Source organism: Microtus pennsylvanicus, chromosome 5, assembly GCF_037038515.1.
Source record: "Microtus pennsylvanicus isolate mMicPen1 chromosome 5, mMicPen1.hap1, whole genome shotgun sequence".
NCBI classification, from domain to species: Eukaryota; Metazoa; Chordata; class Mammalia; order Rodentia; family Cricetidae; genus Microtus; species Microtus pennsylvanicus.
This window is the reverse complement of record NC_134583.1, coordinates 116,041,541-116,305,104: the sequence shown is the minus strand read 5'-3', so window position 1 is coordinate 116,305,104 and position 263,564 is coordinate 116,041,541. Positions and strand designations below refer to the sequence as shown.

Genomic DNA, 263,564 nt, shown 5'->3' with positions numbered 1-263,564 from the left:
CGACCTCACAGCAAAACCCTGTCTCGGAAATAAAAAGGGCAAATGGAGTTGCTGTGGTGGCTTATGCCCAACAGGTAGAGGCAGGCAGATCTCTTGAGTTTGAGGCCAGCCTTGTCTATGAAGTGAATTCCAAACTAGCTGGGCTATACATACATTGAGATCCTGTTTCTAAGAGGGTGGAAGTGTGAACAAAAAGATCCTTTTCCACTAGGGTTGCCCTAGAACTGAGGCTGGTCGGTCTCCATCCTTGACCCTCCTCCCACCAGCTCCCTCGTGCTCAGATTGCAGGCCATGTGGCTAAGAAGTATGTTTTAAAAGGGGGGATTTAGAGTTCATTTATTTAGGATCCTTAATGGTTGGCACACACAAAGATGGGCGTAAACAGTTTCTCTAAAGTTCACATGGATGTGTCTTGAGATACTGGTACACACTTGAGGTGAGAAACACAAATCCCAGGCTTTGTCCCCAGCTGGGTCTGGCTCTGCATGCCTGTAATCCCAGCCACTGGGAAATCAGAGAGATATGAGAGCCAAGGATAACCGGGGCCACATAGAAAGAATCTGTCTTTAAGAAAACAAACAAAAAGACAAGGAATCTGCTCTGAACTCTTGTGGCACAGCTAAGTGAATATGGATATGTAAGAGGCCACCGCTGGAGGCTGGAGTTAGGCTTTGGCGTCTTTCCCAACAGTTCATCTCCTGGGACACTGCAATCAACTATGAAATGTTAATTATTTTTAATTTATTTTAAAGTAACAGTGTGTGTTTCTGTAAGTGCATGTGTGTCTGTCTGCTGGTGTCGTTCCTCAGGTCTTTCCCACCTTTTTTTTTTTTTCGAGACAGGGTTTCTCTGTAGTTTTGGGGGCCTGTCCTGGAACTTGGAACTACCTCTGTAGACAGAGATCTGTCTGCCTACTTCTACCTCCTGAGTGCTGGGATTAAAGGTGAGAGTCACCACTGCCTGGCTTTAAAAACATCTTTTATGGTCCTGGGGTTTCCAGATTAGGTCATGCCGTCGGCCAGCGAGCCCCATCACACCTTTTAAAAACACAGCTTTTTTTTTTAATCTATTTTGTTTTTTAATTGTGTGTGTGAGGGGCTACAGCACCAATGTGGAGGTCAGGATAACCCAGGATTGGTCCTCTTTCCACCATGTGGGTCTCAGCAGGTCCTTCTTGCCAGCCACTTTTTCTTTCTTTCTTTTTTTCACTTTTTTTTTCTTTTAGAGACAAGATCTCACTGTTTATAATAGGCTGGCCTCAAACTCACGGAGATTTGCCTGTCTCTGCCTCCCATGTGCTGGAATTAAAGGCGCCTGCCACCCTGCATGCCTTTTTTTGTAGTTGTTTAGATGTTGGTCTTGGATCCTGTTGTGGTCCTTGTTGAACTGGTCTGGGGAAGGGCGCCATTGATGGTGCAACGCCAGCACTGTCCGCCAGAGGGAGAAAGAACACTTCTCAGTGAAAAGTGCTCTACACAAAACCTGGTTTCAGTGCCAACTCCAGTTTATGTAATAAACCAGTCGGGGCAAAAATGTAGCAAGACCCAGAGGTTGAGGCAGGAAGATTGTAAGTTTTAGTGTAGTTATGACTACACAGCAAGACATCCGAAAAAAAAAAAGTAGGTGCAATGATTCTTGGTCCTGTTGTTTGCCCTCCATGAAAATTGCCATTGAAAAAAATGCTAGGAACTGGCTTAAAAATAGCTTGTGGCTACAAATGATCTTAATTCATCTAATTACGCAAAATTTTATCTACAGGAATTTTCCATGTTAGGCTGTCAAAAAACAGACCAGAAAATCTCCCTTAAAAATTGGGACCCTGTCTGGGTGGTGGCCATGCACACCTTTAATCCCAGCACTCAGGAGGCAGAGGCAGGCGGATCTCTGTGAGTTCGAGGCCAGCCTGGTCTACGGAGTGAGTTCCAGGACAGCTAACCGCTAACCTGTCTCGAAGGTAAGTGGAGATGGTCAAAGAGATGTAGTTGAAAGTCTGCTCAAGAACGTTTGCTCCGTCCTGTCCTCTGCCCCATCTTCCCAAGGTGCAGCAGCCGCGGCTGTCGGACAAAGGCTGCAGCTAACGATGGCAGAGAGGCTCAGGGGTCCCTTCTTGGTGACCACTCTGAGCAGTGACTATGGCAGTGGGGATTACGGAGCTATGAACTTAGTTTTGAGGTTTGAGAGCCACTGTTGGACAGGCTTCCCTTTGCAGAAAAAATTATTCCTACACAGTGCATCACTGATATTCACATGTTGGGTTGGGCTTCTGTGTAGGGCGTGTGTACAGGGGTGTGTGTGTGTTGTGGAGTGCCTGTCCAGGACCAGGGGAAGCAAGAGACCGAGCCTTCGAGGGTCCGATTGCCCATGCCTCGTAGCACAGAGAGGGGTGTGCCTTCCAGAAGCAGTCAGGCCTGCGTGGTACAACTCCACCAGCACCATCCTTCCCCTCCCCCACTGCCCCCCATCCCCCGCAAGCTAACAGATGGGAAGAAACTGAATGTTTCAACCCCCCCCTCCCTCCGATAGAAACCAGACCTTTATGGTAGGCCATCAGGACTGCGGAGGATTGGCCCAAAAGTGGGACAGTCACACATAAATATACACGCGCGCACGCGCACAGCCTCCCAGTATCACTCAACCATGAACCACAGGGAACTTCTAAACCTGGAATACAGGTGGCCTTCTCACCTGGCTCTCTGCTCCTAGGTCTGTCCCCAAGGACACACGCGCAGATTTTCCTGATGCCCTCACGCAGCGCAGAGGTGTCTGGCAGCTGCCTCCCTCCTGACAGCTCCAGTCATCTCCCTCTTTCTCCTGGATGTTTGCTTCAACTCTTGCTGCCCACTTCAGGTGGCTCCTTTTATTCCGCTTCCTTTCCTTTGGGAGTGAAAGCTGAGTTTCTGACCTTTGGAACTTGATTTCCAATTCAGTGCTTTATCAAATATTAACAAATATTAATGCCACAACGGGTGTGTTAGCTTTAGGATAGAAATTTGTGTTGGGGGAGTGCGAGAATATCTGTTTATTTTGAGATAGGGTCTCATTGTGTAGCCCTGGCTTTTTATAGACCGGGCTGGCCTTGAACGCACAGAAATCCATCTGCCTTTGCCTCCCAGGTCCTGGGATTAAAGGCATGCACCTCCACATGTGGCCATTTATTTTTTTAAACTTTATTTGTTCATGTTGTAAAGGACAACTTGTGGGAATTGGTTCTCCTCCCAGCAAGTGGGTCCCAGGGACAGAAATGCAGGTTGATGGATCCCCTTGATTGTAGGGTGAATATCTCATTTAGCAGAATCGTTCAGAGCAAATAAACAAAAACCCCTAGGCTGCTCCCTTATTCTACACTATCCCCACCTGTGATTTCTTCAGGGTAGGAACCAGGTCAAGTCTCACAGACCATTGCCGTGACCAAATGCCAGCAGGACAGCAACAAGCCAGACAGCCGAGGACAGTGAGACATTACACCAAGACCAGCCCCTTCTGGGCTTAGTGAGTGCATGATGTCATCCCAGCATGCAGATCTTCCCAGATGCTAACCTGAAAACCAAGTGTCATCGGGTTGTGGTTTCCAATCCCTTTCACGTCTCACCCACTCCGTATCCTTCACTCCTCCCTCCTGGCTGTCAGCCTCTTCCGCTTGGGCTCTGTATTACTGCCAGGCTTCGTACACTTCCTGATTCTGCCCCCTCCATGCTGCCACCAGACAACTCTCTAAAATCTCTGCCTTCTCCCCACCCCGTGGTCTCATGTAACTGAAGCCTACCTGGACTCCACCACATGGCCTCCAACTATTGATCTCCCTGCATTTGCCTCTCATATGCTGTGACGCCATGACCGACTCACCATGTGGCTTTTTTTTGTCTGGAGATTTTCAAGGGGTTTCTTACTTTTTATTAATGAGTTAACCCTAATTAAAATTTTCTAAAGATTTATTGTATGTGTTGTAGCCTTTGCCTGCGTGTATGCGTGTGCACCACATGCATGTAGCGGTGGCAGATCCCTGGAACTGGAATTAGAGTTGGGAGACACTATGTAGATGCTGGAAAACACACCCAGGGCCTCTGAAAGAGCAATAAGTGCTCCTAACAGTCCTAATGGTTGAGCCATCTCTTCAGTTCTGACCCTATTTTTTTTAAAAACTAACAAATCACATAGAGAGAGAACAGGTTTTTTTGTTTGTTTCTTTTTTTAGGTTTAAAGCAAAACTGAATGGAAACAAAAACCTCAGATTCCTCGGTTCCCCTCTATTGGAGAGGAGAGCTCAAAGTTCTCCCCTCCCCTGCAGTGTATCAGCGTGCTCTCTCTGTTTCCATCTGGTGCTTGGCACCGAACACAAGAACTCACACAGTAGGCACATCTTCTTCCACTGAGTACAGTAACCCAGCCTGGCTCCGTGGGGGCCCATAGAAGTGGGTCCGCTCCACCTTGACTGGAGGTCAGAGAGCTTAAGCCTGCACTTGCTCTTTCAAAGTTATTGACAAGAAGTTGGACTTAAAAAGTGGCTACAAAAAAGATATCCTGACCTAGGGTGTTTACTTGGGTTCCTTGGTGTTTTGGATATTAAAATGGTCCTTAGGGGTGGATCTACTCCACCTCGACCCAAGGTCAGAGAATTCAAGCCTATTCCTGCTCCTTCAAGGATGTGACAGGAGGCTTGACCCAGGGAGTGGCTGCCTACAGAATGCTTGATTTAAGGTGTGGTTGTTACGTGTCCTGTCTGAACATGAATACTTAACTAAAGGCTATAGTTGCTTGATATTTCAAATATTGAAGCAAGAAATTGTTCTGTTTGTCCTTTGTTATGTCGATGCAGTCTTTTGCCTTCTTCCCCCCTTTTTGGATTGGGGCGTATAAGCATATGGAAAATAAATGTGATGTATTCAGTATTCACTGCATAGCCCTCCTGGTTCTATCCTATGTCTCTGTATTTCTTTAGTATCTCTGGGCCTCCTACCTAATCCACACGCCCCTACCCAGAAATGTGTGAACCCTGTTGAGGCTGGACCCCGAAAGATGTTGCCCCAACATGTGGCTACGACACACCTCTAGTACCGGCATCTTCCTCCTTCCATCCTTCTGTCCCAGGTCTTCCAGCTTTTACTTTCCTATAGCATGTATTCTATTACACTTCCCACTCCCTCCTTTTAAGCCTTTTCCTTCTCTCTTGGGCCCCTTTCTAGTCTCTACTCACGCTCACTGCCTCAAAATACACACACACAGAGAAGTCAGGATACATGTATGGGCCAGGTGGTATTAGCGCACACTTTTAATCCCAGCCCTCGGGAGACAGAGACAAGTGGATCTCTGAGTTTGAGGCCAGCCTGGTCTACAGAGTTAGTTCTGGAACAGTCAGGGCCACATAAAAGCCCTGTCTCTAGGGGCTGGAAAAATGGCTCAGAGATTAAGCGAACTGGCTGTTCTTCCAGAGGACTCAGGCTCAACTCCCAGCACCCACATGACAGCTCACAACTGTCTGTAACTCCAGTTCCAGCTGATCTGATGCCTTCACACCAATGCACATATAATAAAGTTAAATTTAAAAATGCTTTCTAGAATTCCAGGACAGACTCCAAAACCACAGAGAAACCCTGTCTCGAAAAACCAAAAAAAAAAAAAAATGCTTTCTAGAAAAAAATCTGTCTCTAAAAACAGCAAAAAAAAAAAAAAGATACACATGTGAAAGAGACATGGAGTGTTTCTGTCTGCACCTGGGTTACCCCCTTAGTATATTTTCAGGGTTTGCTGTCAAGCCTGACAAGTTTGATCCCCATGAGTTTGATGTCCAAGACTCACATGGTGGAAGGAGAGAACTTACTCTCAAAAGTTGCCCACTTACCTGCACACCTGCTCTTCCCAAGACGAGTAAATAAATATAATAAAAATATTTTCCAATTCCATCCATTTGCCTACAAATTTTATGGCTTCACTTTTCTTTATAGTTGAATAAAATCCCCTTGTGTATACCGGCCAGATTTTCGTTATCCTCTACTCTGGCTGGACATCTAGACTGGTTCCATTTACTTGCTTTGTGAGTAGAGCAGCAGTGACCGTGAGTGTCCAAGTGTCTCTGTGGTAGAATATAGGCTCCTTTGGCTATATGCCCAGAAATAATATATATATAGCTGGGTCATATGCTAGTTCTAATTTTAGTTTTTTTTGAAAAACCTCCATGTTGATTTCCATAGCGCTGTGAAATCCCTTTTTGAGGTAGGGTTTCAGGCAGAGTAGCTGACCTAGAACTCACTTTGTAGCCAAGGATGACCTTGAACTTCTGACCTTCCTGGTGGAGACAGGTGCTATCCTGTCCTGTTTCCGTAGTGCTGGGGGATTGAACCCACGGCTTCACGCCTGCTAGGCAAGCACTCTACCAACACGGCCACATTCCCAGCCCATTTTTATAGGTCTAATTCCAGCAAAAAAGGAGAATCAACTCTGCAATAGCGTTAAGATTGGGGATTAACACAAACACCCCAAAGTTAGATTTCACTAACGGTGCCAGCACACAGATGAAGTATGTTCCTCCAGCTTCTAAGAAGAGAAGTGAAGTGAGACTATTTCTTCCATACTCGTTAAGACTTTCCCCCGAAAACAACTTGGGCTCGATGCCTTCTTTTTTGGAAGGCTATTGGTTGTGCAAGTTCCAAAATAGTCATGTGATTACCTGTAGTGCACCACGCCCGTCTGCGCTCTATGTGCTACCATACAGTTTGTGAACTGGGCAAGGGGCTGGAGATTGAAACACACAAAGACTCACAGAGACACGGGCCATCCTTGAAACAGAAATGCCCTCTTTATTGTGTCCAGGGGCAGCTTATACAGAGATCCTTAGCTGATAGCCACGCCCCAGCCAAACCCACCAGAAACCACTCTCTTGCCATCAGGAGTCCTGAGGGTCTCGTGCTCAGAGCAGCTGCAGGCTGTCTCAGAGCAGAGGAAAACAAGTTGTTTACAAGAAATTCAGGATCTGGGGGTTCACAGCTCCCAACAACTACCCACCAATTTGTCTTTCAGTGGGGTTTGGGAGATGGTATCCTTCAAGGAACTGCTTGCTCCCTTCCTTCCTTCCTTTTGTTCTTTGTCTATGATAGTGCCCTACTCCATAGCCTAGGCTGACCTGGAACTCATTATAATCCTTCCTCACCCTCTAGAGTGCTGGGGTGACTAAGTGAAAACCACTCCTGGCCAAGGCCCATTCCTTCTATGCTGAGGTGGAAAGTTTGGACTGTTCGTGATATTCCCCTATCTCCATATCCATCTAAGCTATATAGATGTCTCAGGGCCTTGGTGAGCTGAGTTTGATTCCCAGAACCCACATGGTAGAAGGAAAGAATCGATTCCAACATGTTGCCCTCTGACCTGTATGTGCAGACCATGGTGTGTGCATGTGTGTGCGCGCACACACCCACCACACTAAGGAAAACATCCTGGATCATTCCTAGATGCTGTGGTCAGGACTGATGAAATCTCTTCCATTTCTAATATTAACAGCATTTTTTTCTTGTGTTCTTGGTTAACCAGGAGAGAGAGAGAGAGAGAGAGAGAGAGAGAGAGAGAGAGAGAGAGAGAGAGACAGAGACAGAGAGAGAGACAGAGAGAGAGACAGAGAGAGACAGAGAGAGAGACAGAGAGACAGAGAGAGACAGAGAGAGAGACAGAGAGAGAGACAGAGAGAGAGACAGAGAGAGACAGAGAGAGATGACCAGCCTGTGCCACCATGTTCAGTTTGTGGCACAGTGGCGATCAGAGCCCTATTGACTCTGCAAGGATTGCATCCACAGCCCTCTCCCTATATTCCCCCTTTCCTCACCCTCCTCTCCCTTTACTCCCCCTTTCCTCACCCTCCTCTCCCTCCTCTCTCTCCCCCTTCCCCCTGCAGGCCCTGGCTGGCCAGACCTCTGTGTTCTCCCAATGCTGTTCAGTGTTGCAGATCCCCCACCTGTTTTTGTCGTCCCACACAAATCTCAACAAACCTCATCTTTGCTCAGTTTAAAATATTCGAGTTTCTTTTGAGATTTCTTTGACCCATGAGCTATGGAGAAATATATTGGGGTTTTCATTGTTGTTTCTTTGGCTTTTGCGTTTTTGAGATGGTGAGCCAAAGATGATCTTGAACTTTGTGGACTCAAACAAATCTTCCTGCCTCTGCTTGCAACTAGCTGGGTCTAAAGGCAAGTACCACCAGTTTAGAAGTATAGGGTCAAATACTTGGAGGCTTCCTGGCTGTGTTTCCATCATGCATGGTTTAATTTCACTGTAGTCTGAGCTTACCTCTGTTTGCTTTCAGACAGGGTTTTGCTAATAGCCCAAGCTGACTTCCTGCTCCCCATCCTGGTGGCTCTGCCTCCTGACTGCTCCCATGAGAGGCATATCCCCCTGCCAGGTGCTGAGGCCTATTTTGTAGGATTTTGTTTTAAAACTTGTTAAAGGGTGTTTTTCTGTCTTTAACGTGACTTCAGTGAAGGTGTTATCTGAGTTTGCGAATACCGTGCGCCCGCACTTGTCAGATGGCTACCTGACAAATGCCAACAGATTGGGATTAATGATGCTGACTGGTTTGCGCTTGGCCTTGTCCATTTGCTATTGGATCGGTTAGTCACTGTTAGGCGGGTGCTAGAATACCCAGCTCCAATGGACTCGTCCTTTTTGTGTTTTTGTCAAATGGATTTCTGCTCTCGCAGATATTCGGACTCCCTGCTGTTCAGCTTGATCGTCTTAATGACTGCTACATCTTTGTGGATAATAGACTACAAATGTTCTGTGTCCTGCTCCTCTTTGCCCCTGATCATTTTCCTTGCGCCAGCGGGCTCTGCGCCTGGAAGCTGGGATCTTGCTCCCTTCAAGCCCTATCCTGGAAGCAAGCGTCCTCTGAGAGGCAGATGGATATCTTCGGCCTCTGAGGCTGGTTAACAAGAGGTCCTGGATCCACAGAACAGCAGACGGGAACGGGCAACGAAGGGTCACGTGTCCAGGGAGACCCAAAACCCTCCATCACTTTTGCTCTTCTTCACAGTTTAGTCACGAACCTCGCAAAACTATTGTTTGCTGTTCCGCTAAACTCCTCATACTCGGCAACAGCGCTTGCGCTTTGACCATGGCGTTTACTATCGTTTTTCTATTTTCAGTAGACTTTTTGTTTGTACAAACATTTTCTATGGTCCACCACCTGCTGCAGGTCCGGCAAACTCTTGGTTGACCCAGACTCCCCCGGAGTTGGAGTTGAGGTCAGAGAAGCTCGGGACAACCACGAAGCCGGGGTCCCTCGCGCCCCAACCACCACGGTTAAGGATTCTGATACGTTAATAAACCGCCACCCAGAAAGGAATTGCGATTTGAACTTCTACCAGAAATCAGAAAAAGGTAAAGGTAAATTACCTGCTACCATCCAGTATGCCAAGCCTACAAAGGTCCGGGGGCCTGGCTCCTCCCACCTCGACACTTAACTATTCCTTTACTTTCAGGACAGCCTTGCTGCCTGCAGGGGTGACGGAGACCCTGAAGTCCAGAGCTTTGCGGAGTCGTCACTCCGGAGAGTACACCTCCAGAATCTTCAGTGCAGTTTAAATCACACTTGTGAGTCCTTGTTCTTCCCCTGACCTGTTCATGCCTCTGCCTCTCCAGCACTGGTGTTACAAGTGTGTGCTACCAGGCCTGACTTTATGTGCATAGGGGTTGGGGGTGGGGTCAAACGAGTCCTCAATTTGCTGACTGAACTCTCTTCTCCATCCTGCTGTTCAGAGATATTTTTGTTTTATTTCGTTTTTTGTTCTTTGGCTTTTTTTTTTTTCGAAGACAAGGTTTATCTGTGCAACAGCCCTAGCTGTTCTGGAATTAGCTCTTGTAGACCAGGTTGGCCTTAAAGTCACAGAGATCCACCTGCATCTGCCTCCCGAGTGCTGGGATTAAAGGCATGTGCCACCACTGCCCAGATGCTTTTTTTTATAACCTGTATTTTATGTGCATTGGTGTGAGGGTGTGGAGTTAGAGACAGTTGTGAGGTGCCATGTGGGTGCCGGGAATTGAACCCAAGTCTTTTGGAAGAGCAGCCAGTGCTCTTAACCATTGAACAATCTCTCCATCCCTAGAGCTTTTAAGAACTTAGCCTAGGAACAAGATGCCCTTGTGTCTTGCTCACTTAGTCGTTCTCTCTCTCTCTCTCGTTTATAAATAATTGTGTGTGTTTGAGTAAGTATGTATTGTTAGTTGTTTTATTCTTTCAGATTTTGGACTCTTGGGGGTTCCCCATCCGCTCCCAAATAAATCACCCACGGAGAGACCTATTATTACTTATAAACACCCGGCCTTAGCTTGACTTATTTCTACCCAGCTTTTCTTAAATCATCCCATCTAGCTTTGGCCTGTGGGCTTTTACCTCTCTCTTACTTCTGTATGTCTTATTTTCCCTCTTACTCGGTGGCTGGGTGGCTGGCCCCTGATTTCTTCTTCCAGATTTCTCCTTCTCTTTATTCTCTCTGCCTATCCTTTCTCCTGCCTTGCTATTGGCCGTTCAGCTCTTTATTAGAGACCTTCAGGTGTTTTAGACAAGCGTCTGCCTCAAAAAGGAGAATCATGGCAACTGCCTGACTCGGCTTCTTTCTCCCAGCATTCTGTTCTGTTTACTCTGCCTACCTAATTTTCTGTCCTATCAAAGGGCCAAGGCAGTCTCTTTATTTTTTTTAAGATTTATTTATTTATTTATTATGTATACAATATTCTTTCTGCATGTATGCCTGAAGGCCAGAAGAGGGCACCAGACCTCATTACAGATGGTTGTGAGCCACCGTGTGGTTACTGGGAATTGAACTCAGGACCTCTGGAAAAGCTCCTAACCTCTGAGCCATCTCTCCAGCCCCCGGCAGTCTCTTTATTTAACCAATGAAATTAACACAAAACAGAAGACTCTCCCCATCAAGGGAAAACCAAACCTAAAAGCTAAGATGAAATCATGAAAAACGTATAACTTACAGGAGCCCTCACAAAGGAAGGCTTATGAAGATAAATCTACCTATGGCATTTTCTACTCTTGCCCCAAACAACATTCTCTTTATTGTTTATTTCTAGCCCAAACAAGTACAGTCAACAAAAGTGAAGGCCGGCATCCCACCCCGACATCCTGTTGTATGTGTTCTATGTGGGCATGCACATATACGTGAAGCTCAGAGGCCCACATACGGTATCTTCTGTAACTGCTTTCCACCTTAACTTTGAAGATTGGGCCATCTTACGGGAGCTAGCAATCTGACGAGGCTGGGATCCTCCTGCCTCAGCGTCCCCAGTGTTGGCATCACAGACACACCTGGCTTTCTTCATGGGTGTCAGGGTTCCAGACTTGGGTCCTCATGCTACTGAAACAACACTTTACTGACTGAACCATCTCCAGCTCTCCTCATACCCAACCTTTGGTTTTGTTTGTTTCTGAGACAAGGTCTTGCTATGTAGCTCAGGCTGACCTCAGTACGTAGCCTAAATGATTCTCTTGCTTTTTTTAAGTATTAGCTTTAGTCTCCCTTTTTTTTAATTAAAAATTTTCCAATTTAATTTTTTGTTTTGTTTTTCAAGACAGTTTCTCTGGGCCGGGCGATGGTGGCGCACGCCTTTAATCCCAGCACTTGGGAGGCAGAGGCAGGCGGATCTGCGTGAGTTCGAGACCAGCCTGGCCTACAGAGCTAGTTCCAGGACAGGCTCCAAAGCCACAGAGAAACCCTGTCTTGAAAAACCAAAAAAAAAAAAAAAAGACAGTTTCTCTGTGTAGCCCTGGCTGTTCTGAAACTCACTAAGTAGACCTTGAACTCAGAGATCTACCTACCTCTGCCTCCAGAATGCTAGGATCAAAGGTGTGGGCTACCATGCCTGGCTCTTAAATTTATGTTTAAGGTGTTTTGAGGTGCTATGTTCAGGCAGGCCTTGGACTACTAGGCTCAATTGATCATCTGAAGTAGCTGGGACTAGAAGTGTGTACCACAGTGTCCTGCTAGGTTTGATTTTATTCAAATATTGGTTTGCTTCTCAGCTGTTGACAGGTTTCTGTCCCACCCGGTCTGGGAGCCGTTCAGAGCCAAAGAAACACACAGAGGTCTACATTAATTATAACCTGGTTGGCCTATTAGCTCAGGCTTCTTACTAACTCTTTTTTATTTATTATTTATTTTTTAATTTTTTATTAACTCTTATAACTTACATTAACCCATAATTCTCGAGTGCTGGGATTAAAGATGTGTACCACCATACTAAACTTCTCTCTCTCTCTCTCTCTCTCTCTCTCTCTCTCTCTCTCTCTCTCTCTCTCTCTCTCTTTTTAAGGTCTTTGCCCCAGCCCACGGGTAAGTCAACAGTCAACCAGGGAGACCCAGGAAGGGGCAGTGAGAATGGGATGGGACAAGAGATACAGCAGATGGAGACAAGACAGGGTTCTGATCAAGTCTCGTTTATTCAAGGAAATAATTCAGGTAAATATAGGGTAAGGGAAAGGAGGAAATTCTCCTTGTGTATATGGGTAACTAGGCAACTTACTAGGTAACCTAACCATGGTCTAATGGTCAGGCGGAAAGTCCCTAAGAGCAACATGTGGAAAAGTCAGGATGTTCAGAACACAGAAACAATGGAACAATAACTCCTTGCAGAGTTAGTATTTGACAGATCAGAAGAGGAGGAGAAGCCAAGTGCAACAGAGTGGGCAAAACTGATCCAGGGAGCAGTGAGTCTCCCACAGGAACTGATCCAGGGAGCAGTAAGTCTCCCACAGGAACTGATCCAGGGAGACTAAGTCGTCTTCCACAGGACTTTATTCTTTTTCTTTTCTCTCCCAAGCCTACATATATTTGTAAACACACTGTAAACCATTTAGAGGTTTTCTTTGCCTGAATCGATCTTCACTGTTTATCTCTCTTTTTCTGACCACATGAGTCTTTAATTTGTAAAGTGATATGGCTAGGATTAAAGTGTGGTTGGGTGGAGAAGACATTCTGTGGGCTTGCTGGTGCCAGTCTAATGCTAACCAGCATGGAAAAGTAGCAGGTAGTCAATGCTTCAGATGCTGGCTCTTCTCAAATGCAGAAAGCTGAGCAGCTCTGGTCCAAGAGAGACACATGCTGTCTCTACTCCCAAAAGAGTACATGGGAAGCAAGAGGCCTTGGCTTCCCCTGCTCAGAGCATCCAGAGGGCCCTTCAGCAGGTCTTCCTGTTCCCAGCCCACCTCAGTCCCTGTCAGGCAAGTGCTGCTGGGGCTCCTGGCAAGACCCACATCTTGCTTGTGCCTCTCTTGCTGTCTCCTGCTGGGGTCTTATTTTACAGTATCTCCTCTCTTTCCCACAGAGGCCGATCGAAAACTGAGCCCAGCAGGTGAGGGAAGGCTCCAGTGTGGCTGTGTTTGACCAGGAGATGTTCACACCTCCAGGCCATGGAGATTCAAACAGAAAGATTCCAGAGACCCCATAGGTTAGGCAGCTTGGAGCTTGTCATGCAGGGTGCTCTTAGCACCAGCCAACTGCAGGGGCCAAGAAAGAGCCCATCTGGACTCTGGAGCTCTGTGTCCTCTCTGTCCAAAATCCCGTGAGCACCTGATTTCTCCGTCCCGTGAGCACCTGATTTCTCTGGGTGTGTGAATTTTCACTTCGCGTTTGTCTTCAGATTTCTCGTGGAAACCTTGAAACCGTGATTTCTTCCTGTGCAGTTGAAGCTGAACTCCTAAAGAAGCTAAGATTGGGCCCCTGGTGGTCTTGGCCAGTTCTTAAAGGATAAGGCTGTAGCCAGGTCCTTGGGTAGAATCACTAGCCAGCACAGGTCTGTGCTGCCCCATTGCAGATGGGTTTCCTTTTGGACATACCTCTTGGAAGCTGGTTTGTCTGGAACTCTGATATATATGCTTCTGTTTGGGTGGAGGGGGAGACCACCAGGAAGGGCTGTCGCTGTGCCGGGCAGGAAGACCTCACAGCTATGCTAATCTGAACAAATACTTTGTAGGGGCTGACTGTCCCATAAGTGGGGGTTTCTGTTGTAATGTGTGTGGTAGAAGAGCCGACTGCGGTTTGTAGAGGATGGTGGGAGATAATGGGAGGGAAGGGTGGCTTGTTTCTGTCGGGCTGGCTTGCAGCTGGTGGGAAGAGGCATAAGGCTGCCCTCCACACCATTCCTTCGTCCTCAGGATCTGTGCTGTCCCTCTGAGATTCTAAGAGGAACAATGGAAGCCGGAAGGCAGGCTGCTGAAACCATACCACTTGAGGTTAGCAGTCGAAGTTGTACCCAATGGGCTGGCGGAGGTGTGCTGTTGGTCAGTTCACCTGAGGGCTGCATCTTCAAGTGCCAGGGTAGCTGTTAAAAAGAGCTCAGAAGAAGGCAGGAGGCCATTGTCTTATTGAATTTCCAGTCCATTAAGAAGTCCTGTCTGTAACTTTAAAGACAGGATGTGACCCTACAAACTGCTTACGTTCCTCACCTTGGTGACCCCCATTTGTCAATGGGTCCCTCACAGTGTTCCCCAAACTAGGACTGAGAATGAATGAGTTTATCTTTGAATATGTTCTTTTCACCATAGCCACCTAGGACGAATGTTGTGTCGTTGCTCAGTTCCTCTCTGGCTGTCCTCTGAACCTCCGTAGGTCCAAAGGCAGGAGCCCACTTACCAGTGCATGGAAGTCCCAGGCGCTGGACAGCTACCTTAGGGAAATGCAAGGCTGTCGCAGAAAGTATCCCGTTTGTTGTAAAGGACAGATTTGCTGCTGAAGCCACAGTTTGCAATCTTGATGTTTGTGCCAGCATCAGAGGGTTTGTGTGCCTCTTATATGTAAGGACAATGCTCTCCTGGTGGGAGCCTGCATGTCTGAAGTACTGGAATTTGCTGCAGACCTCTGTTTTCTCTTTACTGCCATGAGGCACTTCATATCCCAATAGATGTCCAGTCCTAAGGTTCAAGCAGAACAAGACTGTTTTTCCACTGTCTATCACTTTAGACATTTCACTCTGTTGGAATTACCAGAGTCTTCATGCATCTTTACTCCTGGGGGCGTTCTCTGAACGGTGGAGGCATTCCTGGCTGTGAGGATATATGTGCTTTTTGGACTTTACCTCAACCAGGTTATCTTTAGCTGCCCATGTGGGTCTCTCTTCAGCAGATAGGACTGAGGGGCCCTGCAGCTTGTCGCATTTCCTGCTGGCACTCAGAGTCAAGGCTCCCCAGAGTCAGCTTAAAGCTGAGAAGTATGCCCTTGTTTCAAGTCACCTCAGGAGGTGAACCCAAAGTTCACCCGATGAATTTATCTTTACAGTGGAAATAAAATACAATGCTGGATGAAAAGTAAATTAAAAAAAATAGCTTTCAGAGAAAAAAATTGATTAAAAGAAAAATTTAAAAGACTAAAACTGGGGAGAGCTAAGAGGACCAATAAACTAGTCCCAGTCAGACACAGGTGCTGGAGACTGTAACATAGTGGCTTCATCCACGGTCATAGGAAAAGTGACCCTAATCAATAGCAGAGTTCTCAAATAACCCCTTTAAAAAATTATTCATTCAGGGTCCCAAGGAGCTTTGGTTTTTATGTGGGTTCTGATTACCAATGTTGCTGACCAGCGGGCTTCAGAAGCCGGGGTCAGGGAGCATAGACATTCCTCGACCCCCTAATCTTTCTGGTCATTCTGCAGGGGCTTCTCCCAGAAGCTACTGCCCTTCTCCTCCTATCCCATCCTAGCTTCCCTAAGGCACCCCTCCCCTCCAGGGCCACAAGACCCCCCCATCTCAGCCCGTATTGGGGCTGCGACCAGGTGGTGAGCGGCAGGAGTTCCTTTGTTTCACTCAGCTTGCCAGTGGCAAGCTAGGCCTTTTGTCTGCAAGGTACCTGTTCAGCAAGGAGCCTTGATTACCAATGTTTATCTTATTAAAAGTGACAGCCTTTAGGACTTCTCAATGTCTTCCTCATTCCAAGCTAGCACCAATATCACAAAGTTTCACATTTACAGAGCGTCAGAGAAGCTGTGCTTAATTTGATGGAATTCAAAGTGCATCTAGCGTCGTGAGAGTGTGACACAGTAAGTTACTTTGGTATCAGTGTAAGCACAGAGGGGATGGTCGTAATTGCCCAATTTTTTTCTTGGAGTAGATTCTTTCTTCCCAAGAGCTTTAGAACCTCTTGGATCAATCTCAGCATCTTGAGATGGAGCTGAGCACAAAGGAGAAGGCCTGTTGCCCCAGCTACTCAGAGACTGAAGCGGGGGGGGGGGGGGGGTGTCTCTTAAGTGCTGGAGCTCATGGCTAGACAGGGCAACATGGTGTGACCCTGTGTCTAAGAAACCAGTCAAGTAGAAATGGCATCTGTGAATTGAGCAAATACATTGCCTTTTCATTTTTTTGGCTCAACAATGTGTTTTGTTCCAAGTGTCTCACACTCAGCTCAGTGTGGGAGAGTGCTTCCAAGCACTGGACCCATCACCAGGGTGCCTCTTGGTTACTTTCACAAGCATCTGTCTGATATGGAGACAGATAAATGCCAACTGTCGGTACATAGTTTTGTGGCTATTCCTAAATTGGACTCACCTATTTAACTAGCGTCTGGGTCAAATGTGGCACTACGATATGGTGTCCCAAGATGTCCTCTTGCAGCCACTCTTTCTGCAGTGGGCTTTCTTTTCTCACAGAATTGGTTAGTTTAGTTTGTTTTCGCCAGTAGGCATGCAGAATCACAAACTGAATCTTGTGTCTTTCATTTGTTCAATATTTTGTGAAGTCTATATAGTTTATTATTCTAAAGACCAATTGTGTGACCATAAGCCTGTCTATTGGCCACTTGGGTCAGTCTCAGTTTGTGAACGTTAAACACAGCTCTAAACATTCCTACACAGATTGGGGGGGGCAAACATATAAATGCATCCTGCTGAGTTTGTAAATTTAGAGAGACAGGGCTGGCATGTAACATATGAATACTTTAGTTTCCATACAAATGGAAGTGGTTTCCGCTGATTGCCACAGCCATATGCATCCTGGGTCCGCTCTGGGGGTTGGTGTCGCCTGTGTTTGAAGCCTTCACCCCTCTGCAGTGCCACAGTGGTGCTAGCCTGGTGGCCTGCCTTTCTCTGCTGCCCCGTGATCATGAAGAACAGCTTCTCAGGGCTCTATTGGCCGCTCCCTCTTTTGAGAAGCACCAGTGCCTATGTGATGCTCATTTCTCAGTTCAATGGCTTTCGTTTTTCATGTTGATTTCTACTACATCCTTTCTTCATGCTGTATCATGAGCAGGAAACACAAGGTTACCTGCAAAGCTGAGGCCTTCTCTTTAGAGGAGCCAAGGAGTGGTTAGTATGGGTTAGCCATCCACTGCACAGGTGAGTTCTTTATAGCCCAGGCAGGCTTTGAGTTTACACGTCCCCTATCTCAACCTCTCCCAAGCAGTTGAGGTCACCAATCCTGGTGAAGCCAGGTTGTTGACTTATGCCCTAGAAAAGGACATCAGGAGACGTTAATATGAATCCAAGCTGAAGTTTATTAAGAAAAGGGTTTTAATAGAGATGTCAGTACAGACATTAAGAGAGAGGGAAAGAAACAGAAGACATGGACAGAAGCACATGCCTTGGAGTGGATGCAGATTTCTAAAGAGAGTCACATATAACTCTGTGTGTGAGACAGAGATGGTGCAGATTTCTAAAGAGAGCCTTCTAAAGAGAGTCACATATAACTCTGTGTGTGAGACAGAGATAGAGATTGGGGGGGGGGGGCTTGGTGACCTCCAAAGTTACATTGTTCAAAGAATTTCAAAGATTAAGTGGGAACGTTTTAGTATACTTATTCTCTAAGCCAGTGGTTCTCCACATGTGCATCTCAATTCCTCTGGCAAACCTCTAGCTCCAAAACATGTTTACATTACAAATCCTAACAGTAGCAACATTACAGTTATAAAGTAGCAACAAGAATCATTTTGTGGCTGGGGGTCACTACAACATGAGAAACTATCTTAAAGAATCTTAGCATTAGGAAAGCTGAAAACTATTGAAAAGGAGTTTCCTTTTAGAAATTAGGTTTATAATGGGCTTTTTTTTTCTTTCTGGGAACATTACTTCACAGTGTGTACAGGTTGATAAACCACAGGTCAAGTTGGGCGTGGCAGCGTGCAGGCCTGTAATCTCTGTCTCCGCAGTTCAAGGTCTTCCTGAGGGGCAACTACCAAGTTAGAACTACCCTGGTCTGCGTGAAGCCTTGTGTCAACAAACAACAAAAGCCTCAATGGAATCCTTACTATATATAGTATACACAGGTGACAAGGAAGTCAGGGTGGTGTTTGGCTGGAAATCTGGTTCCTCATCTTGTTTGTGCAATTCTCAGCCTATGGAGGTGAGGGACTCTGTTTCCTCCCAGTGACCTCCATTTCCCCCTTGTTTTTTTAGCCTGACTCTGTTAGCTATTAATTCTTTGTTGGCTATGGCCCTACATGCATTTCCTCTTTCCTCTGAATTCTGCTGTTAATCTCCTGCTCTCTGTTAGTTCACCCCAAATTGTCCCTTTCTCATAGTGGACTTCTTGTCACTTAAAGATGATGGGCACCTTCCCATCTTGGGACAGTCCTTCTCAGGCATCCACATGACTCTTACAAGCCTTGGCTCCAAGATCGACTTGTATGTCATCACAGAACTCCTGGCATATCTACATATTATCCTTTACCTTTTAGAGACAGGATCTTACTATGTGGGGTGTTCTTTTGTATATGTGTTGCTTTTATTGGTTGATGAATAAAGCTGTTTTTTGGTCAGTGGCTTAGCAGAGTAAAGCCAAGTGGGAAATCTGAAGAGAGATAGAGAGAGTAGGCAGAGTTGAGGAGACACCATATTGCTGCCAAAGGAGACAGATGCCAACACCTTGCCCAATAAGCCACAATCTCATGGTGATACAAAGATTAATAGAAATGGGTTAATTTAAGATATAAGACCTAGCTAAAAATACACCTAAGCCATTGGCCAAACAGTGTTGTAATTAATATAGTTTCTGTGTGATTATTCATGTCTGGGCAGTTGGGAACTGAAGGAACAGTCTCTGTTTACAAAATGGCACCCCATGTGGAGCAACTACATCCACATAAAATCTGAGTTTGGGAAGGAATTCTAGACACAAAAGAACAGAGATGACGCCTTTTAAAAGAAGGCTTCCTGACTCAGCATTAGCAGCAAAAACTGCATGACTTCTTTAAGAGATGACTTGCTGGTGCTAGCAGCACAAAGGCTTGTGGCTCTTTCGGAAAGTCCTGCACTTAAATGGGATTTGTGAGCAGCATGCTACTAGTTGCTTACTGGTGACATAGACCCGGGGCATCCCTGGAGCTGGGGTGGTGAGCATGGCTCGCAGAACTGGCGGTGAACATACCTCTGCCATGTTGGACTGGACAGGGCCAAAAGACAAAGCAGCCTTAGTCCAAGCCAGCTTAGCATTTTAAGAAGCATTCCTGGTCAGAAAAGGATTTCAGATAGACAATGGGACAGATTCAGACATAAAAGACCTCTACATGAGACACAGTGTGTTTAAAATATGCACATAGGCTCAACAGAGTGTGTGTGGGGGGGGGAGAGTACAGACAGCTATAGAACAGTAAAAGTAATATAAAAGAGTACCGACAGTCATAGATTAAAGGAGTAAAGAAAAAGAAGCCATGTAAATATGGAATGTACACAGAAAGTCTGGATTATGTATATTATTGCATTTTCTTTTAATTTTTTGACTGCTGAGAGACATTCGACTCTGGGGGCTGCTAAGCTAAACCAACATAAAATTATCTTGACTTCAAAATTTGAATCTAAGGATATGTTACTTTGGAAAAAAGGTTCTGCTTTTGTTTCCACAGGAAATGAGCATCTGTGGATTCCTTCTAGACTAATGTGGTTTGATGGAACGAGATTCCCCTGAAAGGTCTCTGTGAATCCTAAGAATACTTTGCCCAACAATTAGCAGGAAGTAGTCTAGAGAACTACACCCAAATTCCCAAAATGATTGTTTATAAATGTTTGTTTTTATTTAAAGGAGGTTGATTATAAATTGTCAATGGTCACAATCAAGGTCTTAAGAAAAAGGGGGATATGATATTGAAATGAATACTCTACGTTGGTATGGACGTTGGTCTATTGATACAAATTTAAGGTTGACATTTAACACTATATGTATTTCTCCTCTTGTTTAAGGTATTGTGTTTGTGCAGCTCATTTAAAATGTAATGTATAATTAAAATTACAGATTGTCATTTATAGTAGTCAAACTTGTAGTCATGTTAGGTTTTCTAGATGTACAGAGATATATTTCAGATAAATAGGTATTCTTCAAACCTTTCAAAGACTTGTAGAATATTGCATTTAAAATGGTTTAAGAACTTAGCTTTTCTTGACAGTGAGACATGTCTACTTGTGGCAGCATTAATTACTTAAGAGAGGTTGATAGGTATTGGAGAAACTTTTATGGAATTTGCCTTCAATGTGATAAGACTAGCCATTTGGGCAAGAAACTGCTCTTGCCTGGACTGCTTTATAGTATGCTGTATGAACTGGACATGCAGGACCCCCAGAAAAGTGATTGCTGACCTTTCCAAAAGATGAGACAGCCTTTCAGAGTTCCTGCTTCACAGAAGAAACTGCCAGACATTCTGCAGGACACAGAAAAACATAACTGATGAACTTTGCCAGCACAAGGCAGAACAGTTCTTCAAATTTCCTGCTTCATGGAAAAGTCTGCTGGATATTATGGGCCTGTAGGCTAAAGATGTATACCCCAACATTAGAGAAGAACTTTGGGTGACTGTCCAGGCAGTGAGATGTCTCTGTCAATTCTAGAGTTTTGGAAGCTGCTTTCAATGCAGTTCCTGTTTACTTAGGTAATATTTTATCCTTCTGGGGTCTTTGATGGAGTTGAAGATATTTACAGTTTTCCTTAGTTATAATAAAATATAAATTAGATATAAAACTTTATAGACTCACAAAGAAATATTGTAACTGTAATTCTTGTTTGATACCTGCTTTGTTATATGTAATTTTACTATGCTAAAGTTAAAATCTTCCTTTTTAATTAGACAGAAAGGGGGGATGATGTGGGATGTCCTTTTGTATATGTATTGCTTTCTTTGGTTGATATTAAGCTGTTCAGCCAATGGTTTAGCAGAGTAAAGCTAGACGGGAAATCCGAACAGAGATATATATAGAGAGAGTAGGTGGAATCAAGGAGATGCCATGTAGCTGCCAAAGAAGACAGTACTTTGCTTGGTAATCCACAGCCTCATTGTGATACTGGAAATGGGTTAATTTAAGATGTAAGAGCTAGCTAGAAATATGCCCAAGCTATTGATCAAACAGTGTTGTAATTGATATAGTTTCTGTGCAATTATTTGGATCTGTGTGGCCGGGAAATAAAACGAAGGCTGTTCTCAGACTTGCAAAACCCTCCTACAGCTTTCTGAGTGCTAGGAATACAGGTGTGAGTCGCCATGCCCAGCGCTATCACTTTATTTGCAGACAGGGTTTTATTTAGCACAGGCTGGCCCTGAAGCTCTAATTGTAGGTGTTTGTGTCACCACGCCTCACTCCATCATTCTCTAAGAAACCTGTCATGATTGTTGTAAGAATTACAGACCATGTATGTTTTATGTTTTACTCTCTCCCTGTGCTCTCAGTATAGCCACTATTTTCATTTAACTGTCTTTGTAAGGCATAAGCAGATAAAATGTACGTAGTCACGCATGTGGGTCATAGACTTTCTTTTCTTTTTTGATAGTCTGGGTCTTCTGCTTTTGCTTCTCCTCTTCCTCCTGCTTCTCCTTCTGTCACGTAGCAAAGGTCAGCTTTTAAAAACTCACTATAAAACCCAAACTGTTTTTTTTTTTTTTAAATCAATTCGAGACAGGGTTTCTCTGTGTAACAGCCCTGGCTGTTCTGGAACTAACTCTTATAGGGCAGGCTGGCCTCAAACTCACAGGCATCCACCTGCCTCTCCCTCCTGAGCACTGGGATTAATGGCATGCACCACCTCTGCCCGGCCCAAACTGTTCTTAAATCCTCATTCTTCCTGCCTCCAACTTTCTCAAATGCTGGGATGATGGTCATGTCCTGTCTTCACCCATCCTTCGCGGTCTTATTCTTTATTCCCTGATGGTGACTCCTGGCAGGCTCCTCAGCCAGGTGGCATGAACCAGCTTTCTTGAGGTGGGATTGAGGCTGAAGAATGACATGGACTCCATCTATCACTAAGTCTTGAAACCCCAACAAGAAACTCTGAAGGCCGCTGCTCATGTAACATTCTCTGGTTGGCAATACCCCATACCATGGCTGTCATCTGTATCGGGCAGTCATGCTGTCCTGAGGACAGCAAAACCTGGACCCTTGCAGAGTCTCATTCTTCTTGAGCTGGCCAATTTTGATTTGTATACTTGCCCTGAAATGAAACCTTTCTGCACACCAGAGCTTTCAAAGAGATCTGCATTTACTTTCAGGGAGTTGCAGAGCCCTAAGGTGCTTTCAGAAATCCCTTTATGTTTGCAATTTGGTCAGAAGTGAGGCAGTCCAGAACTGGAGATGTAGCTCAGGAGTAGAGTGTTTAGCATCCTCGAGGCCCTGAGTTCAATCCTCGGCACTGGTTTTTAGGCAGTGAGAGCCATGGTGTGGCTATCCTCCTGCACCTTATATAATTATAATCATTTCCCCCTAACCTCCTTGTTAGGTTAGATGATGGGCTGACTCCTACACTCTAAACCTGGCTATCTCTGGGTCGTATACAGGCAAGATTCACAAAATGCCTCTCACACTGGGGATGTGACACAGCACTTGCCCAGCAAATACAAGGCCCAAGTTCAGTTCCCTGATCCAGAAAAAAGCAAAGCCCCGACTCTCCAGACCTCTGCCTTCCACAGTGCGCCTTAGAAAAGAAAGGATCCAAGGGGAAGATGAACAAATCTTTGATTCCTGAACAGCCGAGATCTAGAGCTTTTAATAGAGCTAAAGGCTCTCAGCAGAATTTAGACAGTGAACCCAATGCCTGAAGGCCCCCATTCAATCCATAAACATAAAACAGCAAAGCAAACTCCCATCCCTTTTTCCTTGTACCAACAGACTGATCAGAAGGGAACAGGAAGACACTTGGGAGTAGTTTGAGCATAGAACTCAAAGCCCACCCCCACAGTGACATGCTTCAACAAGTCCACACCTCCTAATAGTACCACTCCCTTCAGGCCCGTTTTCTTTCAAACCACCACCTTTCCCAAGCACAAAATTAACAGTTGCTTTGTCTTGTGTCCTTTGACACAGAGTCTCATGATGTAGACCAGGCTGGCATCAGACTCACAGAGATCAACCTGCCTCGGCCTTCCAGGTGCTAGGGTTAAGGTGTGTGCCACCACATCTGGCTGTCACTGCATCTTTACCTCCTGATGCCTCCAGCTCAACATCTGGAAATCAAGGCATTGGGAGGAAAGATATCTCTGTTCCAACCCTGTAACTGTGCCTGGGGTAGGTAGGCCTGGGATTCTCTCGTGACTAGGAACACTTGGTGCTAACTCTTAGAACACTGGCTGTGAGAGCTACGGGAAAAAGCCAGACCAAGAAATACCGTGGCGAGCCACATTCTCGTTCTCTGAATATTGTAATTCATTATGAATGAGTCCTGAAGTACAGCTGGAGCACTGAGTTCAACAATAATTCACTCTTAGGCTGCAGACACTTTGAATGATGACCTCTGGTGGAATAATATTATGAATTGCAAATTGGAACATGAAATTAAAAATGAGTTTCATTTTTTTCCATCATATTTAGCATCTTTGGGAAAAAATAAATGAATTTCTGTAGTATGAAGAGTTCCTGAACCCCTCACATTTTTCTCTCTCTCTGCCTATGTATGCATGTGTGATTAATAAGTCAAATATTTTTAGAGAGTAGAATGAAAAAAAGAATTATGTTGTGGGATTTTTCTCACATACTCAGACCTGATCATCTGTAGATATTGAGTTTGTGGTAACAAAACTATCACAGACTTTGTGGATTAACTGACAAATAATTATTTTTCAGTTCTGAAAGTGAAGAGGTTAAGAGATGCAGAGGTCCACTATTTGATGAGGACCCACTTCCTCTTTGCAGCGGGCCTCTGTTCCCACGTCCTTGTCAGAGAGCACAGCCACACAGCCAGCTCAATCAGTGCCCCCATCCTGCACACCCATCACAGTGACAGCTAGGGTTTCTACTTAAGAATTTGGGGAGGCCAGGCGTGGTGACATACACTTTTGATCCCGGCACTCAGGAGACAAAGGCAGGCAGATCTCTGGGAGATCAAGGCTATCTTGGTCTCCCCAGTGAGTTCTAGTATAGTATAGTCAGGGCTGTGTAGGAAGACCCTATCTTAACAACAACAGGAATCGGGGAGATGTGGAGGACCGTGGTGACTCAGCGCTGGTTCCTGAAGCTCAATTACTTTCCAAAATTGTGCTCCTATCTGCCAGTCTCTCCAATTCTGGGAACAGTGGTTCACACAATGGCCTCATTTCTCTGCCCAGATCTGGGATGAGTTGTCAATTTTTCTTTTTCTTTCTTTCCTTCTTTTTTTGTTTCTTCCTTTTTTTGGTTTTTCAAGACAGGGTTTCTCTGTAGCTTTGGAGCCTGTTCTGTAATCCTTTCTTTCTTTATTTTTTTTAACAGGAAGGGTCTCATGTAACCTAGGTTGGTCTCAGATTTGCTATGTAGCCAAGGATGACCTTGAACTCCTGATCTTTCAGTCACCACTTCACAAGCCTTGGTATTCTTGTTTGCTCAGATTTTAAAAGTGGTCAGGATGATTTCCAAACTAATTATATGTAAGACTGTTGACAGAGGTTCCTATCCTGCCCGGTCTGCAGCCATTCAGTTCCAAAGAAACACATAGAGGCCTACATTAATTATAAACTGGCTGGCCTATTAGCTCAGGCTTTCTTATTAACTAACCCATGACTCTTGTCTGTGTTAGTCACGTGACTTGGTACCTTTTTCAGTGAGGCATTCTCATCTTGCTTCCTCTGTGTCTGGGTGATGACCGTACACTGAGCTTTTCCTCTTCCCAGAATTCTCCTAGTTGCCCCGCCTATACTTCCTGCCTGGCTACTGGCCAATCAGTCTTCTATTAAACCAATACAAGTGACAAATCTTTACAGCATACAAGACCATTGTCTCACAACATGAGATCAGAATTCTTTGCTTAGTTTTAGTCAGTTTTATTGTGTGTGTGTGTGTGTGTGCACATTTGTCTCTATGAGCATATGCACACATGAAATCACAGATGCTTTTGTAGGTCAGAAGGAGGAAATGGATTCCTTGGAGCTGAAGCTCCGTGTGTGTGTGTGTGTGTGTGTGTGTGTGTGTGTGTGTGAGAGAGAGAGAGAGAGAGAGAGAGAGAGAGAGAGAGAGAGAGAGAGAGAGAGCTGTCTACCTTGGGTGCTGAAATTCCATCTCTGGGCCTCATGAGTGAGCAGCATCTCTCCAGCCTCCCCCATCAGTGCCTAAGCTCTGATTTATTTAGAGCATCAGAACCAACCAATTCAGGGCTCTGAAGAGGAAACAAAGATAAACCACCAAGAAAGTGGTATAAACCCAGGGAGGAGCTGCCAGTTTGGGCGAGAATCTGCAGACGACTGTCCTAGTTGATTCAGCTGGACAGTGCTTATCCTTCCATTGGGACAAGATGCGACAGCCCGCTTGGTGATTTGGAATGGGGAGTGGGAAGTCTGGGCTTGTTATCAGACTGTGAAAGCAGCAAACTAAGTAGGAAATAAAGGCAGAACCCCACAGCTGTGCTGGCAGCCCCAGGCTGTGATTCCAGCAAGACTACTCAGCTAGAAACTAAAAAGGAAAATAGCAGCGATATTAGAACAAGGCGTCTAGATAATCTTTGCATGTGTTTCTGACTGAATAGGAAATGAAATGCTTGTGGGGAGGCCTGGGGCTGGCTCAGGAGAATGTCAAAGCCAAGGCTGACTCAACAGCTCCCTGAACTGTAAGTGAGAACTGTGTCCACCCTATCCAGGCAGCAGTGGGTGAAAGTCATGTTTGAACACAAGCCTTGCCCAAATCAATGGCAAAACACTAAGCTAAGAAGACACTATTGTGCTCCTTAGGAAGTCAGGCTAAACATTAAAATAACCCAGACATGGTACTGCAGCTGTTTTTCAGTTACTTGTGTTCTATAAGTAACCCCAGGACCCTTAGAGGAAGATGGCAGACAGTGACAGAAGCTTTGGGGTTAGCTAGCCTGGTGTATGCAGCAGCAGCAGGTCTGAATCTGCTGATGAAATCATGTGCCTAGGTTCCTCCTACCAATTTCTTTCCCTCTGCCTGGAAGTCCCGCCTATTCTCTCCTGCCTAGCTATTGGACATTTAGCCCTTTATTAAACCAACCAGAAGACACCTTAGGCAGAGAAACAGCTTTACAGTGTAAAGAAATATTCTGGAACAGTTCATGTATCCCCACCTCTGGGCAGGATGTCGCTTTAGTTTTAATACATTTTATTTTATTTTTAAGTGAGGGAAGTTTGAATTTTGAAATAGTGTCAGGCTTAAAAATAACTCTACACAAATAGCCCTTTCCATAGCTTCCCCACATTAACATGACAGAGCCACAGAATACTCCAGACAGGAAGTTAATGCTGACACGATGCTATTAAGCAATCTATTGATCTTGTTTAAATGCTTCCAATTATGGCACTAATGCTGTTCTTTTGGCTCAAGATCAAATCCAACATCATACACGGCATTTAGTTTTTATGTCCCCTTAATGTTCTATGGTCTAGGAGAGCACTTTGATTTTTTTTCCCCCTCCTTGGTCTTTATGACCTTGACACTTCTAATGAGCACCATCCTGTCATTTACAGAGCGTCTCACAGTTTGGTTTCCTTCAATTCAGGTTGGACATTTACAAAAAAAGCCACAGGAGGCAGGAGAGGTGGTTTGGTGACTGAAAGCAGCAGCTGCTCTTTCAGAGGAACAGAATTTGGTTCCCAGCACATCTAACAGCTCACAGCTGCCTGTAACTCCTGTTCCAGGGACCCTACGCCCATTCTGGCTTCCGTGGACACACACAGAACATACACAGACATACATATACACATAAACAAATCTTTTTAAAAATGTCACGGGCATGATGCTTGTGCCTGCCTCACTGTGTCATCTCAGGAGGTAAATGACACGGACGCCACATGACTGACGCTGTTAACTTTGCTTAGTTGTTTATGGTGGCATTTGGCAGATTTTCCCCTGTAAAGATGCTGTATTCCTCTTGGCAGTTTTCGTTTTGCTTGTTTTTGAAACAGAGTTTCACTGTATCTCAGGCTTGTGCCTTGGAGACTCACCTGATAGCCCAGGGCAGCCTGTAACTCGAGATTCCCCTACCTTAAACCTTTCAGGTGAGATTTCATGCTGTAGCTAGGCACCTCGTCTTGACCCAGTGTTACTGGCAGTCAGAGTCTGGGTCAGGTGTTTTCAGAATCTTGGCCTCTTATCCAAGTAATTAAAAGAAAGGCTTGCTCTGGCTTGAAAAAGTATTGAGGAAACTTTATTCACAAGTGAAATCATAGTTCAGATCAGCAAGAAATGCCCCACATAACAAGAAATACACAGTGAGAAAATGCTCAGGTGTAGTGGAACAGAATCTTAGTTTAACTATGTAAAGATGTGTTGCATTTGTTTCGCCTTGCCTGCCTAAGGCACCTGATTGGTCTAATAAAAAGCCAAACAGCCAATAGCTAGGCAATAGAGGAATTGGAGGGACTGGTGAGCAGAAAGAATAAGGAGGAGGAGGAACCTAGGCTTGAGAGAGAATGAGGGAGAAAGAGAGGGAGTCACCAGGGGTCAGTCACCCAGGCAGCTGCCAGCCAGTCAGACACATAGGAGGAGGAATGTAGGACATACAGAATAAAAGAAAGGTAAAAAGCACCAAGGCAAAATGTGGATGAAGAGCAACCAGTTAAATTATCAGGGCTGGGCGGTAGTGGTGGACGCTTTTAATTCCTGCACTTGGGAGACAGAGGCAAGTGAACATTAGTGAGTTCAATAATAACCTGATCTACAAACTGAGTTCTAGTACAGCCAGGGCAGTTATATAGAGAAACCCTGTCTCAAAAACAAACAAACAAAAAGTTATAAGTACTTAGTTTACAAGCCTAAATTAAGGCTGAGCATTCATCATTAATAATACATCTCTGTGTCATGATCTGGGGTCTGGCGGTCCAAGAAAGCCTGCTAACTTAAGAGTCCCAATTACTGTTTGAAGCTTCTTTTCATGTGGTTGACATGAAGGAGCCTGGTTTGTAAGTGTCATGGTGCAGGTAGTCATTTTTCCTCATTGTACATGCATATAAAGCTAGTCTAGGCTGGATTAGGCCCATAGTTCCCCAGTGTGTTTTAGGATGTGTTTGAGTAGAAATACGCCATTACTGGGGGATAGTTCAGGGAACATCCCATTTCCACTGCTTAAAGCAATGTAGGTGGAGCCTGATGCAAGGGGGGGGGGGGCTCAAACTGCAAACAGGTTGCCAGAGGCACTGTTCTAAGAATGTGCCAGGTACATGTGGTGAGAATCTCAGGCTGCCAAATGCATTATGGGACAGGTGTGTGCATGTCCTAAACCACATTGATAAGCCCCCCTCCCTTGCTCGTCCTGCTGACCAGAGCATGTCATAAGCACCAAGTTATCCATCCCAACTTCCTCATTGGATTAAGCAGCAACACTCAAAGGCATAACTATTGTACACACCACACCACACACAGACACGCAGAACACACCAAAGCAAATCCCCAAACAAACTACAGCAACAATCCAGCAGGAAGCCAGGAACCCCAGGATCCCCAACCATCTCCCACCTTACATACCAAGGGAAAAGGTTCAGACTGTGAATATCTCCCACGTCTTGGGTTGAGGTTGGCTAATAAATCATCCATCCCAGAAAGGTTATGAATGGATTGTCTGTGACATTCTCCCACAGCGTTATTGACACCCATTTCATTGATGATAACAGCTGAGGTGAGAGAGGGAAGGAGTTTCTCTAGGAGACAAATTAGTAAATTGGAGATAACAGACTGGACCTCCAAAGCCTCCCAATTTTATACCAGATTGTCAGGGGCCAGCCTCGACAAGATTACCTTTCTTCCAGAGTGGAGGCGTGGGAATCTAGAAATATAGGAAGGAATACGAAGACGTGAACAAAAATAATAAAATGCAGAAACACATAGGATAGTATTGGGAAGGAATTTCAGTGAGTACTGGAAATTCGTTCCTGTTTAAATTCTAACAGCTGAATACACCCCTGATTTCAAAAGGTAGGAGTAGAACAGAAGGACTTCATTAACATAGAAATTGAAAGTCGTGGGGTACACTCACTGCTCCTGCCCTAGACTCTTGCCCTAGACCAAAAGCTTTGTCTGCAAATCACTCCCTGGGTGGAATCCCTAGTTATTTCCAGAAAGGGAACAAGAACCTTGTTGGTTCCTTAGACTTTTGTTTTAGGTAGGAACCAACTACTTCCCCATTTCAGGAGTGTGGTTTCTGGCAACTAGCCACACTTATTTACAGTAGCCTTAAGAGAGCAGAACTCTGATTTACAACTAGGTGGGATCTTTGCTTGAGTTAGAAGCATAATAATCTTGAACTAAAAACAAGTCCCCAGCTGGGCGGTGGTGGCGCATGCCTTTAATCCCAGCACTTGGGAGGCAGAGGCAGGCGGATCTCTGTGAGTTCGAGACCAGCCTGGTCTACAAGAGCTAGTTCCAGGACAGGCTCCAAAACCACTGAGAAACCCTGTCTCGAAAAAGCAAAAATAAATAAATAAATAAATAAATATATAAAAATAAAAAATAAAAACAAGTCCCCAAACTCTCTGACCTTTGGCTTCTTTGGGCCTCCACACAGATTTACAGTATCAAATGAGCTAATCCCTCCCAAGCCATCTCTGGTCACTCTGGGAAGACAAAGCGTACCTTATGCTGTCATTTGACTGATTTTTGTTTGTTTAGGCTCTTTTCCGCCCCAGAGACAAGGTTTTTCTGTGTAGCTCTGGCTGTCCGGGAACTCTGTAGACCAGGCTGGCCTTGAAATCATAGAGATGCCTGTCCTGCACCTCTTACCCAGTTTGTTTAGTTTTCTTCTTAAACACTAATTTACTGTGAATTATTGTGAACATATTGAAGATTCCAAATGATATCCATGTGCAGTTTAGCAAATGGCTCAAGGTAAGGTCTCTTCTAGTCACTTCTCAGGCTAAGCATCGAACCACAGCCGGGTGGTGGTGGCACACACCTTTAATCCCAGCACACAGAAGGCAGAGGCAGGCGAATTTCTGAGTTGGAGGCTAGCCTGGTCTACAGCGTGAGTTCCAGGACAGTCAGGGTACACACAGACACAGAAACCCTGTCTTCCAACCAACCAACCAACCAACCAACCAACCAACCAACCAACCAACCAACCAAAGAAAGAAACAAACAAAAGAATCAACTCATAAATATGGAGATCACCATGTGCTTCCCCCCCCCCCAACACCTCCCACCCCCTACTCTCAGCTAGGACATTTTAGGATGTCAATACAATGGGATGTTTGTGGACCACATTTGAAGGTGATCTTAGTCTAATAAGATGCAGCTCTGCCACCTGCGATTCCAATATTCGGGAGGTAGAGAGAAACGTCATTATTTGGACAGTCTGGGTGAGTTAAGGAGACCCTGCCTTGGGGAAGATGTGGGTGCTAGATCCCTTCCGAGGGCTTGCATGTGGGACTCCTCTACCTCCGGAGTACTGAGATTACAGGTGCATGCCACCACATATGGCAAACTGCACATCTCTTTATAGCCATTTAAATATTATAATTTTGCCTAACATACTTTCTCTTTCAAGACTATTCTTTATCTTTCCTTCTTTGTTTCATGGGTGGTTTTGTTTGTTTGTTTGTTTGTTTGTTTGGCAGTGTCTTGCCAGCTCTGGCAGGTCTGGAACTTTCTATGTAGTCCAGGCAGGCCTTGAATGAACAACTGTCTTCCTGTCTCAGGGGAGCTGGGATTACACCTGTACACTTTACACCACCAGTGACCGTTTTCAGATACCTAGCTCTTGCTCTGCAATTCCATCTTTCATCTTTAAAAATAACTTCCGCCGGGCGGTGGTGGCGCATGCCTTTAATCCCAGCACTCGGGAGGCAAAGGCAGGCCAATCTCTGTGAGTTCGAGACCAGCCTGGTCTACAAGAGCTAGTTCCAGGACAGGCTCCAAAACCCTGTCTCAAAAAACCAAAAAATAAAATAAAATAAAAATAATAAAAATAACTTCCTCTCGTGTTTTGTTTTGCTTTCCCTGGCTTTTCAGGGATCTCCCAGTGGTCTCTCACTAGGGCCCCAGCTTTCTATCTAATCGATTCTGTTTTGAAACCTCTGCCATATACTTCTCCTCTTAATGCCACCATTGACCCAATTCAAAGCCCGCTAATAACTTTTCCCCTACCTCATTGAGATGGACAGAGCTACAGGCATTTCTTATGCTCCTCCACCCCCAGCTGTACCTCCTACTCAGAGACCGTCTGGAGTTACACTGCAGGAGCTATCCACTGATCCTTCACTGTTATTATGGCTCCAGTATTGTTTGGAACGTGGGTATTGCAGATGTAGGAACCCTGGCCACAGGAGAGAGCTGCCTTGAGCTCAGAATGCAGATGCCGGGGTGTCTGTCAGTACACCCACCCTCGGAGAGCCCAGACACTGTGATTCCCAAACACAGCTTCAGTAAGATTGACCACCTCACAGAAATTCAAGTGTTTGGGAGCAGAATGAAAGCAGCAACATTTTCATTGAGATGGAAAACAAAATGAGGGAAATCTGAGAACAGCTAAGTGACAACCTAGGGCACCTTTGTAGATGGGGTACTGCCCCTGGTCATGCTTGGCTTCCTAGGCACTTTCAAATTGCTACTTGCCTTCAGTGAAGAGGGTGTTAGGCCAAGGTTGGTTAAGTTTTATCCTTGGCAACAGATCTTTTGAAAATAACTCCCAAATTAGAATTACTTACATTGTTATTGCTTTGAGACAGGGCCTCACGATGTTGCCCAGGCTGATCTTGAACTTCAGATCCTCCTGCCTCACGTGCCCTACTGCTTGGATCATTGGTATATACCTCCCTAACCACCTAGAATATTTTTTCTTCCCTGCTTATCTCCTGCCTGAATCTGAGGGTGGAAAGGGGCAACTATCCTAGAACCATGGGGAGTTTCAGAAGGTCATGGAACGTGCCAGGCTTTTTCTCTTGGACCACCAACCAGCTCTCAAATCATGCCATGGAGACTTCTTATTAGTTATAAATGCTCAACCTAGTTTAGGCTCCTTTCTGGATAGCTCTTTTAACTTAAATTAACCAGTTACTCTTACTTACCTTTTGCCTATGGGCTTCTTACCTTTCTTTCTGTATGTCCTACTTTTCTGCTGTAGAAGGTGACTGCTCTTTTGTTTCCCAGCTGCCTAGACCTAAATAATCACACATAAACTACATTAATTACAACACTGTTTGACCTATTAGCTCAGGCTTCTTATTAACTAACTCTTACATCTTAAATTAACCCATTTCTATTAATGTGTGTATTGCCATGAGGCCGTGGCTTACTGGGTTCTGTTCTGGCATCTTCCTCCTTCAGAAGCTACATGGCGTCTCTCTAATTCTGTCTATTCTCTTTCTATATCTCTTCCAGCCTAGCTATATTCTGCCCTGCTATAGACCCAAGCAGCCTCTTTATTAATCAATGGTAATAAAACATATTCATAGCATACAGAGGGGAATCCCACATCATTCATCTTCCCCCAGGCAGACACATCACTCTCTTTCTCCCTCATTCTCCTCCTTTCTCTTCTCTGCCTAGATTTCTCCTCCTGTGTATTCTTTCTGCTCGCCAGCCCCACCTATCCCTCCCCTGCATAGCTGTTGGCCATTCAACTTTTTATTAGACCAATCAAGTGCCTTAGGCAGGCAAGGTGAAACAAATGCAACACATATGTACACAATTACACAAATGCAACACAATCAAATGTAATACATCTTTACATAGTTAAAGTAATATTCCACAGCAATAGAACGAATGCTAACAGGAGCAAAAAGCCAATCAATGAGATAAGAGCCACAGATGTCTCTGCACGGAGCTACATACAGAAAGCTTAGTATCGCTGGATGATTGCCAGGCTGAGTCATGGGCTGGTGGGCAAACACCTCTGGGCTCTTGCTTTTTGCATTTCAAATTAATTAATGAATTGTTTTTATTTATTTTTTTGAGACTAGATTTCTCTGTGCTGCCCTGGCTGTACTGGAACTTACTCTGTAGACCAGGCTGGCCTCAAACTCAGAGATCCACCTGCCTCTACCTCACTAGTGCTTGGATTAAAGGCGTGTGCTACTACCACCCAGCAAGCTTCTTCTGTTTCTTCTTCTTCTTTCCTCTTCTTGCTCCTTTTTCTTCTGAGAATTCTTGTGTGTGTGTAGTGTATGTATGCACATGTGTTTGTGTGTGTGCACATGAACCAGGTGTATGTACCATATATCTAGAGGCCAGAGACTGATGTCAGTGTGGTCTGTTGCTCTCTACTTTATTTTTTTGAGACAGTGTCTCTTGATGGAACTGAAGCTCACAGATTCGGCTAGACTGTCTGACCATCGCTCTCTAGGGATTCTCTTGTCTCCATCTCCCCCGCACTGGGATTACAAGGTCAAACCATCACGCCTTGATTTCCGCATGGTTTCTGGGGATCCAAACTCAGGTACTTGTACATGCCCAGGAAGCCCTGTATCAATTGAGAAAACCCTTAGGCCTGGACTCTTGCATATTAAGAAATCCAGTGACTCACTAAGATAGACTATCTGGGGCCAGGCTTTGGGTGAGCACGTTTATCATGTCTCTGTTGCTTAGGATTTTCAGTGAGAAAGGGAACCGCAGCCCCAACTAATAGTGATGGTTCAGGACCAAGGATAGCGATCCACCAGCCCCACCGAGCATCTGCGCGTCTGCTAGCCTTAGTGGAGCTTCGTGACTTCCTGGAGGGGCAGGAATTTCCTCAAAAAAACCTTCCTGTGCAAGACCCTGGACAAAGCAAGGCCAGGTGACAAAGGAGCTGCCATTGTCGGCCACTCCTGGGTCTGGGTCGCCCCTTTCCATTTCAGAGCCATTAAACTGCCAAAGCCAGGTTCTTCCTTCGTCCCGGGCTCCTGGATTCGAGATACAAAACTTTCATCTTTATCACCCCCTTAATATAGCAAGAAATCTATAGCTCGTTCCTGTGAGAGAGGCACACTGAGAAAAAGGACAAAAAGCAGTTGCTGGTTTCAACATGCCACCATTGTCCAAAAAGTTACATAAGAGAGAAAGAAAAAAGGGGGTTCTAACCTTCAGCGGTTAAAAAGGATCAAGGGTTTTACAGCAAAGCTTCTCCCAGGGCTTCCAGATGTCAGCAGCCCCTGGAAAAAAAATCTAACAGACTGGGGATGGGGGTGGGGCTGTTCCAGTGCCTGCAGGAATTATCTGTCCACGGAATAAGAGTGAATATGGAAGGAAGGCTGGCAAAGTCTGGCCTGTGCCAGTCAGCACTCAGGGGTTGCTGTTTTTAACTCTGAGAGTCTAATCTCTTCCTCTGAGAGTACCACGTGTTGAGAATCATCAGCTCCTCCCCATGGGGAAGATGGCCAGGGGTGTGGTGCCCATGTGTGGCTCATCAGCTCCTCCCATGGGGAAGATGACCGGGGTGTGGTGCCCATGTGTGGAGCATCAGCTCCTCCCATGGTAAAGATGACCGGGGTGTGGTGCCCCTGTGTTTTGAAATGATAACATGCACTGTTCTCAACTCAGTAAGTCCAGGGTGGGGCCCAAGGTTCAGCAACTCTCACACGCCCAGGACTGCCAGGCTGTTTCTCTGTTTCTTTTCTCAGGCACCTACCTGGCTACTACATTTTCCTCTTATACGTAGAATCTGTGGGGAGAATTGAAAACTCTGGCAGGACTGAGGCTGGCTAGACCTGTCTGCTGTTAGGTTTCTTGTTTCCACTCTCTGGTCCAGACTGTTGAGCCAGCTCAGGAGGCTGCCATCCCAGCTCTCAGCCATCCCTGCCCTAATATTTCCTCCATTTCAGTCAGCCTTTCTTGCTTCTGATGATACAAGCCAGAAAGTCTAAATGACGTGGTCTCTGTGCCTCAGTTTCCCAAATGTCCTAGGGTTTCTACTGCTGTGATAAAACATCACACACACACACACAAACACACAAAAGTTGTGGGGGAAGAGTTTACTCATATTATAGCTTGCAATCCTTCATCCAGGAAAGTTGGAACAGGGACATCAGCCATCAGTTAAGGAAACATCCCATTGTTAAGTTGAGACCGGACACCCATAGACTTGTCCACAGGCCAATCTGGTGGGACATTGTCGTAGTTGAAGTTCCCCCTCCCCATATAGCTCTAGCTTGTGTTAAGCTGACATGAAACTGGCCAGCACACCAAGCTGTGCAAGAAAGTCCTCTTTGGACCAGGACCATGGAGAAACAAAACCTTTCCACTAAGAGACTAATTTTAAAACCTTTTCATTCTTTGATAATTTCATATATATATGCAATTTTTTTTATCATATCCACTCCCGTTTCTCCCAACACATCCCAGACCCTCCAACACACCCCTTCCTAACTTCAGCTCCTCCTCTCAGTACTCCTTTCTTTGTCTTTTATGATTCAGTGAGCCAGATTAGTGTTGCCAGAGTGCACGCGGGAGGAGGCCATCCCCAGGAGCACGGGCAACCTACCAGTCATCAGATCACAAAGACAAAACAACTCTACCTCAGCAGCCTTTAACTGCCACTGTTTCCTCAGCTATGGGTGTGGCCTCACCAGTCACCCAGCCCTGCTGGAAACTGACTGAGCTGCTTTGAGCTAACAAATGCCATGATTGAAAGATTTAAAACCCCGAGTGTTAACACCGCCGCCACTGAGGTAATAAGTCAGATCAGGCCGTGTTGGTAAGTCCAGGCTTAACCTGAGCAGAGCAAAGCAACTCCTGAGTGACCCTTGGGAAGGCAGGGGAGGAATCACCTGACAAAGAGGGCTACCAGTCTTATAAAGCCTGTAGGCGAAGTCTTGAGCAGCTCCAGGGAGGGGCTGGCTGACGAAGGGTGGGCTTTCTCAGGGGCGGGGTTTGGATTGAGAGGGGAGGGGCGGGAGCGGAGCGTGGAATGGGGCCCCTAGCTGCAATGATCTCGTTAACAGACAGTATTTCACAGCACTCTTCCCCATCCTCTGGCTCTTTTATCCCTACTTTCCCTCTTCCACGAAGTTCCCTGAGCCCCGAGGGGAGGTTGAACATAGATGGCCTACTCAGGAGTGAGCTCGCGAGCTCTTGTTCACAGCATGTTGACCATGAGTCCGCACTGCTACTCGGGGCAAGATGAAGTCTTTCTTCTGGTCAAGGCTGAGAGCAACACTAATCTGTGGGTATAAATAGAAATATTTAGAAGGCAGTCTCATAACACGACTATTTAGCAAAACAACAGTAGTAGATTACTGCCAGGGCCTTTGACCTCCCCGGACTGGGTTTTGACCAGGTTTACAGTACCACGCATGCTTTCCTTCCGGTGCAGCAGGCCTCAAAGCTAGTCAAAGTTGCTATGATAAAAGTCAGTACCGTGGCGTGCAGGGTCCAGCACAGAGCAAGACCTTTGATGTCCTGACACACCAGAGGCTTGCGCAGCGCCTTCCAGCATCGTGAAAGCTATCCAGCGCGGAGGGAGTTTCTCAGTCAGTTCCCAGCTGATTTCTCCATGTCTCCTAGCCGACATATGCGGTGTCTTCAACAGTAGGGTCCTAACATACGGTTATGGTGGGCAACCAAGAGACATGGCAGTAGCCTGTGTTATTTGAAGACCCTTGGGGCATCCCTAACTCCTAGGGAGATATTCCACGTATGGAATGGAGAATTTCGTTGCATAGCCCAAGAAAAGGAAATGACATTTTCCATCTGAGTCCATTCAAACTACTTTTTTTAAAAAAAAATGTATTTTTAAATTAGCTGACAAAGTAGTAGGTTTGTCTATACTGTGCCAGCATTAACAGCGACTTTATATCTAGTAGTGCTTGCTTTGTGAAGTGGCGTGCACCTGTGTTTGGAGTGATCCGTCTAGAATTGTAAAGTCCTCTTGATGGACTGAGTCTCTTACTGGTTATGGATTGAAGTCGATTTTGGTAGCTATCAAAACAGCAGAACCTGCTTGTTTTCTAGGTCCATTTGCTTCAAATACATTTTCCCAGTCTTTGACCACACAAAGGTGCCTGTCTTTTGTGGAAGGTGCATTGCTTGGAGGCAACAAACAGATAGTGTCTGCTTTTCCCCTTAAATCTAACCTATTCCTATGCATCTTTCTTTTCTTCCTTTCGTTCTTTCTTTGCTGTTTTTTGGGTTGTTGTTGTTGTTGTTTTTTGTAAGACAGGGTTTTCCTGTGTAGCTTTGGCTGTCCTGGAACTCGCTCTGTAGACCAGGCTGGCCTTGAACTCACAGAGTGAAGAGTGAGCGCTGGGATGAAAGGCATGCACCACCACTACCTGTCCTATTCGTCTTTCCCCTAGGGGAATTATCACTAATCACTAATGAATTGATACCATTAATATCTAGAGTTGCTACTGAAAGGTATTGATTCCAGATAGTGTGACAATTGTTATTTTGCAAGCATTTGTTTTTCCTGTCTCTCTCTTGCTTAGCTATTATCCTAGTACATTTATTCTTTCCCACGGCCTCATCGATGAATTTGTTTTTCCCTTCAGCCTGAAGGATTCCTCCACAGCTCTTCTCTAGGCAATCCTCTAACCAATTTTCAGGATGGAAACTTTTCACCTTTGCTTCAGCTGTGACAGAGCTCTGCTGGGACAGGGGTCCAGGGCAACAGTTGTCACCTCTCAGAATTTGAAATCCACCATTCCAAGCCGTCCTGGCTTTTCAAGCTTCGTTTGACAAATCTGTTTCTCTGGTGGCCTGCCTTTCATGCAACTCAGTGTTTCTGTCTTAACTCCGTCAGCACGCTATCGTATTCTGTTTATTTAGGGTTTTCATTTAATTTAGGGTTTTAATATGAGGAGAGGCAAAACTTAATTGGTTCCATGAGAAAATTTTGCTTTTGTCTTTTGGAGACGGACTCCCACAACGTAGGCTAGGCTTGTCTAAAAGTCACTGTGTGAAACCAGGCTGGCAATCCTCAGAGTGCTGAGATCATCAGCATGAGCCACTGTAACTCCTAGAAATGACTTTTGGGAGTGCATTTTTGTGTATGTGCATATGTATATAGGGTGCATGATCATGTGGGAGCATGTTTATGTGTGTGTGTGTGAGAGAGAGAGAGATGTGTATAGAGGTATATATGTATGTGTTTATAATGGGTACATGGTGGTGTGGGTGTATGTTTGTGTGTGTATGTGTCTGTGTGCATGTGTATAGAGGTATAAGTGTGTGTGTTTATGTATGGGTACATGATTGTGTGGGTGTATGTTTGTGTGTATGTGTTGGAAACATGTAGGCCAGGGACCCACTTCAGGTTTCATTCTTCAGGTGCTGGCTACCTGGTGTTTTGCAGGACAGGGTATCTCCCTAGTCTGAAGCTTGCCAATCAGCCTAGACTGACTGGCTAGAGGGCCCAGGATAGCCTCCCCATCGCTAGCATTACAGAATGGATATGTGTGTGTGCACCTACATGCATGTGGTTATTGTGGAGGCCAGAACATAGCACTGAGTCCCCTGAAGCTGGGCTTACACTCAGTGTGTGTGCTGAGAACCACAGTGCTCTTAACCGCTGGGCCATCTCTCCAGCCCCGGGCCTGGCTCATTTTATGTGGGTTCTCCGGAATAAACTCGGGTCCTCCTCCAGCCTCAGCACACATTGGGGCTTGTGCGCCAGGCACTCTTCCAAAGGAGCATCTCTCAAGTATTTAACAACAACAAAAATTCCTTTAAACTGAACGTTTTAAAATCAAGTGTGAGAGCAGAATAAAGGCATTTGAGAGCATATGGACTTAACTGTTTCCCCCACACCAGGGTATATATAACCCACGAAAAAGGAGAACCCAAAAGCAAGAGATCGTCAAGGCGGTGATGGCACACCCCTTTAATCCCAGTTCTTGGGAGGCAGGTGAATATCTGTGAGTTCTGAGCTGGTCTACAGAGTGAGTTCCAGGGCAGCTAAGGAAACAAACAAACATACAAAAAGCAAGCCATCAAATCAAGGAAGGTGTTGTGTGTCAGGGTGCTAGGGGGACTGAGTGTGGGGATGCTGGCGTGGGGCTGTGGGGGTGGGAAGGTGGGGGGAGTGGCTGTGGCCGGGGACGGTTGCCCTGAAGGGCACAGCCTGGAACTCCTTTCTTCTGAACCAGTGGGAGGAAAAGCAGGGGCTGTGTGACTGTGAGGGCCACCGGCTCGTTAGCAGTGCACACGAGACAGGGTAATCATTTTAAAGGCAGCAGGCTCTGCCACGCAGAGAGGAGCAGCCGGCCCCTATCCCCGCCTGCCGGGTGTTTCAGGTGCTCACAAGCAGCTGTGGATTTTGTTGATTCACTGTTAGGGCTCAAATCTGAAATACCCTCCTCCCAGAGGAGGCCAGTGTATTCAAATTCACATCTTTTCTCTGATTAGGAGACAACAGACATCAGAATGTCAGGTGATATCTTTTTAGAGGAAGACAGCAGGAGATGCCCAGAGTCAAAGTCATGTGTCATTCAAGTGCTGGGCTGGAGAAGGGACCCTCTTTCCCTGTCACTCATGACTTGGCAGAGTGGATGTGACTGTAAAATCACACGAGGGGGTTCGGTGAGAACTCCCTGGCCCTTTACATACTCTGCCTCTGCATTTTGGGGGTCTTTTTCCCTATGAATGCCTTTTTATATTAGTTTAAATGTATGCATTAAAGGTAAGGGTTGGGGGAGAGCTGGTGAGATGATTCAGGGGCTACGAGTTCTTGTTTCTCAAGCAGAAAGGCCTAAATTAAAATCTACAGAAACACACAGAAAAAGTGGGGCATGTGTTTCTATGTCGTGCCAGTCAGCTCCCAAATCACGACACAGAGACTTAGTATTAATTATGAAAGCTTGGCCAATAGCTTAGGCTTATTTCTAACTAGCTCTCATAACTCGAATTAACCAATTTCTATTCATGTCTATGCTGCCTGGGTGGCGCGTGGCTGTTACCTCTCCTGCACATCTTGCTTGTTCACTGTCTCTCTGTGTCTCCCCCCTCTTCTTCTCAGTGTCCTCTGTGCCTGGAAATCCTGCCTAGCTATTGGCCATTCAGCTTTTTATTAAACCAATCAGAGTAACACTTCTCCACAGTGTACAAAAATATTATTCCACAATAGGCATGCTCAACCCAGGTAAGAAGGCAGATGGCCGGGTAGTGGTGGTGCGCACCTATAATCTTAGCGCTTGGGAGGCAAAGGCAGGCAGATACTGGAGTTCAAGGCGAGCCTGGTCGGTCTATAGAGCTAGTTCCAGGACAGCCATAGCTACACAGAGAAACTTTGTTTTGAAAAACCAAACCAAACCAAAAATCAAAACAAAACAAAAACCCCAAACCCTTCTTCCTTGTTCCAAGGCACCCATCTCCTGTCTCTCTAGCATGGAAATTATGTGCAGCGACTTCTGAGTCTATATTACTGCCAGCCTCCCCTAAGCCTCAGAAAGTGATGGTAGCTTGCACCCAGCTTATTCCCACCTAGTTTATTTCCACATAGGTGACCTTATTCTGACTACAGGATGTTATGAAGGTATGCATGTGCCTATGTGCTAGAACAAAATGACTAAAACTTTTGCTTACTTAGGTGAGCTGCTGTGTACTGTATTTTTCAATACATTATATTTGACCATTATAAAAAAAAAAAACAGAAGGGGCTGAGTGATAGCTCAATGGTTAAGGATTTGTGCTGCTTTTGAAGAGGATCCAAGTTCAGTTCCCAACACCTACACTGGACAACTCACAACCTGTTGTGAAATATTTAAAGATGTAAAGATGCTGTAGAATAACCCTCTGTTCACTGTGTGAATATATGTCACTATGACTGCTTTAGTAAACAAGTTGACTGGCCAGTAGCTGAAAAGGATAAAGTTAGGAGGGAAGCCAAACAGAATGATGTGATGAGGAACGGTGGAGTCAGAGGAGTCACCAGGCAGATGGAGAACGAGTCGGACATGCAAAATGGGACAGGGGTAAAAGCCAGCACACAGATTAATAGTTAAGTTTTGAAAGCTACTTAGTAACAAACCTGAGCTATTGGCCAAGCATTATTTTTTTTAAATATTTTTATGGTTTATTTAACTTTATTTTATGTGCATTGGTGTGAAGGTGTCAGATCCCCTGGAACTGATCTTCAGACAGCTGTGAGCTGCCATGTGGGTGCTGGGAATTGAACCCGGGTCCTCTGGAAGAGCAGTCAGTGCTCTCAACCACTGAGCCATCTCTCCAGCCCCCTGGCCAAGCATTATTAATAATATAACCTCAGTGTGAGTTTTTTTTTATTTGGGAATGACTATGGGCCAGGAAAACTCCGCCTACATAAATATGTGTTACATTTGTTTATGCTGTGGAGTATTACTTTACCTATATAAAGATATGTTACATTTCTGCTACATTTGTTTAATGATGTAAGGATGTGTTAAATTTGTTTATGCTGCATTTGTTAAATTAGGAAAAGATGTGTTGCTGCCTCACTTTGCCCGCCTAAGGCACCTGATTGGTCTAATACAAAGCTGAACAGCCAATAGCTAGGCAGAAGAGGGATAGGCAGGACTGGTGGGCAGAGAGAATAAATAAGAGAAATCTAGGCTTGAAAAGAGTGAGAAAGAAGGAGGAGAAAACGAGGGAGAAAGAGAGGAACACGACCGGGGCCAGCTAAGCAGCAGCCAGCCAGCCAGCAAGCCAGCCACTGGAGGAAGCAGGAAGGTAAGACATACAGAAAGAAAGGTAAAAAGCCCCAAGGCAAAATGTAGATGAAGAGAAATAGGTTGATTTAAGTTAAAGAGAAAAAGCCTGAAACGAACATAAGCTGCGGCCGAGCATTCATAACCAATATTAAGTCTCCATATCATGATTTGGGAGCTTGTTGGTGGCATAAAAGAAAAAGGTTGGTACAACAACCTCCTGTAACTTGAGTTCCAGATGCCCTGATATGTTCTTCTAGACCATAGGCACCCGCATTAATATGCATGTGCCTTCTTCTCTCTCTCCTGCCCTCCCCCCCCTCACTCACACACACACACACACACACACACACACATACACACACACACACACACAATTTTAAAAATTAAAAAAAAAGATTTATGGGGGCTGGAGAGGTGGCTCAGGGGTTAAGAACACTGACTGCTCTTTCAGAGGACTGAGTTCAATTCCCAGCACCCACATGGCAGTTCACACCTGTCTGTAACTCCAGTTTCAGGGCACTCAACACCCATGGCACAAACATCAATGCACATAAAATAATATATAAAAAAGAGAATAAAGGTAAAACATTAAAAAAGATTTACATAACTATAAAGGGACACTATTATCACTAGAGTGGCTAAAATTTATAAGACTATAGATAGATGTGCTGGCTAGGGAGAAATGGGAGGGTGGGAGTAATCTTTATGGCTCTCAGGATTGAACTCAGGGCCTTTACAAATACTCTGCTACGTTCTACATTCCCAGCCCTTAGCTGGCCTTGAAATTGCTATATAGTTCTCTTTCCCTTTCCTCCTCCTCCTCCTCCTCCTCCTCCTCCTCCTCCTCCTCCTCCTCCTCCTCCTCCTCCTCCTCCTTCTTCTTTTTTAGTTTATTTTTCTGAGACAGGGTTTTTCTGTGTAGCTTTGGAGCTTATCTTGGAACTCTGTAGACCAGACTAGCCTCGATCTCAGAGAGATCTGCCTGCCTCTGCCTCCCAAGTGCTGGGATTCAAAGTGTGCACCACCATTGCCCAGCATGCTATGTAGTTCTTGAACTTGCTATGTAGCCCAGACTGGCTTTGAAATCACAAAAATCATTCTGCCTCAACTTCCCAAGTGTTGGGATTAATCTGATGCCATCTTGCTTAGTGAAACCTTTTAGGGAGATGTTTAATGCGGAATAACTGATTCCTACAGATTGTTGTCTGACTTCACATGCTCTCTCTCCCTCTCTCTCTCACATACACTCACACAATCATCCATCAATCAATAAATCAATGCAATTTAAAAAAGATCATCAGTGGGGGCTGGAGAGATGGCTCAGAGGTTAAGAGCACTGGCTGCTCTTCCAGAGGTCCTGAGTTCAATTCCCAGCAACCACATGGTGGTTCACAACCATCTGTAATGAGATCTGGTGCCCTCTTCTGGCGTGTGGGCATACATGGAGGAAGAACACTGTATACATAATAAATAAATATTTTTTTAAAAAAAGAACATCAGTGTAATGTAGTAAGACTTGTACTTTTGGAGGTAGAAGCAGGACAACCTTTGTTTACCCTTGTGCTTTTGTTCAAGGCCAGCTCTTGAGGTTCTGTCTCAGAAAAACAACAAAACCTCACATCAATTGAAAATCAGGGACATGGGCTGATGGGATGGGTCAATGGATAAGCACACTTTCCATACAAGTCAAATAAACATAGTTCAAACCTCAGGTCCTATTGTGGAAGGAGGACAGACCTTCTAGAGCTATGACACACAACATGTGCCATGCCATGACCATATACACACACACACCACCACCACCACCACCACCACCACCACCACCACCACCACCACCACCAAAACAGACTTAAAAAGCAATAAATCAGAGTATGTGGGAGATGCTAAGCCTTGAGAAATGAATGAAACACACAAAGAGAAATACAAGGCATTCAAGGCATTACTCTTCATGTCTTAAATCATCTACTAGGAGCTGAAGAGATGGCTCAGTGGTTAAGAGTGTCTATGGCTCTCGCAGAAGATCTGAGTTTGGTTCCCAGAATCCACTTCCGGTAGTGCTCAACTGTCTGTAACCTCAGCTCTAGGGGATCTGACACCTTTGGCCTTCATAGACACTCCCATGTCCGTACCCTACACATGGACAGACACAATCTAAAATGAAAACAAATGTTGGAACAGTGAAGGGTTTCCAGGGGACCCTGTGAACTGTTCTCTGGCAAAGAGCAGCTGGAACCGTCCCTCTTCTGTCCTGGAGACTCATGCACTCTTTGTCTTGAGGAACACTGTGCAGCAGAGCTTTGGCAAAGATGAATGCAGGCTTCAGAATATCCTTTTAGGTTGCAGCGGTAAGATAGCTCTCATCAGCACAGCGCAGGATGCTGGGAGTCGCAGAATGAGCTCACTCTTTCCTGAACTATCTCCCACAGGTTCATGTGTTTGAGCCCTTGACTCTCTGTTGGTGGCACTATTTTTGGAGGTTTGGGAACCTTTGAGACATGTAGCCTAGCTGGCAAATGTAGGTCACTGTGGGCCAGCCTTTGAGGACTTTATCAGGGCTTTCCTCTAGTCCTCTGTGCTTCCCGGACCCTGCTTCCAGTCTTCTGTGTCCCAGTTCAAATATGTGCGAAGCTGCTCCGTGCCCCCACCCTTGTCCAAGAACTGAGCTGTTCTGGATACCACGTGTTCTAGGCTGTGAAGGCCTGTATGCCTTCAGTGAACCAAAATAAAACTCTCCCATTGAATTGGTTTGGTGACGTATTTCTCTCATAGTTGAGTAAAAGCCGTCTCAAAATGTCAAAAACAAAACACCAATCAAAATAAACAAAAACCCCATAAAATCACCTCCCTCCACACACAAGAGCTTGGCAAGGTGGGGCATGGCTTTAATCCCAGCACTCAGGAAACAGAGGCAATGGGGTCTCTGTGAATTCCATACCAGGCAGAATTCATACCATACCAGTGAGACTCAGTCTTAAGAAAAATAAATAGAAAAATCTGGAGACTGGTGATGAGGGGAGACTGAGACCTGTGCTAGACCTGAGCAGGAAGGAGAGGAAGGCTCCTGCTCCCTGCATCCTAACCCTTTGGCTAGCCTTCACTTCTAAACAACCCAGGCTGTGAGTTTCTGGAGGTGCAAGAATTCCCAATTCCACTGGGCACACAGAAGGCTCTTCTCAATCAAGGGTTGTGTTTGGCATCCCAATAGGTTATAAAGTATATGTCAATGTAGCTTTAATTTGATACTTAATACTTTAACGGAGGCTGGAGAGATGGCCCAGTGGTTAAGAGGACCCACGTTTGATTCTCAGCACCCACATGGCAGATTACAACCATTTGTAACTACAGTTCTACAGATCCAGCAGCTTTTTCAGGACTCTAGGAGTCCTGCATGCATGTGGTGCACAGATATACAAGCAGGCAACACCCCCCCCCCGACAAAAATAATGCTAATAAAAACAATGCTTTATGTGGAAAGGTGTTTTGTCCGTGTTTGTCTTGTATCACGGTCAGTCCCAGGTGCCCACAAAGGTTAGACTAGGGCATCAGATCTCCTGGAACTGGAGGTATAGACAGTTATGAGGAAACTGTGTGGGTGCTGGGAATCAAACCTAGTCCTGTGGAAGAGAAGCAAACTGTGCTGAGTCATCTCTCCAGCCCTGGTTAGTTTTCATTATTTTTTGGTTCCAGGCAGCAAGACTGTCATTTCTAGAACTTTGGAAGTTGTTTACAATGCACTTCCTGTTTACTTAGGTAATATTATATCCTTTCTGGGTCTTTGATGGAGTTGAAGACTAGATAGTTATAGTTTTCCTTACTTATGATAAAAGATAAATTAGATATATAACTTTAGACTCACAAAGATAGGATGTTTTCCTTAATTTGCCAAATGTAAATGAATATTGCAACTATAATTCTTGCTTAATAACTGTGTAGTATATGTAATTTTACTATGTTAAAGTTAAAACCTTCCGTTTAGACAGAAAAGGGGACATGATATGGGATGTCCTTCTGTATATGTTGCTTTTATTGTTAATGAATAAAGCTACTTGGCCAATGACTTAGCAAAGTCAGGTAGGAAATCTGAGCAGATATATAGAGTAGGTGGAGTCAAGTAGATGCCAGCCAGCTGCCAAGGAAACAAGACATGTAGAAAATGAGATAATGCTATGGTCACATGGCAAAACATAGACTAATAGAGATGGAATAATTTAAGATTAAGAGCTAGCTAGGAATACACCTGAACCACAGGTGAAAGTGTTGTAATTAATATAGTTTCTGTGTGATTGTGTCTGGGTGGCCAGGAAACAAAAGCACACTCTCTATCTACATTTGTTTTTTTGAGACAAGGTTTCTCTGGGTAGCCCTGGCTGACCTTGAGCTCAGAGATCTGCCTAACTCTGTCTCCTGAGTGCTGGGATTAAAGTCATGCACCACCACTGTCTAGCTTTAATTATTCTTACTATGAAGTGAACATTTTTGTGTGCTTCAATACCAGTTTTTCTTCATAAATCAAGGATCCAATGAGCTTTTCTGGTTTCCACAGATACTTGCACTAACATGGTGGACATATAGAGAGCAGGCATACATACATAAAAATAATACCTAAAACACATAACAAAAATGTAGTATTTTTTGAAGTGCTTTATTTGCAGCATTTGGAAGAGGTCACCCTGAGGGTCCTAGTGTGGGCTTCTGGAAATCTGAAAGTATACACATTGGGTGTAAAGCCGTCAGCATTTTGCCACTGGTGGAGACAAATGAAATGCCCATGCAGTTTAGGCTTTTCCTGTGAATGTAACAGTACTTTTGAACTGGGTAGAGCTTTGTATTTGGCAAGGCGTATGACCCTGCTGAGGGGCAGGTATTGGTCTAGAGATTTTGAGGCAGTTTTCAGAGGGTGAAACAGGCCCTGACTGCTATGGTTCCTTCAATCCTGTTGTGGGTGTAAACAGCTTACTGAAATGAACGTGGCACAGCTGTGAGCCTTCTACCCATGTCCAAATCTCTCCAGGGCGACAGTGACTGGCTAAGCACTAAGCCTAATCACAACAGCATGTCCCAGATCCTGACGGTCTGTGAGCAGGGAGCAGATTCGGTTTATTTCTGAATGGCTGAACAAGAGCGGTAAGATGGCTGAGAGGGCTTCACCCAAAGGGTCCACGTGAGCTAGTGGACAGGCGGTTTGCTCTTCCTTATGCTTCCAGTGTTAAATATCAGCATTCTGAAGGGACCAGGGCAAAGCTCATTAATAGGTATGCTGATAAATGTTGTGTCTTTTACAACTATGAGATACAAAGTGGCTTTATATTATTAATAAACAAACAAAACTGCTGCAGGGTTAAGAGAACTCTTCCAGAGGACCTGAGTTCTACTCCCAGCACCCACATGGAGGCTCACAACTATTGGTATCTCCAGTTCCATGGTATCTGATGCCCTCTTCTGGACTTTGCAGGCACCAGGCAAGCATGGAGTATACACACACACACACAGGTAAAACATCCATATACATAAAATAATTAAAAAATTAGTGGGGCATGGCGGCCCACACCTTTAATCCCAGCACTGAGTTCCAGATAAGCCTGGTCTACATAGTGAGTTTTAGGTTAGTCAAGGCTACATAGCGAGACCTTGTCTCGAAAACACCCCCTCTCCAAAAAAAAAAAAAACCAGCCAAAAAGCTGAATAGAATAGTGGTCATACCCATCATAGCTGTACTTAGGAGGCTGAGGCAGGACTGAGAGCTGGAGGCCAGTGAAGGCTACAAAATGAGGCTTTCTCTAAGAAATAAACCCAAGCAGTTGTTTTTGGTCCCTAAAACCTACCCTCTCCACAAGAAAATGTAGCTAAAGGTTAATGGAAAGAAACCAGGTCACCAGAGGAAGCAAGGACACTGAGGAGGAAGTGCAGGGGGCAAAGTGCTTGCTGTGGAAGCATGAGTGAGCAGAGTTCACACTCCCTGCACCCATGCAAAGCCAGGTATGTGTGGTTGTAACCCAGTGGGACTAGGGCTTTCTGGCCAGTCCAGCCAACAAGATTGAGAGACCCTGTCTCAAAACAGTGAAGTGGAGAAGCAATTGAAGAAAACACATGTTGACTGCTGACTTCTCCACAACGACCTCTGGCCTCCACATAAAGTGACTCCCTTAGCACTAAGGGACACTTTCATAATAAAAACAATGCTTTTCCCAAGTTTCACACGATGTTTATGTACCCCTTTCAAGAAGTAGAAAATCTAGTGTCAGAATTAGGTAGTAAATAAAACAACAAAAAAAGCAAAAGCAAAAAGGATGCACTATACCTCTAACTCTCTCAAAGCAGGCTATCTACCATTTTACCCAAGCCAGTACCTGGGGCATGCAGGTGGTCAGCAAGTTTTGTGTGCCTTTGATAGTTATGCTTAAAAACTTCACGGGCTTGAACAGAATCATAGTCTAGCCGATTGCTGGTTTGTAAGGTTTCAGTATCAGATGTAAGCCCTCCCATCCTGTGTTCAGGAAGGCAGTCGTGCCCAAAGAGAGCTTATGGATAAATTTTCACTATGTCCCTATTTGTACTGATTTTCCTGTATACCAAACGTTTGTCATAGAAAGTCACGTCATTTAACCCAGGCGATAAACAGGCTCTACAGTTCTCATTTCATTTACAAAGAAACTGAGGGTCTAAGAAGGAACTTACCCCACATCTATCAGATAGAATATTCATCCAAAGCCACCCACGGCTTCTCCAACTAGTCTGTGTATCAGACATCAGACATGGGTAATAGTGACTTAAAACCAACATGATCAATTACTAAGATGCAAGTGCTTTTGGCTTATTCAATCTTTAACCTACGTTTCTAACCTACGTCAGAAATGTTTTAAAATTTTGTTTTTAAAACTTATTTTTATGTGTATGAGTGTTTTCTCTACATGTGTCACATGCATGCCTGGTACCTCCAGAGGCCCGAAAAGGGCATCAGATCCCCCACCCCCTCCCCAACCCATAACTGGAGTTACAGTGTGAACTACCAGGTGGGTGTTGGGAATGGAATTATGCCCTCTACAAGAACAAGTACTCTTAATCACAGAGCCTTCCTTCTAGCCCCTACGTCAGAAACACTTTGTCCTAGCATTTCAAACTGGCTTTGGTGGCACATTCCTATAATTTTAGTCTTTGGAAAATAGGGTTGGGCATCAAGACTCAAGGTCAGCCTCAGATACACAGCAAGTTTGGTGCCAGTCTGGGCTACGTGAAATTTTCAAAAATCCAAAACAAAAAACTTAAAAAGTTCCTATATTTCAGGGGAAGCAGTGCCATTTACTAAGTCCCAGGGAGCTCGAAGAGTGACAGGAAGGGATACATTATTAGAATATATTTTGAAATTAGGTAATCTTAATTATAAAATCATTTATTTTTTGTTAGGGTATTACATAGCCTAAATTGGCCACAAACTGTTTATGTAGCAGCCAAGGATAACCTTGAATTGACTTGTATCTGAATGTTGGGATTATAGGCATGTGTCACAACTGGTTTTGCAGAGCCAGGGTTGAACTACAACTTCCTGCACTGGGCAAACAAGCTAGTTTGACAGCTGGAGAGATGGCTTTCACTCATCTGATCCATTAAGATCAACCCCCCAGCCCCACAGGGTGGAAGGAACTGACTCACAAACCGTTCTCTCTAACCCCATAACACACACACACACACACACTGAATAAAAATATAAAACAAACTTAAATGGGGCTAGAGAGATGGTTCCAGGGCTTAGAAGTCTTGCAGAGGATCCAGGTTCAGTTCTCAGCACCCACACCTGGTGGTTTACATCTGTAACTTCAGCTTCACAGGGATCTGGTGCCCTTTCCTGGACTCTATGGACTTTGCACCCAATGTGTACATACCCACACATTCAGAGCTAGTTCCAGGACGGGCCCAAAGCTACAGAGAAACCCTGCCTCGAATAAAATAAATAAAATAAAACTTCTGGAAGTGGTGTTGGTGCAGGCCTTTATTCCTGGCACTTGGGGAGCAGAGGCAGACATAACTCAGTGAGCTTGAGGCCAGCCTGTTCTATAAATTGAATTCAGGACAGTCAGGACTGTTTCACAGAGAAACTCTGTATCCCACCCCCACTCCCCAAAATTTAATACTAAAAAAATAACAAAATTTAAGATTATTTAGATTACTTTTATAGTCTCACAAAGATTTTGGTAATTAACTCCAAAAAAACGTAGGTATGTTATGTAGGTACAGAACTAATTTTAGGGTTGGTTCAACAGACAAAGTACACCTAAAGAGCATAAAAATTCTTTATTCAACCTAATCCAGCCAGTATTGAGTTTTCTATATTAAAAACAAGATATTTTAAAAAATTACAGCAGAATTAGCAAGGCAGTGACTAATAAAGTCACTAAATTTGATTATATATTTTTCAATCATTTGGTAAGTACATAATTAACAATATTTTCAGCCATTTAGATGGAGTTAACTTCTACAATAGAATTTTACTAAACATTGAATTTTATAAAAAGAGGTTTAAAACATTGACATTTCTAGAAATAACAAAAACAATATGAAAATAAATTGGAGAACAGTATACTCACATATTCCCAAAGTCTCTATTGTCTCTCTTCTCTACTGTTCTGTTTATTACTGTCCTGTCCTAGAGAGCAGACCACCACTGTTTAGGAACTATTGAGGCCTAAAGAATCTCTGTCCTTTCTCAGCTAATCCTAGAAATTGTCTAAGTGTGATTTGCATTTTAGAGATGAAAATAACTGTGGCCAAGCAGCCATTTTGCCATGGTTATACACTACAGTTATTAAAACTTGAACTAGGCTCTTAAAGCTACCTACCCAGCTTTAATTCTGCCCATGTTTTTGCTTCATGGTTGGGTGGCCACCATCCGGGCAGGACTGGCATGGGTCATTTTCTTGGAATAAGGCTCTTAAGATTTGAAACTATTCAGTTGCAAGACTAGCATTCGCTCCTTTCTGCAGGCACTTGTGGTTCCTTCCCCATTACTCTACAAAGTTCTACTTCCTGCCCCCAAGGGATTAGAGCTGCTTCCTTGTCCTTCATGGACCTTGATGCCAATCAAACCCATCTTGGACATTAAAGTAATATGTAGGGAATTGAGTGCTTGCATAACTGTAAGTGCTGCTCAATTTAACAAAATTATCAAGGTCATTCTTTAGTATGTCTTTTCACAATGGGAATTATAAAAGTCAATATATTTCATAATTGCAGCTAAATATCTAAGTTATTTTTATTTATAATCAGAGTTCATATTTTCTCTTTAGAACAGCAGTGTTAGGTTAATTCAGTCAAATTGTCCCTTATACCCTAGATTATTACAACTCTGGATGTTCAATAGTCATTCACAGATACCATAAAACTCAAAACTGAGTTATTCAACCTTTAGAAAGATATCAGTCTTTACTAAAAGTATGTTTTATTTACAATCTAACCCAGCTCAATTTATATTTGTTACACTCCTAAAGTACCGATTTCTCAGTAGGGGACCATTTATTATCATGCACCACACACTGTGAACAGTGTTTTTTAAGCTTTAAAATTTTCATTTTAATCAATGAAAATAAGTAAAAGAACACTCAGATCGCTGAACAGTAGAATGGTCACTATTTAACATGACCCAAGTAACTGCTTTTGAACAATAAATACATAACTAGTTAAACAGACTATTTATTAAGGAGCTAGCCCCCTTAATATGACAATCAGGACCTAAAAGAGGGCTGGTGATGTAGCTCAATTGTAGTGTTTACCTAGCATGCAGAAGGCCCTGGGTTCAATCCTCAGCACTGCATAAAAAGCAGCCTATAATTGGGAGGAGCAGGAGTTCAAGGTCATCTTCAGATACCTAGGAAGCCTATGTGAGAGACCTTGACTCAAAAACAAAACACCCTAAACACATCAGTATTGGTTATCTTATAAATGGATATAGCCAAACCAACACCTGGATACTCATTAAAGACTTGCTCTCATAATTACCTCACTGACTGAGATTCACGAAACGCTCAAGACCACAGTTTGGGTTACTTACTGCTTGTTCTAACAAATTGCAAACTGTCAGAGCTGGGACCAAGTTTATCTTATTCACCACTGTATCCCACAGCACCCTGCAGTGGCTGAGTAAATGGGAGGCAATTAACAAATATCTAAATAACTGAATCGATGAAAAAACCCCAGCAATTTTATTATTTTTTTCCAAGTTAATCTCTGTTTAAATTACTAACTGGCAGCCCCAAGTCCTAGAAATACAGGATTTAAAAACACTGAGTGACACAGGCCTTCTACCTCATTTCTCCTGTCCCTCCCTTGCCGCCCTCCCTCCCACCTTTTCTGAACAACCCCTCAGATACACACACATACACACACACACACACACACACACACACACACACACACACACAACGATGAATACATGGGTCAAAATTACATTATGAACTATGATGTCAACATTGCATAAATAAACTTTAATAGTGAAAAAGTGATCTGGAAGCCCTGGAAACTGACCCTATATATCTGAGATGTCACATGGGTTAAGGAAAAGGCAACAGAATCTCTGTTGTTCGGATGATCATTTCAATGCTCACGTATATATTTTTTGGTTTGTTATTTATTCAGAACTAATTTACATTTCCTCATATTAGCACAGGCTCCTGTTTAGCATGTAATCAGATTATGCCAGTGAGGAAAGTCCTCACAGGACCTTCATTGAGTTGCTGTTTCTAAGAAAACACTGAACATGAGTATATACAAAAGAGGCATCAGAATAAAACAGCATGTCCATTTTTAATATTTATACAGTTTTATCTTTACATTTTTGTCTGGAAAAATATGAACAAACCCAGGTTTTCCATGCTAAAATAATGGTTTAGTCGACAGCCGTCAAAGCAGTACATATAAATAACCAAGTTGAATCGTATCCTTAGGTTCTGTGATTACTGAGAGGATCCCCTGCTTTGCGTGCTTTATTATATTTCTTAAAAATATAGGAGCAGTACTTATCACCAGTCTCCACTAGTACATTAATGATGGAATCAGAACAACACGTCAGGCTCGTCAGGATGAGAGGCCTCAGAACAACAGAAGTCAGTTTTATGCTTCTTCTTGCTCTGGATAATTTAAGATTTTGCGGTGTGCCTGACGTAAATATTGCTGCTGTTTGAAGTAAACCTTAAATGCTCCTTTTATGGCAACAAAAGCAATTCCACCCTAAAATAAAAAGGGAGATTAATTTTTTTGTAATGCAGGCTTAGAGAAACAAGAAAAAGAACTTTACAAAGATCACAAAAGACACAGGGTTTGGCACCAAATGAATCCTGATAACTGCAAGGAAAACACTCTTTTCCGTTAGGGCTGAAATTAGGCAAAAAGTAGACACTTCAAGCGGCGGAGGAAGAGCTTCCTCCACCCGCATCATTTGAGCTGCTTTCTTCCCATGGAGTTCTACATTCATTTGGTAGAAAGGAGATTGGCAGAGCGCCATGCGGACTATGACCAAGGAGGGCAAGTGGGGTGGCAGGAAACAACATGAGCCAGTTTCATATTGTGTTTATTTATGATGCTGGTATTGGGGATTGAGCCCAGAGCATATTCCAGAAAAGAAGGTACCTATAGAAAGGGTCCAAAGGCCAGATTGGCAGCAGCAAAACCCCCCTTTTTATTTCCTTCAAGCTAAGGTGACAGCGGGGTTAATGAAAAGACAAGGCAGGGGAACTACACAGAGCCCCTACAGAACTTCTCTCCCCCTTAAAAAACAAATACAGTTTCACTCTCTTCTGTATAGTGCTTGAGACAAGTAATATTAAATCCATCTTACCAAGATTGTCCTTTGTAAATTTGAGTTAACACTACTGAACATCAGTTTACCAACTATTGTCGCAATAGTAGGAAAGACAAGGGCTCCACACAAAATTCGGGTAGCAGAGACATGATCAGCTAAAGGATTAGCTTCAGCTGGAATTCGAGGAACAGGACAACCAATCCCTAGAAGAAGGGGGAAGCATCATGTTAGTACTAAACCTTAGGAATAGTTAAAAAAAATACTTTCGGCTTTAAACATTAACCCCCCCCCCCCCCGCCAAACAACAAAGCCATGTGATGGTTCTTCTAAAGATCAATTCAACAGTGCTTTATTTATACAGCACAATTCAGGACCTTACCTGGAAATATACTGTTCAGAATTTGTAGTTTATTTGAATATTTGCGCCATAGTCTAAGCACATAGTCCTCCCAGCGGATCATTTTGCCCAGTATCAGCATGACAGGAATAGTAGGAAGTCCAATCAAAAGGAATAAAGGGTCAGCTCGCTCCATGACATCTAGCCCTTCTTTATGGCCTACGACCTGAAAAGCAGACAGCATTTGCTACAGTTATTTTCTTATCTAAAGCAGCAGTATGCTTTTTTTTTTTTTTTTGAGACATGGTTTCTGTGTGTAGTCCTGACTGTCCTGGAACTCTTCTGTAGACCAGGCTGGTCTCTACCTCAGGGATCTGCCTGGTTCTGCTTCCCAAGTGCTGGGGTTAAAGGCAGGGCACAGTGGCACATACATATTTGTGTGGTAATATATTCAGTTCCTTTTGTAAGAAATACTTAATTTCAAAAAACAGAAAGTTAAAAAAAAAGTCTGAAAGCCTTTAGCCTTGATTTGTTTATAAGAAATAATACTGGGACTGGATGGCTCAGTGGTTAAGAACACTTGCTGCTCTTGCAGAGAACCCAGGTTTGATCCCCAACTCCCACAAAGCAGTTAACAACCACTCGTAACTCCAGTTCAAGAGATCTGACAAGCTGTTCTGGCCTCTGGGAACTACACCCAAGTGGTGTAGATGCACTCCAACAGGCTCACATATATAAGTATAAAAAATAAATCTCAAACATAAAAATTAAAAATAAAAATAAGCCGGGCAGTGGTGGCGCAAGCCTTTAATCCCAGCACTTGGTAGGCAGAGGCAGGCAGATCTGTGAGTTCGAGGCCAGCCTGGTCTACAAGAGCTAGTTCCAGAACAGGCTCCAAAGCTACAAAGAAACCCTGTCTCGAAAAACCACAATAAAACAAAATAAAATAAAAAAGAAAGATCACCCATAGCCGAGTGAGGTAATGTACACCTTTAATCCTAGTACTCAGAACACAGAGGAAAGGAGATTTCTGTGACTTTCAGACGGAAAGTAGGTGGGTTTACAAAGCTCTATGTTAGCCAGGGTTACACAGCGAAACCCTGTCTCAAAATAAAAATCATCATAATCTAGCCAAGAGTATACAGCCAAGTATAGCCAAGCTATTCCATTTTACATTGGAATAAAATAACTTTACAAAAATGGCTGATTGCATTAATTACATCTCAGCAGAGTTGTGAAGGTACATCCAAGATTTGCTGTTATTTAATTTTTTGAGACATAGTCTCACTGTGTAGCTTTGGCTGGCCTGGAACCCATTATGTAGACCAGGCTGGCCTCAAATTCAAAGAGATCCACTTGCTCCTGCCTCCAAAGTGCTGGGATTAAAAGCACACACAGCTTTTCAGTGCAGCAGCCATTTTTTCAGTAACTGGCCAAAATGACAAACACAGAGGGAAAGATGAAAGGCACCCGCTGTATGTTCTCTAGACTGTTTTTGGAAACATCAAAGTGTTCTTCTGGCCACGTAACATTCAAATCTACAGGAAGGGTGATATGGCAGACACTAAAGAGAAATGCCCCATTAAGTGTAACCATGGCAAAACTGGAAGTTTACAACATCAGTTAGCATGCCAAGGGCATCACTGTAAACAAGCAAGTTAAGAAAAAGATTCTTGCCAAGAGAATTGTGTGTATTGAGTAAATTAAGTACTCTAAGAGCTGAGACACCTTCCTAAAACAGGTGAAAGAAAACAATCAAAAAGAAAAAGGCACCTAGTTCAGCTCAACACCAACCTGCTCAACCCAGGAAAGCACACTTGGTGAGAACTAATGGAAAGGAGCCTGCGATGCTGGACTCCATTCTCTATGAATTCATGGCTTAGTAGACAAAATTCAAGAACCGAGAAACTCTATACCCAAAAAAAGAACCTAGACTGTAAAGTATCATTGTGTTTGTGGGGGGGGGGGTTGTGCACCAGAATGCAGGGTGGGTCTTCTATCATTTACTTTCATTTCTCTTTTTTTTTTTTTTTTTTTTTTGTTTTTTCGAGAAAGGGTTTCTCTGTGGTTTTGGAGCCTGTCCTGGAACTAGCTCTTGTAGACCAGGCTGGTCTCGAACTCACAGAGATCCGCCTGCCTCTGCCTCCCGAGTGCTGGGATTAAAGGCGTGCGCCACCACCGCCAGGCTACTTTCATTTCTCTTACTCAAATTTGTCAGTGGGCTCTGGGACTGGGATAATTTTAGATTGTATTTGTCATCTAGAAGATGTTTGTGTCCTGTGCTTCCTTTTAGGTAAGTACAGTCAAAGCAGAGTGGGACTAGCCTTCAAAAGACAGCCTAAACACACAGCTAGCAGCTGAGGCTGTAGTTCAGTGGCCACAGTGCTCTGCTTATGTAAGGCTTTAGTGCAATGCACATTGCCTATTAATTCCTAGCTACTAGGTACTTAGAAGTTCAAAAGATCTTGCCTTAAGTAAGAATAAAAGAAAAAAAAAAGAAAAACATTTCAATGTTTATGGAGGTTATTTTACACTAAAGGCAGGGCCTAATGTGCTTTTGCTATCTGAAATAGGACACATCAATCAGTACACTAGGAATAAGTTTATCTATGGCACAACATTGTTTTTAGGGTTTAAATCCATCAATGCTTAAAAGTCATTTATTGTAGTGCTGGGGAGGTTAATAACATGCTGTCTCTCTTTTTTTTTTAACATGCTGTCTTTTCAATAAAAATGCAAGTGGAGGATGGGGAGATGCTTAGTGGGTAGAAGTACTTGCACAGAGGCCTAAGTGACCTGAGCTTGATCACAGGATTCCACAAGGTAACAGAAGAACTGACTTCAAAGAGTTGTTCTCTGACCTCCACACTGAATTGGCCTATACAAAATGCATATGCAAATGAAATTTGATTTTTTTATAGTTCTTTATATATTCTGGATATGAGTATCCTGTCTAATGTACAGGTAGCAACTATTTTTTCTCATTCTGAGTATTATGGGATATCTGTACACTGTATGAAGATTTATTGTGATTGGTTTAATAAACAGCCAGTAGCTGGCAGGAGGTATAGGCAGCACTTCTGGGCAGAGAGAGGAAGTAGAAAGAGGGATCTAGGCATGCAGGAGAGATGCCAGGAGACGGAGAACAAGACAGATACGAAGGAGGAGAGGTAACAGCCACAAGCTACATGGCAGCATGTAGATGAATAGAAATGGGTTAATTTAAGTTATAAGAACTAGTTAGGAGCTGAGTAGTGGTGGCGCACGCCTTTAATCCCAGCACTCGGGAGGCAGAGGCAAGCAGATCTCTGTGAGTTTGAGGCCAGCTTAGTCTACAGAGAGTTCCAGGACAGGTTCCAAAGCTACAGAGAAACCCTGTCTCGAAAATCCAAAAAGAACTAGTTAGGATCTAGCCTGAGCTATAGGCAGAGCTTTCATATGAAATTTCCGTTACATTATTTGAAAGCTGGCTAGGAAGACAGAGAAAGACTCATAATACTGAAGGCTACCTTTACTGTGGTCATTGTTTCCTCTGCTGTCAGAAATGTTCTAATTTAATGTAATTCTGTTTGTCAATTCCTGCTGCTAGAGTCCTTCAGGAAAAATTCTTGTCTTTGCCTTTAAGAATTTTTTTTTAACCTATGTTTTTCTAAGATCTTTGATTCATTCTCCTTCAAGTGGATATCCTGTTTACATGGAGAACAAGACAGACACAAAGGAGGAGAGGTATTTACTGAAAAACTTGGTTTTTCTCCTCAATGTGTGTATTAAGACATGGTCTCACATATATCCCAGGATAGCTGTCTCAAACTCACTATGTAGCTGAGGCTGACCTTAAACTCTTGATCTTCCTGCCTCTACCTCTCAAACAGTTACAGACACTGGACATCACATCCAAACTAATGCATGTTTTTGACACTACTGCTGAAGATTAGGTGGCTATGGCTGTATTAACCATAGTCTATTCCATTGGTCTACATACCTGTTTTTGTGCCAGCATCATAGTACTGTTACTATGTTTCTGTAGTTAAATCTGAGATCAGTTTTTTTGTGTGTGTGTTTAAGATAGGTCTTATGTAACCCTTGCTGGCCTGGAACTCACAGAATGCTGGGAATAGAGGCATGGACCACCACATCTGGCTGAGATCAGATATAGTGATATATGCAGCATTGCTCTTTTTGCTTAGCATTGCTTTGGCTATTGAGGGTCTTTTAGTATTTATGAATTTTAGGATTGCCTTTTCTAGTTCTGTGATGCACTTTATGTTGAATATGGAGTTTGATTTTGACTTGTTTGTTTGCTTTTGTTTTTGGAGATGGGGTTTCTCTGTGGAGCCCTCATTGTTCTGGAACTTACTTTGGTAGACCAGGCTGACCTCGAACTCAGAGATCCACCTGACTCTGCTCCCCCAGTGCTGGAAATAAAGGTGTGTACCATCACTGCCCGGCAATAGACATTTATATAATATTAATCCTGCCAGTCCATGTATAAGGAAGGTCTTTCCATCATAATATACATATATATTTTTTAATTTTAGTGTATGGGTATTTGCCTGAACGTGTGTCTGTGCACTACATGTATGCCTGGTACCTGTAGAAGGGGGTTGGGCTTCCTAGAACTAGAGTTACAGACAGCTGTGAGGTCCCAAGTGGGTGCTGGGACTTTAACCCAGATCCTTTGAAAGAGTAGCATTATTAACCACTGAGCCATCTTGTAGACCTTAATGTCTTATTCAGGAACTTGAAGATGGTTTGTTTTTAAATATTTGGTTTTCTTTTTTTTTTTTCTCTCTCTCCGAGACAGGGTTTCTCTGTGGCTTTGGAGCCTGTCCTGGAACTAGCTCTGTAGACCAGGCTGGTCTCGAACTCACAGAGATCCACCTGCCTCTGCCTCCCGAGTGCTGGGCCTCCCGAGTGCTGGGATTAAAGGCCTGCGCCACCATTGCCCGGCTAATATTTGGTTTTTTTAAAGCTACTGTGAGTAGAATTTTTCTAATCCCAAAATGGGCTATTGAGCTGAATATACTTCTCAAGGAAGAAATACAAATGATTAATACATATTAATATTTAAAAAGGTGTTCAACATTATTAGACATCAAGGATACATATCAAAACTGCTCTGAGATTCCAATCCATCTCAGTCAAATGACTAATTTTGAGAAACAAAGGTTGGTCAGAAAGGATGTGGAAAAGAGGAATTCTTATATTTGACTAGTGAGAATATGTACTTGTGCAGCCACTAATGAAATTGGCACGGAAGTTAATCAAAAAACTACACTACTCTTGGTGATATACCCAAAGGACCCTTATGTCTACCAAAAGATAGATATATGGACAAAGAAAATGTTGTACACATGAACAATGGACAATGAAAATGGATAATATACAAGAAAATGGACAAACCTGGCAATCATTATATTAGGCAAAATAAACCAGACATGTAAGGAAAGACTGTGTCTTCTAGACTACACAGAATCTAGATTCAAATTTGTGTGTATATATTACATATGCTTTTGTTATAAAACTTAAAAGGGGACTGTGAGAAGGTAGGAGGTAAAAGAACATCCACATGACAGGAAATTAGGAGGCGCCTCCCTGGAGGGAAAAGATCCAGTAAGAAAGGCAAGAGGGTAGGGAAAAAGATAGTGGGGAACTGGGCTAAGAAAGAACAAAAATTATTACACATATGCATAATGCCATTAATAAACCCGTTATTTTGTATACTAATTTTTTTATTAGAGTTTTGTCAAGTGGTGCCATAAAGCTGTCACCCAGCACTTGGGAGACTAAGGTAGGAAGATCAGGAGTTCAAGTAAAAAGACCTTGTTTAAAAAAACATAAAAAAAAAGGCTGGACAGGTGTGGTGGCAGTCCTTTAACACTAGCTCTCCATCTGATTTGAAGGTTGTTGTGGAGTACTAGTTAAAGAAGTGTTACATTAGTTGATGCTGTGGAACATTTGTTTAATGATGAAAAGATGTGTTGCATTCTTTTATGTTGTATTTGTTTAATTAACTCTGTGAAGCTCTGTTTGTTACTTTGCCTGTCTAACACACCTGATTGGTAGGTCTAATAAAGAGTTGAATGGCCAATAGGTAGGCAGGAGAAAGGAAAAGCGGGACTGGCATGCAGAGAAAATAAATAGAAGGAGAAAAATCAGGGGTCAGCCATCTAGCTACACAGCAAGCCATGGAGTAAGAAGAAAGGCACATAGAAAGATAAAGTCCAGCCGGGCGGTGGTGGCGCACGCCTTTAATCCCAGCACTCCGGGAGGCAGAGGCAGGCGGATCTCTGTGAGTTCGAGACCAGCCTGGTCTACAAGAGCTAGTTCCAGGACAGGCTCCAAAACCACAGAGAAACCCTGTCTCGAAAAAAAAAAAAAGAAAGATAAAGTCCAAAGGCAAAAGAGAGATGGGATAATTTAAGAGAAGCTGGTTAGAAATAAGCAAGTCATTTATAAGAATAAGCCTCCATGTGACTCTTTGGGAACTGGGTGGTGGGCCCCTAAAAGAGTGAAGAGAAAAAGAAAAAAAAATCAAAAAGCAACAGATGGTGGCAAAGGCAGGTGAATCTCTAAGTTCAAGGCCAACCTGGTTTACAAACCAAGTTCTAGGGCAGCCAGGGCTACGTAAGACTACATAGACGCTGCTTCAAAACAGTAACCCCTCCCCCCCAACTTATCACTTGTGAGGCAGTAATATGTATATCTTCATGAGCTCAAGATCAGCCAGGACTACACAGCGAGACCCTGTCTCGAAACAAAAAAACCAAAAAACACAAAAAGCAAATGAAGAATCTCATTCAAATTCCATTAACTATAGACTGGAGACATGGAGAAGTAATGAGAATTAACTGGAAAGGAATAGTGATCTGGCTGGTGATTTATATATGAACTGCAGAGCTGATCACAGCAAACTAAAAAAAAAAATGTTAGGCCCTAGGGGATGGCAAATCTCAGGGCATGATATGCATGTAGCTCAGTTGATGCACCATATAAACTGGGCACAGTAGCTGTATCAGCTAGTTTTACTTGTGATTAAATACCCAACAGAAGGATTTAAGGGGTTCCCTAACTGACAGGCTGAGAACACAGGTCAGCATAGTGGGAAGTGCTGACAGGAGTCTGATGCAGCCGAGTACAAGGTAGCCCCAGTTCATTTTCTCTGCTCTACAAAATCCAGAGCCCCACCTCAATGAACCTAAAATAGATAATCCCTCATAGGAGTGCCCAGAGGTTTGTATTTTTAGTGCCTACTTCCTGTCAAATCAACATTAACCATTAGAGTAGCATAAGGCTATAATCCTACCCCTTGGCAGGGTGGAGACAGGAAGTTCAGAAATTCAAGGCCAACTTTAGGCTACAAATCAAACTGGAGGCAAGCTCCATATCCTGCCCATTCATGTTTTGCTAATGTTAACTCTGGGACTTGACATAAACTAGTCTGCCCCTCGCCCCTGTCAAAAAAAAAAAAAAACCCACATAAATACTGTTGGTTTAGACACTGCATAGAAATAAAAACAAGTAAATAGAAGTGTTGTATGGTGATTGGAATAGCCAAAACAATGTTAAGTAACAGCAGCAACATCTATTATCTTACTTTTTACTTTCAATGTAATCATTTATAGGATTTTTACCATGAGAGCTTTGCTTACATACTCATATATGCATGTTTAGGTAGGTAAAAGATGCTGTCCCAATACTCTTAAAATTACACAGTACGTATCTACCATCCCAGCTAATCACTCATTCTTGGAATAAATGTTTCAAGCAAGGGAGTAAATAAAAAGGTGATTTCTAAACAGTTAACCCACAATACATATTTGTAACTTTTGTTTCCTTGCTTATATTAATATTTCCAGTCTATAAATCCAAATTATTAAAATTTTCAAGCACCAGCTCAAGACTTTTCTTATAATAGCAATTGATCTTTCCCTTTTACTGAATTAAAAATGTTGATAGAGGTCTGTATTTGATTCATATTTACATACATAATTATATAACTGCTCTCTAGTATGTCATTATGTACACCTTACTTGAAGTCCCAACACTGAGTGAGACTTACCTAAAGGTAAAAACACAATGGTTAATAAACTGCTGTATTTTTATACACAGAACGCTAGACAGATCTCTACAGTTATATGAAAAGATCAAGAATCATTATGAAAAGAGACTGCAGCTATAATATGAAATTAGCCATAGTGGGTACCTAAGGAGGTGATGGGGATCTAGGCAAATGAAGGACAGGAGAACTCTCCCTAGACCACTCTGTACAGCACTTTACTGTGTGCATGGATGGGAGTGGGGCATGCTACAGCTCATGTGTAGAGGTCAAAAGACAATTTCTTTTGGGAATCCAGTTCTCTCCCTTTCTATCAATGTGAGGGCTGGGGAAATTGAAATTGGATCATTAATTTCATTAGGCTTTGTGGCAAGCATCTCTACCCACTAAGCCATCTTGCTGGTTCTAGTCTACTTTTTATATAACTTGTTATTCTTTAATCATGATAGTATCATTACTTATTTAAAACAATACATTTTAAAAACTCCTAGCAAATATTTAATAGACCTTCACATCAAAAGTAGTATCACTGAATAGAGTAGAATGGTGAACCTGCATCACTGTCACTGCTCCATAAGTCACAGCTGTCCAATAGATAGATCCAACCATTATTCCTGCTGCAGCAAAAGGGCAAGCTTTTGAGATCAGTCTATCTGCAAGATCCAAGACATAAACGACTGGACCTACAATATGAAGAGAGAAAAGTTTCAACACAAGGTGGGTTTTTAGGATGACTTCTTCAATATTTTCTATAGGTCTAAAACACTTGTATGAAGTTAGATGTTCTAAAAACAGTTGTTAAATAGATATTTTTAGATATGTTTTGTGTGTGTGTGCAAGTGTGTGTCACATGTCTGGATGCCTATGGAGGTCAGAGGCATGGGATCCCCTGAGCTGGAGTTACCATGTGACTGTGAGACATTTGGCATGGGTGCTGGGAACTGCACTTGGGTTCTCTAGAAGAGCAAGCTATAGCATACTCTTAGCTACTGAGTCATCTCTCCAATCTCTAGTTGTTATATGTCTAACAGAAATTCAGACTTGAGTAGTTTAGACTTTCTCGATAATTTGCATGAATGAATATCTAGGCTGTTCAAACTTTATTATTGATCCTGTAATTAGAGCAATAAATAAAGTTGCTTCATTAGCCAGTAAGGGCTAGAGCTAAAGGGCCAAGCAGTGATTAAATGAAAAAAAAAAAAAATAAAATAAAAAATAAAGTTGCTTCAGATGAGGGAAACCTCACTTCTACCTCAATCACACTGGCTACTGTAGAGTGAAAGGACTATTTGAGTTTGCTTGTTTTTTTTTCCAAATAGTTCCTAGGAACCATTAAGTCCTGTTTAAAAAAAAAAAAAATTGCATTTCTGACTTTAGTCATTGTGTCTTGATACAGTGTATAAAGGTAATGCTATTTTTAAAAAATATTAATATTTACTTATTTATTAATGTATATAAGGATTTTTTTCTGGCCTGCATGCATGTCTGTGTTGCACCTGTATTGCATATGGCTGTGAGCCTTGATGTAGGTGCTGGAACTGAATCCAGGTCCTCTGTAAGAACAGCAAGTGCTCCTATCCAATGAGCCATCTCTTAGCCCCATGGCTATTTTCTTATAGCCACACAAGTCAATTTATTTTACCTGATTTTACTGTATTTAGTTGAAAATTATTTTCTAGAAGAGTAATCAGCACTCCTACCCATGTACCCATCTCTCCAGTCCTGCGTTTAGGTTTCTTGACAGAGTCCAAAATCATTTTATTCCAAAAGGACAGACATCTCTGATACTAGGAGTTAAAAAAATCATCAATTCTTGTAGTGATTTCTCTGAATTTTAGGAAAGCACTTAAGCGTTTACTAGTTATGAAACATGGCCAGTTCAGGACCCTTGTTGTAACTTGCAGCCACCTACTTCTCCAGCCCTAGAGGATCTGACACCCCCACCCCCGTGTGTGAGCACTGCACATACACGGTGGACAGACATACAGGCAGGCAAAACATCCATACACATAAAAATAAATAAAATTAAAAAAGAGAAAATTATTTTCTAATAAGCTTTTTCTTTTTCTTGTTTTTTTTTTTTTTTTTGGTTTTTCGAGACAGGGTTTCTCTGTAGCTTTGGAGTCTGTCCTGGAGCTAGCTCTTGTAGACCAGGCTGGCATAGCTTTTTCTAAATGATTATGGAGTGAGTGTTTATGGTATTCTAATAGCACATGTGCCAATAATCACTTATAGTCTTACTATTTTGGAAGTATTTACTTGCCAGTAAGTCCAATTTAATTTACCTCTAGAATTTTGCAGAGAAATGGAAAGGCTGTAGACCTGTTCACCACAAAACCAAAGAACTGAACCTCTGCATTTAACCAAAGGTATAAGTAACTTGTTGGCTAAGTAATTTATTTGTCGAATATCTCTATATACAAACTGTTATTTTAGACATTTCTTAGAAATGTATAAGTTCTATCCCGTGCTTTCTTGGAGCCTACAATCTAAAGAATGTTAAACACAAAAGCAGTTACCATATTGTATAAAGAAATTAACATAGTAATTTCACAATAGAATAATTAAACAAACATAAAAGGAAAAAAAAATCTTATAAAGGCTCGATAAAAACTCCCCACTGACTTCTAGAGCCAGCCACTGTAAAGACAGAGGTGACGTTGTGAAGGAAAGATTCCTTAGAAGGTGGCACTGGAAGCCAGAAACCATGGGTACATAATAAAAGCTCAGCATTTGAATTTCTTAGGATTGCTAAATCTGTAATCAGAAAACTAAAGCCAGGAGATCCTCCGCGTTCCCATGGTCAATACTGGAGCCCTGGGAGCCAAGCTTCCACTTTAGACCAGGAGGTATCTCTTCATTCGCAAGGTCACAGCACCCGCCTTTCTCTTCTTGGCTCCTTCATCATTAACCCTACTTGTTTCTATCAGACAAACATTATTTCATTTATCTTAAAATAAACTTTTTTTTTTTTTACTATGTGTGGACATGTGGGATGTAGGTATGTGTTTTGAGGACGCCAGAGGACACCTTCAGGAAGTAGTTCTCTCCTTCAACCACCAAGGACCAGAACTCAGACTGGCAGGCAGTGTCCTTACCTGCTGAATCTTTTCACCAACCCCCTAAAATCTTTTTATTTATTTATTTATTTATTTATTTATTATTTTTGAGAGAGTGCCTCACTATCTAGCCTAGGCTGGTCTTGAACTCATAAAGATTCACCTGCCTCACCTTCCCAGTGTACCGGCCTTCTAAAATCTTCTGATCCTTCCTGTCCTACTACTCCATTTCCTTGCTTCCTCTGAATACTCAAAATAACTGTCCAATTTTCCTTTAGTTTTTCCCAAAAACCTATTCATGGGTATCACTAACAACCTCCACATATCTAAATTCAGTGGTTTAATCTCAGTACATTTACTTAGCCTATCAGCTAAACATGACATATTTTCTTTCCAACATATGGTTGGTTCTTTCCAGAACATCTTGTCACTCAATTTAAGTTTCCTTGCTGATTTCTTCTTTACTTTCATAAAGTTCCCTCTGCTAATCTATACCACACCATACTTACTTACACATCTCCTTTTCCTAAAGCATCTTCATCACATAACATACTTTTCTTATTAAATCTATTTCAATTTACTACAACAATGGTTGGAGAACCACAACCCCATAGCCAAATCTAACCAGCTGTCTACTTTTTAATTAAAGTTTTACTGGAAAATGGCCAGATGCAAAGTCTAAAACATATTTATTTATAGAGGTCTTTAGAGATCTACTTATTCCTGTATTGAAATACAGGCTCCAAAGGGGAAAAGTTCTGATTTTATTTATTGATGTACCCCAAATGCTCATGATTCTTAAGCAATTTGTGTAACTGAATTCTCTCCGAAGATACATATGGTAATTGAAACTAGTGAACGGGAGGGATATAACTCATATAAAAGACATGTGTACTTGGATGAAAATGTAATTCCTAAAAGGCAGCCCACAGTTATTTTATTTATTAGAGCCTGAATGACAACCTAGACGCCTGAGTCGTTTTTCCTAATAAACTGCAGAAAATCATACCAAAATAAGCTAAACTTTCTTGAGGAATTATACGGTTTTTTTTTTGTACAAAACCCCATAACCCTTATTTTAATTTTGAAAATTTTGTGTCTGTCCCTTGGGTTATTTATAGAATACTTGCCCAGTAAAATTAAGGAACGGGCTCAATTACTTATTCTAGACTTTTCAGATAAAACTCTTGTCTTGGCTTTTATCTTAATTTTACTTTGCCCAAATATTTCATTTCTTCCAGGCAGACTAATCCAAGACTAGTTTTAATATTTGGAAGGAAGAATATTTAGTATTAAACATATCATTATGATAAAAAGCCAGCCTGTGGAACTATTTCTTTGAGTTAAAGATTATCTAAGCAAGGGGCTGGAGAGATGGCTCAGAGGTTAAGAGACTGACTGTTCTTCCAAAGGACCCAGGTTCAATTCCCAGCACCCACATGCAGCTTACAACTGTCTGTAACTCCAGTTCCAGGGAATCTGACACCCTTACACAGACACACACGTAACAAAACACCAATGCACATATAGAAATCCTCTGGATGATAATCCCCAACTGAGTGTGCCAATCGCCTTTATGACACAGGACCATAATTTTAGGAATACAGTATCAGATTACAACACAAAGAGTTAAGGAGTATGGGAGGAGACAAAATCCTAGTCCTTGAAAACTCTAATTCTAACAGGAAAGAGAAAACATGAATAAATGCTCAACACAAATTAAGGGCATAAAAGTTTCAGTATTTTAGAAAGGCTTTATTAGCTTTCCAACACTGACTGGTGACTAGACCTAGAACTTCATGCATGCTAATAAGCGTTCTGCCACTAAGCTACACTCAGTCCACAGGACTGGATTTTCAATGGCTTGGTGGGTCTGACCACATACACTTTCAACAGTATTATATTTATATAATGGATGGCAACTGAAACTTTATAAACAACAACTTTTATAAATCTAATTCAAAAGGTATTAGAGAAGCCTGTAATTAAAAGTTTTATTGTGAATTCTTTCATATAATAAAGATTTTTATAAAGACAAACTTTCCTAATATTTTGGGTAAATTCAAGTTTTTGCATTTCAAAATTGAGTGACAAAAGTAAGCTGAAACTTTTGGGTAAACATATTAGGCTACTCCAAAAGAAGCAATCAGCTTTGTCTCAAGACACTGTAAACCCAACTTTGCTCTAGCTGTGATTCAGATTCAGGTAGAACTGGGTGAGGTGCTACACACCAGTAAATCTTGTACTTCCATCCTAAGGCTGAATGATTTTTTTTTTTTTTTTTTAATTTTCGAGACAGGGTTGCTCTGTAGCTTTTGGTCCTGTCCTGGAACTAGCTCTGGTAGACCAGGCTGGCCTCGAACTCACAGAACTAGCTCTGGTAGACCAGGCTGGCCTCGAACTCACAGAGATCCGCCTGCCTCTGCCTCCCGAGTGCTGGGATCAAAGGCGTGCGCCACCACCGCCCGGCAATCTCAGGAGTAATCCCCAGAAGCACCGTCCACCTCATTTGAGACAGGGTGTGGGACAACCCTGTTTCTGCTTCTCTAGCACAGGGCTCCATGTTCTGAAAACTGAACTTAGGTCCCATGTTTGCCAGGCAAACACTTTACTGACTAAGCTGTATCTCCAGCCCTGAGTCGGCTTTGTATTACAGCTCTCTTGTTCAGTTATATCCATAGTTAGGCATGAAAGTTTTTTCTTTTTTCCCACGGGGGGAGGAGAGGGAGTAGGGTAATGCTTCAAGACAGGGTTTCTCTATGTAACAGCCCTGCCTGCCCTGAACTTGCTTTGTAGACCAGCCTGGCCTTGAACTCACAGAGATTCACCTGTCTCTGTCTCCTGAGTGCTAGAAATCTTTTTCTTCTCAAACAAAAACACAAAGACAAATAGGCAAGTCTGAGGACTTGTTAAAGATATTGTAAACTCTTTGCAAAATAAATCTTTGACATTCAGAGAGGGAAAATATCAAAATTCACCCAAAAGCAAAGATATGAAATAATTTAAAAATAAATCTGAGGGGCGACATATTAAAAAGCATTGACAGTTCTTGCAGAAGTGCTGGAATCAGTTCCCAGAACTCACTTGGTGGTTTACAACTATCAAACTAAGCTTCAGGGGATCTAATGCCCTCTTGTAGCATCCCTGGGGACCAGGCATGCACATACATATACATACACTCAGGCAAAATACTCAAACATAAAAACCAACCAGCCAACCAGAGAGCTGGGTATTGGGGTTCATGGCTGGGGAACTATCATGAGTTCCAGGCCAGCCTGGGATAGAGTGAGATCTTGTCTCAAGTCCCCACCATTTCCTTTAAAAAAAAAAAAAAAAACTTGACATCATATATCTATATAATAACAACAGGAAACACATATGCTGTTCTTAATATAGTCAAACAGTCCTTACCCAACTTTGGAAAAACTATTAGGTATTCAGCATTGCACTGAGGACATGCCACTCTAGCTGTACTGTTTCCTCTTTGCTTTTCATCCACCCAGCGTTGCAGACAAGCCTGGTGAACCCACTTAGTAGATCCTCTGCATCTGCATGGTCTCACCCATTCAGCTGTTCTATCATCTTCATCGGTGGCAAAACACACCCAGCAACTTCTGAAAATTAAGAGAAAAATGTTTACCTCCAGGGGTGCACATGAAGCTTTTAGCTAATGGGATGGAATTATTATGTGGTTTTGTAGAACTTATATTAAAATACAGAGTCCAAACAATGAATTTATTCCAAGTAGAGCATTTCTTTTCTCTCCTTTTAATCTTCCACTACAGAATCTATCTTCTGAACTTTGTTATCCATTTTTTTTCTTATTCATCTTTCTAGTAATTCTGAGTAGTGAACCAGAGGATTCAAACAGTTTTAAGTATCTTTGGTTTTATAAGGGAGGGCCTTGGACCTTCCCCAAAGTAATGTGCCTCTGAGGACTGAATAATAATTCCATTGAGTAGCTAATTTAAACACATTTTTCTGATTGGACACAGTAACAAATGTGTGCAGTCCAGCAACTTGGGAAGTCAGACAAGCCCACGAAGTTGGAGGCTACCCTGAGCAGTATAGCAGGACCCAGTCTCTAAAACCACCTACCACCTCTAAACTAAAAACCTTTTTTAAAGATTTACTTATTTATTATGTATACAGTGTTCTGTCTGTATGTATGCTTGCTGATCAGAAGGGGCACCAGATTTCATTATAGATGGCTGTGAGCCACCATGTGGTTGCTGGGAATTGAACTCAGGACCTCTGAAAGAGCAGGCAGTGCTCTTAACCTCTGAGCCATCTCTCCAGCCCCAACTAAAAACCTTTTTGTGACAGAATCTTGTGTAGTCTAGGTAGCTTAAACAGTCTATGCAGTTGATGCCAGCTTTGAACTTTTGATCTGCCTGTCTCTACCACACTTAGGTTGGGGATGAATGCGGCGTTGTGCTTATCTGGGGAACCCTCTAATAACTGAGTTATATCCCCAGCTCTCTACAAATCTGATACTGATTTAACTCATAGAGAACCCCCCTTTCTTCCACCAAAGTTTGTGTAAGTGGTTAGGACAACTTCTAATTAAAGCTTGTTTCTTACTGTGCTTTCCACCTGGAAAACTGGCTGAATATGCAGGAGAGACAGGGTAGTCAGGTACTATAAACAGATGTGTTCCCAGCCTGGGCAGAACAATGTGGACTTCAATATGTACTTTGTGTAAAAACTTTCAGTTAAGATGGGAAAAAATTGGCAAGATGCTTCAGTGGGTGAGAGAACCTGCTGCAAAGTCTGACCACCTAACCTTGGTATCTGGGGTACATGTGGAAGTCTGACCACCTAACCTTGGTATCTGGGGTACATGTTATGGAAGAAGTCCTCTGACCTCCACATATGCATGCCAAGTAAATTTCTTTTTTTCCTTTTTTAAACTATGGGCATTTCTCCCTTGTAGTACCTCTTACCCATACTTAGATATGACTTAAGTCTCTTGGACTCTGAGAAACCCACATCATAGTCTCAAATATACTTTTCTTTCCTTGAACACCTCTTTACTTTTTTGTTTTGCTTTTTGAGATAGGGTTTCTCTGTGTAGCCCTGGATGTCTTGGAAATTGCTCTGTAGACCAGGCTGGCTTGCCTGCTTCTGCCTCCAGAGTGCTGGGGATTAAAGGCATGTGCCACCAACTGCCTGGCTCACTTCTTTGCTCTTAACCATCATGCTGAAGCCAATATTAAAATATCTTTAATAAAATCTTCAATCTTGCTTCATTAAATGGTAAAATATCCAGGTCATAAAACTCATCACTTTAACCATTTTACGGGTATAATTCAATTAAACTATACTCCCATTACTGTGGCTATTCACAGGATGACTAACATTTCTGCATAATACTACAATTGCTAAGTGTATGAGCAAATAGGGCAGCTGAGATGCTGTTAGTATAAATACATATTTAACACAACAGGTAATTTTCTAAGTATATTTGTCTCCTTTTGAACTGGATATATATTTTGGCAACAAAATGTGGGCATAGTATCTAGAACTTCCTACATTCTCTTAAGTTATTGAGGAGAGAACACATAAGTAGCTAGTATGGCTACATATATCAGAATAATGGTCAGTATTAAGTAAGGGATGGGCAGAGGCAGGCGGATCTCTGTGAGTTCGAGGCCAGCCTGGTCTACAAGAGCTAGTGCCAGGACAGGCTCCAAAGCCACAGAGAAACCCTGTCTCGAAAAACCAAAAAAAAAAAAAAGTAAGGGATGGGAATGTGGTTCAGTGTTACTGTGCTTATCTAGCATGAAGCCTTGGCTTCAATTCCCAGCACTGTATAAACACTGTATAAACGGTGGAGGCAGGAATAGCTGTATAGTCATCTCCCTTGTAAATTATATATAAGCATAGGTTTGTTTTCCCTAGTATTTTTACAATGAAAAATTTCAAGCTTTCTAAAAAAATATTCAGAAGTGGGCAGAAAGGACGTAAGAACTACTGTGAAATCTGGTCTTCTGGCTTTGTATCCACAAGCACAGGTAGCTGCAGATATATACAGTCCCTGCCAATGAAAAACTAAAGCCAACAATGGTGGGTGCGATGGTTATTGGCCTAAGATAGGGTCTCTCTCTCTCTCATACAGGTAGCTGTGCTTACCTATATAAGACCTGCAGAAGATGGGGCCTAGCAACACTGCATCACTGGAGGGAGGAGGGATTCATGAAGCCCCATGCCCTACCCAGGAACGGCTGCTGCAGGAAGAGGGAGTAAATTTTGTGGGGTAGCCACTGATAACTTGCCTACGCTCCTGTAAATAACCCAGATCCATGCTTATCCAATCAATCCTAATTGAATTCAGTGGAACACACAAAGACATGAAAACAGGAGGGAGGCTTGGCAGGAAAATATTCAGTAGTGGAGGGGGATGAGCTAGGGTAATGGAGTGGAAAATGAGCAAAATATGCTTTATGTTTACATTTCTGCAAAGGGCAGGCGGAATTCCCAAGTTTCTGTAAATTCTTCCCTGTGAATCTCCAAAGAATGTATGAAGAACCAGGACAACATCTAGCTGTAAAGATTTTTCTAAAGTCACGACATAAAAGTGAAAGTGGTATGTCATCAGAACAGACAGCTACGTAATACCTTCTGGAGGAACCGACTGGCACAGGCATTAATCTCTCTGGGCATATTTTAGCAAGCCACACCTGGTCAAGAATGATAAACTCTAAGGAAAGGAAAACCCGATAAGCAACCAGACTCCTAAACAACCGGAGAAACCAGCTAGGAGAGGTGGCACACGCCTTTAATCCTAGCACTTGGGAGGCAGAGACAGGAGCATCTCTTGGGGAATTTGAGGCCAACCTGGTCTGCAGAGCGAGTTCCAGGACAGGCTGCAAAGCTACAGAAACCAACAAAACAAAAAAACAACTGGAGAACCCAACAAGTCCATTAGTTCTAACAACAGAACACCTGCTAAGTATCAAGTCCTGTCCAAGGATTTAGGATAAAAAATGAGGAGTAACTTCTTGCCTTCTCTGGCGTGTGCCCCCACCCAAGCAGCCAATGGCTATAATCTCAATCAAGAGGCCCTTGACTCAAAGAGTACCACCTGCTGACCACGGTGGCCAGTTAGGCTATGCGGTGGCAAGCAACTACAAACATTAGGAAGAAGTTTGAACAGTTGGTCAGAACAGCAAGAAGCTGCCTAGGTGGGGAGCGTGGGTTTAATCACCAAAAACTCACTGGCTGGGATTTAAACAGCAGAGGGCGGTGCAGTCGAGATCTCAAAGAGTTGTACGGGCTGGAGACCCCCAGGAAGGGGCAACGGGTCCCAGTATGAGCCCACACGTTTCTGGGAAGTCAAACGTCAGGCGCGCTACGTGTTCAATGTTGCATGCATGTGGCTGTTTTCCATAACCTCTACTCCAGTGCGACCGTTAAGGCTCCCTTGTGGATATTCTGACCTTACGGCTTGGGGGTGGGGATGGGATGGGGGTTGGAAGGAGAAAAGAAACCCAGGCTTAAATAAAAAAGTGCCTATCCTTGCATTGTGAAGAGAGGCTTCAAAGTGCAGGGGATTATTCTCCAGGAAGATAATCTGGTTCTTCCCAGTGACATCGCTGCCAAACCCTTGACAACACAGTGGGGGGAGGAGGTGGAGAAAAGAAACTAATTCTACGGGTTAACAATAGCGTCCCTTCACCTCCAAAACAAGCTTTCGGTAGAAGCAGACCCCACTCCTTTAACTAAGTTTCTAAGTCTACGACCCAGGCCGCTCGCCCAATCTTCCCTTCACTGCCACCTCCAAACTCGGAGCCCTCTCCCAGCCCCAGGGCGGTGGAACTCTCGGCGGACGCCAGGACCCGCGCTCTCGGGGCCTCGAGGTCAGCATGGGCAGGCCCAGGACGGAGGCCGGCCGTTCCCGGCCCGCCGCTGCTCGTACCTGTCCAGCATCTGTTGAAGGGCTTGGTCCGGCATCTTCCGTGGAGCCGGCGAGTTCGGCCCTCGGCCGCAGCCCCGCTCAGGGCCAGGCCCGGGGACAATAGCACTGAGACGCGGCGGAGTAGGCCTCAGTCCCGCGGCGCCCGCGGCCCCGCCACACAGCCTCCCGGCGCGGCTCTGACAGGCCCGCGGCGGCGGTGCGCGGCCGGCGGGCGTCCGCAGAGGGCGGCGGGGAGCGAAGAGGAGGAGCCTGGGGCCGGGAGGCGGCGATCGCGGCCCGGGTTCCTGCCGGTCCGCCCGGGGTTCCGGTCCATGGACCGCCGGGGCACCGAGCTGCGGCCGGCGGGGGAGCTACCACTGTGAGGTAAGAGTCACCGCCTCCGTGCGCGCCGGGGTCACGACGCAGGGGCGGCTCGGAGCAGCCTGGGAGATGTAGTCCTAGGACCGTCCCCGCTAGAGGCTGCACAGCCCGCCGGGACCCCCGCCGCCGCGCCCGCCGCTGCCGGGCCGGCGCCCTCCCGTTTCCTTCCTCCAGGGGGAAAAAAATGTCCTTCGGGCCGCTGTCCGGGAAGCGGCAGCATGTGGCGCTCCGCTGTCAGTAGCAACAAGGTCAGCACCCCTTCTCCGCGTCTTGCCCCCTCAGCTCTCGCGCTCAGGTGGGACGGAGCCAGGTGAGGGGAGGTGGCTTGGAGGGCCAGTTTCTGGGCCGGGTCCTGCACGCCCGGCCGCGGCCGGAGGTCGGGCGCTCGGGTCAGCTTCGGCCGCGTCAGAGCCCATCTTCGGGGAGGGACCGGGTGACTTAGTGCGGGGCTGCTCCGGAGGGGCGGGTGGGTACCCCGACCGTTCTCACCGGTGCTTGCGTGTGTGTGTGTGTGTGTGTGTGTGTGTGTGTGTGTGTGTGTGTGTGTGTGTGTACACGTGGGGGTGGGACGAGAGGAACACGGTGCGTGCGCGTGTGTGTGTGTTCTCATCGGTGCCTCTGTGTGTGTGTGTGTGTGTATGTGTATATGTGTATATGTATGTATGTATGTGTGTGTGTGTCTGTGGACGCTGTCTGCCCGTCCAGGAGGAACCTTCTCTGAGGTGCTGTTTTCCAGGGCTTGTCCGGCAGCCCCCCAAAAGGAACGCGTTGGTGAATAAACAGCCCTTGCTTGCTCAGCTGCGGGTTGTCAAGGATGTTTGTTTCTTTCTGCAGCTGGTCACCGTTAACCATTTCTAGTCTCCTTGACACTTCTAAGCAGGTGGATCCGGGATGAGGGATCAGAAAGGGAGAAGTCACAAATCATTCCTCTGTCTTCTCTGACGCCGAAGGGATAGCTTTGAGGGAGGAAAGAGCTGTTGTTGACTTAAACAAATGCGTAGTTTGGACGACCTGTGGCGTTATTTTGTGCTGTGATTGGCGGCGGCACGGTTGGTAGTTTTCCATTGGTTATGCTTACATTTTGATACAAATTTTTGTTGTATCTTTAAGTGAATATGTGGAATTTTTGAACCTGGAATCAGGCCTGTAAATCCCAGACTTGGGAAACTGAGACAGAAGGATTACCTGGAGTTCTAAATTGCCTGGTCTGTATAGTGAATTCCAGAGAAGCCAGGATTGTTTTTAAAAAATAAGCAAGTTTCCAGCAATCCTATGATCCCAGCACTAGAGAAGTGGAGGCAGGAGGATCCGGAGTTTAATGATGCCCTCTATTACCTTTGAGTTCGTCTGTCTCAAAAGAACAAACAAAAAACTGTGTACGAATGCCTGGCAGGCAGATCTGAGAGGCTCTTCACAAGTTCAAAATCAGCCTGGATTACAGAGCAAGCGAGCGAGCGAGCGAGAGAGAGAGAGAGAGAGAGAGAGAGAGAGAAATAACCATCACACCCACCATTGTTGGCTTTAGTTTTTCATTGGCAGGGACTGTCTATATATCTGCAGCACAAGGATGACTCAACTTCCAGACTCTCCCGTCTAGGCCTCCCTAGTATTGGAATTACAATCTTGGCCCACCACACCCAAACCCAATGAGTTTTCAAAATTCTTGTTTAATGTAGAATTTTACAATCAGCTCTTATCTATTTAAATCTAGTTTTGCTCTCTAAATAGATTTGTACCACTGTTTACCTGGCTGGGATGGATAAATAAATAAATAAATAAATAAATAAATAAATAAATAAAACACAGAAATTTATTTGGCCTCCAATTTCCGAAATATGCATTTTTATTTTTATTTAGTTATTTTGGGACGCGGTCTCACCGCGCAGCCCTGCCTGCTAGCTTTGAATTCATCACGTAGACTAAACCAGCCTTGAACTCACAGAAATTGGCCTGCCTCTCTCTCCTGGGATTAAAGGCTGTACCAGCACACGAGGCTATTTTTATTAATTTTTTTGTGTAGGTACGTGTGTGTAGAGGACTGAGGTCGACTTTGGGTGGCTTCCTCTATTCTTCACCTTATTAGTTTTGAGACCAGTCTCTCGATGAACCCAGAGTTTGTTGGTGACCGAAACTAGCTGGCCAGTGAGCTCCAGGATCTACCTAACCTTGTGTGTCATTATGTTTGTATCCTGTCACATCCCCCCCCCCTTTCCTGTCAGGATTGCAGATTCCACAGGCACACCTGGCTTTTATGTGGGCAGCAGGGTCTAAACTCAGGCTTTTAGACATGGAAAATGAGTACTTTACATATAGAGCCCCTAGAAACATGGCTTTATGAAATATTTTAGGATATTATAATTAATATCCCTTCTCACAGAAAGAAAAATAGGCCTGCCCTTGAAAGGAAAATGAGTAGTTTAATCAGGGCATCTAATATTTAACGTTATTTCTTGCTTCATGTACTATACCAGCCTACCTCTATTGTGTGTTTCTCTTTTAAGCCACGTTGGATGTAGATTAAAACAAGCTGAGCGGTGGTGGCACACGCCTTTAATCCCAGCACGTGGGAGGCAGAGGCAGGAGGATCTCTCTGAGTTTGAGGCCATTTTGTCTCCAGGACAGCTAGGGTTGTTACAGAGGAACCCTGTCTCGAACCCCCCCCCCACGCCCAAATCATAGACTAACACAAAATTTATTTAGCTCTATGATTTATACTAAAGAGAATTCTCATTTCTTGTTAGGATTTGTTGTTGTTATTTTGTCTGTTTGATTGAGGGTCTTATAGACCAGAGTCTGGCCTTGAACATAAGCTAAGGGTAATATTGATCCTGATTTTCCCACATCTCCCAAAAGTTAGGTCACGAGCTACCATGACCAGTTTTTCTCTTGTTGGTTTGTTTCCTTCTTCTTTTTTAATTAAAAGAATTGATTTATTTTTCATGTGTGCGAGCATTTTGCCTACATGTATATTTGTACACTACATGCACACAGTACCCACAAAAGCCAGAAAAGGGCATCAAATCTCCTGTGCTGGGGTCACAGGTAGTTGTAAGCTACCATGTGTGTAGCACAAATTCTAATTGGTCTTAATAATAAAAACCTGGAGTCAGATATAAGGGTTAATGCTGAGAGCATGGGACTTTTAATCCCAGGGTCATGGGTTTAAACCCCACATTGAGCACCAGACGTAGCATAAATTCTAATTGGTCTTTATAATAAAAAACCCAGAGTCAGATATAAGGGTAAATGTTGAAAGATCAGAGAAGCAGAGCAGCCAGCCACTAGCTCTTACCACTACCTCAGCCTGAAAGGGCGATCCTGTCTCCAAGAATCCTCAGACTGAATGCTCTCTCTACCAGACCTCAGACTGCATCTGTCCGTACAAATCCCAGACTGCATGTGCTGAGCTCCTGTCTCCTGCTTTATAATCCTCTCTCTGCTCAGCCATATCCTTTCCGTCTCCATCTCCCTAGTGCTGGGATTAAAGATGTGTGCCGCCACTGCCTGGCCTCTATGGCTAACCAGTGGCTAGCTCCACACTTGGATCTTCAGGCAGGCTGTATTTGTTCAATCACAAACAAAATATCACCACACATGTGGGTGATGGGAATCAAGCCTGGGTCTTTTAGATGAGCAGCTAGCTGTCTAAACAGCTGAGCCATCTCTCCAGCTTCTGTTGGTTTGCCACCGCCCCCCTTTTAAGATAAGATCTTGCTGTATAGCCCTGGTTGGCATGTAACTCACTAGGTAGGACAGGTATGTTTCCATCTTGTTGAAACCCTCTTGCCTCCTTACTTACTATTGGGATTATAGGTGTGGTTTACCTTTCTTTCTTTCCTTCCTTCCTTCTTTCTTTCTTTCTTTTTTTTCGAGACAGGGTTTCTCTGTGGCTTTGGTTCCTGTCCTGGAACTAGCTCTGTAGACCAGGCTGGTCTCAAACTCACAGAGATCCGCCTGCCTCTGCCTCCCGAGTGCTGGGATTAATCTTTTCTTTTTTTTAAGATTGTCTTTTACCCTGTAATTTGGTCTGACTACGTAGCCCGCAATGCCCTTTGACTGGTGGCTATCTATCCTCTCGCCACAGACTTCCAAATACCAAGATCTTCAGGGGTGATCCATCTTATCCTACTTTAGAATTTGAATTTTACCCTAAACTGGAAATATGGTATAGTTATAGTGATAACAAGTCCCATTTACATTAGCCTTACTATTTCAAAACTGGATTTTATATTTATAAATATAGTTATTAATTAAATTTGTACATTTATTTTACATCCTGACCATAGTTTCCCCTCCCTCCTCCCCTCCCATCCCCTCCCCCCTTACATTTATATTTTTATGAAACGTCAATTTCCTGTATGTTTAAAAAACCCTTACTAGTAGAGGACAAATTCTGTTTTGGGGATTGTAGGTATACACCAATAATAAGGTATTTGTTTAACATGCCCAAGGCCCAGGAATTTGCTCCTTAGCAACATTAAGAGAAAGAGAAAAGAAATGATACCCACTGTGAGAGACAGGAGCTCAGTAGATAATAGGGCATGCACTAAGCTTGTTGAATCCTCTGAACCCGCACGGGAGAAGGAGAGAACCGATGTCTGCAGATTCTTCTCTGACTTCCACACTTGAGCTGTGGAAGACATGCAGCCCCTCTCTCCGATTAATAAATGTGTCTAGGTTCTCTACATACTGAATTTCAGTATTATCTGTCAACTTTGTTTTCTATGGCCCTCAGTTTTCTCAGTATAACTCAAGATATTTGGAACTACAATTTACTCTTTGATTTTGAAGGAAAAAGGTCGTATTTTGTTAGAAACTTGAGCTAGGCATAGTAGCACACTCCTGTAATCTTAGCACTAGGGATGCAGAAACAGGAGAATTATCATGAATTCAGCCGGGCAGTGGTGGCGCACGCCTTTAATCCCAGCACTCGGGAGGCAGAGGCAGGTGGATCTCTGTGAGTTCGAGGCCAGCCTGGTCTACAAGAGCTAGTGCCAGGACAGGCTCCAAAGCTGCAGAGAAACCCTGTCTCGAAAAACCAAAAAAAAAAAAAAAAAAAAGAATTATCATGAATTCAAAGTCGTCTTGGCTACATAATGAGAGCAAGAGTAGATCCATCAGGCCTGTACTGTAAGATACTGTCTCAGAAACCTACAGGGCGAAGCTGGTAGAATGCTCTCCTGGCACGAACTAAGCCATACGTTTGATCCTTAGCATCACTTAAAAACAGATGATGCATGCTTGTCTTCCCAGTGCTCCTCTCAGCAGATAGTCAGGAGGGTCAGAAATAAAGGGTCATCCTCAGTCACTTAGGGAAGTTCAAGGCCTTGGTGGTGTGAGAACCTGTCTCCAAAAAATAGTTAGAAACTTGTCTAAGCACACGTTGACCCTGACTACCTGTGTTGGATGCCTGGGACCAACATAGTGAACAGAAAGTTCTCTTTAACATTGTCCTCTGACCACCGCAAACACTGTCATATGTGTGCTGGCCTACCATCAGAAACAATGTACATGTATTTCATACATAGCTAAATTTGTGGTGGGTGGTTGTCAGTCAAAGGAGTAACTGAAATGACTGTAGACATTTTTTTGCCCTGTTGCTATAGTTTTATTAGAAATTAATTTACTAAAAATATAAAAAGATTTTCCCTGCCTTGGGATAAGAATAAGAATTGACTCTGGGAAGTGGTGGCGCACCCTTTTAATCCCAGCACCAGGGAAGCTGAGACAGATGTCTGTGAGTTCCAGGACAACCATGGATACACAGAGAAACCCTGTCTCAAAAAAAAAAAAAAAAAAACAAACTATGGGGCTGGAGAGATGGCTCAGAGGTTAAGAGCATTGCCTGCTCTTCCAAAGGTCCTGAGTTCAATTCCCAGCAACCACATGGTGGCTCACAACCATCTGTAATGGGGTCTGGTGCCCTCTTCTGGCCTGCAGACATACACACAGACAGAACATTGTATACATAATTAATAAATAAATATTTAAAAAAAAAACAAACTAAACAAACAAAAAACCAAAAAAAAAAAAGAAAGAAAGAAAAGAAAAGACAAGAAAAAGAAAGAAATACTTGGTTAGGAACTATTCTAAATATATCCAGGAATTTAAAATAATCTGATTTAATATTCTTCTATCACACTTGTTTTGAACTGTCTGCCAAAAGATGTTTTTCAGAGAAACAGTATAACATTTTAAAGTGCCCTCCAAAGAACTGTCAATTAATTGCCAAGTTTGGTGGTAAACTGTGGGTCAAACCCTTATTCCAGTCTATGGAAAGTTCTTTGTTAATTCCTTTAGCAGATGTGCCCAGAGAATTCATAATGTAAATGGGTACTATAATAGCAAATTAAACTGTAATTACCCTTTAGGAGGCCTGAAAATGTTTATGCTTAGCAAATGAAAAGGTACTCACACATGAAATGCCAGACAATGATAATGTGGTAGTGTATAGAAAAGTCACTTGAACAGCATAGAAATACGAAGGAACTCAAGTTTGTAGAAGACCCATGTGGGCTGCCGTAAATATCATGGAATGGGATATGGCTCTACCTTATGTAAACCAAGAGGCCGAGAAGATCTTGAGTCTGGATTTGGTCTCTGTTACATAACTGGGGAATATGTTTGTCTGATGATGTATGAAATAATGAAAAGGACTTGAATTAATTCAGCAGTGGGAATACACTGAGAAGCAAAGCCGAGTACAGTCTGCCTTTGTGAAGTTTACTGATTGGTGGGAGAATCACAATAAATGTTAACTTGGGATTGTGTCCTTACAAGGAATTATAATTAAGGGTTTGACAGGGAGGCCAGGGCAAGCTTTCCTGAGGAACTGCAGGAAAAGGCTTTGATAAATAAAAGACATTGAAACAAAGGGAGATATCAGAATGACTTTGATCCCAGTCTTCAAGTGACTGGTAATGAAGAGCTCCATAGGCCAGTGTTAGGTTGCCCTTAGGAGAGATGGACACCGGTGTGGGGTAGGATAGGTCTGATATGAGAAAGAGACTCATTGTGTAGGAAATGGGCTTAGCTTATAGTTCGGGGTTTGTCCTGGAAATTCTCATTAGTGTCCTAACTAGCTGTCCTGAACTGTCTCTCTTTTTATACAGGATCTCCTTATGTGGGATAATCTTGATCCTCTTGCTTCAGCCTCCCAACTACAAGCAAGTGCTACCTTGTCTGACTTGCTTCTCCTGAACTGTCTCACCCCTCCTTCCTTTCTTCCTTTCTCTTTCTTCCTTTCTCTTTCTTTCTTTCTTTCTTTCTTTCTTTCTTTCTTTGTTTTGTTTTGTTTTTGTTTTTTGAGACAGTTTTACTGTGTAGCTCTGGCTGTCCTGGAACTCATTTTGAGCCAGATGTGGTGGTGTATGCCTTCATATCAGCACCGAAGAAAGGAAGGGATGGAGGGAGGAAGGGAGGGAGGAAGGAAGGAAGAAAATGTCTTAGTTAGGGTTATTATTGCTGTGATAAAACACCATGACCAAAGCAACTTAGAGAAGAAAGGGTTTATTTTCTTCACAGTTCCATGTAACAGTTCATCATCAAAAGCAGTGAGGGCAGAAACTCACGCAGGGCAAGAACTGATAAAGAGGCCATGGAGGGTGCTGCTTACTGGGTTGCTCCTCATGGCTTGCTTAGCCTGCTTTCTTACAGACCCAGGACCATCAGCCCAGGGATGGCCCCACCCACCATGGGCTGGACTCCTCGTCATCAATCACTAGTTTAGAAAATGCCTTACAGCTGGATCTTATGGAGACATTTTCTTAGTTGAGACTCCCTCCTCTCTTATGACTCTGGCTTGTGTCAATTTGACATCAAACTAACCAGTACAGAAAGAAAAGAATTATAGGACAGAATATTATATTTTCCCTTTTGTAGCTTAACCCCAGAATGTTCATTTTATTTAACTATTATGATTATTTTAGACAGAATTTTATTTTGTAGTCGAGGCTGGCCTAAAACTCACTGTGTAGCCCAGACTGGCCTTGAACTCTCAGTGGTCGGTCCTCTTGCCTCAGCCTCCTTTGTATTTGGATTATAGGCTGGAGTGCCAGTTTTATGAAAAAATATATATGGAAAATAATTTTCCTTTTTAAATAGCCATGTGTTTCATAGAGCCACTGAAAATGTGGTCCCGTAGACCCTCGAGTTTTCCCAGGCCTTTTCCAGAAAATTTGTGAAGTCAAGGCTATTTTCATAATAGGAAAACATCATGTGCATTTTCCACTGCACTAACATTTACACCAATGGCATAAGCAACTGCAGATAAAAATTCCTTGTATATTAGCATTGTTCAAAGCATTGGACCTGCATATATAATGCTTATATATTTACCATAGTGTGCATGCTTTAAACATTAGAACCAGTTTCTTTTAGTCTCTGTATGATGAAATGGGTATGATGCCTTCTCTTGCACCAACAGCATGGTGCCAGGTGCAGTGGCATCCATGTAGTCCACCTTGACCCAGTGACAAGAGACTGAAGGCAACGGTTTGAGGCCAGCCAAAAGTGATGGGCCAGGCCTTGTAAGTCTAGCATTCCGGAGGCTGAAGTAGGGTGACTGCCAGTTCTAGGTCAGCCTGGGCTACATAGCAACACTCCCTTTTAAAAAATCAATAATAAACACAAATAGCCCAAATTGAAAATGGACAAAAGATGTGAACAGACATTTCTCTAATGCTAGTGAACAAATGAAAATATGTTTATTATTTTTAATTAGCTATTTACCACATGAATCAAAGTGGTTTTTGTTTGTTTTCTTTTGTCCGGAATCCTTAGAACCCTTAGGATGCAGGAGTCTTGTTTGTTGTTCCGAGTTTTGGTCCTGGGTATTGAGTCTAGCATTTGAGCCAGTGAGCTTTCTCCTCAGCACCGACGCTTCCTTTTACTCCTTCCTCCTGGGAAGTCTGAACTGACTAGTAGCTGTGGCGGCTCCTGGAGTTTACTTTTCAGGTTTGCTCTTTGCCCACGCTCTGTTAATCTTACATGTTCAACAGACATTCAGAGTGGCTCCATTCAGAGAGGCAGTAGATTCTCTGCTGGAAGGGTTAAAGATGCCAGTGAACCTGAGATAGGAGGTGCCACAGAAAAGTAAAAGTAGACTATTAAAGGGAGAAGATTGATTTAGAAGAACACAGACTGCAGCCTCATCTCTCCAGAATTCAAGCAACTTAGAGATAATTTGCTGAAAAATTAGAAAAACCAAGCAACATTTTGGAAATGTTTTAAAAGTAAGCTTTAAACATTACATGTGGGCTGGCAAAATGGCTCAGGGGGTGAAGGCACTTGCCACCAAGCCTGGCAACCTGAGTTCTATTCCCAGAACCTGCATTGTGGAAGGAGAGAAGTGAATCCTGCAAGTTGTCTTCTGACCTCCGCATGTGCACCTTGGGGCATACAAATTCATAAATAATTTTTAAAATGTGTGCTCTGGAAACAAAAGTCAGATTTACTAATTAGTTATTTTCAGTCCCAATTTGCTCCTTTCTAGAGTCTGTGTATGGGAGTATTGCCTGCATGTATGTCTGTGCATTGTGTATGTGTGGTGCCTTAAGAGGCCAGCAGAGGACATTGAATCCTGAAGTTACATGTGGTTGTTAGCCACCAAGTGGGTCCTGGGGACCCAACCTGGGTCTTCTGCAAGAGAGGTAAATGCTCCTAACTGCTGAGGCATCCCTCCAGCCCTGAAGGGTTCTTTAACCTTCCAGGTGTATCTACAGAAAAACAAAACACATAGCCAATCTCATGTCAAATGGTGAAAAATTGAATTTTTCCCACAGAGATAAAACAAGGACATGTGCCCTTGAAACTTTTAATCAACAGTGTGCTGGAGGCTCTAGACAGTAGATGGAAGTTTCTGTCCTGCCTGTTCCTGTAGCCATTCAGTCCCAAATAAACACACAGCGGCTTATTACTAACTAGCTCTTTCAATTTAAATTAACCCATAATTCTTATCTATGTTTAGCCACGTGGTTAGGTACCTTTTCTCAGTAAGGCATTATCATCTTGCTTCCTCTTTGTCTGGCTGGTGAGAGTGTCTCTGCCTTTCCTCTTCCTAGAATTTTCTTAGTCTGGTTGACCCACCTATACTTTCTGCCTGGCTAATGGCCGGCCAATCAGCCAATCAGCGTTTTATCAAACCAATGCGGTGACAAGTCTTTACAGTGTACAAGAGCATTTTCCCACAGCACTAGTCAAATCAAGTAAGAAAAGAAACAAAAGGCATCTGTGCTGCTTAGTTTGTGTCAACTTGACACAAAGTCACCTGGGAAGAGCCGAGAGAGAGGGAAAGGCCTGTCTGTGGGCATTTTCTCAATTGCTAATTGATGTGGGAGGGTCCACAGCCCACTGTGGGCAGTTCCCCCCCCCCAACAGGCAGACAGGGGTTGTATAAGAAATCAGCCTGAGCAAGCTATCTAGGGTAAGCCTGTACGCAGCATTCTTCCGTGGTCCTTGCTTCAGTTCCTGTCTCCAGGGATTTTATTTGAATCCATACCTTGACATCCTTGATGATGGATTATAACATGTAAGGTGAAATAATACTTTTCCTCCCCAAGTTGCTTTCGATCATGGTGTCTATCACAGTGACAGAGGCAAACTAGGGGAGAAGTTTGTCTAGAGTCAGCTGTTGCTGAGACAGACCTCACCATGTTGGTTTTTGGGGAGGATTGTGGAAGAATTTGAAGCTTTGGGCTAGAAGAGGCCATTGAATTCTTAGAACTTAATGAGCTGTTATGGGTGCTGGGAAGGTAAGAATGTTGAGACAGGTGCAGATGATAGGGGCCTGACTTGTGAGGTTTCAGAGCAAAGCAAGCCAGTGAGCAGCAGTCCTCCATAGTTCCTGCGTCTCCTCTTGTTTGAGTTCTTTTCCTGACTTCTTGTAATGAGGACTATGTTTGGGACATGTAAGTAAAACAGGCCCTTCTCTCCCCGAGTTGCCTTTGGTCAGTATTTTACCACAGCCACAATCAAGCAGACTAATAAAGCATCCGTTCTGGGAAGAAAGAAGGAAACCTGTTTTATTTTCTGATGAGATGATCTTATGCTTAGAGAATCCCAGGGAGGTGACTCTCTTTTGAGTAAGTCCCACTTTCCGCTGCTCTCTGTGAGGGGAAGCACATGCCGGTGATGTGGGGTGGGTCTTTCTTTCTGGGCACTTCTCTTTTAGCCTTTGTGTTTCAACTATGTATTAAGACATCTTTAGTAGATGGGCGGTGGTGGCGCACGCCTTTAATCCCAGCTCTCAGGAGGCAGAGGCAGGCGGATCTCTGTGAGTTTGAGGCCAGCCTGGTCTACAAGAACTAGTTCCAGAATAGGCTCCAAAGCTACAGAGAAACCTTGTCTCAGAAAAACAAACAAACAAACATCTTTAGTGAGGCCTGGAATGGTGACACTTAGGAAACAGGCAGGTAGATTTCTGTGAGTTCAAGGCTGGCCTGGTCTATATAGTAAGACCCTGTCTCAAAACAAAACACCATGAAGACTTTAATAAAATATGCAAGAAATCACACAAAGCAAATATTAGAACCAAAATGCAATTCAAACAGGGTTATAGGATACAAGATCAATATGGAAGATTTACTGTATTTTCGTACATTAGCAGTGACAAATCTAGGAATAAAAGCAAGGAAAAGTAATTTCATTTATTAAAAACATCAAAAGGATCAAAATAGGTCTGAGGATATAGCTCAGTTGGTAAAATGCTTGCCTAACATGTACAGTGCCCAAGGTTCATCCCTAGCACCACATGAACGAGCTCTGCGTGGTAGTGGATGCTGGTAATCCCAGCACTGGGGATTTGAGGCTAGAAGTTCAAAGTTAGCCTCAGCTACATAGTATGTTGAAGGTTAGTTTGGGCTATATGAGGTCCTTTCTCAGAAAAACAACATTGGACTGGCAAGATGGCTCGGTGGGTAGAAGCACTAGCTACACAGGCCTGTGAGTTTAATCCCTGGATCATATGGTGGAGAGAACCAATTCTTTAAAAGTTGCTCTCTGACATTCATATATGCACCTTGGATCCATACTCATACACTTACACACCAAATGTATATACAGTGAAGATGATAAAATAAAAAGAAAGCACAAAGGAGTCAATTTAACAAAAGAAGTAAATAACATCTGAAAACTAAGAAATTAAAGCTACAGTAATTTGAAAGAGTTCACCAGAAGACAGACTTACTGTCTGTCTGTCCGTCCATCTAGCCATCCATCCATCTCTACTTATATGTAGATATATTGATATCTGTACAATATTTTAAAGCTAGTAATACTTCCTAAACCGATCTATAATCCTGGGCAATTGCTGTCAAAATTTCATCATGTAGAAAGTGGCAAATTGATCTTAAAGGTCTCACAATTTTTGTTGATCGAAAAGAGCCAAAGGATTCCTGTAAAAGGAGAGCCAGGGCTGACAGAGGTCAAGGTGCTTGTTGTTAATCTGACTGTTTTACTTTGATCTTCAGTACCTACTTGGTGGCAGGAGAAATCCAGTTTCTCAGAGTTGTCCTCTGACGTCACACAGATCCTGGCACATGTGTGCCCCAGTTACAACAATGAACAAAGAAATGTAAAAAATAAATTAAAAAGGAAGACCCAGGTTAAAGAATTCACATCCTTGACTTAAAAATGCTTTTGTTTCTTTATCGTGGTGCCTGGGATCGAATCCAGGGTGGCATACATGTTAGACAACATCCTATTGCTGAGCTGCATCTCCAGCCTCACACTTAATGGTTTCATTTGTTTAAGACAGAGTTCTGTTGATCATGCTGGCCAGGAACTCTCCTCTCTTTGTTTATTTTCCTTTATCTTGCCTTCCAATTCTATGTAGCCAAGGATAATTTTAAAATTCTGATCTTCTTGCCTCCACCTTTAGTGCCGATACTATAGGCAGGTGCTACCACAGCCAGTTTATTTGGTTATAGGTATTGGAGCCATAGCTTTGTGCAGGCAATGCACTCTGTGAACTGAGCTACATCCCCAGTTCATATTTCCTATTTTATTTTATTTATTTAAAAAACTTACTATATCATATTTACTATGTGGGGGGCTAGGTGAGTGGGGTGCAAGTATCATGGCACCTGTATGAAGGTTAGAGGAAAGTTTTATTTTATTATTTTTATTGAGCTATACATTTTTCTCTGCTCTCCTTCCATCCTCCCCCTCCCCTTCTACTCTCTCCTGTGACCCCCACACTCCCAATTTACTCATGAGATCTTCTTTTTCTCCTTCCTATGTAAATCCATGTATGTCTCTCTTAGGGTCCTCTTCGTTGTCTAGGTTCTCTGGGGTTGTGGCCTATAGGCTGATTTTTGTTTGATTTGTGTCTAAAAGCCACTTATGAGTGAGTACATACTACATTTGTCAACCTGGGTCTGGGTCACCTCACTCAATATGTTTTCTAGATCCATCCATTTGCCTATAAATTTCAAGATTTTTTTTACTTCTGTGTAGTACTCCATTGTGTAAATGTAGCACATTTTCTTTACTCATTCTTTGGTTGAGGGGCATTTAGGTTGTTTCCAAATGGCTATTACAGATAATGCTGCTATGAACATAGTTGAGCACATGTCCTTGTGGTATGACTGAGCGTCCTTAGTGTATATACCCAAAAGTGGTATTGTTAGGTCTTGAGGTAGATTGTTTCCCAATTTTCTGATCAATTGCCATAATGATTTCCAAAGCAGCTGTACAAGTTTGCACTCCCACCAGCAGTGGAGGAGTGTTCCCTTATACCACATCCTCTCCAGCATAAGTTATCATCAGTGTTTTTGATCTTGATCATTCTGAAAGGTATAAGATGGAATCTCAGAGTTGTTTTGATTTTGCATTTTTCTGATGGCTAAAGATGTTGAGCAATTCTTTAGATGTTTTTCAGCCATTTGAGATTTGAGATAGATTGAGAGGTCTCTGCTTAGATCTATACCCCATTTTTTATTGGATTATTTGTTCTTTTGATGTCAAGTGTCTTGAGTTCTTTGTTTATTTTGGAGATCAGCAGAGGACAACTTTTTAAGAGTTGGTTCTCTCCTTTGGTGATGTGGGTCCTGGCGATTCTGAACTCAGGTTATCAAGCTTGACAGCCATTGCCTCTACCTGCCGAGCCATCTCATTGGTGTTCATTTCCTAATTTTAAAGCTCATTAAAACGCTACGTTAATCAAGATACTGTAGTAGCAGTATAAAGGTAGACATTTAGATTAATTTACTTCTAAATAGGCCAGTAAGTCTAAAATAAGTCCTGACTTTCATGATTGTCAGTTTATTTACAGCAAGGGCACCACTGTAATGTAATAGGGGAATGTATGTATTTCTATCACAGCTGGATAGCTGTATGCAAATCTCGCACACACCATGAGAGCAAACATTAACTAAAAATTGACCAAAAACCAAAATGTAAGAGCTGAAACTATATAATTCTTAGCAGAAAGCTCGCCCAGGAACTGGGACTAGACCATCTTCTTACTTTGACAGCAGCACCAGTGACGGAGGAAGAACACATGGGGACTTAATCAAAATTAACAGCTCTCATGCCAGAAAGGAGGTATTTCAGTCAGATATTCTTATGGCTATGAGGAATACCTGAGAAAGTCTAGATGTGTTGAACCATGGCTTTAATCCCAGCACTTGGGATGTAGAGGCAAGAGGATCAAGTATTCAGATATGGATCACCACATCTAGTCTTTGTGGTGTAGCACAATTAGTAAAAACCCAGAGAAAGAAATTGGGGTTCAACCTGAAGGTCAGGAAAACAAAACAGCCAGCTAATGGCTCTTATATCTACCTCAGTCCGAAATGGTGATCCTGCCTCCAGGAATCTCAGAATGAGACTGAGAGCTGTCTCCTTCCATTTTATAATCCTCTCCAGGGTTGGGATTAAAGGCGTGCACCACTACCACCTGGTTTCTACGGCAAACTAGCATGGCTACTGGGTTTAAAGGTCACCACAGCCTGGTGTGTAAGGCTGACCGGTGGGGCTGTTTCACTCTCTGAACTTCGGGCAAGCTTTATTTATTAAAATACAAATGAAATATCACTACATTGTGGTGCTTCATTTTTTAAAGATTCATTTTATTTTGTGTATATGCATGCCTTGCCTGTATGTAGGTATGTGTACCACATGTGTACTTAGTGCTCACAGAGGGCAGAAGAGCATTGGATCCCCTGGAACTGAAATTATAGATGGCCGTGAGCTCCCATGGGCATGATCATAGGTGCTAGGATCAATCCTTGGGTCCTCTGCAAGAGCAACCAGTGCTCTTCACTGCTGAGCCATCTCTGTAACTGCTTTTTTTTTTTTTTTTAAGAATGCTTTGTTAGTTGATACTTTATTGACTGAACATTTCCAATAGTGGTAATGATAACAATACCTTACATACATAGAATGTTTAAGAAACAATGTATATTCTCATAGTTTTATCCTTAGACTTGTAATTGAGGAGACCAGGCTTCTAAAACCCTGAATAGATTTTTAAGGTTAGACACCACAGTGTAATCTTATCATTCGATCTTCAGTGTGAATAGCTTTGAGAGTGAATAAGAGGGTCATTTAGTATGCCAGTTTAACAGCACAGATAAACTCTACTGGAAAAGTCAGAGTAGAGTTGCTCTGTCAGTAACTGACAAAGGGCATCTGTTTCTTTGGGCTCTGCTCCCTGTACCACAGTGCCACATGGAATATAATTTGTTTCTTCCCACTGTCAAAAATCCACTCGGAGCTTACAACTTTAAACATGTGCACATCAAAAAATTCCATAAAGCCGTATCACTAGGGGTTAGGTCACAGATTAACCCCAGTACAGTAATTGTAGGTGATTTTAATACTGTACTTTCCCCAATGGACACGTTTCCCAGACAAAACAAGCAAAACCCCTGAAACAAAACAAAAAACTGGAAATATCAAATGGCACCATTGACCTAAATACCCTAACAGATGTCTGCAGTATATTTCACTCCAGCATTACAGAATACACCTTTGCCTGGAGGTGGTAGCACACGCCTTTAATCCCAGCACTTAGGAGGCAGAGGCAGGTGAATCTCTGTGAGTTCAAGGCCAGCCTAGTCTACAGACTGAGTTCCAGGACAGGTTCCAAAGCTTACAAGAAACCCCGTCTTAAAAAGCCAAAACCAACCAACCAAACAAGCAAACTTCCCCAAAACTCCTTCTTCTCAGTCTTCTATATAGGTTTCTTTAAATGGATTTGTGGTGTTATTTTGAAGCTCTCAAGCTTTTAAGAGGTAGATCCTGCTTGGTGGAAGTAGTTCTCTGGGACAAATGGTCCAGTGAGGGTAATTCCTATTTCCAGCTGTGGTCTCTGCTTCCCGCCCACTACTACGCCAGGCACTTCTGCCACATGCGTGCTCTGAACTCTGCCGTGCCTTCCCTACCACGATTCACTAAAACTGATGGAAATATGAGCCAAATAAACCTTTCCTCCCTGAAGTGGTTTCTGTTAGGTTATTTTGGTCACAATGATGCAGAAGTAACTAACACAGAAAATTGGCCAGTCAGTAACTGTGACTAAACGTGACCACGTGGTTCCTAAGCCTTTGGGATTGTTTGTTTTTGAACAGTTTGGTGATTCAGGCTAGAGAAGCCCTGGAGTGATGTAAGAGCTTAATAGGCCCCTGGTTATTTTCTGTGTCTAAAGGCTGAGAGTGCTTTAGACAGTGGACCTCTGCACGGCAGAGATATGTCTGGTGCTGTTTCCAATAATGACAGCAAAGCCCTTTGGGAGAAATTGAGTCCTAACTGCAGCAGGAAAAGTACCTGAGCCTGGACTATCCAGTTCCCAAGAGAAGCTGGTCAGATTGGTAATCCCCAAATCTAGGAAGGATGACGCTGAGGACATCTTGAGCTATATAGTGAGTCTAAGACCACAGATTCACAGGAAAGAGAAGTGTTAAAAAATGATAGGGATAGGCTGGGAAGATGGGTCCGAGTTGCCAAGCCTGACAACTAAGTTCCATCCTCAGGAACCATGATGTGAAAGGCAAGAATCAAGTCATCTAAAGTTCTTTAACTTTAACGTGCATGCCCTGGCGTGTTAGTGCCCGTCTCTACTGCAAATGCTAAATAAATTTAATAAAATCTTTAAAACAGGTATGGTGGCACTTATCTATAATTTCAGTACTGGGATAGTAGAGGCAGGAGGATGAGGAATTCATGGCCTGTCCCAATTATATTGTGAGTTTGTGGCTAACCTAGGCTACCTGAGACCCCATATCAAAAACAAAAATGTCTTAATAAATATGCTAAGATATATATTTGGCTCTTGTATATGCTAGGAAAGTGCTGTACTACTAAACTATGTCCCCAGCCACTCTTGATTTTATTTAATAATTCATTTGTGTGTGTGTTGGGGGGGATGACATGTACATATTTGGGCAGGTGCCAGAGCAGGCCACAGGATCCTCTAGAGTTGGAGTTAAAGGAGGCTGTGAAACAGGTTCACTCATCACCAATTAGACTAGGCCAGCAAGCCCCAGGAAGCCTCCCATCTCTGTTACCGCAGCAGTGGGATTACAAGCGTGTCCCATCATGCCTAGTTTTTTATATGGGTACTTTGGTGTTTTTTTTTTTTTTTCAATTTTTTTTTCCTTTCAAAAATTTACACTTCCTCCCCTCCTCCCATTTCCCTCCTGCTCCCTTACTCCCTCTCCTCCCTCCTCCTCCCTCCTTAAGAGTGGGCAGGGAACTTCCCTGTGGGAAGTCCAAGGCCCTCCCCCTACATCCAGGCCTAGGAAGTTTTGCATCCAAATAGACTAGGATCCCAAAAAGCCTATACGTGCTGTAGAAACAAGTTATATGGGTACTTTGAACAGAGGAGCAAATGATCTTAACTGTTGAGCCATCTCTTCAACATCTATCATTCCTAAGCCTGAGTTTCCTTAAAACAAGACAAACAAACCAATGACTGGGAATGAGGAGATGCTTGGAAGGTAAAGGCAGTTGTGCTAAACCTGATGATCTGAGTTCAATCCCCAGGACTCAAGTGCTGGAGGGAGAGAACTAGTGCTCCTCCCCTCCACATACACACAATAGATAAATGTAAAAAAAGACGAGAAAAAAGAAAACACAAGCAAAAGAATGATAGTTTTTATTATTTAGGGCTATGTGACGATTAACTCCCTAAGTCAGTGGTTTCAACCTTCCTAATGCTGTGATCCTTTAATACAGTTCCTCATGTGGTGACCCCCAGCCATAAAATTATTCTAATTGCTATTTTATAACTTTTCTACTGTTATGAATCATAATGTAAATATTATTGGAGATAGAAGTTTGCCAAAGGGGTTGTAATCCACAAATTGAGAGCCACTGCCCTAAGGCATAAGAAATTCTTTTCTGGTTTTTTTTTTTTTTTTTTGAGATAGGATTTTTCTGCCTTGCTCTGGATGTCCTGGAACTCATTCTGTAGACCAGGCTGGCCTCAAACTCACAGATCTGCTTGCCTCTGCCTCCCAAGTACTGGGATTAAAGGTGTATGCAACCACCATCCAACAAGAAATTCTTACATAGTTCAGAATGTTAGCTAGTATAAACACCGCTATTCTCAATACACTTTTGTGTATTTAATAATACTTTTGTTAGTTTAAAACTAATAAAAAATAAAAAGAAACTATTAAAAATACCTGTATCCTTCCACCACCACCACCACAAAAAAGAAAAAAAGAAATCCTTATCCTGTGGTGGTAGAGGTCAGACCTCACTAAGCAGGAAATACAGGTCTGTAGGAAGAAGCGGGGTAAGAACTATGTGGTGGCGCACGTCTTTAATTCTGGAACTCCGGAGGCAGAGGCAAACGGATCTCTGTGAGTTTAAGGCCAGCCAGCACTATATCATAGGTCTCAAAAAATAAAAAGCAAGTCAGAAGTTCTGGCTGGTAAGAGCCTATTCCTCTGTTAGTCTGACCCATGTGCTCCTGGTACCAGTTGGTATTAAGTAGGAAGGAGACAGACTCTATTCTCAGTTTAGAATTTCTAGGTAGGAGAGGGGAACAGAGAAAAATGTAGAGCTCAATAAAAATCGATAAAATAAAAAAGTAAAAAAAAAAAAAAAGAATTTCTAGGTAGTTCAGCTCCCTCCCAGGATTAACTTTAGATCGCATACATTGACCTCTACTGCTGTAGTTTGTTAAAAATGCTTTCATACACACTAACAGAATTTTGGAGATTTAGATCCAGCAGTTTTTAAAATTGTCCCCATTTTATTCTAGAGGAAGCTAACTGAAACTAAGAACATAGGCTTTTACAGGCATATTGTTTACATATAAATTCTGGTTCCTTTGCTTCCCTAAATTATAATCTGTGGCTGGCCTGGTTGCATAGGCTAATCATCAAAGCCATTTGGGAAGCTGAAGCAAGAGGACCACAAGATCAAGGCCCACCCTGGTCTACAGAGTGAATTCACGGTCAACCTGAGCTAGCCTCAAATTCCTGGGCTAAAGTATTCTTCTTGTATCAGATCTTTAATACTTGGGAAGACAGGGTACACAACTGCTCCTAGATTTTTTTTTTGTCATTTTTAGGAAGACTAGGTTATTGAGTTCCCTGAGTAGAACTGGCAGTAGACTGGGCAGTAGCGGAGTGTTGCCTGTGGCCTGAATACTTGCTACTGTTATTACTGAGGACCAGAAAAGTGGTAGTGGGAATAACTGCTTAGACAATCAGATGTAGATACTCTTTATTCATTTATTTTTGAGACAGGGTCTCATTTAACTTAAACTTGTATTAAAGTCACTATGGGGCCCAGGCTGGCCTTGAATTCCTGATCCTTCTGTGCCAGTTTCCTGAGTGCTGGCATTCTAGGCATGTGCCACTATGCCTGGTGACAACTAAATTTCCACATGTCACCTCTTACACTATTAAGCCAATCCCCGACTACTGTGATGATGTCACTTCTGTTAGCATCTTGGCAGGTAGTCTAGTTTTTCCAAAAGTGGTAGCGTAGACAGTTGCTATACTTTTTTTGTTTCTCATTCCCCAAGAAAATATCAGTCAGTTAGGTATAGTGGCACATGCCTGTAATCCTAGCCTCAGGAGGCTGAGGCTGAGGCAGGAGGCTTGTGAATTTGAGATTAGTGTGGGTCCCATAGGGTAACTGTCTCAACAACACAGGGTAACTATCTCAAACAACAAAAAAAGTGAAAAACACCTCTGATTTGGGTTTATGGGGTGGATTTGGGTTTATGGGGTTAAAGCAAGGCCCCAAGGAAGGCAGTCTTCAATAGTAGAAGACAAAGACAGCCTACATTAAGTGAACTACTGAACAAGTTACAGTGTGAGTAACAGCACCAACAAAACAACCTGATAGGTAGGTGGTACACAACTTTAAGCCCAGCAATCAGGAGGCTGAGGTAGGTAGATCTCTGTGAGTTAGTTCAAGGATAGTCTGGTCTATATATTGAGACCCTATCTCAAAACAAATAAAACTCACAGGTGAGTTAAGAGAATTGAGTTATCATTCTTTGCTTGGATCTATCCCTTTCTCTAAGCTGGAGATCAAACCCAGGTCTCTCAGCACACTAGGAAAACACTGCTACTGAGCTATACCCCAGTCCCAGATGTACTGTGTAGGAACTGTGTTTTATAAACTTTCTGAGCTTAAACTTGACTTTCCCATGGTGGGGCTCATGTATTCATACATCCTGGTAGTGGATTGTCCCTTCAGGATGTAGCTCATGAGCAGTAAGATTCATGCCCTTGGCGAGAAGAGTATGGGCTGGATTTCAGTCTGTCTGGCTCACTCTCTGGTGCTGAGGGTGTATATACAACCTGTGAAATGGAGGGTGAGGGTGGGGCGCCATACTGTATTTACTGCCCTAGCTGTTAGCATCAAGTCAGGTAATAAAGGGAAGGGATTTGCTAAAGTCCAGTTCCCCGTGTAAGAAAGGCACTGATTCTGTAGATACTACCCAGCTTCAAATGAGATGATCCAGGGGTTACCTGACCAGACGCACCAACTTTGTCCTTGTTGTGACAATTTCTATGACTCATCAGATTGGATAGAACCTGATAATTACTGGCTGCTAATGCGGAGATTGTAGCATTACCTCGAGTCTGGCTGGCTTTTCTCTCAATCCGTTAAGACAAATCAGTTGTCTTTTTACTTTCAGACAGGTCTCATGTGGCCCAGTTTGGCCTGGGCTCACTAGAACTGATGACCTTGGACTCTGGGTCCTCCTGCCTCCACTCTAGTTCTGGAATTATCAGGATGTGCCACTGCACTGGGCTTTGATGAGTCATTTTCTGGAAGACAGTCGTGCTTATTTTGGGACACTCAGAGACTTGTCCATGGGTAGAATCTGGCTAAAGCTTCCCCTGGTTTTCAGGCAAAGGCCATCCATATAGGTTTGCTTCAGTTGTAGAAAGGGAAGTTTCTAAACAACCATTTGCCTTCTTTCCACACCTTTGAAGCTCAAACTGTTTCTGTGGCTGTGTGGATCGAGGAAAAAGGAACCTGTTTGTATGAGTCACTAAACAAAAGACAAGGCTGGTGTCAACCTGAAATGAGGTCCTTGTTCTGCAATAGTGTGTGAGTTTGAATAGGGAAATCACCTAAGTTGCCTCTTTTACTTCTGCTGTTAGAGATAGGAGCAGTATTTACCTCGAAGGTTTATTGCAGGGACCAAATGAAATGAATTCAAACAGATGCTGTTCTACACTCCTGGAGTCCCAGCATTCAGAAGGCTGAGGCAGGAGGATGAGGAGATGAAGTCTAGCTTGGGCTACACAGGAAATCCCAGGCCATCTGAACTCCATAGTGAAAGCTTGTCTCCAAAATGAAGTAGAAAACAAAAAAGAGGATTTTGTTTCTCCCAATCCTTCTGCCTCTGTTCCTGAATGTGGAGATTGCAGATTTGTGCCACTATGCCTAGATATGTTTGTCTGCCTTTATAATAAATTTAATGTGTATGTGAGTGTATGTCACAAATGTGTGCATGTGTGCCTGCAAAGGCCAGAAAAGAGTCACGTCCCCTGGAGTTGGTGTTTCAGGCAATTGTGAGCTCCCTGATATAAGCGTCGAGAATGTGAACTAGGGTCCTCTTGAAGAGCAGCATGCACTCTTAACCTCTGAGCCATTTTTCCAGCCCATTTGTCTGGTTTTGAGAAAGTGTCTCATTCTACAACAGGCTTAGAACTCATAGCAGTCCTCCTGCCTCAGCCTCTAAAGTGCTAAGATTACAAGCACATGCATCAGACTTGGCTTTATCTGTTTTATAAAATAATTCTTGTAGTTTTTTAAGTCTTCAGAAAGAGAGTTACTATGATGAGAATAAGACAGTGGAAAAACTGGGCTGTAGGGAGAGAGTTCAGGGCACTTGCTCTAGCTGGAGAGGACCAGGGTTCAGTTCCCAGCACCCTACCAGGCAGCCCACAGCCACCTGTAACTCCAGTCTGGGCAATCCATTGCCCTCTTCTGGCATCCTCAGGTACCAGACACTCAGGTAGTACACATGGATATGTGCGGGGAAGCACTCATACGTATACAATTAGACAAAACAGTTAAGTGTGGTGTGGTGCCCTTGTAACCCATGCACTTTAGAGATAGAGACAGGAAGGCTAGGAATGCAAAGGCAGTCTGGACTTGGGAGCTTGAGGACAGCCTGGGTTGTGTGAAACTCATCTCAAGTAAACAAAACAAATGAATAAAGAAAAAGAGAGAAAAAACAGAAAAAGAACATTATGAGAGGAACTCAATTTACATTGGGTCAAATCTAAAATAAAAGTAACAGTTTATTAAGAGAAAATTTAGGTGCTGATATAACTTCAGATTTTTATAGATTTTTTGCTTTTATGTGTGTGACTGTGAGTGAGTGTGTTTATGTCAGAGAACAATTTCTGGAAGTTGGTTTTCTCCTATCAAGTGAGTTTTAGGAATTGAATTTAGGTTTATCAAGCTAGGTAGCAAGTGACTTTTCCTGCTAAGTCATCTCTCTGACTCTACAATTTACAAAAATAAAGTAAATGGTGCTGGAAATCAAGCTCTGGGCTTGATCACACTAGGGGAGTTCTCTACCATTAAACTGTTCCCTTGGTCCTCATGAATTTTTAATGAATAAACAATATGTAAAAATATCTAATATGGGGCTGGAGAGATGGCTCAGAGGTTAAGAGCACTGGCTCCTGTTTCAGAGGATCTGGGTTCAATTCCCAGCACCCACATGGCAGCTCACAACTGTCTGTAACTCTAGTCCCAGGGAATCTGACACCTTCACACCAACGCACATGAAATAAAGTTAAATAATAATAAAAAAATCTAATGCCTTGAGCTTTTTTTTTTTTTGAGACTCAAAATGAATTCAAGGGGAATAACTTAGCAGTAGAACACTTACCTAGGATGTATAAGGCCCTTGACTCAAGGGCCAGTATGATACAAGACAACTATTTAAAAATAAAGATTCAAGGAAAGAATTGATTTGGAAAATCCTAGAAATAAGTATCCTACAACAAGAGAAAGGATAGATTAATTATATTAAACATTATATCATGCTTGTTAAACATAGTAGTTTTGAAATACCTGTAATGGTATGAGTTTTTCTTCATCTAATGTTAACTTAGAAAAAAATCTATTAGTCTTTATGTGGCAAAAACTATACCTTGTTTTTGATTGGTTAACAAACCTTGTCCAGCATCACCACAGAGCCTAGGTTACAGTAGCTAGTTTAGCAAGAACAGACAAGCAAGCAAAGCATGAGGAGTACTGTCCTCCAGTACACCTGTGCTCCAGGGAACTGGGCGATTCTGCCCACGTGGTCAGTGGGCACACCTCACAGAACAGAAGCTGGGAAGATTTATATGGAAGTCACATTTGGGAGGTTACTATATGAGAGACATATATATGATATTACTTTAGAGAGTTAAGAGACAGGATTATACTGGGTGAAAATGAAGAGGAAGGGATGCAAGCAGAAATTTAGGAGGCAGAACGAACAAGTTTTAGTGACCAGTTAGGCTCCCTCAGTGAGGGGGAAGAGGAAGAGCAGAATCCTGCCTAGATTCTTAACCTTTTTTTTTTTTTTTTTTGGTTTTTCGAGACAGGGTTTCTCTGTGGTTTTGGAGCCTGTCCTGGAACTAGCTCTTGTAGACCAGGCTGGTCTCGAACTCACAGAGATCCGCCTGCCTCTGCCTCCCAAGCACTGGGATTAAAGGCATGCTTTACCACCGCCCGGCTTTAGGTTCTTAACCTTGAGTGAGGAGACTTGGGGTGGTGCTTTTAAACAGGATAGGCCAAACAACTTGGTTACATAGCAGGTTACATAGGCTTTCCTCAAAGCAAATACACATAGCACACCTAACCCAAACAAAAATCTGTGTACTTTTTAGTATTGGATCAAAAACACACATAATGGAAGTATGTGTGTGTGTGTGTGTATATATATATATTAAAATACATATATAAACTAATCTATCTGTCTTATCTATCACTATATTCCAGTCAAAGGGTTATTATCAGAGCATATAAAAGTAGACACCTGGAAGAGAAAGGGATGAGAGACTCCAACAACAAAAGAATTAAATGGACAGACTGATAGGAGAAGAGAGGCAATAGAGAGATGTGTTTTTTTTTTGAAGAGTTAGAAAATTAGGTATTTTGCCACCTGCTTTGTACAGTATCCCAAAGTTTCCTTAACTCTCCACTCCTTTCCCAGGCAGTGTTATATCCACAGAGCTTACCATGGTCCTTTTCCTAATTCAAATGCTTTCGCTGAACTCTGGAACTCCTGTTTACCTAACAACCTCTCCGAGGGCCTTCTCTAGCCTCCCTCCTGCCTCAGCCTGGTGTTGTAAGCAAAGGTCAGAGGTCCAGTGGCAAACGTTTTCCCCACTCCCTTGCTAGACAAGTTTTCTCTGTGCAACAGCCCTGACTGCCCTGGAATTCCCTCTGTAGACCACGCTCCAATTTAGAGATCTGTCTCTGCCTTCTGAGTGCTGGGATTAAAGGCATGCACCACCACTGCCCAACTAAATATATTCATATTAGTCCAGTTTGTTATTTTCATTTATGGTTAGTGTTTTTGTGATTTGTTTTAAGGAATTGATGGGGCTGGAGGTGTAGTTCAGTGGTCAGAATATGTGCTTAATGTGTGTGGGCCACGGATTCAATCCTCAGTACCCAAACGAGTCAATTGTTCTTTACCTTAATATTGTGGAGATATTCCTCTAGATTTTTTTCCCTTTGGTATTGGGGATCCATTCCAGGACCTTGCACATGTGAGGCCAACACTGCACCACTGAAAAAACACTCCCAAAAAAACAAAAAGAAAGAAAGAAAAGAAAATTGAATAACCAAAACCCATGAGACCAATGTGAAAGGGACCACCCAGGAAAGAAAGTGGCCAAGAGGAGATGGAATAAAATAAGACAGGGTAATAAATAGGGGTGAAAATATAGTCAAAATGCATGATCTAAGTGGATTAAATTGGTACAATAAAGCCCATGTTTTATACAATGAATATATACTAATTTTTTAAGTATTAAAGTAGTTTAGAAACATATCCAGAATTGAGAGTGTTTTTTTCTTTCTTTTTGTCTCATGTGGTCCAAGCTGTCCAAGAACTTAATAATGTAGCTAAGCATGACCTTGAACATCTGATCTTCTTGCTTCCACCTCCTGGGTGTTGGGATTATAGGTTTGTGATTGTGGCCGACTTCCAGTGTAATTTTTCTTCTAAATAAAGTATAGAATCTTGGCTGCTTCAGATAATAAAAAGATATTATTTATTGGTAAATCCATTAATTCATTCATTTATGTGTTATATATTGAGCTAGGAAAGGTGGTATATACCTGTCTTTAATACTTGGAAGGCGGCTGTGTTCACTACTATACTGCCAGTGCTGTTGCTAGATACTTGAGAAGCTGAGGCAGGAGGATTACTTGAGCCTATAAATACGAGACTAACCTGAACAACATAGTGAGACATGTCAAAAGAAAGAAAGAAAAGGTGTATGCATGGAAAACCTACATGCTATCTGTTTATAAGCAGTATTATAGAGGTGCTAGTAATGAAAGGAGATTATCCCCAAAAGTAATACATGGGCTGAGTGTGGGGGCTCATGCCTGGGAGGCAGTGTCAGGTGGGTTTATGTTCAAGGCCAGACTGGGCTACAGAGTTCCTGTTTCAAAAAAATGTATTTGGCTATTTTGGTTAAACACAAAATGAGGTGCAGGAAGGTGGTGATTGTGCCTGTGTTCCTAGAGTTTAGGAGACAAAAGATGGGGTCTTAGATCAAGCATGCTAGTTAGACTAGTAGAATCAGCCATCTTAGGTTCAAGTATGAGGCTAGAGACTCTGCCTCAGTATAAAGTGGAGAGCAACAACAAAACGAAAAACAACTGGGCTGGAGAGACAGCGCAGTGGTTGAGAGCACTGACTGGTCAAGGCTGTGGTGGAGCACACCTTTAATCCCAGCACTGGGGGCAGAGGCAGGCGGATCTCTGAGTTCAAGGCCAACAGGCTCCAAAGCCACACACAGAAACCCCCGGTGGGGGGGGGGACAATGACACCGACCACTCTTCCAGAGAACCTGGGTTCAGTTCTCAGCACTCACATAGCAGCTAGCAATTGTCTGTAACTCTAAGATCTGACAGCCTCACATAGACATACAGGCAGGTAAAATACCAATGCACATAAAATAAAAATAAGTTAATTAAGAAACACAAACAAAAATGGTGTCACCCTCTGACTTTTTCATGTGTGCTCACACATGCAGACAGGAATACCACACATACACTACAAACCAATACAGAGAGCCTTTGTCGTTGTTGAGGGCCCTCCTGGGTTTGCCTGATATGTACTCTTGGTATTTTTGTTTGAACTATTTTCTTTTTAGGTCTAAAATCTCATTTTAGGAAAGTAGAGCAGATATTAGTGGCTCACTTCTAAGTACAATAAGTTTCCAGGAAGTATGGGTAGTGCTCATTATCACCCACCAAGGGTCAAGACCAAAGTTTATCTTTTTCTAGACTTTGAATTACCAGTAGACCTGTACTTAGGGTCAGTTGGATTAATAAATGTTCAAGTAAACCATTTCAAACATGCACATGAATAATAAACAAAACAAAATGTATAAAAATCCTTTTTGGGGGGTAGGTACTGGACTAGGCAGCAAAGTCTCCAAGATTGGAGCTAGTGTGAATCCTCCTGTCTCAGCCTCTAAAGTGTTGGGATTGCAGGCACATACCTCTCTATATAACTTCTACCTAAATTGTTAGCGTTCCCCCCCTTAGAAGTAACTGGACATAGAGCTTAAGGATGCAGTTTAGTTGAAACAGTGCCTTCATAAGCATGCATGAAGCTCTGAGTTCATCCCAGCACTGCATAAACTAGATGTGGTGGTACACCCCCATAACCTTATATAAACTAGATGTGGTGGTACACCCCGTAACCCCAGCACCATATAAACTAGATGTGGTGGTACACCCCAGTAACCCCGGCACTGTGAAAACTGGATGTGGTGGTACTCCCCTGTAATCTCAGCATGTGGGAGGGACAGGAAAAGAAAAGAAGACTAGAAGTTCAAAATCAGCTTTGGTTAAAAGGCAAGTTGCAGGCCTGTTCAGACCTTGTCTCAAAACCAAACCAAACTGGGCATGATGCCCATACTTTTGATCTTAGCACTTGAGAGCCAGAGGCAGGTGGATCTTTGTGAGTTTAAGGCCAGTCTGGTCATAGCAATTTCTAGGCCAGCCAGGGCAACATAGTTAGACCCTGTCTCAAACAAAACAAAACAAGAAATTCACCAAAACAACAAACAGAAAGACAAAAGGAAGGACAAAAGAAAAAAATAACTAGGAACAAAGACCACTAAAAGATGCAAATTGGTAATTTCTGATCAACTTTACTTCTGATTTGCAAGAAAGGGAAACAGAATTGAGAGTTGTAAATGCTGCTTAGCATTTTCAGATCTAAGTTCAATCAGCACAGTCATCAGCTGACATTTACTCTGAACCCCATGGGTGAATGGCATGGAACCAGATTCCACAAGAAATATTATCTTCTGCCTACGCAAGCAAACTTAGCTCTTGAGTTATTGCTTTCAGGAGCTATACATAATGACAGTTGATGTTAATAGGCTGTGAGATTCAGCCTGAAATCATTATGTTAAAATAGGGACAATCACATACCAAGTTTCTGTGGTAGCACCTGTAGTCCCACCACTTGGGAGGTAGAGACAGAAGTACCAGGAGTTCAGCTACATATCAAGTTCAAGGGTAGCCTGGGCTAAATTAAATGACCACCGGTTTTTTTTTTCCACTATGACCACCGGTTTGAAAAACAACCAAATATCTCCCTCTACAATTCCCCAAAGTAGAAACTGTATATATATATCTTGAACAAAGAAGTCATTGTTCAGTAGTTATACTCTTAAGGTTTTAAGTTATTTACCAATTAATATCTTATCAAATACTATTTTTCTTTTTTTTTTTTGTTTTTTTTCGAGACAGGGTTTCTCTGTGGTTTTGGAGCCTGTCCTGGAACTAGCTCTTGTAGACCAAGGCTGGTCTCGAACTCACAAAGATCCACCTGCCTCTGCCTCCCAAGTGCTGGGATTAAAGGTGTGCGCCACCACCGCCCAGCTCAAATACTAATTTTCATTGAGAGAGTTTAATTTTATTTGATCACTGTATCAATAATGCAAGGTAGACTTTCAGGTAAAAATAGGGCTAGTTGACTCAAAACATATGGGTAAAAATCTTTGCATGAGTATATATATTTATGTGTGTTTGTGTGTATGTGTGTGGGTGTGTGCATGTGTGACTAAGTGCAAATGGAAGCCAGAAGTCAAACTCAGGTGTCCTTCCTCAGCAATAGTTTGCTATTTTCTTTTTTTTTACTGGGGTGGAGATGGGTGGGGGCATGATGCAGTGGCCCTCTGTTGTGGTCAAAATGGAAAGATGGGGGAGGCCAAGAGCCTAAAGTATCTAGTTATCTCAGGCAGTCTCCCACCCATTCTGCTTAGATCAGAAGAGATATGTCAAGGTCATGGTGATATGGCCATAGACTTTTTAATCAACTCTTTATAGGTTTCAGGCATCCTGATTCCATCCATCTCCCAGTACCTTCATATCCATCCACACTTGCAACCTCCCTGCTTTTTTTTTTTTTAAGACTATCTCTGAACTTGGACTGGACTTGCCTATTAGGAACCTACCTGTTTCCCCCCACCCCCCAGCTTTGGGTTTATAAGGGTCCAATGCTGCTATGCCTAGGTTGTTTTCTTTTTTTTAATGGGTTCTGGGGATCTAACTCAGGTTCTTATACTCTATCAACTAAGCTATCTCTCCAGCCCATTTTTGGTTTGTGTACAGCCCAGGCTGTTTGGGAGCTCATGGCCATTCTGTTGCCTCAGCCTCTCTAGTGCTCAGGTTATGAGGTGGGCTTTTTCTCATCTAGTAAAAAGTCAAATACAAAGAAATCCTGAGTTGGGTGTGGTGGCACAAGCATCTAATTCCAGCACTGGAGAAGCAAAGACAAGAGGATTGGTGCAATTTTGAAGCCTGTTTGATCTACATAGCTAGTTCCAAGTTATCCTGTCTCAGGCAGTCAGTTTTGGTAGATAGATAAAATGTCAAACATTTTTGATTAAAACCTATTTTTACCTTCAAGGTCAGTAACACGTTTAGTATTAAGGGACTTTTAAAATTCTGTATTAAGAGGGTTTTTTTTCAGCAGGTGTGGTAGTACATATCTCTAACCCCAGCTCTTGGGGGAGGCCAGATGATCCAGGTTAGCCTGGGCTGTGTAGGGAAACCTTGTCTCTTGTGTCTCAAAACAGAACAAAGCAACTGGGGGTGGGGGCTTTAAGTGTTTATCATTCTCCTGTAGTTCTCCGCCCATTTTTTTTATTCCACACCCTAATCTCTTTCTTTCTAGTAGGATTCCTATTGCTGGCTATCCAGCCATTACCATCATAATTCCATTTAAGGTAGCTCGGCTGGATCTATTTATTCTGTCCTACAATCTACTTTCTCTTTTAGCCTTGCTTCCTAAATCAAGTTGACAACACAGTTTATTTTTCCTTCTTTTATTTCAACAACTCCTGGTCTAGATTGGTTAGGAGGCTATAATATAATCTGGGCACAACCTCTCCCCCTTGGAATCTGTATTTACGAGGTTTCCTCCTTTCTTGGCTGAACGTGCTGAAGCCCGGCAGAGTACCTTGTGAAGGACTTCAGCCCCCACAGTCCTCTGTGTGCGCATGCCCACTCTTCTTACAGTTGTCAAAGTGCTTTTCCAGAGCGGTCACATAATCAACCCGAAAGAAGAAATAAATACTGTTCATTTTTCAATTTTATCGCTCTTTTAAAAACTGGACATTTAAAGGTAACTGCTGCTATGAATTCATTACTTGAAATTGGGTTGTTGCATGTAAAAACCGATCTATTGTGTGTGGTGGGGGAGGGGAAACAGGCATCTATTTCTCAGACTTTGCTATATACAAGCAAAAAAAAACCTCCAAGTCAAAATATACAGGCAGTTATTTAAGGATACTTCATATTGACTTTGTAAGTTTTATCTTAATCACTTAGTTAGTTTTTTTAAAAAGATCTTATTTATTAAAAGGTGGGTCTTGACCTTGACAGTAAATTTATACAGAAAGCAAAATTTGTATTATTTTAAGAGTATTGAAAAGGGGGTGTTTTCTTATAACATTGAGAATTTAATGACGTAGTAGTACTATTAATTAAAGTCATCATAAAATATTCTGAGTCTAGGTTACTTTTTGGCTTGGGGGTGGGGGGGTAAAGTACAGCATTTTTCCCCATCAAGAGCATGCAGTTTAAGCTAAAGGCATTAACAAAAAGCATTGCATACAAACAGTAAGAAAAGCTATACTAAAGATAATCCAATACGTATTTCAGCCATGATGATATAGCCATTGTAAAGAAAATTCTCTCTCACCAAAGCACTCAAATTCCAGAAGTATAATGGTCTACTGCAGCACTGTAAGAAGGAAGTGTGAGCATCTGTGACCATCCTCTTTGGCAGTGATGGAACTTTGTGTTGTCTGAGTCCGAGGTTCACTGTTCTCTGTGCTCTATTTATAATACTAATCAAAGCCATTGTTTTACATAGAGGAAACTGAGGAACATAAAAGCAATCTAAAGCAAGCTTTATTGATAGTAGCAGGCAATCGGCAATCCCTGGTGCATGTTATATTATACTGGGCTGGGCTTTTTTTTTTCCCAGGGGAGGGGAATAAGAAGGCAAGTACGGTGATTGAGAAGTGAAATGTTTCCCTAAGTCTACTATATTCTTTGTACACGAAACTTTGAAATGAAAGATGCGATCTGTTAAGCATTTTAATGATAGTTTTAATAAAACAGAACAGTTAATCCGACTTGTCTGATATCCTTTGTGTAATAGTTGAGAGACGATACCTCCATTTTAAGAGTTGTTCAATAGTCCAAAGGCAGAGCTGTTGTGTGTATCTGAATGCCCTTTTACAAATGTCCCATGAAAGATGCTTCTCCAGTATATGATTTAATTAACTGTATTAAATATATTGATAACTTTGTTGCAACTGTATGGAGTCATCTAAAAATTATATGTTTGGTCATAGCGCCTTTAACATTTCAAAATATTTGTTTTCAAGGTCTCAGCCCTGTAATATTCAGATATTTAAAGCAATTAACATATTCTGAGACAAGCTAATTCAGTGATTACTACACACGTGAAAATCTTTTGGTTTTGAGTGATTACTGTTTTCATCCTTGAGTAAGAAAACAGGTTGTATGGCAGAGGTGAACATAGCTCTTCTATGTGAAGTGGAAAATACCATACACTCCTTATATGGCTAAATGAAGCAGTGAGGATAATGTACTATAATTACAATGTATGAGAATTTGGGACTTTGTACTCTCTATTTTTAACAGTTGCTAGCATATGGTAATTCGGGGTCCTCAAACCATAGTCTTTCACTGTTAATACTAGTGATAAAAGAATGGATTCTAAATTTGCCAGTCTTGTGACCGAGGCAGCAGCAGGAGGATTCAAAAATGAAAATCTGGCAACCCCAGAATTATCTTGACTGTCTACTTAAATCTCAGAAGCATTTTAAAGTCCCGCCCCCACTCCATCTCACAGACTCCCTCCCTCCTCCTCACTCCCCACCTCCCTCCCTCTGACCTCAAATCCAACCAGAAGCATTTCTCCACTCTGCAGAGAATTTCTCAGGCTCCCGTTGAGACCTGAAACGCCAAGAAGCCAGGAAATCTCTTGGGCGGCAGAATTGGAGAGGAGAAAATTGGAGAATAAGCAGAAAAAAACCACAATCCTTAGAGTAATAAGAAGCAAACACGTCTAAACGTTTCAGTAGGTTTTCTTTCTTTTCCTCTTTCTTCTTTCTTTTCTTCTCTCGTGGGTTTTTTTTTTTTTTTTTTTTTTTTTGAGTCAGGTTTCATTTATACTAGGCCGGACTCGAACTAAGTATTCAAGGCTGACCTTGAATGTTTGATCCTCCGGAGTACTGGGATTACAAGCCTGCGCCACCACGCCCGGCGATTTTCCTCTTTTTAAAAATTGGATTTTCTTTTATACTAAAACGTCTCCTAACAAAATGGAGTAGCTGCCGCTACTAAGAGACCAGAGAATGATTGTGCAGTTGAGTTCTTCCAACAAATGCCTAAGATTTCCTCTCTCGTGGTTCGCTGCAGCCAAGTAAAACAATTATCCGCGGCAAGAAGGCAGTTTGCTAATCAAGAGGGCTGTCTTTTTCTTGTTTCTTTTTCTTTCTTTTTTAAAGTGCTTCAGCTGGGGAAGGGGAAAGAGAGGGTCGGTACCACGTCTTTTTAACCTTGCTGAAGGACGCAGCACTATTTATTGACGTATGCAAATAACTGGGGGAGGGTGGTGCTTGGGAAAAAACAGGAACCAGAATCAGTTTCTCCTCGCAGGGTGTACGCTCTGAGTTCCGGTGAAGGGGAAAGAGACGTGGCGAAATTGCTGTCTTTCTGTCTTATAAGCACATCTCTCACTAATACAGAAAAGGGACCGAGACGTCAGAAAGGGTGAAGACGCTCTCAGTGTTTTTAAGAGACCTTGCTCGAGCCTTCCTACCCCCCTCCCCCAGCCCGACCTGCTCTTCTAAATGCGAGATTATGGATTTGCCTTGCAATTGGCTAGTGGCGGTGGCACTGGATTTTCGCAAGTAAAACACCCGCCCGCTTCAGTGAGGGCATTCATGATCACACTGACAATAACGCATCTCTCTTTCTTCCCGTTTCAGCTGCGCAAACCATGCAGGATGATTTACTGATGGACAAAAGCAAAACCCAGCCCCAGTCTCAGCAGCAGCAGCAGCAGCAGCAGCAGCGGCAACAGCAGCAGCAGCAACAGCTCCAGCCCGAGCCCGGCGCAGCCGAAGCCCCGTCCACGCCCCTCTCCTCAGAGACCCCCAAGCCCGAAGACAGTAGCGCAGTGCCGGCCCTCAGCCCAGCCTCGGCCCCGCCAGCCCCCAACGGCCCCGACAAAATGCAGATGGAGTCGCCGCTCCTGCCGGGCTTGAGTTTCCATCAGCCCCCTCAGCAGCCGCCGCCACCGCCGCAGGAGCCCGCGGCGCCCGGAGCGTCGCTGTCGCCGTCCTTTGGCAGCACCTGGTCCACGGGCACGACAAACGCGGTGGAGGACAGCTTCTTCCAGGGGATCACCCCGGTCAACGGGACCATGCTCTTCCAAAACTTCCCGCACCACGTCAACCCGGTCTTCGGAGGCACCTTCTCCCCACAGATCGGCCTGGCACAGACCCAGCACCACCAGCAGCCGCCGCCGCCCGCGCCGCAGCCGCCGCAGCCAGCGCAGCCCCCGCAGGCGCAGCCCTCGCAGCAACGCCGCTCGCCCGCCAGCCCCAGCCAGGCGCCCTATGCGCAGAGGAGCGCCGCCGCCTACGGCCACCAACCCATCATGACCAGCAAGCCGTCTTCATCCTCGGCTGCTGCGGCCGCTGCTGCCGCGGCCGCCGCCTCCTCGGCATCGTCCAGCTGGAACACGCACCAGAGCGTGAACGCCGCCTGGAGTGCCCCGTCCAACCCGTGGGGTGGCCTACAGGCCGGCCGGGACCCTCGCCGCGCTGTTGGCGTGGGCGTGGGCGTGGGTGTAGGGGTACCCTCCCCGCTTAACCCCATCTCGCCGCTCAAAAAGCCCTTCTCCAGCAATGTGATCGCGCCACCCAAGTTCCCTCGTGCGGCCCCGCTCACCTCCAAATCCTGGATGGAGGATAACGCTTTTCGAACCGATAATGGTAACAATCTGTTGCCTTTTCAGGTAATGCCATGTGCTCTTGCACACACCTTGCTCCCGCCCGTTTCTCCCCTCTTCCCGGGTTATCCACCCGCCGTTATTTAGGAGGGATGGTGAATTGCAGCTCCCCTGAAACCTTCTGGTTCACTGGGACTATTCCACTCACCCTGGGTGGGGGTGGGGTGTGAGGTTGGGGGAACATTGTGACTGCTTGCGGGTAGAAAAGGGCCTTTTTTCCTTTCCAGTTCATTTCCTCCTTCACTGTGCCTGTGTTTCTTATTTTGGCCCTCTTTGACAAATGAAGCCGCAAGTGTATATAGCCAGGTGCGGGAGTGGTCCCAGGAGGAGTAGGCTGAGATTCCTATCATTTTAAGTAGCTACACATTTTCACGTTATGCAATCCTAGGCTCAAGGTGCCGGAAAGCCATCCACGCCCAAACCACCCTGGCTTTATACTCTTAAAGCGGTTAACAGCCTTTGAGTGGTGCTATTTCAAATAGTTGCATATGCTCAACTAAGCTAATGCGAACACATGTGTTTATGTCTCACTAAGACGCTGGAATCACTAATAATCAGCACATTGCCCCTGCCAGGAAATTATGAGTGTGAGATTCCAATAAACACCCTATAAGGGACTGAAGCAGAAGAGTGGAAATTCTAGGGGAAATTATTCCCATGTTACTTAAAAGAAGGATTTAGGGTTTTTTTGTTTTTTTCCAGGAAAGACAATAGGACACGACCTTCAGAGCCATATTGCAATGGAGTCTATTTGCTAGCTAGCACTGAAATATTTAAAGCTGCAGTGTCCTTCACCAGTTGGGTTATTTAAGAAGACAGTGCAGATCAATTACACCATTTGAAACTGGGCAAAGTGAAAGTCTTGCAACTTTAATGAAAAATGAGTCTTGTGCCTTGGTATTAAATGCCAATGCAAAACCCAGGAAGTGCTCCCGACAGAAATATTGAATAGAGAAAGTGCCCTTGTGTCTGTTGCTTTCTCGCAAAAGTCTGCAGCCACAGCAGTAGGCAGGGTCCTGGGCAGCTTGGATCAGATAGGGTACTGAGAGTATGTGTTCATTGGGAGCCTTTGCCCTCTAGTAGGCACTTAGCAGGCACCTGGGAATTGGTTTGTCCACAAGCTTTTAGGCTCTGTTGTGAGAGGAAATCTGGGCGTGGTGGTGAAAGCTTGTAGTTCAGCACCAAGGCCTGGCTATTAAGAATTCAAGCTCAGCCTGGGTTACTTATATGATCTTGTCTCAAAAAAGAAAAGAGAAGGACTTCTTTGACCCCTGCTGACAGATGAGAGCCTGGCAGTTTGACCAAGGGAGAATCTGGTACAGCTGGAGCCTTCAGTTTGCTAGTCTTTACTTTTCAGGTGTTCGGGGTGGGTCCTAACATGTCGAAGGAAATGGGAGCATTGAAAGCATATCTGAAGGCTAGAGTGAGAATTTTGGTTCTCGACATTCAAGGAGGTCTGTGAAACCTTTAGGTTGTGTTTAGGAGTTTTGTTGTTTGAGTTTGGGGGCTTTCCCTGGGTGGAGCTCAGGCTGGTGCCCAGGTCTTGCTCATGTTGAGCACACTCCCTGTGGAGCTACACTCTTAGTCCTAAGGAGAGGCTTCCATGAGCCAGCTTCTCCCAGGATTTCAAAAGGATCTTGCAGGAATGATAGATTCCAATGTTAAGGTACAATTTTAGTTTTTCAACAGGCTCTACTGTAGCTTGTGCTCGCCTCAGAGCACGCAGTTTGCTGAGGACGACCTTGAAATCCCAATCCTCCTTCTTCCACCTTCCGGGTGCTAGCTTACAGACTTCTGTTACCACACTCCTAGTTTATTTCTTTGCATCCTAACGCATATTTTAATAAACAGAGATGCTTTGCAATGGCATTCGTTCTGCAGATTGAGAAAGGTGAGTCGGACAGGAAGGAGATGCTGTTGGCACTGGGAAGGAGAGCCATCTGTCTTGACAGCTCCTCATTTTATTCTGAGGCTTCCTATCCAAACCCACTCGAGAAGATAATATAGATTCCTATTGAGTGTGTGTGCGCGTGCGGAATGAGAGAGCAAGTGCACTTGAGCTTACACGCCTGGTATACGTGTGGAGGTCAGAGAATCTTTATGGGGATTCTGGGATTAAATCGATTGACAGGTTTTCAGTCTCCCTTAAATTCTTGTCTTGAATTCTCAGGAGTTTATTAAATCTAAATACAAACACTTTTTATTTTTCCTTATTTATTTTGAGACATGAGGCCTTTCTACATTGCCCAGAATGGTACTGAACTCCTGGCTCAAGTGGTCCTTTGACCTCTGCCTCCCAGGCACGTGAGATTACAGTTATGTGACATCATATCTGGCTATTGAATATGATCAGTCTTTACTAATTAGCACCTTAAAAGGGGATTGGGTCTTATGTTGGCAAATAACTTTGATCGTAGCACTCTGAAGATCTCTCAATTCCAGGCCAGCCTGTTTGAGTTCTAGGACAACCAAGGACTATTCTGGACAGTCCAAGTACAGATAAACCCTGTCTTGAAAAACAACAAAAGTGTTGGGTAGGGGGGTTGGAAAGAAATAATCCAAAATTTCACCAATTGTGGAGGGGCCAGAGATATGGCTCTGGTAAAGTGCTTGTCATGACAGCATATGGGGACTTGAATTTTGTTCTGAAGCATCTGCAAAAAACCTGGGTGTTGCCAGGTGGTGGCGGCTCACCCCTTTAATCACAGCACTCGGGAGGCAGAACTCTGTGAGTTCGAGGCCAGCTTGGTCTAAGAGTAAGTTCCAGAACAAGCTCCAAAGCTACAGGGAAACCCTATCTAGAAAAACCAAACAAACAACAAAAAAGCTGGGTGTTAGGACTAGAGAGATGGCTCAGCGGTTAAGAGCACTGACTGCTCTTTCAGAGGATCCAGGTTCATTTCCCAGTACCCACATGGCAGCTCACAGCTGTCTGTAACTCCAAGATCTGACATCCTTACACAGATATGCATGCAGGCAAAACACAAATGCTCATAAAATAAAAATAAACAAAAAACCTGGGTGTTCTGGCCCATGCCTGTAATCCCAGAGCTGGGTCTCCTAAGGCTTGCTGGTCAGTGAGCTGTAGGTTCAGTGAGAGGGCCTGTCTCAGACACTAGTGTGCTCAGTAGCCTGTGGTGAAATCTTGTTTGTATTCTAACAATGCTTGCTTGAAAGATCAGAGGGCAGAGCTAGTTACTAGTTAGCCGTAGAGATGCACCAGTAACCTTCAGGTGTGGGTGCTGGGAATTGAACCTGGGTCCTCAAAGAGTAGTAAGTGCTCTTACCTGCTGCCCTTCTCCAGCTGGACCTTTCGAGTTTTGATGTAACAATTGTCTTGAGAGTAGTTGGACTGAGTGGTGCACACCTGTATGCAGTCAAGAGGTTGAGGCAGGAAGATGCCTTGGCCAACATTGTGAAAAATCTGGTTTTGTTTTGGGACAGGGTCTCTCTACATTGATATTCCCGACTGTCCTGGAATTCACTATGTAGACTAGGCTGGTCTTGAACTCATAGAGGTCTGCCTGCGTCTGTCTCTTGTTGCCCAGTGCTGGGCTTAAAGGTCTGTACCACCATGCCTGGCAAAACACTTTCTTCTTCTTCTTCTTCTTCTTCTTCTTCTTCTTCTTCTTCTTCTTCTTCTTCTTCTTCTTCTTCTTCTTCTTCTTCTTCTTGTTATTATTATTATTATTATTATGGCTTTTCAAGAAAGGGTTTCTCCATGTAGCTCTGGCTGTTCTGGAATTTACTTTGTAGGCTGGTGTTGAACTCAGAAATCCGTCTGTGTCTCCCAAAGACTGGGGTTTAAAGGCATTCCCCACCCGCTGTCTGGCAAAATCCTGGAGTAACAGATGGTTGAGTCATCCTGTGGGTGCTGGAAATTGAACCCAAGTCTTTTGGAATAGCAACCAGTATTCTTAGCCACTGAGCCACTTCTCTAACCCCATGTCAAATATGTTTACAAATACAGGTATCTTGGTTCTTAATGAACAAAATTTTCATGTTTGTGCATTTATTTAAGTAATTTTTTTCCTAGGGGTACTTGATATATTTTGTTTCTTTAAATTGAGAAGGTTTTCTTTGTGTTTTGTTTCATGAGACAGGGTTTTACTATGTGGCCCTGGCTGGCCTGGAGCTCACAAAGGTCATCTGATCTCTTCCCCTTCCAAATGCAGAAGTTAAAGCAGGGCCTGGATAACAAAAATTTGTTGTTATTTGGAGATAGTCTCACCTGATTAACCAGGGTTGGCCTGGAACTTGCTATTTTCCTGCTTCATTCTCCTGAGGGCTTAGATTACAGGTATGCAGCGCCATACCTGGCCTAAACTGAGAAGTTTATTTCATGGAATACCTATTTTTTTTTAAGATTTTATTTTTAATTTTGTGTGTGTGTACATACATATACACGGACAGTACAGTTGGTGTCCACAGGGACCAGATGCTGCTGCTGGATCCGCTGGAATTGTAGTTGCAGGTATCTGTGAGCTGCCCCACTCCTAGTTGCTAGAAATAAAACTCAGGTCCTCTGCAAGAACAGTATGTGTTCTTAGCCCCTGACACTATTTTTCAGTTTTTTAATTATTATTATTATTATTATTTTTGAGATAGAGATGGATTCTGTAATCCAGGCTATCCTAAATCCTACTTTATAGCTCAGGTTGGCCTTAAATTCAGAGATTCTTTGCCTCAGCCTCTAGAGGTTTGGATTATAAAATGTAAACCACCAAGTGAGGCTCTTTAATTTTTGTTTTTTGTTTTTGGGTTTTTAGTTGTTGTTGTTGTTTTTGTTTTTTGAGACAGGGCTTCGATGTGGTTTTAGAGCCTGTCCTGGAACTAGCTCTTGTAGACCAGGCTGGCCTTGAACTCACAGATATCCACCTACCTCTGCCTCCTGAGTGCACAGTATCTTTTATAATGTGTCGTTTTTGTTTTTGTTGTTGTATATTTCTGAGATAGGGTCTCTCGTAGTTCAGGCTGGCCTCAAACTTGCTTTTATAGCCTGGGCTGCCTAGGACACTTCTGTCTCAGCCTCAGGCACTTCTGACAAGCAGGAAAAGTTCATTTTTGTTTGCAGTGCTACTTCACTTTCTTTGTCATTTCCACACTCACAATAACCTTATGTGGTTTATTTTGTAAAAGCAATCACTGCTTTCAGTATGGCTTTCTAAACCACACAGGCTTTCTTACTCCAATAAACTTGATTGGTTTTCCTGCCTTGAGGTGGCTACTTCTTTAGGGATTACTTGTATCTAAAAGCTGTTTCATTTCTGTAAATAAGCGAGGTCCTGAGAGGTGAGTGACATCACTGGGGTTGTAGAACTCTAGCCAGTTTTATTGCTACATTCTGTGGTTTCCTGTGGTGCTGGTGCTGTCAGAATTTGTTTAACTTCAGTTCTCTTTGGGCTCCAAAGGGATTTGGTGATAGAACTGTTTACTAAGGCTTCAATGTTATTCTGTGTGTATGTATGTGTATGACTGTACTTGTGTATCAGGTGTGTATGGATTTGGAGGCCGGAGGGCAGTTTCTGGTGTCATTGTTTGCTAGTCATTTTATTTTTTGAGACAAGGTCTTATTGAACATGACACTTACTGTTTCTGCTAGACTGGCCAGTGAGCACACAGGATATGCCTTTTCTGTCTCTCTCCATCTGCAGTGCTGGGATTACAGGCAGGGACTGCTACACCCAGTTTTTATGTTGAACTTCTAATTCTCCTCTCTCCATGCCCTGAGTTCTGGGGTTACAGGTGTGTACCACCACTCCCAGGTTTTTGGAGAAGTTGGAGATGAACTAGGTCTTGTCATCCAGTTCAGTCTAGTCTCCAATTTAAGACTCCCCTGCTTCAGCCTCGGTCATAGGCAGCCATAACCACTCATGGCTTTATTGACGTTCTCTATTAGGTTGGCGAATCTTCTCAGCAGGTCTCAAGAATAGTGGGACCTTCCAGGGAGGGAACTGCACAGGTGCCACTCTGCTGCATTATGAGACAGGAGGAGAGCCTGTGTACGTCAAAGGACTAGAAAAGAGGTTTTTCTGGCAGAGTGGTGGTGGCGCATGCCTTTAATCTCATCGCTTGGGAGGCAGAGGCAAGTGGATCTCTGTGAGTTTGAAGCCAAGCCTGGTCTACATAGCTAGTTCCAGGACAGCCTCCAAAGCTGCACAAAGAAACCCTGTCTCGATAAACCAAAAAAGGAAAAGAGGTATTCTGTCTGTTTGGTAAATTTAGGCTGAAGCAACATTGTTGTTCAAGAAAGTTTAGAAGGGACCTTTGGAGGCCACTCAATCTCTGATGCCTCCATAGGAAATCAGGTTTCTAGTATGTGACTTGCCCAAATTCAGGTGGGTAGTTTGTGTTAATGGTAGGGTTTGGACTCAACTCTGCTTCACAATTTGGGGGAAATGATGCGACTATTTCATTTATAAAGTGAAAATGATAATACTTTACTTTGAATTGGGCCACAGTAATTGTTATTGCAATGATGGCCAGAATCTCGAGAACACATCACAGTACAGTATGGCCACTGTTTTCATTCAGTGCCATCTATTGAATAGTCTAAAATATTGTGTAATGTTATTTATTTTTCTTTTCTGTTTGCTTAGGATTGTGTTTTCTTTTTTTTTAAATTTTTATTATTTGTTTTATGTGTATGAGTGTTTTGCCTGGATGTATATATGTGTATCATGTGTGTGAAATGTCAGAGGAGGCCAGAAAAGGGTCTCAGATCCTCTGGAATTGGAGTTACAGGTGGTTGTGAGTCACCATGTGCGTGCTGGGAATTGAACCTGGGTCCTCTGGAAGAGCAGCCAGTACTGAGGGTGTTTAAAACTTTATAGAAGTGGAAGAAGGAAATGGCAGTGGTGACACACACATGACCACTTAATCAATAGTCACCAGGCCTATCCCTATTGATTTATATAATTTTGGGGAAAAAAATCAATTTATTTCTTCTTGTCTCATTCCAATTTAGATATGATTATAGAAAATTGTGTCTTCTCTGGTTTGTGTCTGGTTAAATGTCAGTGTTACCAGGAAGAAATTCCTTACATACATTGTGGAAATAAAAGTACTAAAGGGCTGGGGATGTAACTGATGTATGCCCTGCATGCATGAGGCCTGGTTTTACCAGTGCCCTACCTACCCCATAAAAAGTTTAAAAATAAGCTGGGCATGGTAGCACATGCCTTTAGTCCCAGCACTTGGGAGGCAGAGGCAAGCAGATCTCTGCAAATTTGAGGCCAGTCTGGTCTACAAAGTGGGTTCCAGGACAACCAGGGTTATATAGAGAAGCCCTGTCTTAGAAAAAAACCAAACAAATTTAAAAATAAATATGTCAATTCAGAATTTTTTTTTTCAAGACAAGGTTTCTCTGTGGATTTGGAGTCCATCCTGGCACTCGCTCTGTAGTGAGTGCCTGCCTCTTCCTCCCAAGTGCTGAGATTAAAGGCGTGCACCACCACTGCCTGGGTTTCAACTCAGAATTTTTTATATAATGAACATTTGTGGTTTTATTTTCTTTTATCAACAACAATAAACCAAAAATCAAACAAATGGGGTTGAGAGCTGCCTTTGCTGAAGACCAGAGTTGGGTTACCAGCACCTGTGTCAGATGGCACCAAACCACCTATAGCTCCTGCTCCAGGGGATCTGACACCTTTGCCCTCTGTTGGCACCAGCAGTTATGTGCACAAACCTACCCACAGATACAAATGCATACACATAATTAAAGACCCTATCTCAAAAACTAAATCCAAACAAAAAGCTCCCAAATATCTATCCCTCAAATTAACCATCTTTTCAGGAAGCAATGTGAATTGTCTAGTTTATATTTGTCTTAAAATAAGGATAGAATGAAAAATACTTAAAAGTGAAGGTTCTCCTCTAGTTGATTTCTTTGTTTTGAGACAGGTTATACAGTCTCATGAAGCCCAAGGTGACCTGGAAATTCTCTTCCTCTTGCCTCCATCACCAAATGATAATATCGTAGGTGTGGTCCACTGCACCTGGTTTTCTACTAGGTGTTCTTAACTGCTGCTGTAATGCACTACTACAGACCTGACGGACCCCAGACTGCTTCAGAACCATTATTACATAGTTGACAGCAAAGGGGCTGGGAGATGACAAAGTCAGTACAGTGCTGACCACTCAAAAATGTGTACCCAAGTTCAGTGTCCAGCACTTGATGGAAAAGCCAGGTATGACTTTAACCTCCATATATATGCAGACTTACCCTCATACAGGAATACACACACACACACACACACACACACACACACACACACACACAATCAAACTCTTCATCATTATACAAAAAAGAAGGGTTGGACTAGGAAATACTAGACTTTCTATGCCACTGAAACATTCAGAATTTAAATTGTATACTCCATAATTGCATGTTGAAACTTTGTATAAACTCTACAACTTTGCAATGAGTTAGTGTAACAATGTGGTCTCTTAGACACAATGTTTAAAATGTCTGCCATTGATGCAGTGTTCTACTTTGTTATCCTTTCCTTTTGGCAGTTTGGAATGAGAAGACTCTGATTGAACCTTGACACACTCATTGTTGATCAGGGTCAAGTCACTCATCCAGTGACTCTTTTCCTGTATCTCTGTAAAAGTGGAGAGAGACTGTTGTCTGGTTTGCTTTATGAGAATATGACAGAGTTATAAAGATTAGATACTAGTAGCTATTGTAAGAGTACTCTTTCGCCTCTTGGATATATGCTTAACTACTGAAATTGTAGTCAGAATTCAAGCTTAGTAGGAGAAAGGTTATTGCTATTGCATAGTTTAGAGTAATACTTTGATACCAAGAAGTGGAGAATTAAAAATGAATCTAGCAGGTTCTTTGTATATTATGGTCACTGTTTTTTGTTTGTTTGTTTTTGTTTTGTTTTTTAGATTGGGCTGACCTGAATCTCACTATGTAGCCAAGCTTCTAGCAATCTCCCTTAGCTTCAGGCCTCACCTGCAATGTCTGTGTGTGTGTGTGTGTGTGTGTGTGCGCACGCTTGAACATAACATATATGCTACAGAAACCCTTTCCAACTGGGCTTAGTTACATCCCCAGTCCAGTGTCTGTGTATTAAAGAAATCTAGTCACGGTTCTGAAGGTTAGGGAGTATAGACTTAGTCACAAAAATAAGATGTGTGACAACTTGCCAATGGGTGTATAAGAGTTTTTCTTGCTCTGAACATTTTAATTGGCAATGAGGGAAATACACTCTCTAAGATGATTTTTCTGACTTGCCTGCCAGCTTCCATATAACTGCATGGAGACTTCTTATTAAGTATGAAAGTTCAGTGATAGCTTGGGCTTGTTATTAGCTAGTGCTTAAAACTTAACCTATTTCTATTCATCTACCTGTTGCCACATGACTTATGGGTTTTGCCTTTTTTCTTGCATGTCTGTTCCCTCTTGGCCACTGGTGACTTTATCTTCTTCCCAGCATCCTGTGTGCCTGAAAATCCTGCCTAACTATTGGCCATTCAGCTTTTTATTAACCCAATAAGAATGATACATCTTCACAGTATACTAAAAGATTATTTCACATTTTTCCCTTTTGTCTAAATAAAAAGGAAAGGATTTAACTCTAGCACAGTAAAGCTATATATAATAAGAACAATTATCAGGTAAGAATTACATTCACAATGTTTAGTTCATTTGTATTTGGCAATTTTGAAGAAAATATTTTTTACTATCTTGATGAGTTCAAATCTCTATACCTAATTTACCTTCTATCATAACTAAGGAAAACTGTAATTATGACTGTCTAGCTTCAACTCCATCAAAGACCCAAGGAGAATAAAATGGTACTTGAATAAGCAAGAAGTGTAGAGCAAGCAACTTCAAAACTAAAAGAAACCACAGAGACAGCTGGCCGCCTGGAAAGTCACCCAAGGATTCTCTGCAGTGTTGGGGCATCCATATTCAGCCTACAGGCCTAGAATATATGACTGGCTTTTCTGTGAAGCACGAATTTTTGGAGGATTGTCTTATGCTGTCTTGGCTAAGTTCAGTAGTCAACTTTTCTTTTGTCTTGCTGGTCCAGTTTGAACAGCAAACTATCAGCAGCAGTTGAGGCAAGGGCAGTGTCTTCCCCAAATGGCTAGCTTTTGCCTTTAAGAAAGCAAACTCTATATGGAGGTTCTTTAATGGCCATCATGCTATTTTGAGGTAAATTGGTGTTGCCAGGAACAGATGTGTTTCACTGACATGAAAAGCATTATATAATTAAAAATTTTTAAATGTCATGTTCTGTAGATCTTTGAAGTGTTTGAAAATCAGCTATCTAAATTACATCTCTGGATGACCTTGAAAACATACCTAACATGACTATAAGTTTGATAGTTATAGATGACTATTAATCTATATTTATTGGCAGGGTGGCTCACTCCTTTAAGCCCACCACTCAGGAAGCAGAAGCAGGTGGATCTCTGTGAGTTCAAGGCCAGCCTGGTCTAGAGAGAAACTTCTAGGACTAGCTTCATAGCAACTCAGAAATCCTGTCCTAACCCCCCCCCCCCAAAAAAAAAAGAAAAGAAAAAAGAAAGTAAGACATGCAAAAGGAAGAAGACCATAGCGTGGCAGTGAGGCAAAGCAAGAGGGAGAGAGAAGCTTCTTTCAGAGAAGCTCAAGGGAACCTAAATAAGAATAGAAACATATTCAGTATAAAAATAACCTTAATTTTATATCAATATATAAAAATCCATACCAATGTAAAGTATTTGAAACTAGTAGCTATTTGTTTTTTAGTTTGAAAGTAGATACAATAATCTACTCTTTCATCTTTTTTTTTCTACCCTTTCATCTTATCATTTTTATATCCCCCCTTTTCTTTTCAGAATGAGATCTCTGAATCTAATCTCCTTTGTTTAGCCTTTTTTTTTATCATTACCAACAACACCTTATAACCAACCCCCTTAAACATTGACAAATATCTATAAGCCACTGACTAGCCAAAAACCCATCCCATCTCTTGGGAATGTGGGTGTTGTGTACTCTAGACTGCTTTCTGTTGTCTGGGGGCACTAGTATATTTGGGGAAACCCTGAGAAAATTAACATAATAATTAAGTCCTAGTTAGAACAGTCTGTGAGGCTGGATCATCTCAGCCAGCAACCTTGAAGCTCTTTGGAAGCAAAACTCTGAGGAAACTGCAATAGAGGCATTCATAGTCGCTGGATCACCTGGACCATCTGTTTTCATTGGTGTCTGGTTCCCTTGCTCTGAAAACACATGAATTTTCAAAGGTAACATATCTATATTAACACAAGTATGGACTGGACTGTGAATTGTACACAAGCTAGCCAAAGATGATTTTTTGTTTTATATTTGAGCAGCTAAAATATGTGTCACCTTTCTTATAGTTATTTTAGGTTTATTTCTTTCTGTTTGTAGCCAGGATTTTCAGGGGAATCTTTCTAGGGGAAATCTCTATTAATCTGGAAGGAATCCATAACCTTTTGTTTCCTATAAAAAAAAAATAACCTCTCCCTCAACTCAACACATTGTTTGACTCCATTTTGAAGTTAAGATGCTGTAGGAAATCCTACAGCCTTTAAGTTACCCACCCACTTGGGCATGGCCTCTTATACTATAAATTCCAATGTAAAGTGCATGGTTGCTCTCTCTTCCAGCTGCTGGATTCGTTGTTGTTCTTTGTTTGAGCAGAGAACTGTGATCTGTGAGTCTACCCCTAAATAAATAACCCTTTATTATACTCAATTCTGAGTTAGTGTGGGATTTCTTTTTAGCCTCCGTCTTCATCTGGCACCCAACGTGGGTGACTAAATCCATGTAAAACCTGAAAAATCTTGGAAAGGAATTCAAGACACTAAAAAACAAAGTTTAGCCGCATTTTTTTTTTTTTAAAGATGGGCTCTGCTTGCTGGCGTCAGGCTGCAGCTTCTTTAAGATTCCTGATTCAGCGATAGCAAAAAAAAAAAAAAAAAAAAAAAAAAAGCTACTGCAGTGCAAACTCCAGCTCTGGAGCATTTGAATGGCATTTGTGGGCCTGGTCAGGAGGAAAGTAGCTGAGACCGTGCCCAGGGCTCAGCACTCCCTGCCTGGGCAGGCAGTGGAATCAGGTGTGCACAAGCAGGAGAACATGGCGGATTTCTGCTGCCATACACAGAGATATTTCCAGGCCACGCAGTGTGCTGCATGGCAGATTTAGCTCTTTCTTAGAAAAAAAAAAGGTTTATATGCTGCACGGTGCTACCCAGAGTTTATGTGGTGAGGATGGCTCCCACCCTGCAGTCCTATAGCCTGAGGTGAATTACCTCTACCATATTTAAAGGCTGAGAGAAGCTGTGGAGCCACCACCAGAGACAGACATGCCGTAACCTTGCCAGTCAGCCACAAGCCTCATGGTAAAATATCAAATAATGGAAATGGGTTAAATTGAGATGTAAAAGCTAGCCAATAAGAAGTTAGAGCTAATAGGCCAAGCAGTGATTTAATTACAGTTTCTGTGTGGTTATTTCGGGAGTCTGGATGGCTGGGAAATGAACAAGTGGCCTCCTACAACATTAAGACATTTTTTAAATACATAGGTTGATTTAATTTAGCAGTTCCATAATCTAATGTCTCTCAGTACCTGTTGGTTTTTGTACATTAGCATTTAAAAATGCAAAGTTCACAAGATACTTTGTAGGATCCAGACTCCTTGTATACTTTCCATCCTTATGTGTTTTTTACTATCTCTTTAAAGACTTGACTTGATTATTTTCAGACTATTTTTTTCTGTAACTGCCTATACCCATTTTTCTTAAAATGTTAATTTTAATTTTCTTATGCTAATTTTCTTAAAATGCACATTGTTAAAACCCATTTAGAAGTTTTTTCCATCTGAACCTGCTTTACTGTACATCTGTAACTTTTTCTATCTGCGTGAGCAAAACCTTCAACCTGCCACACGACTTAGCTCACGGTGCACTGGTGGCTCAAGCTCTCAGGCTTTATGTTTTCTTAGGTCTGATTTGCATATTCATGGCTTGTTTGAAAGCTTTCTTGGGTATTATGTGGATGTTGGGTGCCATTTGTAGTTGGACCATTGTAGGTAATGACACAGAGACTTCTTATTAATTCTGAAAGCTCAGTTGATAGTTTAGGCTTGTTATTAACTAGTACTTTTAACTTAGATTAACCTATTTCTGTTCGCCTACATGTTGCTACCTGACTCATGGCGTTTACTCTTCTTACATGTCTGTTCCCTCTTGTCTGTTGGTGACTCTGCTTTCTTTTTCCCTGTAAAAATCCTGCCTAGCTATTGACCATTCAGCTTTTTATTATGCCAATTAGAATGACACATCTTCACAGTGTACCAAAAGATTATTTCACAACAATACTCAATTTCCTGCCTGTTACAAGTGTTGATTTTCGTATTTTTTGGAGATACCAAATCTCCAAGAGGAATTTCTTATTAACACTTTCCAGGACGCTATGTCTGTCTTACTGATGGGGAGGGGCTGGTATGGTTGTAAAAGATAGAACCTGTGGTTTGACTCTTGACAAGTTAGACAGCTTGAGAATTTAGGTAATGTAGTCATAAATCAAGGAGACATCCTGGATAGGTTATTATTGAGCTTGCAATGGTAGGCAGACTCATAAACTTCCCACAAGTGGTGTTTATAGTCTTCTAGGTAGGATTCTCTGTGGGAGTCCAAATGACCTATTTTCACCTGTTAAGTGTGTGTGTGTGTTTGAGATGCACTGGGTAACCCTAGGTGGCTTGAAACTATGGCTCTCAGGTTGGCTTTGAACTTGTGGTATTCCTTCTGCTTGAGCTCCTTGAATACTGAGATTACAGGCATGTACTAGTACACTCAGCTCCTTCATACTCTATATGTGCTGGATAAACTTCCTTGTGTGAACTACTCTAATGTGGAAATAGTAAAGGACTCATGAACTAAATTACAACAACTCGGCACCTTGGAATAAAGCCTATTTTTCTTTCCCCAGAAGCATATTACATAATTCTTAGAAATAATGTGTATTATGACACAAATCTCTGTTGGCAAATCTCAGTAGAGAGAAACATAAATGGGCTTTTAATATCATTTGAGAGGATCATAGAATTAATATACACAAAGGAGAGGAAACATGGTGAGCTATGTATGCATAAAGCTATTTATTGTAAAGACAAATAGCTTCATTCTTTGAGCATTCAAACTCATTTAGAGGGCAAGATCAACAGGGCAAAGAAGCAAGTCCCCTTTCTTTAGCACTTAGTATGTAGTTAACTAAGTTAGTAGTGCCAAAATGTTAGGCAATGTTCCTAGACGTGCCTAGCAGTCCATCTTCACTATGTGGATGAAAATGTAAACCTAAGGTGATCAGTTTTATCTTTCTCATAATGTACATATTTAATACTCTTGAAGCATTTTCTGTTTTAGCATTTCTCTACCAGGCATTCATAGACTATGAAAATGTAGGTACATATGTATAGTATCATAAAGATACCTGTGGTTTGTAAAAATATACATTATTGTTTCTAGACTAAGAAGAAAACTTGATTTCTGGGCTGAGACTATGATTGTAAATTTGATGTGCTAAGAAGTAAGCTAGGGAGTTCTTTTTCCCTTCCGGGACTAAAGGTATGCATTACCTTGTCCAGTCCAATCACTTTATTCTTCTGGAGTTATATATTCTGTCAGGATGATCTGGTTTATTCTCGACTTCCCACGTCACATTATTAATAGTAGAACTGAGTAGAATTAGTGTCAGGATGACTCCCATAATAACACCGAGAAATATTTAGAGGGCTGGTAAGATGGCTAAGTGGTAAAAGAGCTTGCCATGGAAGCTTGATGACCCAAGTTCAATCCTCATGGCCCAGGAAGAGGTGGAAGGAGAGAGGCAAGTGCACACAGACACAATAGGAATTCATCAAATTGGAAAAAGGAGAAAACCACAGTTTAATAGTTCGAAAAAAAGCAGGGGATTGTAGGGCCACTCAACTAGATAGCTGTTCCAGCATGTGAGACTGGGAAACAAAGATTTTTGGTTATTTTTAAATTTGAAAACAAAAGAAATTTATCTTTCCTAGTTTAAGGGGTAGAAAGTTTGATTAAGACATCAGTAGGTTCCATATCTTTGTGAGGACATATCTCTGCTTCATTGGTGGTGGGTGCTTTCTGTGTTCTTGTGCGCTTCAGCTTTGAATCCTACAGATGTAGTAGGGCCTGAAGACTGACGAAGGAAAGGAGTATATTAAAAGAAATGGCTTAGTGACCTGGCAGTCTGAGCCCCTGCTCACACTCCAGGAGTCCCGAATCTTAGGTTTCAGATAGGCAGTTAAGAGACAAGAATTGTGCCTGGCGGTGGTGGCACACGCCTTTAATCCCAGCACCTGGGAGGTAGAGGCAGGTGGATCTCTGTGAGTTCTAAGCCAGCTTGGTCTATAAGAGCTAGTTCCAGGACCAAAAAAAAAAAAAAAAAAAAAAAAAGACAAGACATGTATGTGCCCTAAAATGCCTCTCTCATAATCTTTGGAAATGTTTTTTTTTCCCCCTTCTTTAGCAGAGAACCATAACCTAGATATGCAGAGGACTAAAGTGAGAAAGGCTCAGTAAGGTTTGAGATTTTGAGGGAAAGCCAAGGTAACTGTGTCATTTTGTTATAAATCTGCTTTTGTGTTTCCCTCGTGGACTCAGATAAATGGTTACAGAGGAGAGCTTTTGTGGCATTTTTGTTAACTGCAAAATTTATATCAACTTCCTTTTGGCATGTTTGCTCGAAGTCATCACCATGTGTTCTGTCTTTTGGGTATTGTATTACTGTGGTGTTCCTCTCCAGGCGGAGTTAGCTAAGACAGACTCATAGACTGGAAGGCCAAGCACCCATCTCTCTCTTCTCACTCACATTTATTCCTTACACTTTCTTGTGAATTAGGGGTTATGATCCGTGAGGCAGCAGCAGGAATGGAAACTCAGTTCTTGTGACTCTTGTTTCTTTTCTCCCTCAGCTGTTCTGCCCTGCTCTTGTCCCACGCTGCTCTAGACCTTCTCCAGTTCACCTCACTCCACATTGTCTAAAACACAACAGCTTTGTCTCACTTTAGTCTTTGTGGGCGCTCTCTGCCACCTTAGAATGTGGGGCGCCCAAGGGCGAGGACCTCTTTACTGCAGTGTCTCCATGGGCTATGGCAGGAACCTGGGGCACTTTGAATTTTCTTTTCTGCATGTGTTATTTTTCACATTTATAGACAATTGACATGTTTTTATTGGTGAGTTTACATATAGTTAGCAATGTAAGAATAACAACTTTTGTAAACATTTCCTAGCTTAGCAGGGCTTGGCTACTAGCAATGAAGTTGAACCATATTCTGGACTCATTCAGCTCCCAGACATGTATTAAAATAGAAAAGTATAAGGCTTAAAATAGAATATGATATGCCCACAAGGAGTATATACATGAATCAAAGGGAAAGAATGATTAAATCTGTGTGGGGGGCTGAAGACCTTTAGAAAGTCTTCATTGTTGAAAATATTTTCAATTTTTTAAAATGACTTTTGAAAGCAATTCATGTTTTCAGTTTTGAAACTTGAGGAGGAAAATCACTGCTCTTACTTCTATTTCCCAGGCAGAACCCAGTGTTTTGTGTTTCCCACCAGCTATCCATTTTAGTATTAGTTTAAAACTCGTATATTTTAGTCAAAGGCCAACTTTGTGGAGTAATCCGCCTTTTCTTCTCACCTTTATGTGAGGATCTAACTCATTGCTAGGATTGTACTTACCTTCACATGCTCAGCCATCTTTTTTTTTTTTAAATGTTTTTTTTTTTTTTGAGGCAGAGTTTCTCTGTGTAGTCCTGGCTGTCTTGGAACTCATTCTGTAGACCAGGCTGGCCTCTAACTCATAGAGATCTGCCTGCCTCTGCCTCACAATTAAAGGTGTTCACCACCACTGTCTGGCATGCTGAGCCATCTTGCTAGCCCAATTATGTATATATTCATCCATCCATCCATCCGTCCATCGATCATTCTTTCCATCTTTCCTTTTTTTGGAGACAGGGTCCTCACTATAGACCAGCCTGGCATTGAACTCATAGCCTGTCTCTGCTTTGTCCTGGACTAAAGACATATGTAACTATGCCTGGCTTCAATTATTTTTTATATATATATGTTCAATGTTTGACATAGTAGCAGTAATTTGTGTACTTCATTTTATCCCCCCCTTTTTTTTTAGCATTTTATATCATTAAATTTATAAAGATTTTGTTGACTGTATACTGTTTCATACAAAAATTAGTTCCAGGTACCCAAATGTGTCTCTATTCAGAGGATTTACATTATTTTCAAGTGCATTTTCATTTATTATTTTTTTTGGTAGTCTTGTTTTCCCCAAACTTTGATTTTTAACAACTAAACACCGTCACAAATGGCTTCAGCCATCTCAGTGCTTCCTTTTGAACTGAATGGGCAGGGTTCCATATGTAAACAAGAGAATGGGTAGGGGAATGCACCAGAGATTCTTTGTTAAGCAGCGGGAGGAGCAGGTGCATAAACAAGAAATAGCTTGGTGTGCTGAGTAGAGCGGAAGATTTGGGATAGAAGTGAGGAGATAAGAGAAACGGGGAGGGCCACTCACAAAGGGCATTCTAGCACCTAGGCCCTCAACATTTGGGTGCTGGGTTCAAGGCAGGGCCTTGCACCTGGGAAATATGTTCTCTACCAGTGAGCTGCACCACAGATTTACACTGAAGAAAGACTCTGTAGAAATTATTATTTACGTGTGTTCATGTGCATTATGGTACATGTGTAGAAGTCAGAAAAAACTTGTAGGATCAGTTCTCTCTTTGCACCTTGTGAGATTGAACTCAGGTCATCAGGCTTGCACTGTTAAGCCATCTCACCAGCCCACACGGAGGACGCTTTAGCCGGGAAGTATGGCCACTGTCGGGGTTTTGAGTTGATGACTGAAGCGATCGTTGTTATTTCAGAACGATTACTCAGGGATATAGGTTGTTAGGACCTAAACACAGTGAAAACCCAGTTAACTTGTAAGGACTTAAGTTGGTGGAAAGGAAGGAATGGACTCAAGAAATCACTAGGAGATCTCCTTAGACATAGGAATAAAAGGGGTGGGGGCACCTAAAATGGCTCCTGGATTTAAATAGTTGGAAAGATACCAGAGATGAAAGTGTTTAATAGTGGCAATTTGAATGGTAATGTCTTATAAACCAGTTAGATTCTAGAGTAGAGGAATTGAAGAAGGGAAGGCCATCATGTTTGGAATGTTTGAAAAGGTGATTTGACATCTAGCCTGCCCATGCTTTTGTATAGTTCCTAATACATTAGAAGGGAAACTTTCCTAGTACAGATCATGGGCTATGCCACTGAGTAAAACATCTAAGAGAAGAAATAACTAGCATTCTAAATCAGGAATTATATTTTTAGCCTCATTCATTCATTTGTTCATTCATTTTAAAATTTTCTTTTTGCTTTTTTTGAGACAAGGTTTCTCTGTGTAGCTTTGGAGCCTCTCCTGTAACTCAGTAGACCAGGCTGGCCTCTAACTCTGCCTGCCTCTGTCTCCTGAGTGCTGGGATTAAAGGCGTGCACCACCACCGCCTGGCTGTCTGATTCTTTTTTATATCCTGATAATTTAGAGATTGCTAGCTGATTAGTCATTGTGTTTGCAGATTATAGCTTGGCATTGCAAAGAACTGTAAGTAATTAATTACTCACCAATCAATCATAGGGGAAGATCATAGAGAATAAAAGAAATAAAGCCTGGCATACTAAAGTTGAATAAACCCCCTGTGAGGTCAGTATTATTGGCTAGTCTGAACATTATTAATAAAATCGTAACAAAATTGAAATTAGACCTTAGTCTGCTGCATTAATTTATGACCTAGTTTCCTTTCTATCTGTATTTATTTATGAATGACAGGGTCTCATGTAGTCCAGGCTGCTTCAAACTGACTGTGGAACTAAGTACAATTTTGAATTTCTGATCCTTCCACCTCTGGTTGCAGAGTTGTACTCCGGTGCCCAGCGTGTTGAATCTGATACAGCAGTCTAAGGTCATGCTTTGTCAGGTACCGCACTGCTCATTTGTGTGGGGGAACTTATCTAGAAATGAGAAGAAATACATCTATTTGTTCGTTCTTTTTATTCATAGACCCTATATAGCCAAGATTGACCTCAAACTCATTGTATCATAATGACTCCCAATCCTAGAATTAGGTGCTAGAATTAGGGATATGTGCCACCATACCTGATTTGGAAAGTATTTTTATTTAAATCTAGGTCATGACCTTATCAAAAATTGTTAATTCTAGTTTAAGTGGCTGGCTGTTAAGACTCCAAAACACAACTGGAATTCTGAACCATTCAGCAATGCTGATGAAAAATAGTATTTTGTTAAATTAAAATTTGCTTTGATTTTAGACAGAATAAAACAGATTTGCTACTACTTTAGATTACACAGTTAAACCTTCGATGAATTCTTAAGTTGTTAAACCTTTCAAAGGCATTTAGGTTTAGCATGGTAAAGGCTGGGACTTGATGTGGTGATTCATTTCAACGTATTTCACCTTCCCGTCTTCAGTGTTCCAGAGAGATGAGGTGACCGGCAGGTAGCAGGGTTACTGTTTTAGAGCTTGGGACTCCTCTCTGCCCATTGCCAGCATAGAGCATTCGTCTCCCCCAGCAGCTCTGGAGTGCTGCAGAGCATAACATGCTAGTTCAGCAGCTATTTTAAGACAGCTGAGTCATGCAGGTATAACACGAGGTTTTCTTTTTCAAAAATAATGAGGTATTTGATATTCTAATTTAGGCCAAGATTCTGTTAAATGTGAAACACAGAAAAAAGTTGAAGGCCTAGCATAAGGAGGAAAGATAGAAAAATCTCCTTATAGTGAAGACATTCCATCTCATTGTGGGGTGTCATGGGGATGAAGCATATAAGGGATTGCAGTGACACATTCTGTTACAGGGACATAAATAATAGAGAATGTATTGAATGCATAGAGGTCAAAGGACAGAGAAAGACAGTGAAGAAGATTCAGCCAGGATGACAAAGCTAAGTAAAAGGATGCTTCAGCTTTTGTTACAATAATTAAATATTTAAAAAGTCAGCCATTTTATACGGGCCAGGAAGCTAAGCAATTGCTCATTTTATATTCTTCTTCAAGCAAGCTATAGGCAAACAAGCTTACATCAAGCATTTATATTAAGAAATTTCTTTTACAGAGTGTCATAAGCAAGTTCAAAACCTAGTTTTTAATCTCCTGTGGTGTGATCATAATATTCATGATGCCCCTAAGACATTAGATATTTGTTCTAAACCATCAAAGGAAGAAATACAGTATGTTGAGCATAATTTGCCTTGTATATATTATCAATGGTCTAGTCTGATGACTTCTCACAGATTGAGTTTTGTAAAAGGGCTACCTGTGTGGAAATGAAATGCTTCCAGTAAGTGTTAGTCTGTCAGCTCGTTTGTGCTGCAGTAATAATGTACCATGGAGTGGTTATGTATAATCAACATACATTTATTTCATCACAGTTGATAAAGATGGTTAGTTTGGTGTCTGGTGAGGGCTGCTCCGTTTCTAAGTGGGTTTCTTGCTGATGTCCCAAAAGAGGGTGATGTTATGTCCTCATGGGAAAAGGGACAGAAGTCAAAAAAGTCCTAACCAGGTCCTTCTTGTTACTAGTCCACTGATCATTTCTGAGGTGGCTCCATCTCTTAATATTCCCACAGTGAGGACTCAGTTTCATTATGGGCATTTCGGGGTATATTCAGACCATAGCAGATGAGATGGATGACCACTTTTGGGGTAAGTGAAAATATTTGTGTTGCTTAAGAGTAATATGTATTCAGTAGTTGAAAACAAGTCATTGATAGAGTTGGTTTTGTGTGTGTTTGGTAAGTGTGTAAAAACAGTTTAGAGGAGGAAAGTATTTGGCTCATGGTTTCAGCCTCTGATTTGCTGCATTGCTGTGGGCCTGCAGGGAGGCAGAAATCCTGGTGGCAAGAGCGCCTGGTGACTAAAGTCACTCACCTTGTGATGAGGGAGCAGAAAGAGGAAGTTGGAAGGGGTCAGTGCAAGAAAAGGACCTGTTCCCAGGGTCTGAAGTTTCCTGAACCCCCAAAAGATCACAGTTTTACCACACGAGTCTGTAGAGAACATTTCACATTCAAACTAACAGCTTTTCATAAACATGGCCTTGATTTCTTTAATTCTGGATTTTATATGTGGCTGCTGGTTAGAGGCAAGTGGTAGCGGTGATTGTTTCTGCCCTGGGAGGCTGGGCTTTAGCTAACTTGTCGTACTATAACTGGCTGAGGCTGCAGGAAGGTGTAATGGAGACATCTGTGTTTGTTTAGTGTCTGATAGGAAAGCTGAGTCACCTCTGCTTTGAACTATTTATGTATCAGGTATCAAACCATAAAAATAATGATTTTTATAGAGTCTAAAACTGTGAACCATGTTAGCCTGCTCATGAGATTCAAGTTTCAGTGAAGCTGACTTTTTGTATCTCTCACTCTGACTCAGTCTTGTACTCTGTCGTACCAGGAGTCTTAGTAATGGGATTTACTCTTCTGAAATAAACTAGATTACTTTAAGTATGAATTTTTATTTAGATAATGTAAATTACAAGACAGAATAACTATGCATAAATTACATAGTTAACTGAATTTCATTGCTTCTGTTTATTAAACTTTTAATGCTTCTTAAATATAGCTTTAAAAAAGGGAAGCGTAATCCATTGACTAGTAAAAGCTTCGCATAAAGACTGCTTAGGGAAACCCATCAGTCATATAAAGTGAGTTTCCTAAGCTTGTGGAGTGAGCACCTTGGTTTGGGAGATGGGGAATGTTGGTATATTTAAGAAAGGTTTGGAGGAAAAGAATAGTTTTAGGAAAAGAATTATCAATAAGCAAAATTTGGGGCAAGGGTTGGTTAAGTTTGTAAATTGCTAGAATACTTAGTGGCCTTAATTTAGGAATACAGGCTTTCAAGCACAGACACTATTAAATGCATTTGTCTGAATTAACACAAATAAATAGATCATAGACCTTATAGACATTTTTAAAAATTCTAATAGGACATTGAAAATTCTAAGAGGTGGTACAGTGGGCATGCCTGTGGCCAAGGTTGCGAGAAGACAGAGGCAAGATGACTGGCTGAGCCCTGGAGCAGTCAGTTTTTGTTCTGGTAGGGTATTTCGCAGCAAGGTCATACATAGCCCAGGCTGTCCTCAAACTTTGTAGATAGTAAAGACATTGTTTATTTTTGAGACAAGAGCCTTACTGTGTAATATAATCACATCACTCTAGATGATCTGCCAGGCTCAACCTCCTGAGTGACTGCTGGGTTGGAGAACCTGAATAGCCCAGCCTGGGCAACAGTAAAAGGTAAAGAGAACTTGGGTATAGAAATACATGTCTGAGTCAGAAACAGAAGATTGCCACAAGTTCAAGGCCAGCTATGAGGCACATAGCAAGCTCTAGGTAGCCAGAGCTACAGGGTAAGACTTTGTATCAAAAAGTAGATAGAAAAGAAAAAGATGAAAGTAATTTTGAGGGAAAGTATTACTCTATAGGCCAGGTGTAGTTTTTAATAATATATTTTACTTAACTGTTATTAAAAGGATTTATTATGAACAACAAACTTAAAATAAACATGTGTTGACCATATAAGATAACTAGATTTGTTCTACGTATTTTAATACTAAGTCTTTGAAATCCAGTGTGCGTTTTTATACCTGTAACACACTTAAGTTTGCTTTATCAGCATTGCAAGTCCTCAGTGTCCACATTTGAATAATGACTGCTACACTGGCCAGGAAGAATGCATCCTATAAAGTCACTTACTTTTACGTTGGGTGTGGCAATCATTTATTTTTAGGCTACGCAGGGTGGCATATGTCTTTAATTCCAGCACTTTGGAAACAGAGGCAGGTAGACCTCTGTGACTTTGAAGTCAGTCTGGTTTACGTAGTGAGTTCCTTGAAAAAAATCCAAAAGAAAAAAACACAGCTCTTGCTCAGCTGACAGTATCATCCCCCCAAATCCAAAAATGGCTGAATTTATATACATTGTATTGCTGCTGGGTTTTTTGTTTGTTTTTGCTTTGGTTTTGTTTTGTTTTAAGACAGGCTTTCTCTGGTTTTAAATTCACTATTCTCTTAACTAAGTCTTTTAAATGCAAAGATTATAGGCTATACTGACAGACCTGTCTTTAGTTAGTCTTATCTGCTGGGTTCTTTTTTGTTTGTCTTGTTGTTTTTTAACTGAGACATTTTACATATTCTCATTTATTACAACTAAAGATAATCTAGGAATTTTAGATGATGATGATGATTTATTATTTTGAGACAGGGTTTGTCTGTTTAACAGTCCTCTCTGTTCTGGAACTTGCTTTGTACACCAGGCTGGCCTTGAACTCACTAAGATCCGCCTGCCTCTGCCTCCCAAGTTCTGCGCCACCACTGTGTGGGTGAATTTTGTATTCTTATTATTTAATAATAAGACTGCTTTTTAGACAATCTCATATAGTCTACAGTGGTGGCCTTGACTACTTGACCCTCTATGTTTCATTTTTTTTTGTTGTTGTTCTTTCTTTCTTTATTTATTTAAGATTTCTGCCTCCTCCCCGCCACCGCCTCCCATTTCCCTCCCCCTCCCCCGAACAAGTCCCCCTCCCTCGTCAGCCCAAAGAGCAATCAGGGTTCCCTGCCCTGTGGGAAGTCCAAGGACCACCCACCTCCATCCAGGTCTAGTAAGGTGAGCATCCAAACTGCCTAGGCTCCCACAAAGCCAGTACGTGCAGTAGGATCAAAAACCCATTGCCATTGATCTTGAGTTCTCAGTAGTCTTCATTGTCCGCTATGTTCAGCAAGTCCAGTTTTTCCCATGCTTTTTCAGACCCAGGCCAGCTGGCCTTGGTGAGTTCCCGATAGAACATCCCCATTTTCTCAGTGTGTGGGTGCACCCGTCTGGTGCTCCAATGTGGGTCCCTGTCTCCTTTCATCGCCTGATGAAGGTTAATAATCAGGAGGATGCCTATATGTTTTTCTTTGGGTTCACCTTCTTATTTAGCTTCTCTAGGATCATGAATTATAGGCTCAATGTCCTTTATGGCTAGAAACCAAATATGAGTGAGTACATCCCATGTTCCTCTTTTTGGGTCTGGCTTACCTCACTCAGGATAGTGTTTTCTATTTCCATCCATTTGTATGCAAAATTCAAGAATTTTGAAATTCACCATATATTTTCTTTCCACTTACATTGACTCCTTAAAATAAATTATAAGGCCCTTGGAGATGGGCCGATGTGGAGAGACCATATTTTCTGCTCATTCTCAGAGTCCATACTCAGTAAACATTGACTTGAGACACTGACATTAGCACACGGATTATTAGTTGTGTATTAGTACACAGTGTTATCCCTTTTCAGTCTGTGATTTAGTTGGTTTGTTTAGGGCAATAGTGTGACTAAGGAGAAGGCTACATTCTAAACCTGTTTTGCAGAAATGATTACGTGCGCTTCCCAGGTGCACTTTAAAGGTAGCGGCTGTGGTTGAAAGCCTCTTATTTTTCCTCTTTTTGCCTACTAAAAGTTTCTCTGATGATGACTGAGCAAGGTACTGATTTCTGGGCATAGGAGAAATTTTATTTTATTTTATTGCCAGGTTCCTCAGTAGAACAGTAGTGTTTGCTTTTGACCTAGGGCCCATGGTCTATCCAGTCTCAGATTCTCAGCCACCCCAGCAGTGTCAGGCATGAGTTCCATCTCATGGAGTGGGCCTTAAACCCAATCAAAGAGTGGTTGGTTTCTCCCACAATGTTTGTGCTACTATTGAACCAGCATATCTCCCAGACAAGTCACCACTGTAGGCCACAGGGTTTGTAGATGGGTTGGTGGTTACCTTTTTCCTCTGGTAGATGCAGAGTACCTTGCCAGTACCATGAATGCTAGTCATTAGGGTGGAACCTGTAGTAGGCACCAGCTTGACTTCTCCGTTTTTGATAAAATATTTAACTGTCGTCTTCAGCAATAGAGCCTTACCATAAGTTTGTAGAGAACAACTATTGAATAGCCCTGGCAACAGCTGATTCCATAGACCCCCTTTGGCCATCAGCTTAGCAAGATGTAACCCATTCCTGGCTCTGGAGGTCTCACTTGGTGCATAAGATCTCCAGTTAGTCTTGTCTCCCCTATTATTTTTATGAGCCCACTATACTTTGGGAAGCTTCCACAATAGCACGTCTCCATACAGCTCTATAAATGGCCCTTAGTGTTAGTGTCCCTCCCCATACTCCCTCCTTGTTCTTCTCTTCCATCCCTTTCTTCATTTTAATATCTCCATTCTGGTCTCCCCACTATCTTTCAATAACAATATATTCTAGTTTCTCTTTCCTCTCCCCTTCTCCCTTCCTAGGTACCCAACCTCTGTTGTTTTGCACACATATTGAAGGCTTAAAAGCTAACATCCACATAAGAGAAACCATAACTATTTGTCTCTATTTGTCTCTTTGGGTCTGGTTAACTCAGTCAGGATGATTTCCCCCTTAGTTCCACCCACTTACCTGCAAATTTTATTTTTCTTAACAGCTGAATAATATTTTGTTATGTAAATGTGTACTGCATTTTCATTATCCATCCATCAGCTGATGTGCAAAGTGCAACTAGTTCTGGGCACATGGTCAATATTGATCAGTTCTGCTAATATTTAATTCCAGTAGGCTTTTTGTTGTTTACCTGAGGTGAAAAAAATTTGAGTCTTTGGTCTCCTACAGCCCACACTGTTCTCAGATCCTCTAGGTCAACCTTCCTAATGCTGCAACCCTTTAATACAGTTCCTCATGTTGTGGTGATCTCCAACCATGAAATAATTTTCATTACTCCTTCATAACTGTAATTCTGCTGCTACTGTGAATCATAATGCAAATATCTAACATACAGGATATCTGATATGTGACCTCTATGAAAGGGTTGTTCAACCCACAGGTTGATAACAGCTGCTTTAGGTAGAGGAGGATGTCCTGAACTTCTGACCTCCTGCCTCCACCTCTAGAGTGCTAAGATTTTTGAAGACTGTGCCAACAAACCCAGGTTGTGGGACTGAACCAGGCGTTTTATGCACGTTCAGAAAGCACCGGGGCTACTGAGCTGCATTCCTAGCCCTGATTCCAAGGATTTTTGTTGCTTGTTGTTTTTTAGGTTTTATTATCTGTGTGTTTGATAGAAATGGTATGTGCGCCACAGCCCAAGTGGGGAAACAACTTTATAGTTGACCTATTTATTGATCCTCTCCTTCCACCCTGACATGGGCTTTGTGGATCGACCTCAGATTGTCAGGCCTGTCCCGTGCAAGCACTTCGCTGCCTGGACCATTGCAATGGCCCTCGAGAGTTTCTGGAAGCCCTGTTGCTGGTTTAATAACAGGAGAAAGGATCTGGGATACACTTAAGTGGAATAAACAATGACCAAAAAAATGCTGTATTAAAATTTAGGTTGTGTGTGAAAACGCCTCATGAGCTGTAATTTATAAATAAAAGGTAGTAAGAGGAAATTATATTATTTGTAGCCTGTTGTGCAGGAGATTGAGTACATAACTCAACAGATAATGGATATGTATTCCTTTCTGAATCCCCAAAGTGGGTGAAAAATTTAAGGCTGCACTAAAATTAAGCTATTTTCTATAGAATTATTCTGGAATTGTGCGTATTTATACCCAAAGTAACCCTTTGCTATCCTGGTGGAGTCACTAAACTACATCCTTAATGATACTCAAGGATTTGGAAAGTATGTATTTCACAGAAGTAAGAGTTGTTTTTTTTATAAACAAACCTTACCTATATTTTCAATTTTCAGCCTATATGTCCTGTAAAGAGTCTCTGTCCTTTTATTTCTCAAGGAAATCAAGCAACCTCTTTGCCTCAGGCCTCTTCTCCTGTGTTTGCTCCCGTGATTCCCAAGCACACAGCTGCCACTGCATTTATCTCATTAAATAATTGTGATCTGGTAACTGGGTGGATAGGGCTTTTTGTAGTTAGAGACTGGCCTCGCTTGTTTTCATCATTAATGCTTGGCTCATTAAGATTCCTAGTAAACACATGAAACAAATGAGGCACGTAGAGTCTTCAGAACCTTTGGCAAAATCTGTTAGTACTAACGTCCAAAAGTAATAGGAAATTTCTTCTTTTAGGATGTTTTGTAAACAGGGTGTGGTAACATGTGTTTGTGATCCTGCACTAGAGATAGAGATGGGGGGGGGGGGGTCAGAAGCTCAAGTTTGTTCTCCACTACAGTAAGTTAGAGGTCAGGAGGGCCTAGAAGAGACAGACTCCAATAATGAATAAATTCTGTAATGTGGACATTGCATTTTACTGTATGATCTTTACAGTACTTTACTGTTGTTAGAGTAATTACAACTTTATTTTTAAAGTAAGTTTTTTAATCTTCCAAAACCCAAATATTTTAATTAACATGGTTGCTTTATGTTTAGATACTTTAATATATCTCTTAAATATGGTAATGTAGCTGGAAATTTCTGTCCCAAGTGGTCCCACAGCTGTTCAGTCCCACACATAGATATATATTAATTATAAACTGTTTGGCCTCTTAGCTCAGGCTTCTTACTAACTAGCTCTTACAACTTAAATAAACTCATAATTCTTATCTATATTTAGCCATGTGGCTTGGTGCCTTTTCTCAGTAAGGCATTCTCATCTTGCTTCCTCTTATCTGGCTGATGACTGCATCTGTCTTTCCTCTTCCCAGAATTAGAGAATTGGTTTGGTCACCCCACCCATACTTCGTGCCTGACTACTGGCCAATCAGCATTTTTATCAAGCCAATATGAGTGGCCAATCATTACAGTGTACAAGAACATTATCCCACAGCACAGCATGTTAACTTTTTGTTTGTTTCATTTTTTGAGACGTCATTAATGCTTGGCTTATTGGTTTCTCCTGTACCTTTGGTTCCTGTCCTAGAACTAACTCTTGTAGACCAGGCTGGTCTCGAACTCACAGAGATCCTCCTGTCTCTGCCTCTCAAGTGCTGGGATTAAAGGCGTGCGCCACCACCGCCCGGCAGCATGGTAACTTTTAAATGGAATGGAATGTTGTAACTTTCTGAAATGTTTACACACAGTCTATGTGTAGTTAAACCATCTTCAAGAATGCCTGATTTTTTTTTTTTAAGGACTGATTTTTTTTTTGTTTTGTTTGTTTGTTTGAGACAGGATTTCCCTGTGTAGCTTTGGAGCCTGTCCTGAAATTTGCTCTGTAGACCATGCTGGCCTTAAACTCACAGAGAGATCTGCTTGCCTCTGCCTCACGAGTGCTGGGATTAAAGATGTGCACCACCATTGCCTGGCAAGGACTGAATTTAGTATCAACATCTTCATTAATACACAAAAGAGGAATTGTAGCATCAGCCTCATAGGATTGTTATTAAATATCGAGGTAATGCAATGATTTGAGCCATGCAGTACAGGGATGGCACTGTCCATACATGGCAGCTATGACTTAGTTCTACAAGCCTGTGTACCAGGCCCACCTGTGGAAGACAGAGAACTTTAAGGTGTCTATACTCAGGGAAGGAGCTCACGTGGTCAGGCTTTGGACCATATATCTCTATGAGGCATGTCTTTTTAGACTGAAAACAATCAGAAGCAGTAGGCAGCGCGAGAAGAGGCTCTACTCTTAGTGAGTCATCTCACTGGTCCTCATTTTATTTGTAATTAGAACTGTACGATAAACTTGAGATGTAAAATTTTTGTTGCTTACCTGTTTCGTTCATCTAGAAAAGCTGGCTTTGGAAATGGAGTAATAAGTAATGTTCTGTTGATTCCTTGGACACCATTTGTCAATGTGGAATGAGTTTATTTGGTAATTACCAGGTACTGTACATTAAATATACACTCATCAACATGGGTGACTTTTCCAGTGGTGGCCTAAAAGTTGACGGTATTTAGAGATGTCAGTGTGTACATTGGACAGACTACTGTTGCTCTCTGAACAAGAACCCTAGAAGACTGCCTGTTAAGTTGGCAGTTTTTGCTTTCTATCTTGATCCCGAATCCAAGATAAAGAGGATAACAGGGGGCCACAGCAGAAGCGTTCACGTCGCGGCCCCTGTCAGATTCCGGTGAATCTGCGAATTCTGCTGTACATTTCCTCACCTTGCCCCCAGGTCAGATAAGAACTGAAGTGAAAGGAGGGTGGTAGATTTAATTTATCGTTTACATTCCCATGATGCTTCAGGGAGATGGCAGAGCACAGCCAAACACTGCCTAGTCATACATAGGGTGTGTGGAGTCACGGATGGACACAGTACACCACTATGAGGCATGCCTTTTTAGACTGAAAACAATCAGAAGCAGTAGGCAGCGCGAGAAGAGGCTGCTTGTAGCGGGTGGCATGTATATAGGCTCCTGAAGGGGCACTAATGACTCCGTGCGTCTTAGAAATGCGGCACATATAAGGGGTTGGCAGTCCTTTATTTGGCAATGGGTGACTTTGGAATTCTACTTCTGTCTGTCTTAGGTTCTGTTCTTCATCTGCTGGTGGCTCTTGAATGGAACAACTAACCAAGGCTTTGTCTTCCAGTGTCATGGGTCAAAAAAGTCAGATCTGGTGCCCATCCTACTCTGGATGATTATAGGTAGTGCCTTGGTGTCTTAATTTCCCCAAAGCTTCAGGAAGTCTTAGGGCTGTTTGATTGTTGTTTGTTTTGGTTTTGGTGTGGAGGGGCAGGGTCTTATGTAGCCCAGGCTGGCCTCAGATGACTGTAATTAGGCTTACTTTTAATTTAGGCTCTACCTCCCAAGTAGGATTACAAGCAAGTGTCACCATTCTGTGTACTATTTTTTCCTCATTTTGTGATAAGATTTTACCATTAGCCTAGGCTGATCCCCCAACCCACAGTCTTTCTGCTTTAGCTTTGAGTACTAGGATCATAGGTGTGCATCATTAAACCTGACTGGCGTGTATGACTTTCCTTTCTGTAATTTTATCAAAGTATAATTCATATACCATGAAATAGAACTTTTTAAAGTATAGAAAACAGTAGGTTGTAGTATAATTATAAAAGTGTTCTAAAATATTTGATCATCTCCAGAAGCCGCCCCGTATCCATTGGTGTTAATTTGCATTTGTCCTGATTACCTCAGTTCTAGCCAGCAATCAACATTCTTTGTATCTTTTTGAGTAATTTCCTATTCTGATCATCTCACATAAATAAAATTGCGTGGCATGATTCTTTGAGATTGACTTCTTTTACCTATAGTGTTTTCAAGGGTCATCCTTATTAGGGCAAGGTATTAAGCCCTTCATTTGTTTTGATTGGCGAGTAATATGCGATTACAGGTGTACCTCAGTTCGTTCTCCAGCAGATAGACATTTAGGTAGTTTCTGTTTTTTAGAAAGCTTCATAAAGTTATTATAAGAATCCAGGTACAAACTTTTGTGTGGACTTGGGTTGTAATTTATCTCGGGTAGCTACGAGTAGACTGTGGGGTTGTGTTGCTGAGTGTGTATCTCTGGAGGAAGCGGCCAAAGCGCTGCCGCAGAGTGCCCGTGTCACTGTGCGTCCGCCTGCAGTTTATAATAAGGAGCCCGACTCTTCTGCACACCATCCGAAAACGTCAAGAGGTTTTCCCCTCCCTTTTAGCTAATAAGTATTCTTTGAGTGTATGTGTGTGTGCACGTATGTGTGTGATTCTTTTTTTAAGTGAAAACCTTGCAAAATAAAATCAGCAGTTAGAAATAGCAAGTAATTAATTACTAAATATTTAATATGCGCTATGCCTTGCTGAGTTTCAGAAAAGAAAGCACAGTATGTCTTCATGTCCATGAAACTTAAAGTTGATTGAAGATGGCATGTAAGGAAAGCAGAAGCTATGGCAGGTGCGGAGGTGAAGAAAGGTGGATCTCTCTGTGAGTTCTAGGACTGCCTAATCCAGACCAGCTGTGTTTGCATAGTGAGATCCTATCTAAAGAGATGGAGGGGTGGGGGAAGGAGGGAGAAGGACTGGGTGCAGCTGCTACTCCAGTCAAGATGGAAGAATTTGCTGGAGACTAGCAATGGGAGATGGCAGGGACAACCCAAGGAAACTGTGTAACCAAGTATCTGTGATGCTGCGTGTTAGTTCCCTATATTCAGAATATTGAGGTGAATTGGGGTCGGGAACAAATGTTTAGCTGTGCTGGGATTTGGTCCATGTTGTAGACAGTTTTACATAACTAGTAAAAATGAAGAATGTCGTCAGAATTTTCTTTGGGCTGCCAGCTCACAAATGATGACATGCAGACGTTATTATTTATGAAAGCTTGGCCTTAGCTTAGGCTTGTCCCGCTAGCTCTTATAACTTAAACTAACCCATATTTTTTATTAATCTATGTTCTGCCGTGTGTTCTACTTTCATCTCTCTTCCATTCCGTGTGTCCAGTTCACGCTGAGTCTTGATACCATCTCCTGTGCACCTGATTATCTCCTCTTCCTCTCTCTACCCGGAAGTCCCCAATCCCAGCAGTACATCTTCACGCGGTGCACAAATATCCCACAGCAGAAGACTATAAAGAGCTTCGTGTGCTTTTGCATATGTCCTAAGATAGGCCTTGATAGTCAGGACCAAGCTTCCCCTCTCATTATTAATGAGCTGTTTGGGATGATGGTCTGCTTGTCAACACAATGACTTGGAACATCATCAGCTAGTCACTTTCAAAAGTCAGTACGTACAATAAATCAGGACAAGGGACAGATTTAATGTTTGAAGTCCCTTCAAGCCTGTTTATATGGTAGTCCCCGATGGCCCTTTCTGTATCCTCCTTAGGTTTTATTTCTGCCTTTTACATTGCACGTTGCCAAATGTGATCTACTTCCCTTTTCCGGACTCCTTTCTACAGGTCTCCTGCTACAGCCTTAACTGGAACTCACTGGGTAGCCCAGGCTGACCTTGCCCTGACCTTGTGATGGCCCTCCCACCTCAGCCTCTCAAGTGCTTGCTTGCTTATGAGCTTGTGCCACCTGCCTGACTTTTTCCTCTTTCCCTTTCTTCTTCATTTGCTTCCTTTTCCCTCTGTTTTGTAGTGTAGAAATGGACCCAAGGGCCTCATACATGCAGACTACCTCGTGATCTTGTAGTCACTTGACACAAGCATGTATGTACTGCTTCAATATGAACTATTGAACACAGTCAGTAATAACAGTTGTTTGTACTGTTTTGTACATTTGACCCCCGTCCCCCAGATTTTCCCTGCAGAATCAGGCTTCTATATGTAGAGTCATTTCAGATGAGTAAGGGTTTGGAAGAACGGGCTTCCCTGCAGCTGATAAACAGAGCCTCTTTTCCTTCTTGTTTTGCCCAAGCCAATGATAAGAGCCTGTGAAGAGAATGTCAGAGGGCGGGAGCAGGAAGAGGGTAGGCAGAGCTGTGCCTGAGTTGAGTTGCTCAAACTGGGAGAGGCTGCTATCCTGTGTTTTGTTAAATTGTTTTTAAAACAACACCTGCTGGCCCTGAACTCCTTACAGAGCTTATAGCTAAGGGATACCTTGAATTCCTGGTTCTGCCTCTACTTCCCAAGTGCTGGGATTACGGGAAATTTGAACACTCCTATTTTTTGGGATCAAGCCTGGGGCTTTGTGCGTGACATTCAGGCACTCTAATCCCCAGCCTCCTTGATTTTTTAAAAACCTTTTCAAAACTTAGGTTATCTTGGTTTGCTATTAGCACATTAAAAAAAAAATTACAGTGTGATAAAAAAGGTTAAGGTAATTGGAATTAGTCATCTTCAAGAAGAAAAGATAGGAACTAGTTATTTCTGTTTAGCTTCTAATCTTATTCAAGGTTATATTTAGGACTGTTGTATTGAAGACCTTTTAAAAACAAACAAACAAACATATTTTAAAGGATATTCAAACTGGGTGTGGTGGCGAATGTTTTTGAGGCAGGAAATCTCGAGTTAGAGGCTAACCTGCCACCTGGTCCACAGAGAGAGTTCCAGCCAGGGCTACACAGAGTAACCCTGTTTTGAAAAACCAAAAGAAAAAAGTCAGTTTTCTAAGGATATTAGGTTGTATGGAAGGAACAATGCTTGCCTGTGGCTAGTTGTCTCCTTATCTAGCAACAGCTTTAACAGCCTCGAGGGACGTAAAATAAGGGGCTCCATACTTGAGAGAAAGGAAACTCTGTGGTAAAGCTTTTCTCCTCTTTCCTTGCAAGGACAGAGTTCCCTTTATTTAAAGAGGTTTTTACTTTTGGGTAATGTGTGCCAGATTGCTTGTCATTTCAGTAAACTGCAAATTAATAAAGAACCCCCTTTTCTGGTCGGGTTTTATAACAGCTAATAGTAGTAGTTGGTTTAGAGGCACAAAGTCCAACACTTCTATGCAATTCATGGAAAATTTTTACTATGTATGTAATTGTTTGCTGCTCCTATTTAGTAGTCAACACTAAGTGTTTGATCTGTTCCTTGTATTCTTAAGTGCATCTGTGCTTGAAGTCGCTCTATGCTGGGCTCTCATGTATTTATTACCTCTGATTTTTACTCAGGGCTAGGAAAGTCCGTAAATCTTTGTTTCAGTGTTAGTGATATTATTAATAGAAATCATGGGTTGAGGGACAGTTGTGCCCAAGTAGAGCAAGGATCGAAAAGATGAAGTTAAAGGACCAAATGGACAGGAGCTGGGTCAGTGGATAAGAGCACTGACTGCTCTTCAAGAGGACCTGGGTTCAATTCCCAGCACCCATGTGGCAGCTCACAACTGTAATTCCAGTTCCAGGGGATCTGACACCTTAATATAGATATACATGCAGGAAAAAACAGCAATGCACATGAAATAAAGAAATAATTTTTTTAAAAAGGACAAAAAAAAACCTAAAAAAAAAAAAACCCCAAAAATGACCAAATGGATATGCTTAGAAAATTAGGGACAATGAATGAAATCCCCAAGTCAGAAATGATTTCATAGATCTACATTGAAATGATGACATGATTACCTTGTAAGAAAGATGTATTTATGATTGGATGGAGGAGGGGAAAGGCGAAACAATAACCTACTAAAAGGGAGCTGTCCAGAAGCATAGTATTGGTCAAAGAAAGCAAACTACATGATATGCAAATTTTCGTGTTTAGAGAAAAGTAATATAGAAGGAGAGATAGAAATATAATTCTTAGTGTCTGTGGTGGGTTGGTCTCAGGGCTCCCTGTGCAGATAACCAAAATCTACATTCAAAAATGATGCATTGGTATACAACCTATACATATCCTACTGAAACTTAAATCTTAAAATATTTCTATTTCCTTTGTTGTTTGGGGTGTTGTTGGGGAGGTCAGAGAACAACTTGTGGGAGCTGGTTCTCCCGACTCCGTTGTCAGGTTTCCTGTGTCAAGGTCCTTTCCTGCTTAGTCATCCCAGCCCATGAAACTTGGGATCAATTCTGGGTTACTTACAATACCCGCTGTGTAAACGCTGTTACTGAGAAAATGGGGCAGTAAAAACTTTGCATGTGTACAGTACAGCTGTCCTTTGCTCAAGCATTTGTGCTCTGCTTCCCAGTCTGCAGACACCAAATCTGTGCTTGCCTGGAAGGGCCCAACTTTGTATTCTTATACATTCGTAAAACTACATGCCAAATATTTATAGTGATCAGAAAGAGAAGGTAGGACTGGAGACCTTGGTATTTTTTTGTTGTGGTGCTCTATGTGTATGCTTGAGAAGAATCAATTCATCAATTAAGCCATACAAAAAATATCCATTTTACAAAGATAGGTCAAGCCAATGCCGTGCAGCTGTGTCATCATAGTCCTGGAGAGACTAAGGGAAACCCAAGCGTGACGCCACTGGATCTTACCTGTCTCCAGGTCTTAAACAACAAGACTGAGAACTCCAGGCTGGAGTTTCAGAGCCAGATTCACTGCCTCACCCCACTTCCAGCCAGTCCACCAACCTCTGGGCCCTGCCTGGGACCACAGGGAGCTGGACCCCAATCCCTACTTCAAAGACCACCCCCACCAAGTCAGTCCCCTTTTCTGTTGGCTTGTTTGTCACCCACCTCTCCTACAGTGCCAATCTGGGACTGCTCAGAATTTCTGAAACCAGAGTTCCAATTGAGACTTTGCTACCCTACCTGCCATGTTGATCAGGGACCACTGTGAGTCTGAACTCTGAAACTCAGTGACCCTGACAGACTGGGGTAACAGCAAAGACCAAACAGAAGCCAAATGTCTTAACTTCAAGGCTACATAGTGAGGCCTCTGTCTCAAAATAAACAAACAAAAGTATGGTATTGGCATAAAAACAGACAACAATGATCAATGAAGTAGAATTAAAGACCCAGACATATATGAACACCTGATTTTGGATAAAGAAGCCCAAAATGCACACTGAAGAAAGCAGCATCTTCAACAATTGTTGCTGGTCAAACTGGATAGCTTCATATAGAAGAATGAAAATAGATTCATGTCTATCACCAGACAGAAAACACAGCTCCAAGTGGATTAAGGACCTCAACCTAAGACCAGATACCCTGAACCTGATAGAAGAGAAAGCAGGAAATATGCTTGCATTCACTGGCACAGAAAAGGGCTTTCTGCAAGGACCCCTGTTACATAGGCATTAAGATAAACAATAAATGGGACCTTGTGAAACTAAAAGGCAAAAGACATCATCATTCAAGCAAAGAGGCAGCCTACTAAATGGGGGAAAAAATCTTTGCCAATTATGCATCTATCTGGTAGGTTTGCAACGTGACTGAACAGTTGCATAAGCTCTGTCTATCCCGAGGGTGGCAGAGAATTGAAGACACTCGGTGCAGTGCTTAGCATATTACAAGGTACCATGGTTATTTTCCTATTTTATTTTTAGATGCTTTAGAAAGAGGGGGATCCAGCCTGTGGAGGTCAGAAAACTTGAAGGAGTTGTTTCTCTCCTTTAATTGTGTGTGTCCTGGGTATCAAACTCAGGTCATCAGGCTTAGCCCAAAGCTCCTTTATCCACTGAGCCATCTTGCTGACCTGCCATGGTTATTTTCATCATTTGGTTCCCAGATACTGTTGGCTCTTAAAAATCTACTTTGTGTTTCTGGGAAAGGAAACACCCGAGTATAAAAAAAGCCAGAAAAGCAGGGAGTAAATGACCTGGAACTGAGAGATGGGGCGGTGGATGAGCTGGAGAGTGATCAAGGTCACAGGAGCCAGGTGGCTTGTTTGGCAGAGGTGGAAGAAGCCTCTCTAGATTGTCTGGGTTAGGTAAAGAGGAGTTTTAAAGAGAGAGGCTAGGAGGTGGTAGGCACATGAATTTGATTGAATTTGGACCCTGGTGCTGCCACTGTAACCCTTCACTACCGACTCCATCTGCACAAGATGGGGACAAAAACCTATCTTCTTCCTAGAGACTTTGTCTCTTCAGGCAAGAGTCTCGTTGTGCAGCCCAGACTACCCGCACACCCTCCATCCTCCTGCCTCAGCCTCCCAAGAGTGCTACCATTATACATGCTCCTTACCTTTGCCTGCTTTCCTTGAGTAGTGAGACAATTTTAAATACTTGATAAATTTACTAATATTCAGGCAGGGGAAAGAGGTTGAGCCTCATGCATTGTGGACCTGAACCACTGTCGGATACGAACATCTGCTTATCTCTGGTCCTTATTAGGGAACTCCAGCAATGAGCTGTGTTGCTTACAGGTATTTTCATTCTTCTGGAGAGCTGCTTGTTGAAGGTGAACAGAACAGAAAACTTTTCCTTTTCTCCCCTGTGAGGAAATAAAACTTGGGAAAAGCTTCGAGAGTTGCTATTCTGGTTGCTTAGGTTGTTTATTAGTTTGTGTGTTGTTGAGCACGGGTGCCCACATTCCACAGTGCTCATATGGAGATCAAATGACAGTTTTTAAAAGTTGCTTCTCTCTAGGGGTCTCAGGATTGAATAAGAACTTGAGTGTTACCCAGCAGCCACTAATATCTGCTGAGCCATCTTGCTGTCTCGTTTTTTTAACAGGGTCTCACACTAATAGCTGAATCTGGCCTCCATTCCAGTCTATATTGCTATTTGTAACTTCTGTAATTCGTGAATTGTAGTTTTTTTTCCATTGAACATTATTGCAAAGTTTTCCGTTTTTTCTTTTCTGTTTTTTTTCCCCCTAGTTAATCAGTTATTCCAGCATTGTTTACTGCACGTAGGCAGAAGGGACTGACCAACAGGCCCCAAAGATAGGACATACAGAACGGTGGGTGGGGCAGCTCAAGGACCTGAAACAGAACGTGGTCAGCTCCAGATAGACTAAGCCCAGGCCCTAGAAACAGATGTGTAAGGACAGTAGGCGATAGTGATCTATGCCAGCTAGATCAGATCAAAGTGGCCTCCAGACTCCTGTCAGTGCAGCACACGTGGAGTGTGTTCCTTTCCCCTAGTCACCCATCCTCCCTCCCTCCCTCCCTCCTTCCCTCCCTCCCTCCCTCCCTTCTTCCCTCCCTCTTTTTTTTTTGTTTGTTTTATTTTCAGGATAGGATTTCTTTGTGTAACCCTGGCTGTCTTAGAACTCAATCTATAGACCAGGCTGGCCTCAAACTCAGAGATCAGCCTGCCTCTGCTTCCCGAGTGCTGGGCTTAAAGGTGTGTACCACCACCTCCTGGATCCTAGTAAACTTTTCAGTTTTAAGGGGTATGCATGCATCTATTTATATAACATTCTAGGTAAAATGGGCCTTGAAGAAAGCATGCCCCTTTCCTAGAAGGACTCCCCACTGAGGGAGGCACATGGGAAGAAACAAGAAGAAGAAGATATTAATTCCAGCCTGCAAGGATCAGCATGACTGCTTGCTTGGTCCACTCTGCCTCGAGTGGATCCTTGCTTCTTGCTGCTCTGGCTATAAACTCTCGCTGATTGTATGATCTGCTCCTGTGTCCTGACTCAATTCTTCTCCTGGAGAACATACCAATTGAGACTGCTTCCGGCTTGAGACCAGAGGAAGCCAGAGACCTCCCCACAACACAGCTGTATGGTGTTCATCAAAAAGATTAATGCTGTGCCACAGATATAAAGTGATGAGGCGCGAATAGAATTAATTTTAGGAGAAAATGTCTCTTAATGGATTGCAGTTTTGTTCAGTTAAAAAGCATGTGAAAATTCTGTTATGCCTTTCACATGTCACGTTTTCATCCGCTGAGCATTAATGAACCCTGTTCAGTTTGTACCCCTGAACTTCTGGATGTTTAAATCTATGTTGCAGTACTGGTATGTGTTCTTCCTACTGTTGTAGTAGACACTGTACAGGTAGTGGTGTGTGCTTACTTGTAGAGGCTAGAGTTGATGCTGGGATTCTTAGCCATCAGTCTCCACCATATTTTTGAGACAGATTCTCAGACTGAACCTGAAGTGGCAGACTTAGCTAGACTGAATGGCTAGAGAGTCCAGTCTGCCTGTGTTGGGTTTTCTAGATGAGTGATGGATCTGAACTAAAGTTCTCTAGCTTCTGGGACACATACTTGACCATCTCCACCATCTCCAAAGCACTGGGCTTGGCAGCAAGTCCCTTTCCCTACTGACCATCTTGCTGGCTTTTCTTATAAAATATTAAGTATGTTTGAACTGGAGTCCAGGAGAGAGGAAGCACACTAGGAGAATCTAGTTTAACTTTGGATATCGGTCCTCAGGGGCCATCCACTGTTCTTTAGAGATAGGGTTTCTCACTGACCTAGCAGTCTCTGAGCAGGACAGGCTGGCTTGTGGTGAGCCCCAGGGATCTTCCCGTCTCTGTCTCCCCAGCACATGCCACATAACCTGTGCTTTTATGTAGGTTTGGGAGAGCTCAAATCCTTGTGCCTGCAAGGCTAGCACTTTGCCAACTTCCCCAGCCCAGGAACTTGTATTTCAACCAGAATGACACGTGATTTGGACAGTTTGACTGATTTAAGGATCACTTCAATTTAGACAGATGAGACACCCTCCTAAATACGTTCTCTAATTTTCCTGATAGGTAGTCACCTAAACTTTTATAGCCTCCCCTGACTGGAACTCATTACCACCATGCCAGCAAGGTTATTTCATCAGTGATTACATGCAATATTATGTATGCTTCCATAGAAATCATTGTTTACTATCCTGTGTGGTTCGGGCCATCTTCTTTGGACAGAATTTCATACTCTTTAGGGTATTGGTTTTGAGTGTAGATCTGGGTTCTAATCCTTGCTAAACTCACTTTCCTTATATATACAATAGATGTGTTTTTACTTGCCTGGAAATATTGCACTAAAGATTAAATGGAAAAACAGTGACAACAAAATCAAAAACAACAGACTGCCTTGGCCAGAAAGATTCTTAAATGTCATCAGACAACCTTTTCTTTTAGGGGAAATGGAGGAGGGTCAGGGTCTTGCTGTGTAACTCAGGCTAGCCTTCTATGGCGACCTCCTAACTGCTGGAATAATAGGCAAGTCCCACCATACTCTGTCAAATATCTGTTTGATAGACTGTTCTTTATTGTTTAACCTCCTCTTCATGATGAATTTTTATTTCTTGCTTTAAAAAATTACCAGGTGATGGCCTTTAATCCCAGCACTTGGGAGGCAGAGGCAGGTAGATCTCAGTGAGTTCGAGGCCAGCCTGGTCTGCAGAGCGAATTCCAGGACAGCCAGGACTGTTACACAGAGAAACCCTGTTTTGAAAAATAAAATAAAACAAAAAATTATTTTGTTGCATTAACTTATTTATGGGTGTGCGTGTGCAAGTGCATGTCCCAGAATGCTTGTAGAGGTCAGAGGGAGGACAACACGTGGGCTGGGGGGCGTTAGTTCTCCACTTTCAGTTTTCTTGAGTTTATCTTTCTTTTTCCACATAAAAAAAACTTTCCATGTGTGAAATTTGATAGTCATAAATATTAAAGTGAGTTATTACAATTACTTTGAAATCATTGTCATGTTTTGCCTTTCATATTTTGAGGCAATGCCTATGTGTAGTTCAGACAGGCCTGCACAGGTGAAGCTGCTGTTCCTGTCACCTCAGGCCTCTTTATACAACAACCTCCGATCTTTTCAGAAAAGTGATGCTGATTTTACACTAAGTTCTCGGTTGTTCTCTAGGAATGTGGGTGCCTATATTATAGACGATCAGAAAAAGGATGTGCTTTGATAAGTATTGGTTCTGTCATTGTTCTTAATAAAGAGTGAATGTGGTTTTAGAATTGCCTGTAACTTCCATTCATGTTGCCAGTCTACATCAGGAAGGAGAACAAATGTTGATTTTATGAAGTAATTTTATATATTGTTTTGTTCTGTGCTTCTATTTTTAGGACCGGAGTAGGCCCTATGACACTTTTAACTTGCACTCCTTGGAGAACTCCTTAATGGATATGATAAGGACTGACCATGAGCCTCTGAAAGGTAAACACTACCCTCCCAGTGGCCCACCAATGAGTTTCGCTGATATAATGTGGAGGAATCATTTTGCAGGTTAGGAATATTCATATGTCCATTCTTGCTTGGTGTTTTAAGCAAAAATCAGCTTTTTAATAATTGTGATTTTTTGTTGTTTATTTGTTTTTTTGTTCGTTTGTTTGTTTTGCTTCTGTAAAGCATTGTGGAATGTTTTTGAAGTTTTCTTTTTTAACCTGGGTTCAGCTACCTACAATAATCATAGCTGGTAACCTTAATCTGTTTATCTGGAAGAAGTTCGTGTTGGGTAGCTGAGGTCATGGTTATAGCATGAAACCTGAAGCCACATTTTCTGGGCTTTGTACATTTGGAATCTTTAGCTGAATCTGCAGAATTCATTTAAGTCCAGGTATACCTCAAGAAAGTATGGCATTTAGTAAATCAGTCTCCAAAACCCCTAAAGGAGGCTTCACAGATATGGTTTCATTGTGTTAGATAGAGTCCAACCCTTTCCTAGCATGGGAGCATCAGAGCACAGCTTATGTGCAGCCAGTGGCCCTTTGCACAGTGCGGGCTAAAGCACAGGAAGATATCTGAAAGTTTATGCATGTTTTGAGTTCATTATGAGGTAAACTGTTGCATGATCAACAATAGTAGGACTTAGAGAGCCCGTGTAAACTCATAATTACAGGTGGTTTTTTTTTTATAGATTATTTGACATTTTAGAGACTCAACAGTATTTTAACACTGTGATGCAAGTTACTGGTATGGAAATACCCACTCCATTTTGAGTTAGACCTTTAATTAAAAACTGAACAGTTTGTCACAGGGATGACCATCTTGAATGAACTCTACGACTTCTGGAATTGTGAGGACTTGTTCCTCTCTGGCATTCACTAGGCCCTTATCTAGGATGTGACCAACTGAATACCAGACGTTTATCCCCTCCCCCCCAGAAATCCTTTTCACCATTTTCTTGTCATTCTCATCTTTTCCCAGCTGCTTTTCTTATTTTCCAGTGAAGTAGTAACAGTAGGCAATGGAGAAAATAAAGTCTCTGGGGAAAAGCTAGATTTTTAAGGCCTTCAGCAAAAGAAAAAAGCAAAGGAAAAAAAATGCTGTTATATTTAGTCACTTACCACATATTCTTCAGTTAAAGATTAGGTCCATGGTAATTTGAGGCCTGTTATACTTAGAGGTGAGAATGATGTAAAAAATGATACTCACAGATTGTTTTTAGACTCTTGAGGTTGCATTTATCGTTTTTCTCTGCCATGGATAGCCTCTCCTGATTACCCTGCCACTTAACTCCTCTTCTCTTTGTGTACCTCCTGTGTCTTGGGCTGTATTCTCTACCTGCCCCCCCTCCCATCTCTCCCTCTCCCTCTCTCTCTTTCTTCTTGTCTCTCTCTTCCTTCTTTCTTTTTTCTGTGACAGGGTCTTACTGTATAGTTCAGGCTGTCCTAGAACACATTCTATATCCCAGGCTGACCTTCGAACTCAAGGCAATTCTCTTGCCTCATTCTTGTGGCTGCTAGGATTATAGGGTTACACCTTTGTATTCTTCTTTCAGTAAGAAATTAGGACAGGATTTTAGATTATAGTCTCTACATTAATTTTTAAGTATTTTATGTATAGTGGTAAAGCAGAAACTATTTGAGCCTCATTAAGTATAGCACTGGCATAGTAAGAGGGTAACCTCATTATGATGTAAATACCTTTTCCATTTGTGGTGTTCTTTTAAAATTACAGGCCCCATTATCTCTGCAGACTTTTCTTCACTAAAAAATATGAGGTAAAAGCCTGCTTCATCATACATCCTAATGAGTTGGGAGACCTTTAGTGTATACTTTTTTATAATCTGAATATGGCTTCAACTTCCCAATTTGCCATATTATACTGCATGATTTCCTATACACAGACTACTTCCCTGAGGTCAGTGACATCACTATGTCCCTGTGGTCAATGACATCACTTGCACCGTTAAGAAAATATTTTGACACTGGGCATGGTGGTGCACATCACAGTCTAGCTCTTGGAAAGCAGAGGCAGGAGGATGATATAAGCTCAAGGCCAGCCTGAACTTATACATAACAAGTTCTTGGCCACACAGAGCTGTATAGTAAGACTTGTCTCAAAAAACCAAGAACAGGAACAAAGAAGGAAGCAGAGGAAAGAAGATATGTGAGGTGCTTTTCACTTTGAAAAAGTAAAGAAAATTGTCAGACTAAAGATTTGGCTATGAAGTTGAGCTGGATAGAAAGCTCAGCCTTCAGGCTGCAGAGATAGCTCAGTCTGAGTACTTGTCTTGCACCATTATGGCCTGAACTCTTTTATGCCTAAAGGAGTTGGGCATATTAGTGTGTGCTAATCCCAGTGCTGGGGAGAGACAGGCAGACAGACCCTTGGCACTCACTGGCCAGTGGGCCTAGTCAGCTTATTAGTTCCCACCTAAAAAGCAAACAAAAAGCTATAACCTCACCAAAAACGTGTGGACGGTACCCGAGGAATGATAGCAGAGGTTGTCCTCTGTTGGATCTCCACATGCACACATATGTATCTCTGCACACAAGAAATGCATATACATACAAGTAACTTAAAGCAAAGAAACATTATGATGGTTGTAGCCTTTAGTTTCTATTTTCTATAATAAATACCTATGTTTCTTTCCGATATTTATAATTTATTAATAGAACTTAAATTTAGACTCTAGTTTTCCTTTTTCCTAGGTGATGCTATTGTAAGTTTTTCTTCACATAGTTTTTGCTTAGGGCACATTCATATTGATGGCTTATGGTTCTAAAGATAGAAACATCAGGTGGGTTGAGGCATTAGGAGCTAGATGATACATTAGGGCATCTACTGTGTGCTGGGATGTGCTTTGCCCTGTTCCATCTTGTTTTCTTTCCTTCCAGAGTTTCCCTCTTCAATATGGAAACACTCTTTGTGAGGTGGCTGGGGTATGCATGTCTTGAGACTCGAATAGAATTGGATTTTGGGGTACTCATTTGAACTGGTGTTATTTTTCTTAGAAACTGGCTTTCTTGAGGAAAGATCCCATATTTTGCTTACTATACAAAAAAGTTCAAATAATACATAATGAGTCAAAAAAGAAAGTTAAAAAGCCTACAGTAGGCTCTATACATAGAAAAAGCATAGCTATTTAGCTGTCTTTATTAAGAACCTTCCAGACATTCTACACTTTCTATATAGGAGATGAAATTTCAAAATGCAGCCTTTCTAACTTTATAGTCAGCCCAAACTGGATTTTAGTTCTTCATCTGCCTCTAGTTGACTATTGAACTGGATCCATTGGCTTCTTTAAAAATAAAACATCTTATAAAACAGGCGGGAAGATGACATCCCTGGCGCAGGGAACTGAAGATACCACATGGGGTTTCCTAAGGAGGTGGATGTGGCTTATTTCTTGACTTCCGTAATAATTTTAGCCATATCAGTACAGATTTATTTCTTGCCCAATGTTGGCAGCAAATTGTCAGAGCTGTTTTTATTTCTCATAGATAAGTAGTGATTACTGAAGGAGAAACCATCACATGTGTAGGAGAAAGAAACTGTCCTAGGTTACTTGACTTTCTAACTGTTCTGTTGTTGTGAAGATACTCCATGAACAAGGCAACTTACAAAAAAAAGTATTTAACTAGGGACTTGCTTGCTGTTTCAGAGGGTGAGTCCATGACCACCATGACAGGCAAGCATGAAATAGGAGCAGTAGCCGAGCACTTGAATCTCAAGCTGGAGGTGGGGCTTGGGTAGAAGGGGAGGAGGGGAGAGAGAGGAGAGAGAAAAAGAGAGATCACAGAGAGACTGGGTCTGGTGTGGGTATTTGAAACCTCAGAGCACAGCCATAGTGACACACTTTTTCCAACAAGGCCACCTCCTAATCTTTTTCCAAAGTAGTTCCATCAACTAAGTACCAACCATTCAAATATGACACAAATTACTTCATGATATACTTAAAATGGACATTGTGTATATTCACAGTGGTAGTCATATAGAAGATATCAATATCTATTTAAGAAATATTTAGTGAAAAATCATTTTATCCAAGCATTCTTTTAACTCAAGAAAGAGAAAAGGCTAGAGTGAGAATATGAAGTTTAGGAAAAGACTTCCGATTCAGTAAATTAGACCTCACAGTTTTTTGTTGCGTTTGCGCTCATGCTGGGTCAGTCTAGTTGACGAATCACAGAGGAGTGGCTTGTGTGGAGTACACGTGTATGTAGCTCAGTGGTAGAGCACTGTGCGGAAGCCCTTGGTGGGAATCCCAGCACACGTAACCTGCAGGAAAAAGGAAAGGAAAAAAGTACCTTCTGGTGCAGTGACTGACTAACTCAGTTTGGCTGAAACAGTGACAGAATAAAGGTCTTTTTGCCTTCCATTTTGTATATATATTCTTACTTAAGAGATGCCTCATATTGATGAGACAGGAGGGTTTGAGACAAATATAAGATATAGAGTTGTGTGCCAGGCAGTGGTGGCATACTCCTTTAATCCCAGCACTTGAGAGGCAGAGGCAGGCGGATCTCTGTGAGTTCGAGGCCAGCCTGATCTACAAGAGCTAGTTCTAGGACAGGCTCCAAAGCTACAGAGAAATCCTGTTTCAAAAAACATAAAGAGTTATCACTCTGCTCTCTTTGTATGAGACTGACTCCTGACTTGGAAACCTGTGGTCATCAGGCTTGATTGGTCAGTCACCCTCCCTACTAGAATAAATAAGGAAATAGCAGCCATATGCTTTGGACAGAGTAGCTGATTGATGGAAAGCAAGATCCCATCCTCAGGCTGGGGAAGCACCATATAGCAGGCAGCTAGACAACAGCAGGAAGGGGAGGGCTTCCTCTATCCAGTGCATCCTCACTCTGACACCAGGGTCTGGCAGCCTGGGGATAATGTCTGATGAACTGTTTCTGTAGATTGAATTTTCTCTTCCTTTGTCATTCATGGGACTGAGATTTGAAATATGAAAAGAGCAGGTGTTGGTTGAGAAGGGCCTGCATTTCAAAGATATACTGAAAAAGTCAAGAAAAAAATAGCTCATTTTCTGGTAATAGTGCTTCAGCACATTTAAATTGACAGAAACTTGGAAGATATGAATACCACCCTTTGCTTTATAGAGACACTTTTTGTATTTAAATGTAATATGACAGAGACACAAAATTGGTTCCCTTTAGGGACTTGTTGGGTCCCTTGTTTTTTAAAAAGAAATGTATGTTCTTTACTCTTTTTTTTTACATGATCCCCCCAGAAGAAAATAGGCTGTTTATTTTGTAGCTTGAGTCATTGCTTAGTTTTATTTCAGTGTCAACTTCTTTCAACCTATGTCAGTTTGTCCTTTACAAAGTTAGTCAGTTCTTAGCTTCACTTGTAGATCAATTTGCCAAGTGTCTCAGTTTGGTTTCCAACTCCTAAAGTGAAGAAAGACAGAAAACCCTATAGACTGTTTGAGGCCGATTGAGTCACCAAGAAGTGATTGTTCTTATCCATATTATTTCCAACCTTTTCTTCTCCGTGAGGCTTCCTTGTCCCCTAGGCTAATCCTGAACCCCTGTACTTGAGATCCTCCTTGTCTCACCTTCCTCTGTCTGTTACTTGCCTGGTTTACCCTGATTTAAGATACGGCATTTTCATCATCTACTAGTTAGGAAAGAAGATTATACCTGGGTACTAACTTCTGAAATTCTAATTCAGTTAAGCTGCAACCTTACCCAAGGAAACAAGTGCAAAGGATTTAAGAATTTGTGGCGGTTGTGATGTGATGGCAAGTATGCCTGTGGCCCCCGTTGCTAAGAAGGGTTTGGCTGGAGACCACAGGACAGCCTGACCCTCCCAGGAGAAGAAAAAAAAATCTTGACCAAAATTGTCCATTGACTTCAGTGCTGAGCTCACAGTTTTTGCTTATTGGTTATTTGGATCAGATCTATAATACTATATTATAGTACCAGATTTTACCATTGCCTTAAAAGAAATTTGGGTTTTAAAAAATATTATTTATAAACCACAGAGAAACCCTGATATATTATTTATGTGCTTACGTAGAGTTCACAGCACAATTTGTAGGAGTCTGTTTTTCTTTTACTGCCATGTCTTAGGGACTGAATTCAGGTCGTTGGGCTTGATGGCAAATTTACTTTCTGAGCCATCTAAGAGCTTCGAGATCTGCTGCCCCCTCCACCCTCTCTGTTGTTTTGGGACAGGGTCTTGCTGTGGAGCCAAGCTGGTCTTAAACCCGAGATTCTTCTGCCTCAGCCTTGGTATTACATGTGTGTCCACCACACCTGACTTCACTCTTTCTCTAGGAGTGTATCTCTAACTTTTTAGAGAAAAATAGGTAACAGTTAAAAGGCTATTTTCTTGAACAAAGCACTAGCATTCTCTTTGAAGCTGCTTAAGTTCTTGACTTTTTTTTTTTAAGTGGGTGATTAGAAAAAGATATGTTATATGCTGAAGAACTGACTTTGGTACTAATTTTGAATTAATAAAAATCTAGTTTTTATTTTGTAAGGGTTCATTTGGGATCTGAGATTTAAATACCTATCAGGTAGATTTTTAAATATGAATAAATAGAGTTTATGAAGTGTGATCTTTTTCAGTTCTAAGTAAACAAACCTAACTCTATTCTCTACCCTCTGTCTCCATGCTGTCCTAACTCCTGTTATGTCCTGTGATGTTAGCAAAGTGGGGCAGTCTCAGCAAGACTAAGGATGCCTTCCAGCTTTTGAAACCTTATATTTTGCACTATACTCGAACGATAGCTAGCTGACAAGAACACTTTAAAAATAGCAGACTCACGGACAGGTGACAGGTGTCACCCTGGCAGCACCAGACTGCAGTAACAAAATCACCAGATGTCACACGCTTAGTCCTGTTTTCACAGCTGATTCAACAGCAGCATTTGTTGGACAAAAGGAAGCAAAAAGAAACGGCCTCCTGAATTTAGCATCAGGGTTTCTTCTGCTGCTACACACACTTTCTCTTTTCCCCAAATCCTGTAATAAGTATTAAAGTTTAGTGCACAATGCACTAAGAAAACATTTTAAAATGATCACAGTCTTAGGAAAGAAAGCTTCATGCATGCTGTCTTCAGTGATCTTATTTTTTCCACGTAGCTAATTTGTATTCAGTGAAAAAAATAGATTGCATTTATACTCTAAACACTACTTTTTCCAAGATATAAACTAAAAAGTCATATCTAACTTTACCAAAAACATTTATTTAATAGGAAACCTAGATTATATCCAGGTTATAGATTCTAGGGATCCAGTACTGACACAGAGCTCCTTATGAGACTTATGTTAATTTTTATCTAAAGACCCATTGGAAAAAAATTAGGGAGAAGACCAGGAAAGGTAAAAACTGCTGTGTTTTTTTCCCCCCAAGCAGCAGAGCCTTCTCCTGTAAGACCCTGTCCAAACTTCTTGCTCTGCTTCTTAAGGAAGACAGTTGCAAGTGGCCAATGAGGTGAGAGGACAATAACTAGGAAGCAGCCTGCTTCTTCTCAAGTTCATCTTGACAAGGTGGAATGTCCTAGCTCTTCAAGAAAAAAACTCACTCATGTCATGTAACTGTGCTTAAGTTCACAAACATAGAAACCTTATCTGATGCAATGTCAGTGAAATATGTAATTCTTTATTATAAAGTTAAATGAAGAGCAACTAAATGTGTGGTTGCTCTATGTCCTTGACAACCTTTCTTTATTGTAACAATATTAAGGACCATTGGTCCCTTTTAAGAACTCATACTGTCCTCTGAATATTCATTGGTTAAAGATTGAAGAGAATCTGCTTTTCATGTTTTGTTTAAACAGGATCTCACTATGTAGCGCTGACTGGTCTAGAATTCACAGAGATGGCCTGTACACCTATCTCTGACTTTTTCATGTTATTGCTTATTTTTTGAGATGGTTTCACTGTGCATCTCAGGCTGACCTTGATCTTGTGATTCATTTTCCTCTGCCTCCTGTGTGTGGGTTATAGATGTGTGCTACCATCTAACTAAAGAGATTCTGTTTTCCTTAAGTTCTAATGGAAAATGAGTTGAAAGTCTTGATGGGATTTCAGTGTAGTCTTTCCAGCAATTGGTGATTGTGGTTGATACCCTAGAATATGATGAAGCTAAATTAGAGGATATCACTTTTAGTCTTCGTGGATGTTAGTTTTAGATGTAAAGAACATTGATTTAATTAACTGTAACCATAATGTAATTCTCTTACTGAATCAAGTCTTGCTAGTAACAAACTTTTGTGAAGTAGTTTTCATTAAGATGTTGGTAGTAGGAGACAGCATCACATATGGTGTAGACTATAAGCTAGGAGACAGCATCACATATGGTGTAGACTATAAGCTAGGAGACAGCATCACATATGGTGTAGACTATAAGCTAGGAGACAGCACCATATATGCTGTCGACTATAACTCTCAGAGACTCTAAAGTGACCTAGGAAGTAGAAATACATACATAATAAGACATGTGGGACATGCCTACAAGTGTAGTTATGTTAAATATGTCTTCTAAACAAGGGGATACTTTTAAACTCCTAGTAATTAGCTTGTAGCTAATATGAACACAGTTTTTCTACAGAAATCATATATTCAAGAATGTTTTCTTTATTATTCTTTGACAGTTTCATTGATTTTTCCCCCTATTTACACACACACACACACACACACACACACACACACACACACACACACACAAAGTGGTAAAGTTGAGTGAGGACTTTGGTTTTATTCATTATGTTATCTAGGTTTTCCATGATCTTGAGCTTGGCAATGATGTTTGCCTTCAGTTCAGTTCCCAGTAACAGTTTAATACCAAATAAAAACTGGGTTCTTTTCAATTACATATAGAGCTGCATTTGTTGTAGGAAAAAAATCAGAAACCTTTATCTACAGTTTTCTCTGTACTATTCTCCCCCAAATACGATGACATTTATTTAAGCAGTGGCTGTAAAGTAAAATGAACATTTTTAGGGCTGTAGGGGTATCTCAGTGGCAAAACATTTGTCTTTTTTTTTTTTTTTTTGGTTTTTCGAGACAGGGTTTCTCTGTGGTTTTGGTGCCTGTCCTGGAACTAGCTCTTGTAGACCAGGCTGGTCTCGAACTCACAGAGATCCGCCTGCCTCTGCCTCCCGAGTGCTGGGATTAAAGGCGTGCGCCACCACCACCCGGCAAAACATTTGTCTTAAAATTGACATTTTACTGTGAATTTCATGATAACTCTTAAAGTAGCTATATATTAAAAGTTTATAGAGTCATACATAGATGGGTTTAATTTTAATTTTTTGATACATCTATCATCTTTGTCTCTAATGATGAAAAAAGCAGCAAATTATTGTATCTTTCATTCTATACCCCTGTGTCTTTCCTTCTGTACTTCTGAGTCTCGCTCTGTCTACCTCCCCAATGCCCCCCCCCCATGTATATATCTTTCAGTCTTTATTCCAAAGGGCCATTAGTTGAAACGTCTGATTCTATTTATTGTCTTATAGATCAAGGGTTCAAACTTTGCAAAGGACTATAAAATTTTAGGGTTTACAGGACACAGGCCTCTGTTGACTCTTTGCTTTTGTTCTGTTTTCCAGCCCATTAAAAATGTAAAAATGGTTTTTAACCTCAGAGGTATACAAAAATAGGAAGCCAACCAGTATGAGCAGAAATTTCAATTCCCGTATTATTCGTAGAGATGAACCTCTGGAAAGCCACATTTGTCACAAGGTCATACGAGTGTTAGCAGTGAAGCCAGACATGGTAGTGCGTGCTTCTAATGCCAGTTCTTGAGGGAGGCAAAGACAGGCAGGATCTCTGTGAGTTAGGAGCCAGCCTGGTCTACATGGTGAGCTATACATCGGCTAGGGCCACATAGTCATGAAAGAAAACAACATCCCATCCCACCATACAACCATACCGGTGAAAGAAAAGGAGTGGTAAGGCAACTTACAAACTCCTAAATTTTTAGATCAGTCTTTCCCTTACCATATTTGCATAAAATTTGCCATCTTTCTTCATTTTGCTACTCTGGTAATTATGTTGCATTTTTGAAACATTATGAAACTGTATCTTTTTATTCTCTCTAAACTTCATGTGATATACTTCTCTAAATTTCTTTTTTATGCCTTAATTTGAAGAGCATAAATAAATGATCATTTAAATAAAATGCTTATCCAGGAAATAGACTTATTTAAATTTTAATATGAGAGATGTACAAATTTCAGACTATAATGGAAGCTTCTTTTTGTTTGGTTGTATTTTGTGTTGAGATTTTGACTTTGTTTTAAGACTTTTCATGTCTGTGTTTTATGAATTGATTTTAAAGTTGTTGTAAATGCTTTGGCCTTGATAGCATTGCTATAGATTAATTTGTAGTATTTTGTAATGTGTATATTTTATAATGTATTTGAAATAATTATTGAACCATGTTTTTGTGTGTATGTGTGCTTAAGATAAAATTGCTTTATTTTTTAGGACGCATGGGAATAAATTTTCATCATCCAGGAACCGATAACATTATGGCACTTAACAGTAAGTCTTCCTATGAGATACTCTATAAAAAGTATGAGTTAGGTTTACAAGATACAGTTTTTGGTTAATTATATTTTCACTGTTTCAGAGTGAAATTAATATATTAGCAGCATCAGCATTACTTGGGTACTTACTAAAAACGAAAACAAAAAAAATCTCAGGGTCTCCTAAAGACCTACCTGTAGAGTGAGAAACTTTAAGGACGGGTTACAGAAATTTGCGTATTATCAGTCATCTAGGTGATTCAGAGTAAGCAAAAGCATGAAAACTCACCTCTCCAAACCCTCTTTGACAGAATGCAATCCTGTGACCTAAATCTGGCCACTGCCTTTGTTTGTAAACAGAGCTTTAAATTAGTAGCAGAAAATGTTTCCCAGCTCCCGTTCTGTACCACTAGGTGAAATAATGAAAGAAGGAGGCATAGGGCAAGAGAAAGAGTAGCGCAGAAAACGTGAGTGAATAACTTAACTAATTGTACATAACTCATAATTTTCCCATTATTGTAAGTAGTCCATAGATGTTTCAAGATGGATATTCAGGGCTTTTCCACTTACGAAATTTGTATACTATAGATGCTAGCAGCTTTGCTGATCAGAAGTGGTTTTGTCAGTATTATTATGGGGTTACATTCTAGAACCACAAAAAAAAATTATTAACCAGAATGTTGGTGATTTGCTTAATGCTTTGGAGAGTCAGGTGGTGACACGCACCCGTAAATCCCAGCACTTGGGAGATAAAGACAGAGCAGGATCAGGAGCTCAAGGTTACATCTCTATGTAGAGAATTTGAGGCAGCTTAGGCTATTTGAGCCTAAGCTATAAGAGCACTATGCCTGAACATTTCATATTACCCATTACACACAACATGGTAAATATTTATATAAACGTGTATATTTGTAGGTTAGAAAAAGGTTAAAGAGGCTACAGCAGAGTTCAGGAGTTACAGCAGTCCTTACTGGAGGCAGAAGCAGAGAGCAAAAGATAGAAGCAGTCCTTGCCATAGAGACAATAGAAAGGACCCAGTTGAACTGCTAGAGGCACACAGAGTCTCTAGGTTGAGCCAAGACTGCAGAGGTTAGGTGTGAGACTGTAAAGGCATAAGAAAGGAGCACTCGGGAGTCAGAGGCAGATGGATCTCTGTGAGTTCGAGACCAGTCTGGTCTACATAGTGAGTTCCAGGACAGTCAGGATTATACAGAGAAACGCTGACTCGAAAGGAGAGAGAGAGAGAGAGAGAGAGAGAGAGAGAGAGAGAGAGAGAGAGAGAGAGAGAGAAAGAAAGAGAGAGAGAGAAGATAGGAGCGATGGGATACAGTTATAGAATGGGGTTATAGCTGAAATGAAGCCCCAGGGACAGCCGAGAGTTCTCAGCCTGTGGGTCCCATAGTGCACAACTGGATGTTCAGATGACAGGTCTGTGTCTGTTGTTACCGCACTGTTAGGTGTCCTCCTCTTTATGGAATCTAGGTGGAGGAGTTTCACTCCTTGTTCTGGTATGTTCTATAAATTCTTGGGCCTGGTTTCTCTGATTCAGTTTTACTATGTCAGTATGCTCACACGTTCCCAAACTTCTTTATCATTTTTGCTTTGGGGAGAGTAAGTTGCTTGTCGATTCGTGTGCTGGGTGGTGTTGGACAGATGTGGTATCTATGTGTACAGAGAGGTGCAAAATCACCCTGCTTCATGTTAGCACTCAAAATGGATTCCAGTGCTGCTTGTAAAGTGAAAATCGTCCCCAGGCGAGGCACAACCTGAAAACTTGTGCAGAAAACAAAAGCCCTGAGCCATCTACCCAGGTTCTTGCCCCTCCAGCATGTATAGACCAGGGTCAGCTTGCCTTTCCAGCGTGTATAGACCAGGGTCAGCCTGCCTCTCCAGCGTGTATAGACCAGGGTCAGCTTGCTCCTCCAGCCTGTATAGACCAGGGTCAGCTTGCCCCTCCAGTGTGTATAGATCAAACAACTTCACAAGAGAACCTACACAGAAATCATCTCTTGTCAGGAGGCCTACACAAGCCGTTGACTCTCAGAATTTAGTTTTCTTCTCTGTCAAGCGAGTGATACCAATTTCTGACCTCTTACCCTTTCAGGGCTGCAGGCCAATCCTTGGTCCACATGGCCTGTGCGTGTTAATCCCCTTTCTTCTTGAGTAATGGTTTTGAAATACCACTAGACTTTCTAAAGGCAGACTTTAGATTCTCTAAAATAGACACTAAAATATTAATAATCTAAAATATTACATATTTCCTTGGATCTGGCACACAGCACTTACCCTAAGTACTGCTTGGTGACACAAGCCCTGAGCTGTTCTATGCATGTTTCCTGTTTGGAGGGCCTTGACAATACAAACTCCAAAGTATGCGCCTCTCATTTCCTATTTCAGAAAGTATATTGAGATTAGGCTGCGTGCGTGTTTGGGGGGGCAGGCAGGCGGGGAGGGGAGCTGACCACAGAAGAATAGTGTGAGAGCATTGTCTGCCTGAAGCAGTTGCTGTGTGTCTGGAAATGACCTAATTTGACATGATGTGCATTATCCTCTGCAAGAGGGAGAGGATGCAATTTGTTAATTTCTGTGTAGAAAATGAAAGTAAAAGACATCTTCTCTTCAAAAGGTTTTGATTATCTTTGGTTTATAAAATAAGAGCTCATTTATGAGATTTGCACTCTGTACATGTGGCCTAAATCCCCCTTTTAGCATTAATTGCATCTCTTAGAGAAAGGAAGCTGATTAGGTAATATTCAAAAAAGTTTTTTTTATTGTGTGTGAATAATGTGTGTGGAGGTGGGGAAGTGTATGCATGCCAGGGCATAGGCGTGGAGGTCAGAAGGCCATTTTCCCAGTATCTATGTCACACGTTGATGGGCTTTGTAGATAGTTGGGATTTGAAGGCAGACAAGAGCTTCAGTCTTCATGTGCTTCTCTGGGTGTTCCGGGGCTGACAAATCCAGTTGGCTCCTCAAAATAAACCATTCGAAACACGGCAACCAGAGTGTGGCATCTGCACTGCTTACAGTCAGTTCTCTTTCAGAGTCATCTTGACGTGGTCACAATCCACTGCTGTACTACCTGTGGTATGGCACACTGAGCCCATACCACCTAGTGACATGGATGTAACATGTGAAGGCATGTTTGTGTGTATAATATTTACGTAGGGACCAGGTTGGCTTAGAAGTTGAGATTCTCCCACCTCCACCTACCAAATGGTGGTATTTCACCCATGTGCCACCACCACACATAGCTCCATAATTTCTTCCCTTCGTATCCCACACATCAAATGAACCAGACTTGGTTTCTTTGGGACAGTCTGGCAAGCTCAGGCCAGCCTCAGACTCACTGGCCCCATTGGTAACACTCCCACCAGGGCTGGCATCGCAAACATGCACCCCATTCCCAACAGCACACAGGCACTTTTTGTCTCCTTCTGTTTTCCCTTATCATTTCTCAACCCAAAGTTGTCGTCCTAGGAAGGTCAATTCTTCCTCTCCCTCAGCTTTATATAGGAATGACTGGAATAAAATTAAAGATCACTAAAATTTATGGTGGTGCACACCTTTAACCCTAGCACTCAGGAGGCAGAGGCAAGCAAATCTCTGAGATGAATTCCAGGACAGCTAGAACTACATAGAAAGATCCTGTCTCCAGGGGGCTGGAGAGATGGCTCAGTGGTTAAGAACATTGCCTGCTCTTCCAAAGGTCCTGAGTTCAATTCCCGGCAACCACATGTTGGCTCACAACCATCTGTAATGAGGTCTGGTGCCCTCTTCTGGCCTGCAGACATACACACAGACAGAATATTGTATACATAATACATAAATAAATAAATATTAAAAAAAAGATCCTGTCTCCAAAGCAAAACAAAGCTCTCTCAATTTAATAATTCAAAATTTTTGGTCTTTGAAAGGAACAAAATACAAATTCAATTATATTTTTAAATAAGAAAGGGAGTGGCTAAGTAAACAAAGAAGTGATTTGGTGCTGGTGCACACCTGTAGTCCCAGCACTTGGGAGGCAGAGGCAGAAGGAAAGCAGGTTGAAGTTCAGCCTGGGCCCACAGTGACACTGTTGAAAAGTGGGGTGGAGGAACTGTGTGAACGGAGTTCCTCCTTTCTTGCTCTGAACAATCCGTGACTCAACTCTGCACAGAGCCACCATTCACAGTGTCCCTCTTTCATTCCTTGGTTCACCCAAGCCTGGCTTTCCTCTGGAGATATAACTATACGCTGTCAGCTCTCTTACCTGGATGGGAAGGAAGGTGCCAGAGTGAGCATCCGCCCCTGTCAGAGCATGTATGTGGACCAGTTTCCTGGGGTTTGCTGCCCGCCCGAGTGCATGTCTCCCAGTTTCTTTTTTGGGACAGGGTTTCTCTGTGTAGCCCTGACTGTCCCGGAATTCGCTTTGTTGACCAAGCTGGCCTCGAACACAGAGATAGACCTGCCTTTGCCTCCCAAGTGCTGGGATTAAAGGTGTGCACCACTATCTCCAGCTCCTAGTAACATTTAACCATGAGAATCACCACTGCTGGTGTCATTTAGAGACAGGAAATGAGCTCAGGAGAGAAGCAAAGGACAGCAGTTATGGAAATCAAGGAATTGGCAGTAAGTCTATAAGCACTTAGGGTATGGGGAGATTGGCAATATTTGTATAAATCCAGAATCAACGTGCGCGCGCGCGCGTGTGCGCATGTGCGTGCGTGCGTGTGTGCGAGCATGTGTATGTACGAACATGCATGTGGAGGCCAGAAACAACCTTTATATTATTCCTCAGGCACTGTCCACCATTTTTTTTTTAATTTAGAGATTTGTCTTGCTAGCTTGGAGCTTGCTGATAAAAGAGGCAGTTGCTGGGCCAGGAAGCCCCAGGAATCTGCATGTGTCTGCCTCCTGAGCGCTGGGATTCTAAGTGTGCCCCCATACTCAGCTCATCTTCTACCCCACAGTTGTTCTCATGCTTACAAGGTGGGCTCACCTTCCTAGCCCCTGACTTTTCCTCTTTAACACTGTAACTCTGGGGACTAGAGAGTGGCTCAACAGTTGGAAGAACTTCTCTCTTAGAAGACCCGGTTCATTTCCAGCACCCATATCGGTCAACTCATAGCTATTTGTAACTCTAGCTCCAGGGGGATCCAATGCTGTCTTCTGGCCTCTGAGGATACCTGGGCATGTGTGACATTCACTCACACAGACACAGATATAAAAAATAATGCAAAAAACCTTCAGGTGTGGGGGTTTGAAACAGGGCTTCTCTGTGTAGCCCTAGCCACCCTCGAACTTGCTGTGTAGACTAGGGTGGCCTTGAACTCAGAGATTCACCTGCCTCTTCCTCTTTAGTGCTGGGATTAAAGGTGTGTGCCACCACTGCTGGCTAAAATAAATAAGTATTTAAGACTATAACCCTAGTAAGAATTAGTAGGCCTATTATTTGGGCTGGATCCTGAGACACCGCTGAGAAAGAAATGAATTCCTTCAGTGTTGTAGAATATGAAAGGATGGATTGTAGAAGGAGCCCTCAATCATCAGCAAGACCCACGCCTTGTGGGTCTTTACAAAGTGGTTTGGAAACAGTGTGCTCTTTCCTCTAGGATGGGTAATATTTCCCGTTGTTGTAATAGTTGTCCACTGAGCCGCCGTCTTTATATTTACTCCAACAACACTGTAAGCTTGCATAATATGTCTTCCCCTGCCAGAGAAGGAGAGAGACCTCTGAGAGCGCTCTGGCTTCCTACATGGTAGGATTTGTTTCAGGCAGGGTATTTTTGGGTTTTTTTGATGCTCATAGTAGCTTGTGGTTTTGCTTTTGTACATTTGCTTTAGCAGTTGTGGTTTTTTGTAGGGTTGTTGTCTGACTTGGTGATCTTCCCATCACGCTGATTCTCAGAAAAGTGCCTCCATAACTGGTCCAAGTCAACCAAGTTAAGGTCAAATTCATGTTCGAAACCAGGATGCTCAGTGTCAGCTTAAGAAGCGCCGCTGCTGAGGGATGGCAGTTTCTGGGGTTCACTTCTTCCAAGCTTTATAACCTTAGGGCCTCAGTCTTGACTCCTGTTTGTCTCTGGTTTCTTCGGCTGTCAAGTGGAGATACTGATCATGACAATGGCTGTTACACAGCACAGTGACTGGCTTGTAGGTAAAGCGTATGTGAGCTGCCCCTGCCTCTGGTTCTTGCTTCAGTTTTATAGCTGCCTGTTAAAGGTCTCCCTTGATGTGCATGTTAGAGTTCCAAAATAGGAGCTTATATTATATTGATTACTTTTTGAGGCCTCTGTACTTAGGCTGGCCTTGAATTTGCCATGATCCTCCTGCTTCTGAGTCATTCTGCCTGGATTTTTGTTTTTTCTGTGTACGTTCTTTGAGGTACAGGATCTTATTACGTAACTCAGGCTGACCTTGAACTCCCAACGTTCAGTTTTGCTGCCTCAGCCTCTGGATAGATGTTCGTTTCTTATTTTTCTTTTTCTTTTTCCTTTTGGATTTTGGAAACAGGGTTTACCTGTGTACTTTTGGAGCCTGTCCTGGAACTCGCTTTGTAGAACAGGCTGGCCTTTAGAACTCACAAAGATCTGCCTGCCTCTACCTCCTAAGTGTTGGGATTAAACGCGTGCACCACTACTGCCTAACTTTTTGCTTGATGACTGGTATTATAGGCACGTGCCCGGCATTTAAGTTTTCACTGTCATTTTACTCTGGTATCTCCAAGTTGTGATTAGTGTTTGAAGTCAGAAGTAAGTGCCGACCCCGGCAGGAACGTGATTCTTTTTCCACACTCCTCATCACAATACCCAGGCAGCTAGAAACTGAAGAGTCCTAGAGGAAAACCTGGACACTTTGAAAACTTAAAAGTTAATGTCTTCAAAGGATTGGGGAGCTGGGGAAGAGTGATGCATAAGGAGCTTGAAACACTGGGTTTTTATCGCTCAGCACTTTAATAAAAGACAATACAACAATAACCAAAAAGACCTTGAGCTGTTTGAGAAGTTCCAGAGTCATTCATTGACCATTGAAAATCCTGCACATAGCCGTGCACTGGGCCACATGGAACCTTAGCGAAAGCTGTCCTCTATGTGTCTCCTCTTAGCGAATGTCTTGACATATTTCGAAATGCCTTCCTGTATTTGTGTTGGAACTGAGAGCTGACGGTGCATTTGCTGAATCAAAAGAGAAAACATGAACGATATTGGTGTGGCCGTTTGTGTTGGGCAGACTCCGGGGTGGCTGCTTTGGCTTCTCATCTCCTTCCTTGTCAGACTTTGCTGAGTATGAGCTCCTTGGGGAGGCTCAGCTGAGAGGAAGTGGCCAGAGGGAACTGAGCACATGATGCGTTTGTGCCAGAATAGAAAGAAAACCAGCTTTGCTAGAGTTCCTAATGGAATTTTTCAAAAATGGAAGAACACGTTGTTATTTTTTGCTTAATGTGAGTGATATAAGTAAAAAAAAATAGTTTTTGTTTTGTTGAGACAGGGTCTTGCTATATAATAGCTTTGGCCGGCTTGTAACTTATTGTATAGCCCAGGTTGGCCTCAAACTTGTGGTAGTTCCCCTGCCTCAGCCTCCCAAGTGATAGGATTACAGACTTGAGTGACCATACCTGAGTCTAAGAAAATACCTTTTGTGTTTGTGGGATTGTGTGTTTTTGCATAACATGGGTATCTTCACCAGTCTCCTCACAGTTTTTGAGGTAGGGTTTCTCACTGAACATGGAGCTCAACAATTCCTATAGACTGCCTGGACCAGTGAGCTTCAATGGTCCTCCTTCTCCTCCCTCTTCCTATCCCCCATGTTATGCAAAAACACACAATCCCATCTGGTTTCCTCTCTGTGTCTGGCTGGTGACTTGTCTGACTCCGCCCCTCTTCTCAGTGTCCTCAGTCTGGCTCTCCTATTTAGCTATAGGCCAGCATGCTTCTTTAGTAAACCAATCACAGAGACATATTCATCCAGTGTAAAGGACTATATTACACAGTTTCATATAGCCTAAGCTGGTCTTGAACTCGCTTTGTAGCTGAGGCTGGTCTTAAACTTGATAATTCTCCTGTCTCTACCTCCAGAGTGGTGGTTTTCTGGTCATGCAGCATCACACCCAGAAAAGAAAATAATTTCATTATATCTATTTGTTTGAGACAGGGTTTGCCTTGTAGCTCCACCTGTTTCTGCTTTCTGAGTATTAGGATTAAAGGCCTGAGTTACCACACCCAGCAGGAAATAATTTCAGAGGGAAATACCATGGTGAACCTTTCTGAAGTTCACAAACCAAAGTAATTCTGAGATTTTGAAAATTTTGTAAACAAAATCTCTATTGCTTTTCTTTCTAAATCTGAGCAGACTTAGGAATTAAAATACAGGTATGATGAATATATTAAAAACAACAAATAATTAAAAAGTGGTTAGAGAGATATATGATGTTTAACATACATTTGAAATAGGTTTGGGTAGATGCTGTAAAACAACATTGTAGGAGCCTGAGAGTTTCTTTTTTATGCTGCCAAGTTGGGGATCTAATAAAGGTATTTTAATATGGAAATCAGGCACAAGGGTGAAGAGGAGAGACTGGAAGCACGGCTATAGGCTTCTCTAAGGGTCTTTACAAACGGATCAACTAGCATTAAGAAGTTTTGTGGGCGAGCCTGGCAGTGGTGGCACACACCTTTAATCACAGCACTTGGAAGACAGAGGCAGGTGGATCTCTGTGAGTTGAAGTCAGCTTGGTCTACAGAGCGAGTTCTTAGACAGTCAGGGCTACACTGAAAAACCCTGTCTTGATAAAAAAACAAAACAAAACATGAAGCTGTGTGGGCCTTGACCAAGGTGACAAGGTGGAACCAGTAGCAGAGCTTCCTGCCTCCAGGTTTGAAGGTGCTTTGCTTTGAATACTTAGTTAAGAGTGACCCCCCCCCCTTAGTGTTTTAGGACAAGCATACACGGTCAGTACCTCTATTAAAGTGAGTTTTCTTTTATTACTGGATGACCCCTATCTATTTTTTTTTTCTGAAAGTTGTCTGGTCTACATAACTTGGTATTGAGCATTGTAAATAAGTTTGAAATTGTCTTGAGATTTTAATGGATTTTAGAAGAGACTCCTTGTGTGTATAAAATCCGTCAAGTAACAGGAGATGATTTTCTTCTGCATAGTAGACACAGGAACCAGCTAGTTTCTTATTGTTCTCTTTGGACTTCCTGTTTGCTTTCTCCCCTTATGTAAGCAGTATAGTCTAGACTTCCTGTTTGTAGCATTCACCACACGTGTAATTAACTTCAAACCTAAAAAATCTCAGAGTTTAATCTGTAAACATTTCAGATTTCAAAGAAGGCTCTCACGGTGCCAATTATAGCTCAGTGAAGAACAACAGAAAAGCATAGTGTAGCTGTAGTGGAGGCTCACTCAGCGGTGCAGCCGGAGCCCAGCAGGAGCCAACCTGGTCTGATTCCCGGGACCGCAAGAGAGAGTCTATTTGTGCCTCTGTGCGCATTACATAAAGAAATTCAACCCTGTTGCTTATATTGATGACTGAAAAGAAAATGCTTATTTTTGTCATAGATATAATGTTTATAGTAGACATTTGCAGACTAATATGTGATGCTTTGATACGTATATACATTGTGTGATAATTCAGAATAATTAGCATATTCATCACTTCACATGTTTATCATTCCTTTTTGATGAAAATCATAAAAATTCTGGCTATTCTGAGGGCTGATAGCAAAGACCTGTAATTCCAGACACTCAAGAGGCTGAGGAAGGAGGAAAGTTCAAGCCAACCTGGGCAACAGAGCAAGTTCAAGTCCATCCTGTATTGGTAGGAGGGGAAGAGAGTAAAACTCAGCCACATAGGCCTGAGTTTGATCTCTGCCAGCCACACAAAATGCCAGGTCCAGTAGTATGCACTTGTACTCCAGTGCCAGGGAAGTGGAGATAGTGGGATCCTTGTAGCTTACTGGGTAACCAGCCTCTTCTAATTGGTGAGCCCCAGACCAATGAGAGCCCTGTCTCAGGCAACAGTGGTGGATGATACTTGAATGGGACCATCTAAGGTGGTAGGTACTCTGTGCTCCAGATATATATGTACCCCCACACAAGTGTTAACCAAGTCAGTGGCTGGAGAGATGCCTCTGTTGGTAAAATGCTTCCATGCAAGCTTGAGAATCTGAGTTCAATACCCAAAACCCAGATAGGGTGGAAAACAACTGAGGAAGACACCTGAAGTCAACCTCTAGTTTCTACACATGTACACACACAACAACACTTGCAAGCACACATGAACACATGCACACATGTGCAAATTGACTAAGATGTATAAAAGTTCTTATTTAACTGTTCTGAAAAGAAGACATGCCTATAGAAATTAAAAACAGAACAAAACTCATTGTTTATCCCTCGGGAATTGCAAATCCAAACCACAAGGAGGTGGTACTTCATTTCTGTTGGAATGCCTTTCGCCAAAAAGATAGCACTGGGCAAGATGTGGAGAAAAGCACCCGTCCCCATCCTGCCAGAGCTCATCATTTCCTGTCAGTCATCAGTAGTACAACTCTAGTATGGGTGCTCGTCTTAAAAAATTAAAACCCAGCAGTCAAATTACACCTTCACGCCCATGCTCATTAAAGTACTGTTCACAGTAGCCAGATATCCATCAAAGGATGGGCGGTGTTTGTATGCATAGTAGAATGCTACTCAGCTAAAAGGTAATGAAATCCTGAGGCCAGTGAGCTGACTCAGCAAGTAAAGCCACTCATTGCCAAGTCTGGCAATCTGAGTTCAGTCCCTGGATCTGCATGGTGGAAGGGGAACCAATTCCCTCAAATTGCCATAGGGCATGTACGCACACATTCATACACATACAATGAATAATATAAATGAAATCTTGTCATTAACAGCACCATGGGTGAGCCAGAAAAACATGTTCAGGGAAATAAGTCACAGAAAAATGCTGCAAGAGCTTGCCATCTGCGGTGTAATTATAATATCGGCGTTTCTACTTTCGGTGTCTATCTCAGCAAAGAGGAGACTAGCTTTCATTCAGGATAGGAACCAGGCCAGGTATGGGGCAAAATGAGCAGCTTCTTGTGGCTGGAGCTGTTCCTAAACTCCCCCCAAAAAGTTATTTTTAGTAGTTTTTTTCTAAGAAGGAACCCTTGTTTCTATATGAGAGATGCCTCACTAGTAGGCGGGGCCTTGAGGACTGGCCAAACTGTGCGCTCCCAAACATATCAGTATCCTTGTGTTTGTCTACTCTTCTCTCTGTAATTCTCTACATTATTTTGGGGCTTGTTCATCAAAAATTGCAGATTTATCTAAAGTTTGAAGAGCTCTCATAAGGTTTCTTGGCATAGTGTCTGGAGAAGATGGTTTGCTAAAAACAGATGCTCTGGTTTTGGTTTTGGTTTGGTTTTGGTTTGTCTTTGAGACAGGGTTTAGCACCATAACCCAGCCTAATTTGGAACTCTTTTGATTCTCCTGCCTCAGCTTAGTGGTGGGACAAAAATATGTGCCACTACACTGGATCAAATGCTAGGTATTTTAATGCCTTTCTCTAAAATAAGCAAATTCTCAGGCCAATTGGGTGCTGAACCAATCAGATAAAGTTCAGTCCCTGGTCATGATAAGTCATCAGTAGACAATCCTGTTTTCATCAGCAGGTATTAAAGCATTCTGTCCTATAGAATTCTCCTCATAAGGCATCTCAGCAATGCTAGTACTGTTACTCATTATTGTTATTTTTGAGGTTTATAAAGAGATGAAAAGATCTTCCTGACAAAGATGGATTAGAATCAGAGAAATGGGAAAGGAGTTTAAAATACCCAGGTAATTTATAATAATGTGTGAATGTAACAGATAAAGCTGTGCTATTTCTGTCTGCTATATTCATGTTATTTACGGAGATACTTATCTTCTCTGTTATTTGCCTGGTTTGAGAATCATTGGATTGAAAGTATTTCAGCCACTATAACAACAAACAAATAAGAGGAACATTTGGGGACAAACCTCACCCTCTTGGTCTTTGCAAACTTACAATCTAATGAAGGGAATGGGAAGTTTTTGATCTTAAACTTAAGATCTTATGTAGAATTTTTCTATGACTCATTTCTGGTAGAAGCTAAAAGACAACATTACATGTTCGAGTGTGTGTGTGTGTGTGTGTGTGTGTGTGTGTGTTCATTCAAGTGAACAAGGCCTCATACATGCTAGAATAGGCATGGTCTACCACCAGCTATGTCTCCAGTCCATTGATTAGAATTTAATGCGTTGCCTATTCAAATGGTGATTTAAGCCAGCTGTGGTGGTACATATCTTTAATGCTAGCTCTCTGGAGGCAGAGGCAGGGTGATCTCTGAGTTTGAGACCAACCTGGTTTATGTATGGAGTTCTAGGAAAGCCAGGGCTACACAGTGAGACCTTGTCTTCAAAAATAGTTGGATGCTGGAGAGAGTGCACCAGTTACAAACACACATTGCTCTTGCTTATAGGGGCCCAAGTTCTAGTCCCAGCACCCACCACGTTAGGTGGTTCACAGCTGCCTAGCTCCAGGAGGACCTGAGCCTCTAGCATTTGAGAGCACCAAACACATTTACATACACACAGTTATCTTGCCAACTAAGGATACCACATTTGCTAATCTGAGGATGTAGATCAGTTGGTTCCCAGCATACTGATGCCCTGGGTGTGATTGCCTATAATCCTAGATTTCATGAAGGCAAAGCAGGAGGATCAGAAGTTCTAGGTTTCTCCACTACATGGGTTTGAGTCCAGCTACGGCTACATGAGGCTCTGTTTCAAAATTTAAAAATAAAAATTGTTTGCAAGTCTTGCTTTGGTCTTTGAGATACCGTAGACTGGTCCTGGAGATTGCTGAGTTCTTCATCTTCCTACCATCACCTTCCAGATGCTGGGATCACAGGCTTGTATGTATACCCAATACCTAGGAAGGTTTGCTTTTTGTATATTTGTTTGAGACAGGATTAGAAGGGAAGTAATCAAGTTACAGTCTGCCCTGTGGTGATTTTGGTGTGTATGTTAAACAGCTTCAAATAAAACATGAGAAATATATTTGTTTACTGGCTACAAAATTAATTCAAGAAATCCAAATGTTAATGTAGTGTACATACATTCATGCAAGCAAAACACTCATCATACACGTAAAATAATTTTTAAAAAGAATTGTGATAATTAAGAATTAAGTTCAGGAACCAGATATAGTGGAGAATGCTTTTAATCCCAGCACTCAGTAGGTGAAGGCAGGTGTCTCTTGTGAGTTCCAGGACAGCCCACACTACATAGAGAAACCCTATATCCAAAAACTAATATTGAAATAAAGTTCAATGATCCTAAAAAAACAAAAACAAAAAACCTCCCCAGTAAATCCAGAACTGATAAAAGTGGTGAGAGAAGTAGCTGGATAAAATCAACAAGCAGAGCATCAGGAAGCAGACGCAGGAGGACCTGAGTTCCAGGACAGTCTGGTCTGTATAGCAAGTTCCGAGTCTACATAGTGAGGCTGTCTAAAACACAAGACAAACCTCAAATACTAGAATAAACTTAACCAAGGAAATGAAAGACTTCATTAATAAAAACTTTAAAACACAGAAGCCCTCTCTGTAGGGAAAGGCTCTTGCTATGCACTAGTGACTTGAGTTGACTGTCTGGATACGTAGAAATGCATACAACTCCAGAGTTATCCTCTCACTTCTGCCTGTGCACTGTGGCACCCACTGCCACACAGTAATAATGTAGAAATCATAAAGGAAGTGGTTGACTATAGAAACTCATCTATTAAGTCTGTTCATGGACTGGCTGACTTAATATTGTGAAAATGACTGTATTACCAACATGATCTACAGACTCAATAAAGTCATCATAAGAATTCCAATGGCTTTTTCCCAGAACAAGAGAAAAATTATGAAATTCCCTGAGCACAAAAGAAATGAATTATAAAGAGAGCAATGCTGTAGGTACTGCAATATTCAGTCTCAAACCATTTTACAGAGGTACACTAAGAAAAATCGCAGGGTACTGGCACAAAAACAGTGTATGTAGACCAATAGAGTGGGAGACACGGGCCAAGCATGATGCATCTTTGTCATCTCAGAACTCAGAAGGTACAGCAGAAGGATTGCCATGAGTTTGAGGGTAGCCTGGACTATTACACTGAGTAAATACACTGTCTTAATCACAGGAACAAATTGTGCTTCCTGCCAGGCATAATGGTGTTCACTGCCAGCCTAGCACCTTGTAGGTTGAGGCAGAAGGATTGGGAGTTCAACATGAGTTTGACCTGGTCACCAACCAAACCAACCACATACAGCTACAGTCACCTAATCTTTGACAAGGATGTCAAGAATATACATAGAGGAAAAGGCAGCATCTTCAAACATTGTGCTTGAAATTGGGTATCCACGTGTAATGTGGACAGATTGTAACTAGACCCCTATTCAAAATGGGTCAAGATGCTCGCAGGTCTGATGCTCTCAGACTGCTGCAGGAGGATATGGCAATGTATGGGCACAGACTTTCTGCAAAGGAGAACAGGAAATAATCCCGAGAATTAGCAAGTGGGATTGCATGAAGTTAGGAAACTGTCAACAGAGTGAAGAAATAGCCTAAAGAACAGGAAAACAAGTCTGCCAGCTGTGAACCCAGCAGGGGATTAATAGTTATAATCTGTGCAAAATTAACAACAAAAACCCTCATCCAAACAATTAGTGGGGATAATGAATTGAATGGACATGCCTCACCTCAGAGGAAGAACTGCAAATGGCCAGCAAATACCTATAAAAAGGTTTAACACTCTTAGCCTTAAAACAAATGCAAACTACAACTGCCTTGATTGTTATCTCAGGCCAGTGAATATGGCAAGTGACGATAGCCTGTTGTGGTGACTCACACTTGTAATTCTGTCACTTGAGAGGCACAGAAGTAGGAGGATCACAATGAGTTTGAGGTCAGCATAGGCTGCCAAGTGAAACCCTGCCTCAAATAAAGAACAAATGCAAAGATATATACAAACTCTTATATATGGCTGGTGGGAATGTAAATTTGTATAGCTATTATGGAAATCAGCATGGAGGTTCCTAACAATCTAATACTTCTTAAATGTATTATCTAGCACATAACAGTAACATTCCTGAGTATATACTCAAAGAAGTTTACACAGAGACTGTTATGGATCCATGTTTATTGCTGCCAACCTAAGAGTCTGTTAATAGATAAGGAAATGTGATACATAGGCATATTATAGCACATGCCCTTAATCCTAGCATTGCAGGACAACCAGGGCTACATAGTATGATCCTGTATTTAAAAAAACGTGGTAAATATACAAAACAAAGTTTCACCTATGAAGATATCTGAAATTATGACATGTAGGAAAATGAATGGATCTGGAGTTCTTTATGTTATAAAGTTTATAAAGTTCCCATGGACGTCTTTTTGTTTTGTTTTGTTTTTCAAGACAAGGTCTTGGAACTCACTTTAGACCAGGCTGGCCTCGAACTCACAGAGATCTGCCCGAGTGCTGAGATTAAAGGCCAACGCCACCATCACCTGGTCCATAGAGGTCTTTGCACCTCTTCCTCCCTCTCAGTTCAAAGTGCTCATCCCACCCCATAAAGCCTAAATCTATTTGCTTTGTGTTCTCAGGTGTTTGGCAGTTATAGTTTTGAGTGAACAGGATTCTCATTTATTCTTTAGGTGAGGTGCTAAGAACCAGTGGTCCCTGATACTTTTATATTCTAATCAGATTTTGTTTTCATGAAATATTTGTCCTGAAATGAGAGATAATGGTGGTGGTGGTGAGTTGTTGTTAGGGAGAACACTGAGTAATTTGTAATTTTGAATACAAAGTACTTTTATTTTCTCTCTCAGTAGAGATTTTTTTCCAGTGGCTTAACAGGCAGCATGACATCACTGGGAATGGGAGAGCAGGCACAAAGGGACAAGCGATAGAATCACAATGTTAACTCATCAGTGCTAATCTGTCTATGTCATTGTGGGTGAAGCAAGCTGCTCTCCTGGGGGGAGATGAATTTCAGGTTCCAAATAATGAGAAGAGTAAGCTCTTTTAGATACTTTGGAACACATCCCCTGTGGACTGATGGGAGACAATAGTAGCTGTATAAATTCAGAAGAGATTTCTTCACTCTAGGTTATAGTAGGGCTGAGGAATGAGGCAGGGAGATCTGAACTGGGTAACCCTTTCCCATCTTTGAATGGAGGGAAGGGAAAGAGGACAAAGGTGGAGGTGACAGAGTTAGAAAGTAGAAAGCAGTGGTTTCAGGGATGTTGCTGAAAAGTCTGGCGTCTTCAAGGAATGCTTTTCTTCCCTTCCCTTTATTCTGTAGTACTAATGAGTCCATTTTATGATCATTTTTCAATGCAAAGGAGTTTTGTGGCATTGTATGCTTCATAGATTAATGCAGTTTAAGGTTTCATTTGTTTTATAGAACTGGAGGTTTCAAATTTAAGAAGGCTTCAAATTTAATCTTTCCATTCTCAGCACCACTGTAAGTAGTAACTGGTGATAGATGAAGCCATAGGCCAGCTCTGCTAAACACGGGGCCCAAGCTGTGACGAAGCAGCCTTCAGAATTCCGTTATTATGGGCTGCCTTGGGCAGATCCAGAGCCTTGATGTATTTCTACTTTCATTTTACAGATGTAAAATATAGTACTTTCTCCTTCCTGCGATATAAATAATGGTGAGATGTGGAAGGCAAATGGAGAGAGTAAGAGAAACTTCACTAAGAATTTTATAGGAACTAAGCTGGGGAGATGGCTCAGTGGGATTAAAACACTTGCCAAGCAAAGTGTGAGAGTCCCGAGTCTCAGCACTCGGGGTAGAGGCAGGATCCCCAGGACTCGAGTGGAAGCCAAGCATGGATGCTTGTAATCTCAGCACTCGGGGTAGAGGCAGGATCCCCAGGGCAAGCTGGCCAGCTTCACTAGGCCGACTCACAAGCTCTTGTTTAGTTCAACAAGAGACCTTGCCTCAGTAAATAAAGTGGTGGGCAATTAACAAAGACACATGAAATCAGCTTCAGGACTCTATGTGCAAACACTCTTGTATACATATGTGGCCCCATACATGTGAAATTGCATACATACAAAAATTCACAGAAATGGATTCTTTAAAGAAACAACTAATGACATATAATTTCTATACATTTTCAGGGCATTTGTGAAGTTGAGTGTGTGTGTGTATGTGTGTATAGTAAGAAGTTTGGAATGCCCATCATACGCGATAACTTTTAGTTATTTAGAATATTTTTTCTGTGAGTGATATCTGATGGTAATATAAAGTTCAAATGAAGATTTACAAATTATTCTTAAAAGGCTCTTATCTATGTCTGATATAGATAATAGGCCCCAGTATACCCAATAAAGACTTACACAACTCGTGAGGCTGGGTTCCAGCAGCTGCCACAGCCATTTGAGTTGTGACTTTAATGCTTCATGAAGGTTTTCCCCTGTGTATGAACTGTGAAGCAGAACAGGATCTCCAGATTAACGTTTCAAGAATACTTAGATAAAGTTTGTGTGAACATTTCTCTAATTTCTAAATTCACCATTTTGATACAAATACCCATGGTTTTCTTCTGTGTTTACATGCAGCCAGGAGCTATGGGCGGAGACGAGGTAATTTTTTTTTTAATGAGATCTTTTGCTTGCCAAACTGTAAGTGTGAGTATGTGCGTGTTTATGCCTATGTGTATAAGACAGTAATTAATATATGGTGTGATGTTTTAGTTTAATTATTTTAGAAAAGCAATTCTTCATTGCTTTTATTATAATCATTTATTATAATTATTGGTAATTTGTTCTTTTAGTCTTAATAAAGCTACATCAAAGACAACTTTATCTGGAAGTTTTTGTTTGAAATTTTGTGACTGAACATGAGAAAATAAAGGCCAATTTGGCCCTGTATTTCTATGTCCTTTTCATATGCTTTAGAGGACATAGTCTCAGTTTTTGGGGGGAATTTTTGATTTTACTAAGTTGTCTGATGATTTTCTTTTCTATTGCTTCCAAAGGCAAGCTTCTCCCTTCCAAGGTCTTTACCTATAATTTGTGTGTATATGTGTGTGTGCGTGTATGTTTTCTTTAAAGAGATACCACAAAATTTGCTTTAGTCCCTCTAAGCCTGAACTAGTGAGTATAGCTTTCATTTGTGTAATGCTGTACCCTTGACTGTTTCCTCCCCTGTAACTATGGTTTGAGAAGTAGCAAGAGGAAGCCTAGCTGATGGGAGAGGTGGGATTTAGGACGAGCCCCTGGGCTGTGATCACAGCCTGTGACTTAGAGCTGGCTTCCCCATCTGCAGATTATGAGGGAATAGAACCAAACTCGCCCAACTTCATAACGTCCAAAGTTCTGGATTTAAGAAAAGGCGTACATGTGCATCAAGCATTCCACAAATGTAAGACCTGTCTGTTGCTCATTGCAGAAGCTGAGAAGGGTGACGTTGGCTTGCTGGGTGACTTCAGAACTAAGCTAGAGCCAATATTTGAGTCTGTCTCTTTGTTTCATATGTGCTAATATTTACCTTTTTCAGAATGTCTCTGACTTTGTTGTCATAAAGAGATAATAATGATATTAAATTGATAGTATTTTATCATTTGTTTCACAGTAAATATTTATTGGATAAATGAATATTGACTAAATTTAATGTATGTATGATGAAATGTTAATTATAATCATTTCTACTTTGGGTAATACATTTTTGTATTTTTGTATAAAATAAGTTTTATTCACATAAATTTTATCTATAGAACATAACTGCTTACTTTTAGAACAAGAAAATTTGCAAATGATAGATAATTGCTTCTTTTGTCAAAAACTTCTTCAAGGAAGGTTACTGGCATTTAGAATAATCTGATGATGAACAGTAATATTTTTAGATATACCTTAGTCATAAAGGTAAAGACCTTCAATAACATCTCTCTTTATATCATTTGGTATATTGTTTTAGCACTCTGCCATTTTGCACAACCCTTGTTGGTAGGAAATGCAGAAAGGAGTAGGGACTGGAGCATTTCCCATAGGAAGCAGAAACCTCCTGGAGAGTAGACAGGAGGGACTGCCCTTTCTTCATGCATGGGTCAGCCACTTGTCAAGACTGGCCTCTGGTGTCGTAGGCTTGCCCTCTTCTCAATTGCTCTGTTCTGCTGCTCCTCCTTTGTGAAACACCACTTGCTCCATGTTGCTTTCACTCCCCACTGAAGGTTCCCCTCTCACCCCATCTTCGGTGTGCTTTGCTCGCCTCTGGTTGTCACCACATACTGGCTGCTCACCCACACTTTTACACCTTACTTCACTAATGTGAACCAAATTTAAGCCATTTCCTTTCTTTTTTAATTATTTCATTTTTAAAAAATATTTATTTATTTATTTATTTATTATGTATACAATATTCTGTCTGTGTGTATGCCTGCAGGCCAGAAGAGGGCACCAGACCCCATTACAGATGGTTGTGAGCCACCATGTGGTTGCTGGGAATTGAACTCACTACCTTTGGAAGAGCAGGCAATGCTCTTAACCTCTGAGCCATCTCTCCAGCCCTAATTATTTCATTTTTTAAATTTTGTGTATAGGCCTGTGTGTGTGTGTCTGTCTGTGTGTGTCTGTGTGTACGTGCGTGCCTGGTGCCTGCAGAGGCCAGAAGAGAGCATCTGACCCCCTGAAACTGGAGTTAGAGATGGTTTGTGACCTGCTGGGAACCGAACCTGGGTCTCAAGTAAAAGCAATAAATGCTCTTAACTGCTGAACCATCTCTCCCATCCTGCCAAGCCTTGTCCTTTCTAAGAAGCCCTGCCCAGTGGCCTTATAGACAGTGTTTTCTTCTGCTTCTATTACCTTGTATTCCTCTTGTCTTTCCTTTGTACCCTGATTCTTCAGTTGAAGATAAGTTATTTGAGGACAATTATTACTTGTGCCTAACACTATGCTCTGTGCATAGTCATATTAAATACTTTTAATTAGGATTATTTTGAGATAACACTCATCTATGCAGAAAAGTTTGCTTTATATTTTTAGGTTATTAGCTCAAAATAATGATATTTGCTTATAGTCCTGGCTGCTCAGAAGGATCACTTGAACTAGGAGTTTGTGGTCAGCCAAGTAGTACCTCAAGCTCCTATCTCTAAGAAAAATAAAATATTGAAAATTACTTTGTAGGCTGGAGAGATGGCTCAGAGGTTAAGATCATTGCCTGCTCTTCCAAAGGTCCTGAGTTCAATTCCCAGCAACCACATGGTGGCTCACAACCATCTGTAATGGGGTCTGGTGCCCTCTTCTGGCGTGCAGGCATATACACAGACACAATACATAATAAATAAATAAATATTTTTTTAAAAAAAAAAGAAAATTACTTTGTAGACATAGTGGTACACTCCTGTAATTCTAATGCTTGGGAGGCTGAGGCAGGAGAATTGCCTTATATTTGAGGCTAGACTAGCATACATAAACAGCACAGACCAGGCTAGCCAGGGTTTCACAGCAACACCTTTTCTTGAAACCCCCAAAAGCTAGGCTTTTAATACCAGCACTTGGGAAGCAGAGGCAGTGGCAGGCAGATAAATCTCTGAGTTCAAGGCCAGCCTGGTCTACATGGTGAGATCCTGTCTTAATAAATAAATAATAAATGAGTGACTTTAATAATTTTAAATGCCCTAATCTTTTTTGTATCAGATGTCATGCTAGCTATTGCCTATAACATTCTGATTCCCTTTGATCCTCATTGTCTTAAGTCTTGCAGATTGCTAGTCATAGATGAAGTAGGGAATGAGGGTATAGGGTAGAAGAAACAGATAGCAGGTGAGAATGTTTGATACATACTTTATATTTAGTCTTCCATTCCAAGAGAGAAGGAAAAATATGGCTTTCTTCAAATATAATGATGTACCATGTGGGATGTGGCAGGTGTTCTCATATCTAACTCTCTTACCCCCAGCCCTAGATGATGTGACTCTGATGAACTGACAGGCTTCTTCATTGCCATTTATTCATGTTGCAAGAATTATGTTAAAATTTAAACTGCTCAAAACATCTAAATAAACTCAGTGATAGATATTAATTACTTCATTCTACTTATGATTAAGAATAGAACTTGCAGGGCTGGAAAAATGGTTAAGAGCACTGACTGCTCTTCTGGAGGACCCAGGTTCAAGTTCCAGGACCCACATGGCAGCTCACAACTGTTTGTAACTACAATTCTGGGGGACCCAACACCCTCACACAGACATACATGCAGGCAAAACACCAATGCACGTGAAATGAAAATAAATTTAAAAAAAGAATAGAACTTGAGGGACAAGTGGGATGGCACAGGAGGTAAAGTACATGCCATACGAACCTATGACGACATGCCATACAAGCCTATGATGACGACATGCCCTGCAAACCTATGATGACATGCCCTACAAACCCTGTGATGACGACATGCCCTACAAACCCTGTGATGACATGACATACAAACCCTGTGATGACATGACATACAAACCCTGTGATGACGACATGCCCTACAAACCTATGATGACGACATGCCCTACAAACCTATGATGACGACATGCCCTACAAACCCTGTGATGACGACATGCCCTACAAACCCTGTGATGACGACATGCCCTACAAACCCTGTGATGACATGACATACAAACCCTGTGATGACATGACATACAAACCCTGTGATGACGACATGCCCTGCAAACCCTGTGATGACGACATGCCCTACAAACCCTGTGATGACGACATGCGTTTTCTCTCAGGGACCCACAAAGGTGGATGGAGAGAACTGACTCACAAATTGTCTTCTCCACTTGATCTCCAGCCCACATGCATCATACCCACAATAATAAATAAAAAAATTAAAACACAGACAAAAAAGGATAGAACTTTACTATAACTCATATCCTATGTACACAGTAATGAAAGTAAAGTAATTTTTTAAAGCCCAAGCATGGTGCTGTAAGCTTGTAACTCTAGAACTTGTTGTGTAAATTCATTTCACCAATAGCTTTGTGGTACTGGGTTTGGGGTGTGGCTTCTTTGCCTGCAGAGAGGATCTCTTAAAAGGAGAGAAAGGGTAGCCTGCTTTCTTGGGTTGTGAAGACCAAGTTAGACGGTGTGAAGCGGTGTGTGACCCGTTCCCAACCCCCTCGATCCCAGACTCCATGAGTCTGTTCTCCCCGGCACTCCTTAATAAATTACAGGAAACTTTATCTCTGCTAGTCTTTCCCTCTCCATTTGTTTTTAAGTACTAGGAAGGAAGAATGGGAGATACCTATCTTACTGGTGGAGGTCAGGTGATATTCAAAGTGAAGCATAAAAGGACAAGGGACATCTGGGACTTTTTTGTTTGTTGGAGATAGGGTCTCACTACCTGTTCTAGTCTGGCTTTGAATTTAGGGTTCTATGGTGTCTCACCCTAGAGAATTGGGATTGAGGGCATACACCACCATGCATGGCTTTTAATTTTTTAATTATGAAAAGTTTCAAACTTACAAAAAATGGAATAGTTTAATTAGAATTCTCCTCCGGCCTTTGTAGGCAGCAATCACGCATGCATTGCCCATATACACATTCAGGTAAAATACTCATAAATGAATCTTTTATAAAGGGAAGATGGGCAAAACAGCTTGTGCAAAAGGCTTTATGCAAAGTAGTAATGCACAATACAGAATATATAAATCTTGAAAATATATGCTGAGTAAAGATGCCAGTTACCTGTTGCATAGCATTCCACTCATCTAAAATCCATAAGAGGAAAATCTGCTGGGACACAAAGATGAATGGTGTGGCCTAGAAGAGAGTGGTTGAGGGAAGATGGAATGTGACTTGAAATTGGATAAATGTATGAATTATATGACATGTGAATTATATTTCAATAAAACTGCTGTCTTTAAAAAGAGTCAGAGCAAAGAAATGGATGGAGCTGGTGAGTGTAGGGTGAGTTTGGAGGGAGGAAAGGGACCGGCTTTGACTGGCTTTGACTTCTTGTAGGGATTTTGAGCCTAGTCCAAGTGTGGAAGGAAATCATTGCAGGGCCAAGTGACTGCATTTATGTTTCGAAAGCACCACTCGGCTGCTTGAAGAGGAATGGGTACAGAAGAGGGGTTGCCTCGTTAGGAGATGCCAAGATAACAAGAAATGATGGAAATTAGGTTAGTGCGATGGCAGTGAGGCTGCGGAGAGATTAACAATGATGTACTCTGGAGAGAAGGAGCAATAGAATTGGAAGGATGACATCATGCCGATGAATTGAATGTGGCAAGTAACTAAGAAGGTGACCTTAGCAATGTTGAGGTTCTGGTGCACGCTGTGGGGTGAATGGTAACACCACGACATGAAATGGGAGTGGGAGAAAAGGTGAGGGTAGATAGTAAGAGTTTACTCGTGACTGAATGTGTTGACACAAACCTCTAATCTTAACACGCAGGAGGCAGAGACAGAGGCAGGCAGATTGGAGTTTGGGGACAGCCTGTTCTATATAATAAAGATCCTGCCTCCAAAAAAACAAAAAGTAGTAAGAATTTTCTTGCAAGTTTATGATGCCTAAGATATATTACTTTTTAATATAAAGTCAAGTCTGTTTTTGTTACATAAGATTTCTGGGCAGGGCATAGTGGCATGTTCCTGTAATCCTAGCACTGAGTATGCTGAAACAGGATCAAGAGTTTAAGGCCATCCTGGGCTACATAGTGAGGCCTGTCTGAAAACAAACAGACCCAAGCATGCAAACAAACAAAATGTGTTTAATAAAGAGCCTGGAGTCTCTAGAGACTAAAAACCTTTCATCTGGATCACTTCTTACATTACTAAGTCAGACACAGATAGGGGATCTGTCTTCTCCAAAGTTAAAGACTGGAGATTAAGCTGGAAACTCTTTCTGTTTCCATAGAGATATGTTATTTATTTATTTTTAGGAAGCTATTTCTCATTATCCATTATTGTTAAATTCTTAAACTAATTTCTGAGCTACTTGCAAGACTGAGCTGAAAGGCATCTGAAAATAGAAGCATTGGACTAGGAGTGCCCTAGAGCAGCGAGGGTCATGGCAGGGGCTTCAGCAAGAACTCACCTTTGAATATATTTAGAAGCACAGCATGGCCACTGGCTCTGGTTTTCTCACCATTTGCTGCAGGAAGGAGCTTCCTGAAAAGGACCATCATGAAGAGGCTTTCCTGTAGCATGAGTAATAAAAACCCAGAGACAGATATCGGGGTTCAAGCTGAAAGATCAAAGAAGAAAAGCAGTCAGCCACTAGAGAGTTCTTACCTCTACGAAATCTTCAGACTGAAAAGAGAGCGAGTTCCTGCTTTATATTCCTCTCTAGTGCTGGAATTAAAGGTGTGCACCATCACTGCCCAGCCTCTATGGCTAACTAGTGTGGCTTCTGGGATTAAAGGTGTGTGTACTCACTGCCTGACCTGTGGGGCTGACTAGTGTGGCTAGTTTTTTTTTTTTTTTTTTTTTTTTTGGTTTTTCGAGACAGGGTTTCTCTGTGGCTTTGGAGCCTGTCCTGGAACTAGCTCTGTAGACCAGGCTGGTCTCGAACTCACAGAGATCCACCTGCCTCTGCCTCCCGAGTGCTGGGATTAAAGGCGTGCGCCACCACCGCCTGGCGTGTGGCTAGTTTTGTACACTGATCTTCAGGCAAGCTTTATTTGTTAGATCATAAACAATATCCCCTTGTCTACTAGCACTTTGAAGGTCGTCTGGTGCTTTGATCCCCGGGTTGTTTAGTTTTAGGTCATTGTCACTTTCATGTATTATTCATTCGCGCTCTGGTTCAGACACTGCATCTGGATGATAACAGAGTATATACTGGAAGCAGAGCCAAGATAGAACAGTCAAGAAGCCTTTCCTTTCCCTTCTGGTGGAAGAGTGTATATACACTTTCTGTGGAAGTATCTTGAAGTTCTAATTCAGATTTATATTATCTTCACACAGGAATGTAATTCTTTTGGTGTTGGGGTATGTTTCCCTTAAAGAACAGGAATTATGTCAGAGGGTTGCTAGATTCTGAGGCTGAAATGTAGGGCAGCTCACATGCAGCTCCTTAAGATTTCAGTTCCTAAGAACGCGTCTAGGAGCTAACATTTTAGCAATTTCCCTAGGGCTGGCATTGTTTGTTTGTTTGTTTGTTTGTAGCCCATCCCCAGCACATCCCCAACCCAATCACTATTATTTGCATTAAGGCAGGGTCTTGTTGGCCTGCGTAGATTGGGGTATTGCTGGCCTCAGACATGAGATTTTCCTACTTCAGCCTCCCACGTGCTGAGATTTCAGGCACGTGCCAAACGGCCCATCTGGAATAATTTGTTTTGAGCATGGATGGATTCCAACCAAATGACTACATGGATAATAGCTTCACGAGGGTTCCGTGGACTGCTCAGAACACCAGTGCACTAACTTACCCTGGTGTGCGTCTACGGCAATGAAAACATCACTGGCCAATTTGTCACCAGTTCAGAAGTCACCCCTCACATTAACAAAGTGTTAAATTCATGCGCAGAGTCACTGTTAAGAGCCAATGACCAGATGTTTATTCTCAGCACCCACAATCAGGCAAGTGACTCCAGCTATAGGGGATCCAACTTCTTCTGGCATCCATAGGTACCTGTGCGAACATGGCAACCACACAGATGCCTGAAGATATACATTAAAAAGTAAATAAACAGTCCTTGAGGGGCTTATGACTAGAGCAGAAGAAAATGAATGGGCTGTCAGGTTGTGAGACCACTGTAGCCCACAGAAATGTTCCTTTTTTATTTTTTGGAGGCTGGTCTATTTAGTCCTGGCTGTCCTGGAGCTCTCTATGTAAACCAGGTTGACAGTTTTTTTCTTCTAGGTCTTAAACCTAGGACCTTATGCAAACTAAGCAAGTATTCTGCCCCTGAACCATAACTTCAACCCTCCCTTAAGCCCAAGTGTTTCCTATAGCAGTGTTTTTACCCATCAGCACTTTAGGCAGTCATGTTAGAGTAAAGCTAATTGAAGATTTTATATTTCAACCAGGAGGCTATGCTCTCCTTAACGTGGATGCTGTATAAATCGTATACACTTCTTATAGATCTCTTTCCGTGAGCACCTACTGCAGACAGATTAATATCATTGGGTGGCTCTTAAACTTTAGCAAAGGAATCACTGGGGTGGGAGTGTGGATTTTGAAGCCTGACTGCCACAAATTTAGATCAGTGGATTTGGGGATTGGGTTCTGGAATCCATATTCTTAGTTCCTACTTGCAGTTAGAGAAACATCATCTATACATTCACTATTTGCAGTTTCGTTCCCAAGACTGCCTTTATCACCAAGGCCTGTAGCACTCCAAATGCTGCTAATAAGACAGAGGTTCTCTTTGAAAGCCTTAGGAAGTGCCTTAACTTCCCATAGCCGGTTTTGAAAACTGTCCAGAGTTTTACAACTCTTGCTTTTATTTTCCTCCGGGGAAGCTGTGGTTATATTGGTCACGAGAAACAAGGTCTTACTTGTTCAAGAATGTCTCAGATATCTGCCACTTCTTCACTGCTCTGGTTGAGGGCTTCCTCATTGCCCATCTGGATAGTCACTGATTTCCTCATAGTCTCAGCTCATACCCCTACTCCCTGGGCTCAAATTGCCAGTAGAGGTGACAGAAGCTGCTGTCGGCTTTGGGACAAAACATAGTTAGAGGTAGCTTAGAGAAGTGATCTGTCGCAGCAACAAACAGAGCTGATGGAAGTGTAATAGTTTTCAGGGCATCCGGTGTAAAAAGCCAGTTTTGTTGAGAATGTAGCCCAGTTGGTAGAATACTTGCCTAACATGCATGGAGAACTGGGTTCAGTCTCCAAGACTACATACAACCAAGTATGGTAGTGTATCCTAGCATTTAGGAGGCAGAGGCAGGAGGAGCAGAAATTGAGGGCCAAGGCTAGAGAGGTGGCCCTCTGGTTAAGAGCACTGGCAGCTCTTCCAGAGGACCCAGGTTAGATTCCTATCATCCATATGGTAGTTCACAACCATCTGTAACTCTAGTTCTAAGGTATTGGGCACCGTTTTCTGGCCTCTGAGTTTATTAGGTACTCACATGATATACAAGCCTACATGAAGGTAAAACACCGTCACATATTAAAAATAAATTTTTAAAACTTAAGGTCATCCTCAGTATAGAGTTTGAGACCAGCCTGGAGTATATGAGACCATATCTTCTTTTTTTTTTTTTTTTTTTTGGTTTTTCGAAACAGACTTTCTCTCTGTTTATCCCTGGCTGTCCTGGAACTTGCTCTGTAAACCAGGCTGGCTTTGAACTCACAGAGATCCTCTTGCCTCTGTCTCTTAGAGTGCTGGGTTTAAAGGTGTGTGCCACCACTGCCTGGCTGAGGTCTTATAATTAAATTTTTAAAAAGTCAGTATTATAATGAAGTATTGTATTTGGGAATGGAAAATCGGTTTTAATACGAAGTATAGACTATAATCTTGTTCAGGTGAAAACAAGTTAGTTAAGGTCACAGCTAGGGGGTGATCACATTTCTCATGTGGACAGACCCCTGTGTTATATTCATTGAATATATGATCACAGAAGCATGCATGTCTTTGTACATAATGTTTTCTTTTGTTTGTTTTTGAGATAGTCTCATGCTGTAGTCCAGGCTGGTCTGGAATTCCCTAAAGTAATCCAGGCTAGCTTTGAACTCCTGATCCTCCTTCCTCATTCCCACAAGTGCTGGAATTACTAGAGTGAACCACCACGGATGGCTTTGCACACAGTTTTGTCTCCTTCAGTGGTGTGTCACATCTAGCATGGTTTTGGTCCCTCTAATATATTCTATGGCAGGAGATACAATAATGAAGATTAATTTGATCCCTTTCCTAATGGGTGAGGGAACACATCTCAATAAAGCCAGAGAAATGCTGTGGTTCTAACTGGGAGGGTGGAGGGAGAAGCACAGGGCGTTTTGCATAGACAGGAGGTATACCCAATCTAAAAGGTCAGTACAGTTCCACAGAAGAGGATGGCTTTGCAGCTGAGACCGAAAGAATTACCAGTTAACTTTGGGGTGGGAGAGGTGGTTCAGCAGCTAAAAAGCCCTGGCTGCTCATGCAGAGGTCCCAGCACCCACATGGTGGCTTCACAACCATCTATAACTGTAGTTCCAGGAGCTCTGGTGCAATATTCTTGCCTCTGTGGGTGCCAGGGTACATGTGTATGATACACATTTAGGTAAAACACTAATACGAATAAATAAATCCAAAACCTTTTTTAAAGACTTAACTATGATTGGAGAAAGGAATGCTTAGATCTTAGCAGGAACACTGTGTCCTTAGCACCTGTGACAAGGTGGTGACAATCAAGAAACCCAAAGGAACTCTGTGTGATTAGAGAGGTCACTGAGCAAGGAGTGGCAGCAGCTGTGTCAGGGACTTTGTCCTTCATGGTGATATTTTTGTACTTTACCCAAAGGGCAGTGGAAGGTCATTGGGAGCTTTTGAAGTCAGGAGTGTAGGGTGTGGTGACGTGTTCAGATTAGTGTTGGAAAATCGCTACAGGCCCTCCCTCCCTCCCTCCTTCTGGAAAGCATTGTTGAATTCTAGGTAGACATTAGTGGGGAAAGGTTTTCTGCAGCTATGCAAGACAAGGCAAGAGGTGGTGATTTGGATTAGGGCCTTAGGACTGGTGATGGACAGGAATTAAAGTTGTATTTTGAAGCTTGAACTGTTAGTGAGAAATAGATTTGATATGGGGAAAGAGAGGAGAGAGAGAATGAATATCAAGGCTAAATACTAAATTTCTGGGTTGAATTGGGTATGTTTAAAAGTCTTTGTTTTTTGCTTGTAGGTAATGTGTAGTGTGTAAACCCATAGTTTGTGGAAGTGTGTGTACATGTGTGCAAGTTCATGGAAGCCAGAGGTTGGTGTTAAGGGACTTCCTTGATTATTCTCCTCCTTGAATTTTACGCATATAGGCAGGATCTCTCACTTGAGCGAGCCCAGAGCTTCCTGATTGTGCTAGTCCAGCTGGCCAGTTTGCTCCAGGATCCTGCGTCTGCCTCCTACATGCTAGGACTACAGGTGGACCACTGGGCCCACCAGGCATCTGGATAGATGCTGAGGCTCTGACCTCTGGTTCCCATATTTTTATGACAGGCCCTTTACCCATTGAGCCATCTCCCAAATGGCCTTTGTATTGACATTTTAAGGAATGCTAGAAAGGACCAGATTTAAATGGAAGATCAGGAGCTTATGTGAAGGTTTTTTTCTGTATGGGTCTTTGGTTTTTTCATTCAAACTCCCACTCCACAAAAATTCTTCTGAAAACTGCCTTTTTGCACACCACAGGAGGGACACACTGTGTCACTTGGCTTTTTTCAGTTCCTACTATTTTGTAGTTACCTGTGTGCTTGCCTGCTCCCTCATTAGACTGGGATTCCTTTATCAGGAAGGACTTTGCTGCTCTTGGAAAAGGGATACATTTTCCCTCGAGTAGTTTCCACTGAGCTTTAGGCTTCTGCTTTCTTAGCTCTGGATAAAGCTGGTCTGCTTCTCTATTGTAGACCATCTTTCTCGTGAGGGTAAGGCAGAGCTTTCCATTTCTGCCTCTTCTCCTTTTGTCTTTGCACACTTGATAGTTGTAGTGTTGGGATTCAGAGGTGGGAATAGACGTTCTGTAGGAATGGCTGACTTGAACACGAGCCTGACTCTGAGCAGATAAGGTTTAGAGTGTGGACTGCATGGCAGGTTTACCTGGCTGCTGTCAGAAAATGTCTGTGGGAAGCTCATTTTGCCTGTAGTTGCTGCAGATCTGTTTCTTTTACTCCCAGTGATCAAAACAAAGATCAAGGGACGAGAATATGCTGCCTGTTGTTTGTCCCTGCAGGCTGAAGAAGGGTAGGCGGCACAGTGACACAAACTGTCTTTGTAGCTACTCTGGGAAGGACTGAAGGAAAAACTCTTTGGTGTCTCACTATCCCTACTCGTAGCCCTTTTATTATTAACTCCGAGCTTCTGAACAGTACCTTTCCTACACCATTGAGTTGCTCATAATTTAACACAATTATATTAGCAACATTTTTAGTTTATAGTAAAAGAAATAGTCACCATTTTTCTAAGGCTATTTATATTCTGTTTTTGAATGTTGGCTACTGTTGTACAAAACCTGGGTTTCAGGGAAAGAAAGGATTGACTAGATGAGAGAGTGCCTTTGTGTGCTTGTTTCCTAAGGGGGGTGGGTTTATCTTAGAGATGGACCTTTCTACTTTCTTCCTTTGTTCTTTCTGCTGCTGTTTCTTCTCCTGCCTCCATCCCTCTCTTTCTTCTGCTCTTTCTCCTCTTCCCCCTCCTCTTTCCTCTTCCTTTTTCTTATCTTTTCATGCTTTCCTGTTCTCCTTCCCACCCTTCTCTAAAGCTTGAGCGCTCAAGACAGTAAAACCTAGTGGAAAGTTTTACTAGGAACTCACAGACTCAAACAAGAAAAAAAAAAGTTTTTAATTTGGGCTTTATTTTGAAATTCTACATTGAAAGTAATTGCCAGTCATGGTGGCTCATACCTCTAATCCCAGCATTTGGGAGGCAGGAACAGTCAGATCTCTGTGAGTTTGAGGTCAGCCTGGTCTACATATTGAGTTCCAGGATAGCCAGGACTACATAGAAAAACTTTGTCTCTAAAAAATAATAATAATAATAATAAGTCCATGGGGATTTTGTGTTTGTTTTTCTGAGAGACAGCAACACTAGCGCTGGTTGGCATGGAACTCGCTGTGTAGACCAGGCTGGCCTTGAACTCACAGAGATCCTCTTGCTTCTGACTTCCCAAGCTCTGGGTTTAATCCATGTGCTACCATGTTCTGCGTTTTGTTCTGTTGAATTATTTAAAATATAGTCTGGAGTAATTGTAATAGTCATAGTCATACCCATGCTATACTATCATGTCTTGATTTAGTATTTTCATTTACATATCCTGCCTAATATTGCTGCATGAGCTTGTTTTCAAATTGGAGTATGCTTGCATGCTAGGAAAAGTGTCATTGGCCCTACCATTAGAAGAGGCATCATTAGCTTCTGTCATCAGGGCCAGCCTTTACAACTATATGCCTGAGGTCACCATCAAGAGCAGATAAAGATCTGGGGAAATACACACACACACACACACACACACACTGCTTGTCCTATGTATTTCAAATTTTTTTTATGCATGGGCAGCCTTGCAGCCTTGCATATGAACTTGTCCATATTGGGTTTCATAGTCTAAGTTGATGAGGATGACTGAGCAGGTCTCTTCCTCAAAAGGGCACCAGATCTCATTACAGATGGTTGTGAGCCACCATGTAGTTGCTGGGAATTGAACTCAGGACCTTTGGAAGAGCAGGCAGTGCTTTTAACCACTGAGCCATCTCTCCAGCCCATTTCAAAGATATACTTATAAATATATTCTTTTTTTTTTGTCCTGAGACAGGTTTCTCTGTGAAAAAGACCTGCTGTCCTGGAACTCACTATGTAGATCAGGTTGTTCTTGAACTCACAGAGATCCACTTGCCCCTGCCTCCTGAGTGCTGGGATTAAAGACATGATCCATCACTGCCCAGCAGTATATTCTTTTATTAACATATTTTTATTCTTTGAGAATTTCTTATATTATAAAATGTATTTTGATCTTATCTCTCCCGCCCTCCCCCCCAGTAGAGTCCACCGAATGCTGCCCACTGACCTACCAGGGACATATTCTCCCTCCCCTTGTAGTCACCGACTGCCGACAGCTCCTCAGCTAGGGTTGAGGCCCTGTGTAAACACTTTTTCCTTCCGAGGACATACACTTAGTTGCTGCAATGGGGCCCGTATGTATGAGTATAATTATCAAGGAAAATACACAGCTTGTGCTTCCTTCTTAGATATTATTTCAGCCATTTCAGTGTTGTGTGTAAGCATGGCTGTACTTAGTGATCGTCAGATAAGTATTCTTTGGGAAAAGCCATACCTCAAGGTACATTGTGTTTCGTTTGCTTCCCTTGGTACAATGGTCTTCTGATAGGACCCTGTTCTCTAGGAAAGCCATTCTGATTGTAGAAACTGCTGCTTTGTTTCAGGTCGGTCTTCTCTCTTTCCCTTTGAAGACGCCTTCTTGGATGACAGCCATGGCGATCAGGCTTTATCCTCTGGCTTAAGTTCTCCCACTCGATGTCAAAATGGGGAGCGAGTGGAACGCTACTCTAGGAAGGTGTTTGTTGGAGGCCTTCCTCCTGACATCGATGAAGGTACCGTATGCGCTCATTAAGAACTTTGCAAGAGCTGACTTCTCTGCATTGTGTTCAGACATACACTGAATGTGTAAATTAAACGGTAACAAAGCTAACTTAAAAAACTTCTCTAGTTCTCCTAGACTTTGGGAGTGCCATGGAAATCTTCCCAGCACTTGCTTGCTCGGTGCAGCTCTAATACTAATCTAAATAAGTCATGGTTTCTTTAGCCCTTTCATGATGTGTGTGCGTATGGGTGCTAAAAAAGCTTTAGACTTACAACATTAAAGTTGCAGATGGCCACAACCTCTTTTTCCTCTAACTGTCCTCATGTCTGTATTAATACTTTCAGTCAATTAGATTTTCTTTAGGATAAATTTCTTACAGTTGCTGATGGAATGACCGCCTCCACCCAAGGAGTTACAAAGTCATAATCTTCTCTGTCCAGTCAGAAGTCAAAAAAGAGATAAAATAATTGAGCTAGCAGTGCTGTCTCCCTTTGCAGGGTTTGCTGCTGTAGAGATACTTTAGAAAAGCTCTAAAAAAAAAATAAATGCAAAAGGGGATCCCTCAAAACATTTTTTACATAAAAGATATGTTTTCTGTTTCTTATGATTGTAGGGGTTTTTTTTTTCTACTTTGCTAAGTCCCTTCTTTGTTTTATAGATGAGATCACTGCCAGCTTTCGCAGATTCGGACCTCTCGTGGTAGACTGGCCTCATAAAGCAGAGAGCAAGTCATACTTCCCTCCTAAAGGTAATGGACTCAAGATGTCACCTGGTCTCTCAGAGGCCAGCCCCGTAGAAGGCATTCTTACAAGTCTTGAAGTTGATGCCTTGTCCTTAAGTAAAATAACACTGGTATCATTGTGTGTGAATTTCACTTGGAGAGGCTTCCCCGGGAGTGCACTGTGTTTGATGACCCTGGCTTTATTAGCAGTGAGATTTTATAATTTCATTATAGAGGAGTTTTTTGCTAAGTTCATTGTTTCATAAGGGGGGAAAACCCTAGGGTTTTGAGGAATGTCAGCAATGGTAATATTTAAAAGTTAGTTTTTATTTGCATCCCTATAGCCATGTGGGTTTTTTTAAACTTTTAAACAAATCTTACAATCCCATAACACGGGAAAGCTAGTGGCTAAAGAATGACTTTGTGTGGTGTGTCCATTACCCATAGCTGTCTGGTGAGAGGTGGAGAACTAACTGTCAGAAGATCCTTCACAGCTTCTTCTCTGAACCTGTGGGGTGTTCTCCCACTAATCTCCAAGGGACACAATGTCCTGCTTCTCACTCAGTCTTTGTTGTTTCTGTGGAGCCAGGGAATGTCTGTGCTGATGCTCATGTTCAGCGTGCTCTTTGAACCATGTAATAGAGGACTTGGGTGTAAAGAGGATGCGTTTCTCTTTCCTCTGTTATCCTCCACAGCCTGTGTTTTGAGGATGCCATTCATCTTGGAAAATGACTCGTGGTCTATTACTGTGCGACATTGCCCATCACGAGATGATGAAATCAGCATCCTTATCTTTCCTGTACCCTGTGCAGGAACCAAACTCCAGCTTAAGCTAGGGAAGGCCGCTGGCTTCCTGTTAACACTCAGTTCATTAGGTTTCTTTCTCGTTCATCTTTTTCTTGCTCTGTAACCCATGAAAGAAAGTTACCACTAGAGAGTTGCTTGTTGCTTTTAATATCTTCTGTTAATTTGGGTTTTTTTTGGGGGGAGGGAGGGTTGTTGTTGTCATTAAGATGGGGCCTACTTCACATTGTATTCCAGGCTGGCAGTAAGCTCAGGATGTTCTCGTCTCAGCCTCTCAAGTGCTAGAGTCACAGACATTTATACAGTTTGAAGTTAAGCTTCTGTTCACCAGAAAAGATAAAAATCATTCTATAAATTATTTCAGTGGAAGAATGTATTCCCCCACCTTGTGACACATGAACTAGGCTCTTTACAACTGTGAATGTACAGGTATGGCTGCACATTCCATGACCTAGCGTTTTATTAGTGAGTGAATGTGTTCATCACAGTGTAGTATATGTCATACATTTTAAAAAATGACCCACGTGAAAGGTATTTCTAAGAGTGATGATTGTGCCGGATGGTGGTGGTGCACACCTTTAATCCCAGTACTTGGAAGGCAGAGGCACGCAGATTGTCTGTGAGTTCAAGACCAGCCTGGTCTGCAGAGCAAGTTCCAGGACAGGTTCCAAAGCTACAGAGAAACCCTGTCTCGGAAATCAAAAAAAAAAAAAAAAAAGAATGATGGTTGTGAAAACAGTTCTACTGAGATCTGGCATAAAGTTGTCAGGTGACCACTGGAAAAATAAAAGGATACTAAAGATGTATATGGTCTTGTCCATCTAATCATCCCAGAAGTATGTCTGTGAGAGATAATCATGTGGATATTTTGCTGAATATCCTCCTTATTAATGCGTAGGCTAGCATGAAATTTTAAATTTCACATATGTGCATTACTATATTATGTAAGCTGTTTTATATATACATTTCCCCCCAACAATACTAGCAACTTTCTCTAACAGATGTACATTATTGTTAGTGAGCATAGTATTTATTCAAGTCTGTTGATGGTCTTTAAATTGCTGCTCATAAATTATTCTTCTGTGAGTATTCTCATGTTTTCATATTTTTTATTTTTATTTTTTTTCCTTCTGTATTTTCTTTGCATGGAGAGAGGTGCAGGGGATTGAAGCCTGGGCCTTTTGTACCTTGGGCAATGGCCCTGACTTACAGCTTAATGGTTACCTCCTTGGGAGAATTTCTGTTCTTATCGTTAGTAACTTGGTTTACAAAACTCAGTCTTTTGAGAGTTAGGGAAATTATTCCTTTTTCAATTTTGCCAATTTTATGGTTAAAAATAACACTTTGGGATCATTTTATTCCTCTTTCATATCACATTGATTTTCTTATTTTATGAAATGTATACTTTTCCCAGTATTTGGGTTTTTTGTAAAAATATCTTTTATATTAATGATTTTTTATTTTTATTTATTTATTTATTTGGTTTTTTGAGAAAGAGTTTCTCAGTAGCTATGGAGCCAGTCCTGGAACCCTTTATAGATGAGGCTGGCCTCGAATTCACAGAGATCTGCCTGCCTCCTGAGTGCTGGGATTAAAGGCGTGGGCCACCACCGCCCAGAGATTTTTATTATTTTAATGGTCTGAAGAAGCCCAGGTTGGACTTGAACTTACTCTGTAACTGAGGATGACCTTTAACTACAGACACGAACTACTCACTAAACTTGGTCAAATTCAGGGTTCAATAGGTTTTTTTCAAAGGGACTTAAAAATACTAATGTAACCAGACATGGTGACACAGGCCTTTAATCCCAGCTCTTGGGAGACAGAGGCAAGCGGATCTCTGCGAGTTTGAGGATTTAAACGAGAAAATTCTTGTGCTTATAACAGCTCCTGCACGGCGTTATAAATGATGATATTTCTATTAAACTGTAGGCTAATTTGTAATTCCATACCAAGGGAGTAAATTATCCTAGGCATCCAGAAGAGGAATTGCTGTGGGCTGTGTGAAATTCTCACCCCTGGGGATAGGAAAGAGAAGAAAGGCAGAAAATGCAAGGGGCAATGTACATATTGTTTAGGTTGTCTGATGTTTTGTTCGTAATCTTATTTAATCATCCCAGTTTTTCAGTGTAGGCACCTGTCTTACTGTTCCATTGCTGTGTGGGGATAACACCATGGCCAGGGCACCTATAAAAGAAAGCATTTGACTAGGGGCTGGTGTATAGTTTCAGAGGATCCGTTGTCCTCATGGTGGGGAGCATACAGGCAGGCAGGTAGGCATGGCGCTAGAGTGGAGCTACATTGGGGAGGGGGATGTCTGAGACTTGGTCTGGCTTTGAACTCTACATATATCTGAAGATGACTTGAACTCCTTAGGTACTAGGTTATAGGTATGTGCCAGCATACCTGGCTATGAGCCCAAAGTTCTTAACTGTGCTGTATTAGTCTCACCTAGAAATAAGGATATCACAGAGGCAGACATGTTCAAGATGGTCTTGAAGGATGAGAAAAGTCAAAGCCTTAATCGTATTGAGCAGAGTAACTGGTGATCTCAAATATGGACTATAGACAAACCACCTGTGTGGAATTCCTGTTCCACCCCTTGATGGACAACAATTCATCTTCCTAAATTTCATCCAAAAATGAGGATGGTGATTACTGTTTGTATTCAGGCGTCTGCACTGGCCTGCCCTTCGGGTCTTGACAGGATGCGTCCTCAGCTGCAGTCAGTAAGGGCACATGTGCATGTTCTCTTTTAAAGGGTGGGCCTCCCCCACCTCCTGTCTCTTTGTTTCTCTCTCTCTCTCTCTCTCTCTCTCTCTCTCTCTCTCTCTCTCTCTCTCTCTCTCTCTCTCCCTCTCTCCTTCTGTGCCTTGACTCTGACTCTCTGACTCTCTCCTCTTCTGCCACTTCTGTCCCCAGAGACTGGTCTTTCCCCCAATAAAAAGCCTGTCCACCTGAGCTCTGTCTCATGATGTCTTTCTCTCATGTGCCGCTTTTTTTAAAAAGTACAATTATGCCTTCATGTGGTCTCTTATGCTTAAATAAAAAATTGTACATAAAATACTTTCCATAGTACCCAGGTATCAGTGAGGGTTCATTTGTTTAAGCAGAGAATTGGTTTTCATGGTTATTTTGGTTTTTTTTTGTTTTGTTTTAGTTTTTTGAGGCAGGGTTTCTCTGTGTAGCCTGGCTGTTCTGGAACAATCTCTGTAGACTAGGCTGTCCTTAAACTCACAAAGATCTGCCTACCTCTGCTTCCCAAGTGCTGGAATTAAAGGCATGCACTACCATCACCTGGCTTCATGATTAGTTTTATAGGGAAATTAAGAAGACTTAGGATACTAGCAGTGAGATATTACAAGAATAGATGGAGAAAGAAATCTCTGGTTCTGGTGATGGAGTGGTCATGGTACTTAAACAGCGGGGTCTGTTAAAATTCCTTTCACTAAAAGCTAGACTGATGGCATTATTGATCAGAGAGAAGACCAAGTTGGTGTGTTGATGATTTGATGTACAGTTGGTCTGTCCTTTGATGTGACCTGAGAAGAGATTCCTAATGGTCATTTGTTTTATAGTCGGGTCTTTGGGAGCAGAGACAGTCAGAGATGCATGCGTCCTGAGTCACCTTTTTGAGAAGGGAGAGGAAAATGAACAAACGAGTAAATTTTATAGTAACAGTTACTAAGATCATGAAGTAGAGATCGCTGTGGCCTTCTTGTCAAATACCTGGTATTATAAACAATACTCAATAAGTGTGATGGAGCCAGTAGAACCAGAACAAAACCGTGGTCTTCACTGAGCAGCTGTTACTTTATGAGCAGTAAAATGATAGTGCCTCCTCAGCAGAACTTACCATCAGTATCATTTTGTGTCCTAGTAGGCTTTATTCGTGTGTGTGTGTGTGTGTGTGTGTGTGTGTGTGTGTGTGTGTATGTTATGGTATGGATGGATGGATGGATATATGTGTGTATGTATGTATGTATATGTGTATGTATACAGGGCTGGTAGTATAACAACAGCTGGGATGCAGTCTTGTGTTCACATTTCTGTCTCTTCTCCCCACAAGTGTCTAATGACTTTCGTTGGCTGCTTCACCTATTCCATGCCCTAATTTATTTGCTTGCTGGCAATTTAGACCATTAGTAATAACACTTATGTTCATGTATTCTTGCTTGTGTCCTTTTCTTTCAAGTTGTTTTCTTTAGGCTAAATTAGAAGCTACTTAACGAGAGATGAAAATCTTAATGACTCCGGATTTGATGTCACGCGGCTTCCAAAAGCAATCTCTTTGTGACGTTTATGCTAATTTGGACATCTGCAGCAAGTTTCCTCTTGAGTTCCAAATCAGACGGCACGTTGCTCCTGTGAGCTCACCTTTTTGCTTCTTTGTTTGGCGTATAATGGGCCTCTGCAGAAGCCAGGAGCCACACTGGTGTGAATCATGTGCCCGGAGCGTTTCGATCTTTTCTCTAAGATCCTATTGACTGAATCTTGGCTGCCTTCCACCAGCACTGCTACCTCAGTAGAGTCTCAGGAGGAGCCTTAGGGCGACCTTGGTGTCCTGATTTTCCTTAGTACTTGCAGCACAGATGTACACCACTTTGCCCAGCCTGCTGTTCCTTGAACTGGATGGCAAAATTCTCCTAGAACAGTGGTATTTCTTTCTTTCTAAACTTGCCCCAGAATCCCTTTCTTCCCTTAGGTCTCTGCATAGATGTCACCTTAACAACAGTGACTGTCTTGACTTCTGTATCTAAAGTAACTGCCCCTCAGCCCTCCACTCCCCTTCTCCTCATATTTATTTCTTACCTTCAGTCTACTCATCTTTGAAGTACACACCCTCTGCTTCCCCAATGAGAGTGCTAGGTCTTCCTGTTCAGTTCACGGCTCCGATCCAAGCACCTCCCTGCCTGGCACATTTTCTCTCAAATACTCTTTAAACGAATGAACTACATACAGCTTTGCGAGCTGATGAACAGCCTTGTTACTTGCTCAGCGGAAAAGCCCATCAGGTTCTTGAGCTGAAAAGTTCCTTAAAGATGTCTTACTCTAACCCAACCTTATTCAAAGAGACACAGAGAGAACTATCTTTCATTAGTGTACACAGCTTTTATTAGACTGACTTGAACCTGGGAGATCAATGGTTGATATTATTTTACCTGGTAAATAAAGGAAGAAAAAATTTCCATTAATTTTTGCTTAGAAGGGAAGCTGTTCTTTCTAAGGCTGTAATTCATATAGAAATTAGCAATTTAAACTGTATGGCTCAATGTATATTTTCATAGCTGTTTGGAGACCAAAGTAGCCCTTGTCTTTTTCTGAACCCCTTTGCTCTGTTGTTCTCACATAAGCTAGAGTATTTCCAAAGAGATGTCTTAAGCTTGTAGCAGGTCTTTTGTCTATTGCTTAACTACAGGGCTCTCCTCCTTGGCACCTCACCGTTCATGTGCCTGGACGAGCTGCCGTGTAGTGAGTCTTTTGACTGGGCAGATACTAGGGTGCTACCTCAATGCAGGGGTGCGGCTGTGACAAGAGGATCCCAAGAAGAGGTGCTTTGATGTAAGCAGATGCCGTGGAAACTATAGTGGGGGTGACAGGCAGCTGAGATGTGAACACTGGAAGCTAATTCTCCATTGCTATGTTCTACCATGAGTCATCTCAAATGTTCTCATGTTTCTAGTTGTATTCCAGAGGGGGAATCAGATTAGTCCAGTTTGTATTTTAAGACTTAGCTATAGCCGGTTCTGGTGGCGCAGGCTGGTGGGATTTGCTGAAGGAGGCAGAGGCAGGCGGATCTGGAGTTCGAGGCCAGCCTGAACTACACATTAAAAAAAAAAAAGACTTAGCTATCTTGTAAGTTATCCTCAAGGTAGAGCCCTGGATTCCTTGGACTGCTTAATACAGGAACAGCTCAGTTTTGTTTCCTTGAGCACAGGGCTGTGAATGTTGCATCTAGGAAGATAACTTGGCACAGCAAACTTAGTGAGTGATACATGTTTAGTATAACCTCTCTCAGTGTCTCCTGGAAAATGTCTCTTGTGCAAAGTTGCTGCCACTGGAGCTACAAAATAATGTCTCCCCACCCTGGACTTTCTATCCCGGTTCTGCATGAAGCATCTGTTCCCCAAACTGCTATACTCTCGCCCCTAGGGAAAGGGAGTGGAGCCTGTGGAGCCATGCAGAGGATGTAGCCATGGAGAGCAGATGAACTCTCACTGTCAGTCAGCAAAGGCTTCTGGGCAAACACAGGGTAACAGCCGGCCTCCGAGATTGGGCAGGAGATGCCTCTGAAACCCTGCAGAATCAGAGACACACCAGTGATGGAGGAGGATGTAACCCGCAGCTTCGCTGGGCAGCTGGTACCAGCTTTGTCAACTGGGGCATAGGTGCGGTGCATGCCAGGTACACAGGAGTAGAGATGGGCACTCCACATAGTACAGGGTGGACCAACTGATGGCTCCCTTCCACTGCCAGGAAAGCATGTATGTCTTTTGTTTTAACATATATTTTTATTCTATTTTTTTGTGTGGGTAATTTTGTTCCCATTATGTCTGTCCACGTATGCATGATGTAGGTGCCTCGTATCCCAGGAGGCCATACAGTTGTCAGCTGCCATATGGGTGCTTAGAATCAAATCCAGACCCTCTGAAAAGGGCGGCATGTGCTTCTGAGTGACTGTTTCAGCTGCCATCCAGAGCTTTTCTGTGCTATCAAGCTGGCTTGCCTGCTGACCTTGAGACTAAGGCTTGTAGTTGTGCTGGTTTACGTAATCCCGCCACACTGGTTTGTGAACCTGGCAGAAGGCAGGCCACGTGGATTCAGATCCACTTTGAGCGACAAGAAAGGGACAGGCAGAGGACACTGAGTAGCTGTAGTGTGCTGGATTGTAGCACCTATTCCGTTTGTCTAAAGTCTGACTTTGGAAAGAACTGTTTGTAACTGTCACATTTTACCCCTTGTAGCTGGTTTGAATGGAAATAAGTCAGTGTTGTTCTCGTCTCAGATTCCAAGTTCTTCCACCTTCTGGGTTATGTAAACTGCTCAGTTGAGAAGCCTCGTGATTTTAGCATGTCGTTACTCTTTCACACACTATAATAAATACTTTGACTAATATTCTTTTATTTTTCTTTCATAGATGTAGGTCTTGGCTGATGGTCTTAACACTCTGGTGAATTTTGAATATATTTTAATATTTTATCTACTTGCAGTTTTCATTCCAGGGAGTGGTTTTCTTGTGAAAACATGGAAATTGCACTGTAGTGTAATAAGATGGTTTTTGTCTTGTCCTGTTTAGACAGATGGAGCAACTTCTATTTTTACTTTCAAGATTATAGTATATTCCCACCTAGACTGTTTTTATTAAACACCTGTCATCTCAGCATTCTACTAAAGTTGACGCACGAATTTGGTTTTTGTGAAGCATTTATAGTTTGGGAACTCTACAGGAAGGAGAACGGCATTCAGGGTGTATAAGCCACAGGACAAAGCTTGAGCAACTCCAGAAATAATAGCCAGCATGTTCGAGGTCACAGTGGTCACACTGTGCCCAGGCAGAGGTTCTAGGAAAGGGCAAGCAATTGCTCAATCCAGAGAAACCATAGTTCTCTCAATGAAGACTTTGGAAAAGAGCACATCGCAGAAACTGAAGTGAAATGCAGTTTCTGCAATGAAATTTGGCAGGTGAAGGAGAGAGGATATTTTAGCTTTGGTCTGGAGTTGCTGACAGGGCTTAGATAGGACCAAGGCTGAAAGTGTGGCCAAGAAAGAATACATTAAGTTAAAAGGACTAGAAATGGGGGGTGGCTCAGGTGCTAAAGTGCTTGCTGAGCAAGCACAGGACCTGATGTATATAGAAGCCACATAAAGAGGTCAAGTATAACTGGGCAGTGATGGCGCATGTCTTTAATCCCAGCACTCAGGAGGCAGAGGCAGGCAGATCTCTGTGAGTTTGAGGCCAGCCTGGTCTCCAAGAGCTAGTTCCAGGACAGGCTCCAAAAGCCACAGAGAAACCCTGTCTCTAAAAACAAAAAAACAAAAGGTCAGGTATGGCAGCATATTCTTGTTATCTCAGCACAGGAAAAGAGGAGACAGGATTCCCAAGACTTGCTGGACAGCCCACTTAGCCCAGTCGGAACACTTTAGGCCAGGAAGAAGCCACCAGAAGTTAACTTCTGGCTTCCAAGCATGCACATGCGCGCGCGCACACACACACACACACACACACACACACACACACACGCACACGCGCGCGCGCAAAGAGAGGAGGAGGAGGGGAACAGCTATGAAGAACTGATTAGAATTATTGACCACTACAATGAACCTGGGTTGTCTTCCAAACAGAGTAGATGTTCATAGTCTTGAAGAGGGGAATCTCTGTCTTAGGGAGATAACGTGTTGTCAGCCAAATCAGGAACTAATCTGAGGACATTAAATTCCACTGAGAGAAGAATTTAGAGTGTCAGAGCTTAGGCCTGAGGAGCCGACTGAGAGAAGCATCTGCTGGTAAAGCAGTTGAAGGGGGGACAAACATCAGGCGTCTGGACTCAAGAAGGGGTGCTAGCTCCTAGCGATGTGACAGTTAGCACTGAGTAATTGAATCTCTGAACCTCACATATGCATCTGAGCTAATGTCTCAGGTTTTTCAGATGACATGAGACTACACACAAACACCAACACAAGTCTGAGGATTGTTAGTGTAAAATAATATGCACTCTGAAAATGTAGTATTTAGTAGCAATAAAATCACCCAACTGGTTTGGTCAGTTCCTTCTGCACTCCCAGTCTGGTCTCCACTGGCGGACCTCACAAGGCACTCTTTATACGGAGCGCGTGTGATTACATAAACACAGCTTTAAAGCCTAACTCTTTAACACTGCCCTGGGCTGCAGAAATACATTGCTGGTCTCCATCTCAGAGTGCTTCTTGTTCATCCCTAACTCCTTCTACCCTTTCCCACTCACAGCCAGCCCACGGGGAAGCAGTTGTTAGTGTAGTAGGAAGCAGAAAATGGGCTGGAGCCAGTGTGTGTCTCAGCTCTAGGTAGTAAATAGAGTCAAAGAGATCTGGTTCTGGCTCCAAGGGGCGTGTTTTGGAATCCAGGACTGTGAGCAAGGATATTTGTAGAGCTCTGAGTGTGGGCTACTTTCTTCCCGAGTCCTCTCGGTGTTTTCACCTGTGCAAGCAGAACATCTGCCTCGGCATTCAGAGCCTGCTTCTGACTTCTCTGTGTCTCTTCCTTACTGAAAATAATCTCTCTTCAGTTTTTTTTGTTTGTTTGTTTTTGTTTTTGTTTTTTGAGACAGGGTTTCTCTGTGGTTTTGGAGCCTGTCCTGGAACTAGCTCTTGTAGACCAGGCTGGTCTCGAACTCACAGAGATCCGCCTGCCTCTGCCTCCCGAGTGCTGGGATTAAAGGCGTGCGTCACCACCGCCTGGCCTCTCTTCAGTTTTTAAGAATATGTTTGAAAAACTGATTCTTTAGATTTTTAGTGCACTTTTTCCTATTTTTAAGGACTTGGTGTATTTTTCATTTTGTATGTATGTGTACCCCATGAGTGTGGCTATGGCGATCGACTGTGAGCCACCCTAGGTGCTGGGAACAGAACTCCATCCTCTGGAAGACAAGCAAATGCTCTTAATTGCTGAGCCATCTCTCCATCCCTGATATACTGTTTCTAGGTGAGAGTTCTCTGCTTGCTCCCATGACCTCATTGTATATTAATGTCTAAGTTCCTGTGCCTAGGGCACGTAAGAGTTCAAACCGTTTTGGAGTTCAGGTTTTCTAGGCCAGCGATAAAGAAATGAGAGCTCTAGTTCTTCAGTGATCTGGGCAGCAGGCAGGGACTGTGGGATGATTGACAGGCTCTGCCTCGTGTTCACTCATCATTCCCTTGCTCCTTTACACGCGAGTCTGAATGTGTCCTGTCTATTGCTGCCGTGGTCTGTTTTCCTGAACTGGCTTCCTCTCTGTAAGTTCTGGGTGGATAAGTCTGCTGCAGTGTTTTTTCCTGGTGTTCTGTAGGACACGCCCACAGTGCCATGCCTGCCGTGTTAATAGTCATCCTTGCATCCTTATGTACAGACGATATGAATCTTAGTGTTTCCAGGGCAGGGTCCTTCTCTGCTGGCGCTCATCTTTGTAGAGCCAGCGGCTACTGTCATGCTCTGCGCCTCCTAGATATTTTTGGTTCTCTTGAAATGAATCCAAAGACAAACCTCCCGAGGCAAACCAGGTAAGTCCTCTGACCTGAAATTCAAGGTCAGAGAGAATGTTTGAAACAGACTGCTTGTGTCATTTAAAAAAAAAATCTGAATGCAGGCGGCTCGGGCTGAGTTGCCCTTCAGATTGTTCTAGGAAGGTTGTGCGAGGTTGGGGGAGCTTGGATTTTGTGAAGTGAGAGTTTTCTGCATATTCAAGGCTTGGACTTACCTTTTCAGGGTTACTCTGACCTGATCAGAAACCCATATGTTTGTTGGCCACCATTTTATAAATACAAACCAGCCCATAGCCCCACATACTGGAATTTTCTTCTCATTTATGTCTATTATTTGAAGCATGTAAAACACCAATAACATTTTAAAGGCCGGTACAGGTCATAGGCAGTGAGTCAGCTGCCACAAGGGACCATTGCTTGACTTTAGAAAGTTTTTTGACCCTCTAAAGCCTGGCAGCCATGGCCAGTTTCTTGCTGAGGGTATCCAGCAGCTGCTGTAGGCTATCTGATATTCCCAGTGAAAGAGCTGGAGTCTGAAACAGGCAAAAGAAGCAGTCTAGGCTGAAATTGACTAGTACATGCCTGCAGAGACTAAAGATTTCAGGGCCAAGAAGTCTGCTGCCCTGAGTTGGAGACACAGACCCAGAAGAAGGTGGCCATTTCTAGACCTACAATGGCAGGACAGGGATAAATTGTTGAATGTCATCATAGTCTTCATATGTGACATCTGTCCAGTAGTCCACAAAAGCAGCTACACGAATGCGTAGAAGAGCATGCCTGTTCTAAGGGGTGGCATTCACATCCTCATGGAGCAGGAAGCCTCAGCAGAGCTTGTGTTCTCCATGACAGGCATTACAAGAGAGGAGCAGATCTACCTTTACACAGACTCACTGCGTCTCCAAAGAGAGCATCTTCTAACTTCATATTCCTTAGAGACTTAGTGAGTTTGTTGTTTATGTTCCTATGTGTTCAGGTCAAGCACCATAAGTCAACTCTTTGAAGAAGAGATTAATTTTCTTACTTCTCTGTAAAGGCATTGTCTGTGAACAAGTAGTAAATAGTTCTTTGTGGCTTGCGTAGCGACTGCCTTAGAGCAGCCCGTTCTTACTCTGGGCCAGAGCAGTGAACACTAGTATTCCTAGTCTACACTCAGGAGCTTGTTGTTCATTCTCATGGAAAAGAAAAAAAAATGTTAAAGGTGTGTCCTTGGTGACATTTTCTCTTGTTATTTTTAGATGAGACAGTGTTGATAATTGGTAACAAGCTGTGTGAGTTTCCAGATCTGGCTTGGGTTTTAACCCCAAATTCAACCCCTAACTTTGAATCTGAGAATTCCTGTAAACTCTTCATCTGTGAAACAGTGATAATGAAAACTGATTTACTCCACTGAGCCTGTGGGATGAGATGAACCAACAAATATGCTTCTTAGCCCAGTTCCTAGGACATTTTGAACACCCAAGGCCTGGCAGTCACAGTAGTAAGCTTGGTAATGATTTCTATTTATATGGGGGAACCAAATACTTAAAATTATAATATGAAAATTACATTTAAAATTTTAGAAAGCTTTGTATTTAAAAAGGAACCAAGAATATTTTGGAGGCAACTCTTAGTATGTTCTCAGGCATTAAAAGAAAAGGTCCTTTTAATTAAATTTACCATTCAAGAACCTAGCCAAATAAATTGGAATTGTGCCCTTATACCTTCCTGTTCTTTCTCCTTAAGGAAATTGCCCTGCCAGTCCATGTTTGTCTGAAGTCCCTCTCTGTTCCAGCCCCACTCTTCTAACCCACTTGGTACCAGTGGAGAGCTAGGGATTCCATTCTGACCCTCCTGAGCATCACCCCGGGTCGTGACAGTGGCTGTGGCCACTCTCATTCCTCAGTCTGGCTCTGAGCTGAAGGCTCCCGTTGTTCACAGGTCTTAGAGATCCCCACACACCTCAGTCGCCATGACTGAAGCTGGAGGCTTTTTATGAACTTGTGTCTGATACAGAGCTGAAGAGGTAACGGAGAAGAGTTTTTGGCTAAAACAAAGCAAAAAAATTCAAATAGAACCTGCCATCAAACTTATGATTACAGAAACAGTATTTATAGGTATAGTTAATTGACTTTTATTAATAAAACATTTGTCAGTTCTCTCATGGTGGACATGGCTAATGACCGTGAGAGCAGGTGCTCAGTCACTTTATTGTTTGGTACTGTGCAGCCCATCAAGTAATTTTAATTAAGGATGTTTTTTTTTCCATATCTAGATTACTTCATTTATTGACCAAATACTTTGTAAATGCCAAGTAGAATGTAGTACATATCATTCACTGGGATTCTAATCTTTATGAGGTCATAGGCAACAGCTCAAATTTAATTTTACACACATCATAAATAATTAGAAATGGGGGCTGGAGAGGTGACTCAGTGGTTAGGAGCACTTACTGGTCTTTCAGAGGACCCAAGTTCAGTTCCCAGCACTTGCATCAGGAGGCTCACAACCAGCTGTAGCTCTCGCTTCAGAGACTCCAACACCCTGGCTTCCTCAGGTGCCTGCACTCGTGTGCTCCTCCTCACACGCTGACACACACACACCCATCCCACCTGCAATCATCTGCCCCTCCTCACGCGCGCACACACACCCATCCCACCTGCAATCATGTGCCCCTCCTCACACACACACACACACACACACACACACACACACCCATCCCACCTGCAATCATGTGCCCCTCCTCACACACACACACACACACACACACCCATCCCACCTGCAATCATGTGCCCCTCCTCACACACACACACACACACACACACCCATCCCACCTGCAATCATGTGCCCCTCCTCACACACACACACACACACACCCATCCCACCTGCAATCATGTGCCCCTCCTCACGCACGCACACACACACCCATCCCACCTGCAATCATGTGCCCCTCCTCACACACACACACACACACCCATCCCACCTGCAATCATGTGCCCCTCCTCACGCGCGCACACACACACCCATCCCACCTGCAATCATGTGCCCCTCCTCACGCGCGCACACACACACCCATCCCACCTGCAATCATGTGCCCCTCCTCACGCGCACACACACATCCATTCCACCTGCATTTGTGTGCCCCTCCTCACACGCACACACTCGTCCATAATTCAGAACAATAAAAGATGCATGAAAAGGAAAGCCAACACTTGTGTGATACTCCCATTTACAGGGCATATTTGCATATATTAATACAGTTTAATATCACTGTAAGGTGAAAAGGACAAGCGTTTTCTTCCTTTTATAGGATAAAAGACCTGAAGAGACTAAGAAATGTTTAAAGTTGACAGTTCCACCATTTATGACCTCAAACCAGGCACTTAATCACACCATGTAATTCCCTGAACAGGGAAACAGAATTGAAAACAGTCCCTCCTTCATAGGCCAGGAAGATGCACCGATGCATGAGCACAAAGCCGTTATCAGTGCAGGGTGTGCCGTAAATGGGCGTGGTTTACTGTCAGCAGTCACAGCACACAGCTAGTGAGTTTTAGGACCTACCCCCAGATCCAGGTCTCCTGACTCCTGACCCAGACTGTTCACCTTCCCAGTGACCAATAGACAGGATGGTCATAAAGGGAGTTGTCCTTTAATAAGAAAAAGATGGTGGACGAGAAGTGTTTAGACCTCCCAGCACAGTGAAATAAATGTCTGAGGCACTAATTTTCAGGATTGGGCCATCATGCTTTATGTTCATGTATCAAATTATCATCATGTGGAGCCACACATTTGTATAGTTATTGCATGTCAATTTAAAATTACATTGCAAGCAAGATGTAAAGGCCCACGCTTATCTTCCCAACTCTTCAGAAACTGAAATAGGAAGACGTTGAGTTTGAAGCTAACTAAAGTTACACAACCAGTTCTTGGCCAGCCTGGACTAGTCAGACCCTGTCACAACAGGGAAACCACACATATCATTAAAAAATAAATAAATAAAACAATCCCACCCCCAGCTATGTCCATGGAAATCCCTTCCATTAATATTGATGTTTGTGGTCAAAGTGAAGATAGCAAGTGACCATATCCACTGCCTGTAGGTGGGACCTCTATATCCAAATCCTCTCCCACCCCACCCAGGGCTCAGAGAGCATCTCAGCAGGAAAACAAGGCTGTAAGGATGTAAAAGCAGGAGGGTGGAGAGGAGTGCCGTGAACTGCTGCCTTGGGGATGTGACGTGGCCATGACACTCCTGAACTTACCACAGCGTTGGGTACCGGCACATTCTGAGCCAGCCACAATTTCAACACAGGCTGGGGAGGGCCTCACAGATCCCATCCCTAGCTGAGGAGCTGTTAGCAGTTGATAGCTCTTTAGGAGTATAGCCACTGGTAGTTTGTTTATGTTTAGTGGATGACCTCACACCTGTACACATATGGGCAGGCCTAACTGGACTCCATGGGGGAGGAGGGAGCAAAGAGAGGAAGGTGAATACAATTAAAACACATTGTATACAAGTATACAAAGAATAAACTTAAAAATCTTTAAACGCTTTAAGAGAAAAAAACATTGACATCTGGAGATTGTAATTCTGCCAGGAGAATATTCCTTGGGGAAACAGCAGCAATAGCATATAAATACACATCAGCCTGTTGGGCTGTTTACAAAGCAGGTTTGTGGAGCTCTAATTCACATGCATATGTATTTCATCGATTTAATGTGTGTTATTCAATAGCTTTCTATATATTTGTAGACTTGTATAACCATCAGTCACTAGGATCAATCTTAGAAAAATCTTTATCTCAAAAAGAACTGTATTCCCCCTGCCCTTTAGTTAAAGGTAGCCATTATCTGTTTTTTTGCATTTTTGTTTGTTTGTTGTTGTCTTGATTTGCCTCTTCTGGCTCCTTTCACTTGGCACAGTATTTCAGCACCCATCCCTGCTGCACATGAGTCAAGGCTCTTGCTTGATGGATGGAAATGATGCTTATTTCCTGGCTGCCATTTGTAGTTTGCATTATGTGGAGTCTACCTGTCTTCATTAGTGAGGGCAAGACCTATTTTGTGGAAATTCCACAGAGGAATTGCTTCCTTGAGTAGCTATGACAATTAAACAGTGATATCTGAGCAACCAGTTATCACAGCAACATGTGATTCAATTAAGCAAGATAATTGTCTTAGTGCCTAGCACAGGGGTTCTCAAGTCCATTTGCCCCATTTGAATATCCAGGGTTTATTAAGAATTTATTAACAGTGAAGCAATAGATTTCTTAATCTGTAGCCCAGACTAGTCTGTAACTACTGTGTAACTCCAGTTAGCACTACATGGCAAGCCTCCTGCCTCAGCCTCCTGAACACTAGAATTACAGGAGTGAGCCCCACACCTGCCGCAGATAACATTTTCACTACTGCTTCCAGGTTGAAGTACTGATCTCTTCCATCCTTTTGTTTTGTTCTCCCCAAGGCTATGCCTTCCTGCTGTTCCAGGAAGAAAGCTCAGTGCAAGCTTTGATAGATGCCTGCCTAGAAGAGGATGGGAAACTGTACCTGTGTGTGTCCAGCCCCACCATCAAGGATAAGCCGGTAAGTGATGTGTAGCCAGCTGCTGCTTTCCCAGAGCACATATGCAGATGACTAGCTGTTCTTCCTCCTTGTCGTGGAAATGCTGCGATTAGGAGCTCTTACCTGAGCTAACCTTGCTGTGTGGAGCTAGGACGGTTGCTAGTGATGAGAAGTTAATTAAAAAGTACTCAAATTTCATCTTACACTTTTGGGACCACAGGTAAACAAATGTGTCCTTGACACCCACCTACAGCTTGGTAAGCTGACTCCTAGTTGGAAAACCTGAGTTGAGGTGAGCAAGGCTCTTAGAGGTTTTGGCAGCTTTTTTCTGTTATTCTGATTATTTCAGATCAAGAACAGGAGGAATTTCTTTTTTGAAGTATCATAATTGGTCATGTGTATATGTCCTTGAATGTAAGTCTTTATGCTGGGTTGTATCTACAGCCACCCAGTGGGTAGGCCAGCAGGTCACACTCTAAATGGACAGTTTCAGCAGGACAGGAGAAGGGCAGGACAGAGAGCATGGCACTGAAACTGTAAACAAATGGGTGGGAGAAGTTTGTATGTAAAGGCTTGGTCCTTGGAGTGGGAAGTAGTTAAAAATAGTGATGTGGAATGGGGAAGGGGCTGAAACTGTATCTAGGGCCTAGAGCATCCACCAGATACGAGATACTGGGGCTCACTTGGTTGGCTAAGTATATATAGGTTTTTGTTTTTGTTGGTTTTTTTTGTTTTGTTTTGTTTTGTTTTTCAAGACAGGGTTTCTCTATAACTTTGGAACATATCCTGGAACTAGGTCTTGTAGACCAGGTTGGCCTCAAACTCACAGAGATCCATCTGCCTCTGCCTCCCCCCGGGTGCTGGGATTAAAAGTGTGTGTGCCACCACTGCCCGGCCGCTAAATATATTCTTAGAATGTGTCTGCGAAGAGTTTGGGTTAGCTATAGAAATTCTGAGCTTGAGTCTTAACTTTAATATTTAAATATCTATCTGCTTGATTCCCAGTAAACCATGCTGTCTTGGTAAATAATGGTTTTTCCCAACTTTAAAATGGGACAAACAGTCATTCTTCCCTGGGTTGCTGAAAAAATAAAATTAATGTAGAATCACTCAATGGAGAGTGAGTACTTGTGCAGATATAACTCTCTGCTGCTATCTGTCCTGCATGGTGCCGTAGTTCAGGACAGAGAGCTCAGCTATGCAGCCACACCTGCTGGGAAGAACAGGGTTCCCGACTTGCAGAAGAATGCCTCTGGGACTTGGTCACCTATAAGGAGGGGAATTAGTATGTAAGTAGAAGAGGAAATTACTACAAATGGGGTTATTGAGTCATGGCAGAAAGGTCAATACAGAAAAAGAAATAAGGATTTTAGCCATTATGAAAGTATCACTGTAAGTTCTGAGACTGTTGCCAAATTTTGGTAACAATGATGACAATGTTAAATACTATGGCTGTATAGGTTGGGAAATAAGTGGGTGGGGAACCTTTGCTAACTTTGAGCTTTATTTAAAAAGTGTGTGCATGGTGAGGGAGACATGGGGACTTACTGATAGGAAGAGCATGTAATACATCACCTGAATAATAAGCCTAAAATTACTTAAGTCCTTTGGAGTTCTCTCAGATTCGGAAGTCTCTACCAAATTTGGCAATTTGTCTTAATAATCTATCTGCAGAGATGTCCTGCCCCTGACAGTCAGTGAAAAGTCAGTGAGCGTGAACTAGGAAAGGTTATGGTTGAACTGGCCATGCACTGTAGGAGAGGATTAGAAGACATTTTATACGTAAAAAGGCAAATGGATAGAGGCACATGACGACATAATCATGTCCACAATAGAGAACTAACGGTAGAATTGAGATGAGGAGGTGAGACGGGCTTAGAAGTTCCATGTGACTGGCTCTATATGGAAAGGAGGAGATGGCGTCTGGTAGGAGGGCCCTCACCTGGACAAGGTGTCTCTTGAGAGGGGAGCAAACTGACGGTTGCAAGCATAGGTGGGTGGAGATAGCACCACTGCTCTTGAGTGTTTGCACGCTAAGCACAACATTGCTCTGGACTTTAGGGACTTCAAGCATATTAGTGTAACTTTCTCTGCTGGAAGCTAGCTTCCCTTCACCTACCTGATCGCAGTCTGCCTTTTCTGAGCTGGAGGGGTTGTTTTTACTGCAGAGTGATAAATTCTAATGGTAACTATCAAGTACATGTTTCTTTGGCCCAGACATACTCAGGGTTTCCAGCATTAATAGTTTGGTTAAAATGTCAAGAGAAAACCCCTCCCTGATGATATCTCCAATTCGAAGGAAGTACATTTCATGTTGGGTTCCAGTCTTTTGTCTCCAGGTTCACAGCCTCTCTTCTTGGCATTAGCTCTCCCTCCACTGTTCCCAGCTTCATTTAGTCGTGCCTCTCCACTGGCTCGTGCATATCCCAGCTCATGCAGATGCCCCACAGAAAGTGACCGCTAGAGTCAACCTTCCAGTCCATGAGGACCCAGGAAACAGAAGCTTGGTCTCCAGAGCTCATTCACCAGGCTTTCTCAGAGTGGTTCCTCTTTGTTCCGTGTCTTAGGCTGGCTAGCGTTCATGCTCCACCCTTCAGGATCCCAGTACCCTGGCAGTTGAGTTTAGTTCTTTCTGACTCCTTGTAGGGTTCCCTTGGAAATATATCGGGTTCCAAAAGTTACCTTGTAGATTTTTCTACCCTTTGTCCTTATTTATTCCTTTTCCTCAGATCGAACCCCTCTTCCAGTTAAGTGGATCCAGTTATTCAGATTTTTTTTCCCCAGTGCAGGGCCCAAAGTGAAGTCTACTCTAAGCTGTCTTGTCCAGGATCATGCTTCTCTCTAAGTGGATCCCAAACTAATGGGTTTTAGGATATTAGATAGGTGGGGTTTTTTGGTCTTTTTCTTCAGTTAAATGATTCATATGGATTGTTCTGTGTATAACTTTGGTTCTGAAAGATGGCAGAGAGAACTCTGTTTGTTGCCTGATTATTCTGACTCTTTAGTCAGGAAGGAAGGAAGGAAGGAAGGAAGGAAGGAAGGAAGGAAGGAAGGAAGGAAGGAAGGAAGGAAGGAAGGAAGGAAGGAAGGAAATGTTGTAGTTTAAGATCTGTGACTCCCTGGGTTGGGGAGATGGCTCAGAGGTTAAGAGCACTGGCTGCTCTTCCAGAGGTCCTGAGTTCAATTCCCAGCAACCACATGGTGGCTCACAACCATCTGTAATGAGATCTGGTGCCCTCTTCTTGACTGTAGGCATCCAAGCAGACAGAATACTGTATACATAATAAATAAATAAATCTTTAAAAAAAAAAAGATCTGTGACTCCCTTTCTTCCTGCAGAGAGAGGAGCTCCACCGTTCACCAGTCCCAGACACCCCAGCAGATGACGGTTGTTGCAGAATATTTATTTAGGCATAAGGCACCTTCTAATTGGTTTTAATAAAGAGCCAAATGGTTTTAATAAAGAACTGAATGGCCAATAGCTAGGCAGGAGAGAATAGGTGGAGCTTCCGGACACAGAGAGAAATTGGAAGAAGGAATCTAGGTGCATGGATTCCCCAGCGGGACATGGAGAAGAAACAGGAAGTGAGAGATAGAGGAGAGGTAGCCCCACATGGCAGAACATAGTTTAGGTTATAAGAGCTGGTTGAAAACAAGCGTAGGCTAAGGCAGAGCTTTCATAATTAATGTCTCCGTGTTGTGCTGTCAGCCCAAAGGCTGCCTACAGTGATGTCTGCGCTTCTAGTGAAGTAGGTAGATGTTATGAACAGTGGCCCCTTCCAGGTAGGCAATAAATAAACACAATCTGAAGGTTCAAACAACAAACTATAGAGCAGGAGACCTGCCTGAACCCCGCAGAGCTAGATGGTGATTGGAGAGAAGGAAGGAGGCGTTAAATAAGCATCGACTTGTCTTGTCTGGGCAACTTCGGCATGACCTAGAATAGATTTGTAGACCAGCCTGAGCCCAAATTCAGAAATGTGCCTGCCTCTGCCTCCCAAGTACTGGGACTAAAGTCATGTGTCACCATGTCCAACAATGATCCTTGCTTCTGGAAGACTGGCCAGAGTTAATGGAATGAGAAACACCATGAAAGGAATTTAAACTGTATTACCAAGCTGGCATGTGTTTATGTAAGTTAGGTTTTTGGACTGTTGCTCAGGTAATGACCATCCACTTAAAAATTGAAAAACAAAAATCAGTGAAAAAAATGATGGAGGCAGGGAAGCTGGAATTAGTTGCTGCTTACTGTTTCAGTTGTTTTTTTTAAATATTTATTTATTTATTATGTATACAATATTCTGTCTGTGTATATGCCAGAAGAGGGCACCAGACCCCATTACAGATGGTTGTGAGTCACCATGTGGTTGCTGGGAATTGAACTCAGGACCTTTGGAAGAGCAGGCAATGCTCTTAACCACTGAGCCATCTCTCCAGCCCTGTTTCAGTTGTTTTTAAAATTGCTTTATAATTGGTTTCTATGTGCATGTGTATGTGTGTGGGGCACATGTGGAGGCCAGAGGACAACTCTGTTTGCCTTTCTCATGCCGGTCCTTCCGTGGGACTTAGGTCATCTGGGTGGTGTTCAGTGTCTTCACCTGCTAAGCTGTCTCACTGGCCCATGTTTCAGTTCTTAATTCTGTCCAGTCTGTCACTCCAGTCTCTCTTGACCTACTTTATGTGCCTATCATGGGATTTCTAGCGTGTTTAGTCACTCTTCCTTAGTTACAGAGACAGACAACTTCCCAGTCAAGCTTCAATTTTTCCCCAACCTTACCGTTTTTGCTTTTTTTTCTGACCTTCATATTTATTCATTTACTTTCCCTTTTTGCATGTGTATCTGTGGAGTGCATGCATGTTTGTAGTATGTTTTGATATGTGTGTTTGCATACATGAAGAGGTGTGAGATCAATATGGAACATCTTTCTTCATTGCTTTGCTACCTTTTTTTGGTTATTTGATGCAGGGTCTCTCTGTGTAACAGCTCTGGCTGTCCTGGAACTCGCTGTTAGACCAGGCTGGCCTTAACCTCACAGAGATCCTCCTCCCTCTGCCCCCTTCTGCCTCCCTCTGCCTCCCGAGTACTGGGACTAAAGGAGTGCGTCACCACTGCCTGGCTTTTTTCTACTTATTCTTTGAATCAGGATATCTCAGTCAAATCCGGTGCTCAGTAACAAGGCTAGTCTTGCTAACCAGCTTACTCAGGGTCCTCTGTCTCTACTTGCTGAGGCTGGAACTATGGGCAAGCTGGCATGCCAACCTGGGTTCTACTGACCTGAACACCAGTCCTCTTGATTATATGGCAAGCACTTTAACTTGCTCTCCTTCCCCCTTTACCCTCATGCTTTAATCAAACTGAAATATGTTTGCTTCTGTCTCAAGGTCAAATTCCTATCCTTACTTCCAAACCTTTATCAAATGCTAAGTGTTTTATGGCCTTTTTTTTATGATTTTACTCTCTATAACATTATACCTAGTATAGCAGTCATCAAAAACAAATGAAAAGCAACCCCCCCCCCCAATAAGACTATTACAGGGCACCTGGATTGACCGCTTCATCTTTCTACTCGTGGCATGTCTACCAAGACAGGTAATTCTCCACCCACTGCCTACTAAACCCTAACTTTAATTTTGGCCTGGCTCAGTTAAATCTGAGTTTGTAGATCCATTTTAGAATCCATGGCTGTCATATTGTCTTGTCCCACCTAGGAAGTCTTTAACAGTTTTTACCTTGATTTCCTTAAATTTATAACCTTGATCATGATTTGGGTACCTTTTTCCAAGAGCTTCTCCAAAGAAGGAAATCCTTGTCTGGCATAAGACAATAGTGCCTCCTATTTTCTTCTTAGTTTCTGAACTTGCAAGTGAGTCCAGAGCTTCTTAGAGCTTGAGCCTTTGGATGCTCTATGCCATTTTTAGGGAGGTAAAATGGAAGTTCTGTGTTGCCAGGATGCTACATAAAAGCCAGTGAACAAGACAGGCAATACTTTGCTTAAGGGATTATATTCAGTGTTTACCTAAGTGTCTTAAAGAGCACATGTCCAGTCGACAGCTATCTTGAAAGTCTCGTGTACCAAAGACTCATAACAGCAATGGGTATCATTGATTGTATACTTAACTTTGTGCATTATATATTAATTTTCACCTTTAATTTAAATTTCCATATCCCCAAAATACCAAGAAACATTAATTTAGCCAGGCTGTAAAATTATCTTACAATATATAAATTTGTAAATTTAGGTTTAACTCTAAATTTTATATTCCTACTTTGGAGATGACTCTTATGTAGATTCCTATGAAATTAGTTATCTGAAACACACTCAAAGAATACACTTCTTCCCAGGAAAAGCTCAGTAACCTAAATGGATTTTATTTTATGTGTATGTGTGCTATCTTGAGTAGGTTTGTGCAGATAAGTGTAATGCCCTGTTGAGGTCAGAAGAAGGCATCATATGCCCTGGGGCTGGAGTTACAGGCAGTTGTTAGCTGTCTGATGTGGGTGCTGGGAACCGAACTCAGGTCCTCTGCCAGAGCAGCAAATGCTCCTAACCACTGAGCCATTTCTCCAGACCTCCAACCTGAATGCTGAGGTGTGAATTCCTCTTAAGAGTTTTAGTAATCAACATACTGTTAGCAACAATCCTTTCCTAGTAGCATGGAACTACATATATTCACATGTATGTAGGCACTGAACCAAATTGCTTTGCTTGGGTACAAGATTGCTTGAGGCTATGAATCTGAAATTTAAAATCACCAAATAATAACGCTAGTTGCATTGCTAAATCATTTTTCTGTGTGAGAGTGTTGTGTGATATTTTTATTATATTCTGACATTGCTTGGAGTCAGAGGGCACAGCTAGCCACTAGCTGACCTAAATTAATCATGGAAGTTTGGAGAACTGTAGACAGAAAGGAGACAGGAAGTAGTAAGGCGGGGCAGACCGAGGAATGATAGAGGTAGGAGGTGACTGGTGGCTGCTTCTGCTTCTCTGACTCCAAGCAAGCTTTATTTGTCAGAACACAATCAAAATATCACAACATGAGAGAGATTCACTAACTGCTAGTTTTGTCAGTAGATCAAGGAATAATGTATTAGCCACTTCCTTTCTTGTTTTTGTTAGTGCTGGGACATGCACAGAGGACCGTGGTCATTCTAGGCAAATACTTGACTACTGAGCCCTCAGCTACTGTTGGCCATTTCTAATGTATAGAGGACAGGCAGATTTGAGTTTGAAGAGAAGAAAGTGGTTGCTTACTAGAAGAGATACATCTTCAGTCCACCAGGAATCTCTGGCTCCAGCCAGTGGCCTAGAGAATAGGGAACTTCACATGCTGGCGACATAGTTAAAGTGGAGTCAGAGAAGCCTTGATTTCAGTCCTGAAATAGTTTCAATTTTAGATCCTTGGTTCCCTCAGATTTAGACCATTTGTATAGCATATGGTTATAGTAAGGGTAAGTGTAACTTTAGAAAATGTATAGCTCATATCTTGCTTTCTCTTAGTGGTTATTAGTTTACAAGAACTCCGTATACTTTTAAAAGATCACTTAGGGGCTGGAGAGATGGTTCTTTGGTTAATGAGAATTGGCTGCTTTTTCAGGGACCCAGGGTTCAATTCCCTGCACCCACACGGCAACTCACAACCATCTGTAACTCCAATATCAAATACTTTCTTCTGACCTTTGCAGCATCCTACATACATGTGATGTGGTACACATACAAACACATAAGAAAACACTCATGTACATGAAATAATAAGCAAATGGTTTCTAAAATGCTTCTTAACCCAAAAATGAATTCATATTAAAGTCTGTGCCATTCTGGAAAAGAAAAGAAAATGCATAGCAGAGAGATGCATTTAGGTGTATAAAGTGCTGGCAGTTTCAAAGCCAGTCAGCTTTAAGTGGCATTTGATGAGGATGAGCACAAGGTTGAGTCTAATTCCATGGCTAACCTGTTACGTAGTAACAGCAGAAATGGGCACAGAGTAAGCCAAAGCCCCAGAGCACCCACTGGTAACCAACACAGTGCATTATCCCTATACCCCCGGAAGTTGAAGAATGAGGAACATGTTCTGGGAGCTGTGGGAGGACAGTAGCCAAGCTGGGTGTGGTGGTACCTACCTATAATCCCAGCACCGAGAAGATCTTGAGTTTGAGAACAGAGTGGACTACATGGTAAGACTCTCTCTTTCAAAAAGGAGGCAGGGGAAAGAGCATCATTCCTCATCAACTCTTCATAGAGCATTCATCAGGGCTGCATACTTTCCTGGGCAATCAGGACCACACAGATGTGTGAGCGCAGCCTCAGAGGACCCTAGCGCTAATGAAGGGAAGTAGGTGTGTGACTGGTAAGTGAACCAGGGAGCCTCAGATACCCAGAGAATCATCGTAGGGAATATTTGGGGTTGGGGAGTCATGGACGGAGAAGAATGTGCTGATGACATGACTCAGTCAGGAAAGCATTTCTTTACAGGAAAGTGTTTGCTTTGTCTTCTGTGTAGCATTTAATTAATATTGGCTTTATTAACCCCAGCATAGTGCATGCATGCATTCCATAGCCATTTTGTAGTGTGGTTTATTTATTCTGTATTTGTTCACTAAGCACCCATATGAAAGAGTACACAGACACCATGCTTCATTAGCTGAAGGTTCCTAAGCAGCTGTAAAGCCCTGTGTGGAGTGGGCTCTATAGCGTAGGGCAAGTCACAGCGCTTACCTTTTGTACCTGGACTAAGCCTGGTAGGGCACTTGGAGCATCCTGGGAGCACAAGAGAATTTGCCTACCTTTCCAGAAAGAGTTCTGGCTCTTCCAATGAGGTTCTCTGAGCCTTCTATTGTCTGAGGATCAGTTAGAGCCATGGTTCTCAACCTTCCTAATGCTCCAACCTTTTAATACAGTTCCTTATGGTGTGGTGATTCCCAAACATAAAATTATTTTTGTTGCCACTTTAAAATTGTAATTTTTCTACTGTTATGAATCATAATGTAAATATGTTTTCTGATAGTCTTAGGTGACCCCTGTAAAAGGACCATTTGACCTCAAAGGGGTCAAGATCCACCAGTTGAGAACCACTGGGCTAGAGGGTTAGAGGGTTTGACCTGTAGCCCCAGGGCTATGTAGAATACAGAACTCTTATCAAGGCCAAGGACTGGGGCGGTGGTGGTGCACACCTTTAATCCTAGCACTTGGGTGGCAGACGGGTGCATCTCTAGAGTTGGAGGCTAGCCTGGTCTATAGAATGAGTTCTAGCACCGCCAAGGTTACACAGACAACCCTCCCTGTCTTTAAAAACAAAACAAAATGCCAAGGATTGATCATTTGCTGGGTTCTATTCTTTCTTCTCCTCCTGGGAGTTAATTGGGGTTGTCTCCAGTTCTCTCCATCAGTAGAGATGAGTACTTTAGAATAATAGATGGTAACTCTTCCTGGAAATTGACTGATCTGCTTATTAGTATCTATGAGATGAAAATTGGCTCAAATTGAAATTCCAAATATGTATGTGCTTTGAAAAGTTCGATCCACAAATCCTGCTGCTACGACTGTTAGTTTTTGGTGTTTAATAATAAAGCAGGTCCTTGTATCATGAAAGAGGCAAAGAAATTTACAAACTCTAAAAGCTCTCTTTCTGCCCCTGCTGGCACACTTTAGTGATTTGATGAGGGCTGTGGTACCTAAAATAGACTTGCTGACAGCTGACATGGATCAGAATCCATCACTCCAACTGACCCGTGGCAGCTATATGTCAGGGTGCCTGTGCTTAGCTGACTCACCCTGGCAGTAAGGCTGAGCTGGGATTCTGCAGCTTGCTGTGGAGAGAGAGCATTCCGAATAGTTCACACTATTGCTTTTCTGTTTCATGTAAAGGATTGTAGGCTTGGGGAAGAAAAATGCTCTTTTCTCAAAGAATCTGAGTAGGAATTTGAAGGGTATGGAATGGAACAAACAGGATATCAGAAAGGGGGTTAGAGTAGACAGGTTCTCAGCTCTGAGAGGAGCTTTATAAGAAAGAGAACTAATAGCCAGCTGGTTGGTGATGGGAAAATATTGGCTCAGATGCCTGCACTGACATCAGATTGCAGTGTTTGTTGAGTTTTAGAATTGCCTTGGAATAGACACATGGGAACAAGACACCTTGCAGTAGGATTTTCGAGTGGGGGGGGGCATAACCAGAAGGATGGAATATAGAGCAAGGTGTTCCAAATGAGTGCCCGCAAGATTATTTGATCTATGAATATCAAAATGCTTAGTCTAAATAGAGAATCCTAAAATTGTAGGAAGGCTAAGTGATGTTTAAAACAAAACAAAAAAACTTGAAGTCCTTTAGTCTCTTTCATTCCTTCCTTCCTTTCTTCCCTTTTTCTTTCCTTTCTTCTCTCCCTCCCTCTTTCCCTCCCTTCCTCTTGCCTTCCTTTTTTTTCTTTTTACACAGGCTCCCTGTGTATAGCCCTAACTGTCTTGGAACTCTATGTGGACCACCAGGCTGGCCTCGAACTCACAGAGCTTTGTCTGCCTCTGCCTCCCAAGTGCTAGGATTAAAGGCACGTGCCAGTATGCAAGGCCATTGTGGTTTTTTTTTTTGTTCTGTAATTAAAAATAGAACAAAAATACATGTTTACATTTTAATTTGGAAGGTTTTGTTAAGTTTCATTAAAATCTTTTTTAGCCAGTGACTTTTAGTATATGTCCTTCAGTCCAAAGAAATGATCCATTTGTTTCTTAATGTTTTCTTAGTAGTTGACCTGATTTTATTTCTACTAATCACCTTTATCTTTATGTGAATGAAATTTTAGTTTTAAATTTAAATCCATATTTAGTATTTTATTCTTTATTGGTAGCAAAAATAACTAAAGTGATTTGGTAACATATATTTGATGAAATTTAGTCTGAGGACTTTTAATTTTTTGGACAGCTAATATTTAAATGTATTAACTAATTTACTATATTACATTTATGATTTTTTGTTGTTGTTGTTTTTCTAGACGGTTTTTCTGTAGTCTTGGAGCCTGTCCTGGAACTTGCTCTGTAGACTAGGCTGGCCTTGAACTCACAGAGATCTGCCAGTCTCTGCCTCCCTGAGTGCTGGGATTAAAGGCGTGCACCACCACCACCCGGCTTTAAATTTACTCTTATCTATTTGAAGTTGATTTCTGTAGAGGTAACCTTTACAAAGCAATAACAGGAAATAAGGAAAATGCCTTGGCTCTCAGATCTTTTCAGCCGTGTTCTGGCCAGTCAGTCATCCAGGGTACTTTATGGTAGACTTTGCAGCAAGGCAGTTTTGTCCAAATATGAACAGTAGTAGGTATTATGTTAAAAAATTGCATAGAAGCCAGGCGGTGGTGGCGCCGGGCGGTGGAGGCAGAGACAGGCGGATCTCTGTGAGTTCAAGCCAGCCTGGTCTACAAGAGCTAGTTCCAGGACAGGAACCAAAAACTACAGAGAAACCCTGTCTCGAAAAATCCAAAAAAAAAAATTGCATAGAAACCGGTCAGTGGTGGCGCATGCCTTTAATCCCAGCACTCGGGAGGCAGAGGCAGGCGGCTCTCTGTGAGTTCGAGGCCAGCCTGGACTACAAGAGCTAGTTCCAGGACAGGAACCAAAAAGCTACGGAGAAACCCTGTCTCGAAAATTCAAAATAAATAAATAATAAATAAATAAATAAATAAAATTGCATAGAAAAAATTTTGATATGTTGTGTTTAACAGTGTTGAGCAGGTTTCATTCCTGTAGACTTCCTTCAAGTTTTTAATTAAGTGCATCTGTGAATGCCCTGAAACTTCGAGGAGCAGATTATCTACAGCTTTCCTCGAATAGCAGTGGTCTGACACCGCAACCCTGAAGACTTACATTCTGCACTACACATTGTGAGACCTCAGAAGGGGAATTTGTGCTTTCACCACTGACTATGGGTTTTATTAGTGGTGCATTCCCCGCGACTTATTGAACACTGGTGTTTAAAGTTACTATGTAGCATAAATAAATGTTTATACCAGCAAGATTTGTGTAAAATATTACTGATTCAGAAGATAAGAATTTAGAATACACATAATTCAGCCAAACGTAGATTTCATGGTCCTCAGGAGTGCCTTCTGAGGCATAATTCAAACATGAAACTGAAGCAAAACAAGCTGTGCATTTTTCTCTCATAAGTGCTTATAGAAGCATTGTCGCTTGCAGGGAGGCGCAAGTCTGTGAAAGTAGCTTGTATCTCAGAGAGAGCAGCCATTGTGAGAGGGAAGTCTGTGCTGCTGGGGAGAGTGTGCTGACGTAGGTCTGTGCCAGCATTGCATAGTTCTGTGGAGGTGCCAGTTCTGTGCAGCTGCTTTCCTGGCAGCAGCTGGGAAATGTAGGTTTCATGAATAGGGCTGATCAGCACTGTGTCCTAAGCCTTCTTCCTGTGTTTTTACCTAAGCTGTAATGCCAAGAATAGAGCAAAGGAATGGGGTTGTGTGTGAGATGATGAAGTGGGGGTGTGATAGGGGAAGGAAGGCCATCATCAATGATGAAAGCTCTCACAGGAAGGTCCCAGGTCTTCGGCAGCGTTCCTTTGAACAGCTATAGCATACAGCAATTACAGAGTCTGTAATATGTTTCCTGTAATTTTGATGAAATGAAACCAGATCTCCATGGAAACCACATGGGAATTATTTTCATTTTGAAACAAAGTGATGTGTTTCCAGTTGGAGTCAGGGGTACACAACTTTGTAGTCTCTGCTACATGGGGGTGGAGGGTTGAGGCTGGAGGATTATTTGAGTCCAGGAGTTCTTGAGACCAGCCTGAGCAATACCTTGAGACAGCAACTGAAGCAAAAAGAGGGTGGGAGCTAGTGACCTTGACCAAAGTCAGCTGGCGGAGTGGGGGTCCTTTCAGCTGCATCGGTAGGAGAGGATTCTGTACAGAAGACCAATCCCATTTCTTTTTTTTTTTTTAAATATTTATTTATTATGCATACAATATTCTGTCTGTGTGTATGTCTGCAGGCCAGAAGAGGGCACCAGACCTCATTACAGATGGTTGTGAGCCACCATGTGGTTGCTGGGAATTGAACTCAGGACCTTTGGAAGAACAGGCAAGGCTCTTAACCTCTGAGCCATCTCTCCAGCCCCCCCAATCCCATTTCTTTAACTGGTAACACTAGGTCTTTATCCCTACAATATCAGGAAATTCTTGTGTTTGTAATTAAAAATTAATGACACACCCTACTGAAGGGTGAAGTCACCTTGTGGGACTCCCCAGGGATTAGTCGTTTAGCCAAGCTGACCATATTTAACAGAAAAGAAGTGACAGAAAGATGGATCAAGTTTCGGAGTGGTGATGGAATTGCTAATGGGTCCATGTTTTCAGAGTCTAAGGAAGAAATTTCATTGCTAACAGGTCCCGTTTTCAGAGTCTAAGGAAGAGATTGAATTTTTTTATTTTTGTGGTTTCTTGCTGACTAGTGAGAGCACCCGTGTTTAAAATAAAAAGAAAAGAAAAAAATTTAAAAAAAAAAACCTCTTCTAAAAAAATTGCCTGGGTAAACTTGGTAGCAGTTTTAAGGGCTGTGCAGGCTGTGCATTCTAAGGAGCAGTGCCAGTTTTAGAGGAGCTGGAGGCGGACAGAGGCAGGGTTGGCAAGAGCGGAGTACCAGGTGTGCTGAGCCAGGCCACAGAGACCGGAAATGAATTCCGTGGATACTAACGTACGGAAATTCACCTGTTCTGTGTCCTGCCTCAATCTGGGAGAGCCAGAGGACGGGCATATTTATTCCTTAAGGACAGACAGGTGCCATTTCCCAGCTGGTTCTCGGTGGCCACCCTCTTGCCAGACTGGTTGCTTTTGGGGAGCAGTGTCACCCTTAGCTTTTAGGGTGGAAACAGTAGCCTTGCTTTTGATTTGTCCATTTGTTTTTAAGCTATTATTTGTAATCCTGTTGTGATTAAAAGAAATTTGTTTTAGGGGTAAACTGATAAGGTATTTAATTTCTTAGTGCATGATAAAATAGTACAAACCATGGGCATAAAATTAAAAATCCAAATTTTAAAAAAATGTAGGCAGGCGATAAGGTGGTGCAGTAGGTAAAGTTGTCTGCTGCCTGACAGGGCCACTGCCTGATGGTCTATGGGATCCTCAGGAGAGAACTGACTGTAGACATTGTTCTCTGACGTCTGCTCATTCGGCATATATGCCTATGCATATACACACATACACCGCACACACAAACATGCATCCTCTAAGAAGAAAATTGTTAGGAAGTTTAGAACTGAAGTAAGTTGTAAAGGTTTCTTTTTATATTCCTTGAAGTCTTATGGATTGGTGGAATAGCACAGCAGTTAAAGGTGCTCACTACCATACCTACTGACCTCAGGTCAAACCCTAGAACTGACATAGAAAAGGAGGAGAACCAACTCCGGCAACAAGCATGGCTCTCTTTCCCCTGCCCCACCTAGCCCCTTGTCTGTCTCTCTGTCTTTCTCTCTTGCATGCACAATTGTGCATGCGTGTGTGCATGCACACACACACTAAATTTGCCTTTGTTTTATCAACCTTGTGTAGGAAAATCAGTTTAATAATTAGACACTTCTCTAAGTGTCAGTACTTGGTATCTCTGTGATTGGTGGCTAACTTGAGTGTTAATCTGTGTTATGTCATATAGTTTGAAAGGAAAATATTTTAACTTGGGGCGGTGATGAGAATTCAAAATCCAGGCAAATAGGTAATTCTTAGAAAATATTCCTAATTTTCTGTTCCCTGTAGATGGATTCATTACAAAAAACTAAATGGTGTACTGTGACAGGTTTCCTACAGTCTGTGCTGTGTTCAAATGAACTGGATTCAAAACCCAGGATTTGTCAGAGACTGCCTTTTAATGACACAGGTGGTTTGTGCATAGTGTCTAAGTGTTGAGTAGCCTCTCCAAGACTGAGAGGCACCTAATGCAGATCGGGTTTAGTAATTAACCTGATTTCGTTTGGGACTTGAATGTTGTAAAATGCACAAACGTTGGGTTTATCTTGAGTCATCTTATTCTCATTTGGGGTTGATGGAAATGAAGTAAGGACCAAGTAAACAACTTTTTTTCAGGTGCAAATTCGACCATGGAACCTAAGTGACAGTGACTTTGTAATGGATGGTTCTCAGCCTTTGGACCCCAGAAAAACTATCTTTGTTGGGGGAGTTCCACGACCCCTTCGAGCTGGTGAGTGGAAATAGTAACGCCACAACAAAAGGGATGACAACAAAACCCAATGTGTTCTCTCTGTCTGGGTCTCCAGTCAGACGGGCACAGCCTCCAACAGGAAGTCTGCCATGTCGGTTTCACTGAGCTGACTTTTCTATGGTTAAGAATTTTTCCCAAAATGCTGTATATCCTTCTGATGCAAGAGTCCATTTCATTAAACCATTTTGTGGAAAGGATGAGCTCTATTCAATTCTTTCCTATTTACCCGCACATTAAAATAATAATATCTGACAGTGTGCATGCTCATGCAAGTTGGTGTTGCAGTTACCATCAGAGATCTGTCCAGCGCATGGGGAGCTCGGCCATTGAGAAGTCAAACTACTTCTGGGAAATGTACCTGGGAATTATACTAGACCCCTGGGCCTCCCCCAGCAAGGCAGGATCTAATTAGTTTTAATGATTTCCAGAAATAAAAATGTCCAGAAATGACATATTGAGGACCTTACACATTCTAGACCAAGCACTCATATCCTCACTTGCTTTCTACTGTTATTTTGAGACAGTCTCCCAAAGTTGTCAGACTGGCCTGGGACTCACTGTGTAGACCAAGCAGGCCTTAGACTCCTCCTGCCTCAGCCTGTCAAGTAGCTGAGACTGCAGGCCCACACCTGGCCTACCTCCTTTGTTGCTGTTGTTTGTTGTTGCTGTTTTAATTTGTTTCCAAGGATGAAACATTCATGCAGCCGAGGGTAAACCGAGTCATAATGAACTAGAGATTTGAAGTGGCGTTGAACTGATGCCTCTACGTGTAAACCCGGAGACAAGCCAGGAGCAGTGACAGTCGCCTGTAAGCTGAGCATCCCAGAGGCTGACACATGATGATTTCAAGTCTGAGTTTTACCTGAGCTACTTACTGAGTGAAGACAAGGCCAGGCTGGACTATATAGAAATCTCAACATAATTTGAATTCTTACTCCAATCTATATACACACACAGACACACACACACTACACACACACAGAGAGACATACACATACACTACACATGCACACGCACGCACATGCACAGTCTACATAGTTCTACACACACACATACCCCAACCACACAAGCCCTTTGAACTCTAGAAGAAGTTAATGGCTTGTAACTTGTAACTCTAGCACGGAGAGGTTGAAGCAGAAGGGGTCTTGAGTTTTGGGCTAACTTACTTAGTGAGCCCCTGTCTCAAAAAATGGGATATGATCATAATTCTATTTTAAAGAACTTTAAAAAATATTGTGATTATGTTAATTTTATACTATGTCTAAAAATCAGAGCTCTCTGGGTTCTCTAATGAAAAACTGAGCCAAAAGAAATCACTTGATAAAATCCAGGAAGGGCCAACTCATTGGGAACAACTCGAGACAAGAGCAGCTGCAGCATTTTGGTCCTAAGTTATATGTGTGTTTAGGAACAGGCGATGTGAGGGGGGCTGTAGAACAGCATGACTCTTCTGACTGTCGATGTGCAAGGCTGGAGAAGAAGAACCTCACTGAGAGTTTCACTGCACACAGATTTTACAGTTGGATAATCACTGCTATACCTTGCAACTAACTGCACAATACAATGGAAGTTGTTTTAATATTTGACCCTGCCCCCTTACTTTCCCATATGAAGAACCTTTATAAGTCCTAAAGTTGGATATAGTGGCATACACCTGCAAGCCCAGGCAGAGAAAGGTGGATCTCTTGAGTTCCAGGTCAACTTGTCTACATAGTTTCAGGTCAGGCAAAATCACACAGTGCCCACAACCACAACTGATTTTAACTTGTCAGGTCTTGATTTTAAGTCACAGGGACTGTAGTTAATAAGCTACATTGAACTCAATGTTGAGCTTCAGCAAGATGCTGCAAGTTCTAGAATCAGACAAAAATGATACTAGGTTATAAAGCTGGGCATTGGGCACACAGTTGTCATCCCTGTACATGGAAGAAGAAGGCAGGTGCATCAAGAGTTCAGTGTTCTCCTTAGCTGCTTAATGAGTTCAAGGCATGCCTTCATTACATAAGATCCTTGTCTCAAAATGCCAAAAAAATGAAAATAAGTATTTTTAAAAAGTATATTCAGTTATCTAATCAGAAATAGGATATGTGTTCTATTTAGAGAATATACCTAATATGTCTTGGATTTTTTTTAAGTTAGCTGTTTTTGTCTTAAAATTGGTTTGTTTTGGCAGATATGTAGTAGAGGCTTAGTAAGGTCTACTTACTTCAGGTCTACTGGTCTACTTGCCATGTTACTTCCAGCCCAGTTGCCAGCATTTCTAGAATGCAGTTGGTGCCTAGTGTCTAGGAAGCCCATTATTAAATAAATCAGCAAGGGCATGCCGTACTGAGCTGAGTGAACATCTCACCATCCTGTTAAACAGATCATTTTCTATTGAGAACCAAAGCTTTGGAACAGGACACAAGGAATGTATTGATAGTTGAAGACTAAATTATATTCTTTTTTTTTTTTTTTTGGTTTTTTTGAGACAGGGTTTCTCTGTGGCTTTGGAACCTGTCCTGGAACTAGCTCTGTAGACCAGGCTGGTCTCAAACTCACAGAGATCCACCTGCCTCTGCCTCCTGAGTGCTGGGATTAAAGGCGTTCGCCACCATCGCCCGGCTTAAATTATATTCTTTAACATGATTCTGTATTTTGCTCTTGAAATATTACAGAGCATTTTTCAAAATATTTTTAAATTTCTGTATGCCTGCAATAGTTCATGTGTATCATGTGCTGGCCGATGTCTGTGGAAGACAGGGAACTTTGGATTCCCAGAACTGGACGTACAGGTGCTTGTGAGCCATATGACGTGGGTGCTGGGAAAGCAAACCTGGGGCCTGCAAAAGCAGCAAATGCTCTTAACTACTGAGCCATCGCTCTGGCTGAAGACTGGCTTTCTTTATCAAGTGTCTCAGTGCATGATCTTCCTTGGGCCTCACATAGTAGGTAAGGCTTTGGATTTTAGGAAATATTTTTTTTCTTTCCCTTTATCTTGGCCAAAAACTGTTGTGATTGGAAGACTGGAATGTTATCATCTATGTTATTCCTATAAATCTTTTGAGGGTTTTTTTTTAAGAGTGCTGGGATTAAAGGCGTGTGCCACCACCGCCCGCCTAGTACTGAATATTTTGTTTATTTATTTATTTATTATTTATTTATATAGTATTCTGTTTGCTTATATGCCTGCAGGCCAGAAGAGGGCACCAGACCTCATTACAGATGGTTGTGAGCCACCACGTGGTTGCTGGGAATTGAACTCAGGACCTTTGGAAGAACAGGCAGTGCTCTTAACCACTGAGCCATCTCTCCAGCCCCTTTGAGGTTTTTTTTTTGTTTTGTTTTGTTTTACTTTTGACATTGTAAGATAGGGACTATCATAATATTTATTCTAAATGTAGCCTTATCCATCTGAATAGAAATATCTTGAAAGAAGCAAGTATCATCCTAACTGAGCTTATAGTGTCTATTGAATTAAATATTTTTACGCTTTGACAAAACTTTTTGTTTTTTGAGACAGGGTCTCACTATGGAGCCCAAACTATCATCAAACTCATAATCTTCCTGCCAGACATGACCCACCATACCCAGATCAAAGCTCCTTTTTAAAATTCAGGTTGGCAGGGGAAATCATGGGCCTAGAGAAATCAACTTGAGGGTGAGGAGTAAGAAGGAGTAAGGGGATCCAGTGAAAAGTGGAACCCGATGAGTTGTGGGTCGAGGTCGGGTAACGCACATTGCTGTCTGTATCTGATCCCCCTTTCCATCACTCCTGTGATTAACTGAAGCAAGCAAAGGATGGTCTGTCCTAAATCTGGTGTTTCTCAGAGCACCCCATTTCCCTTGGGGGGAAGACACTGTAAGTAGACTCACCCTGCCCCCATGTGGATAAAGTCTGCACATTCCTTTGAGAGCCCACTGAAGAACTAGGCCGTTTGTCTGCTTCTCTGTGAGTTACTGAGACAATCGCATGCTGACCTTTTTCCAAGTGGTAACGAGCAACATAGTATTCCGAATCCCCACACAGAAGCCCTTCGGTATATCCCTGTGGCGTTGGGACCTCTCCAAGATACACCCCTCTTCCCTCTGACAATAAATCAGTGTCAGGCAGGGGCTATGAGGAGAACAAGTAGAGACTGGAATGCCTGGTTTCGAAGTGTTCTCTACTTCCTTTGCATGAGTGTTCCTCCCACTCCATCTTTTTGACTTGGGTGTCTTGGTTGTGCCTAAGTTTTGGAATCTCTTCTTCCCAAATCAATAGGCTTTAGACCCACGCTTTTCATTTGATGACTTCCTTCCAACATTTGCTCAGACCAGGCCTTTCAGAGCAGCTTCACCTTGAGAGACTGAGGTCTTGAGCTCCCAGAGTCATTGTTTCTCTGTTGTTGGGTCTTTGATTTTTCTTAACCATTGCTCTGCGAAGTCTTTCCTTTCTTTTTCTCCCCATTAATCCTGAAGTTTCGTTCTCTTCCTGCTCCCCACCCCTGTTGCTCTATGATGGCTTTTACGTCAAGGTAAAGATCCATTATGGTGTAAGAAATTTAATCCATGGCACGATGCATGCCAGGCATGTTATTTATCATTGAGCTTCAAGTCCAGCCCTGGGAGGTAGACTTCTGAATGATATATACCATATGGAGAGAATATATATCTCACGATTTCTCAGGATCATTATTCCAGACATTTTGTCCAAATATTCTGATAGCGCATATGAACTGGGGATCACACCCTGATTTGCAGTTAGGAAATGGTCTTGGAACCATATCCCTTTCTGTTCTGTGAGATGGTAGACGGCCAAAGTGACGGCGTGTCAAGTTTCTCAGCAGCAGACACTTTCTCATCCAGTCCCAAAGTTCATGATGAAGTGACCCAAGTAAACACCAGGTTTGACATGCTGTAGGGATAAGTACTTTATAATGTTTAATTTGTGTTCCACCCTCCTCCTCCCAGACGAACCTTTGCCCATAGGTGTTGTCAAACATTGTCATATCCATGACAGACTGAGCCAGCATAAAGCCATAGTTAGGCTGGGATGGATTAATGTTTATAGAGCAGCAACCAAGCCAGCTTAATTTAAAGCAAAGATTTATGAGCAGGAAGAAAAAACCCTGAACAGTCAAGTGCCACTGTGTACTCAGCAGTGTGCTTAGAGCTGCTTACTCATGCTTAGTCTTTATGCTAACCTTGTGAGGTTGTCCGCAGAAGACTGTGTTTTCCGTGAGGAGGCAGTAAGTGAAAACAGCAACAAGTCCCCAGTCTCCGTGGTTAGCTCTAGGCTCTGTGTATCGATGGAAGCTGTTTTGTCCAGTGGAGACCTAGGATATTGTCTCAGTAAAAGAGCAACTTGGTAGCAGTTTGATTTAATGAACTTAAATAAATGCTCCCCTTCTGACTTAGTGTTCCGTGCCATCGTTTAAAAATGACACAGAATGGAAGTGTGTGCAGCCTCCTCTTGAACCCTTATGAGCCAGCTTAACAATTGTGGGAGACCTAGGAAGTCCGTCTGCCCTTACCGTCCGAGGCGCCGCATGCTTTTCCTGTCACTTTTTGTTTATTTCTAAAGAGAAGAAATAGGACTTCTAGATCTCAATTTAGAATCTATAAAGATGAATGTGGTGATGTTTCTCTTCGAAATCCTCATTCCTCTGCCACCTTACTTGTCTCACAGTGGCCCAGACTTAGACATTGCCTTCAGGCTGGCTTTAAAAAGTAATTAAACAAGAGGGGTAGAATGGGGAAATCAAGATCTTCTCTCTGAACTGAAGTCCTTTTTACAGCTGAAGAATCAGGAGCAGGTCCAAGAAACCATAATGGGGTTCAGCTTCAGCTTCAGAGGTGTAGTCAGCACAAGACAGAATCCATGAAATGCTGTATGCTCCCAAGGCTGCGTTCTTCTTGCTCCCTCTCTGCTGTGAGACTCTGTGGAGCTCCCACACAGGAGCCGGCAAGGGAACAGGACTCAGAGGAGGCTTTGCTGCTACTGTGAAAGCCCATCATGAAGTGATTTGGTTTAGGAGTGCAGAGCACACAGTCTAAACTGCAGCATGCCCTCACAGAGCTCCGACTCCCGCCAGCTTCTTACTTCTGTGCTGACTAGACAGACCCGAGGACACTGGGAGTGACCGGAAGTGGTTTTGAGGCACGTCCTGTAGACTCTTCTTTGTTGCCTGCATGAACTCCATGTGGACTCCAAATTTCTCATCTGTGTGCCTGGTCCTCGAACCCCTGTCTTCCTTGGGTTAAGTTTCTTACTGTGCTCCATGGAGTTCCCCTTCCCATTCTCTACAGAGAGAGGTTTAGACTGAGGTTCACTGTCATCATAGGCTGGCTTATTCAATAGGACATAGGCTTGATTAGGACTCAGATTTCACAGCAAGATCATGGATTCATGTCTGCAGAGATAGATGAATCCATGAAGATTTATCTGTCCAGACAATTACTGACTGTCTTGATTTTCTCTCTCCCTTCTAGAAAGTCTAAATGATAGCCCGTTTCTTTCATTCCTGCTTTCCTCCCATCAGAAGAAGGGGGCATGTACAAGACATCGTTGTGTTCACTAGTGATGCTTTAGAGACTTCTAAACCTAGTCTCTAAAGGTAGCTGTGTATCGCAACATTTGCCAGTAAACTTACATCTTCTATTTAAAAAATAGAAAAACTTGGTGCTGTGAGATGGTTCAGCAGTTAAGAGCACGTGATGTTCATGAGAACCGGAGTTCAAATCCCAGCGCCCACATAGGGTGGTTCACGAATGCTTATTAACTTTAGATCCAAGGGTTCCAACCCCTTCTTCCAGCCTCTGCTGGAAGAGCACCACAGGAAGACTTAGGCTTGAGGAAATGGTCAACTGTAGACAATTGTTTGATTGCTTTTGATTTTTTTTCTCCAAAGGTGATCATAACATAGACTTAAAATTTAGATTCAGGAGACTGAGGTGTGGCTCAGATGGTAAAATACTTGCCTAGTATGCACAAGGCCCCAAGTCCAATCCTCAGTGCAATTGAAGCCAGCTGTGGTGGCACACGCCTGTGATCCCAGGACTTAAGAGGTGGAGGCAGAAGGATAAGGAATTCAAGGTCATCTTTAGCTACACAGAGTTTGAAGCCAGTCTGGGCTACATGGGATAAAAAAATAAATAACCCCCCCCCCCCCCGCAAGCTGTGAATTAGATGAAAATTTGTCGGTTTTCTTGAAAAAATTCTTCCTTTAGCCACTTTGGTTTCTCCTAGCCTTTCAACAAATTGCCTTTTATTTGGGTAAAGCATTATTGCTCAAATGTCTGGAGACATTTTTGATATCCAAGAAAATACTATAGGACTGGGGAGAAAGCTCAGTCCTAACCCACGTAAGCAAGCTCAGGCAACATAGTGGATACTTAGGCTCCCAGTGCTGAGAAGGCAGAGGCTGGAGGATCTTTGGGGCTCACTGGCCAGCCAGCCTTGTCTAGCAGGCAAGCTTTAGGGCTCAGCAAGAGACTCTGTATTAAAACCAAGCTCTTGAGAAATCACATCTGTGACCTCTGTCTTCCACACACACATAAACATACACGTGCATTTCCTATACTAATGAACATGCACACGTGTACATACATGCAAAAAATGACTGTGTAGCTCATGAAGGAAAATTATATGATTTTCATAAACACATACTTGGATGGGAGTTCCTGCTTTTAGCAGACGTGATTAACTGCCAGTAATGTCAGTCATGATCTAGTCTTTGGCCCAGTGAGAGATTCACAAAGTAATGGAATGTTTTTGCTTATGTAAAGAGACTTCTGGAATGAGGGGATCCCTGAAACTCCTTTGGAGACTGCTGTGGTGTCGAGCAGCAATGGTAGCACTCTAGAGCTCCCAGCTTTCTGCCACTCTCTTCCTTTGTAATTGAGATACCTTTTTGAATCCTTATTATGGAAGACAATGCCACTTGGCTCCTTGCCAGCATTCTTTTCCTGGCCACTCACCAGGTCTCGGGAGTGTTTTCTTTCTTTTCCATTCTAGGGCAAACCGGGTCTTTGGAAAATTAGTGTCTAGTTTCCTGGGCCTTGAGATTTCTTATCCTACTAAAAGAAATTCATTAATGGCTATGTTTTCCAGTCCTCCCTTGAGTTCCCTGCTTTCTGTTGAGAATAGCATTGTCCATGTGAGGAAAAGCTTAGGCCATCAAAAGTTGCAGTGGGAGGCACCACTGACCTGACATTCAGGGTCCAGGTGCAGATCTCATTGCGCTGTGCAAGTGATGATATTCAAGTTGCTGCCGGAGACTGCAGCATGGTCCACTTAGCTTTTTTAATCAGTAGGGCTGCTGGTTATTGGGACTCAATGATCCTGACCGTTTGGGACATTTGGGATGGCTTTCTGCTGCTTGGTCTTCATAGCCCTTTCTCTCGGGCTAGTTATGGCTAGTTTATTTCCTCACTTGAAACTCACTGCTTTGTTATAGGTCGTTCTTCCTATTTTTTAAAAAAAAGTGAGCATTTAGAAAAGAATCAATATTAGGCAGTCTAGTATAAAAAGAAACTTAAAGTACAAAAATAGCCTTTCTGACGTGGTGGCAGTTTTTCTTATTGCCTTTGCAACTTCACTATGCCAGAAGGAGTAATTCTTGGCTTTACATCTATCTGTAGAACTCAGGGGTATCCTAACACACCATTGAGCCCTGCAGAACCCTTGCCTGTCCCCACCAGAGTGTGGTGGTGTTTGTTGCATTGGCTCTGGTCGCTGTCTGTTTTCCCTGTTTTCTTCTTTCTAAATGCCAAATGTAGGTTTGAAAGAAAATGGGTGTTTAGGTCACTTCCGAGGGGTAGGCCTGAGTCTTTGGACTTAGCGGTGGCCTGAAAGGAATGGCCATAGGCGGAGATGGTGCTTTCAAGTAAACAATTACCTTCAGGCAATTGGCAGCACAGGTAAGTGCCACATGTCTCTCAAGGGTACCCTGACCGATGGTGGGCATAAGTTTTTAATATCAGACCCTTGGAATGGTCCGATCCCCAAACTTCACTATAAACATTTTGTAAATATTCCAAATCAATGCAGGAAACTTGGCAAGCACTGCAGAGCAGACCATTAGTTTAGACCTCTAACAAGATGCAGGGTGCGCATTTATACAGCTTGGAAACAGCTGCCTGGCTATTCACTGCTGTTACTATTAACTAGTATTACTGAGAATTCTATTTGAGATGCCATGAAGGTTTCTCAGTTGGAATAGAATCTACTCTTCATTATCCTTTTTTGTCAGTACAGGATTTATATTTGTAAACTTTATTATATCTGTAGATACATCGATCGTCTCTAGGTAGAATAAGGACTTGATTCCAGTTGAGCTCTAATAGGCAGTGAGGCACTGAAGTTTCATTCAGTCTCAAGCTCTGTAAGTAGACATTTCTCCATAACTTGTTAGGCCACCATGAATTGCTTTACCTACCCAGGCCCAGGCCAGTACGTCTAGGTAGTTCACTTAATCAGAGTGCTGATACAGTGCTCTTGAGTCATGCCCGCATACCCCTGTGTATACATGTGTAAACTGTTTTGTATTTTCTTTTGAAATATCCAGAGTAGCTCTTCTACTGGAGTTGCAAGACTGTGGATGTTCTTCATAAGCCCTCATATGGATTTTCTTTTCATGATTAGACTGCATGATCCTCCTTTTCCTGGGTGAGTTGTTCCAAATAGTTATACGTAGACGTGTTTATTTTCTTACAGTTGAACTGGCAATGATAATGGACCGTTTGTATGGTGGTGTTTGCTATGCTGGCATTGACACAGATCCCGAGCTGAAGTACCCCAAAGGTGCTGGGCGTGTTGCGTTCTCCAATCAGCAGAGTTACATTGCAGCCATCAGTGCACGCTTTGTGCAGCTTCAACACAACGACATTGACAAACGGGTAAGCAGCCACTCCAATGGCATTGCTGTGGGAAAGCAATGCAGCTTGTCTTGTGCAGTCCTGGGCAGGGTAGTATTTTGCGATCATAAGAGAGCAGCTGTATCTGGCACGGCACTAGGCTGTGAGTCCACAGAGCTGGCCTGCAGAAGAGAGAATTCTCTGTGGTGAAGGTATGACTGAACCTCCTGCCTTGCTTCTTTTTCTCCCAGGTGATGAAAACAAACCCGTAGAATTTAGTGCCCAAACTAGTAGCGATGCCTTCACTCCTTTGTCCCAGACGGTGTTCTTAAAGCAAACTTAAATTGGCATGTTCAGAAGTATACATAAAAAAAATCGAACTTAAAAAAAATCATATAAATAAATCGAGCATACCTTTTTTTAATTGTAGCATCGCACTTGGTAGCAATCACAGGAACTAATTACTACTAACTCCCTTCAGCCTCCTCCCCAGCTTCACATAATTTTACTGCTCACGAAATACATGTGTTTATACACACATGCATGTTACGTTACCTGCCATTTTGTTCATTGCTACCTCCTCCTTAGGCTCTAGAGGCATTGAGTGAGCTTCCTTTGGTCTAGAGAGAGGGCATGGGGGTTGAGGGAGTCGGTGTGCTCTGTTGGCTCTGTGAACAGCTCTCCACTGTTGGGAAGACTGGGAGAATGGAGGGTGGGAGGAGTAAAGAGACCTAGGTTAAGATTCACAAAGGAGAAGAGCGCCAAGTCTCGGCTTTCTGCCGTGAATTGTACGGTGACTATTCTTGCTTCTATACAGAGGATGTCCTTGAGGCACCAACTGGATTGGAATTAATGAAGCAGCCTCCTGTTCTGGAGCTTTACCCTCCGTCTGCGGTCCTCCTTGATTAGTCTGTATAACAGACAATGTTCTTAGCATCTCAGCGGAATTCGCTGTTGGTGATGCACTTCATATTCAGCAAGATTGTATTTTGTTAACACGTGTTCTGATCAAATTACAACAGCCAGCACTTAGAATAAATATCCTATGCTTCCTTGAGAGTAGGTGGTAGTGGTTTCTTTCTTGATTATTTTCTTTTATTTTTACCAAAGAACTTTTAATTTTGAAAATTTCTGAGATTCTTAGAATCTTATGCTCCATAACTCGTTCACCTTCAGGTTAAGCTACATTGGCTTTGTAGAGCTTCCATGCTGCTCCAGTGCCTTTTAAAGAGGCTTTTAAGAGAAAGTAGTGGAATAAAACAATTTCATGTGAATTTTGATTTTAAATGTTACAGCTATAATGTTACCTAATACATTTTAACTTAATGTGCATTATAATTTTTTTTAAATCAAAGCCACCTATCACTCCTGTTCCTCCAATTGCTCCCCTAGTCACTTCCAGAACACCCCCCCCGCCCCCCGCTAACTTCATGCGCTCTGCCTTTAAACCTATTGAGTTCACATAGTGCTGCCTATAGGTGCGTGGATGTAGAACCGTCTACCGGAGCGTGGATAGCCTTTCCGAGACCGTATCCCTGAAGAAAACTGACCTTTCCCTCCCCCAGTAGCCATCAATTGCCAATAGTTCCTCTGCCAGGAGTGGGACTTCATGAGCTCTTCCCATTTATAGATGTCCCATTTGGAGCCGAGCCCCACACTGACCACGTATGGGTATCTGTATTAGTTGCCACCTACTGCAAAAAGAAGCTTCTCTGGTGAGGATTGACAGATAGATACACCTTTTAGCGGGTATAAAGATAAGATTTAAGAGCAAGTTATTGCTATGTCTATCCAGCAGAATATGAGTGTTATATTCTTTGTTAGCGCCTATGACTTAGTCAGCCAGGGGTTTTGGAACCAGTTAATGGTACTAATTATGAGTTTTATATTGTGGGGTGGACCTTGAATTCAACCAGAAGGTTCCTGTTTGCTCTCACAGCATCCATGCCACTATTGCTCTAGGGGATAACTCACGAGGCCAGCTGTTACTGTTGCTGCCGGAGTTCACAGCTGAATAAAACTGCCGATTATTCTCCCTTGGGAGCATGCATAGACCCTTCCAAAATTATGAGAACTAGCCAGTAGGGATAAGGCTTCCGGGTCAGTACCAGCTTGCTTTCTCCCTGTCCTATGACACAAGTAGGTGGAGTCTGTAGTCATAGTGACTTAGGGGGCGAAAATTCGGGTTGGTAGTGAATTTTGCATATTTAGTAAGAAGTCTTATTAGCATGTGTATTTGAGCAAATTAGAATAAATATTTGAGAATAAATGAGAATAAGTGGTAGTGGTTTATTTGTTAATTTTTTCAGACTTTTGAAACACTGAGTTAATGGAGACTCAGAAGAAATGACAACGATTCGACTTTATTCCTGTTTTCAGGTCCCCACATGTCCTCTTTTCCAACAGCAGCCCTCACGGGACTGAGCTCCACAGAGAGGCACCATGTCTCTCTGACTCAGCCCCAGGATGCGCCTTTGCTTGGTTCAGTCTGAGATACTCAATAAGCCCCTTTTGAATTTTGGTGCTCTTTGAAGGTCTCTTTCCTCTGATGCTGGTGGACCTGCCTGCCTATGCCTGTTCATTTGGGTGTCTGATAGATACATGTGGCTCAGGCTGCAAGCCCGCCCATCGCTGGTAAACCTGGGCAATAAAACTTACCCAGAGAACTTTAGGTTCTCATCAGTATGAAAGTAACTTTCCTTGTCCCCTCTGAGGGTGCTAAATGAGAAAAGGGGAGGGCGTGCTTATTCTCCAATAGTCATCTGAATTGGGAGCATTGGAAATCATTGAGACTCTTCCTTCTTTGGGAGCTCCACTCCATCCTCATGTGTGTTGTTTACCCTGACTCTTCTAAGCCCATCTCCTTCACTGGAAGGAGTGAGAGTGTACTTCATCTTGAACTGGGCTCTTCCCACCATTGGCCTGTAAACACTGCAATCCCGCCCTCCCCACTTCTTGCCCTTGCGTTGAGCATAAACCACACAATGCTTGTCTCTGACATTTTGAGTCTGTTAGCTGCATCCTTCATAGATGTCTTTTTAGGCTCATTCATACTTTTATTTCTACTTGTCTTACTACTAAAATTTAAATTTGAGCTTTCTAGGGAGCTACCACTATATAACAGCACGTTTGTATTTCCTTAGAGAATGTCTGTCATCGGTTCACCTTTCCTGAATAGCTCCTACAGGGTTTGCAATAGTCTCGTCGTAAAGCCTGTGAAACTTGTGCTAAAAGCCAAGGACCTGTGCCCACCATTACCCATAATCCATTTATGCTACTATTGAAGAGTCTAAGGTGCTGCCCTCACCTCCTTCTCCTGTGTGCCTGGAGTTGCCTTTAAGCCCTGACTTTTTAAATAGCATCGGCTTTCATCTCCTTTGCTGTCTCAAGGAAATAAATGTTGATTCAATGGAACTATGGCCCATTAAAGCCACAGCTCTCTGTTGGCTGCCACTATCCCTTACATTGCTTACTCTGAGAGGAATGATGGAGGCCAACTGCAAAGCAGCCGTGCTTGGCCGTTAAGTTCCACAGTTTATTAAGTGTCTGGAACCTTAGAGTTTGTGGGCATGAATGCTCTCATAAGTGCAGATGCATGAGAAGAAATCGAGACATTCTGTAGCTCTTTTCTTCCACTGAAATTTTTCAGCAAAGGCTTCTCTTGACAATCAATGTTTGTTTACTTTTATTGTTGCTAAGATTAAGATTTTTGATGGAGTAATTTATGGAAATATGTGACCTTTGTAGATTTAATTTTTTTCTATCCATCCTAAGCGAATTACTGACTTATCTATCCCTTTAGAACATGTCAGTATTCAATACTTGCTGACTCCTCCATTAATCTGGTGGTTCATACGAGCTTTACTGAGCTGTTTCATGATCTCATACCTATGATTCCCCCATTTAAAGAATGCAATTGAAATGTTTTTAGTCTGTTTGTACCATTGTACACCTGTTGCCAACATTAGCTTTAGGCAAAGGTGTTTTCCCCTCCGACCTGTGTGTGCAGTGAGAGGACCAGTTGTGTAGCGGCTTCACTGGAGCCAGGTCCACACTGCCTGTAGCCTCTCACTGGGAGAGGACCCTGCTTTGTCAACCTGCACTCTTCAGTCAGGAACAAAGTAGCCCAGCCACTTAGCCTTCTTGTGGGTGTGTCTAGGGCTCCCCCTGTTGAAGGAGTCACAGTATCCACACAACAGTGACTTGCTGCTGTGGCTTGTCTAGCCACTAGAGGACTAACAGGTGACTAATGGGCCTAGTGGTCAGTGACTGGCCGTCCTTACAGATCCACGCTTTGATCTTGACTCTGACATACATGTACAGGAGTGTCAGGTAAGGACAAGCTTTTGATTGTTTGTAGAACAAATTAGAGTGGCTGGGCTGTCTCTCACTGGACATCCAGGGCTAATTCCTCATAGTCTATCTCTAAATCATTCTTCTTTTAGTTTTTATTTTGTTTTGAGACAGGGTCTCCCAGGATGATCACAAACTTACAACCGTCCAGCCTTGTACTACTGGGTGCTAAAGTTATAGTCATTTGCCACCATTTCTGACCCATTTAAAGCAATTTTCATAAGCTCTTAATTTGAAGTAAATCACTTCCCTATATTTAAACCTTTTGGTTACATTCTTCTACCTATTGTATAAAGATTAGAACAAACGAACAACCTCAAGCTTTTCTAAATACCCTCCATGTACTACATGCTTGCTCTCTTTTCCTTCCTCCTTTTCCTGAGCCAGCCATAACTGTTCTTGTTCTCCATTTCTTAGGACCAAATCTACGATTACCTGACTGATACCTTTCCTTCAGGCCTCACTGCCATGGTGGTAATTTTAGGGCTGATTTATTCACTGGCATGTATAGCCCCCCGACCCACAGACCATCATAACACCACTCTCTAGTCTGCTGTGGCCCTGAGTACTAGGGTGCTGAAAGTCATGACTCTATTGCAGACCACACAGTCCATGTGGGCAGTGGCTGTGTCTTTCAGAGTAGCTGTTGTGTACTCAGAATATGGCATGCAATGGACAAACATTGAATATTTATCAATGATTCAACTATTGATTGAATGCTGATTGAGAGGTAGTCCAAATGGGAAACCCCTCTGTTCTGACCTTGTGTCCACCACACAACTCTTGCTCAGCTTTTCTTTTGTGCTTAGTTAAGATACTCATTTGAATAATTTAAAAAATTAATTTTGCTCCTTAGAATATCAGAGAGTATTCTTTGACATTTAACAGCGTATTAGACCTGAACTTGACCTTAGGCCAGCCCTGGTCCAGTATCCTGTAGTCTACAACAGGGACACTAGATGTGCAGAAAGTTCCTCACGTTACCTACTGAGTAAGGGCAGAGCTGCTTCAGCTCGCAGGCTCCCCAGCCACACTGCTCATCTCAGACCTAAAGTTCTGTCTGTTCATTTGTCTGTTTGTCCCTTTTGTGCAGCGCTAGGGATGACGATTCCACCACTGACCTACACCCCCCCCCCTTTTCAGAACCCAAAGATGCTTCAAACTCAGTTCTTCCATGAAATCTTCAATGCTCAAATCTAAATTTAAAAATGCTAAGCTGGGGCCGGGCGGTAGTGGCGCATGCCTTTAATCCCAGCACTCGGGAGGCAGAGGCAGGCGGATCTCTGTGAGTTCGAGACCAGCCTGGTCTACAAGAGCTAGTTCCAGGACAGGCTCCAAAACCACAGAGAAACCCTGTCTCGAAAAACCAAAAATAAAATAAAATAAAAAAATGCTAAGCTGGGTGGTGATGGCGCACACCTTTCATCCCTGCACTTAGGAGGCAGAGGCCAGCTTGGGCTATGTGATTAGTTTGAAGCCCACTTAAGCTGCATAGTGAGACACTCCAAAAATAAAAATAAAGAAAAACTGCAACAAAAGACTTTTACTTGTTTCAGTATTTCAAATAACTTCTCAAGAATATGTACCTCATGGAAGAAGGGGCACATGGAGTTGCTGGGACAGCTCCAGAATGTGTCTGCAGTCAATTTTTTATTTTTACTTCTTTCAAAGTCAAGCTCTTAACTATATGTTCCAGGCTGTCCTTGAGCTCTGACCCCCAGAGTGCAGCAGGGAGTCAGTCATGCCCACCCACGTCTCTACTCTTGGGAGAATCTTTGCTCTATTTAAAGGTACTAGCTTGAGATTTGACTCTTCCTGCCTCGTCAGAGGGTTCTGTGGTACTAAGAACATCAGCCTAAGTATCTCGGGGTGTTCCAGAGATAAAGGAAAGGGCAGATGCATAGATGTCAACACCGATGTAATTTGGTGTTGTTGATGAACCTGGCCCGCTTAACTTGTGTTGTACCATGTGCCCACAGCTGAGTCTTTCCCCCTGTTTTAGTTTAGCGTACTTATGTGTAAGGGAACTGCTTAGTGGAAGCTCGCACTAGAAACTTTTAACTGAGACATCAGTCTCCCAGCACTGTCTGGATGCTAACGCCAAGGCACAGGTAGATCTTTAAAGTTCCTTTTCGTTTTCCATTTCACGGACTGGAGGGATTTCTTCTTCTATCTCACTTAGAAAGAAATGCTTTACCAGTCAGTATCTTTTCTATGATAAAGAAAATATTTTGAACTCAACTGGATGGAAATTAGAATTAAATTTTGCTTGTATTCTTTTTAATGGCAGTTTCGTGAGAAAACTGAAATATTCTAAAATACCTAAGTGTAATAAGAGCAAGTGTTGACCTCTACGCTCATCTTGTCTGTTTTAGCGGTGTTTTCAGAAGTGATGCCAAGGAATGCTTATGGGCCATGGAAGCCCTCCAACCGAGGCTTCTGTGTAGCTCCCCTCTGGATCATACACACAAGAGACTCCTGAAGTGGAAAAGGGGAAACACTGATAATGGACACTCACTCTTTTGTGCGACATTTTTCTACTCTTTTGTCTGCTTTATATGAGAATGATAAAGTGTATGTGGGCCACAGTGGCACACACTTTTAATCCCACCACTTGGGAGACAGAGGCAGGTGAATCTCTGAGTTTGAGGCCAGCCTGGTCTACAGAGCAAGTTCAAGGACAGCCCAGGACCACACAGAGAAACCCTGTCTTAGAAAAAGAAAAAAAGAAAAGAAAAAAGAAAGTATATAAAAGTCAGTTGAATCTTACCCCATCCAGCAAAAATCTATGACTGGACTGATGAGTTGATAGTAGCAATCTGTTTGTCAAACTATGTGTCCACCCCAACAATGGGCTAGCACAACTTGGTCATGTCTCCTTGAAACCCCTACAATTATTTCGTGAGACTTGAACAATGTCACACAGTGGACATGCGGTAGGCTCTACCATTTCGGCTTATAAGAGGTTTTTCACTAGGAAAAAGTATATAGACCAGAATCAGCCATCATAAGGTCTTCAGACTATTGCTGACAGACATTTTTCTGGTGTGCAAACGTGTGTGTGTGTGTGTGTGTGTGTATAGTTGACCTCAGGTTATGTTTCTCAGTCACTCTTCACCTGATTTATTGAGCCAGTGTCTTTTAGTAGCCCTAGAGCTCACCAATCCCAGCTAGGCTGGCTAGCTTGTTCCAAGGATCCCCCTCTCTGCCCCGGAATGCTGGGATCACAGGCAGTTGCCATACCTGCCCAGCTTGTGCGTGGCTTTGTGGGATCCAGACTCCAGTCCTCACAGTTGTTCAACCCGAGCTCTATCCACTGAGCTAACACCACAGCTCTTACTATATCTTAGAAGAACAATAATCTCCCCCACCAACCCCAGTGTGTGTGTGTGTGTGTGTGTGTGTGTGTGTGTGTGTGTGTGTAAGAGGAAGGGGAAAGAGAGTTTTGAAACCACAAAGCAGAATCAGTGTGTCACAGCACTGATAACACACTGATTCTGAGACTCTGGTTGGTGTTTGAGATCTTTTGGGAGTTGTTCATTAAAGTTAGACTTGTGGGTGATAAGGTAATCATCTATTTCAGGCAAGGGGTGCATTTGTTGATATTTGGTTTTGAAGCAGGAGGAGGACTCTGGAAAGGCAAGTCTGTCCTACCCAGGGATATTACTATGATTCGTTCCTTTAACCTGCCAATTCCTAAAGTGTGCTCCAGGAAACATGAGTCTCTGGGGATTTGTTTAAAACTTATCTTATGCCTAAAAATCTGCTTCTGTAGCTAAAAAAAAAAAAAGTTTGAAAATGGTTGTTCAAAGGTTAGGGATAAAGCCGGGCGGTGGTGGCGCACGCCTTTAATCCCAGCACTCGGGAGGCAGAGGCAGGCGGATCTCTGTGAGTTTGAGGCCAGCCTGGTCTACAAGAGCTAGTTCCAGGACAGGAACCAAAAGCTACAGAGAAACCCTGTCTCAAAAAATCAAAAAAAAAAAAAAAAACACACAAAGGTTAGGGATATAGTTTATCTAGAACATATTAGGATCTTTTACATGCTAACCTTCATTGTAAGGATACAAACAGAGGCAAGTCTTCACAAAAGTAAGTTTCCTAGTATAAATTAAAACATTAAATTAGGGGCTGGAAAGATGGCTCAGAGGTTAAGAGCACTTGACTGCTCTTCCAGAGGTCCTGAGTTTATTCCCAGCAACCACATGGTGGCTCACAACCATCTGTAATGAGATCTGGTGCCCTCTTCTGGCTTGCAAGCAGAACAGTGTATACATAATAAATAAATCTTTAAAAAAAAAAACATTGCAGCACTCGGGAGGCAGAGGTAGGCGGATCTCTGTGAGTTCGAGACCAGCCTGGTCTACAGAGCTAGTTCCAGGACAGGCTCCAAAGCCACAGAGAAACCCTGTCTCGAAAAAAACCAAAAAAAAAAAAAACATTAAATTAGCATACAACATGTAATCATTTCATTGTGACATTTTCATACATATCCACGATTTTTTTTATCATAGAACTCTTCTAAGATATGTCATATATGGAGAATAATGTTCCAGGAAAAATACTGTATTTTCAACTTTTTTCTTCCTCCCATGTTCAAATTACACAAAAGAGTCACACAGTTTAATAACACAGTTACTTTTCCTCCCATAATCCTTTTTTTTCTAAGTGTGCGTCACCTGCCGTGTCCTTTCTAGCACAGATGGTTTGGGAAAGACAGGGATCCTGGGTGTGTCTGTGATGATGGCAGGGCACTAGAGTTGTAGTTGATAATCCTTTAGTATTTATGGCTTTGTGGTATTATTGATCAAACGTAGGGCCTCTTGCATGCCAGGCAAGTATTTCACTACTGAGCTGCATCCCCAGCCCTAAAATTTATTTCTTTTCTTTGGTTACTTGAGATTATCAGATACTTTCTTTTTTAAAGTATCTAAAATGACTCCATATTATTCTTCATGAATTTGTCCCTTAATATTTCATATATGTATGTAATGTGAGCTGCCTTACATGGGTGCTGGGCATGTGTAACTGTCCTACCTGGGTCCTATAGAAGCAGACTAAACATTGTTAACCCCTCAGTACCTCTCTAGTCCATGTGTATATAATGTATTGTGGTTGCCTCACCTTTGTTACCCCCTCTTATGTCTGTCTCTCTTCCTTGTTCATCCCAGTCCCTCTGTCTCTATTCTTTTTGAGACCTGGAGGATCTCATGTATTCCAGGCTAGCCTCAATCTTGATTGGTAGAGGATCTCATATATCCCAGGCTAGCCTCAGTCTTGTTTGCTAGCCAAAGCTGATCTTGAACTCCTCATCCTTCCTGCCTCTGCCTCCTTGTTGAGATTACAGGCATGTGCCACCACAGTTGGTGTCTGTGCTGGGGATCAAGCCCAGAACTCTTTGCATTCCGTTCACATACTCCCTAAAATGCCTTACGTAAGAAATAAAATTTAGAGTACCATTGACAAGTAATACTTCCTTTATTACTTTAGCTTACTATTGAGGGCTAGAGAGACTGAGTTTCAGTTAACCACACTGGGACTTTTTAAACACTTTGGTTTAAAGAACATTGTAATAGCACATAAGGTTTGCTTTCTTGCTCTTCAAAATAACTCCCTTTTCATTTCATGGGACGCCATCTATTGCCCCTTTCTTTGCAAGAGCCTTAAGTAGTTCATGTATTTAATCTTTTTTACTTCTCCATCTTTACTGGAAACATACTGAATTTGCTGAAGACTAAAAGGCATTGTGTTTTTATCTACTTGAAGATTAAGATGACCCAGCAGCTGTACTAAGTAAAGTATTGGTATTACAGCTTGTCCCTGAGCAGTCACAGTGGGAATATACAAAACGACCCAATAGCAAAGGTGGGAGGGTTCTGGGGACTTGTTCTGGATGATTTCTGCTGGGATCCTTGGTCTGGGCTCCTGTCCCCCAGCCTGTATCTCATCACTATAACTGTGTCTAATTGGGCCTTTTGGGGAGGAATCAGCACCCCAAACCAAGGAGCTATTGTAATCTGGGCTCCTTTTGAAAAACCGGGACCCTCACAGCCTTTGATTAGAACATCTTTCTAAAGGGAATTTGTATAGTCAAGTGAGATTTTAGAATGGCCTGGGACCTTTCCTGTCAAGGCTCTCTCTGCTAGTTCTGGACTTTGGCTTCTCCTCACCTGTTTTTCTGGGTCTTAGGACTTGTGGTTCTTTTTAGTATGAATCCCCTGTTTGAGCACGATTACCATGTTCTTCTGTGCATAGTAGTGCAGGCCTTATCATTCCAGCTACTCCGAGGCAGAGGCAGAAGAGTCACAAGTTCGAGGGCAGCCTGGGCAACAGCACTGTGAGCTGCAGTATCAAAACAAACTTCCTTTCTGGCTCACATTTGAGTGTAGTGGGGCTCCTGCGATGACTAGTCAGAAAAAGCCCTTCGTCATCTTTCTAACTATTCCCTTTAGCAGAACACTCAGGATCTGCAAGCTTTCAGGTAGGTGCTGTCAGCAGACTGGTGAGCACTTGTTCTTACATGGAGGAGCTGGTAGAAACCCCTACGTGGTGAAGGAAACAGGCTGAGTTGATCAGCCAGAGTGCTCTGTGCCTAGATACCTTAAGGTCATCTAGCTCAGCACAGATTTCAAATAAATGTCTTCGTCTTTGTCCTCCACATGGTCTAGTTTTTGTTCTTGAACCTTGGTTGAAGGTTGATTTATGTTCACATCTCAATCCTATTCACAAGCAGCATGGCAGCGCCAGGCTGGAGGACTCTCCCATGTGCTAGCTGTCCTTTCTGTCTTCCATGAGCCATGATTGTCACCAAGCTTAACGCCCTGAGTTCCATCCCTGGGACCCACGTGGTGGAAGGAGACAGCTACCACCAGTTGTCTTCTGACCTCTGTGAGCACGGCATAGCACAGATACACACAAGTGAATTTTTAAAATGTAATATTTTTTAAAAAGACAATCTGAAGGCCAGATCTCCACACACAATAAAACATAGTGGAGGTGTCTGCACAGGGCTCTGCTGTGTAAGCATACATTTCCAACTATGGGGGTGACGTGGCATTTTAAACCTTTCACCTCCTAGCACTTCAGAATGTGAAAAATGGTAAGGATTATCCTTTATAAAGCAAAAGAAAATCAAATCCAAACTACCCCCCTATAGATTTTTTTCAGCCTACCCCAGGGCATCTCTAAAGTTAATAACTGTGAATTCGCTGTATCTGGAAGGTTGGGGGTGGTTTTTACCGCTAGCAAAAATCTATTTGCGCATCGTTCCTTTCATTTCCTAGGCATCTGCCATCTGCTTTGTAAGCTGCAGGATTTCAGCTCCCAGACAGTTGAAACTAAGCATTATATTTAGCTGTTCCCAATACAGCCTACTGGTGAGGAACCTGCATTAGCACTGTGGTGGGAATGGTAGTTAGTGGGAATATTAATAAGGTTGCTATGGTTTTCTAGGTCTGGATATAATCTCTGATTCAAGCCAAGAAAATGTTGAGTGCATTGTGTCAAAGGCTTTGGGTATTCCCGCTAAGTGAGTTTCCCAAGAAGACGTGTTTCTCTAGGTGATAGGAAATGGCCTACTAAGTGAGCTAGGGCCTTTCATGGAATACCCCAATCACGCTAAGACTAATCTGGAAACAGGGGCCTTTATACCAAATCCTTAACTTTGGAACACTTTTCAAATATTTTGGCCTTCGGGTATTAAACCCTGCTCTTTTCCTAGCCCTCACACGGAGTATTTAAATGCATTCCTATTCATGTTCACCAGTCTCTTTGTCTCCTTTTGTGGCTTAGGTAAAGATGGATTTTCAGAGGCTTGGCAAACTCAGGTGCGAGTTCCAACTGTGACCTGTACCATTCTAGATGGAATCCTGTCACAGCAGTAAGGTCCCAGCTGCCACCAGAAGTGGTTCTCATTTGAAGTGATACATTTGTTCAGATTTTCTCAAACCCCAGGAGCTCCTTTCATTTTATTTTAAATTACAGGCATGCATGTGTATTTGTGTGTGGGTACATGCATATGAGCTTAGTGCCCATAGATGCCAGAAGAGGCAGGCAGAAGCCCTGGAACTGAAGTCACCACGGCTGTGAGCCATCTTCTGTGGATTCTAGGAACGCATCAAGTGCTCTTACTGCAGAGCCATCTCTTCATCCCCAGGAACTTATTTTTAAACTTGGGATTTCTTCCTTTTGGCCAGAGAAAGCATTTCTAATGTCTCATTTTAGAAATACTTGTCTTGATTACATCACATATCCACAATCCTCATAACTGATATCTTGACTAGGAAGTGTTGAGTCATATCTGTCTTGGTCATGATCTCTGGTTAGGTTATGTCTAGACAGTTCTGTTGTGTTTGCCTTTAGCTATTAAAGATTTGGGGTTGGCAGCTTGTTTGTGTCATCATTAGCTGATTTTCTGCATCTCTCCCATTGGCAGCATCCACATGTGTTCTGAAGCTATCCAAGTTAAAAATTTCTAAATTAGCTCTACCTCTTCCACTACTGTATTTCATTCCTGGAGCTTTGGAAAGACTATTTCTGACACAGACATTTGGTGTGTCAAGTCTACATTCACACTATCTTCTGGGGGCCTAATGCTAGAATCTGTGCTTCCTTTTGAGACAGGGTCCCACTGTGTATAGCCTTGGCTAGCCAGGCTGGCTTTAAACTCACAGAGATCTGCCTGCCTCTAAGAGTTTTGATTTCAGTCCTGAATGTGCTATAATCATCTAAAGCCATGCTGCAGGTCTACACAGAGCTGTCATCTCCTTTGGTAGCATCACATAGGATCTCTCAGTGAGTCTGGCCCCTCTGACAATGTCCTTTCCAAAAGGAGGATGCTCAGAATGGAAGGGGTGGATGGTTCCAACCAAGAGTGTAGCTAGTTTGCCCTTCATTGGTTAAAATCTTGTCTCTAATGATAAAGTGCAGCTTTGCCTCAGGCCCTCACTTCCTGTCCCTCATCTCTGAGCCTCCAGAGAGACAAAGAATACCACTAACTCTTCTACCCAGTAGTTACCCCTACAGTGTGATTATGAGAGCCCTTCCCCTGAGGCCAAGCGTAGGACCCCACTTCAGAGCTATGTTTCCCGTTGGGGCAGACCCCAGCCCGCCTTGCACCTACTCCTTTGACGATCACTTACATCTAAGTTCTCTTGGGGAACCTCTGTTTGGCATGTTTCCTTTAAGCACAGAGGTGGTATTGCCTTTGTCTCTTTCCTCTCATATATGAGGAGGGCTCTGAATGGTTTGCCATGGCCGTTCCCATCCATGGTTTCCATATCATTGCTTTCTCCTTCTCCCCATCTCTGTGAGCGGCCCTGTGCATGCACGTTAGCTCTTCCTCAGGTGCCTTTCTCTGTTGTTCTTCACCATGTCATTTTGAGGCCAGACCCCTCACTGAGCCTAGAGCTCACTGTTTCTGCTACACTGGCTGGCCTGAGAGCCCCTCTCCCACCCACTTGCGTTCATCCGCCAGCACTGGACTTACAGGTACATGCTTGACTTTTACGTGAACGCTGGGCATCTGAACTCAAGTTCTCATGCTTGTGGAGTAGGTACTTTGCCAACTGAGCTGAACCCGCTCCCGGCCCACTTTCCTTCTTAAGATCTTTGACAAATCTCACAATTAGGTTTTTCCTTTTGTTGGTTCCTCCTATTTCCAATGCATGCCAACATGACCACATCTACCCGACAAGGCTTGCACCTTGTCTTTGTGCTGCCAACTTTTGCGACCAGAGACAAAGCTTACATTCATTTCTGTTTAGTTCTGTCTCCCTCGGCCTCTTCTCCAGCTCGTCTACTTGCGTTCCACCATCTGTAGTCTTTGCTTTTAATTGGCGTCTGTCCAGCCACCTGGGATGGCTAGATATCTGATTGACTTATTTGAGTGGTAGCTCACATCAAGGGCATACAGTCTTTGGCTGCCCTTTATAGAACTTGTAGACATAAGCCACAATGCAGCTGACCTTGTCCAGTACCTCATCTCATTGCTACAAACCTCCTGGGCCAGAGAGAGAGAATTCTACACCTGCTCATGCGCTCCCTAGTGTCTGATCTACCTCCAAGAGTCACTTGATCAGTTTTTCCACTTAACTAGGGAGAGGGAGCTCTGTATTTTGACTGTTGGAGACATGTTAGCAAGCACTGAGATCATTTTGTTGATGTCTGACATTCTTTTTTGTCTGTATAACTCTAGATTAGCTGACAGCCCCCTAACTAAAGCTCTGCATCATCTCTCATTGTCTGTAGGAGTACATCGTCACTACACCACAGAGACTTTGCGTGTCCTTTGGCCTGGTTACCCCATGTGACTGTGAATCTAAATATTTCTGAATGTCTTTCTTATGTCCTGTTCCTTTGCATCTCCTAGAAGTAGAGGGTCAGCTTGGTTGTGTGCTCACCTCTGCCTAGGACTTTAGTATTTGGATTTTTGGGGTAGTATGGACCTGTAACATGGCTCCTACAATGCTGCTGTCATCGGAGTCATGGCTAAATTGATGGTAGCTGACAGAAACCAGCTTCTTTTTGTTTTATTTCTTTATCAACAAAAGTAGAATTTCTTTTGGATAGCTTCCTAAAAATACCTGACAATCATACAGAAAGTCCTGGAATAAGACAGAAACTACAGAGAGTTTGGGAATATCTTTAGGAAATGTTTATGTTAGTAATTCAATTTACTAATTTTTATCTTGTTTGGGAATACATGTTCATGTGTGTAGTGTGTGTGTGTGTGTGTGTGTGTGTGAAGGCCAGAGGTTGGTTTTGGGGTGTTAGTTACTCTCCACCTTGTTTTTTGAGACAGAGTGTCTCATTAAACCTGAACCTCACTAATTATTTGGCTAGATTAACAGGCAGCAAAGCCTTAGGAAGCCTCTGTCCCTTCTTTCATGTTGAGATGACCACTGCTTGGTTCTCACCTAGGTGCTGGGAATCACACTCAGGCCCTATTGTGAGGCACTCGTTTTATCGACTGAGCCACGGATCTAGCCTCAGAAGTGATTTTAGAGCAGCATGAGTTTAGAGAAGGGTGGTGTCTTGTCCTCTATGTTCAGTGATGCTCACTGAAACATTAGTCACATAGGTAAATCCACTTTGAACAAAATAGTTGCCCTCCTGCAGTAGCATGGGACAACCTAGACATCAGTGTCCTTCGTGAAGGGTTTCTCTTTCATGCAAACCTTTGCTCTTCAGATCAGCACCTTCATACAGGTGCCCAGAGAGGCTTGGCAGGCAGCTCTGCTCACCCAGATGGAAGGAGGTCAGGAGACATCTTCAAGAAAGCCTCTCAGAGCTCAGTGTTGTCCAAAAGTTGTATGCTTATTTGTGAACAGGTGCTCTATTTAGACTATTGACTGGCATTAATTAAGTAAAAATAAAAATGGCAAGAATTCACAAACTTAAAAGGGCAGTTGGGGTGGGTGGTGGTGGCACCTGCCTTTAATCCCAGCACTTGGGAGGCAGAGGCAGGTGGATCTCTGTGAGTTCGAGTCCAGCCTGGTCTACAGAGCGAGTTCCAGGAGAGAAAGTGAGGACTGTGTTGTGCTTTATTATCTGACCTGACAGGGGCTTCATGTCTCCTGATTCCGAGGGGACAGAAAGCATACTTCATTTTAACAAGGAGTGCGTGTGCGTGTGTTTTGAGACAGGAATTTTGTAGCTCAGAATGACCTCAAACCCCTGATCTTCTGCTGCCATCTTCTAAATGCTGGGGTTATGGGCACACAAGTGGCCATACCCGGCACAGCACAATATTTACTTTTTTTTTTTTATTGGTTTTTCAAGACAGGGTTTCTCTGTGGTTTTGGAGCCTGTCCTGGAACTAGCTCTTGTAGACCAGGCTGGTCTCGAACTCACAGAGATCCGCCTGTCTCTGCCTCCCAAGTGCTGGGATTAAAGGCATGCGCCACCACCGCCCGGCAATATTTACTTTTTTAAAAGATCATAAGTCAGGTGTCTTAGCATCAAGAGGAGAAATGGCGGTCCTCTGGAAATTTAGACCAAGGGGGCACTACTACAGCTGAGAAGAAGGCACCAGCTGTGGCTGGCGCGAGGGTCTTTATGGTGGCTCTTGCAAAGATCTAACTTGATCCTGCAGATCCCTCACAAAGAGAACTGGCACAGAGCCCAGTTAGAAGCCAGTTGGACAGCTGGGGTCCTTTTCAGATGTGCAACACACAAGTGACTTAACTTTTCTGTGCCAAAGGACATTTTGCAAAAAGTGAAAAGGCAATTTACATGGTTGAAAAGATGCTGTCCATTCTAGACCATGGAGGCTGAATCCGGAATATTTAAAGAATTCTTCAATTTAACAACAGAAAGACAGCTCGCTTCAACTGAGCAGATTTGAATAGCCTTTCTCTATAGAGGACATATCTATGGCCACACCTGGGGTGGTCGTGAATGCCTGTTATTCACAGCCCTAAGAACCCTGAGACAGTTGGGTCATGAGGTCAAAGCCACACACTAAATCCTTTCTTAAGAAACAAGAAAATGAGCCGGGTGGTGGTGGCGCACGCCTTTAATCCCAGCACTCGGGAGGCAGAGGCAGGCAGATCTCTTGTGAGTTCGAGACCAGCCTGGTCTACAAGAGCTAGTTCCAGGACAGGCTCCAAAACCACAGAGAAACCCTGTCTCGAAAAACCAAAAAAAAAAAAAAAAAAGAAACAAGAAAATGGACAACAATACGCAGGTGAAAAGAAGCTAAATATCTTGGCTATTAAGTAACTGCCAATCTTACCCATGGTGGGGCCACATCTTCCCCACCAGGACGGTTAGAACCCCACAAATGGCACACAGAGGCTGGTGCTCCGCTACTTTGTGGGTTGGAGTGCTGTGGTTTGTAGCTGCTGTGGAAAAGAACTCAGTAGTTCCTCAGAAACGGAAGCACTGAATGGCTGGAGAGGCAGCTCGGCAGTTCAGAGCACATAATTCCAGCTCCAAAAGGGCTGTAGCAGGAGGATGTCTGGGACTTGCTGGCTTCCAGGTTTACCAAGACTTACATAGATACCTGTAAATAACACAGAAGTAAATATTTTTACGTTAAAATCAAATTGCTGTCTAAGTTCATCCCCAAGTATCTACCCTGGAAACTAGAAACATCTGCTCTCAGAAGTGAACATGCATGCACATGTCAAGAGTGCCAGGCACAGCAGACTGTGGAAACGACTATTGTCATCAACAGACATGTGAACAAAATGTAGGGGAAAGTGTACAAGTGATCCTCCAGGCTACAGTGTAGATGATGTGGTACTGGGGATGGACCCCGAGGCCCTGGGCATGCAGCATGGGTGACCTCAAGACCTCATGAAGGTCAAGGAAGCCAGATGGAGCAGATCTCTTAGTATGTGATTCACTGTGTGGAATACCCAGAATAGTTAGTGTAGAGAAGGAATGTAGAATGATCCCAGGAAGTGGATAAGCAGGTAGTTAGTGGATCCAGGACTTCCTGTTGAGGTGTCAGAAGCATTTCATAACCTGTCTCTGTAAGTTCGAGGCCAGCCTGCTCTACAGAGAGAGTTCCAGGACAGCCAGGGCTGGGTGTCATGAGGTGTGCTGAGAGCAAGTGTTAGAAGGCTTCTAAGCTGGGAAGTAGCTGTTCCAGTAGAGACCAACGTGGGAAGAGGTTGAGATAGGGGAGTCTTGAGTGTGAAGTCAGCCTGGACTATGTAAGTGAGAGTGTATATCAGAAAAAAGGAGATGGGGAAGGGGGAAGCTTGAGCAATTAGAGTCTGCATTGGGAAATCACTGGTGGGGTGGGGGGAGTCCGGGCAAACTGCAGACTGGCTTGAATTGGAGCCATTGGAGACAGGAAGCAGCTGTTTTACTCAGGCAGCTGAATTTAGCCCTGTAGGCAGAACAGAACCTTCTGAGCAAGAAAGGACCTCTGAGTATTGAACTGGCACTTGTATGTGGGACACTAAACCAAGGAAGACAGCAGACACTGGTGCACATTCAAGCACAGAGTTTCATGCCTGGCCTTCAGGAAGCCATAGGACCTGCAGCTGTGCCTGAGGTGCACGGGGCAGCGCGCTGGGTGCTGACTTCACCTGCTTGCAGGGACTCTTACCAAGCAGGGCATGCATGGTTTTCTTCTGCTGTGCAGTGAAGGAACAGGTTTCTGTGGCCTGCTGTGAGCCCAGACAGGTTTGATTGCAGAGCCATAATAGTTCATGATGCAGAGATTAATAGAAGGGATTTGTTTGAATCCCACTTGTTCAGTCCTCAGCTTAAGGGGGTGGAGGGAGGAGCAGTAAAGACATTTCTCCTTGGTGACCCGGAGTGTGAGTCTTCTCATTATCTGGCCAGTAGATACACACCTGTGGACAGGAGCTCACAGTGGGAGGTTAGACTGCAGCCTCCGTGGCCCCGCCCCCCTTTCCACCTGCCACCCCCTTGGAGAGATCCCCTGGCTTGTGCCCTGCTAGAGGCTCTGGCGTCAGACAGTTGGCCCACCTTGCAGGACCACGCTCCAGCTGCAGGGTTGCTCTCCCCTGCATGGCTCCGCCACTGGTGTCAGAGAGACACAATCAGACTTCCCATCTTTGTGCCTATTCCTGGTGTTCCAAACAAAGAAATTAACAACCCAGTCTTTTTTCTAGGCTCTGGGAAAGAGAAACACGGACAAGCAGTTGTTTTCTCTGGTTTTGAAAGGCTTTCATGTCATGTAGCTTGGTTTCCCTTGGTCTATTAAATGCTCCCTCTATTCCAGCTTCCAGTGATGCAGAGAGTAGGGTGATAAGGCCTGTAAAGCCTCAGCATGTCCCCTGCCCCCTCCCTTATCCCCCTGCAGTTCCTGGGGTCCAGGAAAGCCCTGGGACAGTTAGAAAAGCCTTTTATCACAACAGAAGCCCCAAACCTCCCTTGAACCTACGATCTCCCTGGCAGGCCTTGTGCAGGCCTACCTTCTCAGGCTTGTAGGCTATTCTGAAGCATCCCTTCCCCTGGGATGATGTTTGTCCTGCACTGAGCTCTGTCCATCCTCAGGAGTTATGGCTGCACAGCTCTTTGTGGGGTTGTGCGCCTACAGATCAGAGTGCCTGGAGCGCACACAGAGAGGTGAAAAACCGAGCAGACCCCACACAGCTGCGGCTGCAAAGCCGGGTTAAGGAGGCCTTGCTGAGCCCTGTCTCCTGTCTCTCCTCTCCGGTCCAGGTGGAAGTGAAACCGTACGTGCTGGATGACCAGATGTGTGACGAGTGCCAGGGCACGCGCTGCGGTGGGAAGTTTGCCCCCTTCTTCTGTGCCAATGTCACCTGTCTACAGTACTACTGTGAATACTGCTGGGCCAGCATCCACTCCCGAGCCGGCCGCGAGTTCCACAAACCGCTGGTGAAGGAGGGAGGCGACCGCCCTCGGCACGTCCCGTTCCGCTGGAGCTGAGCGCCGGCCAGGCAGACCCAGCTACAAGTACTGGAGTAGGATCACAAGGAGGAAGAGAGGGCACTGCCTCAGGGCTCACGGTGTTCTGGAAATCTGTGCATTCGTTCTCGATTTTTAAAGAAGAAATGGGTCTTTTTATTATTATCATTTACAGTCCATATTACTGAACTCAGCGTCCAGTATAATGCAGAATCACAGAGTGTGTAACGGTACCCATTTGCACTTTGACTCACAACTTGTCTGCTTGGTACCTTGATTTCTTACACCTGATCTGTCACCTCCACAGTACGTAGACTGCCATTCTCATCAGCGGCCGTCAGGTTGATGTCTGTGACTCTTTGTTTGATGTTGTGTTGTCGTCGCTCTGACTGGTTCTGAACTGGAGCATGCACTTATTTTCAGAAACTTAGAGAGTCGCCCCTAGGACGAGACTTACCAAAGGTCCCACGTGTAGGTAGAGGCTGGCGTAGCAAACACTTTACGATCCGCAATCAGTAGAGGGGTCACGTAGAGCAAGGCTAGCCCTTCATGAAAATAAGCCTGTAGCTGCTCTGTACTCTGACATGTACGGATACCTCACAAGCTGGATCTTTCATTTCCTTCATGTTTGGTTTTTGTTTTGCTGAGGATTTGGGTTAGATGTTTTAGTGTTATGTAAATTTATGCTGCAATAGCTTTTGCTGCTATTAAAATGATATTGTTGATACCATAATACTCTATTCAGGCTAAGGTATCAATTAAAAACAAAAACAAGAACCCAACAACACACTTTCATGGTTTAGGGATAGAGCAAGCTGCCGGAGGAGATCAGAAGAGACCAGAGAGAGCCAGCGGAGGCCGCCGTTCCTGACTGCATGTTTACTTAATGCGGTTGCTGCATGCAATAAATTTTATATCCAATGTCTAGTATAAAACCTTCCCACAATGCACAAATTAAGAATCTATATAAGCTATAAACTACTCATTTTTTTAAAGATTTTTTTCATTCAAAAGAATTGGTAATCAGTGGGAGGAAGGCATGCCTCAATGGGTGGAGTGTCCGTGGACAGGAAGAGCCCATAGCAGGACGACCATTACTCAAACCAATAGAACACCTAGGTGTAGGATACTCTTACAGCAAACCTGTGGGTGGTAGATGAAGTACTGCGGTGCTGTTATATCTTGTGCAATTTATTTTATATAGTAAAGTGATTATTATGTCTAACTGTGATCAAATGTAACTGTTGAAAGCCTCCGTGTCAGACATTAGTGGGCGTGACCATTCATAGCTGGTACATTATTAACCCCTGAGCTCTGAGTTACGACCTCGTAATGCTCACCCCACTTCCACAGCTTCAGATCTTGTCCAGAAGGCCAAAGAGCTCGTCCTCGCTCTCAAACACTAAGGATGGACACAGAATCTAGAAATAAGCTGTCAGAAGCCACGTGAGGGTGATGCTAAAGCAATGTCTGTCTGAGTGAGTGACTGAGCAGACGCGGCCTTTGGTGTGAGACACTAACCACCAGGTCCCTGGATTCACCCTGGAAAGCCTGGCTGGGCCGGCGCCCTGCTGTCCTCCCGTGGACATTGTTTTAGCATCGCTCCTGGGCTGCAGAGAGGAATAGAAACACACGCGGTGATCGCAAGACTGTAAAGCTTTTAATCCCTTCTTCCTTTGTTCTGAATTCTGGGGACAATCTGACTGGGTGTCACACTGCAGAATAGATCTAAGTCACTGTGTTTTTGTGCTGTGATTTCCTGTACTGTCTTACAGTTAGTGTTGCCTGGTTTTTGTTGTAGTTTGGTTTTTGTTTCTCCAGTGTTGAGTTGTGAATACCGGCTCTCCGGCTACAGTTTGTTTTCAAAAAGAGGAGAAAAAAAAATAGTTTTTTACTGAATTAAAAGATGCCTATTAGAGCCCTCCCCCTTGGGGTTTTCTCTGGGCCTTTTGGTAATAATTGCTTTTCTGCAGCCCAGATGTGGTTTCGTTTTGTTTTGTTCCTTTTTTTTCTATGTTTGTGTTTTACTTTTTTTCATCTGTATGGGAAATTTTGTTACGCACTACTACTTTTTATATTCTAGACCGTTTTCAAGAGTTGGCTGATGGTTTTTGTTTGTTTGTTTTTAAGGAAAAGGCATGCTTTCTGACTGACCTGATCTTTTGCAATACCTCAATTTTGAAATATAGGAAAGAAAATGATATTTTCTAAGTAAGTTTATTCAGAAAATATATATTAATTTAATTCTGCAAGAAAATGATTTAACAGATGGGTAACTTTATTTTTTTCATGCTTATTTGTGTTTTTTGAAAATGAAGAAGTTAGAGCTTTATAACTATAATATTAAAGATCATATCTAACCTACAGAAATCTACCTAATTATGTGAAAGATGCAGATGTTTGGAAGAAGCTCCCCTCTTTCATGTTCTAAAACAACCCTGAGCTCTAGAGAAGCTGGAAGACTGGGCAGCGTAAATAACGCGGAGGCCACAGTGTCTGTCGCGGAGGGAGACCAGTTTGTGAGAGAGACTCCATTATTGCCGGGAGTTGTGACTTAGGTGACGGAACTACTTTCCCTTGATTTGTATATTTATATCAAGTGTTGATTGTGCGGCTGACCAGGATTGTGAAAGAGTTCTTCTGTTTGTATTTTTTTAAAGAGAACTTTTTTAGTTTATTAAATTATAACATGTTCCCTTTTGTTTTTGTAAATAAATGTGCCCCCCCCCCAAGTTCTTAATGTTATATTAAAAGAGAGAGTCCTTCAAAAAATTATTTTTTAAAACACAGAGGTGTTCTGCCCTGCAACTTGACTGGGAAGCCCCTGGTAACACAGGCCCTGCCGTGGCCTTCCTTGCTGGGACACTTGAAGTAGTGGACTTTTGAAGGCTGTACTAACCTCGACTCTTTGTTGTTACGTGCAATACTGTTTGTACTGTTTGTATAAAAATAGAAAAAAAGAAAAGAAAAAAGGCATAAATCTTTATTGCAGATTTATTTTCATTGCAGACTTTAGACATTGTGACTCACAGAACACTCATTTTCTACTGTCAAATACGTACCTTTCCCTCATGCTGGTATTTTTTCAATAGTAACGTAGCCTTTGTACTGAGACAAATTTTCATTGTTATTTTTAGAAAGATTTTTTGCTAAGAAAAAATTAAACATATTTACATATTTTTCATTTTATTTCGTATTTTCTTTAAGGAGTGCTTTCTCAATCATTACTAGAGTTGTTTCTGGGAGGGACTTTCATATCTGGTCAACGTCATAATATTATTTTGTATTTTTACTTGGAATAAATTAATTTTATGATGCTAATTCTTTAAAAGTTTATTTTTTTCATTTTCAGTTATTTTTGAAGCTAAAACCTTTGTAATATTGTTACTAAAGTGTCTAGTTTTTTGAAATGCAAAGCTTTATGTACTAACTCGCTGATGTGGTTTACAGCAGTGGCAACGACGGGAAGAGTTGGTTCTGTAAAGCAACGGGGACTGTAACGGACAACTGGGTAATAAAATGACGGGATGAGCCGAACGTGCGGGATCTGGACAAGCCTTTTCCTTTCTTACAGTGCTTTAGTGTGAGACTAGGGCTGTCACGGTACAGGTCCTGAGGATGTCACCGTGGGTTTACACAACACCAGATGCAGCAGAGTCTGTGACCTGATAATGAAGTCACCCTCCTGAAATAGCATGGAGTGTGAAGCCACGCTCGGCCAGCAGTGCCCAGTGCTTTCCCTAAAACTCCTCATGTGTGCACCGTGTGTGTGTGTGTGTGTGTGTGTGTGTGTGTGTGTGTGTGTGTGTGTGTCTGCCACCAACTGATGTCCATGTGTGAGCTGGTGCCTTTCCCTCCCAGATTTTTACATGCATGCACAGTGGTGACCAGTGAGCGAAGACAAGGCCTTCTATGTTGCATGACCTGAATGCCTCACCCGGTGTGTCCCTAGAAGGGCTGGCGGCAGGCCCTGGGGATGCACACTGCACCCCATGTCACCACTGTATATGTGTACGCTTCATCTTCCTCCCTCCTTGTCTGGTCCCTGTTCTAGCGCCCCTTGTTTACCTTTTCTCGTGGTGACACTGGGCCACTCCGCATGATCTGTCTGCCTTCCTGCTGCTGCTTCTCCAGCCCCCAGTCCCACCCCCAGCCCCAGCCCCAGCCCCAGCCCCAGCCCCAGCCCCAGCCCCTGAAGTGCACTGTGAAAGCAGCTGTGGCCAAGGCATCTGCAGTTCCCGCAGAGGCAGCTCAGTGCCCCAGCTGGTGTTGTGTAAACAGAACGTCCCGGGACTTGCTCTAGACAGAAGGCGTATTTCTGCTAGCTGCTGGTGGCCTCTTCTAGTCGCGTTGGAGAGGAGGTTAATCAATAACTGGGGTCCGCATGTGTCCAGAGCTGGCTCTTGGGTTCGCTCTATGTATTCAGTTTTGTAAATAATATATAGATTAGATCAAGTTGTGATGTAAAATTTTAACTCAAATTGGGTCCTATTGGTTGGAATTTTACATTAACTACAAATAAATGATTAGGAACAGAAGAAACTGGGAAAATTCTTGTTTAGTGGTATAAAGATTATGCTTAGATTTCCGCCTATATCTTGTGTTTTATAGCTTGTTAGTGAGGCATGGGCTAACGCAGTGGACTGCATTTGAATTAGCGAATAGCTGCTAGTTTTCATTTTCTCTCTTCTATTAGCAACAAAGTGGCATTTAACCGGGTCAAGCTCCTACCTAAATATTTGAGTATTGTGACATCTCAGCTTGCAAGGTTTGAATGAAAGGTTAGTCACAGAGTAGTGAAAAAACCAAGTGTCTTTTTGTTAAAACCGGCTTCTTTGTGCTGCTCCCCTCTACCGCTAGCCGTAGCGTGTCTGCTACCATTCTTTTTTCTTTTCTAATAACCAAACTCGTCAACTCAGCTGCCGCAGTGTTCCATTCCCACCACGGAGTATTTGATAACGGATGCTGTTGACAGAAGACCCCACAGTGGGTCAAGAGGGAACCGCGAGTCCAGGGATCTGACTGTGTGATCAGAGTAGCTCACTGGGTCCAGTGGAGAGCTCGGGTGCTAACACAGGGGACGCCTGCTCCTGGACACAGTGCTGTTGGGGTACAAAGTGTTAGGCATTTTTGTATTTTTGCTGTCAAAATGATGGACATGACTTTTAGAGTGTTCACAGCTAGGATCTCTGTATTTGTTTTTCAGCTAACAACTAATTTGAGCTGTACTGTATCTTTCTTACCTGTTCTCTCGGATTGTTTGCGCTGGTAACCCTTCCTCTGCCCTGGGGCTTGGATTAACACTGCTTGTATGGATTCGCTACTGTGACTGAGCGTGGAACTCTTGCAGCTGTCGCTTAACTGCTTAACTTTGTAGTTTGGACTTTTTTTCTGTAATAACAACTTATTAAATCTAGTTGTACGAAGCACTGGCGCTTTGTCATCCTTTGCTACGGACTCTCTCCCCGTGTGCTTGCTCCGTCTCGGGAAATTCTGATTTGCTCCAGTAGTTTTTTTTTAAAAAAACAAGAATCCCAAGTCTTCCAAATAGTTCCCCTCTTCCATCAAAGCTCCCCTTTCCCGAACACAACACTTTCAAACGCACAAGTAAACTTGAAAGAGGAAAGTATTTGTGGGCTCAGATGATAGATGTGGGGGCTTAGGAGTTTTCTTTTCTGCGCTCTTGGTGACCCTCTGGGTCTCAGGCAAGCTAAATTTAAGATCTGTCCCTGAGCTACGGAGCCTTGGGTTCTAACTGCCAGCAGGTTGCCACACGAGGCCAAAGTATTCAGTCGGAACTGTTGTGAAAGGTGAGTGTTGATGTCGTCTCAGTTCTCACAGCGGCACCAGAATCTCTTAATGAATTTCTTTCAGAAAATGGGGCCTTGCTGCAGTTTCCTCAGAGAGTCAACCGGTCCTCCTTGAAGGAAAAAGGATGAGGAACCCGGCACAAGACGGTTCCATCCGGGTGGGTCTGGGCACAGGTTGTTCTGGGATGAAGGTCTGGGGTCTAGCACGCATGCCGCACGCCCGCATGTTAAACACAGCCAGGGTGACACCACACTCTGGGCTCCCCCAGGGCCACGGAGCGACTCTTGGAATAGGGAGGGGAGGGAAGGAGAGGAAGAGGGGTGTCACAGGAGGACGGGGAGCAGAAAGCTGAGAGGTCTGGGAGGCAGGGCCGCAGCATCTGGTTGGCACTCCCACGTGACCTGACCCTTCCCCTCAGTGCGTGTCCGTCCGCACATCTGTCTCCACCTTGCCGGGGCATCGCGGGCGTGGACTCCAGGGCGCCGCCCTACAGGTGAGTGCACTGCACCGGCACCAGGCCTACAGGGACCCCAGGTCACCCAGAGTGGCTGTGACTGGTGCCACCCTGCAGCCATGGGGCTTGGCACACACACACACACACACACACACACACACACGGAGCCAAAAATCTCTCTCTCTCTCTTTTTTTTTTTTTTTTTGGTTTTTCGAGACAGGGTTTCTCTGTAGCTTTGGAGCCTGTCCTGGAACTCCCTTTGTAGACCAGGCTGGCCTCGAACTCACAGAGATCCGCCTGCCTCTGCCTCCCAAGTGCTGAGATTAAAGGCGTGCGCCACCACCGCCCAGCTAAAGTCTCCTTTCTGAACAGCCATACGTTAAGGAACAAATTGAGTCTTCTTCTCAGTGTGGCCATCTGCCTTGGACCCCATACTAGTCCATTCAGAAAATGGTTCTGATGTCCTGCCCTGCGACATGAAGGCGGAGGAGGTGTGCGAAGGTGTCATTGAGACAGAAATTTCTGGGCTTGACCATGTGTTTGACTTGAAGTGCCGGGTGGGCAGATGGCTATCCAACATAAGATCAACTGTTGGGAAGAGAGGGGGCTAGTGCACCTGCTCTGCAGAAGCATCCATCACCAGTGAACACCCCGCTTTTAAAGATGGCTGGTCTCCACACCCTCGACACATTTCCAGTAAGACTCACACACGAACCCCCCTTTACCCCCACCTCCGTTTTTGAGCTGGAGTAGTTGAACTAAGTAGATGGTTGAGCATGGAAGCCAGAAGGATTGCTGGGGGCTGCTGTGTTTTGTGTGGGACTTTTCCTGTTAGCTGGTGAAATAACCCAGAAGGATCAACACAAGGCGGACGTTAATGTACCGCGCCGCTGCAGCTCTGCAGACAGGCAGGAAAGCGCCTCCTCCCGCGAATCAGTGCGCTCGGCAGTCTTGTGTGCTGCTTGATGTACAAGTGGGATTGGGTTGGGTACAGTCAACCTGAGGCACTTGGGCGACCTGAACCTCAGAGCTCCCCACGTTTAGATAAAGCCCCCAAAAGCCGTTCTTGTCAGCTGTTGAATTAATTGCCTTCAACTTAAAATAGCATTCATAGCAAGCCTGGGTGTTCGAGCCAAGCCACAGCCTCGGTGTAATGGGTAGATTTGTAAGAAACTGCCGAACTATCTTCAAAACTGAGAGCCTCTTACTGCACCCCACCCTCCAGGATCCTCCCCAACTCCCGGAAATGCAGTCTGGTTGCTAGATCCTTTGCAGTGTTTCTCATGTGTGTTGGATTTTTGCTGTTCTAAGAGGTGGTTAGTAGTTTTGTTCGTATTTGAAATGGTCTACCACATAATGTAGGCCATCTTTTTTTTTTCCATTCTGGTTTTTAGTTTTTTTGAGACAGGGTTCCTCTGTAGCTTTGGAGCCTGTTCTGGAACTCTCCCTGTGGACCAGATTGTGGACCTCAAACTCACAGAGATCCACCTGTCTCTGCTTCCTGAGTGCTGGGATTAAAGGCGTGCACCACCACTGCCTGGTGTAGATCATCTTTTCGCATACTCACTTGCCTTCTTTGTGTTTTTCATGTGTGTCGTTTATTTTTTTAGGACAGGGTCTTAACCCTGGCTGAGCTGGTACTGGCCATGTAAGCCAGGTTGACTTTGACCTCTCAGGCTCCAGTGTCCAGGCTGCCACACACTGAGACACAAAACACTTCTGAGATCAAGTGTGTGGGGCAAACAGCTCTGTAGTGGACACCTGATGCTCCCTCGGTTGGTTCTGCCACTGCCTGCCTGGAGACCACATTTGCTCTCACAGGTTGAGAGCCCAGTCCCCAAATCTGCCTTATCTCCCCAACTTTAGATGCCAATACAGCCCACTTTCTGGGACGTCTGTTTACTACTTAGTAAAGGATATTGCCAAGGTAGCTGTGTTGGCGAGTGTCAGTCTGCCATACCTGGGAAGAAGGCGCTCACTGAAACACAGCCCTTGGCAGACCGGCCTGTGTGTATGTCTTCTGGGCATTTTCTTGGTTGTTAATTGAAGTAGGAGGGTCTACCCCACTGTGGGCAGTCATATCTCTACACTGATGGGCCTGGAGAAAGCTAGTACGGTGTATAATGCGCACGCGCGTGCGTGTGTGTGTGTGTGTGTGTGTGTGTGTGTGTGTGTGTGTGGTGTGTAAAACTAGCTGGATGTGAGCCTGGGAGAACGCTAGTAAGAGGGGTGTGTATCCATCCTCTGTGGTTTCTACCTCAAGCTCCTCCTCGGCTTCCTGTGATGGTGAGCTGTAACCTTACAGATGCACTGTTTTGATGATGGTGTTGATCCTAACAAAAAGCAGAGACTAGGAGGGATGCAGGGAAAGGGGTGCACAGGGCGGCTATGGTGGAAGGCTGCGCAAGTCCGGCTATCACGGGTGTCATGTCTAAGAAATCTTCGTCCAACCAGGGTCACCTTTTCTTCTTCTCCTTCGGAGTCTGGGTCTCATGCAGCCCAGGCTGGATCCCAAATCACTAAGAAGCCAAGGATGACCTGCTCCCCCTGTGCTGCTCCCTGCTGAGTGCTGGAATGGCAGGTGTTTGTCACCAAGCTGAGAATGAAAGCCAGGGCTTCCCACACAGTAGGCTGACTTTTGTCAACTGAGCCACGGCCTAGCTCCCATGCTTTTGTCTATGCTTTAGTTTAAGATGTATGTTCACAATTGAGCTCAATTTTGCACAGCATCATACACACAGGGGTGAATTATAATAGGACCTGACTTTGGAGACTCCTTCTTGGATTTCGGGCGGCCTCCAGCTCCGCCCCTGCTTTGTTTTCACACCAGTTCTCTGCTCTCCCGACTGCTGCAGCTCCAAAAAGCTTCATGGCTGGTCCTGCGGCTCTCTAGCCGGCTCCTTTCCTGCTTTGGATTATTTTGATCTCTACCTGTCCTCCGGCCCCCTCTGCAGCTCCTCCTCCAGGGCAATCAATGCCCTTCAAGTCTCTGCTTTCTCAGTTTTAGAATCAGCTCTTTCCAAACTCACTGAGATTTTGAGTGGAACTGATTTGAGTCTATACATGTTTGGAACCCTAGCAATATTGAGTTTTCTGGGATTAAACTCAGGGCCCCGGTGTTGTGTATCTAATCCATAAATGGGGCATAGCTCCATTTCTCGAGGTCACTTTGCTGTTGTCCTGTAATGTTCAACACACATCCTCACAAGCTTTGTAAATATGTACTCATCTCCTGAACTCTGGTGCTGTTGTATCTGGACTATTAAGAAATGAAATTCCTATTGCTAGCACTGAGAAACAAAACATTCTGGGGCTGGAGAGATGGCTCAGTGGTTAAGAGCACCTCCTGCTCTTCCAAAGGTCCTGAGTTCAATTCCTAGCAACCACATGGTGGCTCACAGCCATCTGTATTGAGATCTGGTGCAATTCTTCTGGCCTGCAGGCAGAGCACTGAGAATAATGTATACATAATAAATAAATCTTAAAAAAAAACATTCTGAACACCGACATCATCTCCTATTAAACTGCTAAACCGCCTAGTGTGCTTCTGTCGGCTGAGGGATCTACACTCTGTTTCCAAGGCCTTTGTTTGCTGAGAAGGATCTCAGCCCAGGATGGCCCTAAGCTTTCTGCAGTCAAAAGTTGGCCTTGAACTCTTTAATTCTTCCCCTCTGCTTCCTAAGTGCTAGGATGGGTAACCGTTCCTGGAATTTTTTTTAAAATTACTTACATGAGGGTGTTTTGTGTCTGTACACTATGCATGCAGTTGATGGGCAAGGGGGCCAGAAGGTGCTGGATCCCTGGGACCCGAGTTAGAGATGGTCCTGCCACACGGATGGTGGGATTCGAACCCGAGTCCTCTGACAGAGCAGCCAATGCTCTTCACCACTGAGTCCTATCTCCAGGCCCCATTCTAGTCTTTAGCTAGCTCTATGAGGACTAAACTCCCAAGTATACTGAATTGGTAAAGAAGTGGACATGGATAATTTCAATTGCTTGAAATTTGCCAGGGATTGCATTCCGCTTCAGCATATGGTTTGGGTCAGTTTCCCATACAAGCGTCCAAGGGACATATTCTGGAAGTTGTTGGTCATACCCAGATAGCTATGCCGAATATAACACATTATATGTTCAGATGCTCTGCATGCTTTTACAGTTTTCCTTCTGGTCTGTTGCTTCTAAGATGTGAAACCCATTGCCACCTTGACTTTGTTTTGGTGCTTTTGTTCAGGTTTGGTGTGAAGTGTTTCTCAACCACCTGTGACTTCTCATGGTATGGCAACTCTTAGATAACATTTAATTGGGTGGCTTGCTTAGTTTCAGAGGTTCGGTCTATTGTCATAACAAGGACCATGGCAGCATGCAGGCAGACATGGTGCTGGAGCTGAGAGGGACACATCTTATTTTTTTAATGTTTATTATTATTATTGGATTTTTTGAGACAGGGTTTCTCCGTAGCTTTTTGGTTCCTGTCCTGGAACTAGCTCTTGTAGACCAGGCTGGCCTCGAACTCACAGAGTTCTGTCTCTGCCTCCCGAGTGCTGGGAT

General features: G+C 42.7%; 2 protein-coding genes and 1 long non-coding RNA gene across 13 annotated transcripts; 1 reads left to right on the top strand and 2 right to left on the bottom strand.

Moving 5' to 3' along the window:
• Nucleotides 1–50,156: 50,156 nt before the first annotated feature.
• Nucleotides 50,157–73,244, bottom strand: Marchf5 (membrane associated ring-CH-type finger 5). 4 transcript variants are annotated; one of them, XM_075973932.1, is made up of 6 exons: nt 73,047–73,244; nt 68,537–68,739; nt 62,574–62,749; nt 54,050–54,233; nt 53,707–53,873; nt 50,157–53,099 (listed from the first exon to the last, which is right to left on the bottom strand). In XM_075973932.1, exons 1-6 carry the CDS (start codon nt 73,079–73,081, stop codon nt 52,983–52,985), a joined length of 882 nt encoding a protein of 293 aa, XP_075830047.1. In that variant the 5' UTR covers nt 73,082–73,244; the 3' UTR covers nt 50,157–52,982. The 4 variants fall into 4 exon arrangements, with proteins under 4 accessions (XP_075830047.1, XP_075830048.1, XP_075830050.1 ...); XM_075973933.1 differs by having other exon boundaries at nt 62,619–62,749; XM_075973934.1 differs by lacking the exon at nt 50,157–53,099 and having other exon boundaries at nt 53,692–53,873; nt 62,619–62,749.
• A 256-nt stretch (nt 73,245–73,500) lies between these two features.
• On the top strand, nt 73,501–258,180 carry Cpeb3 (cytoplasmic polyadenylation element binding protein 3). 8 transcript variants are annotated; one of them, XM_075973925.1, is made up of 11 exons: nt 73,501–73,654; nt 106,640–107,673; nt 147,931–148,090; nt 158,494–158,550; nt 176,143–176,166; nt 190,585–190,752; nt 191,401–191,490; nt 207,926–208,044; nt 223,090–223,204; nt 232,905–233,086; nt 252,545–258,180. In XM_075973925.1, exons 2-11 carry the CDS (start codon nt 106,651–106,653, stop codon nt 252,770–252,772), a joined length of 2,166 nt encoding a protein of 721 aa, XP_075830040.1. In that variant the 5' UTR covers nt 73,501–73,654; nt 106,640–106,650; the 3' UTR covers nt 252,773–258,180. The 8 variants fall into 8 exon arrangements, with proteins under 8 accessions (XP_075830040.1, XP_075830041.1, XP_075830042.1 ...); XM_075973926.1 differs by having other exon boundaries at nt 73,501–73,716; XM_075973927.1 differs by lacking the exon at nt 73,501–73,654 and adding an exon at nt 103,632–103,734.
• LOC142850412 (uncharacterized) lies at nt 80,943–107,719 on the bottom strand. The gene is made up of 3 exons (XR_012910687.1): nt 107,607–107,719; nt 105,541–106,164; nt 80,943–82,474 (listed from the first exon to the last, which is right to left on the bottom strand). It is a non-coding gene; the product is annotated as an uncharacterized LOC142850412 (long non-coding RNA).
• Nucleotides 258,181–263,564: the final 5,384 nt, after the last annotated feature.

What these genes read in the sequence shown, in the direction of transcription:
- Cpeb3 (XM_075973925.1), top strand. Translation starts at nt 106,651, where the DNA reads ATGCAGGATGATTTACTGATGGACAAAAGCAAAACCCAGCCCCAGTCT. An exon ending in GTGGAGGAATCATTTTGCAG is followed by an intron (nt 148,091 to 158,493) that starts GTTAGGAATATT and finishes TTTATTTTTTAG; the next exon opens with GACGCATGGGAATAAATTTT. An exon ending in TAACATTATGGCACTTAACA is followed by an intron (nt 158,551 to 176,142) that starts GTAAGTCTTCCT and finishes GTTTACATGCAG; the next exon opens with CCAGGAGCTATGGGCGGAGA.
- Marchf5 (XM_075973932.1), bottom strand. Translation starts at nt 73,081, where the DNA reads ATGCCGGACCAAGCCCTTCAACAGATGCTGGACAG. An exon ending in ATACTACTTTTGATGTGAAG is followed by an intron (nt 54,234 to 62,573) that starts GTCTATTAAATA and finishes TCTGCTTTTCAG; the next exon opens with GTCGTAGGCCATAAAGAAGG. An exon ending in TCTGAACAGTATATTTCCAG is followed by an intron (nt 53,874 to 54,049) that starts GTAAGGTCCTGA and finishes CCCTTCTTCTAG; the next exon opens with GGATTGGTTGTCCTGTTCCT.